Source organism: Micromys minutus (assembly GCF_963924665.1).
Source record: "Micromys minutus genome assembly, chromosome: 10".
In the NCBI taxonomy this organism is placed as follows: Eukaryota; Metazoa; Chordata; class Mammalia; order Rodentia; family Muridae; genus Micromys; species Micromys minutus.
In genome coordinates, this window is record NC_137979.1 from 12,433,229 (window position 1) to 12,677,021 (window position 243,793).

General features: G+C 49.8%; 3 protein-coding genes and 1 long non-coding RNA gene across 16 annotated transcripts; 2 read left to right on the forward strand and 2 right to left on the reverse strand.

The window, feature by feature from the left end:
* Window positions 1–5,450: 5,450 nt before the first annotated feature.
* On the reverse strand, window positions 5,451–77,014 carry PEMT (phosphatidylethanolamine N-methyltransferase). 7 transcript variants are annotated; one of them, XM_080924502.1, is made up of 8 exons: window positions 72,757–72,839; window positions 64,593–64,700; window positions 54,903–54,946; window positions 17,978–18,093; window positions 10,270–10,415; window positions 8,407–8,518; window positions 5,984–6,058; window positions 5,451–5,675 (listed from the first exon to the last, which is right to left on the reverse strand). In XM_080924502.1, exons 1-8 carry the CDS (start codon window positions 72,779–72,781, stop codon window positions 5,618–5,620), a joined length of 684 nt encoding a protein of 227 aa, XP_080780628.1. In that variant the 5' UTR covers window positions 72,782–72,839; the 3' UTR covers window positions 5,451–5,617. The 7 variants fall into 7 exon arrangements, with proteins under 7 accessions (XP_080780628.1, XP_080780627.1, XP_080780626.1 ...); XM_080924501.1 differs by lacking the exon at window positions 72,757–72,839 and adding an exon at window positions 67,803–67,911; XM_080924500.1 differs by lacking the exons at window positions 54,903–54,946; window positions 72,757–72,839 and adding an exon at window positions 76,824–77,014.
* A 51,727-nt stretch (window positions 77,015–128,741) lies between these two features.
* Window positions 128,742–222,297, forward strand: RAI1 (retinoic acid induced 1). Of its 3 annotated transcripts, none has more exons than XM_080923509.1 (6): window positions 128,742–129,067; window positions 163,267–163,396; window positions 207,992–213,512; window positions 216,765–216,858; window positions 220,681–220,730; window positions 220,925–222,297. In XM_080923509.1, the coding sequence occupies exons 3-6, from the start codon at window positions 208,008–208,010 to the stop codon at window positions 220,937–220,939; spliced, it is 5,664 nt and encodes a 1,887-aa protein (XP_080779635.1). In that variant the 5' UTR covers window positions 128,742–129,067; window positions 163,267–163,396; window positions 207,992–208,007; the 3' UTR covers window positions 220,940–222,297. The 3 variants fall into 3 exon arrangements, with proteins under 3 accessions (XP_080779635.1, XP_080779633.1, XP_080779634.1); XM_080923507.1 differs by having other exon boundaries at window positions 221,375–222,297; XM_080923508.1 differs by lacking the exon at window positions 163,267–163,396 and having other exon boundaries at window positions 221,375–222,297.
* Window positions 199,458–202,243, forward strand: LOC308425892. The gene is made up of 3 exons (XR_013975180.1): window positions 199,458–199,668; window positions 201,155–201,336; window positions 201,954–202,243. It is a non-coding gene; the product is annotated as an uncharacterized lncRNA (long non-coding RNA).
* Window positions 222,298–222,433: 136 nt separating the features above from the next.
* Window positions 222,434–243,560, reverse strand: SREBF1 (sterol regulatory element binding transcription factor 1). Of its 5 annotated transcripts, none has more exons than XM_080923512.1 (19): window positions 243,442–243,560; window positions 229,650–230,069; window positions 229,209–229,384; window positions 228,992–229,129; window positions 228,680–228,901; window positions 227,941–228,052; window positions 227,242–227,456; window positions 226,927–227,122; window positions 226,661–226,839; window positions 226,194–226,455; window positions 225,951–226,117; window positions 225,613–225,781; window positions 225,039–225,141; window positions 224,681–224,790; window positions 224,461–224,593; window positions 224,129–224,294; window positions 223,524–223,724; window positions 223,325–223,433; window positions 222,434–223,045 (listed from the first exon to the last, which is right to left on the reverse strand). In XM_080923512.1, the coding sequence occupies exons 1-19, from the start codon at window positions 243,530–243,532 to the stop codon at window positions 222,816–222,818; spliced, it is 3,399 nt and encodes a 1,132-aa protein (XP_080779638.1). In that variant the 5' UTR covers window positions 243,533–243,560; the 3' UTR covers window positions 222,434–222,815. The 5 variants fall into 5 exon arrangements, with proteins under 5 accessions (XP_080779638.1, XP_080779640.1, XP_080779636.1 ...); XM_080923514.1 differs by lacking the exon at window positions 243,442–243,560 and adding an exon at window positions 233,208–233,343; XM_080923510.1 differs by having other exon boundaries at window positions 228,680–229,129.
* Window positions 243,561–243,793: the final 233 nt, after the last annotated feature.

Sequence of the window (243,793 nt, forward strand, 5' to 3'; positions counted from 1 at the left end):
AACCTAGGACAGGCCAGCTGGGGTGAGTCCTTCACTGCTCTGGGTTTGTGCCCTGGCTGCTGCTCCTCTCCCTTCTCCATCCGGGGTGTCTGCCCTCATCTGTGAGGAGGACCTGAGCCTCAGCCAAACACAGGACTGTTGTGTTCAGTAAGAAGCATCGAGCTTTCACTGCAGGAAGAGGCCTGGAAAGGGGCAAGCAGTGGGTCTGAGGCCCAATTCCTCTGCCTCTGGAAGGCATTGTGTAGAAGGCCGGGGCCCTGACTCAGGATGGTCAGAGCCAATGTCACCATTCCCGAGCCTCCAGTCCCAGGAAGATCCAAGGAGTAAGAATAGAGGGATGGCAGGATCAAAGATATGGTCCAGCTCTACCCACACACATCCAGATAGCCAAGGCTCAGTTTAGATTCATGGCCCTCTCTCCTCCCATGGTCAGTGTCAAGGCTGGGCTTGACATCACACTTCAGTCCCTTCTAGATGTTGTGACTGGCAGATACTGGTAGTTTCCTGATACCGTCGAGGGTCATTTACCCTGCTCAAACACCCTGTTGGGTAGACTCCATACTCCATGCACACCTTTCACACAGCTTCTGTTAGCAAATCTCCAGTCACATGATCGCCAAGGGGTCTAGAAGGCAGGCAGTGCAGTCCCACATGATCCCAACTACCATCTGTCTCCTCCAGGACACTGCCCCACACGGGACAGCTGGTACATCCCTTCCCCAGAAACTCTGAAGCCACTCTGAAGCTTCCTTACCACTCAGGTCACCTGACCAAATACTGAGGGGAGTCCAGCAGAAAACAAGGGTCTGTAAGCCAGAAATGTCTACCACATGGCACCATCCAGAGGCAAAGAGGATTCAGAAGGTTCCTTGAAGTTGGGTCACAGAGAAAGGCACCAGGTGCCACCATGTTACCCACTCCTGCCAGCAAGAGGACCCCACGGCTTATCTCTGCTCCACGTCCTGTGCGGTCCTGCCCCGGCCATCAGAACTGTTGGTGGGGAGAGTAAGCTTCTCAGTTCATGGTGGAATGCAAGAAGGCAGGCAGGGACTCTTACCCTGGATAAGATAGCTTTGGTGGCCTCCCAGGCTCCGAATCAGATTCCAGAAATAAAGCAAGAACCTTGAGCAGCCCCTGGTGGCAAGGAAGGCATGCCTGTGTGACAGGGGACCACTGGGAAGGAGCAGACACTGGGCTGTTGGGATGGTTTGTATATGTTTGGCCCAGGGAGTGGCACAATTAGGAGGTGTGGCCTTGTTGGAGTAGGTGTGTCACTGTGGGTGTGGGCTTTAATAACCTCACCCTAGCTGCCTGGAAATCAGTCTTTCACTAGATACTGCCCTGCTTCCCACCTTGATGATGGACTGAACCTCTAAGCCTGTAAGCCAACCCAATTAAATGTTGTCCTTTGTAAGACTTGCCTTGGTCATGGTGTCTATTTGCAGCAGTAAAACCCTAACTAAGACAGCTGTCCTTTCACCCTGCCTCTTTTCTCTAGTGTTCCTCACCCCTGGAGTGGCAGAGGCAGGAGCCAGGAACTGATACACACATGGGCCTAGTGCTGTCACTCTCTCATGTGCCACCAGCATCTGTCACCCCTTATCTCTGCTACCAAAGCAGGAAGACCCCAGCCATGAAAGAGCAGTGGGGTATGCAGTATCTCTCTTCCCTCAAGCCCCATGAGCAAAGTCCTACTAGCTGGCTTGGAGAGGCAAGTTAGCTCCTGCTTCCCCCAACCTTCCTATGGCCTCCTGTATCAGCCTTAAGGGAGCTGTTGGAGGCCAAATTGGAATGAATGATGTGTTAAACAGAGGGTCAGGCAGGAGGAATGGGACACTTGAACTTCCCACCCCACAAGGTTTTCTGGCCTAGGGCTCAGTGAAAGAAGAGTGCCTTAGCCCAGAATCTTCCAAGTGGCAAGATGCCCGTGGTCATTAGCCTGGAGCTCTCTCACTGCTGGGCCTTGACACACACCACTCCTGATGCCTGGAATGACTGGCCATCAGTTTGTCTTCTTTTGCTTGTTGCTCTCAACACCAATGTCATGCCATCAGAAAAGAACCAACTGACCACGTACCTCAGTGGAAGACCAGGTTCAATGCCATTACCACGAGAAAACAAAAAAACATGTCTGACTATATAGGTTTCATGTCAGGAAAGAAAGATGCTCATGGAAAGAGGAACGTAAAGTGATGGAGGCACCATAAATAACCATTGAGTGGTCACAAGTGCGTGTTGCTTGTGACCTAGGAACTCCATTCCTAAGCATATCTCCCCAAACAATGGAAACATTTGTATGTGTAAAGATGTACACACAAGCGTTCACAGTCACAACTGTCCTGAAGTGAAAACCACCCAGTGTTCACCCACTGAATGGATAAACAAGACACCATCCACCTACAGTGGAGTGTTCACCTCATCAACGGTGGACACTTGCTAGAGTCTGGTGGTTGAAAGTCTGGGTCCCCAAAGGGTGCTCTCGGAGATGGCAGACATTTAAGAGGTGGGGCCTGGGGGTAGTCTTTAGGCTATTGTGAGGGAGCCTTTTAATGTGGTTGTAGGGCCCCTTTCTCATTTACTCCTTACTTCTTGGCCATCTGGCCAGCAGCTTGTCCTACTATGTGCTCCCACCGCTGCACTGGCTTTATCTGGACTGGAAGCAACACAGCCACCAATCGGGAGGCGGCTCCAGCCCTCTGACAACCAGCCCACGTCAGACTTTAGAGCCTCCTGGCAGGTTCCACCCCATCAGTGTCTTCTGCAGGATTCCAACTGACACGCTGGGGTTCAGACACATGTGCCCAGTCCTGCTGTGTATGAAGAAGACACCCACAATCTGCAGCCTCTTCTCAGCCCTGAAATCACATGACCTCCTTGTCTGCCTTGGCTGTTGCCTCCACCCAGTTGTTGGGGAGCTGGGGCTGCTCTTCCCTCTGCCCACACTCAAAGCCTGGCAAGAGCCAGTAGGTACATGCAAGGGATACCAGTGATAGAGGCGAGCCTCTCTTGGTGCAGAGGACTGGACAAGAGGACACCAATGACAAAAGGGGACCATCTCTGCCCCATTTGGTGCCAAGGGTACAAATGTTTCTCTGGCCCAGCCTTACCAGGACACCTGCCTGGGCTTTGGGATAGGTCACACATGGTACCATCTGAAGTGAGGGAACAGGTAAAGACTGCTTGCTTCAGTGGCCTTGTCACCTGTCACCCACCAGAAGGGGTATGATGGAGGGACAGGGCTCAGAATGACAGCTCTAGACTCTGTCAAGGGCTCAGGGCAACAAGGCTCTGAGGTCACACTAATAAAAGGTATGATTCTTGTCTTCCCAACCGGGGTGTCTAGCTGATGCTCTGGCCTGGGACTGGGAGGAGGAGCCCAGGCCTCCTCAAAGGGCCTGGAAATGTGAGGCAGGAGACCTGTGCACAGTGAGATGGTAAGCCTGGGGCACTTGTAAAAGCCCATGTAAGCCTTAGCAAGGCTCCTGGGTGACAATTAAGGATGTTAGGAGAGGGCAGCAGCCTTAGATGCTGTCTCATGAGCCCCCAAGGCTGGATAGCCCAGGGCTAGAATAGGCATAGACTAATCCTCTGGATCCCCAAATCTCACAAGGTTTTCTGGGCCAGCGAGACGCCCTGGCAAAGAAACGAGGCGACAATCATCCCAAAGTCCAGCAAGCTTAGGTATCTCTAAGCCATCCATCCATCAGAAGCCTGGAGTCCTGGAGGTCAGTGCAGTTCTAGCTGCTAATGGTCACACAGTGACAAAGAGCAGAGGAAGACTGTTCTTTGGCTCCGATGCCTGAGTGTCCACTTGTGACCCCGCCTTCTTGGTCACTTGTGCTCTGCCTGCCCATCCCTGTAGTGAGAATTCTGGCTTTTTTGAAAAACACAGAAATGTAAGAATGTGTTTTTATTTAATCCCAGGTATGGGATATGGGTTGGGCAATCTGCTTCAGATTGTCCACAGCAGTTGACTATGATTTGCCTTGTGCTCTAGCAGGGGTGTGATTTTGCCAGCTGCAGATAGTTTTTTCAATCGTGTGATGTTTAGAATTCTAAGGGACTTTTCAGAGAGTATATAAATGCTAGAACCCCTAGGTGAGTTTGGTGGGTTGTTGGCTGCTGTTTGCTAAGTAGCCATGTGTAAAGAAGAAACAAGAAAAAAAAAAAAAAATAGATATCCAAATGGCAAAGATCAAACTTGCTCCAAAGAACTGGATACCCCTAATGAGCAGGAAGTAGTCTAAGATAACATTGCTCCCTTTCCAATCCCTGACTTTATTCAGGGATTTAATTTCTTTTCTAACTATTGTTTTTTCCCTTGTCTAGAGTTAGGTGGTTGAAAGGGTAGAAGGGAAAGGGTGGAGAATGGGGCAAGAGCCCACAAAGTAGCAAAAGCTCAGCTGCACACATATCCAGTCTCTCCAGCAGATTTTACCCAGCTCAGATGCACACGTGGGTGTCCCCTGTTCTTGTGTTTAGGTGACAATCTCGGTAGAACTGACAGTGTTATTTAACCTGACAGACCCCTGCACTGTGGATTTGGCCTAACACTTGTATTAATTAATTGGGTTCCTCAAATTGTACAAGAATCCACACCTAAGACGCTGAGGGTTCCTGTCCCCTGGCTGGCTTTGACTGGCAAGTAAAGTTACCTGTGGTCAATGGCTGGGCAGGGAGACAGAGGTGGAATTTTAGGGTTCTCAGGCAAGGGAACCTGGAGAGGAAGGGGGACTGGGAACTGCCAAGATGGGAAAGGAGAAGGAAGGGCCAGGCCTGAGAAGTGCAGGACAGAGTGACAGCCAACATGTAAGAGGCAGGAATCGTGCGTGGCCAGGGGGGCTGCAGGCCTGGGTCCAGGTGGCCAGGATGGAATATAGGTGTTAGTAAGTAATAATTCAGGAACATTGGAGGGGAGAGTGTACTGGTGTGGAAGTGGGCCAGCCATTGAGCTGATTAAGGCATATTAAATAAGGCTCTGTGTGTGTGTGTGTGTGTGTGTGTGTGTGTCTTTCATTTGGGAACCCAGAAAACTGGGTGGGTATCAAGGAACTATTAAGCATTCATCACCTATGACCACGCCTCCACTCTCAGATTGGTGGATACTGAACTGGGTTCTGGGCATGGAGGGCATGTCCTGGGCGTGCCAGGGCATGGATGGCAGGCGACCAGGGTGTCTGATGCCTAGGAAAGACTGTGGCTGCAGCCAGTTCTCTTACTGATGTCTTCTGACAGTTCTCTGAATCCTAGACAGCACCAGAGGCTGCACTGGAAAGAAAGGGACAAACTAATCCAGCCCCAAAACACTCAAGGGATGTAGTCCCTTGTCCTGCCCTGCCCAGCCCTTCCACAGCCTAGAGGACCTAGAGCCTTGTCCGGACCTCTCTCCTGAGACCAGAATGGGAACCAGAGAGGTGCTAAGGTCACAATGCCTTTATTAGTGTGTCGGGGCATGGCGAGGATGGGGGCCTCAGCAGTCACACAGCATAATGCCTGAGACCCCCATGACTGGTTTCCAAGGCACAGGTATAGTGGCCAGCGCTGCTCTCCCAGAGAAGGGTTGTTGCTTGGGGCAGCCGGGAGGCCAGTCCGGCTTTCCAAAGATCCCTCGTGGCCGTCAGCTCCTTTTGTGCAACCTGGTGGCTTTCTGTCGGTAGATCTCAGCAGTGAATGGCCTGTGGGTAGGGAAACACTCCAGTAGGTTGTTCCGGGAGACTCCCACAACCCAGCACCAGAACCTGCTCCACCCACATTCCCACTGTTCCCAGAGCTTGCCTAGAGGCTTCAAAGGCCAAAGAGAGTCTTGGAGGGACTGGGGCCACCTCCTTGCCTGCCTAGGCCTTGGGTGCCAATATGTACCTACCCCACTCCCAGCTTCTCAAGCCTGGTGAGGCTTGCCCGGCCACGTGAAGCAGTTGTGAGTGAAAGGCTTAGTCTAACTGCCCATCACATCTATCTCCTACCCCGCCACACATCTACTCACTCTTCATACAGGAGAGCAATGATGTAGACGAGTGCCACCAGCACCGTCAACAGCAGGCCTGCGGGACTGGCGTGCCTGCAGACAGACATGTCATCAGTTGGAAGGACTTAACCACTCCTGCCAACACACTGTGTGGTCCTTGCTGGTACTGAATTCCTTTCATGGGTGAGCTAAGCCTGGTGGTGCCCCTTTCTAGGTCTGATTTTCTAGAGAGGCCCAGGGAGACAGGAGGAGAGGAAAACACCTTGTGAGGCAGTCCTTGCTTCTTCATCTGCGAAGACCAAGGCCCAGGGACAGGGGACATTTCTACTGCCCACCGGACAGTGCTAGGAAATAAATCTCTTGTAAAAAAGCTATCCCAGGGCTGCCATGAACATATGACTTCTCAGACAGATTTTTGCCACCTAAGCTCTGGCCCGTACACACCACAGTCTGGGTCCTCGACTGTGGGAAAGATCTTCCCACACCAAGCATTCCTCTGAGCCAGCAGTCTCACACTGGCCTTACTCCTTAATACCCACGTGGACCTCACACTAGCCAGTCTGTCCATGTGTCTGTCTGGGAGGGCAGGGGCACAGGACAGAAGACCCATTTGCCACTACCCCAGGCCTGAGCTGAACTTCCAGCATCCTAACTCAGAGACTGGAGTCCTTGCAGACTATACACAGCGTTTCTGTCATGGCTCTCTGCAGGTGACCAGTCTCTGACCTCACTCTGCCAATGAATACAGACAGCCTGTTAGTGACAGCAGGGAGGAGCCCAAGCATGTCTGCCTCAGGTTTCCAAAAATAGCCACTGCTGAGCTGTTCCCCAGTCTATTTCTATGGTTACTTCTGGCTGCTCTGGCTCCTACGGGGCCTGGACTGCTACATCCACCTCAGCAGGAGAGGAATGAACCAGAAGGGACAGAAACAGGCCTCAGGTAACCATAGGATCTGCTCTCCTTGACTGATCCCATTACACATTTAGCCACCAAAGGACAAAGGGCACAAGAATGTGTGGCTCCCATAGGGCCCCTCCATCTTGCTCACACTCCATAGTGCCCAAATGGACCTCACATTGGCCAGTCTGTTATGCAGCTGTCTGGGAGAGACAGGGACACAGGACACCTCCACTGCACAGCACAGACCACGAGGCTCACTCACCCTTACAGTCTGACCACCACCTCTGCCACTGCCCAAGGCCTTGAGTGGAACTTCTCCCCCAACTCTTTCGGGTCTCGACTTGTGCCTTTCCCAGAGCTTAGCTGGGCTCTAAATTAGTACTGTGTCCTCACTATCCTTTTCGACTTGGAACAGCTCATGTTGTCTGTGTCCTGGCCTCAGAGGGACTGTAGCCATGATGTCCTCCCATCCCTCCTGACTAAATAAGCACTTTGTCCCCAGACATGGTTCAGCTGTGGTTCTGGCCACGTGGGGATCTGTAGATCAGCAAAGACCCCGGAAGATGGCTGGTTAATGAACCTCGCTCCTTACAGGAGCCATTGCCCCCACACTGGCCACCACGGTAGCTACACACTACAGTTCACTACCACACACGGGTTAGCAAAGCTGGAGGGCTATGCCTTGGGAGCCAGGGACTTAAGTACCCCAGATGTACTGTACGCCCTGAGGTGAGTTCAGTCTTCAACCTGTTTCCCCTCCTCCCATGGGAAAGGATGGGTGTAATGACCTGCACCTCCTGCCATGACCCTAAATGAAGCAGGTCTTTAGTTGCTTAGGACAACCACTGATGTGGCCCCAGCAAGAGGCTGTAGGAAGACCTGAAAGAATTTCCCCTGCCTCAATCCAAGATGATGGGGTGGTTGAGAGTGCTTCCAACTGCTCCAGGCAGCCAGCTCTCCAGCAGGGGTTAGGTGCTATGGGCAAATACCCTCCCCCCACCCCACCTTGTATCTGGGAGCAGGCTGTGGGAGGCCTGCTGAGTCAGCATCCCCTGCCATGCACTGACACATCTCTAACAAGTCCTCAGCTGAAGGCCCCATCCCTAGCCGCTGGCCTCTGCCCATCAATATTGATTGGAGGCAACTGGTAGGTGTCACATGTTCCTGAGACCCCTGACCTGGCCACTCCAAACTTGAAATGACCTTTACTCTTAGGCACCAGGCACTACTGGTGACATAAAAGGGACATGTGTATGGCTCTGCCATCAGAGAGGAGGCTGACCGGCAGGAAAGCCACTGATCATTGACTCAGGGCACAGGAAACCCAGAGGAGGTGGGAAGGAGTTTCTAGAGGAGGGGACACCACCAGTTGGGTTTGGAAGAATAGACTAGGGATGGGTTCGGGCACATTCCAGTCAAAGGAGCAGCATGCATGCGGTACGGCAGAGGAACTAAGTGTGCTGGGAGATCAGGAAGCTGTGGGAAGAGGGCTCGGTTTGTGTCTGGATGCCTAGGGGTTCTGAGGGCAACAAGTACTCACATAAGTGCCCAGCCTAGGTAGTTGGCTGTACTTCCCCAGTACATGGGGTTGTCCAGCACATTGAAGGGAAATGTGGTCACCCTGGACTCCTTGAGGATCCCAAAGTAGTCACCTGTGGATGAGAGGAGTAGGGTGTTAGGGTCACTTAGCCTTCTGTGTCCTTGGCCACATTATTACTGAGGGAAATACCGGATGAGCCTTGAAGGATCTGCAGGTGAGGTTCCCCAGGAGGCTCCTAGTTAATAGTGGGATCTGAGCCCACAGCGTCCAGGATTAGAGCCTTTCCATGAGCTCCGCAGTGAGCCAGGCACTGAGGTGTTCTCAGCCTGGCCCTCTCCTCTTGTGAGCCCCAGTACACTGGTCTCCTCCTCTGTATCTACCTGTCCCTCTCTTTAGCGCTGTACCCTGCTCTGTGCAGAGCTCTCTCTCCTGGGGCCTCCCCTCCCTCCTTCAGAGCCCCTTCCCACCTATGTCTGTCCTCCCCTATCTGCCTGGCTCTGCCCCCTCCCCCCAGGCTTTATTCTTTCCTGTGGGTTGGCCAGATGCTTGGGATGTCAGCATTTGTTTTGTTAGCTTGATGCAAACTTGATTCACCTGGTAGGAGGGAACCTTAACTAAGAAAATGCCTCCATGGGGCTGGCTGGTGAGCGTGTCTGTGGGGCCTTTTCTTGGTTAATGATTTATGTGGAAGAGCCAAGGCCCAGCTCACTGTGGGCAGTGCCATCCCTGGGCAGGTGTTAGTCCTGGGTTGTGTAAGAAAGGTGGCTGAGCCAACCACTAGAAGCAAGGCAGTAAGGAGTGTTTCTCCAGAGTATACTTCAGTTCCTGCCGCAATTTCCAGCCTTGGCTTCCATCAGCGACTCTGACATTTAAGCCAATATATCCTTCCTTCCCAGGTCATGGTGTTTATCACAGCGACAAACCAGGACAGGTTAGCTATGGCTCCAGCCTGCCCACCACATGCTTCCTGTCACTCTGGAGGTCAGCCCAGGGGAGTTGACATAAGGAGAGACTATCAGATGGCCGGTCATCCACCCACCTACTGCATGCATAACCAGGCCACTGTCACAGAACAAAGCATCTGGTCCAGGTCTCTACCTGGTGAGTGTCTCCACTGGGCCAGGGCAGGCTTTCCCAGCAGCCTCTCCTTTGTCCTCCCACCCCCACCCCATTAGACCAGAAAAACAATGCAGCTTCATCCTGCGCAGAAAGTAGGGCAGCCAGTCCAACAAGAGGAGCCCCTGCAGGAGGGGCCTAGTAGAAATTGGTGCTGTCATTGTCAGGGACAAAAGGTACAAGAGTCCAAGAAGCTGCCCAGGGACCACTGGGGGGAAGCAGGAAGCGGGGCAGTGGAGCCTGACAGCGGATAGCACAGAAACCTGCTTCAGGCTGAGTCACAGGAGAGGGCCCATTCTGCTCTACTTCCAAAGCTTGCAGGACCCTCTGCTTTCTAGGCCATTTCTACCACAATCCACACTGGCGCTGCCCGCACCCGTCAAACACTCCTCTGCTCATTTTCCCCATCAGGCCCTCACCACCACGGTGGGTACCCCAGTCTGCCCTCTGCCTGCCCCCTCCATCTGACAAGGACTGAGGGCCTTCTTCAAGGCCAGCTGAGTCTAGGAGGACACTCTGGGGCCCATCAACCAGGACTAGGGTCTTTTCTTGTCTCATAGGAACCAGCTTGTTGCCATGAAGTCTGATGAGTTAGCAAAACTACAAGTCCTAACCGTGATGGAGGACTCCCCACTCCCACCCCACCCCATCCCCCGTTCTTCTCAAGGCAAACGGCAACCACCGGACTCTGCTCCTCCCTGAACCCAGTGTACCTGCCCAAGGTCATTCCATAACTCAGGGTCTTACCTAGAAAGGTCCCAGTGAACCCCAGTGCATAGAAGCTGGAGAGCACAAACACGAGTCCCCAACCCAGGAGTGCAAGGCCCAGGAAGTAGGTGGTGTGGTTATCCAGGCCCTCCATCTTGGGCTGGCTCATCATGGCCTGTGTGAAGCTGTGGAGCAGGGGACAGGAAGAGACAGCATGTCATAGCATGTATGGAGTTGTCAGCTCCAGAGTCATATGCTTAGTAGCCACAGAGGCTCTGCAGGTAGGGTCTAGGCTCCTGAATGAACTGTCTAATCTTCAGTGTCATAAGGACAGAGTAAGACCAAAGGCCCAGGCTGACCAGAGTGTTTAATCTTTTTAACGAGAAGTCACAAACTCTGACATATATGTAAATTTTCTTAAATTTTAGAAATAGGTCACCATGAAAGCCATTTATGCTTCATACGTGTTAGCAGGGTCCAGTCCAAGAGCCATCGCATTCAGGTCCTGTCAACTTGCACTGTGAATGAGAATTAAGCTCACAGAACAGGTACATGTGCAGTGCACAGTACCCAGCAGGCCTAGTACCTGGGGTCTGAGCCTGGCTTGTGCAGGGCAGGGCAGAGCAGGACATGCAGCAGGCCCAGCACTTAAGAGATATGAGCTTGGCATATGCCATGGGCAGTGACGAGCAGCATTCTCCTTATAGGCCCAGGCCTGATGCTGGCTGTGCCCCCACACTGCTGATTTGCTTCCCCGGCTCCTGCACAGGCCAAGCCACCCCTGGGAAACTTAGATTTTAAGTCCCACCAAAGGCCCTTATGTCTTCCCCTCAACTAGGCTTTGTGGCCAAGTGCTGGCAGGCCCTGAGTCTGAGCAGAGGGACTGAACAATGGCAGGGTCAGTGGGCATGGAGGGGCAGGTTCACTGGCACCTGGCACAGGAAAGGGTGGAGGGTTCAGGGAAGCAGGCTGGTAAAGGGTCTGGGTCTTGCCAGGAGGGAGTGGCCAGTGACCAGAGGAAGCATTGAGTGTGCCAGGGGACAAGAAGGAGGTATGAGGCCAGCACTGTGTACAAGCACATTTCCATTGTGTCCATGAGCACAATGCTTAGGAGACATGGAGATTTGCTACTCACACACTGCAACTGTATATACTTCTCTCTACAGGTTCCCCCAACCCGCTCACCTACCCTCCCATCTGTCCATCCACCTGTCCACCCACCCATCCATCTACCCACCTACTTGTCTGTCCACCCATCTATTCATCCACCTACCTACCCACCTCCTTACCCACTTACTCATCTCTATCCCTTCCTCAATCTATGTACCATCAACATATCCACCCATGCTTCTCCTTCCATTCATTAACCTAGTCACTAGAGACCCAGATACCCATGTAGCCATCAACTTTCTCCCAGAAGCCTTTTCTCTTTGAGCAGAACACGTTTGTCACTGGAGAAGGTGGGTGCTATGATTCTATTCCTGGACCACACTAAACTTTATCTCCTTGAAATCCTTCCCACCAATCTGAGTTCAGCTCCCAGAAACTGACGTTGGCTCTCGGCACAGCCCAGGAAGTAGACAAGAGAGAACGGAGGATAAAGGCCATGCAGGCTACCTGCAGATACCTGCTTCTTGGCTACACTGCTTAAGGGCCCATGGCACAGAGAAGAGGGTTGGTTCTTCAACAGGTTGGGTAGCTCCAACTGCCTAGTAGCCTCTCAGCTCCATCTACTTGAATAGAGGACAGAGAGCCTGTGGCTCTCTTTCTGGCCAGCCCCAGCCACTTGTCTTGAGTTCTCAGGGACAACATCCGTGGCCGCACAAGAGCTGCCAGGAACTAGCAGCTTCAGCTGAGAACCGAGGGAAGAACTTACCTGGTGGGGATGATACAGGGAGACTGTTCCAGCATGAGGAGTGGCTAGCGCTAGACTCCCTAAGGCTCAGAAAAAACTGCAGTGCAGGAGGTGTTTGGAGGGAGCTGCATGGCTGTGATGTATACACACTGGGCGGAGCAGAAGGCCGGGAGACTTAGGGTCTCTCTGGAGAGAGACTCTGCTGGAAGTGACCTACAGCAGACATCTCAAAGACTCAGTCCTGTCCTTGTGCCTAAGGATGGTTCACTCCTGGCTCTGTTTATATCACTGGTGGACTTTCCTCCAGTGGGTGCTAGGAGTAAGGCAAATAAGCAAGGTCCACCATGGGTTCTTTGCTCCAGCCTGCGGAGATGGTGTGTGGGCGTGTGTGTGTGCGAGAGTAGATGGTATAGATCAGGGAGTGTCTCTCAGCCTAGCTTAGCGGCCTACACCCCACGTGACACAAAGGCTCACTAGAACTGAAGCCTGGTTAGGGTGGCTGGTTACGTGCTGTCATATGCCATGAAAGCACAGTCCGTTCCACAGGGAGAATTAACAGGGAGCAGGCAGCTCTGTGGCCACATTTCACAGCAGAATGGGGTAACAGCAATTTTCCCTCAGAGCCACTCTGCACTGCGGTATCAGGGATGGAGATTCATTCCCGGGCTTTGGGTTCTGTTTTCTGATTTAAATTTTATGTAGCATGAGTGTTTTGCCTGCACATATGTCTGTGCACCACTGGTGCCTGTGGAAGCCAGAAGTCATATCCCCTGGAACTGGAGTTACAGATGGTCACAAATCACCATGTGAGGGCTGGGAATTGAATTGGAGTCCTCTAGAAGAATAACAAGTACTCTTAACCACTGAGCAATCTCTCCAGCCCCTTGAGTTCTATGCTTTAAATTGGATTGAACTTTCTATCAGCAGTGAGACAGGAGGCTGCCTGCACTCTGCTCCTCACACCAGACCACTTGAGTGCACAGCTCCAGAGAGGCTGTCCTGCCCCTGTGCTTCTATGGCTTTACCAGTGGGCTGCATGTGCACACAGCCGTCCGTAGGCTTCACAGTCCAGCCCAGTCAAGTATGATCAGGAAACTAGGCATCTGGTGGGCTTAACACAGAGCACAGTAAATTATCAATCAACTCAGCCACATTATCCCATAGCAAAGGCTGGAATTCATGGCTACCACGTTGCACTAACCAGGGCACCTTCCTAACATTTCCCTAAGCCCATCAGCATCCCACGTATCAGGAGAAGAGGCAGCAGTGTGGGTAGGAGTCAGGACACTTGGCTGGTCCTACTTCTGTCCTGTGAGCAAGCAGGTCCTCAGCCTCTTTGTGTGAAAGGAGGTGCACATCACTGTCATTCAAAACTCCAGGGTGTGTTGGGGCCTCAGCTCAGAGGACAGATACAGTTGTACCTGGGTGCCATTCCAGCTGTGCTCCCTCCTTCCTCTCTGGGATCAAGAAAACATGACTCAGATTCCTCTCTGACTCTCCAATCACGATCGGGGATCTCCACTAAGAGATAGCAGGGGGACGAGGTTTCAGTGGTTCCCTGGTGTCCAGTGACCCTAGTCATCCACACTGTGCCCAGGGGCCTTTCTTTTAGCCTGTGGCCCATGAGTGGGCTGCAGTTGAGGCTGGCTGCAGGTCAGGAGTGGGGGCGCTGGGGCAGGGGTTTCAATAGATGTCTCCCAAGCCACTAGGCCCCTTCCTCACTCAAGGCACAGCCAGAGCATAGCAAGAGCCAACAGCACTTCCCTAATCGCTTCCTTGAGTCTAGACTTTGCCTTAACCTCCAAATAACAAGTTAGTTTAGCCTGTTTGCTCCCTTCCCAAACCACCAGCTAGTGCAGGTCAGCTGATGCACAACTACTGTGTGGAGCCCTGGCATCACAAGAAGATTGACTTGGCTCAAGCGCATATGTGTACTCCTACCATGTCAACTCGGTAGGACACATAATTACCTAGGGTCACATCACCCCAAGTGACGAGGACAAAGTCAGAGGAAGCCTCCAGAACAAGGGTTGGCATGTGGTCTGACAGTGCAACACTTGCCTAGCAGTATGAATGAAGCCTGGGCTCAGTCTCCAGGACCACAAACAAACAGGCACTAGGCTGACCCCAGGAGACTGGGCAGGGTGGCACTGCAGAGGATATAGGAGGTGGTACCACTTCACAGGCACAGGTTACCATCTAGGATGGAGAAAATATTTGAGAACCAGACAAAAGGGGGCTGCACAAGGTAATCAAGTGTCACCAAATTGTATACTAGATCTTCGTGTGTGTGTGTGTGTGTGTGTGTGTGTGTACTTGAACATCTACACAGAACATACACCTAGTGAGATAATAGGTGGGGACTGGATTAGAAGGGTATAGCCAGGGGACTAAGGGACAGGATCTTTCCAATCCTCTGCTGGAGTTCAGTGCTCAAAAGGGTGTCTAGTTCAGACACAGAAGCACCCTCACCTGCTCTTGATGAGTCTGTGCACCAGCTAGAAGATATTTTTCTATGTGACCCAAGCTGGCTTTGACCTCCTGGGTTCAATCATTAGTCCTGTCTTAGTCTCTCAGGTAGCTGGCACCAGAGGCAGGTACCATCACGCTCAGCTCTCTGAACCACCCATGGTCCCCTCTCCCCAAGGTGGTCTAGCTTGCCCAAAGCTAGGCTGTGGTGCCTTTTTCATGGCCCCACCCTCCTGGCCCAACTAAAGTCCCCTCACGTGCAGGCATTCATACCAATGAGCCCAACCTGGCTCCTGCTTTCCTACGGACAACCTAGAAGTAGCTACCGATCCATGTCAGAGGAGGAAATCACAGTTCACAGAGGTAACCTGCTCAGGGTCACCAGCATTATGGAACAGAGCTGAGGCTGACCAGGTTGGCTTTGATTCACACTAGAATCCAGAGGAGGCTCTTCAGTCAGGGATGCTTGCGATACCTTCCTATATCAGCAAAAGCAAAATGCTACACTTCTATTATGATAGCCACTGTCAAAAAGACAGGAAGCTCAGTGTTGGCAGGAGTATAGAGAAACTGGACCACTCTCACGCTGCTGGTGGGATGCAGTATAGTGCAGCCACTGTGGAGAACAGTCTGACAGGTTCCTGAAACCTGAACAATGACCCTCGTGGTACAAACTTCACTCCTAAGAACATTCTTGAAGAAACTAAGATGCTCGGATACTGGTACACCATGCCCACAGCTGCACTGGAGTGGCAAGTGTCAGAAGGAGGGATGGGCAGAACTGGCTTAACCCACACGGCAGGACATTACGATGTCTCAGGAAGAAGCCTGAGGTCACTGTGCTGAGTACAGTGAACTGGTCACACACCCTTGACTCCACAAAGCTCCAGGAGGAGTGATGTGAGAGACACAAGTGGAATGGAGAACCAGGGCCAGCCCACAGGAGGGGGCCAGTACTTAAAAGGAGTAGAGTTTCAACTCTGTAAAATAAAATGGGTTCTGGAGATAGGTGGTAGTAACCATTATAAAAATGAATTGTTTAAAATCACTGAAGCAAACCCTTGAAAATGGGCAGAGGCCCAGTGCTTGCCTGAATTACGCTTATCCAATGGGGCACGTTACATCCTTGGCTGCTATTTGGCTAGGATACTAAGATTAGGCACATTCCAAGGCTGCTCCCATGACCCAGCCACAAGAAGATCCCAGAAGCCCCAGGGTCTGCCCACTCTGCATTTCTAACCAGTGTCCAGTCCCATTTCTCCAGGGCCACTCCTCCAACTTTCTGGATCTTGCTGGGTGTGTTCCCCGGGGTCTGTCACTGCAGAGGAGGCAGCAGGAAGGACCTTGTTGAACCACTGATGAATGAGACCTGCTGGGAAGGGTTTCTGCTGGGCCCCAGCTCTGCAGGGCAGTAGCAGGCCTGCATCTCTGACCCCAGTAGCCTCTTCCCTAGGGGTCCTGCATTATGGGAAGGAAAACAGACCCTGTCTGAAGCCTGTCCAAGTCCAGAGTGAGGCATCTAATCCCAGAACTCAGGAAGTAGGATTGCTGCAAACTCAGGGCCAGCCTGTTTTATAAAGTAAATTCCAGATGGCCTGGGCTACGGAGCGAGACCCTGGCCAAAAACAACAAACAAAACAAACCAGAGTTTGAGGTTTATAAAGCCAAGCAGAGCCCAGGGCAATCAGGACCTGTCTCCAGCTGGGAGAGTTTAGGGAGATTTTAGAGAGCGGGGGAAGTCAGAAGAGACCAACCAGGCTTGAAGCTGGTGTGTCACAGACTAGGTTAACCTAACAAAGACATTTAAGTATTAAATGCCACAGAAATGACTGCATGAGGGCTGAGACCTTACAGAACCAAGTGAGAAGTGTCCCGAGGAAGGACTTCTCACAGCTGGCGGGAAGGCAGGGCTCCTTCAGCAGGGCTCCTGCACTGGGGAGGGCCGAGCTGGGTAGAGTATGAGCTTAAGTGACCCTCTGAGGTTTCCAGGCTGGACACATCTGGGCAGGGGAATAGCCTCTGACTTGGCAGTATCTAAGTTAGGATGTACATGGGCTCTCTAGGCTGTCTGGGGAGCTTGAAGATGCCTCTCTGCTGGGAACCTAGTGGCACCCATTTCTGAAGGAGCGAGAACTCGCTGACTGGCCAAGCTCATAGAGACAGCATTCCCAGACCAGAGCGACATCATCGTGTTGGAGAATGGCGAGCAGAATGGAGGAAATCCGAGGGGCAGCCTAAAGCCACACTTCTACCCTCTCATGGGGATGGACAAAGCCACCCCACTAAAGAGTCTTCATATGTCAGCCAACCAGGATGTGTGTCATCGGAGCCACCTCCCCTAAGGATGACAACCTCTATAGTTCTTGTCCAGCCTAAGTCTTCAAGGCCAGGGGGCATAGATGAGGCTCTGGCTGACAGACAAGCTGAGTAGGACCCTTGTCCCACCCCGCACTCCTAGCCCACAGGAAGGGGGAAAAAACCCACAATAATCTCCAGTCAGGGTAGCCTGCCATGGGGAAGCTTGGGCCAAATGCCTACAGAAGGGGAGTATGAGGGACCTGGGCCACCACTCTGTCCCTGCCTGGCTTCCCATACAACAGACATCGGGTAACTAGGCAGCCACCTCAAGGTACATCCTGCACCCATAGATCCACGCTTATCCAGGATAAGTGAAGTGGACAGGCCAGGTGTGCATGCCCTAGCTGAGGGACCCGCCTCAATGACCAGTCCACAGGGTACCTCCTCAGCACTCAACTTCTAAAGTGCAACACTCCCCACACCACCGTCTTTATTTCCGAAAGCGGTACGCAGGCTTCCTGTGGCCTGTGTGTGCACAAGGCCTGTGGTGAAATCCCTGGGATGAGAAGTGGACCCAAGGCTCACAAATAGCCATGCAAGTCTTGAGCAACAGATCCCACTGCCCTCCTGCACAGCCTGAGACTCCAGTGCAGTGCGCAGCTCAGCCAGGCCCACTTTGGAAGGGAGGTCGACACAGGAATTCTGCTTCCTGTCCTCAACACCTACACCACCAACTGCTCTGGCCATTTTCTTTGATGGCAGGAAGGTAATATGTCCTAATGAAGGTCTAAGCATGATTCCTGGTCCCTAAGGACTCCTCCTCGCTAGAGTGTCTATGTCCTGTCTTGGTATATCTTAGGAGGAGTTCTGGGGATATAGGCAAGGGGACATTTCAATAGGTTCTGTCTCCTCTGCCCAAGCTGTCTCTATCATTGGACAATGAAATGTCACATTTACAAGGATGTCTCGGCCTACTGAGATCCAGGACAACAGCCTGAGGCCTCTAGGAGCAATGCTCTCTGGACATTCTGATACAGAACTCCCAAACATTGGTGAACCTGCTGGCCCTCCTCCTAACCATGGCTTTCACATATACAATAGCCTTCATGGTGACCCAGGGCTTACCAGTGGGAGCGGAGGATGTTCAGAAGCAGGATGATGCTGCCCAGGGAATAGCAGGCTAGGTAAGGGGACCCGAAGGCTCTGCTCAACTTGCGAGTTCTCTGCTCCCACCTTGCTACCTGCATGAAGGGCCGAGAACAAGAGAGAGAGGTGAGGTGTTTGCTGGTACAGAGAGGGTGGAAGAAGCGGGCCTGAGTGCCCAGGCCCAGTTCCCAAGAAGGTGAGCTCTAGAGGGTGCAGCAAGTAGGGTGAGCAGGGGGTCCTCGACATCTCAGGGCTGGTGTCGGGAGTTTTACCTGGCCTTAGTCTCGGCAGGATGGAGTAACAGGCTGGCAGTCATGACTAAATGTAAGGGCTCAGTTCTCAGGCCGTCCTGGAAGCCCTACATTCCCATCTCATGCAGTTCCAAAGGCCATTATTCAGGAAGAGACAAGCTACCGCCAACGAAGAAGCTCTAGAAATGGTGACCCCGGCACCCACAGGGTCATTTCAAGGGGAAGACAAAAGAAAGGCAGCCCTTCACCCTCACCCTGTGCTCAGCCTGGCCTCCCAAAGGTGCAGACTGTACGGGTATGAATGACTCTCAGTCTCATAATCCTTTTGTTTCCAAGTCTCACATCTCAAATCACAGTGTTCAGCAGCCAGGCAGAGGAAGCAAACAGGCAGCTCTCTCCTCTGCAGACCTCACCCCTGCACACATCCACATCCAGGTTGTTAGGGTTGCCCCTCTGGGCTCCTGGTGTGCTGTGTCTGACCCAGGTGCTCAGATGAACTCTCTGCTGATGGAGAGGAGGAAGGAAGGGGTGAGGAGGATGCCAAAGGGCACACACTCATTCTGGTGCGCTAGTTCTGGGGGCAAGTTATTCAACCCCTTCTGTGTCCTGAATATAAATATGAATGTGTGTGTGTGTGCACATGTGCATGTCTGTATGTCCGTGTGTGTGTGTGTGTGTTTGCAGATGGCCCTCAACACTCTAAATTTGAATTTAGTTCTTTCCAGACAGTAATAATTGGTCCTCTCATAATGCTGAACAGCAAGGTACAGCCATGGACCACAGCATCCTGACAAAATCAACTACCAGGCAGCATTCTGTGTGTGTGCTGGGGAGCTAGAGGGGACAGGTGATACATGGTCAATAAACGACATGAACTAGTTGAAAATGTATCATAAAATAGGTGCTTCTGTCCAGCTCGACAGACAAAGCAGGGAAGGCTGAACTGAGATACCTATTTGGTTTGATGTGTTAAATGCATTCAGCAGGGCTTTTCTTTGTGGCCAGAAGCCCAGACAACAGCTTTGCCTATTGCTCATGCATGCCTGAAGCTCACACAGCCTCCAGCAGGCCTCCAGTGAGCTCACACCCCCCAAACCCTTAGTATGTGAACCTAGTTTGTTATCAGATGCCTGCAGTGTGTAGTCCTGGTCAATGTCCATATAAGTGGAAACTTAAGGGTTCTTTGGAAAGTTGGTTAGATGGTATTTTGCTGAGGCAAACACATGAAGGAATGTTTAGCTGAAGTGGACACAGGTGAATGACTAAGGCAGACTCATGAAGGAAACATTTCCTTGAAGCAGACACAGGAGAGAGAATGCTCTACTAAAGCAAGCTCATGAAAGGACACATGATGAAGGACTCTTTGCTAACAACATCATGTATTTATTGGTCCACCTTACACTGTGTAGCTGAGCTGCATTTGTCAGGGGAGAGAAACGTACCAAAAACCTTCTGGTGGTGGGCTGCAACATCTTACCACTTCCTCAGACTCAGGCTGATTGTCGTCAGAGTGATGTCAGCTTAGGCAAGACATGTGCTGAGACAGAACATGGGATGTTTGGAGGGTATAAACAGGACTCATTGGACAGTGGCGGAGGCAGAGCTAGGCTTGCTTATAGAGCTAAGTGTACAACGCTTGTGGGTCTTGAGTCTTCACTGATCCTTGTTTCCCTGAGAGAGGCACAGCAAAGAATTCTCCTGGTGTCTCTCCTGGTCCCTCCTGCTGACTCAAGCCAAGATTGAGGCCTGGCTGTCTCTACTAGGTCATGCCACCACTGCTGATTTGTGTTTGCTGTCCCAACTGTACTGAGCTGGACTGTTGGTGTATCTATGAAGTGTTTCCAAGTGGATCAAGCTGTTGCTGCTGACCTGTGAACTGAACTGCTGATTTCCAGACAACACAGACAGTTGCTCCAAAGAACCTTCCTAAACAGTTCCACTTCCGCTCATCCTTCCTTTCCCACTACCTCTGGTGGGTGGTGGGACAACAGAGAGGTTAAAGTATTGAAGAACCATCACTAAAAACTGGCTTCTACAGTCCACAGGAAAGAAAAGCTTCATGAAGCTTCTATGGGGTGCAAACGAGTGATGTTGGAATCAGGAGCTTTCAAAACCCTGCTCTGGACGCCCATATTTAGGAAAAGGCTCCAAGAAGAACCAGTGCAAGCAAGTGGCTGACTATGCTGAATTACAACATGCTCAGACCATGGACTCAGGGGTCTTTGGAGGATAATGGGGATTGGCTTTTTGAGAGAGAGTTTCTCTGTGTAGCCCTGGCTGTCTTGGAACTCACTCTGTAGACCAGGCTGGCCTGGAACTCACAGTCATCTACCTGTCTTGGCTCCTAGAGTTCTGGGATTAAAGGTGTAAGCTCCATGCCTGGTTCATGGAGTCAGTCATTACAAACAATGGGACCCTGGGGCATTTCCCTTGCTGAAATGACTGTACTTTAGCATAGTTACTGATGATCCCAGATCTATAAATGTGCTTATCTCAGAACTAGGCAAGTGCTTGGGAAAGGGAGATGCTTGTATTCATTTTATTATCATATACAATTGTGTCCTCTAAGGTCCTTTCACAGGGATGCTGTCAGGGAAGGACCAAGGAAGGTCAGGGTCTGCAGGGTATCCTCTGACTGTACTTTTAATGCTCATATCCCAAAGCACAGAGCCAGTCACTAGCTCAAGAAGGCTATGGGAGGTTTCCTTCCACACCACCCATCCATTTATGTATCCCCCATCTACTAATCTAATCATCTATTGATATAAGATCCTTCCCACCCACCTACTAATACATTCACACTCACCGACCCATTCATCTAGCCATTTATTCTCTATCTACCTACCTGCCCACTTACCATCTACCCATCCATCCATCCATCCAACCACCCAACCACCCATCCATCCATCCATCCATCCAACCACCCAACTACCCATCTATCCATCTATCCATCAATCCACCCACCCACCCACCCATTCATCCATACAATCTATCCATTTATCCATCCATCCACCCAACCACCCATGACCCATCCATCCATCCATCCATTCATCCATCTATCCATCTATCATCCATCCATCTATCCATCTATCATGCATCCACTATCCATCCATCCATCCACCCACCTACCAACCCACCCATCTATCCATTCATCCACCCACCCACTCACCCATTCACCTACCCATCCACCCACCCATCCATCCATCTATCCAATCACCCACCCATTCATCCATCCACCCAACCACCTATTCACCCATCTATCTGTCCATCCATCATCCATCTATCCATCCACCCACCTACTCACCCACCCACCCATTCATCCTCCCATCTACCCACTCATCTACCCACTAACCCACCAATCCATCCACTTATTCACCCACCCACCCACCCATCCAACCATCCATCCATCCATGTATTTATGCTCCCATTTCTCCACCTACCTGTCCATCTACCTACCCATCTATCCATCCATACTCAAGCATCATTCCACTCACACACCCAGTATTTACTTGGGGTCTGTAACAGGCCAGTAAATGTTAAAAAGTAAAGTGTTTTAAAAAGAAAACAAAAACATAGCATAACAATGGTGCTCTTGTTTTTGCACACATGCATATAACTGAAGTCAAATGTGCTTCATTTACTGAAAACACCAGCATGAGCTCCTCCCACAGGGTGCCGCTGGGCACAGCAGAACTGGCTAATGAGAGCAGGCAGAGGCCTTGACCAGCTCCTCCACTCAATGTGAGCTAGAAAGAAAGAACTGCTTCTGGGACTACATTATTTTCATAGCTCTGTGAAGTCCTGGAAGTAAAGGCTAGTCAGGGTAGAATTTTTAAAGATTATTTTTAATTTTCATCTGTGGGTGTGAATGGGTGGGTGGTGGGCGTGATGTGTGATGGCCAGAAGAGAGCACTGGAGTCCCTGGGACTGGAGCTACAGGCAGTTGTGAGTTTCCTGACACAGGTGCTGGAACCTGCACTAGGATCCTCTGGAAGACATTAGCTGTCCCAGGGTGGCTATTCCAATGGGACTAGAAAGGAAGACAGGCTCCCTGTGTTCACTGAAGAATAGCCGCTAAGCATCTGGATGGTGCCTGACAGAACATCAGGCTATGTGGAGTACTAGCCTGAGCTCAAGAACCAGCTCCTCTCTATACTGCCTTAGGGGTGATTCATGATCTCTCTGCCTTAGTTTCCTTATCTGTAAAATGGAATAATGATGTTACCCAGGATCACTGTGAGGAATAAGGAAGTCACATCACTTGAACTCCTCTGAGTATGTGTTGGAGTGTGTTGGGCTTGCTGGGGGCGATGCCCTTGTTTCAGTGTGATCTCTGAGAGTAAGGAGCAAGATGACATGAAGATGACAATCTGTGAGAAAAGGAGAAGTTCAGAGGACATGTGGCTCCTGTCTCCCTCATTCCAAGGCAGGCTCCGGAGAAACACGAAATCCTAATGAGAGACCTATTGCTCCATCACCCGTTCTTTCCCCAGATACCCAAGACTGTAGCAGGGGTAGCATCTGGAATCCCTCTGGGCCAGAGGGATTGAAGGTACAGTTGAGACTTTCAAGGCCACCAGGTGTCCCTTGCTCTGGAGGACTTGGGCCAGAAGCATGAGAAAGCTCACCCTGGTGTGCATGCTTCCTAGCACAGAGGGGGGGAGCTCACCTATGCAGTCCACTAGCTGACACACACAGCACACACAGGGTCCGAAGTATCACTCCTCATTCCACCCGTGTGGGGTGGCTTGGGAGCTGAGCAGCACCCAGCTGTACCTATCATGGCTCTCATGAGCCAGGCAGCTCCTGACTGAGAGAGCAAGATCCAGGTCTCCCTATCCAACATGCCTTCCTGCTGCCTTCACCCTGGTGTGGCCTTGCTTTTAGTCACCATTCCCAATACTCAGGACCACCCGTCACTCAGGTACTATGGGTCTAGCTCCTTTCTGAGGCCTAGCTTTGTCTTCTTTGCTCCTCCTTAGAGTTATGAACCCTCTAAAAGCTACTGTCATGGAACCCAGCTGGTCATCTCTGATAAAAATTATCCTCTGCTTCCACCACGCTGATGAGGGGGAGCCATCCCCCTCCCACTGTGCAGATTCACATGGGCACTGGACTGTCTGGAGAGGGTCCCAGTCACATTGGCAATCAGGCTACAAAACCCTGGCTAATTTAGTACTGGCTTCCATTTCTGATCAGTCCACTACGTGAGCTCACTTTCTATATAAGGGACTGTAGCAGGAGGCAAAGGAAGTAAGCCTCCTGGGGTCATGTAATGCAGGGACACACTGTTTCACACACACACATACATACACACACACAGAGAGAGAGAGAGAGCAGGAGGCAAAACCCTAAAGAAGAGTCCAGCAGACAGCTAATTCAATTTGGATTCTAATTTTGGCTCCAGAACTGCCTGTACCATCTTAAGAGGATGGAATCCACTGCTGGAGACGATGACAGGCCTCACCCTAGAGAATGACTGCTAACAAGTGAGAAGGGAGATGTCTATACAGTCACTGCAGGAGCACTCCAGGATATAGTGCTCAGTAAAAAAGCATGCACAGGACGGGCTCACCTGGCTTCCTTGTAGAAATTAAGAGGATAATCCTCCCATTCATGTGGATACCCAAGGGAACCCAAATAGCCAACACGATCTTGAAGAGAACACATACTTCCTGACTTCAAACTTCTTACAAGGAACAGTAATCGGGACAGTGTGGTGCTGGCACAAAAATAAACATACAAAGCCCAGAAAGAACCTTCCATATGCTTCTCCACTGCTTCCCCACCCGGCACCAGACCAAACAAACAGATCTGAGCAATCAGCTCAACACCCGTGCTGAGACAATGTGTGGATGAGGCAGGACAGACCATCGGTGACAACTAAGGGGCCATGGGAAGAGAAGGAAGCTCTCCGTCCTGGGATCTATTTGAGTTTCCTGCTGGCTGAGTCAAGAATCCTCAACACAGCTAATGAAGCCAACAGAGACAGTGTTTTCCTAGACACCTCGAACTAGGTTGCTAGAAATAGCAAGCTGTGTTCATCGGCCAAAGCGTCCTGGCTGTCCTGACGCTAAACAATGGACTCCAAAGCTACCTCACAGTTGTATTACAAGAAGGGAAGAAATAGGTAAAGCAGCTCCTGTACTTTGACTCGAATTTTGCTTAAACTTTCAACCTCATTGTAAATTACACCCTTTAAGCAACACGACTTTCAAAGAATCCTATATAGAGTTACTTCTAAGAAAAAAAATTGCCAGCTCACTTTTTAAAGGATTTTTTGTATGTATATGAGTATTTTTCCTGCAGGCACCAAATGACAACCGTAAAGGCAGGATAGGGCCTTGTCTCACCTAGGACTACAGTTGCAGACCGGCGAGCCATCATGTGGATGCTGGGAACCAAACCCAGGTCCTCTGGAAGGGCAGTGGTGCTCTTAACCACCGAGCCATCTCTCCAGCCTCTATATAGACATTGTGAAGACACCAAAGTGTGACCCTCTCCTAAGAACCTATACCCTGTCCTCAATATATAATGTCTTTTTACCAAACATCTCCTCCTTGTCTCCTCTCTCTTTTCCTTCTCTCCACACATGCCTGCTCTTAAATCTGAAAAAGTAGTTTCTCTTCTCTATTTAATAAACTCAGTAACTTTGGTGTTTATCTTTTTTTTTTTATGCAGTGGGTATACTGGCTTTTTGTCAACTTGACAACACCTAGAGCCACCTATAAAAGGGAAATCTCGGTTGAATAATTTCCTTAATCAACTTGCCCTGTGGCCAGGTCTTCAAGGAATTATCTTGCTTAATGATTGTGTGCAGAAGACACAGCCCACTGTGGGGGTGGGTTTGGGCTATATAAGAAGCCTATCTAAGCATAGGCCAGTGAGCATGACAGTAAACTTCATTTCTCCATAGTTTCTGCTTGAGTTCTTGTCCTGACTTCCCTTAATGTTAGATAAGAAGCTGAAATAAACCCTCTCTTCCCCAAGTTGTGTTTATTGAAGCAACAGAAAGCGAAGTCGAACAGGGGTTGGGGCTGCAGAGGAAAGACGATACAGGGAAAGGGATGGAGAAGGAAAAGGAGACACAGGTTCCTGAGACTCTGGGGCTTACAGCTTTGCCGAGGGGGTTGGCAAGGCAAACAGGCAGATGTTTATAGAGGTTTCTGGTAGCCTAGGCACCTGCCCTTCAGGTGGGAACTACAGATAGCTTCCAGGCCTTTCTTAAGCTTCCTCTAGGAGTTACAGACAGCCTGGCCCAGGGTCAACATGGATACAAGAAAAGTACCTTCTAGGTGGCTTAGGGAATGTCTGCTGACCTGGAAGAAGATCATGGGAATGTACTGAGGTAGGACCTCATCTTTGCCTCTAAGTGGCCACCTCCAGGAAAGATCCAGGCAGGAGCCAGGCTGGCTATTTTAAGAATCCCCCGGGGCACTAAAGGTAACTTGGTAGTTTGGAGCACTCTCTGTTCTTCCAGAACACCTGGGTTCGACCCCCAGCACCTACATGGTAGTTCGCAATTGGCTATAATCCCAGTTCCAGGATTATAGCCAATATAGGATCTGACATCTTCTGACCTCCAGGGATACCAGGCACACACGTGGTACATAGATACACAAGCAGGCAAACACACACATGCAAATGAAAGATTAATTTAAAAATTATTTTTAAATTCCTGTGAAAGAGAACAGGTTGGTTCCTGGGACTCATAACGAGGAGTTAGCCTAACTCCCAGCCCATTCCCTACTTCCTGCAGGAAGGCATCAAGTTGGAGCATACATCGGCCTTGAGGTTCTTCAGGTCCCATGAAGGTAAATGTGGGATGCTAGAAATGTTGCTTGTCCCCCCACCTAACAGGGAATGGCTGAGGGATCACACCACTCCAGTGTCTCACAGCTCTTCCAAAGGCAGTTCCCCAAGAGCCTTGGGCCAAAACAGGGACTGTGTACCATGGAGACCACAGGCCAGCTGATACCAGTCAACATCCTGTGCATGCGGGGTATGTGTGTGTGTGTGTGTGTGTGTGTGTGTGTGTGTGTGTGTGTGTGTTGGGGCTACATGCATGCACTTGGAGCACTTCAGAAGCTGTCCCATTTGTCTTTTGAGAAGGTCTCTGACTGGCTTATGGCTCACTGATTATCATAGGCTGGGTGGCCAGTGAGCGTGTCTCTGCCTCCCCAGAGCTAGGATTACAAGTGTGTTCCACTCTTCCTAACTTCTCACATGGGAGCTGGGGGTCCAGGTCATATGCTTGTGCAGCAAATACTTTATGAACTGAGTTATCACTCCAGATCTATAGCATATATTCTTTTTAAAGAGTCGTGCTAAATCCATTGAGAGGGAAAGGAGAGGCTCAAAGGTTCATGCTGAGATCCACCTGCACCTGTGGCTTTTCTAGCACAGTGACCTTGTGTTCTGAAAAGCTCTGTTTGATTATTCTCTTTATTCTAAATAAAGCACAGCCCACCCGTGCAAAACCACTGAAAAAATAACCTAGACACAACTCTTCAACTGTTAACCAAATATGGCGAAACCTGGCGGCCTCTACAGTCAATATTGACATGGACTTCAGCCTGCCCTGGGAAGGAAACGTCCAAGTATCTGGTGAACAGTGGAGTGGTTGTCTGATAAGCAGCCAGGCATCTCAGGGGTGGGCAGCAACACATTCATCACAATCAGCCAGTGGTGCCTCCTGCCAATGGGCTTGTGGGATGTTTTGGTTTTGTATTTGCAGGGTTTTTTTTTTTTTTTTTTTTTTTCTTCTTTGGTTGGTTTTATTTTTAACGAAGAGAGATAAGTAGATTTTCCAAGAGGATTTTTTTTTAACTTAAGGTCAGATTTATCGAGACAAAATTCAGTTTTTAAAAAGAGTCTTCTTATTCTGTCTACAAGAAATGTTAGGTACGAGGGATGGAGCAGAGACTGAGGGGATGGCCAACCAATAACCTGCCTAATTGGAGACCCATCCCATGGGCAAGCTCTGTCCCTAACAGTATTCATGACACTCTGTTATGCTTACGGACAGGAGCACGTTGTCCTTTGAGAGGATCCACCCAGCAGCTGACTCAGACAGCTGCAGACACCCATAGCCAACAGTGGGTGGAGCTTGGGGACTCCTACGGGGAAGAACAGGAGGAAGAATGACAGCCCCGGAGGGGACAGGAAGACCAACAGAGTCAACTAACCTGGACCCTTGGGGCTCTCAGTCTGAACCACCAACCAAAGAGCATACACAGGCTGAACCTAGGATGTGCAATTTGGTCTTTTGTGGGTCCCGAACAACTGGAACACTGGCTGTCCCAAAAGCTGTTGCCTGTATGTGGGATGTTCTTCTAGCTAGGTGGCCTTGTCTGGCCTCAATGGGAGAGGAAGCACCTAGACTCTCAGAGACTTGAAGTGCCAGGGTAGAGGAATACCGAGGGGGGAGGGGTGACCAGGAGGGAGGGCACTAAGTGGGATGGAAAGACAAGTTAAAAAGAAAGTCTTGCACTATAGCCCGGTGTGGTCTCTACTCTTGATCCTTCTGCGTCAGCCTCCCCCATACAAGTACAGGGAGAGATGTGCTACCAGGCCCAGCAAAGGCATCACAGTCTATGAATTCTGACAAACAAATGAAGTCATAACGCACTGCCAAGACAGGAAACAAACTTGTCCACTCCTTGGGGAAAAAAAGAAATCCCTGGAATAACCTGGTTGGCCTCACCTTTCCCTGGCCTGTGTGCCACCCCTTTGCTGTTTTGTGTGCCCCAAAAATGTAACCACATGGCCTGTGGCTCCTTGATCCAAATGATGTCCCTGTGATGTGTGAATAGATTTGTGACTTGGTGCCTGGATATCTGCAAAGGATTCCATAACGTAGACACACGGGGTAGGCTGACCCAGAAGCTGGCTACTCGGCTGAGTATAGGATGCTGTTATAAGCACAGGTGCAGCGACATCTGCACACACATCGTTGTGAGACTATGGAGTTTCCTCCGAGTGCAGCCATAGAACCTAGGCTGCTAACAGGACTGCTGAGCAGGGAGGGCAAGGTCAGGAAACATACACAGGACTCTGTGCCCTTCTCTCTGCCAGGGTTCCTGTACCCCACTTACTCACCACCCCACAGGGGAGGTAGGAAGGTCCCAGACAGCTATACAGCAAAGACTGATCCCTGACCTGGCAGGCAGGACATGTCGCACTCCTCACTTTGAGAGATTCAAAGGAAAGCAGCAGATGTTTCCTTCTCCCAGGACAGAGGTTGCACAGAGCAATGCTGCCAGAGTATCCTAAGTAGGCAGTCTCCGCCTGTTCCTGCCCTGACGCTCTGGGGTAATATGTAGGATTGGGCACCCACTCATGAGTTGTGGTATGAAGGAGGACATGGTACCCCAATGATAGATGTGTCACTAAAGGATCCGAGGAGCTGAGCCCCCAGATGAACCATTAATTAGGAAGGTGTGGAGTTATCTGAGCACAATGTGGCCCTTTCATATGAGGTTCCCAGGTAAAGGGGCTAGGACAATTCCAGGGAACCAAACATTTAGTCAGATGTCTGTTCCCACCATCCAGAGCCTGTAGTATCCCTTCCTCAATGCAACCCTTCCTCCAGGGAAGGCTCAGGAGCCAAAAGGCACTGTAAGTCTGCTTGTGGGCACTCCTGCTACTACCAGGAGCACCTGGCATGAATTCACATCAAACAGGATTCTCCAAGCACTTGCCCGAGTACCTCAAAGCATAAAGCAGGTATTTCATAAGATCTACTGAATATAAAGACTCGAGGAACAGGAAGTGAACATGCTACCTAGGGGTAGGAAAAAAAAAACTTTCTTTCTTTGTGAACTGTGACTCTTCATTCTTCTCCTTTGTGAACTGTGGCTCCTCCTCCTCCAGTGTGAACTGTGACTCCTCCTCCAGTGTGAACTGTGGCTCCTCTTCCTCCAGTGTAAACTGTGACTCCTCCTCCAGTGTGAACTGTGACTCCTCCTCCTCCAGTGTGAACTGTGGCTCCTCTTCCTCCAGTGAGAACTGTGACTCCTCCTTTAACTGAGGGGCTCTGGGGTTATAGAAATAACTGAATAGCTCTTCCTCCTCAGAATAGCCATAGATATCAACAGTGCTATGCACAGGCTTGCAGTCATATGAAGCTCTATGGAAAATAGGTGCCATGCACCAAGCTAAATGTTACCTTCAAGAACTTCACAGGAAAGAGGCTCTGGTACATTTACAGGTACAGTGGCTTCTCCAAGATATCTAGAGTCAGCAGAGAACCCTAATCAAACTGAGGCTCTTTTCACAATCCTTGTTCTATATGGACAACATCCCCATGACCCAAGCTTTTCGCCAGAAATTTGAGGGAGCAGGGAATCTTCTGTAGGGATAGGGCAAGGCAGGAAGCTAACTGAGGATCACTGGTCTCCACAAACCAGGCCTGTCTCCCAAGAGAGGAGGCTCCTGAGAGGTACTGGGATTGACATCTGCATCCACAGCATAAGAAGACTCAGGCACTGTGGCTCTTCATCTCCAGGGGGCCTGGCTCCCTGACCTAGATCCCACAAGCCATAGAAGCCATTCATTGGGGGTGCTGGAGTAGCAACAAGGGGCCTCAAGGGGTAAATACTGTGATGACTGTTACCCAGGGATGGATTCTGACTTTCAGAGGGAGTAAAAAACCTGCCACACAATGTCTAACTCTAGACACCAAGGGCCTGAGGCTATCTGGTCTAGCTTGGTCCAAGGAAGCCAGATTCTGACAGAGAAAAAGTTTCTGAGGATTGAGCTGCTGATCCCAACTGATGCTTCATCAAGCACCCTGGTCACAGCATCCTGGGCTAGGCCCAAGTACTGACTGCTTGGTGCTGCCTCTGAGAAGGTCCTTCCAAGGCCAGTGAAGCTCCCTGAAAGCTAACACTTGGCTAGAAAGGCACAGCTAATCCTCTTATTAAGGTGAAAGCAATGTGAGTTAGTGGAGCTCCTGTAGTTAATCTAGAAACAGGCGGGGCTGGACCACATCCACAGGCTCCTATGTCACAGCCAGGGAGGCTGGCCCAGGACAGAGAGGGCCAGCTCAGGTAAGCTGAGGCACTGGCCCGGCACCCTTGGCCCACTGCAGTTTCCTGGAATTACCCCAGCCCTCACCTGCCGCCACCTCTCTGCACCTATCTGGCCCAAGCTGCCTGCTCTGAGTATCAGCAGCTTTCTAACTCAGGCCAGCTGAGAAGGGGCACCACAGCAAGAACATGGGGCTACAGTGCAGGGCTTCTTATGCTTTCACAATATCATTCTTCACAGAAGAGAAGGGGCCGGTGTGGACCCTGCAGGAAAGCAGCAGTACAAGTCTGGCCCTTAGCTGGCTCTGGAGATGGAAGCAATGAGAGTAGAAGCATCATCATCTTACTGAGATGCAGAGTCTGCAGTGGCCTGCAGCACCATGGAGGAGGTAGGAAAGCTGGAGGCCAGGCCCTGTACCTGTCCCAGAGGCCTCCCAGGTTGGAACATCTTGACACTGAGAGAGCCTTGGAACACGGCTCTGCTGCTTCCCCAAAAGGCTGGCCTTCTCCCCTTCCCAAAACTTGCTACACCCAGTGAGATTCCCAGGTCGGCATCACCACAGAGCCTTCTAGAATGCCCCACTGGAATGTGGTCTCAGACGTACATTTTGTTTATCCCCAGGGGGTTATGGGAAGAACTGAGTCATTCTATCAAGCTCTAAGGGCCCTTGGCCCTCACATGTATACTCCATGGCCCACTCCTTACTCCACGGCCCCCTCAGTCCTATAGCCATTTCCATGACTGGGACATTTGTCCCTCTAATGCCCCCATTACTCTAGGCCATGTTTCCCTCTTCTAGCTTTCTTTGCCCATGTCATACTGTGTGCAAAGCTACATCAACATCAGTGTGGAACCCGTCTCTTCCGTGCTGTGGCCTGACACCCTACTACAGGTGGGGTAAGAATTGGGTCTAGTGCCTTCTCAGGGTCACTGAAGGAACAATGCTACTTAGGAACCAAATGCCTGCTCAGCTCATGGCTGAAAGAACCTTAAGGCGAGCGAGAGACACCAGCATGACCAGGCTACATGCAGCAAGGGGCAAACACAGCTCATGATTTTCTGACCCCAGACACAGAACTGAGCTTGGCTATGAACGTAGTGTGTGATTTGAAGCTACTAATGACAGCATGAAGCCTTTTCACTGGAGGAGAGGAGAATTTCACGATGGAGCTCCTATTTTGAGACACTCCAACAACACAGCCTTCGGCACCCCACAGGGGGCAGGCGCGGCTTGAACGAGTCTGTAAAGGTCCCTAAGGGATGCAGACAGGTGTCTCACAGAATCCTCTGCCAAATATAAAAACTTATACAAGAAGAAACAAAGGCAAAGGCTAAGTAACTTGCCAGAAGCTATCCAGCAGGGTAATGGGAAAGGGAGGCTTCATCCCAAACCCTGAAGTCCTGTGGCCTCTTCCTACTGCAACTAGCTCCACCAGACTAGCTGAACAGATCACAGGGTGGTTGTCTGTGAGGAGGGCAGAGTGCAGTTAGTAGCTGAACCAGCTCAGGCCAAACAGAACTATTCCCCCATTCCCATAACTCTCAGTTGGAGGCCCAAGACCATTTTCCTACAGGACGTGACACCATCCTCCACACACTAGTGGCAATTCTGGAGTTTTAGTTTTTTTAAAAAACACAGAAATATTAATATTTTCATTTCAATCCCAGGTGTAGGAAGGTGGGGCTGTTTCTGACTGTTGTAGATCATTTCTGTTGACGTTTTGAGTGCTGGGAAGTTTTCAGAGCGTAGATACATGCTAGAGCCCCTGTAGGCAGTCATGGTAGTTGTTGGTCATCCGGGGGGTTGGTTGTGATTTGTTCATACTTGTGTTCAAAGAATAAACAAAAGGAAAGAAATTAGATTCAGAAATCTCTCTTCCCCCCTATCCTTTATCTAGTGTTAGGGGAATGAAAGGTGGAAAAAAACCGAACCCATAAAATAGTAAAAGACCAGCAGCCACACACAAAACTGGTGTAGCGACAGGCACCTGACCCACCACGTTCCAGGCCAGCATCTAGTTGCAGTGTTCCCGCCCAGTGGTACCGAGGATGGTTTGGGAGGATTACTTCCAGGGCTGCCTTCCTCCTGTGCATGACCAGTGTGTACCCAGTTCCTCGAGCCCCAAGGCAATGCATTTCCTATTCCACTAAGCTACCCACCCAGTGTCTTCCATTTCCCAAAGGGGCAACCACCATGTGTCCCCATGGCTGGACCCCTGCTGTGTTAGGTATTTCCCATCTCACTAACTGCAGAGAGAAAGAGGTTGTTTTGCTTCACAGTTTCAGTCCATGATCAGCCCAGCCGTTGTTTCAGGTTTATGACACAACAGCAGAACAAAGACATTCACCACATGGCTGGAAAACAAGACAGGGACAGGAGGGGCTAAACTCCCACTTAAAGACTGATTTCTCCTGCTGGGACATACCCTTTAAATGTCCCACCACATCCAATAGTGACACAGGCTGGGGGCTGAGGGGAGGGAGGGTTATAGCTTTCAACGCATGGGCCTTTGGATAACTTGTTTAAAGCTAGACAGCTTTGTAGCCTGTGGCCTGGTGGGCGTGAAAACACTTGTGTCTTTCCTTTTGCCTATCAGACTATGCACACAAGACCACAGAGAGGTGGGATCTCCCTCCAAGAGTGTCTTTGGAAAGATGCCACATGCTGTACGTTTCTCTTACTAGAGAGACTGAAACAAAGACAGAGAAGGACCACATGGCCAGGACTGCATAGCTGTCAGTCCCCTTGACCCTCCACCTAAACCTTACCGTCACACGAGGATCTTGAAAAGGCACTGACCACAAAGGGCCACTGGACCCTTTTTTCCCTCTTCCCAGTGTGGTCACATTAAATGATTCTTCTTTTTGTACTTTTCACTATTACTCATTTGTTAAGTTGACTTATTTTAAGGACAGGCAGTTGAGCCTGGTTAACTGGAGTGTCTGCCACCGAGACAAGGTAACTCAGGGATGTAAAGACAGAATGTGGGCTGGAGAGACGGCTCAGTGGTTAGAGCACCAGCTGCTCTTCCAGAGGTCCTGAGTTCAATTCCCAGCAACCACATGGTGGCTCACAACCATCTATAATGGGATCCGATGCCCTCTTCTGGTGTGTCTGAAGACAGCTACAGTGTACTCATAAAATTAAATAAATGCTTACTTCAAGCAGCTTTGTAAAATTGGTATCATTTTACTTGGGACATTTTTTTTTTTTTTTTTTTTTAATTTCCCCACCTTAGCTGGCATCAGCTGCTCTGTTTAGTGGAGCAGAAAAATGAGGGTTTGGACTTTGTTTTGGATTCTTGAGAAAGTCTGACTGCTGATGGGTTTCTTCCCCAGTGGTGTGACTCTGGCTTTGCTTTCCTGTCCGTTTAGGGACTCAATTGAACTAGTTTTGTGGAACCATTTAGCTACTGTGTCATTTGTAAGGCATCCCTTGCCAATTTGAAGGTTTTTTTTCCCAAGTGAAGTTGTACTTGTGCCCAACTGTTTGGACATCTGCTCTGTGATGAGGAGAGTTTTGAGCCTCTATGTCTGAGCCACAGAGTTCTGTAGACAGTTCATATGAGACAGAGAAACAAGGGCATTTATGTGTAATAATGAAAATATTAAGACTTTACTGCCTCTGTGACGGTGACACCCCCTCCCCGGGAGAGGTAACTAGTCTGTCACCAACGTAAGATAGTTTCCTAATGACAGCCATGAGGCAAAAAACAATCTCTGCCATGGAGCTCCTGACAATAACTAAGTTTAAACAATTCTCACTTGCATTTCTTTGAACTCACTGGGCACTGAAAATTGGGATTACAGTTACTGTCTCATTTGGGGGGCGGGGTTTCTAATTGGCTTATAAGGATACAGTCATACATTCCGATACCTGCTTAAATTCTTGATTTAAGCATGTAAACATGTGGCTCTACACATACTATTAATGCTACTCATAATTTACTCTGCTACCAGCATTAAATTACACGTTCTTTGGAGCCTAAGTCAAATGGTTTAAAGTAAGCTGGTGACATATCTGAAACATCTTCCTGGATTATAGCAAAAATCACTTCTTCACATGCCGGTCTCTTCCCTTTGATTTCTAAGTTACTTGGCTTTGGAATTTGCTATTCAAGGGTTAACTATGGTCCAAGAAGAGGGGACAAAAAATGTAGCAAGGACTGATCAATGTGTGTGTGTGTGTGTGTGTGTGTGTACATGGTATCACAGAAGGAATGCATTGTAGAAGTACAAGCCCTAAAGAACAGCTTATGATGACAGACTTCTTTAGGAAGGTTTTAAGTCTATGAATTTTGTAATATACTACCTCCAAGCAATAGCTGAGACAATACAAGGCAGAAGTAACACAATGAATCCACATCATATAACTAGACAGACTGACACAGTGCTACTATTTTTTCTGATTATCAGTTAAATACAGAATTTAAATTTCATAGCAATGAAGAGTCAGATAGTGAAGTCAACTATCTAGAACATCAGTTTAAGCTTTTCTTCATGCACAACCAAGTCAGTTACAAGGATAACTAACAGACTCTGAGGAGCTTTTAAAGCTACTTTACAGGTATTGGACTTCCTCTTGCATGCTGAAATTGGTATACATACATGGTAAAGTCAAAATGTTTGAGTTTCTTCTTCAACTAACTTTAAAACACCACTACAGTTGATTTAAGACAAAAAAATTAATAGTCACACAGCAAACACATATGATTATAACCCTACACTCATTTAACTGCTGCATATAGAATATCATGAGTGTTATTCATTGGCCCCAATGAAAGGTTTGGCACAGAATATCACCTCTGAAATGATGTTTATCATCCTTATTTGCTTCATTATAATGGCAACTGGCTTTGATTTGAATCAAAGTCCAAAAGCTCTACCTAAATGATTTCTTTATTCTCTTCTACATCCTTTCTCTTGGAAAGGAGTTTTTCCAGCAAAGTGAGTTTATCACGAGAGAAAGCTATTTTCAGTAATGTTCACCTTAAATTCAATGGTTAGGCATTCTTTTTTTTTTACATGATCAACAGTATACTTATGTGTCACTTAGCATTTAATATTTTCATGCTTAACATGACCAGGATGAGAGATAATGCTTGTGGTTCACCTGGCTTTGGATTTTGCTGCTCTAGGGTTACTGTGGTCCAAAAACAGGGGATGAATAAAAGGAGAACACTGGCTTTGGGAAGTCATACAATGCTTCAGCCAGCTATATGTCCATACATATGTAAAGTTCTCTTTGAGTAAAAATGGCAGGGTCCTTCCTGGCTTTAGTTCTGGTTTATGGTCTCTTTCAATGTGGAATGTTATCTTCTGGCTGTCTTTCAAGCTTTGTCAATATGAGCTTCTAAAACCCTCTTCTCTTGAACTATCTTTCTTCCAGGGCATCTTTCACATATGTCTGTAGGACTGACCCATTCTCTATGACAAGCCTGAATTTGCTCAGCCATTCCTGGCCCTATCTGATGAACCTGTACTCTCATGCCAACACAGATGTGGCTGGGACAGCACTATTTACTGCTCCTCTCCTAACACCTTGGCCTTCACATTTGGCACAAATCATGCTCTTTCTGGAGCCAGTTTTCCTGCTGCACCATTACACAAGTTCCCTAAGGTCACTGAGAGCCTGTGCACACCATTTTTTACCTCTCCTCTGTTTGCACCCTCCCACCTACTATAAAGAACATTTGATGATGTCCATGGAGAGCCAAAATCACCACCACTCCACCTCCTGAATCACCTACTCTCCTTTGTTAAGTTTTTATTGGTCCCCTGTTTTTTTAATCAGAGAGAACTTCATTAAGTTTATAAACTTGTTCAGGCTTTTATCCTTCATCTGGATTATCATCAAGCTCTTTGTCTTAGGGTTTACTGCTGTGAGCAGACACCATGACCAAGGCAACTCTTACAAGGACAACATTTATATTGGTGATGATTCCTTCACTGACATCAGAGCCAGTGTTTCCAGCCTTCCATCATTGACTACAGACCAGCAACAGCTCTCCAGGAACCCTCCAGGTTTTCTGCACTAGAATGGAAGTGGCAAGGCTCTTAGCTTCATGAACTAAGCAACTACCAGGTGTTGGCCTTGCCAGTGTGAGACAGCCACAGTGGAACTCCTCCAGCTGCCATAGTGCCCAGATGCAAGGACCTAGCAACTACCAGGGTCTCAGCCTCTGAGGTGTGAGACAACTGTTGCTATTATTTTAAGGTAAGCTAAATTAAACTTACTACGGCAGTTCTACGCTCTAGAGAATTCAGACTGAAACGCAGACCCACCCTCTATGAGTGTGTATATATAGGAATATGGGTGTTTGGGGGCGCCGTTCCATTTCTACTTTTGTTTCTTCCTTTAAAGAGAAAGCAGCGATGTAAAAATTTGGAGATTTTGAATGTGAGACTAAGAACACTGAGCTTTACCGCAGGTGGGCCTGGATGGAACGTTAACAACTGAAGCATTGATTATGAACGTCTTCCCTGAAGGAATTCGGGTGCTTGACACTTTCAAATATTCTTGAAAATGAGGCAGGGAGAAAAAATATTTTGTTAAATTATTGCTGTGGTTTTCTTTTTAGGAATGTCTTTAATATTACTACTGATAAATGTAAGATACTCACTAAGGCTGTGACATATAAAATGATGAATACAATGATTGCCAAAAACATTTTATATTTCCTTTTTACAATAAAAATTATAAAAGAAACGATCCTTACAAACAATAACTTGGATCCATGCTTGCTCTGCACAACTAACCACTAAGATCTTAGTTTATCTCCTTTTGGCAAGAGAGTCTTAGTGAAAAAGAGTTAAAATATGCTCTGATATGCTCTGTGGTTAACAAAATATCTAGACTGCTTTTTGCTAACAAAAAATGTAAAATTTATTTAGGATTGGCGTGCAAGCAAGCATGCCTGTGTGTGTGATAATTTCTGGGCATTGGTTGGTCCATATGAAAAACACATATATTTTTGCCAATGTTGAAATGAGTTAATTTTGCTATTGAGATAATTACTAGTAGATAACGCATTTTGTTGTAAATAATGTTAAAGAATTTTAAATTGGGCATCATAATATCTAAATATGTTACCAGGAATCTGTTTCTTTTTAAAGGTTCCTAGGCTCCTTGATGGGAGGGTTGGAAATGGACTCAGAAGAAAGTTCAAAGACTGTTTTGGTGAAAGTTGAGAGAAGGACATGAGGCTCAGTGATGGACACTATGTGGAGGGAGAAAGCTCACTATCAGCACCCAAGAAACGGGGGAGGGGGGCGGGAATTATGTTCTTTTAACCTAGAGCTAGAAGCGAAGAGAGAAAATCAGGAAAGGGATGAGAGACAGTGTCAGGAAATGGAACTGCCACTGACACCTGTCTCTCCTGGGCACACCCGTAGTTTGCTCTGTATTCAATGTATGCAAAGGGTGGGCTGTTATATGGACATGGTTTTTATTTACTTGCTAATTTTTAGTTTGTTCTGTTATAGAAAGAGTTCATCTCCAGCCTCCATACCAAAAATGTTTGTCTCCAGTCTAGAAACTGATTTGAATGTGCATTGTAAAATAAGACAAAGTCAGGATTGTCACCAAAAGACCAGACTCTCTATTAGACTAATGAACATAGTGTTAGTGGTGTTTGTAAGAAGAATCTTCATATGACAAGTGTAATACATTATGCAACTGTTAGATCACAGACCATCTACCTGCCTCCCTCTTCCAAAAATCAGGTTGTTCCTTCACAATAAGGTCAGGAACTTGCTGTGACTCCAGAGAACCAGGCCCTAGGTCAAAGGCAACTTTTAACTCTGCCCCACCTAGAGCTTGTCCATGCCAGGAGTCACACACACTGGGCAATGTGGTATAAAGGCTGCCCATCCACTCTGGAAAGCTCCAAGACTCAGAAACTCCCGTTATTTTCTGGTTTTGAAGACTCCAAAATGGCTGGCTGTGGCCATGATGCCCTCTCTCCTGACACTCGGGGATGTGAAGGCTCTGTCCCTCTGAGAGCTCTGTCATCCATACATGACCACTGTCTCTCCTAACACAGCTCCTCTGGGGATTAAGGAAGGCTCTCTCCAGGGTCTGGTATATAACTTCACTGCTAGTACAATACTTTCTCCCCCTCCTAATGCTCTTCCAAATCAAGGCCTTCATTGCTGCCCATGGTCATGAGTCTCTCCTAACAAAGCTCACCTGAGGGTAACCCCACATTACCTCCTTCCCACAATCCTGTTTCCAAACTTATAACTGATGGCCACACCAAGCCAAAAATTCCACTTTGAGTTTGGTTCACTCTGGTTTTCTGTATACATTTGCTGCTACCAACAGCATGTGACAGTTTCAGAATCCAAAATCTATTTCTGAGCTTCTTTTTCCTTTTCAGCCTTTGACAGTGGTGGCCACCTCCTCCTCACCTAACAGCAGGAGTCAGCACTGCTTTCTCAGCCCTGGCTGGACAGCTCTCCCGGCCCCTTTGTTCCGCTGGCTTTATTTCCCTGCTACTCTGGAGCCCAGCCATTGAACCCTTGGCCTGACTCCAGTCTACCCTGACAGTTTTATGCTTGAAGCTGTGCTGTCCTGTTGAGTCCTGTGACTTGTTGAATGTTGGACAGGCTGTGTGTGAACTCTCCTGGGGGGTGGGGGTGGCGCTACTATTTTTAAAAGACAAAAATATTTCAAAAAATAAAACTGTATCTTCACTATACTGTGTCTTCTATCTTGACTTTTAGAAACCCTGCGGTTTAATTATTTGTCGGTTCTTCTTTTAGAAGGGGCAGCAGACCCTCATCCCTTCTGACCCAGCATCAATTAGACGAAATATCTGGAGTAACTAGGTAGGATCTTAGAGAAAGGAAGTCAGAACTTCCCCTACAAGACCTAACTTCATACTGGCTACTTAATGTTCATTAAAATAATAATTGTCTCCTCACTGTGTATGTGTGCCCACAGACAACTTTTGAGCGCCATTTTCTCCTTCCACTGTGAGTTCCACTTGAGTTCCAAGCTTGCACATGTCTTTCCTTGATAGGATATTTAGAGTTTTGACCTAGTAAATGACTCTTGATTTCACATTTAAAAGTTTGTTATTTTGCAGATTTCAATGTAAAAAATTAACTACTTTAAGTTCCTAGTTTTGGTTGCCAAAATTATATGGATATTATTGCTTAATTAAGAGCACCACCTTGTTTTTTGTTTTTTTTTTTTTAATTTTGATCTTTATATAAACTTAAAAATATTTGTGAGTTGGCAGCTAGACAGATGGCTCAGTGGTTAGAGAACTGACTGCTTTTTCAAAGGTCCTGAGTTCAATTCCCAGCAACCACATGGCGGCTCACAACCATCTGTAATGGGATCTGATGCCCTCTTCTGGTGTCTGAAGACAGCTACAGTGTACTCATATAAATAAAATAAATAAATCTTTAAAAAATATATTTGTAAGTTGAAAACTAGATGTAATTAACCTTTGAAGAATTCAAAATATATGTGATACATGCCGAGAACACGTTTAAAATTCGCCTCTTCTTTCTTAGTCATCGCCATTTCATGAACCCTGGAAAGTCAAGAGGATACTGGGAAAGGGGACTGATCAGATGCGTGGCTCTTAAAACGTACAGTGGGGAAATATGGGTGACTGCTTCAGGGGTGATGCATGCACTTCCTACACTTGGCTACTGGAGACCTGGAAAGCTGCAAGGCAGTTTACAACCATAAACACTCCTACCGGTCAGCTTCTCATCCTTTAAAGATTAAACATCATTTAGTTGAGGCTGTCGAGTCATTTTGTATTCCTTGAGTCATTTGGTCTGTTTTCCCTCAGGTATAGACCACAGCTAAGAAAACTACAAGAGAGCAATCAGTACCCCCTAGTGATAAAAATCTAAAGTTTGGAAATTAATGAAATAAGATTCACCTATTTTCAAAAGTCTTAAGTGTTCTAATATAAAGACACCAATACGAGGCTAGAGATTAACCATGTCTAAAGCAAGACTTTTTCAGGATTTTCTGCTCAGTGCCACCTCAAATGCCACTCTCCTTATTCATGTTACTATGGTTGTGTTCCAGGCTTTTGGCTGCTTATGAAATTGCTTTAGCAAACCCGATGTTCACATAAGCTTCTCTGTTAAAGAGATGCCTGGGTCGGAAGGCTGGGCAACTCAGTGGGTAAGGTACTTGCTGCCAAGTCAGCCAACCTGAGTTCCATCCTTTAACCTCCACATACACTCTGTGGTGCATACATGCATGCACACATGTAAACACACACACACAGACACACACACACACCATGGCATGAATGCATATTTATACACAAACAACCAGGACAGATCTTAGCAGCAGGGGACAATAAGGACAAATGGCCAGATGGTTCATAACAGTGTCTTCAGAGAATATTGTTCAGGGAGAGGAGGATGCTGTCAGAATGAAAATGAAGTCACATTGGCATGTAGCACCTGCCTGTGAGCCCAGCACTTGGGAACCTGGCCCCAGCTGAACTTCCTTCCGAGAAGCCAATGAAGACAGCCCTGCTGCTCCACTGTGTCTGTACCTGACGAGGACCAGGATGTGGGAGGGGTGAACGTGGACATGCCGGGGTAAAGTGGTGTCCAGCGGCCCTCCACCTGTCCTGACTGCGTACACTTTCTCTCAGGTAGAAGGGAGTTTTCTTTTAACTGACAGATTTTTGAACCCACATGAAAGTAGGAAAAAACCAACCTCCCGGCACTGGCATCAAAATCCTCGAACATTTTGTATTTATTGACATCACAGACTCCAGAACATGCCCTTCACTCCTCCTTCATGAGGGCACTTCCTACATCACCAAAAGTTCATTATCACAAAAGAGAACATTTTGAACAAAAATTTTGTTCTGGGATGAAATGAAGGAATCATAATGTGCTGGCCTCTAGAAAGGACAAGAGGAGCCCAAGAGGTTTGTCGTTAAGTCTATGCCGTGGTTCTCAACCTGTGGGATGCAACCCCTTTGGGATCAAACGACTTTCATAGTGATTGTATAACAGATACCATGCATATCAGATATTTACGATATGATTCATAACAGTGGCAAATTTTCAGTTAGGAAGTAGCAACAGAATAATTTTATGGTTGGGGGTCACATGAAGAAATACATTGAAGGTCTCAGCATTAGGAAGGTTGAGAACCAGAGGAAGAAATGAGGCTGAACACAAGACAAAGACCCACACTGGGTGGTTTGTACTGAGGCTATTAGCAGGAATGACCCCATGGCTGCTGCCCACTGGGGTGCCTGTCCACAAGAAGACTCTGAAATCCATCCTGAAAGCACGGTGGCCTGGCCAATAGGCTGGGGACATGAGGGACTAAGCAGCCTGCAGCGCTATCATGTGAGCTGGATCTGTCAATAGCCCAGAGAAGCATCTGTCAATACCCCAGAATTGTGAGCTACAGGAAACACTCAGAAGAGCTGTGTGGCACCTGCTTGCCCAATAGCCAAAGTCTCCATGCCAGCTTGCCACCAACATCAGGAAAGGGGAGTAAGAAAGGGTTATCTTAGCACACATAGCTTCTCTCTTGGGCCAGCTCCACTCTCCACCTGCAGCTTTTCTCTGCAGACATACCCTCATCAGGGCATCTCATCCGGGCATCCTTGGGTCTCCCCTGCAGGTTTCAGAGCTTCACATGTGGCCTTGCAGGGACTCCTATCAAACACTGCCTAGCCTTGCTCTTGCGTCCTTCATGCATCTGAAACCAGCCCCCAGTGGGAAATGCTGCCATGGTCTGCCCCCAGCTGACAGAGCCTGACCCCACCCGGATTACAGTTGCACTGGCCATTATGCGCTAACCCTGGGGAGACGCTTTCCTAAGTGGTGGTTTCACAAATCAACAAGATAGAGCCTCAGTGTTGCTGTTCTTGCCCTGAACACTTTACTGCTGTCCTAGTTCTGAGCCCAGGTTTCTCTTTAACAATTACCTCTTGTCAGCAATCTCCTTGTGCTATACTTCAAACGCGTGCCCCTCACCAAACTTCACATTTTCCTACCGTTCTGCACCACTTTTTCCTGTCTCTCACAATAGATCTGGATGAGAGGGCTGAGCAGTAACCATAGTAACCATGATGCAGCCTGAATGCTAAACTTTGTCTTGAAATTTCCTTCAGCAAACAAATTGGTCCATTTCCTTTAAATTCTGCCTCACTCAGGTTCCCAGAACATGGGAGGAATACTTCCAGATTCTTTACCAGAATATCACATTAATAACCTTCATCCCATTCCTAACTCCTTATGCCTCGCTCTCCTCAGCCCTGCGGCCATCTCTCAGCAGTCTTGTCTTGCAGGCTCCCATCAAAGTGGCCTATTAAACTCTGCCTGTGGCTTTTCAAGGGCATTATTAGCCCAAAGTTCCAAACCCTTGCACACAGTCCTCCCACAAACCACTTCCAAAGGCCTAAGAACCACCCTGTCAGGGTTACTACTCAGCAACAATGTTCTGGATGTATCTGTTACTTTCTCCATTACTGGGATAAAATGTCTGACAGATGAAACACAAGGAAGGGTGTGCTCTGGGCCTCAGTTTGAGGGAACAATCCACCATGACAAGCAAGTCTTGACAGAAGGAGCTTCAGACTGCTGATCACATTGTATCCACAGCCAGCAAGCAGAGAGAGGTGAGTGCTTATGCTTCCTTTCTTTCTTTGACTCCATTCAGGACCCCAGCCAAGGCAAGGATGCTGCCCAAACTCAGAATGGATCTTCCCAACTCAATTAACCTGAGCAAAACACTCCCTCAGACACACTCACAGACACACCCAGAGCTGTTTTCTACATCCCGTCAAGCTGTCAGTCAAGAATTATCAACCACAGTGAGCACACTGCACTGGGGTTGCTGTGGGTTTGTAGTGGTGTGGGCTGGCAGAGTGTGGCAGGGCCTGTTCCGCAGCAAGCTGGGAGCTCTTGGACCAGAAGATGCTCTAATGTCCAGAGGTAGGATAACCAGTTCTGGCCTCCAGAAGAGGACTCTGTCCAGGCCATGGCCGCAACCTTCTGCAGTGACAAGCATGTTTTTAAAACAACCTCTTGTGCAAAGAACATGAGAAAACCCACAGAAGCAATTAACCAAGGCTCATGGGGCTCCCAGAGACTGAACTAACAATCAAGGAGCCTGTATAGGTCCGACCTCAGCCCTCTGCATATATGAATGTTATGTTTGTGTAGCTTGGTGTTCTTGGGGTGCTCCTAACAGTGGGAACGAGGGCCATCTCTGACTCTTTGGCTGCTTTTGGGGACCCTTTCCTCCTACCCAGCCTTAACAGGAAGAGATGTGCCTAGTCTTATTGCAACTTGATATGCCACATTTGGTTGATGTCCCTGAGAGGTCACTCTTTTCTGAAGGGAAACAGAGAAGGAATGGATCTGGGGGAGAAGGAAATGGGGGTAGAGGAGTGGGAGGAGAGGAGGGAGGGGAAACTATGGTAGGGACATAATCTATGAGAGAAGAATCTAAACAAAACAAAAAGCATTCTTATTCTAGAATATTCTGAGATTACCAAACCATAGCAGAAACAGTGAGAACTATCTGCATGCCTCTACCCAGCTTCCTACAATCACCACACCAATCAGACAGAGGTCAGAGGTCACAACCACAGCAACGACACACTGTTAAGGTGTGGGCAAAAGCTATAGCTTCAAGGTATAGTAGACTGGAAAGGCCTCACAGCTACCATGTCAGCATGGGCAACAGATGCCTGTAAATCCATTACCAGGCTTGCATGTCCACCTGGTGCAATGCCGGAGGTCTTCCCTCTGGGACAGTGGCTCTCAACCTTCCTAAGACTGTGGCCCTTTGACACAGTTCCTCATGTTGTAGTGACCCCTGACCATAAAATTATTTCCATTGCTACTTCATCACGGTAATCTTGATACTGTTATGAATTGTAATGTAAATATCTGTGTTTTCTAATGGTCTTAGGTGACCCCTGTGAAAGGGTCACTCAATCCCCAAGGGGGGCCACAACCCACAGGTTGAGAACTGCTCTAGAGACTGTGTGCCCTCAGGGAGGGAAGGTGGCAGGGTAGATAAGCATGGGGAGGTATGTACCCTGGCCCACAGCCATGAGGACAGAAAAGTCAGCCTGCTTACAGAAATCCAATCTCCACACCACTTCACAGAGAGGTGTGACTGTCCCTGAAAGCAGTGTCTGACAGCTAGAGGCTGGCAGCAGCTGGACACAGGGACTCTCTCTCTCCTCACTGGGAACAGTCTAATTCTAAATATCACACTCTGTGCTAATTAGTACCCCCCCAACAATACACACACACAATGTTTCAGAGGAAGAGGGTGCTCCAGGGTGTCACCCCCGGGGGTGCACACAATGTGACAGAACAGCATGCTCTCTGCTTATTCACGGCCTGCTGAAGCTCAGGCTCTCTAAGGGGATGATCTGCATAGGTCTTCTGTAACACTTATCAACTCAGGTCTAAGCAGCCCCACAGTGCTTTGCAAATATACAGCTAGGACAGAGTTTGGAGGCCCCGGGGATACTCAGTATGCACAAGTCACACAGAGGCATCCTACTTTAGGACACAGGGTCTCCATCCTTCACAGATACAGCCGCCTCCCTGGAGATGCCGCTGTCATAATCTGCTCCGTGTGTACTGGAGACCCATCATGAGCCCGCCCACAGAGCCCATGAGTAACATCAGCGCTGTTTACAACAGTAAACTTTGGGACAAGTCAAACAACCGCCAACCGGTGAGGGAATAATGCAAGAACCGGAGGGCACCTTTATGACAGAATATTGACTGGGCAGCTATGAAAAAGAACAAGAGGCAATGCAGATGCCAAGTGAAAAACCTCCAGAGCCCACTGAAAGCCATAAGAACGCCCAGGGGGTGAACATCACAGCTTGTCTAGCACTTCAACACACTCAAGTGTGTGTGGAGGGAAAGACCCAGAATGACACGCAGGACTGTCACACCAAGAGGGAGGTCTTAACCCAGGTATGGTAGGGACCACCTTTAATCCCAGCACTGGGAGGTAGAGGCAGGCGAGCCTGGTCTACAGAGTAAGTTACAGAACAGCCAGGGATACAAGAGAAATCTTGTGTTTAAAAGAAAAAAGTGCTTTTTGTGCCTTAAGATACCTCATGCAGATGAAACCTAAGAAGGCTCCCCAGAAAATGGCAATAGGACACAGAGGAGCTTCAAAGGAGACACACTCACCTATTTTAAGATGTATTTATTTTTTGTATATTAGTACACTGTAGTTGTCTTCAGACGCACCAGAAGAGGGCATCAGATCCCGTTACAGATGGTTGTGAGCCACTATGTAAATTGCTGGGGAATTGAACTCAGGACCTCTGGAAGAGCAGCCAGTGCTCCTAACCACGGAGCCATCTCTCCAGCCCACTACTGAACATTTTATCATACATTATTACTTTAAAATTTAGTTTCTGTAAAAACAAAAACAACATGTGTGCACGCTCTCAGTCCCGCCTAGAGGACCACTGAGGATCCGCCCTGTTACAGGACAGCTTCTATCCCGGTCCTGCTGCTTTTACTCCTCGGTGCTTTCTAACAACCGATCATGTGGAGGAGGGAAGCACAGAACGAGGCACCAGGATGGGAGCGGGGTGGGTGCCCGGCCCTTGCACAGTGAGATGAGGGTGCGGTCAGAAATGCTGAGCACAAGTAGGGTTCTGCAGAGCAGGGCGCCAGGCTCACCGACACAGCTGTGTCCAGTGGCACCTGACATAACTCAGGGCAGTAACTGGGAGCTGCTAGTGACTTTCTGTGACACGGTTGGGGCGCCTGGGTAATCTAGAAAGAGTGCTGGCCAAAAAACAGAGGAGACAAAAGAGCTTAGGAGTTCACTAAAGGCTGGGTGTCTCAGAGGTGAAACAGACCTTTGTGTAGAAGCCATGGCTGACAAGTGACCTCATCAGCCTGTTCAGACCTTCTTGTGTCTTTTGTCTCTTAACAATGAAGAACTTGCTTCCAAAAGGTAATGGTCACTTCTGATATCTCCAGACTCTTTCCAGTATAGGAGAACAGCTTTTAGAACTAAAACATACTCATAGTCTGCAGGGACCTTAGGCTAACTTTGGTGCCCACAGAGTCACTCCAGCCTAGGCAACTCAGTCAGTCCCCATAGGCAATATGCAGTCATGATGGACCGGTTTTCTCTCATGGAAATGTGTCTGACCCACAATTAACAAGGGACAAGATCATGCCGTCATTTTTTCTTTCTAAATATCCTGCTGCCATTTTGACATGAAGACCAAAGGTCTAAAATTAGCATCTCACACCTCATTTTCCAAGCTCCCAGTAGAAGAGGTGTAAATCCACCTGTTCAGAAGAACATTGTCTTCTGAACACAGAACATGCTGCTCCCCCAGTGGCCTCTCCGCTCCAGTAGGAACCACAGGTGGGGGTAATCTGCTTTAGTAGGCCTAGAAGCCCTGGCTGGAGCAGCCCAGCTTCTCCCAGAATCCCCAGCTACAACCCTCCCTCCTAGGAAGCAGTTTAGAGCCAAGAACACCTGTCCAGCTGGGGCTTCAGAAGGCTTTTATGTGCTATATTCTTTGCAGACCCAGGACAAGACCTGAAAGGACTTCATGTTACTGCCTCCCTGTCCTAGCAACAAAGTCAGATGCAAGGATATAGAACAGGTGCTGGACATGACCCTCATAGCCTGAAAGCTTGCACCCCCAGCCAGGAAAGGAGAGCCAAGCTTACCCCGTCTACCTGTCATGAGGCTAGCAAGGAGAATTACAACATACCCTTAAAGTGGCCACCTTAGGGTAGGCTGTGGACATAGAAGACATTGCACATCGAGACTCCATGTCTGCTCAGCTATCTGTGACCCTCCCTGCTCCCTTGGGAAGGCTGTGGGGGACTGAAGAAGGAAGGTGAACACTCATAGGTTCCTATCATCAGAGGCCACATGGGTCCCCTGGTAGGCTTCTGGTGCCTTGGCCTCAAAGAGATCCCTCAAGTAAAATTATGGGCCATTCCCAACTCTAAAACATCAGTATCCTTTCAGTACACCGAAGGGCCTTCTGTCTACCTGATTTCCAATACCAGACCAACCCAGACATTTCCCAGCATCCCATGTGTGGCCACCTCTCTGGAGAGCCAATTGTGGAGACTTTAGGTCATGCACACCATCACATGAGACCCCAAGCTCCTTGAGATGATATCATAGAGCCAAGTGAAATCTAGAAACTTCTATGGATAACACTCTAAAATTCCTGACATCTGTTGTCACCTCAGAAGATCTAGCTCCTGGCTGTGGCAGGTGAACACATTTCCTTGCCCTCCCTTCCACCTGGCACACACTCAGGCAGCGGGTGAGGAACACCACACTGCGTGTACACTTTGGATCTGTGGCCTGGCCCATGAGAAGGAGCTGGCCTGGAAGATAAGAATTGGGAGACCACATTGGAGCCCTGTAGAAAGCACCCTGAGGCTAGACCAGATTGGAGCCTTGTAGAAAGCACCCTGAGGCTATCAGAATCCAAGTGCCCTCTGCCCCACCTCGGTTCCCCTCCGGATCCACACTGCTTCTTTCCAAAGCACCTCACACAGAGGAGGTCTGGTTTCAGAGTAAAGGGGGTGTGAGCATTGAGCCTGCCTTCTGGAGCTAGAGGCTGTTAAGTCAGACCCTCCATCCTTTGGCAAACAGTGTGAAGTTGTTGACAGTCCACAAAGGAGCAAAGATGTCAACATACCAAAGTTTATGACTTTTCCAACCATGTCCCGCTTCAGGGAAAACTGTCAGCTTTGGAGGCATTAGTATGACATTTTTACGATACTCCAGCTCTGTTGGCAGGGGTACGGCAGCTTGCCTCCCCAGGTACTGGCCACATTCAAAGCCAGCAGACACGTGCTGTGAGTCTTGTAGGCCCTGTAACAAAGAGCCCTCGGACTTCATTTTCACCAGTTAACGATCAGAAAGGTTTCACCAGATTTTTAAAGCACACATACAACACAAAGTAAAAGGAGGGAAGGGCATAAAGTTCCCATGTGCTCACATGCACATGAACTCACCCTCAGGCACCAGTGCTCTCTGAGAGCAGACGAAGCACATGCAGGAGCCATAAACGACACACGCTACCATCAACTCTAGGCACCAGGAGAAGTAAGAAGAGACCAAAGAGTTCAGAGGCAATTAAGGAGACCCTGTCCAGGCCACAGGCTCTCCAAAGCATGGCCGGGCCCTGGTCAGATTCACTTCCCCTTGAGATTGGCCCACCCAGAAGGGCTCAGGCCAGGTGCCTAATACATCAGGAACTCTGGCCATGCTAGAGTCACTGAGGGCCAATCCCCACCCCAGGTGGGTTCCTGTGGGCCTCTAAACACTTGCAGGGGGCTCTGAAGGATCTCATCTCTTCTAACAGAGGCCAGAGGAGCCACGCAAAGCAGGAGGGGGGTGAGAAAGTAAGGGACACACTCTGGTTTACTGGAAAGAGCCTACAGCAGTCACTCTGCTAATGGGAGAGCCAGATGCATCCAAAGGGACAGTCCAGTGGCACTATAGCTCTGTGACAAACTATTCATCATCCAAAGAGCAGGATGAAGAGAGAGCAAAACCACAGATCCTGAAGACCCCAGGGGCTCAAGGGAGAAGGCACAATTTGCCTCTGACGCCCCAAGCTCTCCCCTACCTCCTGACTCCCTTCCTTCCGTACTTCTCCTTTGTAGTGATGCCCAACCCCACCCCGGAAACCTCTGGTGCTGACCCAGGCTACCTGCCCAGCCATATTCCACTTAAGACACAGCTAGCAAGGGCCATGCTGCTTTCTCAGGTTTAAGTGGGTCAGGCAGAAGCCCAACCCGTTTATCTTGCACTAGGCTCTGAAGCTTTTGTTTCTTGGTCCCACCACTCACTATGAAAGGTGGGGAGCTCAGAAAAAAAAAAAAAAAAAAAAAAAAAAAAGCACACATTAAACAGGAGGGAGCCGGAAATGAGATGTGGAAGATGAAATGCTGGTGGCCCACAGAGCTGTGCGAGAGGCTGACCAGATAGGCGGCAGCCTCATGAGACAAAAGGCTCATCCTGGTGACCATGGAGACCAATCAGCAGACCCCCTGGATGGGCTAGCTTCCTGTTCACTTCTAAGACCCACAGCTCCTCCTAGAACAGTGTTTCCACAGGGAAATGACCAGGAAATGGGCACTGGATGGGCAAAACTGTGAGTCAGGCTCAGGCTGCACGTTCAGTGCCTCTGACACAGACCACAGAGGCCAAGCTATGGGACACAGCAAAAGTGCCTGGAAAATGAAGCAAGGTAGAAGAAACGACAGAGCAGGAGAGCAAGGGAGGGACACACGTCTTCACAGAGAGCTATCGGGGAACAGGGAAGGGACTCAGACAGCAACAGGTGACATCCTTACTTCCTGAGGCCTGGGCAGCTGTGGAGAACAGCCCTTGGAGAAAGCTCTGGCTCCAGGAAGAGAAATGTCAAGGTAAGCCGAGAGCCAGCCTAGCACCTCTTGGTAGGTACCTTGGATGGTCAAAGAAATGGTACCTTAGATGGTCAAAGAAAAGCAAAAACCAGCAAAGGGATCAACTATGGTGGCCAATCAACATACTGAAGCATGCCTGGTGGGCTGGGTCAGAAACCAGAGGCCCAAATGATTGACACTGTGGTAGGCTTTCTGCTGGGGGAGGGGGCGAGCAACAGGAGGTGCAGGCCAGAGCAGAGGAAAAAGCACAAAAATGAATTGGTACCCAACTGGACAAAAGGCAGAAGTGGCTGCCTACTCTCCAGACCCTTGCATCCTTCACACAACAGCCAAAGTCAGAGGGCCACCTCTGGGTGTGCCCCATTGGCAGAAATAATAAACAAATACCCAAGTATAGGTCATCTGAGGAAGAGACTGAGGCCTTGAAAGGCAAAGAACTTCCCTAGATACAGACAGAATCGGCAACAGGTGATGTCCCAGACGCCTGCCCACTCTATGGAAGTCCCACAGCCCTACATTCTAGGAAGTGTCCAGAAGGCTCAGAGGAAGATCAGGGGAAAGAGGTCATAGAACCCATGGCGGAAGCACAGTCGCCACAAATGTCAGCACTGTTAGCCAAGCGGGCCCATGAGGAAAACTTCCACAGAACCCAGAGGCAGTGCAGTGACTGGCCTTATTTATGGTTTCCCATATAACCAGTCTGCTGTGTCCACCCTGTACCCTGTTTCCACCTCAATCATGTGTGCACCTGGCATCCCGACCTACCACATCTAAGCAACTCTACCTTGCTCTGCTCTAACTGGTACACTGCCCCCAGTGGCCTTCCACCGAGCCTGGCATGTGTAAGATGTGACGAGGGACGGCTCAGACCTCTTCAGCACTGTTTAGTCCACATTCTTCCCTGCTTTCCTGCTGTTCCTCTGACCCATGTTTAAATCTCATTTGCTCCTGGGGCCCAGGGAACCCCACAGGGTCAGTAGGACCCATGTTCCCCAGTCACCAAATCTTTACTAGGCACCAGCAAGGCAGGACAAATGATACCTCAGTTGCCCCTGCCAAGCTGGGGCCTGCCCAGCGCTGTCTGGGGTGCTCCCCGCAGGGTATTTCATCAGCTTTCCCCACAGGCTGGGCAGGGTGTTGTGTAGCAGTTTCCTCTAGATTAAAACCTCCCATCTTGGGCTGGAGAGATGGCTCAGTGGTTAAGAGCACTGGCTGCTCTTCCGGAGGTCCTGAGTTCAATTCCCAGCAACCACATGGTGGCTCACAACCAACTATAATGGGATCTGATGCTCTCTTCTGGTGTGTCTGAAGACAGCCAAAGTGTACTCATATACGTTAAATAAATAACATTAAAAACAACAACAAAAAACCTCCTCCCATTTTGGAGAGACACTCCTTCACTCTGTAAGACCTGAGATATTACAAGGGAGGTTGGATATCAGGACCTTTTAAGACAGGATGCTTAAGACAGGGAGGTGAATCAGCAAGACATTCTAAGGCAAGGTGAAACAGGAAGTCCCTCAAACTGAGCAGCTTTTCTAGATCACTCCCTCCCCAGGTATATACATAAGCCATAAGGATTGGTGAGAGACTCTCAGACAAGATGGGGGCTTTAGGAGAGGCTCAGACCAGTGGAGCTGACTGGATGAGTCAGGACAGGCTGAACAGCCTAAGAGAAACAGAGACTAGCCAGAGTGCCTGGAAAGCATTTAGACCACTTAGAAAAGGTACTCTCCAAGTTACCGAGTACTACAAAGGCTGCGCAGTGTTCCAGGTTCCCAGCTTTCATGAGCTGTCACTCATGCTGCAGCGGGCTTTGGTGATGCAGCTGTGTTGGAGTTATTTCTGCCCCTTTAAATTACCCCTCACCCATATTCCAATGAGCAACCCCAATAAATCTTATTGGTTCACCAAGTTGGACTTCAGTGGTTCCAGTCATCAGTTTCTTAGGTAGTGTGAATAGGTATCTGTTCATGTCTCCCAAGAATAGCACACAATATGGGGGCAGGCGGAGAGGGTCTGCCAATGCTGTTCAAAGGTAAGGAAACTAAAGCACAGCTCTGAGGCTTTGCCTGCAGCTACTCAGCAAACAACACCCAAAACCATGAGTAGGGCCCAGGGTGGGTGCTCATCGAACACACTGTACAGCCTGGGAGGATCCCACAGGCAAGAGGATGGGCCAGTTCTTTTAAAACCACAGCTGCCAACCATGGGGGTGGAGAGGCAGGGGCAAGAAGAGACAGCCCAACACAGCAACCGCAGACTCCTACCCTCCATTTACAGAGGGGAAAACCAAGGCTCTGTGAAGCCAAAATCCTGCCCAGGCCCAAGTACTAAGAGGTAGAAGGGGAGGTATGGGTCTGAGTGTGCTCAGAGGCCTGCTGGAGTGGGAAAACATGACCGAGCCAAGCTCCTGAGGATGTCCAGGAAGGGTGGCAGGCTGAAGGACACAAAAGTGTCACTTCCACATGACTGCTTCACGTGGCTGGCCCATGTGCAGCCCTGTCAACAGAAGACCTGCATATACTCAAAACATTGACATAGGAAAGACACAGGCATGCATACACCAGCCCAGAAATAAGACCATGGAGAAATCCCTGCAGGGCTGCAGGGCGCTTGTGGCCCCACCCAGGCTCTAACTGACACTGGTGACAGGAGCATGGGGGTCTTTTCCTGCTGGCAGCAACTCCGGCCAAGCCATGCTGACATTCCAGGCTGTGTCTCTATCCTTCCTTAACTCGTCACGTGACATGTGTGCCGCCCTGAGGCCATGGGTATAAAGAGGGCAGGTAGAGGAAAGCACATGCAGATAGGTCCGGCTCTGTACTCGCTGCTGTGTGGCTCCGGCCATCAAAGAGCTCCGCTGACCCTCAGTGGCTATTTCTGTGAAATCTGGAGTCCCAGTGGCCTAGCGGAATGGGCTCCAGGGGCAGGGTGATGGCTAATCTTGGTTGTCAAACTGACTGCATCGAGTATCGAGTATCGCCAAGCCACGGGGCACTCCAGTGAGGAAGTTTCCTAAGCAGGCTATTGAAGCAGGAAGACACGCCCTATATGTGAGCCACACCTTCTGGTGGCAGCCCAGGTAACAGGGCATAGAGAAGAAAGCTTGCTTTTTGCCGGCTTGCCTTCGCTCACTGGCAAGTTCCCCTGTCCTGCTGCTCTGGCATTCCTTCACTAATATCCAAACCAATGTTTGTGAGGATTCCAACATAGACTTAAAGCCAGCAGCTCCCTAAAAAGTCTCCAGACCTCCAGGGCCACAGTGGAACTGCTAAGACATTCATTCACACGGGCTGAACTACCAGATTCTTGGCCTCTCCAACATAAGACAGCTGTTGTTTGACTACCTAGATCTCTCGATCTCTCTCTCTCTCTCTCTCTCTCTCTCTCTCTCTCTCTCTCTCTCTCTCACACACACACACACACACACACACACACATATACATTCATTCACACACACACACACACACACACACACATACACACACACACACACACACACACACATTCATTCTATCAGTTTTGTTTTTAGACAATCTTGGGACTATACCAGGGACACAGAGGGGGTTGTGGGATATTGGGGAAAGTACCGGACCCCACCCCCCATTTATCTGGTTAGGTTTGTCACTTGAAAGGGGGAACCTCGGCTGAGAACTTGCCTTCATCAGCCTGCTCTGTGAGGGTGTCTGTTGGGCATTATCTTGATTAGTGATTGGTGTAGAATCACCCAGCCCACTGTGGGCAATGCTACCCCTAGGCTGGTGGCCCTGGATTGTATTAAGAATGGTGTTTAAACAAGCCTAATGTGCAAGCCAGTAAGTAGCAGTTGTTCTTCCATGGTTGCTGATTTCAAGTCCTACACTGAGCTCCTGCCATGGCTTCCCTCAATGACTGTGTGTGACCTGCAAGCACAATAAACACTTTCCTCCACAAGCAGCTTTGGCCAGTGTTTATCACAGCAACAGAGAAACCTAACTAGGATACCTATCCGTGTGGCTGCTTTACCCCACTGCCTTTCAGGCTGAGACCCCGTGACCCTGCCCTTATTCAGGCTATTAGGGAAGACACATCTGGGAACAGAAAATCCCTCCTCCTCCGGGCAGGCCACCACTCACCTCTCTCTCATCAACCTCCCTGGCTCTCAGCCCCAGCCCAAACCACACTTCTAACAACAGATGCAGAGGACAAACACACATCCCTTGCTCCACTGCCATGCATGGCAGAAGTGCTCCTTGTCCCCATGTCCTCCCTTCTAAGAGCAGGGAGCCCCAGTGGGGGCTAGTGGGCTTGATTTCTGCCCTGGACACCTCAGAGAAACAACCCTACCTGAGTCAAGGTGACACCCCTGTTCGCAGAGGTCAGGGACTCTGCATACTCGGCCTGGGAATACTGTTTCCTTCCTTGAAATCCACACGTTGCCGACCCCAGGGCTCACCAAGGTGGCCAGACACCTCTTTGGGAAGCAGCAGGAAGAGAACCCACTGTATAACCCCACCTGCCTACCACACAGATGGCCTCTAGGTCCCTCCTAGGCAGGCAGGAAGGGCAGGCACAGAAAGATGGATACAACTCTTCCATGATAGGGGCTTGAGGTAGATACCTGGCCTATGTAGGCTGTTACTGGTACCCTTGTGGAAAAGACAAGCCTTTGGCCCTGTGTACCCTAATAACTACACCTGCAGTAAGGCCCCTCAATCCTTCTCACAAGGATGGGCCTCCATTGAACCAAACCTGCAGGGAAAACCTAAAGTGTGGTGTGCAAGGTAGCCTGCAGGACCAGCGACAGATAAAAGGCCATCAAGGTGGCCAGAGCCTCTCGGGCTGGGAAGGAACAGGCACAGCTCATGGGCTGAGTAGTTACCTACAGCACACAAAGGCCCAGGTTAGAACCCCAGCAGTGCAAACAGCAGCAAAAGCTTTTCAAACTATCCAGCTAATGACGGTGACAAAGGACCCACTGCCAGTACTGCGTGTTGGAAATTATATGATTGTTTCCCCGGGGGCCCATGTCACCCACAGTGCATGCAGTCAGGTAAGGTGGAAGAGGGGGTTGATGATGTCACTGGCCCACTACGTCCAGGGCCAGGCCTCGCCTTCCCACCCTCTCCACTCCCTATACCACAGAGCAAGCCACACTACAAGCCCCCACATCACAGAGCAACTTGTCCCAGCTACCATACCTTGCCACCATGATGGTCTGAAGTTCCAGGTTCAGTGAGAGACCCTGTGGGATGGCATCCAATGTTAACTTAAACCTCCACCTGCACATACAATCTCTCTCTCTCTCCCTCCCTCCCTCCCTCCCTCCCACACCAGCACAGACCTGCAGCTTGGGTTTACTTCTGCACTTCTCACATCAGCAGTGATGAATGAGTGGATAAGGAATGAAGCACACGAACAACACCATCCAACCACACAACAAAGAACAGACTCGGGCTGAGGAGACAGCTTGGTTGATAAAGTGCTTGCCAAATAAGCACGAAGAACTGAGTTTATGCTGAGGCAAGGTGGAAGCCATGTAAAATAAAACAAAGCAAAACAGAATAGTGGTACACTGTGATCCTTGAACCAGAGAGGCAGGAATAAGCGGATGCCTAGGGCTGGCTCACTGGCCACTTTAGAGAGCCTGCTCAGTGAGCTCTAGGCCAATGAGAGAACTTGTCTTAAACAACATGGATGATTCCTGAAGAACAATACCCAAGGTTGCTCTCCAGCACACACACACACACACACACACACACACACACACACACATGCATACATGGAGTCCTCTGGAGAATATTACACTAAGTGAAATAAGCATGATTTTACTTGTGTGGAGCTAAAGCAGACACGGTCAGAGGAGGGAAGGAAAAATGAGAGGAAAAAAATACAGACGAAAGGGGAAGGTGGAGAATGACTGCCTGATGTCAAGAATTGTCTTTTAATTGTCTTTTCCAACAGCTTATCACAAGTGCATAAAAAAGTAGAAGAGAGTTGGAAGGCTCTCAGCATGAGGCAATGATAAATGCTTAAGATGATCAAAATGTTGCTTAAACCTGGTGTGATCGGTGCACCCTGTAGACACACATGGAAACCCAGTGTGAGTGGTGCACCCTGCAGACACACATGGAAACCCAGTGTGATCGGTGCACCCTGCAGACACACATGGAAACCCAGTGTGATCGGTGCACACTGCAGACACACATGGAAACCCAGTGTGATCGGTGCACCCTGCAGACACACATGGAAACCCAGTGTGATTGGTGCACCCTGCACACATACATGGAAACCCAGTGTGAGTGGTGCACCCTGCAGACACACATGGAAACCCAGTGTGAGTGGTGCACCCTGTAGACACACATGGAAACCCAGTGTGATCGGTGCACACTGCAGACACACATGGAAACCCAGTGTGATCGGTGCACCCTGCAGACACACATGGAAACCCAGTGTGATTGGTACACCCTGCACACACACATGGAAACCCAGTGTGAGTGGTGCACCCTGCAGACACACATGGAAACCCAGTGTGAGTGGTGCACCCTGCACACACACATGGAAACCCAGTGTGATCGGTGCACCTGTAGACACACATGGAAACCCAGTGTGAGTGGTGCACACTGCAGACACATGTGGAAACCCAGTGTGAGTGGTGCACCCTGCACACACACATGGAAACCCAATGTGAGTGGTGCACCCTGCAGACACACAAGGAAAACTGGTATGATCAGTACACCCAGCAGACATACATGGAAACCCGGTGTGATCGATGCACCCAGAAGACACACATGGAACTCTAGTCCATACATATTTCAGCTCTGCTGTGCCAAACAGAAGACCCAGGAGTGGATTGAAATAAAGGGACAACAGTCAGGCTGGCTCTAGGCTTGCAAGGGCTATGTTGTATCTCATGAATCCCAAAAAGAACCTTGTAGGGTCCACTGAGCTATCTGCAAGTTCCTTTTACAGATGGAGAAGAAAGATGAGAGATGGCCAGGGGACGCCTGTGTGCTCCCAGCAGAGTAGGGGAGACCACTCCTGGCCCTACCCCTCCCAGAGCCACCACACATTGACTCTTCAGGAAGGAGGGTGCTCTTGAGCCATCTATCCTTTTCAATCCTAGGCTTAGCCCTGGGTATCAGTGGATGGCTCCCACCCTTCCCTGGGCTTTCAGGAACTCAGTCTGAGAGAAAGCAGAACCCACATTTACCATTAACAGTTCCCATGGCCAGGGCTCAGCTCTACAATGAGCTTTAGGGAGACCTAAAGGAAGATGCTTAGCCGTATTTGCTCAGGGCCAGAATCAGAGTTGTCTATCTGAAGAAAGAGATGGGTAGTCAAGCAATGATGTGTGGAAATCCCTTTGGAAAGAATGAACAGAACAGGCAAAGGCACAGAGGCACACTGAGAATTGTCTGTCTGTCTGTAGCGTGGTAATAAGTCAGGGGGCCAGAACTCCTGGAAGAATGTCCTCTTGAAGCTAAGCCTGGGTCATAAAAATACTTCTCAGACCTGTAGTTCTCAACCTGTGGGCCACAACTCCTTGGAAGTCACGGGGTTGAATACAACATATCAGATACTTACACTACAATTCATAACAATAGCAAAATCACAGTTATGAAGTAGCAATGAAAATAATTTTATGACTGGGGTCAGCACAACATGAGGAATGTATTAAATGGTTGCAGTGTTAGAAAGGTTGAGAACCACTGCTCTCAGACCACGCTACAGCACCAGGATCAGGGCAGAGGCCGGGGCATCGCTGGAGGAACACTAGCACATGTAAACTCCTGACTTCAATCTTCAGAGAAGGAGGAAGAGAGGGGGAAAAAAGGAAGAACAGGGAGGGAGGGAGGAAAGCATTGCAGGAGAACAGCTTGGTCTGCCAGAAATACAAATGAAACAGTGAAATATTAAAATCCACTTTCTGTGTCCAGGAGGCCATCTATACCACACCGCACAATAAGCATCCTGTCCACCATCTCTCAGGTCTAGTGATGTCATCTATGCTTTGGTGTAGCCTTGAAACACCAAAATAATCTTCTACAGCAAAATAGCCAATACCAAAATAACCATGGAGGGAAGTCACCCTGGGCCTTACCCAGCTAGCATACTCTAAGACAACTGAACCCAGCACCTAGACCCGTGGCATGGAGCAGCCCTCCTTCAGCAGGTTTGCCCAGCCTCCTTCCTTCCTTTCCAAGCAGTCCTGGCACAGACTGTGAGAGACTGTTAATGGGCATTTCACTCCACATTGCTAGGATGCTGGTTTCTAAACCCCAGTGCCGGAGGGACCAGCACAGCTGCCATAAGTAGATGGGGTCAGTGAGGAAGTTAACGCTTCCGGCTAAACACGAATCCACTGCACTGCACTTGAGCTAACGCTGACAGGGTTCAGCTGTGTCACTGTTAAAGCTCATCTGCAGCCCAGGATGAGGCTGGGCCGGTATTGGTTCTGGAGGGCCACAGCTGAGACAAATGAGGGGAGACTTGGGTGGGAGTGCCACAGTGCACCAGGTGGCCATCAATCAGAGGCATTAGTGACAGGCTGGTGTGAGCCTGGTGACACAATCGAGGTCTCCTGCTGTGTGAGGCCTTCGGCTGCCTTGAGGTATAGCAACTAGCCAGGCCAGCCTCTGCAGCACAAAACAAGAGAAGACACCTGGCCCGAGCCCAGTGGGTGGGTCATGCCCCAGGTGCCAGATTTCTAAGCCAGATGGAGCAAGAATCTCAAAATGGCCACTGACGTCCCTGCCCATCACACTCACATGCACACGCTCACTCACACGGCTTGCCTCTAGGAAACAACCTGGGTGGCAGGCCAGGAGACACGATCATCCCCTCAGGGGAACCAAAACCCCTCTGACCCACTAACTTCACATCCCCCTGCAAGTTTCCCTCATCCCTCAATGAGCCTCCTCTTCTAAAAAGCCCACCTCAAGACATGCTCCACTCTACAGACTGGACGACTGATCCTCAAGCCTGGTACTTGCGTTCTCTCCTAAGTGCATCTGGGAGCTTGTGATGAGCACACCCTCGGCTCTCCTGCTTCTCTTCTGGTACCCACGATTCCCTAGCCAAGTGCTCACTCCGGGATGGCACAGTCATATCCTAAGACAACCCACCACAGGCCGGGCCTGGGTAAGAGGCAGGTTTCTACAGCTGGACAGACCTCAGTGCACAAACCTCACCTGACCAGTGGAGTCAGCAAGGCCAGAGCCAGACTGCAAACCTCAGCTGCCCCCCGTGGGTACGGAGGGAAAGCTTCTCTGGTACCCAGAGGATCCCTCACGCAGAGATGAGTGGCAGCTGGCAGGCTGGGAGCAGAAAACAGAAGATAAGGTGGCAGAAGAGAGAAGGCACTGAAGAGCAGAGGATCAGGGCTCGCGCTGGCCACTGGAGCAAAGCACAGCTCTACCTCCCCGCTAGCCACTCCAGGTGTGGGTAACGTCCTCCCTGTTACCATCTCCTCCCTCACCGTCACCTCCTCCCTCAATGGCATCTCCTCTTCCCTGTCAAATCCTTCGGTCTCCTCATCTCCTCGTCTTAGTCAGGGTTTCTATTCTGTGACGAAACACCATAAACAAAAAACAAGTTGGAGGGGAAGGGTGTCCTTGGCTTACACGTCCCCATAGTTCATCCTTGAAAAGTCAGGACAGGAACTCAGACATGGCAGGAACCTGGAAGCAGGAGCTGATGCAGAGGCCATGGAGAGATGTCACTTACTGGCTTGCTTCCCCTGGCTTGCTCAGCCTGTTTTCTTATAGAACCCAGGTCTACCAGCCCAGGGATGGCACCACCATAAGTGGAAGGGGCCCCCTTCATCAATCACTAATTAAGAAAATGCCTCACAGCTGGATTTCATGGAGACACTTCCTCACATCTCCTCCTCCCTGTTATCTCCTCTCCAACATTAGTATCTCCTCTTCTCTGTATCTCTATGTCACTGTCACCTCTCCCTCACTGTCACCTCTCCCTCACTGTCACCTCCTCCTTGTCCACTGTCACCTTCTCCTCCCTTACATTCATCTCCTTCCTCACTAGAGCATCTTCTTCCCTCATTGTCACCTCTCCCTCCCCACTGTCACCTCTCCCTCACTGTGACTTCCTCTCTCCTCACTGTCACCTCTCCCCTGCCTTCCCTTCCTCTCCTGTCATTCTCACCTACACAGTGCCACCTACTGTCCAGAGACCCTAAACTCCTTCCAAGGCACCTGTGCCACAGTGCCAGGACTCAAACTTGCCACATACAGCACATCAAGTTGTTCCCAAGTTCTGTAAGGACAGTCACCTTTCTCAGACTAGCTCTCCAGACACAGTGACCACTGCCTAGACCCACCCTGGAGGCCTTCAGGACAGCCTCCCAATGAAAAGTTGGCGCCCTCCTGAGCTGAGTTGTTTGAACTGGTATCTGCCTGCAGCTAAGCTTACCCTGTGGTAGTTGTGAGGCCCAAGTTGCCTATGGGTACCTGGTACAATCAACACTTCCTCAGAAGAGCATGATATGCCCCTCAAACTTTAGGGAAGGGCAGCTGCTTCTGACCTGAGGGAGTGGCTTGAATCTACAGCAACCAGAGTTCACAGAAAGAAACCTGGGAGGAACTCTGCCCTCTTCATACTAGCTGTCCTGATGAGAATCTTAGCAGCCCATGCTGCTGACTCCAGATACAGGACCAGGCTCTAGGATCCATCCCAGTCTGCCCTGGTGTCCAAACAGACTGTCTCCATTGGCTGCTGTCTACTGCCGGCCATCTGTTCCATCTGCTAATAGTAACAAAGCTTGTGTGACATTTCCTCAAGTAAACAGCCCAAGCTCAAGGCCACTGCTGGGATCCAGGGCCTGGCCTTCCAGGGCTCTGACCAGGCAAAGCATGGCCACTGGAGCTTCACAGAGCCATTTACCCCATCTCCCCTGGGATCTGTCATAAACCCTGAAGTGCTTTCCTTCCCAGGTTTGCCCAAGTGAGCGTGAGCTTATGTCAAATGGATACAGAATCTGTCCACTGGACGCTCCATAGAAGGCGAGTGGTGAGCCAGTCCATGTTCACGAAAACAGCAGTGCTTCCTGGGCATTCACTATGCCAGGCATGAGCACTGAAGAGGACCCTGGCTGGACCCTCAGATGCAGGTCAAGTAGCAGCTTCTACCTAGAACACAGTGCATGGCAGGCTGGGGACAAGATGGAAAAACACGTGCTTTGGGGCACTCTGGGATAACAGGATCAGTGTTCCTAGCAGCTGTGCTAAGGGATGCATAGGGTAGATACAGAGTGGGCATTCAGACCACTTGGGCCACGGCATTAGTCTCCGGAGACAATGTCACTGACCTCTGCTGGCAGGAGCAATGTGTTGGGTAACTGGCCCCAAAAGTCTCAATCTAGAGCCAGAGAAGGCGGGTAGAGAGGGAAAAAGACCTGGGAAGTGGTCTGCCAAAAATCACCACAGGCTACAGGGATAACAGTCTTCTGGAAGCCCTAGAAAAGCAGGGGCCATACATCCAGTAAAGGGCTAGGACCAGGTAACCAGAGATACAGGTAGAAAGACACCTGGCACAAAAGGGCCAGGCTAAGAGCTGAACCTCTGCCCTCAGTGACAGTCCTCCTGAGCCTGTAACAGCCACCAGCTTAGAGACTAGAGCAGCGCAGGTGCCTGCTACAGACATGGGGTCTGATGGTTCCCACTGACAGCTACTGGCTGGGGCTGCAGATTGGCTGCCCTGGCTGCGCCCAGTGTCTACAGCACTGGCAGAAGTATGTCATTGGGGCTGGGCTTTGACAACTTCATGTCTCTTAGCACTTTCAGCTTGCCCTGTCTACTTTGTGCTTGTAGTTACAGATGTGAGCTCTCAGCTCCCTGCTCCTTACCACGCTTACCCCTTGTCGGCACACCTCCCACCACGATGGGTTCTAACCCCATCAGTCAGGTAAACGCTTCTGAAGGTTGTTCCTGTATTCCATCCCAGCAACAGGGGAGTGACGAGTAAGACCTCCTCTCCTCCAGAACCCCATGGGCATCACTGATCTTCCCAGAAGCAAGCCAAGTTCATCCTTCATGCCATCCCTTCTTCAGCCATCCCATGTTGGTGAAGCAGCAGCCCTCCTGTTGGCCACACCAGACCACAACAGGACTGGCCACACTGCTGCTATGGCAAACCTGCCAGGCTTTTCCTTGCCACTCCTCCCACTTCCAGGGCCCCATTCCTCTGCATGCCACCATCTGGGCCTCTGAAGTGGACTGGCCTCCAGGCTCACCCTGGCTGCCTCCCCTCCCACTCCTCTCACTATGACACCATTAAAAAAAAAACCAAAACCCTCAGTCATACAACTTTCCCCCAGAAACCCGGCACTTTCTTATGCAACTGTTGGGTTTTGGCCAAAGGCCATCCCTTCAGACAGAGCTTCTCTGAATACCCTTCCTGTCTCTCCCTCTTACCTGCTTTGTCCCCTAAGGGGTGGGTTTGCCTGTTTTCTCGTTCATTGACCTTCCCAGGATGCCACTGCACCAGGGTCAGGCCCTCAATAAGTGTCTGAACAATAATGGACAAATCTCTTTGATATGGTTTGGACATGATTTTGATGTGTCCACTAACACTGACGTGCTGAAGGCTTGTTTCCCGGCATGATGGTGTTGGAGGAATTGGAACCCTTAAGAAGAGCAAGGGTGAGGTACTTAGATCATGGCAGACCTTCCTGGGAAGGGAGTGGCACTGGTCAGTCATAAAGTGAAACTCCCCACACACGCTCGGCCTCTGTGCATGTGGCCATTTTCCTTTCTGGTTCTCCATTATATTTTAAGTTATTTAGGGAGACAGGATCAGTGTTGGGATCTTCCAGAGATTATGAATTAAACATCCATCTTCCTCCTACACAGTCCTCAGCACCAGTTATTCTGTTGAAGCGGTGGTTCTCAACCTTCCTTATGCTGTGACCTTTCCATATCGTCCCCCATGCTGTGGTGAACCCCCAAACATAAGATTATTTTTGTTGCTACTTCATAACTGTAATTTTGCTACTGCTATGAATCATGGTGTAAACACCAGATATACAGCATATCTGATATGCCACCTCTGTGAAAGGGACATTTGACCCCAAAGGTGCTGTGACCCACAGGAAGAGAACTCCTGTGTTAAAGCAACAGAAAGGGGCTAAAACCCTCTTCCAACCAGTTTCCTAGAGTGAGAATGGCAGCGCCCTGCCGTGCCACTTTGCTGAGTTGCCAGGCAGAAAGCCTGGGCACAGTGAACCATGCCCAATGCTGCAGTCATAAGATGCTGCACCACTGGCCCAGCATGCCCCTGCTCACAGTGCAGTTCCCTGTCCCCACCAAGCGCAGAGCTAGGCTTCCAGCCTCCTGTCCTCCTGCAACCAGATGCTACCTGAGCTCCTCCAGGCTGCGGCTGACCCAACCATAATACGATGTCATTTTTCTCATTCCAAACTATGAGCTCACTCATTCTTCCACTAATGACTATACATCTTTCCAAGAAATAATGCTCTTCAAAATGGGGCAAAAAATAAAATAAAATAAAGGAACTGCTTATGATAAATGCACAGGCACAAGGCTCTCGTCTCCAAATTTGGGCTGTTGGGGCTGTGGATGAAACTCAGCTTCAAAATTGAGTGTGCAAGAACATACTGCTTGCTTCAAGGGTCAGTGGGAGATGATAAAGGGAGCTTTACCGTCAATGGAAGTACTCCCAATACCCACTGCACTTGGCCAGCTGTGCTCTCTGTGCTCAGCTCTCACTCTGGCAACTGCTAATCAGCCTAGGCCTCTTGGAAGACAGAACACAGGCTCAGCCAGCTATGCGATCCAGCAGCTTCCTGCAGGAGAGTCCTGTGCACACCACATCTAATGGAAAGCGAGTTAGGAGTGCGGTGTCTCCTAGCCAGGCCAGAAGCCTCTTTAGTGCCCTAGTTTCCTGATTCCCTTAAAACATCAGAAACGTTCTCTCCGGGCTTAAGATCAGTGTTTGTCCCCTAGAGTGTCCTGCAGCCTGGTAGGCTGGCTCCTAGGCGTGCAGGTTCCCAATGCACCAGGTAGGACGGAGAAAGCACACAGGAAGGGTGAGGATGACGTAGGGCAGGCTAAGGACACAGAGCATCGTGTGTCTGGCCTTGCCAGAAGAAAGCTATCAGGAAACCGGGGCCAGCATTGGCAATCTCTAGCAGCACAGTCCAAGGCTGTTTCTCAGGAGCCAGGGAAGGTCACAGTAGTCTTATCTGACCTCTGTACCCTTCCCAGCAGCCCCCTCCTAAGGCAGGTCCAGCATGTTCAGGACTGCAGGGACAAAACATTCAGAAGGTGACAGCTCTGTGCCAAGCATCCTGCCCCCACCCACCAGGTGGAAAAAAAGACCCAAGCCATATCCAGATGAAAAGAATACGGTGTTCCACCCTGGTAACAGCTGAACAACCACTAGTCTAGGATCCGTGTGCTGACGACTCCAACAAGCGCAGCCTTCTACAGTCTAGCTCGAGGGCAATCACAGGGCATCCCAGGCTCTGCCTCAGTGAGCACTCTAGCCTCCATTCCCATTAGTTCTTGTGTCATAAAATCCCAGACAGCCCAGGCCCTCCATTGAGAAAGCCTGCTGCAGGTAGAAGGACTCCCCTATGCAGTTGTCAGCTGGAGACTCTTGGTACACTCTAGGTCACCCTGATGCTGGCCCCTTGGCCTTCACAAAGGCAAGAGTCTCCCCGTCATTCAGTGTGCATTTACTGAGTACCCCCCTGGGAGGGAAGAAGGGAAGAGGGCCGTGACAGGCATGGGAAGGCAGAGAAGAGAACCACCATCTAGCCCACTGTCCATGTGTCTGGCTTTCTGGTAGCAGTGATCCCACCACACCAGGCTCACTAGCTAGCCGGGGGTCAGCGCGATGGTACTCACCACATTCCAGAAGAGCGGATTGAACACAATGGTAAGTATAGCCGCCACAAAGCTGGGCTCTGTGGGGTCCACGTAACCCAGCAGCCAGCTCATAACGGAGAGATCGGCCTGTAAGGACAGAGCTGCCATCAGCAGGAGGCCTGTCTAAGCAACACCCAGAAGCTGCCAGGAGGACCTGTGAGCCCCCAGGAGGCAAAGGAAGCTTGGGATATCCAAGTCCAGACACAGTCACTGCACTTAAGTCTCGTAAACAGAAGATAAAAGACTGAAAACTAGTCGGCCGTGTCAACTGTCATGAGAGCGCTATGCTAATGGTTGCGGAGGTGATCATGGGCACGCTATGCAGAGACCTGTGGCTCTAAAGGCAGCTTCCCAAGAAAGGAGTGCCACTCACCGTGGATGGGATTGAAATCCTCTTGGATGAGGGTTCTCATGAGACTCAAGGAAAACTCAGGTGGCCAAAATATATGGGAAGAGAAGCTCGGCCTCAGGAGACAGCAGGAAGAGCTAGTAACCACAGGTAATGGCCACCTCTCCCTGAGCAGGGGTAGGGGGGAGTATATGGGGGGAGTGGAGACAGCATGACTGCAACTGTGCAGCATGAAGAGAGCAGGTAGCACTGCTCCTGCCAGCTCACACTGACAATGACCCAAAGTCAGAGAGACAACCCAGGCCTATGGATATGGCTCAGTGGTAGAGCACTTGCCTAGTATGTACAAAACTTAGACTCTATCCCCAGTACCACCACCAAAACAAAACCACAAGATCAACCTAGGTAGCCAACCTAGAGAAATAATGTATGGCCAGGGTGTGTGTGTGTGTGTGTGTGTGTGTGTGTGTGGCACCTACCCACAGGTTCGTAGCTCCGTTTACATATAAAAGCCCTTGAAGTGCTTGATATGTGGGCTGAGTTGTCAGTGCTAGGCTGGGCTGCGGGCGCTATGCATTCTAGGATGTCTTGCAGCCCCCGATCCTGGCTTCTGCCCAGCAGAGGGTGGCAACTCCTCCCCACTGAAGTAACCAGAGATGTCTCCAAATGTAAAGCAGAAACAAACTCCCTGAGTGAGAGGGAGCTCTGCCCACAGGAGAGGAGAGGAACAGTCAGCCACTTTCTGCAGTGGGTTCTGGCACTGGGTGGTGAATATTGCTGGGTCCTTGTGCTCTTCTCTAAACGTCGCCAGTTTCCAGTTTAGGAAGGATCATGAAGGCCCAGAGCAGATAATATTGTATTGTCTCCCCCACATGCAACTGAAATAAAGTCACACTAAACTATAAAGAAGGCTTCGTGCACCAGGCCTCTGGCCTTTCTCAGACTCTGCTCTCACGGCATACTTCGATGTTTCATTTCAAAGCGTGCTTCCACCCCCCACGTGAGAGGAAGGAGAGGAAATAATGTGCTACATTTGCTAGTATGACACACACACAGACCCTCCCAGGGTTGCCCTTTCCTAGAAAGAAAGCAGCTGGTTCTACCCAAGTTCTTACTTCAGTCAGTGACCAACTCCTGGGAAGACTCAGCCTGCCATCCAGACCAAACTGCCCGGTGTGACACAGGGAATACCACAAAGTCACTAGGCATGAAATGTCTTCCACTGTGGCCTCCCTGCCCAGTCGGTTCACATTTCTCACCAGGATATGGGATCAAAGGCAGGCTAAGCATTTGCTAAACAACTCAAACCCGGTATTCAGCCACCCATATTCACCAGGTGTACACCAAGACTCCTACAGATGCCTACGGGCAGCTAGCAGCAAAACCAACATGTATTCTACTGACGTTCTAATATACATGCACCGCCAATAGAAACTTCGCAAGCCAGGCACATCCAGAGGTTAAATAACTACTCATTAACTAGAAGCAGCACTGGGCATGGTGCCACACACCTGGGATCCCAGAACTCAGAAAGCAGAGGCAGGCTGATCTCTGAGCCGATCTAGTGCATGAGCTGTCTAGTCTAGTGAGTTCCGGGTCAGCCAAGGTTACAAAGTGTGAGACTGTCTCAAAAAGCAAAGGTGAGAGAGGGGGTAGGGGACAGGAATAAAACAGGGTAAAATAAGTGGTGTGAATTCTCCCTCCCTCTCTTCTCTGCTCCACTCACCGTCAGAGACCACAGCCAAAGGCTACAGGTGTGGACCGTCCTGCTCAGCAGAAAACAAGCCCATAGAAGGTGCACCAGTGTGGGAGCAGGGACTGAAGCATCTCAATGAGATCACCAGGGTGTTGATAAATGACTGACAGAAACCTGCTCGAGACCGCAGGGAGAGATGAGCCTGAGGCCAAAGCCTCATCCCAGGCTGCTGATAGCTCAAGAACACGCAGGGAATACAGCAGGAATCTGCACCTCTGGGCAATGTCTCAGGAAGGCCTGGAAGAGATCAGAGCCTCCCAGCACAACCTTGGGCTGTGGGGAATATGCTCATGTGCTTCTAGGGCACATAACACGCATACAGGAGGAAGGCACTGGATCACCCCTCAGAATAGACCATGTGCCTGACAGGAAGAAGAGGGGACTGGAGCTGTGTGGCCCTAAAGCCTCTAGAATCTGAGCCTAACAAGAGAGCCAGTCTTTCTTCCCTTTGAGGACATGTATTAAGCATCCCTGATCACAAGGGCTGATCTGTGCTGGAAGCTGACCTAGGCACAAGGGTCCTGACTGGCCTGACCACTCCCAGAGCATGCTGCTCTTCCTTCTGTCAGCTGGACCACACACCCTTACCCAGCAGGAAGTCCATACACATCCCAACCTTTCCTTCCTATGCTGCATTTCTAGCCCCAGCCAAAAACTCCCATTGCTTGGGCACCAACACCACAGCCTCCCGCCACACCCTTGTCTCACTCTGTCTGTTCTGTCCTGAGATTCCTTACATAACCACTCCATTCCCTACCCTCACCACCTCTGTACTCAAGGCTCCCCCGGGGCACAGCAAAGGACCTTCATGAGCTCCTACCTTCCACTTCCCTCCTGAGCCCTCCTAGGTTGGCAGCTCACACCCTGCTGGCCACCCTCACTCATACCCCCTCACCTACATAGTAGGGCAGCAGGTGGACCCCATACTTCCCCCAGAGTGGACCTTCACGGCCTGCCAGTCCCTCACCTGCTGCCCATCCCTTCACAGAGGCTCCACACATGCTGTTGGGAATACCCTCTGCCCCTGTACATACTCAACAAACTCCTGCACATCCCTTAAGACCCGAATCAGACAGTCCCCTACTTCTGACCAAAGCACTCGATGGTATTCCTGGAGTCCAGCCTTTGTGAGTATCTGATCTTCGTCCCTGTCTTGCAGCTGCTTCCCAGGCTAAGGACCACGTTTTCATTGATCTTTGTGTCTCCATTTATGACTGCCAAGGCTGGCAGCAAGTAAATATTTGTTAAGTGAACAGAAGCCCTTCTTTCATCATCAATAAAATTTGAAGGCTAATGGTCATCTCCAAGGGGCTCAGGGGCTGAGCCACCACCCTATGGCCTCCTCCAGTCTGGCTTTGGAAAGAGACAAGAAATTGCCAAAGCAGCCCCTGGAGGGAGTTTTGCAAGCTGTGGGACAGCAGGGCAGCCAACATGATTAAGAGGCCCTTCTGGACACAGAGGCATTGCTTCTCCTAAGACCACAAGACCTGGAACCACCAGCTACCCAGACACTTTGCTTCATAGGCATGTATTTCTGCAGGGCTGGAAGATGAAGCAATGCTTTATGAGAGTTGGAAGAAGTGAAATGCCAAGCCAGAGGGAGAGAAGGGACTTCTGAAAGCAGCTTCAAGTCCTCAGGTGGGGCCTGTTTGCTCCTAGGTATGCAAGTTAGGGGTGGAGGAGGGCAGGGAGAACAGGTGGGAAGACCAGCATTCCTGAGCTCTGGCCCTGGCCTGAATCCACCACCCACTTTCCCTTGCAGTCTACTTCCCTACCTGTGTCCTTGTCCTCCTCTGGCCGGCCTCCCTGCAGCTCCCACAGGAGGACATTCTAGGCCTACAGGTCCTATAGATCCTAAGTGTACTGCATGTGAATGCACACATATGCAAAACAAATAAACAACCATGTCATTTTTAAAAGGTAAGCTCACCATATTAGAGAAGGAAGGTGGAGGAGCAATACCTGGAGGAGAGCATTTTGCCCTTGCAGTGGGAACCCTCTCCTCTTTCTTCCAGGAGCTTGGAGAAACTGCAGAGCCCAGACTGTGAAGGCCAGAACCAGCACAGCTCTTCTGGACCCTAGGCAGGAAAACCTACAAGAAGGGACTTCAGCCTCTAGGGGAGGACCCACCAGCCATGCAGACAAGAATAAGAGACAGTTTCTGGATCCCGGATCCCCAGCGGGAGATGGGTAGAGTGGGCAGTGAAACACTTTCCTGCTTTGTGAGAGCTAAGACAAAAGAAGAAAACCGAGACACTCTAAAGTTAACATGGCTAAACCTGCAAAAACCGGCCTCCATCTGACCTGCAGTTAAAGCCAAAGTGATCCAATCTAGAATATGACCACGCAACCAGGTCCCAGTGCCCTGGTCAGCCTGCCTCAGCAGGTGGGGAGAGTTCATCTGGAAGCCAAGTCACCTTGAGGGTTACTGTTGCCTGGAGAAGTAGCTGCTTCGTAGGAGAGAGTGACTAATGCTGAGCAGAAATTAGAAGCAGAGGAACATTCTCCCAGCTCTCCACACCTGACATGGGCACCCCTCCCAAAGCCCACTCAAAACTGGATTAGCCGAAATTAACCCCAAATCCTTCTGACATGAACAAAGAAGCCATGGCTCTCTCCCCTAAGTCCTGCTTCCCAGCTGGTATCAGATGCTCCACGTGAGCCACCTCAGTAAAGGAGGGGGGTGGGGGGCTTCCTAGTCTCAGCCTCCTTCAGGAGGCCTAGTGGAGGCTAAAGAGAAAAATCAACCTACCAGAACCAGAAGAAAATGGACGATGGGCTCCAGGGACGGCTCAGGCCACCTGTCCCTGGTGATGAACTCAGCTACAGAATCCCCACAAGCTGGGAGGAAGGCACATGGCAGTTTTGCCACACTGGAAACCTGGACACACTTCAGAGCAATGTCCTGTAGTTAGGGAATGATTTGCAGGGGGTCAACAGCACCCAGGGTGCAAGTCACATTGTGACATCCAAACAAACAGCAAGAGTGTAGGACAGTCAAAGTTGCATTGATCACCCGAAAGTAATGGGCCACACTGTGACGTGTAACACACATATCAAAGGATAAAAGAAACAGAGGAGGGCTGTCTCAGAAGAGGGACAGGATCCTTCAACCCATACAGTGGCCCTCTGCAGATGCACATCCTTCCCCCTCTTCCCAAGTTGTTCCAGTGTCTGGGTATTGCCAGCAGATCCAGGAACACTCACTGGGCAATTCCACAAGAGCCCTGTGCTCTGAAAGAGAGACACAAGGTACTGGGACCTACCTAGGTCTACACTCCCAAGAAAAGTGGGCACCACGTTTACTATTAAGGCATCCCTTCTGCCTCACTGTGTCCTGCCTGGATCTGAGAAAGGACCCAGTGAAGGGTAGAACTCTACCCTCCTCCTGACGCCCACAGAGCTCACAGTTACCACCCAGGGCCAATCTGAGGCCAGGTTCCTTAACTGATGTGGGCTAACAAAAATGGCCACCCAAGACTACCCACGGATAGAGTGAAGAGCAGATGTGAAATTCAACCGTAAAGGTGTAGAAACAGGGCTGCCCTGGTGTCAAGCCACCTGGACTCTTCTGCTACACCCTAAGAAATACAGATGTGTCACCTCTCACCCTCTTGGCAGGCATGTATCCTAAAGCAAGAACCAGAAGACACTGACCCAGTGACATTCAGTAAAAAATAAACACAAGTTTCAGGCTGTCAGCTGTGGCTTGGTGATAGAACACTCACCTAACACGTATGAGGGTTCTGTGTTCATCCCCAGGAACAAAGAGAGGGAAGCTGCAGCTGTGCCTTCCCTCTTGTCTTTTCAGATAGGTGGACAGTTCACTGATTGACTCTATTTGGCAGGTCATAACAGGTTGGTGCCAAGTGGCAGGCTGGCTCCCTTATGGTACCACAAAGTCTTCTCAGAGGGGCACACCGCTAGGACCTGGCCCCACCTCCTAGACCACCTCTGCTCAGTCGCTCGGGAGTGGCAGATCTGGTCCTGCAATCTCCCAGCATGGTGCTTTCTCACAGATTCACTCACCCACATCATACCAGCTTAGAGGTGGAGGGTGGGAAACAGTGGTAGGGGGAGCAGGAAAAAGCATCCCAGTGTGGATGAGGAAGGGGCATATGAAGCTGAAGTGGCGTTCTTCAGAAAGTCAGTTGTGTTGGATGGTGTTTCGCTAAGGCAAACACGTGAAGGAACATTTCACTGAAGCAAACACAGGTGAAAGGATATTCTGCTAAAGTAATGAAAAAATACATGAAGGAGTCTTTGATAACAACACGCATGTATTGGTCCACCTTACACTGAGCAGTTGAACTCTATCTGTCAAGACTCCACAGAGAGAAATGCACCAAAAAAAACTTCTAGTGGTGTGCTGCAGCTTCTTGCTGCTTCCAACGACTTGGACTAGTTGGGAGAGTGATGTCAGCTGAGACATGTAATGTTTGAAAGGGGTATAAATAGGAATGAATGGACACTGACAGGAGTTGAGTTTGGCTTGCCGATAAAACCAGCTGTGCAACACTTGTGGGTCTCTTGTCTTCCACTGATCTTCGTTTTGCTAAGAGATGCACAGCTGAGAACTCCTGGCATTCCTGGTGATCCAAATCCCTCCTGCTGACTCGTGCTGATTTGGCAGAGGCTTAATTGTTCCTGCTAGGTTGTGCCACTGATGTTGCTGTCCCAACACTACCAAACAGGACTGCTGGCATATCTGTGAAGTGTTTCCAAGTGGATCGAGCTGCCGCTGCTGACCTGTGAACTGAACTGCTGATTTCCTGACAACACAGATGGGAGTTCTCCAAACGGCCATTTCTAAACAGGTCTACTTCCTCTTCCCACCTCCACTCCTGTATTCTTTCTTTTCCACTACCTTGGTGGGTTGTGGGCTAGAAGGGAGGTGTCTTAGTCAGAGTTTCTATTCTTGCATAAAACATCATGACCAAGAAGCAAGTTGTGGAGGAAAGGGTTTATTCAGCTTACACTTCCACATTCCTGTTCATCACCAGAGGAAGTCAGGACTGGGACTCAAGCAGGTCAGGAAACAGGAGCTGATGCAGAGGCCATGGAAGGATGTTACTTACAGGCTTGCTTCCCCTAGCTTGCTCAGCTTGCTTTCTTATAGAACCCAAAACTAGGGATGGCAACACCCACAATACTCCCCTATCCTTGATCACTAATTGAGAAAATGGCTTATATTTTCTGGATCTCATAGAGGCATTTACTCAACTGAGGTTCCTTTCTCTTTACTAACTCCAGCTTGTGTCAAGTTGACACACAAAACCAGCCAGTACACAATGTTATATACTATGATAGAATGTTGTAAACTGGAAATGCTCAGTCACACAACAGTCAAGACACCTCACATCTGCCAGTAAGGTTTGGTCCCCATTAGCACACTTGGGCACAGCTGTTTAAAACAGGCCTGAATAGCTGAAGGGTTCCCCTATTAGTCTCTCAGCTTCCTGAGTCCAGTGGCTTTGCCAGAGAAAGACCATTGCTCAGAACTGTTCCTATACTCATCTGCCAAGAAAGCTGGGGCTGGGCTGGCAAGATGGCTCAACGGTTAAGAGCACTGTCTGCTCTTCCAGAGGTCCTGAGTTCAATTTCCAGCAACCACATAGTAGCTCACAACCATCTGTAATGGGATCTGATGCCCTCTACTGGTGTTTCTGAAAATAGCTACAGTATACTCATATAAATAAAATAAATCTCTTAAAGAAAGAAAGGAAGGAAGGAAGGAAGGAAGGAAGGAAGGAAGGAAGGAAGAAAGAAAGAAAGAAAGAAAGAAAGAAAGAAAGAAAGAAAGAAAGAAAGAAAGAAAGCTGGGGCTGGAGAGATGGTTCAGTGGTTAAGAGCACTGACTGCTCTTCCGGTGGTCTTAAGTTCAATTCCCAGCAACCACATGGTGGCTCACAAGCATCTGGATCTGATGCCCTCTTCTGGTGTGTCTGAAGACAGTGACAATGTACATAAAATATATAAACAAATCTTTAAAAACAAAAAAAAAAAAAAAAAACTGAAGCACATTTTGTGATACCTACGTGTGTTGATGACATTATCACCCATTTTCACCCTGAGCAGGAAAGTCCTCGTGAAAAGAGAGATGATGGCTGGACAGATGACAGCTGGACTTGAAACGGGCCCACCTGCACCCTGGTGCCTGGTTCTGAGTATCCCAGGGTGATCTAGCCGCCAATTTGGGTACTGATGGAAAGTCTCTATACAGCAAGGGACTCTGTTATAATGACTTACAGTCTATATGTAGTCCAACTCCCCAACAATGGTCAGCTGTGAATGGGAAGTCCAAGAATCTAGTAGTTGCTAGTAGATTCCAACAGGTGTGTTGGCAAGTAAACGCAAGCAGTCGAAGAGCAAATCTTCCTTCTTCCAATGTCCTCATGTAGGTCTCCAGCAGAAGGTGTGGCCCACATTAAAGGTGTGCACCACCATGTCTGGATCTGGGACTTGTTTTGTCCCAGGCTGACATTAAACTTGGGGATGTCCTTGCCTTAGTCTCCTGGGCTTCATAACCACTATGCCTCAAGATCTCCATGCCAAGATCCAGGTCAGACACTTGTATCTCCCAGCCTCACGGGTGAGCCCTCCAACTCTGGATTGTAGTTCATTCCAGATATAGTCAAGTTGACAACCAGGAATAGCCATTACCAGTACCCTAAGAGCTTAGAAGAGGTAGTCAGGTCCTTCTCAGCTTGCTTCATACAACTGCCAGGTAGAAGAATGGAAGGATCTCAGTCTGTGAGATGAGACAGGCTGACTCCTTGCCCCAAACTAAACACAAAAAGACTGCAGTAAGAGCCAAGCGGGCTAGAGGATATCTGTCTAACGACCTGTCCTCAACAGCTGGGCTGCTCGGTACAGCACAGCAGCCACCAGCAAAACAGGAATCCATATTCCACACGGTGAAATATCCTCATGTATGGTTAATAATCAAATACAGACATTCCTCAGTGTCCACTGAGAACTGCTTCCTGCGCCCCCTGCAGACTCTGATGCCCTAGGAAACCGAAGCTCTTTGTGTTAAATGGCATGTCCACCTATAGTCTTTGCATCCTCACATGCTCTAAATCATATCCCAACACAACAGAGATGCTGCATAGATAGTTACTGCTATATGTTCAGAAAATGACATCATGGAGAAAAATCTGTCCATGTGTGCACACAGTTTTTTTTTTTTTCAATCCAGATAAGATACTATATAGAGATAAGGAAACTTCAGATATAAAGGAAAACTGTATTTTGGGAAAAATCTTTTTTTGTTCTGTGTGTTTAGGGTAGCTCGTGTAGAGGTCATGGGTTGCTTTCGACTTCCGTTTTTGAGACAGGCAGGATCTCTCACTGAACCTGGAGCTCACCAACGTGGCTATACTAGCTGGCCAGAGAGCCCCAAAAGTCGTTTCTCCACCTTCCCAGCAACAGGGTTCCAGGCGCACATAGCTACACTGGCTGGTCAATGAGCCCTAGGGGTTAGCCTATGTATGTCCACCTCTCCAACACTGAGGTTCCAGGTGCTGTGACTGTCCCTGCATGTGGATAGTGAGGATCTGAACTCACATCCTCAAGTGTGCACAGTAAGCAAACACTCTCCTTGAACAGGCCATCTACTCAGCCCCTCTTTCATATGTCTCTTTAAATAATGTAAATACTAAAAAATGTATTGCTTTTGTTTGTGGAGATGATGGGAGTCAGAGTCAGGGCCCTGAGCACATTAGGCAAGTGCTTTTTCATCTCTGAGCCCCTCTGCCCCCGGTCCCAGCACAAAACTCTAAATTACATATGGAACACACAACCCTTCCATTAGACAGCATTGGGAACCTCGGCTCAGGTGTCTACCGGTGAAGAAAAACCTTGAAGTTCTCTTAGGCCAGGGACTAACATATTTTACTGAGATTTTTTGGCAGAGGAAGCTCCCCTGTGTAACAGAACCTCAGTGTGTGTAATGACTGCAGTGGTTTGAATGAGAATGACCCCGACAGCCATTCTCAAGCCTGTTTAAGTGCTGTTTAAGTGCTTATTCTAGTTTGTGGATCTGTTTGAGAAGGATTAGGAGGTGTGGCCTGGTTAGAGGAGATGCATCTCTGGGAAGCTTTGAGGCTTCGAAAGCCCATCCCATTCCCAGTGAATTCTCTCTGCCTTCTACTATGGCTCAAGAAGAACTCAGCTACTGCTTCAGAGTCATGCCTGCCTGTTACCACATACCTCACCATCGTCATAGATTCTAACCCTCTGAAACTGCAAGCCCCCAATCAACTCTTCTACAAAGTGATGGGGCCACGTGTCTTATCACAGCAATAAAAAAGTAACTAACAGTGATGTTATTGCTTTCATTTTATTTTATTAAGAAAAATCTCTTGGCGGGGCTGGAGGGATGGCTCAGTGGTTAAGAGCACTGGCTGCTCTTCCAGAGGTCCCGAGTTCAACTCCCAACACTCACATGGCTCACAACCATCTATAACTGTAGTCCCATGGGATCCAATGCTCTCTTCTGGTGTGCAAATCTACATACAGATAAACATCTAAATCTACATACTGATAAACATCTATATACATAAAGTACATAACTAAATCTGAAAGAGGGGGGTTGATCCCTTGGAAACAGGAAGCTTAACTGTGCTGATCAGGCTATGATAGGAAAAAAAAAGTGTTATTCGACAAAGATCATTCTGACCTATCTCCTGAAACAGCCCCAGCTCTCCAGCTGAATGAGACTGGGCACATGCAGGACAAGGAAACTCACTAGAACTGAGCAGGAAGGAGGAGGACAAGAAGGCTTCACACCCAGGGAGCCATCCCAGCCAGGAAGACTTATCTCTTGTCTCTAGACCTACAACCCAGGCCTTGTTTCCATCACCCTGGGGTAAGCCAGGAACACTTGGGCAGTGCTACAAATGCCCCCTGCATTTTAGCCTGTCCCCGCACATCTTCCCCATCCTCAAGTTCAAGGTTACCCAGCACTTCAGCCAGTATTCTTGCCTTATGTGATGCACTGGGTTAGAAAACATGACTCACAAGAGCTGAAGCTGGTGTAACACTCGTTTTACATGCCCAGGAAATAAAGGGGGCAGTGAAGGGAGTATGGAAGGGGGGTCTGCCTTATGCAAACACTGGAGATGCACTTAGGACTTGCCATTCATCTCACTGGATGGAGAATATGCTTCAATAATAAATATTCTAAAGGAGAAAACCACTCTTCAATGTCCACTGCCCATCTATCCACTTTAACTGTCCCTAGTGCTCTTAACACCAGTAGGTAACTGTCTCCTGTCCCTCCACCAGGAATTCCCACCCCAATTCCTTATCACTCGCTGCTTACACTTCGGTCCCCTCCCTCCCACACAAGGCTGCTTCTCTTCAAAACAGTTTCCTCTCCTTTCAAGAACCACTTCTACACCTGTAGTCTTCTTTGTGTGAACGAAAGCTCAGCAATAGCCAGCCCTCGTCTGTCCCAGAAACTGGAGCTCAGCAGTCTCTTTGTGAATAATAAATGAGTATGTGTACACTGAGCAATGAAAACAGGGAGTAAATGAAGTGCATTCGTTAATTCCAGGCTGCTTCTCTGTGAAATATGATTGACAGAAAAGAGGGAACACGCAGCAGAGGCAAATTAGGATCAGCAGCCTGGGAAGATGCCTGTAAGTTTGTAATAGTCGGTGGGGATTGAACCAGGTGGCAACAGGGGCCCTGCCACACATCCACACAGCAGGCACCCAAATGTAGTTAGCCGCCTACTCTTAACTCGAACTCATATTCTGGACATCCACACAACTTTGACAACACAACTCCAGGAACTTACAAGCAAATCCCCAAACTCACACTTTCCCAAAGACTTAGAGTCAAAATTTCCCAGCCCTACACAATCACAGACACAGGAGATACCCTCAAAACTACGACAAACTGAAGATTCACGCATGCTCCCCACCATCACCACCCGCAACCACCCAACACCGCCACCAATTGCGCGTGCGCCCCTCTCCTTCAGGATCCGCCCAGTCCATCGTTGCTTGGGAACAGGATAGTCACGCCCATCAAGCGTTGAAGGCGGCGCCCGCCATCTCCAGCCTCAACCTTCCTCTATAAAGCGGAGCTGTACCTGCCTGAAGTCGATATTGCCAAAGCCTCCACAGCAGTCGTGCCCCGCCGCCAAGCTGCTAGGTGCAGTTGCCGGGCTCGTATTTTCTTCTATCACATGAGCCCCCTCAAGAGGTGCCACGTGGGGACCTCGCCCCGCCGCATGGCCGGAGAGCGGGCCCCTTGGCATTTAGGGAAGCGCGGCCGGGAGGCTTTCCTGGTGTCCCTACCGGCTCCTGGCCTTCTGGGAAATGTAGTTTCCTAACACGGCCTCGTGGGGCGCACTTCCAAGTCTCGGGAAGCGAAGGACTACAAGTCCCAGGGTACTATTGGAGAGAGGGCTAGTGACTGAGGGACTGGGGCACTGTCCCTTAGAATGAGGATCCTACCCTGCTACTTTGGGACCAAGTGTCTTGCCCCCCCACTCTCCAGCCTATCTCGCTTCCCATTGAGATAGATAAAAAGACACGGACATATATAGGAAGGAAAAGGAGTCTCTCACTCCAGAATCTGGTTGTAACACTTTTGCCAGCTGAGAATCAAGGATTCTAACACAACTGTGAAATGTGCCTATGTAGAGATAGTGTTTCTCTTATATGGATGTTTTCAAATAAAAATGTTAAACTACCAATGCAACGACCTTTAAGGCCTAAGTATATGGCCTTTCTCTTTTTCCAGTTACAAACCTATGCAGTCATCTAAGATTCTCACAAATCCCATTTACTATATATATATATATATATATATATATATATATATTGACCATTCTTGCAACCCATGATTTATTTTTCCAGATTACGATTCTAACCACGTCTGGAGCCATACTATGATCTTGTTCCTTATCAACCCTTTAAGATGTAGTTTGAAGCCAGGTGTGCCTTTTACCCCCAAACTCAGGAGGTAGAGGCAGGCAGATCTCTTGAGTTCAATGCCAGACTGGCATACAGATGGAATTCCAGGACAGTCAAAGCCACACAAAGAAACCCTGTAGCAAAAACAAATAAACAAGCAAATGAAACATGTAGCTTAAGCATCCCCAGAGCGGCACATGACTAGTGCCACTGCTAGGACACCCCAGTGTGGCTCTCCTCTGAGAAGCCCACACACACACTTTTCAGTGTCTTTCTTCTTCTGAGCACCTCTTCTTATACATCTCTATGTTTTTACCATATTAAACCTTCCCAATAAATTCGGCCTTAAACTGGCTTCTGCAATTTTTTCCCACCATGAGGAGGTCCTAAAGGACAGGAAGCTAGCTTCTTCTGTAGACAGGACTAAAGACTGGAGCAGTGGACCAGAGATATAAGGAACTTTATGTTCATCCCTCTACCATCCTGTCTTTTACACCAGGCCAGTGTCCCTCAACCACACCTAGAGATACTGCCAGATCGACCACAGCCTCCCTACACCAACACTGCTCCTCTGAGAAACCCAAAGCCCCAGTAGCCTTTGACTCAACTAGAGACCCTTCTCCATTCATTCCTTCATAGATTTTATTTACTCATAAGTGTTTGCTGAACATGCCTCCTGCTGGTGGAAAAGATCCCTGACCTCAATGCCTCCAGAGATAAAAGACAGAACAAATGGGTATAGCTCAAGTGGTATAAGAGAGTAGATTGGGGCCATAGAGACTGGGGGCTGGGTCAGATAGTAAGGAAGGGACCTGCCCTAGAATGCTAAGAGGAGGTACCAAGTATGGAAGTGCTGGCACAGGGCAAACCTGAAAGCAGGACAGCATTGGGAAAGCTTTGAGGATGGGGAATACAGCTGAGCTCTAGTGATGGAATGTGGGAAGCAAGTAGGCGTTTAGGTGAGTGGGTGCCAGGAGAATCCCTTTTGTAGCTAGCTAGATATATGGGAAAGAGAATCCGAAACTCTAAGATCTGCTCATGCACTCAGCCAGCCCGAGGACAGGGCAGAACATCAGTCACCTCAGATGCTTTTTAATTCTTTGTGAACCATTTCTCTGTACCTTGTCCTTGTAACCCCAGTAACCTCTGCCCTTCTCCACCCCACAGCCCCACTATCTCCTCCACTCTCACCCCACACCAAGTATCGAGCATCTCCTGAGCGGGTGCCTGGCTACCTATGAGGTAGGTGGTCCCGTTCTTCACAAAATGGGTAGGATGGGACCAGCAGACCAAGGAAGCAGGAGGGACACTGGCGCTGAAGGTCACACAGTATCTCTGGAGCCAATTCTAGCTTTCTCTTACTTAGGAATAGAGGGAGTACACATTGGAAGATTTGTCACAAAGGAATGGACCTCTAGGAACCAGAACTGGCCAGTGCTGTACTGGCACAATGTACTCAATTGCTCTTCTCTGGTTGACCACTGCTGCTCACAAAGATTAGGAGCCTGTCCCTGCTCTGTGTTACTAGAAGACCTTCTAGTAGGCAGAGAGCTTTTCTCTGTAGGTCTTCTAGTTGGCATCCCCCACATCTACCAGACATGTTCTTCCCCACAGATTCACTCTTCTCAACTACTAAACACCTTTGGCTATCTTATTGAACTGTGGTTGTGAATTTCTGTTTACTTTCTCAGGGGACAGAGAAAGGTAAAGGTTAAAAGTCACATAAGAACTGATGAAATCTATTCCCTCCACCTACTCTGGTCACCCCACCAGAGTGACACGGTGACACTCCTCTGGTGACATGGAAGCCAAATGGGGCACTTGAAATGCAACTGGGGCTCAAGTCACAAGCCAAAAGGTGATGGTTTGAGGCAGAAGTTTTTGCCTGAGGCCCTTAGAAGCCTCTACAGCTGAGCTTGCAGAGACATTGTCCAACAGTGGGAATTTTCTTCCATGGCTTCTTTGATGAATGAAGAGCAGTCTATTTGAATGCCCTAAGTGATGACAGGCTCACCACCTCAAAGTAGCTGGTTCCTCTGTTGAAGTGTTCATAAAGTCTGATTATTCCAGTCTCCATTCTTGAAGCTTTTAGTAGATTGACCTCTTTTTTTATTTTATGTATATTAGTACACTGTAACTGTCTTCATGCACACCAGAAGAGGACATCAGATCTCATTACAGATGGTTGTGAGCCACCATGTGGTTGCTGGGAATTGAACTCAAGACCTCTGGAAGAGCAGTCAGTGCTCTTAACCACTGAGCCATCTCTCCAGCCCCAACTGGCCTCTTTTGTATCTTTAGAGTTCTCTCTGCTTTTTCATACTTGAGAAGTCTTTCAAGAGAGAACATCTAGTCGACTCAGAATAGTCCTTTAATCTAGAGTTTCCTCCATGATGCCTTCCCTTGGTGTTGGATCTTAACATAGCATCTCTTCTTTGGGAGTCACAAAAATAGTTTTTTATTGATCAAACGATCATTGCAATTTGAACACCATTGGTGCATTTCCCAGCTCACAATCTATTTTCTATCCATAAAATGTGCTTCCTGCCTTGAGCACACTTGTGCTACAGTGTGTGGGCTCTGCAGGGGTCAGGACTAGGTGTGGTGTGGAGACCTTTCCAGAGCAGAGACCATCTGGAGATGCATGCCCTGCAGAGTTCCCATGTTTCCTTCCACCGTGGGCTTAGAACGTAGTCCTTTCTCCAAGTTACCTACATGGTAGCAAAAAGGCACATGAGTGAATTCATCTGAACCCCATTCTCTGCAGTATCAACCAACTGAGGAACCCATCAGAAGTATTTTTGCACCTCGTTCTCCAACTCTACTAATCTTTGCTTCTGGTTGGCCTCCTTGTTGCTCCTACATGCATTGTGGTGGTTGAATAATAGCCCCCCCAGCCCCCCTCTCCACTTAGGCTCCTATATTTGAATGTGTAGTCAACAGGGAATGGCACTGTAGAAAAGGATTAGGAGGTGTGGCCCTGTTGCTGGAAGTATGTCACTGGAAGTTGGCTCTGAGGTTTCAAAGCCTATACCAGGCCCAATGTCTCAAGCGTCCTGTGTGCCATGCTTCCCACCATGATGAGAATGAACTATACCTCTGACACTGTAATCAAGCCCCCAATTAAATGCTTGCATTTATAAGAGTTTTCATGGTCTTCAAGTTTCTTCATGGCAGTTGAATGCTGTCTGAAACATTAGCCGCATATTCACAACAGGGTCTCTGCATATGCAGTTTTCTCTGCTGGGGTGCTCTACCCCAGATTTCTCAGAGAGCCTTTCCTCACCCCTCCAAACTCCACTTAGGTTGTCACCCTTCCACACTGCTGTGCATGTTGACCCATCAATGTACTCTGTCCCCTTTGTCACTTTCATTTCTCCCATTTCTGTCACTGGCTAGCTCCACTGATCTATTTCACTTGCCCTTAACCACTGAGCCATCTCTCCAGCCCATATTTCTGTGTTTCTTAAACAGACCCAAATTCCAGGATTGTCACTACACTGATGGACACACTCAGAGAGGTTCACATGATACTCACACAGCTGAAATGCTGAACATGTATTTCTCCTCTACTTGGGAGCCAGGCCCATGGGCCAACATGCACTAAAACCTTGGTGAGTAAGTGAGGCTGGCCAGGAGGAATTGCTGGCCTAGAGCTTCCTGTGACCTGAGACACTGTGACTTTACTCCCCAGGAGGTACTTGGCCAGTTGGTGTCTGTCTGAGAGCCTTCTCCAAATAGTTACAGAGAGTGGGTGGGGCCTGAGCTAGTATAAAGGGACAGGGAACAGCCCTGTGGTCAGGGTAAGGTGCAGTGAGCTCATAGTCTTTCAAAGGCTGCCACACTAACATGATCATCCAGAACCCTGGGGTGGATGTGATGCTTTCCCTGAAATCACAGTGGTAGGGACAGGGGTATGTCCGTCATTGCACCAAGAACTCATCTGTTCATCCTACACCGCCCCAGGTCTACATAATCAATTGCACTTGTTTTTTGTATATAGTCACAGTCAGGCCTGCAGTAAAAGTTAGTATGGTCAGCTTGAGAGGGCAATGTCTGGGCAAGAATGTTTGCTAAATGCCATCTCTTATTCAGCCTTAACTTATGTAATGGTTATTCCTGGTTGTCAACTTGACTATATCTGGAATGAACTACAATCCAGAATTGGAGGGCTCACTTGGGATCCAGATCTTGAGGCTGGAAGACACAAGTTTCTGACCTGGATCTTGGCATCTACTTCTACAGAAGACCAGCTGAAACAACTAGCCTTGTGAGACTGAGTAACTGCTAGATCTTGGACTTCCCATCCACAGCTGACCATTGTTGGGGAGTTGGATTACAGACTGTAAGCCATCACAATCAATTCCCTTAATATAGAAGGACATTCCATATGTTCTATGACTCCAGAGAACCCTGACTAAGACAACTTACACACACAGTATGAGTCCATACATGCATAGAGGTGCAGGGAGAGATTGCTCAGCACCCAGGACTGGAGTCCTGCTTCCAATCCTTTCTGGTTACTGGGGTGTCACTTAGACTGCTGAGCCTCATTGTCTGGTTGGTAAGCCAGATTCCTGGACGGTCCAGGGGGATAATGTTTATCAACAGCACGGTGGGGGTGGGGTGGCATTGTATGGAGCATACAGGACAAAGTTCTGATATTACTAGTGACTGTCTAGTGTCCACGCAAACCTGGCTCCAGCCTCAAAGGGAACCAGAGACAGTTTATTCTGGAGCCAGAGATCTGTGGCCATGGCTGGGGAATATGGATTTGAGCTACCCCAGATAAAATGTTCCAATGTGAAACAGTTTCGTGATGCCTTTGTAGTTGCAGAACAAAAGGAAATTAAATATATATATATGTCAAGGTGCTTTTCAAACACATCGGTGGGAATTTCAGGCAGGCCAGTTACAGGGAAACAGGGAAGCCTCTGCTGGCAACACAAAACTGCAGTCCTAATCACAAGAGGGGGAGAAGGGCTCATTTATTCTGGAGCCAAATATAAGCGGCCATTACCTGGAGCACAGCTTCAACTCTCCCCAGATGCCGTGCTCCAACAAGAGGCTGAGCTCAGAACTTTTTATGGTAACAGAACAAGAAAATCCACACAAATCAAGACACCTTTCAAATACATTGGTGGACGCACCAGGTAGGGGGTTATAAGGACATAAAGAGAGCCCTGCTAAAGGCTTTAGACACTCTCAGCAATGCTCTTAGCACTTTGATTGGTGGCAAGTGAGTGGTTTTTTTTTTTTTTTTTTTTTTTTTTTTTTTTTTTTAATACGTTTTCAGAAAGGTTTTTACCTGCTAGTGACAGAATGTTAAGTCTAACACAAAGATAGGCAAGGGATAGCTATTTAGGGGCTAAAGATGTTCTCAGATAAATCATAATTAGGTCCTGGACATTCCAACTTTTCTACACCACTGAAGGTCTAATCAGCTGGTCAGCCCTTGCAGATACAACTTCTTTCTAGGAATTCTTCTTCACACTGCTGTAGACCTCAGATGCTATCTGATACATTCTTAGCTTCAGGCTGGTGGAAGCTGGTGGTCTGTTAAAAAAAAATACACTTCAAAAGGTTTTACAGTAGTCACAGGATGTTATGTTGGATAAGAATATGCAACAAATGGCTACTAGGGAGGCCAAAGATAGTGCAAGATAATTCAGTTGTAGATTTGAAACATTCTAACTCTTCCCAACTCAGCCAGGTAGAACCTTTAACATAGTTGTAGCTTTTTGTTCTGAGAGCCTCAGTTTGTACCAGCTGTCTTCAACTGGCCTCTTTATAACCAGCTAAAAATGCATTTGAAGCCATATTTCATGGGTGAGGGGCAGGAGTGTTTAATATCTTACCCTTTCTAGGCTAACCAAACCACAGAGAAGTTGCCCTGCCTTATGTTAAGTACCCTGAGACCAAACACCTTTTCACCCGTGTGCTGTGGACCAACACCTCTGAACTACATATTCAGCCTTGGATAGACTCTATCCCGGCACTTAACTTACAGGAGAAGAGGTAGTGCCCAGGGAAACCAGTCAGGGTTGGGGACCAGGACAGGTGGGCTAAAAGCAGTTGGGCCCATCCCTGCAGTATCTGAGGCCTTCCTTGCAGGCTGCTTCTGGGTCATACCTGAAGTCACCCATGAAGCCAGCAGCCTGGTGCTACTGAGTAGTTGCAGAGATGTCTCTTTAGCCCCAGGGCATGTGATCTCCTTTCACCTGCTAGCAGCTTGTGCCACCAAGTGTGGGTCTGAGAGGGTTAGTGATAGATGCCCCTTATTCACTGTGTCTGAGAACCAAAAGGAACAGCACAGGCTGGTATGGGTACATTCCTGTCATCCTTGCACTCCAAGGGCTAAGGTGGGAGGACTATCAAGAATTCAAGGCCAATCTGGCTACATAGGGGATTTTATGCCAGCCAGGGCTGAGACCCTGTCACAAACCAAACCAAAACAAACCAAGTCAAACGAAAACAAAACACTATGAAAACTCAACCCAGCCCCAAACAAAAGCATACATAAGAAATGGTATATTCCTAGCCTATGTCAGGGCAGCTGTAGGGACAAACCTCAGAACCCCTGGCTGGAGCTTTCCAAAGCTGCTGACGTCCTTCTTCAACTTCTAAAATATTATGTTTGAAGCAAGATCTCATTCTTTAGTGGAGACGGGTCTTGAACTTGTGGCCCTCCAAACTCCAAGCCTCCCAGGGGCAGGAGTATAGACAGGTGCTACCATACACATCTTTGATGTCTTTCTTCTTGTTGTTATTAAAATTTGGCTAATTAAATGATTAGTGTGTTGTGTGCCCATGCGCATGCATGTATGCTTGTACATACATGACGCAGTGCATATGTGAAGGTCAGGAACCAAATTCTGTGATCTGGACCTCTTTCCACTAGTGGATCCTGAGAATTGCATCTGGCCCTTTGACTTGGTGGCAAATGCCTTTATCCTCTGAGCCTCTCACTGCCTGACTCCCCTGTACATTTCTTTTCTCTCTCTCTCCCTCTCTCTCTCTCTCTCTCTCTCTCTCTCTCTCTCTCTCTCTCTCTCTCTCTCACTCTGAAGACCAAGTTGATCTCTAACAGAGATCCACCTGCCTCCTGGATGCTAGGATTGAAGGTAAGTGCCACTATGCCCAGCCCCCCAGTATACTTCTAAGGGACAAAAGAATAAAGCAGGCTATCCATGGCCTGTTCTGTTGATCTCAGAACTGCATATGATCAGGACCATCTCAGTGTGGGTCTGGCTGTATGCCAGCCAACCCTCTTGTGTCTCTTGTAAGCTTCAGTCCTAAGCATTGTGCTATGAGTTGACGGAATTTCTGTTTGTGACATCCCAGTGAACTCACCTCTCAGTTATCCAGAAAACAGAATAGAAAATGAGAGGCAGATGAAATATATGTCAAGAAAGGTGGAGGTAAAATCCGGTGAGAGGTGCAGGGAGCCCACTGGATAACTCGTGTGTGTGTGTGTGTGTGTGTGTGTGTGTGTGTGTGTGTGTGTTTGGGTGGCTTCAAAAACTTTGAGATAGCATCCTTAAGGAATGTGTCTTCTGAAAAAATAAGTCTGATGTGTAGTATTGAGCACTTGCCTGGAAGAGGTTATGGATTTAATCCCCAGCTCTGTGTATCAAACCAAACAGCACCCCGAAATAAACTGGCCACACACATATGCAACCGTGTGGAACAAAATCACCTAGGAAAGCATTGTGTTTCCCTCTTATGGATTCAGTATGTATCAGAGTGAGCCAGGCCATGGGTCATGCCGAGAGACCAAAGTCAGCCTCGTGCTTAGTACAGGGCCTGTTTTGGCTGATGCTCCCCGGGAGCAGGAAAAGCAGTTCTGGGAGGGGCGTGGCTGTGGAGACAGCAGGTAGCTTGAATCTGCAGCCTGGCTGATTTTTTTTCTGCACTTGCTCTTAGTTACCATGATGCACATTTTCAAGCCTACAAGATAGCCTATGGTTACCAGCATCCACTACTCGTTCCGGTTGGCTGACACAGACCTTGTTGTTCCTGTCACTGTGTCTTATATGACAACTTCTGTGAAGCAGACTTCGCTTGCTGGAAGAAGCCTCCAGTGTTGTTTTTCTAGTTGGATCTGCTCTCAGCTACTCTTTGTGAAAGCATTTTTTGCTTTGCCTCAATTTCTTTCTTTCTTTTTTTTTTCTTTCTTTCCTTCTTTTTAAAAATGGAACCTTGGAGCTGAAGAGATGACACAGGGGTTAAGAGGAGTCAGGTTTGGTTCCAGCACCCACACAGTGGCTAACAACTCTATCCCAACTCTGATTATAGGGGATCTGATGCTTTCTTCTGACTTCTATGAGTACCAGGCACCCATATGGTATAATTGTATTTTTATAGGCAAAACACTTACATAATATAAAAAAAACACTAAACAACAACAAGAAGAACAGCAACAGCCAACCAAACAACCAAAACAATCACACACACACAACTGAAAAAAATGAAATCTTGCTATATCGCTTGGGCTAGCATTGAACCCATAGGTCTCAGTGTTCCTTTTGCCTCAGGTTTTTTAGTATATTAGGGTAGTATCTTAGTTAGGGTCTCATTGCTGTGAAGAGATAGCATGACCAAGGCAAGATTTATAAAGGAAAACATTTAGCTGGGGCTGGCTTATAATTTCCATTGTCATCATGGCAGGACACATGATGGGCAGCATCCAGGCAGACATAGTGCTAGAGATGAAGTTGAGCATTCTACATCTTGATCCCAAGGCGGTCAGGAAGAGACACAGACTGTCTTCTGCAGGCACCCAGGAGGAGGGTCTCTCTTCTGTACTAGGTGAATCATAAGCGTAAGAGACCGCCAAGGCCCTACCCACAGCGACACACTTCCTCCAACAAGGCTTCCTAATAGTGCCGCTTCCCACGGGTCAAGCATATTCAAACCACTACAGGTAGAGAACAGTGTGTCCCCGTGCCTGCTTTGGGCCTCCAGTTTTGAAAAATAACCTCGTTCAACCAAACTAGAGCCTTGACCCTATTCACTCAGCAAATACTCAGTGCGTTCTGAGGAGGCACCAGGTATGGCAGGCACAGGGTTCAAGGGGAGCCAAGGCAGAGTTCTGAGAATGAAAATGTGTGGCTGGTGAAGGAAACAAAGAGGCACAAAGTCCTGCCGGCACTGGTGGGCCTAGGAAAAGCAACCAGTGAAGAGAGAGCATCTCTAACTTAAAGACTACGCTGTGATGAGACCCTGAGGTTGTGGGAGAGATGAGCAGGTGGAGTCAGAGCGTGACTTCTTACAGGATCAACAGTCTTGGTCTTGGCTTTGAATAGTAGGTTTCAAGCCTGTCCCTTGCTCGGTGCCCCACAGGGCTGGTGAGTGGCAAAAGACTCTTGAAGTGGTGATTGTAGGTCAGCATTCTGCCAGAGCTCTTATCAGTTTCCCACAGTTAGAAACTTGAGAGTCAGAGAGAACAGGTCACTTCCCCGGGGTTCACAGCCAGAATGTGGAAGGGCCAATATTTCAACGGCAAGAGGTAACTTCGGTTTTCGACTCGCACAATAGAACTAGCCATATTGTCTGTCCCACAGACAGTCAATATGGCCCAGAAAGCTGCTTTGCCCCAGGGCCCTCGGTTTATGAATTTATCATTGCTTATTGAGTACCTGCTTGGTGTCAGGCACAGGCTGAGGTCTCCAGGGAAGATATAAAACCTCTGCCCTGGTGCAGTGCACATCCTGGTATGGCTGCCCAGAATTCAATTCCCAGCAACCACATGGTGACTCACAACCATCTGTAATTGAATCTGATGCCTTCTTCTGGTGTGCCTGAAGACAGCTACAGTGTACTCATATAAATAAAATAAATAAATCTTTTAAAAAGAAACACAGAAATAGCTTCTCCATGGCGACTATGATTTGCTTCATGCTCTAACAGGGGCGTTACTTTGCTAGCAGTTGATAGTTTTAGCAATTGTGTGATATTTAGTATTCTGGGAACTTTCCAGAGAGTATATAAATGCTAGGACTCCGAGAAGCAGGTTAGATTGTTGGTTGGTTGCTGTTGGTCACTGTTATGTAGTCATTCGAAAAGAAACAAGAAGAGATTCAATAGCCTGATGGTGAAGATCAGGTTTGTCCCCAAGGAACTGTACACCCCTAATCAGCAGGAAGTAGTCTAAAGATAATGTCACCCTCTTTCCCCGATATCCCTTTTTCTCTCCTAGTGTTAGGAGGTTAAAATTGTGAAAAAGGGTGAAAGAAAGAAGAACCTAGAAACTAGTAAAAGACAGCTGCATGTCAGTGTGCACACAGGCTTACAAGGCGGTGCATATTTATGTGTGTCTCTGGTGTCTGTTTCAGTGTGTGCATTCCCATGCTTCTCTGGTGTGTCTGCTCACATGACTGAAATGTTTGGGATGGGGAGGCCTCACGAGGGACACTGAAATGGATTATTGTGGGTGTTAAATGGGGATGATCCAGGCAACAGAGTAGGAAAGTAGACAGGCATCTCCAGGGGCAGAACTGAAGATCCACAGTCTCTGCAGAAGGGAGAAGTGTGCACATGGGGTCTTGTCATCTTTTTAGGATGGAAAAGTTCCCCTGCAGTCTGGAAGTGGTATATGCAGGCAGGCTTTATGTGTGAGTCTCCTGATCAGGTGCTATCAGTCAGGTCATCCTTCCTGTGCAGAATGTCTTGGTGTACCTGAGGCTTTTAGATAATTAACCCTTCAGGGGTAGTAAAAAAATGTCTTAGAAAAGTTATTAATACCATGAACAGACAGATAGTCAACAGCATCACAGAGTTTCTGAGGCAAGTTCAGACCTCAGCACCAGAGACATTGACTATCTGTTCTTCAGTGTTAGTGAATGGGTGTGGCTGTTCAGTGTGTGTGTGTGTGTGTGTGTGTGTATGTGTGTGTTCATGTATGTCTATGCATGTGTGTGCGAGTGTTTGTATGGTATGTGTGTGTGTGCACAGGCGTGTGCATGTGCATGCATGTGGAGTGTTTCACCCTCTTGGGGCATGTGTGTATAATCTGAGAGAAGAACATATGGAATATTATGAGTTCACGTATCTTCTGAACGGTGGTTTCCTGAATCTCCATCTTCAGCAATACTACTGAAAGAGAACTGGACTAATTAATCTCCCACAGCCTCCAGTGCCTGCCAACCCAACACACTGCTCACAGCTGATGTCCGAGACACCTTTTCTGAACACACATTTTCTACAGGTACAACAAGTCCTGGTGGCAGGTGGCCTCTGCTGAAGGTGGTCCCAGCACTCTCTCAGGAGAGGAAGGAGCAGAAGGCAGTGAGCACACTGAATGGGGTAAGGGGTCACAACACCCCTCGGCCAGTAGGATATACCTTAAAACTCAAAGCCCCAGACTCCTGGGACTCCCCTATGTCTCATTCAGTTCTTTTAACTATTAGATTAGAAGTGTGGATTCCTTATCCTCTTGATGCTATAACCAAACACCTGACTAGAAACAGCTTAAGGAAAGATTTTCCAGGTGGTGGTGGCTCATGCCTTTAATCCCAGCTTTCTCGGAAGGCAGAGGCAAGCAGATCTCTGAGTTCGAGGCCAGCTTGGTCTACAGAGTCAGTTCAGGACAGCCAGGGCTACACAGAGAAATCCTATCGTGAACCACTCCCCAAAATACACACACACACACACACACACACAAACACACACACACACATACAGACATACAAACACACAAACACACACATACAGACACACACACACACAAGAAAGAAAGTAAACAAAAGATTTATTTGGACTCACAGATAGGGAGCCACATTCCACCACGGCAGGGACAGCAAGCAGCACATTCACATCTTAACACACCAAACTATCATGAGCTCAGACTGAAGCAGAGCCAGCCCACAGCCCACGGAGACTTGCCCAGGGAATCCCACCCTCCTACAGTCTCCACGTCTCCAAACAACACACGGCACCAGCTGCTGGGGACTGAGCCCATATCATATTCAAACCATAAACGAAGAGAAATCAATTATGAAGTATGTGAAATACTCTCTCAACGTGTGCTGCGATGTAGGCTATATAGCTCAGTGACAGAGCACTTGCCTTGCAAGCCTAAGACTCCGGATCTCATCCCCAACACCACAAAAACAAATAACTAAATATATTGGGGTGAAATTCACATCCCATCATACTCACTAGTTAAAGCTCGTATATTTGCAGTGGGTACCTCCATATGTAAACCCCATGCCTATGAGCAATTGTCAGCATCTTGCAACCATCAACCATGGCCTTGTACCAGAGCATGCCCCACCCCCAGCACTCTGGGTCCACTAGTGGTCCTTGGCACTTTTTGCTATGCCCAGTCTCCTGGCCTTGCCTTCTGGACAGAGCACAACCATGGACCTGTAGGTCATTCAGCACTTGTATGCGGGGTCTTCCCCTCAGAATCAGGTTCTTTCCCCAGCTGGCCCTCACCAAAAGTCAGGCAGATTGAATTGTACTTATTAGCTATTGCTCCCCCCACCCCCCACTCCCCGTTGGGCTGATCTGAAGAATATGGCTGACAGTATGCATGGCCTGTAAACCGGGGGTTCTATATGGGTTCCTTGCCTGACCTTGCATCATCCTAGAAAGGAGTATCTGTTGGCTATGTTGGGGCAGCTTGGTTCATCTTCTGTGGGCAACTTCCAGGAAGAAGGGACTGCAGAGGGAAACCTGAGCTTCATGCTTTAACCATTTCTGCCCCTTACCCTATCCCTATGCCTTAGTCAGGGTTTCTATTCCTGCACAAACATCATGACCAAGAAACAAGTTGGGGAGGAAAGGGATTATTCAGCTTACACTTCCACATTGCTGTTCATCACCAAAGGAAGTCAGGACTGGAACTCAAGTAGGTCAGGAAGCAGGAGCTGATGCAGAGGCCATGGAAGGATGTTACTTACTGGTTGCTTCCCGTGGCTTGCTCAGCCTGCTTTCTTATAGAACCCAAGAACAGCGCCCTAGGGATGGCACCACCCACAATAGACCCTCCCACCCTTGATCACTAATTGAGAAAATGGAGGCATTTTCTCAATTGAGGCTCCTATTTCTGTGATAACTCCACCTTGTGTCTAGTTAACACAAAACCAGCCAGTACATCCTATAACAGGTTGCAGCCATCTTTTTTCCTCTGGCAGACTCTCCAACTTCCCATAGGGAAGAGTCTGTTCCTTGCTGTGTGCACCAATAAACACAGTTCCTTCTGTCAAAGGTCAGGCTCCTGCCTCTTTTTCTGCCTTCCATCTCTTTATGGTGACTCAGAAATCTAAGAGTTGTCATAAGCACACCATGGGCAGGATTTTTTTTTTATTTCCTTTTCTTTTTTCTTTTGGTTTTTTTTTTTTTTTTTTTTTTTTGAAACAGGGTCTCACTATGTCGCTCTGGGGGTCCTGAAACTCACTCTGTAGATCAGGCTGCCCTTAAACTCGCAGGGATCAACCTGCCTCTGTCACTGTTGCCTGAACACTGGATTACAGGTATATACAGCCATGCCTGGCTCTCACACAGGATTTTTAGAGGCAAGTGTTCTCAGTTCTGCTTCAGGGATACGCCTTGCTGTTCTCCCTTCCTGGCCAATCATCTCAAAAGACCGAAGAGCTTGAGGTTCTGATGTGACTGTCTGTACAAGCAGCCACCAAGTGGCCAGTTCCCTGGCATATTTGTCTTCTTCATTTCATCTAATTTAATGTTTATTTGTTTGTTTGTTTCATTTGGTCCTTGGGATGCACCTGGTACCTACCTTGTGTAGTTAATCCTGCCCACCTGTATCTTCTTACTCTTGGCTCTGACCTCCCCAGGAGTAGGTGACCTTCCTTGTGGCTTATGTCACAGAGAGTCTTCCTGGGCCATCTGCCACCCTTTGCCTCTGTAGAAGAGTTTGTTTGATGCCTTAATGATTTTTAATTGAATGACCTGCCTCTTGATGATTAGCCCCAAGAGGTAGAGTAACCATACCTCCAGCTCATATAAGAATTGGACATGAGATCTCATAATGTCTCAAGGCATCTCCAGCGACTGACTGGCTGTGAAGTCCACCCATGGACCTGCCAGCCCCCATCTATAGGGAGCTGAATATTCCTTCCCCCTACAAAGTGGTTTCTAGGCAACCCGATGCCTACACTTTACTTAGTCTCTGTAGCCAGGGTGTTGGGTGGGCACAGCAGCATTTCGTACCTGCCTGCCACCACTAATTTCCAATCTCCAATTTGGCTTTCTCCTCTATTCTATAAGCTCCGCCCCACTGCTGACTCCTTCTAGAAGCCTTCCCACTTGCCCCCAGTCTTGATTCACCCCATCTCTAATCCCAGGGTCCAGGCATCTGAACCTGACATACAGAGGATACTCTTGTCCCTCCCAGACCTCCCTATCACAACTAAGGGTCATCAGAACCCCCAGTTGTTCTTCAGAAACATTTTTGCTAGAGACTCTTTAACTCAGTATAGGCAACTGACTGCTACTCTCCTCAGATGCTCCCGTTTTTAAGAGGCAGCACCCCATGGAGAGCCTACCTCCCATTTCTGCCACCCACACCAAATCCCATACTCTAAGGCTGCTGTCTGAAGGCCCTCTGGACCCCACCTTCTGAGGCTGGTATCTGAGGACCTTCTGAGAGAATGTTAGGGAACTGTAAGCCTATCAGGAAAGCAAGAACTAGCTTTTCTTCAAAGAGATTGCTTCTCACTGCCAGGGCCTGCTTCTCACTTCTTGAGCAACTTGCAGCATCTGAAACTGCTAATGGCCTGAAAAAAACCCCACTGACAAGTCAAAGAGTCCACCCAAGAGAAGACACATAGACAGGACTAATCAGGGGATGGAAAGGGAATCAACAAGGGAAAAGACTGGAGCTCAGAGTAGCCTAGGAGACTCCCACTCTAGACACACACACCCCGCACCACACCCCAAACTCCACACCCTACACCCCACAATTCCATTCCACACCCCACCTCTGAACCACATCCCACACCCCATACCCCACTCCTGTACCCTGCATCCCATACCTCACACCCACACCCCACAACGTATACCCCATCCTATACCCCATACCCCACACCCCATCCCTGAACCACATTCCACACCCCACATCCCACTCCTGCACCCCCATATCCCATACCCACACCCCACCCCAGTCCTAACAGGAAGAGTCTGCTGTTTTCACTTTCCTCTCTCTCTAGATCTGTTTCTTCTTTCTCTGCTGCTTCAGCCTTTGAATTCTCCAAATCCACGCTTCTCTCTCTGATTCAGTCTTCTTTCCCAGGTGTAGTTGTTTTGGTTTGGTTTGTTTGTCCCAGAGAATGAGCTCAGTGGCAATACTCCCAGATGACCACCCCTCATGAGCCCTCCAGGTCCCATCTTCTCATGCTGACTGTAGCCTTCCATCCCTGGGTAGTTTTGTTTGGAAACAGCGTCTTCCCACCAGGATGGCCTTGAGCTTTCAAGTTATTATTATTATTATTATTATTATTATTATTATTATTATTATTATTATTATTATTTTGGTCTTGTTTTTCTTCATCTTTCCTCTGCCTCCCAAGTGCCAGGATCACGGGCAGGCACAACCACACCCAGTTAGGCCTTAAAATTCCTGGTACTCTTGCCCCAGCCTCCGAGTGCTGGGGTTCTAGTCATGTGACCAGGAATGGGCTCCTTCACATGTTGGCTCATTCACTCATTCAGTTTTCTGAGAATGTGCTGGGAATGGGACACAAAGCAACAAAAACCAGGAATTGAATAGCTGAGCATCATGTTGCATACTTTTAATCCCATTAAACCCAGCCCTCGGGAGGCAAAAGCAAGTGAATCTCTGTGAGTTCCAAGCCGACCTGGTCTACATATTAAGTTCTAGGACAGCCAGAACTACGCAGAGAGACCATGTGTCAAAAAGGGGTGGGATTTGTCTAGAGAGATGTCTCAAAGGTTAAGAGCACTGACTGCTCTTCTAGAAGTCCTGAGTTCAATTCCCAGCAACCACATGGTGGCTCACAACCATCTGTAATGGGATCTGATGCCCTCTTCTGGTGTGTGTGAAGACAGATCACTCATACACATAAAAATAAACACATTTTTAAAAGACAGGAATTGAGAGAGGGCAAGCCACAGCAGAGTAATCAGCAGGAAGACAGAGGAATGGAGACACAAGACCTTAAGGAGATAGAAACCAACGTGAAATGAACTGTGGAGCCAGGAGCCCTGGGACCACCCAGTTGTATTGAAACACTTCTGTTTCCCAAAATACATCATTTAATTTCCTCTGGGGACTGGGTACACCCACCAGAAACCATTTCCATGGCCCTACATGACAAATTCCTCTGTATCTCTGCCACCAGGGGGACTTCTTGTCCTCTGAAAGGCTCAAGAAGCAGGTGGCTTGTTTGTTCATATTGGAGCCCTTGGACCTGCATAAACCTCCTTCAGTGCTGGTCTGACTGCATCCAGAATGAAGTGAGTTCTGGGTACACAGTTGCCACTTTTGTTTGATTTTGTCAAAGGGGTAAGAAGTCCTCTCTCAATACTCCTGCTCTAGAGTTACTGCCATGGCAGCCACAGAACACCATGTCCCTACCCTCCTCCTTCCCCCCAGAGGCTGGAAAGATCCCCAGTTGTCAACTCCTGGGGGCTGCTGTGGCCACCTCGTGGCTTGAAGCTAAGGAAGTATTGAAATTCTACAATACGCAGGACCACTCCCACACAGCTCAGCCCTAGTCTGCTCCTCCCAGAGGGACTCACAGCAGGGCACACTCTCCAATGTGTAGCATCTCAAGTACTGAAGGCTTCTGCAGACACAAATGTTGGCAGCGCCCAGGTATGCTGAAAGAAGTTATGGACAAAGTCTTGGGGTGATGAGGAAGAATGCCCACCTGTTCCCACCCCCAGCTTTGTGGCCTTCATAAGAGGAAGACTTGTCTTGCTAGGTAGAGAAATGGCAGAACCTCTCACAATGCCTTCTGCTTCAGAGGGACCAAGTGGTACACACAGCATCTGTGTTTGTTTTCCTTTCTGGGCACACAGGAGACTCCATTTCTCAGCACACTGTTACATTTAGATGTGTACAAAGGTGTAGCTGACAGAATGTGAGAGGAAGTGATATAACCGCTTCTGACCTGGCCCGGGAATCCTGCTGCTGCCACTACCTTTGCTGTCTCACTCCCCCGTCTCTTGGCTGAGAAAACCTTAATGGTTTGATTATGAAATGTATCTCATTAAGGTGTTACATTAAGCCTAGGTCTCAGTTGGCGGGGTGACATTAGGAGGTTCTAGAATTTTTAGGAGATAAGTCTTACCTACAGGAAGTGGGTTACAGGTTCTTAGGATGTCTCTGTCACTGTTCCCTGTCTAGCATGAGGCGAGGGCTCACTGTCCCAGAACCTTACTCCTCCCTTGGTCTTCTGCCTAAAAGCATCCTGCCAAGGGACTGCCCAGAACTCTCTGAAACATGAGCTCAAATGAGTTCATCCTCAAACTATATCATGTCAGGCACCTTGCCATCGTGGTGAGGAAAGGCACAGAGAAGGTAGAGCCGCAGAGTCTAGCACAGTGGTTCTCAGTCTTCCTAATGCTGCAGCCCCTTTCATACAGTTCCTCATGTTGTGGTGACCCCCAACCAGAACATTATCTTGTTGCTATTTCATGACTGTAATTTTGCCACTGTTATGAATCATAATGTAAATATCTGTGTTTTCTGATGGTCTTAGGCAACCCCTACGAAAGGGTCATTTCATCCCTTAAAGGGGTCGTGATACACAGGTTGAGAACCTCTACTCTAGATCTATGAAAACCTATGCCATATAACTTCTCAAGCCTGCCAACAATGATGGGCTGTCATAAAGCCCATAGGGGCTTGGCTGCCACTCAGATTTCCTTGGCACAGCTACTGCTTTCTGTAGGAAGCACTTGTCTGGGTCAGCAGAGATAGCGCAAGCCAAAGACAGCAGCCCTTTTCAGTCAGTGTTTCAAGAGCTAACTACCTGTGGGTCATGGTGACACATGCCTTTGGTCCTAGTACTCAGGAGTTAGAGACAGGAGGATCTCTGTGAGTTTGGGTCCAGCCCAGTTTATAAAGAGAGTTTCAGGCCAGCCGGGACTACACAGTGAGACCCTGTCTCAAAAACAAAAGGGAAGGGCTGGACCTGGCCTCCTGCATTTCTCCATGGTCCAGTAGTGGACCCAGCACACAGAAGTCCAGAGGAGTTGCTCATGGCTGTCTCTGAAACTGCAATGTCTCCTAACTGGCCAGCCTGTCCCAGCTTTTGTACATTAGTAATACATTCACCTATCTTTCTTTCCCAGAGCCAGCAAGTCTGGACCTCTAGGACCTGGGCTCGATAAGGACAAAGTGACAGGAAGTGAAGGCTCTACCTTGGGGCTTTTTCTCAGGAAGTTTTCAGGGAGCCACCACCCGCTTGCCAGACTGTCTTTACCAGAAGACTCAACCCAGCAGTTCTGATGAGGCAGGACCCTGCCCCCAGGAACAAGAGAGGGACCTGGAGTCAGCCTTCCAGAAGGGCCAGGTCATCAGTTTCTGCAAAATAGACAGTGTTCCAAGTCTCCCATCTGAGAAACTCTGGGGTCCTCCAAGCAGCACAGCTGGAACTCAGAACCCCAAGGAAATGGAAAGAAGTACAAATACATGAGGGAAGAATTGGCTCGGGGCAGGTGACACTGAGCTCTTGTGAGAGATCAAGGGGCATGGGGACAAGTCAATGGTGGCCCTGTGCTCGACTATCAGTGAGCCAAGCCCTGAGGGGAGCCCACCCTGGAATTCTTGGCAGAGTGAGTAACACAACCACCTCTGCCCTCCCATCGCATGCTTTCAGGGATCTGCCCAGGCCTTGTGCAGAATGAAGCTCTGCAGCCACAGGCTTTGGCCAGTGTGGTCAGTCCCTGGGTGTGGGCGTGCTTAATCTCCCTTGCTTCAGTTTCCTCCTCAGATAGTCACCTCCTAGGTTCACTGGGAAAGACCTGGGCCTCAACACAGGCAGTGCAGGTGCACTGAGTTATGCACGGGGTGGGGGGTGGGGAACACAGCAAGTCATGCCTCTACTGAGGTCACAGACAAGGGAAAACGGGCTTTGTCCCAGTCTCGACCAGCAGCACTGGATCAGAATATGGGAGAGCAAGGGCTACACACAGGCATCATAGAGCACTTTAGAGGCCACAGGCAATATGTCATCCCTAACCCTTCACGTCGCTGTATGTTTTCTGAGACCAAGTTTCCAACTTACAAAGCAGCTAAGAACACTGGTTTGCTCTCCTACAACGCTGCTGTGCTTTGACCTACAGTACCCTTGGTTTGTTTTGCTTTCGTTTGTCGTCATTGTTTTGTTTTTGAGACAGGGTCTCACCATGTAGTCATGGCTGGCTTGGAACTTCCTTCATAAACTAGGCTGGCCCCAAACTCACAGAGATCCCCCTGCCTCTGATTCCTGAGTGCTAGGATCAAAGGCATATACCACCATGCCCCCATGTACTTTGAGGCTTTTTTTTTTTTTTTTTTTTTTTTTTTTTTTTTTTTGAATGAATGAGCTAAAAAATATAGCAAGCCAACATAGAATAAACAAAAAGAAAAAAAAAAAAAAAAGAAAGAGAGCACACAAAATATCAACAAATGAGTGTTCAAAATATCTAGCAAAAACTTACTAAGGGAGCCCCTGTGAGGCTACCAGCAGACGTTCTCAATAGAAAGAATCCTAGGGAGAGCAAAATGCTGTCTTGGGGGAGGCTTCCAAGTCAGAGAACAAATAGCAGCAGACAGATGACATCATCAAGTCAAATACAAAAGATTCACCTCCTCACCGCTCTCAAGGACTTAATGTTTTTGCTGCCGGAGTGTTTGTTCTGTTCTCTTCCCTCCCTGTCACAGAGTTAGTAGGGCCCTGGAGAACACTTTGAAATGAGCAGGCTTAGATCCCAGGTGTGAAGAGATGGACCCTGTTCCCAGAACCAGCCCCTCAGGAAACTCAACCTGCACATGACAACTTACCAATAAAGTGCACATCACAACGTGGTCTGAGGAATTTTTGAAGCCATAAGGATGCCACCTGGGAAGCCACAGGCTGGAACAGAAGACCCCATAACAAGACCTTGCTCTTCCCCATCCTCTGGGCTCTAATCTTTTTCACTGGAACCTATAGGATTAAAAGGACTTGTTTCCCAGGCTCCTGAAGCCTGTTACTCATAAAAATGAGGCTGGGACTCCGGCAAAAGAGCCTCCCATTTTGCTCTCTCTGCCCTCAGTGGTTCACATTTTCACATGTGTGTATGTGAGTGAAAGACAGAGAGAGCATGGGGGTGTACTTGTATGTGGGTGCACGTGGGTATGGAGCTTCCTCACAGGCCATCCACTTTGCTTTTGTTTATTTTCCTTCCATTTTGTTTCATGTGTATGGGAATTCTGCCTACATGTATATCTGTGCATCACGTATATGCAGTGCCCTCGGAGTCCAGAAGAGGGCATCAGATCCCACCCATGACTCTAGAAGAGTGGCCAGTACTCCTGCACTAGCTAGCCTTTTGTTAACTTGACACAAGCCAACATGTGAAGAAAACACTGTGTGCTTCTACAATGGCCAAACATTGGATCTTTTCAGTGGGATCCATGGCAGGCTTGGGGACATGGTGGGAAGACAGCCCTCTGCAAAGTCAGAGTGGGTACCAGCAGTATACCAAGGCAGCTCCAACAAGGTCTGCCCAAAGAAAAGAGGGGAAAGACAACCCGTCACAGTGCCAGGGCTGCAGCCAGACTGGAGGTGAGGCTGGAGGTTCTAACCACAAGGAAGAGGACCCCAAGTGTGCAGGAAGGTGAATCTGTCTCCCTCCTCGAGTCGTCACAAGTCCTTGAGAAACAGTGTGGACTCACTTTAGAGCCAGGCAAAACATCTTGGGAACCGGCTACTTCTGAGCTGTTTCAGAGGTCATAAGGGGCCAGACTTTCCCAAGCTCCCCAGTGGGTGCCCCGACTTCGTCCTTTCCCCTATACACCACCCCACACTGCCTACTCCAGGCAGAAAGTCATGGCCAAGGCGCAGCAGTCCCCTCTGGCTACACTGGCCCTGTGCCCAGGATAAGCCTGGTCCAAGCCCAGTGATGAAATGGCTGCCCCTTTCCTTCCTTTGCAAGGCTTAGGGAGTCCAGACCTTGGCCCAACACCCTTTCCAAGGCAGCACCCCCTCACCCCCACCAAGACCCAAACAAACCACTTAGTGCCCTGTCCTTCCTATTAACTCTTTCCTATTAATGTTCTTATTAAACACACTCCTCTTCTCCCCGCCCCCACATCTTTGAGCCTTCCTGTCTTGTTACCCCAGTCTTCCTCTTGTTGCCCCCTTCTGCTTGCTGTCTGACATGTAGCCCATGAATTCAACACACACACACACACACACACACACACACACTGTGTTACTTCAGGACAAAGCAAACTATGTCCACATAGGAACCAATACACAGTCAAAACCACTTAGAAAGCCACAGCTTTAAGGTGGCTTCCAGGAAGATTGGGAGAATGACTCAGCTCTATTCAAGGGGCAAGCCACTGAGAGTTTGAATACACTCCAGTGAGTATATAGAGAACACAAACTGGACTTTTCTTTCCTTTTCTTTTATTTTTCTTTTCTTTTCTTTTCTTTTTTTTTTTTTTTTTTTTTTTTTGGCCTGGGGGCGGGGTCACAAGGGCAGGGCAGGGTGGTCAGGGGAGGACTGGGAAGCTAACATGAAAGGGGTGTGTGGTGTGAAATCCCGAAAGACTCAATAAAAATATTATGTAGGAAACAAAACACAAAACCCCAGCTCTGGAAAGATGTTTGAAAGACCAAGAAGAGGCACAATAGGTGTGAAGGCCTGGAGCAGCCCCCCCCCCCCCCCCCGCAGATCCTGGTGGGGGTACAGTAAGGAACCAGAATGAGGCCAGAGTTAGAGAGAGGTCAGGGCAAGCTCTAGCCCCAGGAGGCAGGGAGAGACTGAGACAGAGAAGCCACTCCCACTAGCCCTGCCTGACCCTGAGCCCCCTGAAGGCTCAAGCATGCCTGTTTGTGGGGTGAACATGCTTTGCTCCTTCCTATTCCCAGACCTGGGATCCTCCAGACACCCAATTGCAGGATTCTATCCTGAGATGCTCAGCAAAGGGAGCCAGAGCTTTGGGGAGCTCTCTCAAGGAAGGGTTACTGAAGGGTTGAGAAGACCCAGACCTCATTCCTACTCACATCACACATAACTAACGGAAAAGAAGAGGCCCGCTCCAGGGCTAGGTGGCTGGGGGTTGACAGGAACTAAGCTAAGGAAACCTTGAGTCAACCTGATCAGCAGAGATATAGACAAAGCATCCTTCCTGCTGGGCCTTACTTCCTCCTCCAGAAGTTTCTTGGGGTCCTCTCAGTTCATAAACAGTAGCCCTCATTTCCTGTGGCTGCTGGGATTGACTCTGGGTCTCAGGAGTCCCAGCCCACGTGACTCAGTGGTAATGCAAACAGAAGGAGCTGAGAGAGCAGGAGGTAACCAAAGGCCTCTCCATCTATCCACTGGTGCCACAGTCCCAGGTTACCTACAATACATGGGACACCTCCTTTCCCTTCACACAGTGAGCCCATGCGGCTAAGAGGCTGTCCCATTTTTTTTATGTGATGCCCTAGAGCAGTGTTTCTCAAGCTGGGGTTGAACAAGGGGGTGGCGTGAGACCATCGGAAAATAAATGTTTACATTACAATGCACAACAGTAGCAAGATCACAGTTATAAGTAGCAACGAAAATAATGTTATGGTTGGGGGGTCACCACAACCTGATGAACTGTATTAAAGGGTCACAGCATTAGGAAGGCTGAGAGCCACTGGCCTGGGGAAAGTAACACTAGTAACAGGCCCTGGTGTTAGACTTAACCGGCAGACCAACCTCCAAAGATAGAGACTGACACCTGATAAATGAATGAATGAATGAATGAATGAATAAAAAAAATACCATATACGGAAAAGGAAAGCAAGGCTTTGGCTTACACAGAGTGGCACAACAGAACCAAGGTTTGAGCTGAGAGGCTCTGAGAGACTCCTAAGCATGTAGGACTGGGGAACCCACAGCCTCCACCAAGTGCCTCCAGAGAACTTTCCGAAGATGTCAGGGAAGAAAAGGCCTGATAGCAATCAAAGGAGGGGCAAAGGCCTGGAGACAGAACCAAAATGTTCCAAATTCAGATGTTACCAGGACCCTTCCGTTAGGAGGTGCCATGTCTATACCCGAAACTTAACCAGAAATCACTGGCGGGCTTTTCCCACACTACCGTCTTCCCTTATACAACTGAGGTACTGTTGGCTTCTTTCTAAGTAGTATTCTAACTAATGTGCTATGAGGAGCATTACGCTGAAGTAATGGCCCAGAGTACCTATATGGCTCTCCCCAGGCTAAGGAATCATCTTTGAGGATGGCTAGATTCATCCAGACCTCCTGAGGGTAAGTATGCTGGTTAGTTTTTTGTCAACTTGACATAGTCATCTGGGAAGAGGGAACCTCTCACTTAAAGAAAATGCCTCTACCACATCGGCCTGTGGGCAAGTCTGAGGGGCATTTTCTTGGCTAATGATTGATGGGTGAGAGCCCAGCTCACTGAGGATGATGTCATCTGTGGGCAGGTGGTCCTGGGTTGTAAAAGACCACAGGCTGAGCAAGCAAGTAAGTAACATTCCTCCAAGACTTCTGCTTTAGTTCCCACCGATGGTGTGGCGGAATGTTGTTGGCAGGGTCAGTTATAAAGAACAGGTATTTGTTTCTTATGCCTCTAGAATCTGGGGAATCCAAAGCCAAGGCCCTGGCAGCTTTGGTGTCTAGTGTGACCTGGATCTCTGGGTGATCCTCCACCTTGTCCCCTTGCAAGCCCTGTTTAGAATCATAAGAGTCTGTTCAGGAATATGTTTTTGCATTTGAAAAATGAACAAATCCTCCTAAAGCAATTACAAAAAGCATAGGAGAATGTGGGTAGAGTTGATGGGGCAGATCGAGAAAGGAAAAAGTACCACCTAGATACATCCTATTTCCAGACAGTGTGGCTTTTACGAGAGACCAGAAAATCAAAAGGAAGCACCAGCTGTGTGCCCAGGCTCCTGACCTGACAGGAAGAGGCTGGCTGCTAGCCGGGAGATGTATGCCAGATGCAGAACATTGCCTTCTGTTCCAGGCTCCAGGTCATCTCCAGGCAAAGAGATGCCTGCAGGAACACTGGCATCTCTGTTGAGGATGTTAGCAGCTGTAAGGTCACAGCAAGCAGTATGTTCTAAGGTATCTGTTGGCAACCTTCTCACTTATTAATCGAGTGAGCAATGAACTGTGTCACCTGTGAGCATCACCATGAGCTCTAGGCTGAGGTTGTTCAGCTGTCCATCACCTCCTCCAGACTTCTACCTTCCAGGTCCCTGTACCACCCACATCAGAGACTTGTAAGAAGATGTTCCTCAAAAGGCATCCACACTCTGATCTCAGAACCTGAGTTCTCACGCGTTATGCGGCAAAGGACCCTGAGGTGCAGAGCTTACTGAGGCATGACTCTGCCCACAGTGGGCAGAACAGGGCGGAGGGAGACAAGGATGTGATGACGGAACAGAGGGAGGGATGATCTGCTGCCAACGAAGCTGGGGGGGGGGACTCTGTTTCTTTGTTTTGTTTGACAATGCCTTGCATAGAACAAACTAAGGGCCTCCTACCTGTCAAACAAGTATTGTACTACCAAGCTATAGCCCAGACTTCTGCAAGGCATCACAGCAGGAAGTCCCCTTCTAACTCCATATTCCGATGCACCAACTGCCGCATGTAGTTACTTATTTAATCTGCACCATGCCCAGCCAGGAGTGTCCTGGTGAGGCAGGATGTCCAAGTGCCTCATTTTTCACTGGGATAACACTGTCCCTCACAGAATGGATGTCCAAATGAATAAAAGAATGTGTGGACCCACATGTATTCATCTCTGAAAAGCAATAACTTTTATATAAATGTGGCCCTAAACCTGTAGTCTCAGCATAGAAAAGGCTAATCTAGAACAGTTGTAAATCTGATTCCAGAGTGGGCTACGTGTAAGGACCTGTCTCAAAAAAAGCAAAAGTGAGGCTGGGCTGGTTTTCTGTTCCCTTGCATACACAGATCTGGGTTTGACCCCTAGCACTGCGCTAATCCTAGCACGAGAGAGGCAGAAGCAAAGAGACGAGCAGTTCAAACCCATTCACAACTTCATAAAATGAGTTCAAGGCCAGCCTGGGCACAGGCTGTCCAAAGTTAAAAATAAAAGGGGGGCAGAATTGGGGCCTAGATACTCAGAAAGCACCTATAATCCCAGGTACACAGGAAGGCAAGGCAAGAGAATCAAGAATCTCTTTAATCTCGGAGTTTAAGACTAGCCTTTGTTCACTGTGGCTGGGTGTAGCTTGGTAATGGAGTGCCTTCCCAGAACACACTAGGTTCTGGGTTAACCACAGAATGGTAAAAAAATAAAATATAAAATAAAATAAAACATAAGGTTTAGATATGTAATGAAGAAGGAATGCCAACAGACTCACCCCTTAATCCTCACCAACGTATCAACAAGGCAAACCGTGGAAAAGAAAAAGGGACCTCTTTCTTCAGATGACTAATTTCTTACAGAGCTGAGGCCAGCGCGAAAGATTTTTTTTTCTTTCTTTTCTCTTCTTTTCATATTTTTCTTTCAGGAGCTTTGTTAGCTTGTGAGAGACTTTGTACCTTCAAAGGCAATCACAGGCAACTAAAAATGTCCTGTCCATCCAACCATTGTATTAGCTAGGAGAAAGGACCCCAGAGACCTCTGGGAGTTGTTATGTGGAGAGTCTGGCTCCCATGGTCGGATTAACGAAAGCTACCACACTTTAGTGACTACCTGTGCCATGACATGGACAGACAGACTGTTTGCAATCTGCTTGGCAAAATCTCAACATGGCACCAACCCTTGATTTCTGGGGGAGGAAACTGAAACTCAGGGAAATTGTTGCCAATGTCACACAACAGAGATTAGTCTGCCCTGACTCTTTTCGTAAAGTCGTGGAAAGTCATGTACCTCTGGTGGACTTCAAGGATTTTACATTCCTGTGTGTGTGTGTGTGTGTGTGTGTGTGTGTGTGTGTGTGTGTGTGTGTGTGTGTCTGTGTGTGTGAGAGCGACAGGACCCTGGGAATTCTGAAATCTCCCTAATTTACCAGATGTGCGTTTGTTTGTTTGTTTGATGGTTTGTTTGTTTCAAGACAGAATTTTATCTGTGTAGCCCTGGGTGTTCTGGAACTCACCCTGTAGACCAGGCTAGCCTCAAACTTGGAGATCCGCCTGCCTCTGCCTGCCAAGTGCTGAAATTAAAGGTGTGCGCCATGACTGCCTCATTTATTTTTGTTATTTTTTTTTTATTTTATTATTTTTAAGACAGTGTCTTGCCATGTAACTTGAATTATCCCCAAACTCAAGGCACTCCTGTCCCAAGAGCTGGGGGGGGGGGGGGGGGGGGGAGGGGATTAGCCATCACACCTGGTTTTTAAAAGCTGCTGGTTTAAATCTACCCAACACCAAGCAAACACCGCCATCTAGTGGATGATAGGTCATGTGCTGCTATGAATCGGTCCCTAGGTGCTGCACCACCACCAACAACAGTAACAACACCACCACCAAGAGATCTAAGGCCAAAGCGGGGGAGGAGAAAGTGAAAAAATAATCCCTCAATACATTAATACAGTTGGAAATCCCCCTCCCCCCAAAAACGCCATCTGCCATTTCCTGGGACAGGAGTTTAGCCATTCTCCACAAGGTCCTGATGGGTGGTCGGGTCTTTCTTGGCCTGGTTTAATGCTCAGTCTCCTGAGCCCCACGCACAGCTTCCTAACCCTGTCTGAGTGCTGCTGGCTGAGACTGGGGTGTGAAGGACAGAGAACCCTCATTTTACTCTTTCCTCCTAATGGCTTGCTCTTTCCCAACTCTTGCCACGGCTGGATTCTTCCCAGGGTTCCGGGTGAGATCATACTCATTTTCCCATGCATCCTTCTCTGATCACCAGCTAACAGACCTGGCTCAGGCTTCATCTTATGGACTTGGTAGAGCACAGGATGTGGATGGAAGAAACACAACTCTAGTTCCAGGGAGAATGCAGAGGGATACAAAGAAAGGCTATTTCATCTCTGTACATCAACAGGGCTCAGCTGTAAGTGGCATTGAATGTGGGTCCTGATGGTTCAGGTTATCTAGGTTGGTGTTGCTGAGACAGAGTTAGGGACGACAGATGTTTACTAGTGAGTTAAATGTGTGTTAAAAGTAACAAGAAGATTTGTTTTGAGAATGACCTTGAACTCCGAGATCCACCAGCTTCTCCCTCTTGGGATTAAATAATTTTTTACCACTGCTGGCCTTCATATATTTCTATCAGATTCAACTCCTCCTCCAGTTCCTCCGACATCCACTACCTCTTCCAACCCACCCAACTTTGTGTTCTCATTTTTTAAACTCATTGACTCCAATTTGCACCACCCAAACAATTGGATGTGTGGCCTCTCTCTCTCTTCCTCTCTCCCTCCCTCCCTTTCTCCCCCCACCTCTCTCCCCCAGCTCTGAACTAGGAGCGAGACTTTGTGCCCAGCCCCACTATTCTTGCTGGAATTGTTTCCGGTGTGAACTTTTGCAGATCTTGTGAATGCCATTCGTGCACCTGCCCTGCTGTGTCCAGAAAACAGTTTCCTTCTAATTATCCACAGCCTCTGTCTGTTACAATGCCTGCATTTTAGAAGGGTGTGTGTGCACTGGTTCCAATGGGAGTGTCTTCCAAGTATTTTAACGCTTGATCCCCCGTTGACTGTGTTGTTTGGGGATATGAGCCATTTTATTCTCTATTTTCTGCTTGTGGTCCACAGTGGGAGCTCTCAGCATCCTGTTCCTGCCCCCATTGATAATGGTGGTTTTGTTTGTCTTTTGGTTTGTTTATTTGTTTGTTTGGGGGGGTTGTAAGATTTATTTATTTATTATATGTGAGTACACTGTCACTCTTTTCAGACACACCAGAAGAGGGCATCGGATCCCATTACAGATGGTTGTGAGCCACCATGTGGTTGCTGGGATTTGAACTCAGCACCTCTGGAAGAGCAGTCAGTGCTCTTGACCACTGAGCCATCTCCCCAGCCCCTATCCTGGGTTTGTTTGTTTGCTCGTTTGTTTTGTGGTTTTTCAAGACAGAGTTTCTCTGCATAGCCCAGGCTGTCCTGGAACTCATTCCGTAGCTCATGCTGGCCTCAGACTCAAGAGATCCACCTGTAACATAATGTCCCTTTGGGGACGAATTATTCTGCAGACTTCTATCTATTCCCTGCACTCTGACCAGTTCTGTGTCTCAGTGTTACTCCCCACCGACTGCAAAGAGAAGTTTCTCAGATGAGGGGGTGAGAGATGCTCTGCTCTGTGATAAGATGCTCTGATCCCAGTGATAAGTCATCAGGAATTATTTCAATCCCGAGTCCATTTAACAGAACAACAGTAGCAGGTTCGCCCCGAGAGCCTATAACCTGTCTAGCCTAACAATGTCAGGTATGGGCTTCATTTTGTAAAGTGAGCCTTTGATCAGAGAGTGATTGGTTACTTCCATGACATTCATGCTTCTATTGTACCTGTGGGCACCTGTTACCAGGCAAGCCGTCAGTGAGGCTCACGATATTCGCAGATGAAGAAGGCTGGTGGTTACTTTTTCTCCTCCGGTGTCATGCACTGTGCCTTATCTACGGGTTTTGTTCCTCGTGACATCTGAATGATATTACGTTGTGTAAATGCAGCACATTTTCCATAGCCATTCATCAGTTGATGGACTCCCAGGCTGCTTTCATTTCCTGGCCGCTGTGATTAAAGGAGCGGCGAACAGGAGTGAGCAGGCATTTCTGCAGCCGGGAATAAAGATTCTTTTGGGTATACGCCCAAGAGTGGTATAGCTGGCAGATTCGGTACATCTACTTGTAGAATGTTTAGGACCCTCCCTGCTGATTTCCACAGCCACTGTGCGGTTTGCCTTCATCCCAGCAGTGAACATATGTTTCTCCTCCCCACGTCGTCGGCATTGGTTTAGGTTGTGTTTCTGGCCTTCGCCATTCTGACTGGGGTGAGACGAACTCTCAACAAAGTTCTAATTAATATTTTCCTGATGGCTAAGGATGCTGAACGTTAAAAAAAAACAAAAAAACAAAAACAAAAACAAAAACAACAAAAAAAAAATACCCTCTCTTAGATTTGTATTTGCTCTTTTGAGAACTCTCTGTTCATGCCTCAGTTCCCATCAGGCTTGCTTGCTTGATGTTTTTGAGTTCTTTTTGTGTTCTAGATATTGTCTCAGTGAGCTGCGTCGCAGGGAAAAGGTTTGGTTCCACTCTTCAAGCTGCCCCTTCTCTCTGATAACTGCGTCCTTTGCTGGGCAGAGCTTTTTACTCTCGTGGGGACCCACTTACCAGTTAATGTCCTGGGGTCTGTGCTAATAAGGCCATGTTCAGAAAGTCCCTTCCTGTGCCAGTGAGTTCAAGAAACTCCCCAGTTTAGATCCAGGGTGTCTATGATGTTGAGTTGCTTGATCCATTTGGAGTTGAGTTTTATGTAGGAATAAAGATCTAGTTCATTTCTGTATGTAGCTATCCAAGTTTGTCCAGCATATTTATTGAAGATACTGTTTTTTTCTCATTGTACATTTTTATTTTTGCCTCTGTGTCAAAAATAAGCTGTCTAGGGGAGACCAGGTTTATATGGGGTCCTCAATTCTGTTCCATTGATCCATGTGCCTGGCTTTTTGTTTGTTGGTTTGTTTGGTTTAGTTTGGTTAGGTTTTGGTTCTTGGTTTGTTTGATTGATTTGATTTGTTTAAGATAGGGTCTTGTATGTAGCCCTGGCTATCCTGGAACTCTCTATGTAGACCAGGCTGGCCTCAAACTTACAGAGATTTACCTGCCTCTGCTTTTCAAGTGCTGGGATTAAAGGTGTGTGTGACCATGCCTGGTCCAGTGTGTCTGTTTTTATTCCTGCAGCTTTGTAGGATAACCTGGCACCTGGGATGGTGGTACCTTCAGCAATTGAGCTTTTTGATTGGTTTGGGTTTTTTTTTTTCCCTTTGGGTCTCACTGTGCCCTGATTAACCTGGAATTTAATGTGTAGAACAGGACCCTTGGATCCAGCAGGGTTGGTTTGTTTGTTTGTTTCTGTTTTGTCTATCCTGGATCTTTTATATGTCTGTATGAAATTTAATATTATTTTTCAAATCATGTGAATTCCAATTAAGTTTTGATGAGGACTGCATTGAATCTGTAGATTGCTCTTGGTGGGATAGTCATCTCACACGATATCAACCCTGCCGATCCAAGAGCATAGCGGGCCTTTTCTGCTACTTCCTGCAGTTTCTTTTTCACTGTCTTACAGCTTTCCTTTGTTTGTTTGTTTGTTTGGAGGGGGGTTGGCTTTGTTTTTGTTTTGAACCCAGCTGTGTAGAACACACAGGCGTTGGCTCCTGGAGGTCTCAAGGGTGCTGGGAGTAAGGTATGAACCACCACACCCAGCTCCTAAAGCTTTCTTGGAAGGAGTCTTCACTTTGGCGGTTGCTTTTACTCCAGTACTTTTGAGACTGTTGTGAATGGTGTTGTTTTCCCAGTTTCCTTCCTCATGTGTTATTTGGAGGCTTTTTTTGTGTTTACTTTGTATCCTTTCTGCCTTGCCCAATGTGTTTATCAACCCTAGGAGTTTTCTGGAGGCATCCCTGGGGTCTCTCATGTAGAGAGTCATATCTTCTGTAAATAAAGATACTTTGGCTTCTATCTTCCCTATTGGTATCTCTTTTATCTCCTTAATATTTTGTTTACTTTTCAAGAACTGTATGAAACAGGAGAGGAGCATTAAATATCTTTATCAGGTTCTTGATTTCACTATTTACCGTGACATCAGCTGTGGGCTTGCTGTTCATTCATTGTTTCTATAAGAATCTGCTCTAGTGAGAACAACTCCTCTCCTACTGTGCCAAACCTACTTCAGCCAGACAGATTGATACACTAAGGAAGCCAGAGCCCCACGATCTAAGTAGGCTCCACCTCTCAAAGGTCTCATCATTTCATCCCCACCACAGTGGGAACCAACCCCCATCACATGAAGGACATTCAAACCAGAGAGTGCTCAAGTGTGATGTGAATCTGAAAACTCCCTAGTAGGGATTCCCCAGTGGCCCTGGAGGAAAGACGAGGGACAGTATCTTACCTCTGTGTTTCTGTTGAAAGTAAAGGAGACAGACACAAATCGGAGGCGCAGATACCAGGCTTTCCTCTTGCTTCTAGCTCTTTTGTGGGTCCAAGTGAAGAGGTAGCGCCTTTTGGCAGAGCAGTGGAAGAGTCTGCTTTAACTCTTCCCTTGTGTCTGAGTAAGGGCATGAGCCGACCTGGTTTAAAGGTTCCCTGGACCCGTGATAAACTAGTTCATGAAAAGGGACAAGCTTTAGTGGAAGAAGCCTGTAAGTAAAACCCTAAAAGGGGGGAATACGAAGGGAGCCACAGTTAGAAGGCATGTCATTAAATAAATTCTGCAGGGAGTCATCTTTCCTGATAAACAATAATCTACCAAGAATAGATCCCAGCAAAAGGAACTTGGTTTCAGGTAACTATATGCACAAGAACCATTTTTCCATAGTCCCTTGACTTCAGTTGCTTTTAGAATGGCTGGCACAAGTGACCCTATTTTTGTGGTTGGCTTTAACACATGGTCCCATTGTACAGCCCAGGCTGGCCTCAAGCTCAGGAGTCTACTGCTTTAGCTTCCCAGTTCTGAGATTATGAGGGCATACCACCCTGTCCAGCATAATTTCATTTCAGTTCTGACAGGATCTCCCTGTCGGCTTGACTCTGAACAGTTTTTTTTTTTTTTTTTTTTTTTTTTTTTTCCCAAATATATCACTGGTCATTCAGATCAGCATGTGACTTTGATTGTTTCTCATCACAGTGACAAAATGTGTTCTAGTTTATCTGGTCTGATCTTGCATGGAGGTTGAGGGCAAGTCTTTGTCACTCCCTTCCCTTTTGGTTAAACTCAAGCAACAAAGATCTGTAGAAGAAGAGGCTCCCAGGAGCTTCAGTGGGGCTTACCTGGAGTCTGGGCTCAAGTGTAAGTCTGTCCGTCCTGTGGGCAATGTCCTAGCTTCTCTAAAACACTGCTTAGGTTATTTTGTTTGAAGTCTCATTTCTGGGATCTGGAGAGGTGGCCCAGTGGCTAATAGGACTGCTGCTCTTCCAGGGGACCAATTCGCAGGTTCAACTCCCAGCACCCACATGGCAGCTCACCACTATCAATAACTCTAGTTCCAAAGGTGCCTCACACCAACACACATCCCATGAATTTAAATAAGTGGGTTATAAAAAGAGAAGTCTCATTCCTGCAGTGTCAGAAGTTCCGCAGAACACGACACAGCGAGGAGAATCCGAAGCACAGCCAGGAGCAAAAACTTCACAAATTCATTTTTGAAAAGTATTTACCAGAGTCAGAGTCTACGGGATGAGAGACACGTCAAAACAATGGGCGATCGGCAAAAGAATCTATTTCTTTTCGTTGCGCAGAGCAGTTCAGGGTAATGATTATGGTTGGCAGCATTCTGCCAGGATTGTCAAGTTAGCCCACCTTCCTTCTTGGAAGTACATCTACGTTTGTTTCCGTCAGAGCAATGGGTTGTAGTTAGGTACAAATCCCCATTTAACTGTTTAGGGCTGGTCTGGAAGTCAATATGTAGACCAAGATGACCTTCAACTCACAAATATTTCACCTGTCTCTGTCTGTGCCTCCAAGTGTTGAATTATAATTTTTATGTGTTTTGGTGTTTTGCTTGCATGGATGCCTGTGGACCATGTGCATGCAGTACCTATGATGACCAGTAGGGGGCGGCGGATTCCCTGGGACTGGAGTTAAAGTTGCTGTACTGATGCTAGGAATCGAACTCCAGTCCTCTGGAAGAGCAGCCAGTGCTCGTAACCACTGAGCCATCTCTCCAGTGCTCTCAATCATTGGGTTTGTTTTGTTTTGATTTGTTGTAAAGAATAAACAAACCGATCTGCCCACCGTTCTGCAAATTTCATGATTACTTGTTTTTTTTTCCCACAGCCAAATAAAATTCCACTCTCTATATGAACCACATTTCCCATCGGTCTGCTGGTGGATAACTAAGCTGGTTATAATTCCTTGTTATTGATAATAACAGCACAATGCACAGGTGTCTCATGGGGCAGACAGAGTCCTTTGGGGACCTACCTAGGAGTAGCAGAACAACCTGTCTTTTAAATAAAGTAAAATGTCCTTGTTTGCAGCTATCCTCCCTAGATGGCCACTGACTCCTACCTTCTTATCAGTAAAGAGGCTCTGTATGAGGTGCAGTATTCGAACTTGTCGAGTTATCTTTGCTTAAAGAGGTCAGCCACAAGAAGCGCATGAACAGAAGCCTGGAAGGCGTCACCACTGAGTATCCTGTTGCGGTGGGTGTGACGGCCATGTTTGTGATCCCATCATTTAGAAGGCAACAGCAGGAGAATCCGAAGAAGTTCAAGGTCATCATCAGCTACATAACAAGTACGTAACTAGCCTGGGCTACATGAGACCCTGTACTAAAGAAGAAAAAAAAAAGGAAGGAAGAAATGGAGGGAGGGAGGATGGGAAGGACAACAGCTTGGTAAAATGTTCTCCTGAGTTTTGGATTATAGAATGCTTGTATTAAGAACATAAATACATTCAATATATAACATACACAATAATTAGTGTCACGTTTCTTTTCTGTGGTATTCTGTTACAGTAATGTAAAACCGACTAAAAGAGTCACATTCCAAGTACCTGGGTGGAGGCGAACCTCGGCTATTCAGATGCTATTCAGCCTATGGCTCCACTGTGGAGTTTTCACCCCCTCCCCTCCCCCTCATGCCTCATTCCCATAGCTAGCATTACACTGGGCTCTGGCTGGCTCCAACTGTCAGCAGCTCCTCCCCTTCGGTCTTCTGCATCTGAGTCTCTTTATTCAACCCTCAACCTACGCCCAGTCTCATTCCCATCCGTAAAGAAATGTATGCCTTTCTCCTCTCCGCCTCAGTGGATGTGTCAGTGTTCATCGCTGTAACAAAACTCCTGAGATACCGACTAAAGGTCTGAGAACTTCCAGTCCATAGTTGGTCTCTTGTGAGGAAGCAGAGCATCAGGGTAGAACCGAGAGAGTCGGACAGAGTTGACTACCTCTTGGTGTCTAGAAAGCAAGGAAGCAGAATCCCAGGTTCTTTCTAGGGGAATATCTCCTGTGACATAACTTCCTTTCATTAGGCACCACCTCCTTATGTTCCACCACCTCCTACAGGCCTGTGGACAAGCTTTAGCATACGGACCTCTAGGGGCATTGAACACTGAATCCTAATGACCATGATTGGCAATCCCAGAGCTCTAACTTCTCCATTCTTTTCAAATACATTTCTGAACAGTGAAGCTGCTAAGCTCCCTGCCAGATGTGAACTTCACTCTGGCCAGGAAGAAGGAAGCCTGGTCAAAGAAGACAAGCATCTCTCAGCAACATCCCTGGACACAGCCTCCAGCTTTGCAAGACTGGGAGGACGCTGTAGTGAGTAGACCGTCCTGGCCAGGCCTCAGAACTAAGGCCTGACTTCCAGGGTGACGGCAGAGATAACAGCTTTTCCAAATGCTGGAGAAACAAGCAAGACAGAGCAAGGTATCCATCTGTGAGCCTGGCTCCAGCCTCCGGGCTACGTAGTCAGGGGAAGCTTTACCTCACTCCTCTGCTAGATTGATTGGCTTATTGCTGCCTTTGTCTCGTGGGAGAACCAAATTTGGTTTTTTTGAGCAAAGAGGACATCTCAGGCCAGAGCGATCAATTAATCTATACAGAGGAACTAAGATTGTCACCAACGCCTTGCCACATCTGCTTCTTGGGCCCCCATTTACCTCCCTCTTGACCCCAAACATAGGAGGTCACTGTAGGTGGTCTTTGTTACTTTGTGGGTTCTTTTTTTACCCCATACTTTATCCCTCTGGTTTTAGCCCTATCACTAGATAGGAGAGAAAGAAGGAGAGAGGGAGAGGAGCAATGGAGACCACTGAATACAAGTTCTTCATGTTTCTTCTCTGCGTCCAACTACTAATGAACAGCAACCAACCCCCCTGAATGGCTAACAACCCCCAACCCCTCCTCTCAGGGTCCTAGCCTTTATATACCCTCTGAAAGTCTCCTAGAAACATCACCCAATCACAGCTGGGAAAACCACCCCTCTGCCGGAGCATGAAGTAAATCACAGTCACCTTCTACAGACGGTCTGAAGCAGCCCCGTATCCTCACACAAGGGATTAAAGTGAAAACACTTTCTTATTTTTGTATTTAAAAAAACCCAACATCCCAGAATTGTCACTGCAGGCCATCCCAGTGTGTGCAGCTGCCATAACTTTTTACATCTTGAACTCCTTCCCAAGCCCCCGTGGACAGCTCTGGGCTCTGGTTCCTCCCAGTCTGCTTCCCACCACTGTCTCTCTATGCTCCAGGCAAACATGGCTGCCTTCTCTCTTCAGCTCCAGTACCACCCAAACATCCCCTCTATCTGGTTGTGCCCTTTTCCTTCGTGGTTCCCATTCCCTGCTCCCTCTGCCAACTACTCTGAATGTGACCACAACACACACAGGGCCATTCATTTCTGTGTCGCAGATCCCAGCTTAGTTAGAGGCAGAAGATGGTACCTGGGGATGAGGAATCCAGAGCCAAACTGCCACACAATGTATCATCCGCATCCAGATTAATCCCCTCCCGCTTTGCACCCCAAAAGGCAGCTTTACCCTTTCCTCGTCCTTGTCACTTCCTGTGGGCCCAGTGCTGCCATCCAGTTTTGGGGGCATCCATACACAGTTCCTTGCACCTACATGCCTTCCTTCTGCACCACAAACTGCCGCAGCCACGCCCATCCCGTATTCTAGCGCATAACATTGCTGAGCCGTGGACAAAGCAAATTCAGGTGACCACAGGGCCTTTGCTCTTGCTGTACTTACTAGCCCCACCCCCACCCCCGTGACTGTCAATCCTTCCTTTAGATTTCGACTCAGAGGTTAGCACTTAGCACAGTGACCATGGGCTCGGTATCCACCGCCCCCCCCCCCACTCCATGGGATCTACTGCCTTAGTTTTGGGGGTTTTGCTGTTGGTTGTTTGTTGCCACGCTGAGGCTGGGGCGTGCTTGGCATGTGCACCTCAGCCTTTTTGCCGTCACTGTGCGGCTTTCATGGGACATCTGCTCTGTGTCTCTTGCATTCTGTTTACACAGTTGTGCACTGCACTGTTGTCTCCTTCCAGCCTGCAGATCTTCAAAGGAGCGGCTGCTGCTGAGAGCTGCATCCCTGGGAACATAGTCTGACCTCAGTACCCAGAGTTCCTCAGTGTCAGAGGAGTGACCGGATTAATATGAGGTGTGCTTGCCCTCACAGCCTGCTATTGTCTACACAGCAGGAAGCTGAGGCTCAACAAGGACCACACGGTCCGAGCAGCAGACAGTGGAAACCATACTCCTCTCTTCCAGCTCCTTCCTACCCACCCTGTCTTGGGGCCAGCATCCCAGAGCCACATCACACAAGAGACCCATGGACATGCAGACCACACAAGCACTTCAGACGCCACTCCCATGGCGAGATGCCCACAGCACAGGTTCCAGCCTTGCCAGGGCAGAATTCTTGTTTCATTGAAAAGAACTCCTGTTCCTGCTCAGACACATGGCTGGTGCCCTCAAGAATCCCACTCACACACCCTTACCCACCGTCAAACCTCCAGGCTGACACCCCACAGTGGCAAGCTCTGGTACTAACAGGGACAGGACACCATAGGCCTGGGTTGCTATGACAACAGACAGTTCCACATCTTGGCTATGAATACCGCCGGCCACATGAAAACATAGGAGCCAAGTTGTGTGTCACTGCAACCGAAGGTAGGAAAGAATAGTCCCTAGAGCAGTCCCCAAGGCCACAGGGCATCTCTCTCCTGCTCTTACTGCAGCCTCTGTTTTTGTGTATGCGCTGTGTGTGCAGACAGTCACACATCTTGCTGTGTGATCCTGATGGTATGCTTGGCAGATGAGTACTGTAGAAAGCCAGGTTTCCAGATGGTGAGACTGACAATCCCTGTGTCAAGGGACCCTGCCTTGCTTGGGTTACACAGTAGGTTTGCCAGTGGGTCTGTTGGGCCATGGAGAGTCCTCTTCCCATTATCTGCCCTGCATCTAAGTCTAGATGTCTCACCCAAGGCCAGGCTGCCTTCCCTCCACTCCACCACTCTGTGTACCATTCGACCAAGGGTAGCCAGGCTGGAGAGCTCTGCGATGTGAGCGTCCCCTCCTGAACATTCAAGGGAGCCTGCTGTGGGAAAGACCAAAGACGAGGAGACCAGCTGGCTCAGCTGATTTTGCAAAAACTTTTCATTCACTTTAAAAATACTCTTTGAGTTGCAGCTAGTGTGTCTGTCTGTCAGTCCGTGTCTGTGTTTGTGTCTCTCTATGCACCCATACATGCCCAAGCAAAATTGGAAGTTACTAACTTCCGGCACAGTTGAATCCAGGTCTCTGGCCCCGTGCATCTTTTCTGGCTGTTCTCTATGTTCAGACCGGCTTGCCTGACCTGTGTAGTCCACACATCATTAGACTTACATGTTACTGGCTCAGGGCCACACGAAGCAAGATTGAATAATTGGGAAGTCCAAATGTAAGGAGTTCCAGCCAGGACCTCCGAGAAGGCTTGAGAATCAGTAGCTGCTTAAAAACAGTGTAGTGTGGCTTCTCTGTGCTGGACATTGTCACCTTTGAGACACAGGGACTATGCTGTTCCTTACTGTGTTCACATGCTGAGCATGTCATAAGTACTGATTCAGGAAAGCCTGAAGCAGCTCCATCCCAAGAGCTGAGAAACCGGGTTGAAAGTAATGCCTGGCAGAGCTTGGGAAGGGCTACCTCTGACAAGCCAGGACATTTCCTAAGATTAGTTGGTGCAGGAGTTGACACAGGTGGCAACTTGCAGAAAGTTACAAGGTGAGCACTCGCCCGAATACATTGGCAGCCAGGAACTGCTGTGGCCCTCAGGATTCCCTCTGCAGGAAGGGGCCTTTGGGGAATCGCCTTCTAGGTCTGACCTTTGCACGGCCTATCTATAAAACTAGACACATGCCTGTTCTCATCTGTCCATTGTAGCAGGATACACCTGGGCAACACGGCCCCACAGAACTTTGTGTGATGTCACCCACAGTAGCTCTGCTTATCTTATGGGAATGTGGCTAGAATGGATAAACTCGTATTTTAGTTAACTGGACTATAAATAGCCCCATGTGGCTAATGGTACCATATAGAGAGCAGAGCCCTAGGGTCTAAATGAACACTTGATATTAATTTCAGTCTTGCTCACCTTCCCCATTCCTATCCTCATGTGAGTTTTGAGCCAGGCCTAGCCACTTACACTTCCTCTCTAAGGGACTTCTAGACGTTTCTTAGGATGAGGTGGTCACCAGGCCTATTCCAGCCTTGCCAGAAGTCACATCAGATAAGCCCCAGGATTACTTGGGGTGAAGGATAGACTCTATAGGAGTCAGTGTCCCACTAGCCAATACGAATGACAGGAGGGTCCTTAGAGTAGGACATAGGTTGATTTAAAGAAAATAAGGATGTTCTTGGCATGTCTGAGCTTTTTGTTAAGGCTATAGCAGGTAGTCCCATACCTGTTCCCTACTTCTGTGCCCATAGCCCATGCATACACAGGTCACCTCTTTAGTGCCTGGCCCAGCAGTTCAGATCACAGCATGCTCTGGGCCACAGGTCCTACCACCTCCGTTTCCTGTTCCATTCCAGATGATGCCCATGGTCTGAGTCCCCACTGCTCTGGAAGAACTAATGGCCCACACTCACCCTGCCTACTCACATACCCCAGGAGTCCCGGAGAGTAGCCAAGAAATTGTAAAATGAAGGTGTTCTTGTTTCTAACCTTTCCTGGCTGCTGAGAAAACGCTGCATTTGGTAGTTTATAGCATGAGATTCATTCTATCAGTCAGGAAGAGCAGAAATACAAGGCTGGTGTTGAGGCCCTGCTTCCGTCAGAGGCTCCATGTTAACTCATCTTGGCCATACCCAGCTTCTCCTTCCTACCTGGCGTTCATTGCTCATTACTGTCTCACTCCCAATCCTGCTCCAGCAGCCACGTGGCCTCCTGTGTGCAGAGCTTCCTTCTTCCTTCTGCCTCTCTCTCTACCACTCCCCGTTCACCCCCTCTATCGTTTGCTTGTTTGTTTTCTACTCCACTACTACAGACCCTGCAGCCTCGTTTCCCATATCTGGGATGCTCTCAAGGGCAGCACATCTGGAGTACGGTGGACAAGGGCAGCACATCTGGAGTACAGTGGACAAGGGCAGCACATCTGGAGTACAGTGGACAAGGACAGCACATCTGGAATACGGTGGACAAGGCTTACCTGAGGACATTGCCTTTGTGCTTATGGTGTGCCCTGTCAGGTAAGCGTTCTGCTCTCCTTTTGAGACAGTCTCAAACTGTCTTGAGCTCAGTTCTGCCTCTGATTCTGCTGTTGTGTCCGGGGTGCCAGTGCCACATGTCTGTGTCCCTGCTCACTGCTGCCTGTCTCTTACAAAGACCCTGGAATGCCATTAGCGAGCCTCCAAAACTCAGGAGCATCCCTGTCTCAAGACCCTTAATCACATCTTCAAAGACTCTTTTGATGTAGAAGGAGACATTTCTGGGTTCAGGCATGGCTGTTTCTGAGATGTTTTTTGAGGCCCATGGCAATGAACAACTTAAGGGTGGGGTCTAGTTCTCACATAGCCATCTTCCTATACTCTCTGCAGCTATGATCAGTCAGACAACCCAGGGAGGCATATACAGCAAAAGACCTTGGGGACTTAATGACCATGACAGCATAGAGCCGTGAGGATTCCAGCCCTGTAAGAGCTCCCAGATAGATGAGGTTTCGGGGAAATAAGGGACTGAGACAAGGTCCAGAGGAAGCTATGCAGAACCCTAAGACAACATCTCAGTCTCCCCCCCCCCACCATCCTTTATTAGTCCTCTATTGATGTGATGAGACACCATGACAAAGGCCATTTATAGAAGAAAGGGTTTGAACTTACAGTCCAGGAGAGTTAGATTTCATGATCCCCAAAATGGCATAGCTTCAGGAGCAAGGAAGCTGAGGACACATATTTTGTACCGCAAGCGGGAAGCAGAGTGAACTGGAAATGATGGCATACAACTTTAAAATCTTAAAACCTACCCCCGGGGACATACTTCCTGAAACAAGGCCACACCTCCTGAGCCTTCCCAAACAGCACCAGCAACTGGAGACTAAGTGTTCAAATGCCTGAGACTATGGGGGAACATCTTCTCACTCACTTCCTTGGCACATTAGGAAAGCAGAGCTGGCCTTGTCCTCAGTGCAGCTTCTCTTTGAACAACTCCACCAGGCAGTTCTCATTAGCGCCATGCTAGAGGGATGGGGTGTCTGTTCAGATAAGTGGAGTGACAAATCCCCGTCACGTAGCAATAGCTGGCATTAGGGGAGCCTCTTGTATTGATTCAAGCACTCACCTTCTTGGGGCCTTAAGCTATGAGCCCCCCCCACCCCGCCCAGGAAGGGCAGGAAGATAGATGCTGAGAGATGAATGAACTGGTTCGGTTCCTTCTGGCTTCTAGAAGAAAATGCCTAGCAGTGGGGTCTGATTTGGTTTCTTCTTTCAGGTCCATGACAAACTACAGCGGTGTGTCCCCAACCACAGGAGTTTGGCAGGGACTGTCCTAGCTAAGTTCTATATCCATATTACTAACATCGCTCAAGGGCTGCCTCAGTCCCAGCTTCCCTCTGTCTACTTCCCTCCTATCTACTCCCCAGGGGATGAAGAAGGTGGAGAATCTGAGTGGCTGAAGGTACCCATACTTCTAGAAACCTAGGAAAGTAGGAATGGGGTGGGGCCCTGAATAGGAGCCTGGGGTGGGTATTCTTGCCTCTGATGGTGGCTGGCTCTGAGCCAGCCTGGTTAGGTCTAGGAAGAACAGAGAAGGTTCCAAGCAGCCTAGGCAAGAACACTCAGAGAGATCTGCAAGCTGCATTGCCCAGCAAGTGCTTCCCTGGGCACGCCTGGGCCTCCAGCACTTAGACACCCTGGTGCTGCCTCATTCAGGCTCACTGCCAGTCAGTCACTGGGATGAAACCTGGGGAGTGCTGTGTGCTGCTTTTCTCACCACACGCAGGGAAATCCTGTCCATTCAACTGTCAACTACATTTGAAAGCCGAAGCTTTTCAGAGGCGATTCTCATCCCGTTCCATGCTTACTCAAGGCAGGGCCCACTGGGCTCACCTTGCCTGTCTTCCCAATCCCACCCTGGCCCCATGCCTGCTGTCTCCACAGGAGTCAGGGAACACCAGAAAGGCCTAAGGAGGAGCATGCCAGAAGGGCTGTGATCTTCACTTAGCCGGAACTAGGGTCCTCACTGCAACCACCCAGGCTTTTCCTGACCCTTTTTGTCCTTGTCACTCCCCCACTGCAGCTACATAGACCCCTTCCTGTTCCTCACGCACCCCCGTCCTGGGACCTCTTGTACCCACTGGTCCTTATCACAGGCATGCTTTTTCCCCAGCTCTGATCTGAGAGCATTCCCGGCTCACCACTGCTGGCTGCCTGCTTGCTCTCCCTCTTCTCAGCATCTCCCAACAGATACAATCATCCGCAGCCATTCATTCATCTGTTTTGTCTGTCTCCCCACTGCTGACTCCCATTAGAGTGTCGGCTCCCTGAAGGAATAGGGCTTTTTGCTTTGATTATTGTATCTCCACCTAGCTAGCCATCCACTGCAGAGTACGTTTTGAACAAAGGTGGCCCAAGGACAGGAATGCAGCTGACCCATCCAAACGCCTGGCTCTGGGCTCACCTCCCTACAGTCTGACCCCAGCCTCTGGGGTACAACATAACACCAGTACAAGTATGTGCAGCCACCTTATCCACACCCCACCAGCTGCCCTTCCAGCCAACTTATCACAGACGGCTTTCCTGATGGGGATCAATAGAAAACCTTTTATCTCCTTCCCTGGTGGCGGCTCAGACTCAGGTCGGAGCATAGCCAGCTCCTGTTACTATGGTGACCCTCCTGGTCCTGCTGCCTCCCTCCCATTCTTCCTGCCATCCCTTCTCTTCCCCACTTCCCAGATCCCTGCCCCTGCTCTGTTCTTTCTCCATCCCGCAGCCCAGTGCCAGCATTCTCTGACACCCAGAGGGGCTTCTGGAGCCTGTTCACAACTAACCTGAGGATTGGAGGCTGGGAAGGGGCTGCTGGGCTGCTGGGACCCTCAGGTCCAAGAGTGACCTTGCTACCACTCAGAATTGGTTAAACGGCTCCAGTGTTCAGTTCCAGCTCTGATGTGCTCTGTCATTCCTCACTTGGGTAATGATCTGTCCCCGCTTCTGTACAGATAATGCTGTCCTCTTAGCGAACTGTTCTGAGCATCCTGGAACTGTAAAGTGCAGAAGCCTACGGTCAGCCTGTGGTCCAGCTGAGGAGACATTAGCCTTTGTTGATAAGCTTCATGCATAGTACAGCCTAGGGGGTAGAGGACTGTGGTGGTAAAGCCGTCTCAGATATGGCTCACCCTTCTTCCCTCCATCCCTGAGAGATTAAGTCCAGGAAAAGGCACTTTGGCACTCCATGGGCCTCCCAGCCACAGCCTCCAGCTTGCAGGCCGTGAAAAAAACGTGCCCTCAAGTCACTGAGCCCCTCTCCCCACCTCTGGGACACTCTTCCTCCTGCCTGGAGGCTGCTATCCACAGTTAACCAGAACAAACCCTCAGGGTGGCTCCTGATGGGGTGGGGCCAGTGAGAACTTCAGATCTACCACTGCTATATATCCCCTTTGACAAAGACTGTTTGCCTGGGCCCTGTGAGTGTTCTCACAGTCAGCCAAAAGCTTGTGCATGTGTGGTTGAATGGTGTTCACAGGCTCAGGGGACAGTCACGGGCCACAAAAGGGCAAGTCCTATAGTCCTAGAAGGGGCCTGTGCAGAGGAGCAATGACACAGGAGAAAAGAAGATGGGCTTGCTGACAGGAGCTGGCTGGAGGTTGAGGGGATGGCAGGAAGGACCACAAGCTGAAGACATTGAGCAGCAGGGCTGAGGTTTGCAGAAGCTAGACATTTACTGCGAACCTGCCACCCGCAGTTTGACCTGACTCTAAGACTTTAGAACGGAAAGAGGATAGATGAATGCTATTTCACGTTGCAGAGTGTGGGGTGACTGTTACAGCAGCCCCAGGAAGCTCAATCCTGCCTAGAGCTGCCCTTTCAGGAATGTAAGACCCGCAGAGGACCCCCTCCTCAGCTCAATACAAAGGCAGTCAGAATAGCCGGTGAGAGCCCAGTTTAGAAAAGGAAACATTGCTGTTGCTTGTTTGTCTGAGACAGCAGCTCAGTGTGTAGCTGAGATTGTTCTGGAACTCAAGATCTTGCTGTGACGAGATGAATGAACCAGCGTGACCAGCAAATGGTAATGTTTTAAAAAGGAGAGGGTCTGAAATTGGTTTTCCAAGGCTTGAGGAAGAGCATTTCTGCCCTCATGAGAGTCACAGCCTGAGAGACAGACTCATGAAGACACCGACTACAAGGCTATGGGAAAGGTCTGAATGCACTGCCCAAGGAGCCAGGCCTGATTTCACCAGAGGAAGTCTGGGAAGGCCTCTCGGAGAAGGCCAGTCTTGAGCTAAACCTGAAGTGTAAGACTAGGAGGAGCCAACGCAATGAGGGAAAGGCATCTGTGACATAATAAAACACATCCAGGAACACTCCTAACCGAGAAGAGGCATTTGAAAGATGTGCGGGATCTTCTGTGGGAACCAAGCCAGGAAGGGGTGTGTGTATATGTGAAGCCAGGCCAGACTGGGGGACCTTCAGGGTGTGGCACTCCAAGAAGGATGAGAACTATGGCATAGACCAGTTAGTTTCACAGGCCAAGGACCAAGAGTGATATCAAAGCCTCTCCCAAAGTATTTCAGAGCATCCTGGACGCGGTGACAACTTCTTTTAGAAAGGCAGAGGAAGGGGTACTCCTCCCTCCACCCGCAATCAATGACCATAAGAACAGAAGGTGCCAAAGCTGAGCACTTGGGATGAGAGATGCTTGGTGGGAGAGACTTGCGGGGCATCTGACAAGGCCCTACTTGGTTCCCAGAACTGCTAGATACGTAAATAACATAGAAAGTGCTCCGGGGATGCATGGAGCACAAATGGGTTCATTCAGGCCCAGTGTTTTCTCTAGAACCAGCCAGGGTCGCAAACAGAGTGTAGGTGGGCCACTGGTCACCTGGATGCAGGAAAAGAAGGCGAGAGTGTCTATTAAACCTGCAAATGAAAACTTGTCTGGGATAGTTTTTGCTAAACCTTGCTATTATTCACAAAGGAAAGGAAAAAAAATAGACATTTTGTTTATTTCCAGGTTGGCCCGGAACTCACTAGGTAAACCAGAGTGGCCTTGGATTGGCAGTGACCCTCAGCTTAGTCTCCCTAGTACCGGAGTTTACAGGTCTGAAACGATGCCCTGCTAACCTCTCTACTTAAAGGGAGCTGTCGCTGTAATGCATTTCCCAAGACTATGCTTAGCTGGTCAGAACTTAAGGAACAGAGAGTCTTGATGAGGTAGACTGTGGTGAGGAGACAGCAGTCTGGGCGGTTTTATTTCTGGAGCTGACAGATACTAGATGACCACAGGATCTTTTCCTGGGCCTTCTTGACCATATTAAACATTGTATAACCGCAGATTGGAATGTACTTGACATTCCCCAGTTCTAACAATGAAACTGGTCTAACATTGGAGCCATTTCTAAACCATTTCAGGATCTCTGCCTTCCCAGGCAGCTCCAGTTCTCCTCACTGCCTCTGATTACAGGCTCCAGTAATGGCGAGCTCATATTCTCTCCTGAGACAGCCTGTGGCTCTCTGGAAATAGCCCTGACCATGGGAAGGTTCTTCTTCACAGGGTTAAATCCTGTTGCAAGGCCTGCTGCCTCGTGAAGCTGCGGTCTGTCATGAGTTATTACTATACAAGGCCAAGGCAGTCTGTCACACTCTTAGGTGCTATTCAGATATCTATGTTTGTGTTACTGGGGTAGAACCTAGGACTCATATGTTATGTAATTTGTTTACCTCAGAACTATACCCAAAACCCTACCAAATGATGCTTATATAAACCAAATAACACCAGCTCCCTTCAAGCACACCTTTAATCCTGGCACTTGAGAGGGAGAAAGATAGGAAGGCCATAGCTCGAGGCCTGTTCAATTCTGTGGTGAGTTTGAGGCTAGCTTGGGCTACATGAGATTCTGTCTTCAAAGCAAAACAAACAAACTAGGGAATGGAGAGATAGCTCAGTCGTTAAAAGAACTGGCTGTCCTTCCAGAGGACCTGGACTCAATTTCTATGTACCCCCATATTGTAAATCACAACTATCTGTAACTCTGGTTCCAGGGAATCCAATACCCTCTTCCACATCCATGGGCACCAGGCACACATGTGGTACACAAACATGTGTACAGGCAAAACACACACATATATAATTTTTAATAAAAGTTAATTTGCTTACTTATTAATTACATTTTGAGCAGGGTTCCTTTGTGTATTCTGGGCTGTTCTGTAACTTGCTCTGTAGACCAGGCTAACCTCAAATTCAGAGCTTTACTTGCCTCTGCCTCCTAAGTGCTAGGATTAAAGGGGTGCACCACCACTGCCTGGCTAAAATTTTCTTTAATTATAAATATTATTTTAAAAATTAAAAGACTAGAGTACAGAGAACCTGTTCAGGCTGATTACATTAAAAGGTGGAAAGATGGCTTTGTCGGTAAAGTCCTTGCCATACAGGAACCCCAGTTTAGATTCCCTGGCACTCAAATAAAAACTGGTGTGGCGGAGTCCTCTTGGAAATCTAGTACTGGACCATGGAGACAAGCAGATCCTGATGCTTGAGGGCCAGCCAGTCTAGCCCGTCAGTGTGCTTCCGACTCAGTGAAGCACTATCTTTAAAAAGATAACAAGGAAGCAGAACCGCTGGAGAGATGGCGCCAGCCAAGAGCACAGCGCTTTACTAGAGGCCCTATTTTGGTTTCCAGCACCCATTTTAGGCTGCTCACAAACTCCTACAAGTCCAGTTCTTCTGTCCTCCACAAGCTCCTACATTCATGTCCACATACCTAAACACACACACACACATACACACACAATTAATTTAAAATGAATTTTTAAAAAAATAAGATGAAAATTGATAGATAGTAGACATCAACCCCTAGTCTCCACGCACGTACATACAGATGTCACCTACACAACACACACAAATACGAATATGTTGATGGTTGACTTACTTAACCTGAAAGTCCAGGGTTTTCAGCTCCAGATTACAGTCCGACACTGTGGGGAAGTCAAGGCCAGATCTCAAAGCAACTGTCCCATCACAACCACAGACAAGAGCGGGCAGAAATAAAGCATGTGTGTACATTTGGTTACTGCTGCACAGTTAGCTTTCTTTTCTCTTATATAGTCCAGGACCTCAAGCGGGAGGAGTGTAGTGCCCATATAGAATACCCGAAACAGCTAGGCTTTGTGGGGAGTGAGCAGGGCTGGTTGGTGGTACAGAGCTCAACAGGATTGAAATTGTTTTAGGGACTGGAGAGATGGCTCAGTGGTTTAAGAGCATTGACTGCTCTTTGAGAGGTCCTGAGTTCAGTTCCCATCTACCACATGGTGGCTCATAACTATCTGATGCCTTCTTCTGGTGTGTCTGAAATTGTTTTAGCTTGAGAAGTCAGAGGTCTCTGGAGCCAAGCTGTGACCAGGTGGCAGGGTGGGGCAAGGATTGTCCTCTGAAAGCTTCCTGGCAGCTGTGTATACAGAGACATTAGGTTTCCTGCCCCCTCCTCAGGCCTATCCTCTTTTCGAACTAGAGATAATGAGAATAAAATTCACGGCACATAGTAGGTGTCAAATAAATTCTAGCTCTATGTTTGCTGATGGCAGTCCTGATACACATTACATTTCACTGGGGCTTTCAAGAGCAACCTGAAGTCTTCAGGTAGGAGCTGGTGTCCCAGAGAACACACAAGGGGACAGTGTGTGTAACCCAGAATCACCACTCTAGGTCCAAGTGTGACCCTGGGCAAGCTCTTTCTCCTTCTCAACCCGGAGATGATTGGTGGCTACCAAGTATAAACACTCATGACAATCTTTTATGTGAGTCAGTGATAAACCTAGTCCTTCTTGTTTGTTTGCTGTTTTGTCTTTGAGACAAGATACATAGCCCTGCAACTCACTATTTAGATCAGGCTGGCCTCAAGCACACAGAGATCTTTAAGTCTCTACCTCCCAAGTGCTGGAATTAAAGGCCAGTGATAAACCTGGTTCTTAACCAAACAGATCTCCTTTTTCTTCTGTTTCAGTTAACAGCCCCCTCCGGTCTGTAGACAGGAAACGTTACCTCCTTTTGTTTGACAGAAAACAGGGGAAGTTCAAGGCCACACAGATAACCAAGTCTTTGGATAGCTAGGGGAAGGCTGCTCAAATCCAAATACCTAGGTAGGTGAGGAGGTCTGCTCGTTGATTTAAATGTGTGTCTTGAACAATGGGTAGTGATAGGCTCCCCAGTAAGTAAAGTTACCTGAAGGGATTTCAATCCCCAAAAGTTCACACTGCTCTGTTCTTGCTTTTTAATCAAAAACACCCCAGGGAACTAGGAGTGTGCCCCAGAGTTAGTACACATTCAGGGAGGCTCTGGGTTTCACATCCAGTATGTTCACGTGCACAGGACCTGAGTGTGCCCCGTGCATGTACGTGCACACACATACACACACCACAGCGGGGATGGGGGGAAATGAAGGGAGGGAGGAAATGTAAGAGAAGAAGGACAGACAAACAAGATCTCTCTACTTTAATCCAGCCCCCAGCAGGCAGATGCAGACAGATAATGTAAATTCAGGCTAGCCTAGTCTGCAACAGGCTAGCCTAGTCTACGTCGTGAGTTCCGGGATAGTCAAGGCCACACAGAGAAACCCTGTCTCAAAAAAGAAAAAGAAAGAAAGAACGAACGAAAGAAAAACAGCAACAAGTAAAGAAAACCGTGTTTGAAGTCTGTCTGGGCTGCAGTAAGCAGAAAGGGAGCTGCCCTACGTACTGAGACTCTGTTTTGGAGCTGGAGGAGTGGTTTGGGAGGAGCACTTGCCTAACACACACGAAGCCATAGGTTTAATTCCTCAGCACAAGAAGGGAAAAATGAGAATCCAACCACTAAAGCCCCCATAAAAACAAACAGTGCCTCCCTCCAGCACCCCAGATGCATTGACCTTTGATCTGAGTTTGAGACTCCTGCACCAAGGCTGTGTGTCTGGGGGTCTGGGTGGCAGCGTGCCCACCTTCTAGCCCTCCTACATGCATCCTAAGGGTGCTCACTAGGTTCTCAGCAGACCAGGTTTCCTAGGCATGGGACTGCTGACAGCGATCCCCTAAGCTCCTGGTTCTCATCTTGAAGCATGCACATTGGTTAGGGGTCAGTCATGTCTAGGTTACCCTGCTCTGATAGGCTGCTTAGAAACCTCTAGGGGGGAAAATCCCTCTAGAGTGATCTGTGGGATGGCAAAATGGCTCAGTGGTTAAGAGCACTAGCTGTTCCTTCAGAGGTCCTGGTTCAGTTCCTAGCAATCGTGAAGCAGCTCACAGCTCTATAACTCCAGTCCCAGGGGATCCAATCTCTTCTTCTGGCCTCTGTGGGCACTGCGTGCATCACGTGCACAGTAATAAATGCAGGAAAAAAAAATACCCCGTACACATAAAGCAAAGGTTAAAAAGAGAGAAGAGAAGGGGTTAGAGGGGTGGCTCAGAACTTTAAAAAGGAGTGGCTGCTCTTTAAAAGGACCCAAGTTCAATTTCCAGCGCTTACATGACAGCTCACAACCATCTGTAACTCTGGTTCTAGGGGATCCGACACCCTCGCATAGACACTCACACAGGCAAAACACCACTGCACACAAAATGAAAACAAACTAATTGCCAGAGAGCAATTCTGGGTGTACCTGTGCATCTTGACACTCTACACAGATGATTTCAAGGCAATTCTACCCATACCATAAACATGTAGGAATTGAGAGAGTCTCACTGGCCCAGGCTGCTATTGAATTCCTGGGCTCTGGCAGTGGTCCAGCCTCTGGTTCTCAAGTAGCTGGATGCCAGACCCACTACTGCTGGTGTGAGTCTGTTTCCTCTTCTGTACAGTGGCTTGTGGTAAGGTAGCTGTAAGAGAAGCAGTAAGAGAAACTAGCTCTCGAAGGTAAGCAACTTCGAATCCCTGAAGCTTAAGGAATATACAGCAAAAGGGGGTGTGGGTGTTGTAGCTGTGTTTAAATAAAAGGTCTTGTTGAGATGAAGAGCTCATTCTAGATTATCTAGGGGCTGGAGTACAGCCTTGTATTCTCAGGAGAGGAGGGGAAGACCAAGGCAGGAAGTAGGAACCAGACAAACTGAAGCAGCTTTGTTGCTGGTTTTTGTTTTTTTGTTTTTTTGTTTTTTTGTTTTTTTTTTTTTCTTTTCCAGCTTCTTGCACTTACCAACGGGTCCAGCAACCAAGAAAGAAAAGGAAAAGAGAGAGAGGTCGCTGTCTAGTGTGTCTGGAAAGACCACTCACTGTGCTTGGCTTAAAGGAATAAAGATGCCATGCTCAGAAACCAGGTCTGAAGTCACTGTTGAGAGCAGGCTGGAAACAACACAGTGCCCACTTGCCCTGCTCTCTGCCTAGAATTTGTGGCAGGGAGGCCCTAGGGTGGGTCTTGGCTTTGTCGTTATCGGTTGGAGAACCTTCATAGATGTGGTGGGTTAAGAGAGAAGCAGTCAGGGTGAATAGGATGAGGTGGAAGGGGTGAAGTACCTTTAGACAAAGGCGCTGAACTTAGCACAACCGCTCACACTCCAGATGAAGAAACAGGACTAAAAGGGTGACTCACTTGTGTCAAGTCACCTGGGGACTCGGATGTTTTGACCTTCACCTAACAAAGGATGAATAGCTCAGGCTTTCGATGAAGCTGATAACTCATGTTGCCTTGAGCAGGAGAGCAGAAAGCCTTGGGGTAGACATGGCTCATGGGTCTGTCTCTAGGTGAATTGGTTCATTTACTAATCTATTCAAAGGAAAATTTTTTTTTTACTTAAAAATCTGTTGATGGCTTATTTCCCACAGCACTAAGAAGGCAGCCACATTTCCTTCTGGCTCTTTGTAGTCCTACAGGCCCTGGCCTTCTATCAGAATTCAGCATTCCCACTTCTTATCCCATTGGATATGGCCTCCTTACAGTTGTGCATATTCATCAAGACCACTCCTCTCAAAGAATGCTCTTCCACATGCTGCTGGTGCAGGCTCCTTCCTGCTCTTCAAATATTTGTTCAGACAGGCCTTCTCTCCCTCGAAGCTAAATCTATCACTGCACCTGCTGATTTTCTTCCTAGCACTTATTTCGCTCTAAAATTATCTTCGTTATGGACCTGGTCGTTGTTGGGCTGTCTGCGTCTCTCCTACACAATGCCAGCTCCTTGACAAGCAGAAGCCGCATTGCTTCAGTACCCAAACAAGGTGCCCAATGTGCGGTGACTACATTTCACATCCAACTCGAGGAAATTTGAGACTGATTCTTGAACCAAAGAAATGGTCACAGGTGAGAGGGCCCACATGGTGGTGGGGTGAGCGGGGGTGGGGGTGGGGGTGGGGGGAAGGCCTGGCCCAAGTCAAAAGTCCAAAATCTCAGCGACTGATTACCAGACCAAGTCCTGTGTCTGTCCCCAGGCCTTTTTCGCTGGGCTGTACCTTCAGGCCGGCTGCCAAGCCCCTGCCCCCAGACGGACTTGGGGCGTGCAGAGGGGCGCACAGGCGCCAGGGGGCGCTGTCGGGGCGCGAACGGCCCACCTGGCACCCTAGGCCACGAGCGAGAGCTGCCTGGCCGCCCGGGAACTTTTTTCCTCGCGCTCTCGCTCTCCTGCTCCCCCCGCACGTCGCCCGCCCGCCGCTCTTCCTGTGTGGAGGGGATTGCATTTCTCGCAGGCTCCCGCGGGCATCAGGCAGGCCCGTCAGGGTGAGCGGTCAGGGCCCGCTACGCGCGCCGCCGGCTCCCGGCGCCCCGGTGCCGCCCCCGCTCGCGCCTGGGCTCGGACAGGCCGCTTGCCGAGCCAGGCGGTGGTGGTGGCGGCGGCGGCCAGGATAGCTGGCTGTCTTGTCGAGGTCCGAGGAGGGGGCTCCGCGGCCCACCCTCCTTCCCGCCTGGGCGGTCGCCGCGCCGGACACCCATGGGCGCGCGGGCCTCCGGGCCGCGAAGTCGCAGCGCCGGACGCCGGGCCCCGGAGTGACCGCGGGCGCCGAGGTGAGCGGGGCGCCCGGCGCGGGGACAAGGACCTGGGCGGGGAGGGCGAGAGGCGTGGGGAGCCAGCGGGCAGGGGTCCGGGCGGGGGCCGAGCGCGAGTGGGGCGCGGACGCGGGGTCGCGCGGCCTGGCTTTGTGTGGCGCCGGCGTGAGGCCGCTGGTGGCCGTGTAGGAGCTGCATGAGGGTTTTCTGGAGAGTCGGTGGCCCGCCGGGCGCGGGTGCTGGGACCCGAGGCCCAGTGTCACCGAATGTGGGGCGGGGACGTGGGGCGGTGCAGCGCGGGCCCGAGGGAGCTTTGTGAGTGCGTTCTGGGTGGGGACGGGGAGCCGGAGGCTCGGTGCCTAGCTCGCTCCCGGGTGTCCGGGCTGCGAGGGCCGCTCGTGGTGACACAGGACGCGGCAGTCACCGCGTGTCCCCGCCTGGGCCTGTGCGCAGGCCCCGCATTGAACAGGAAGCGGTCCCCACGACCCAGGAGTCCCGTCGCGGCCAGGCCCGGGGCGCACGGGCCTTTCGGGGTGACGCCACCGGCTGGAGCCCGGGACACACAAGCCTGGTACTCTCCCGAAAGCGGCGCGGCGGCCAGGCCCGCGGGCCCTTTCGAGGCCGAGTCCCACGCCTTTGGAGGCAAGAAGACCTGTGGGGATACTGGGCCGAGCGCGGCAGGGGCGAGGGCTTGGCAGGGCTGGGAGGTGACATTTGGAGCTTTGGTCACAACGGGCGGCCTTCAAGGAGGGGCAGAGGGGAAGCGAAACACCAGGCAGGCTCCAGGTCGCGGCGGCCCCAGCTTCCTGGGGCGCCCGTTTTCCCAGCGACCTGCTAGCTCCTCTTGGGGCTCCGGTCGCTCATTCACACAGTAGGGCGGGAGTGCGGCCAGGAGCTGCGCCTTAGTCACGGGAACCCAGGACCTGGGGGCTCTGAATGGATTAAACCCAAGCGTAATACGCTCCCGAGGACTGGGGACGTGAGGCTGCGTTCCTGCACGGCGAACCCAGGCCGGCGCTTCCCAGCCCACCGCACGCACTCCCGCAGCGCCTGTGTCGCGGTTCTAGCGGGCCCCGCGCCCCCTCCCACCCCCTTTTCCAACGGCAGTGCTGTGTTGAGAATTCAAGGGCATTACATCTGGTTGCAATCTAGTTTCATGCGGCTGCTGGGCTGTTAAGACCTCGCGCTGACGTCAGAGCAGGGGAATTACTTCTTTTTATTTTATCTTTTTTTAGTTGTCTGCTGCCCTGGGAGGGGAGGCGGGTGGAGAGTGGGGCCAGGCAAGCTGTGATGTGGAGGCGCCAGCGCGATGGGAGCCCAGATCTGGGAGCTCTGCTTCCTATCCTATCCGCCTTCTCCTCCCCCATTCTCCACACACTCTTCTCTCAGCTCCAGCCAGGCCCGGGTTGGGGGCAGTGGAGTGGAGGCCCTTCCTGGCTGACTGCACAGCTGTTTCCAGAGGTTTCTCTGGGACGTGGCCCTTGGGATCTGGAAGCTGGAGAGTAATCTAGTTTCCCACCCCTCCTCCCAACACCCCAGAGGGTATGTGGGGCTCAAGAACAAGGCATAGACACAGCCATTCTAGTCCCAAGGCAGTCTCCCCCAGAGCGTGGCCAGGCTATGATCACAGTGATTCCTTGGAAAGGAGACTGTATGGGGCGATTGAGGCTTCAGTGGCCATCTTGGGAGGGGGCAAAATGTGACCTTCCTTGACAATCGGGCATCCCTCTGACGTCTGCAGAGGGGCTTTCTGCTTCAGAAGTGTCTTTATTCCCACTGGCCCATGAGGCCTCTGTGCATAGGGGTGGGGTGGGGGTGGTATTTCTTTTTGGGCCCCAAATCTAGACCATTAGTTAAAAAACCCCTACCCAAGATGAAATCCTGCTACACACACACACACACACACACACACACACATCTCCTGCCATATGCAAAGTAGTTTTTAGGTCACAGTATTGTTCCTATCTACCATATTTAGCAAAAACAAAAGTTTAGTGAATAAATCTACTGCATATACTTTTTCTTTTCTAGTGTACTTGATTAGAAAAATGGCTAGTTGTAGCCTGCTAAATGTTTTCACAGCCACCGATAGGTAACACCAAATTTGAAAAGACAGGCCTCGGAAATAGATCTGCCGTGGATTCCTTCAACAAACAGTAACTGAGACCCTACAGTTGCTCTTTTTTCATTACTCAAGTAACACATAGAGAGGTTCTCACTGTGGGAAAAAAAAATGCAGATAGCCTAAAAATGTGTAGAGCAACAGACCCTCAGCACGGGCGGCCTGTAAAGTCATCGCAGTCTCCTGTCAGCTCACTTAAGGTGTGCAAGAGGCTACGTACAAATACATAGCTTTATTTTCCCCCAAGTGCAAACATACCCAGATCTCTTATTCTACAGCCCTGGTTTCCTCTCTCTGGAGGGGAGTTGGTGAGGTGCTTCAGGGCGGACTCTGGATTGACTCCTGGCTCCACCATCTGCTGAGGGAGTTGTTTACCACCCTGGGCCTCAGTGTCTCCATCTGTACAATGAGAACCCCAGTGCTGACTCCAGCTGTAGGTATCCATAGATGGTTAGGTCGGTGACTCTGAGAAAGGCCAGCTGCTGCTGCTTCACTGCTGCCATGGCTGCCTTCTGTGTCGACGGCAGCACATACTTGTCCTTTTCTGCTTAAACCAGCTGCCTGGGCTGTGGTATGTATGTGTGTTTGTGGTTCCCAGGGAGGAGGAGCCATGTGCATTGGCAGTGATGATGCCCTCAGACCAGGGTTCTCTTTGGGACGGGCCCTGGATGCCAGGCCCCAGCAAATGCAGACTGTCCAAAGACCTAGTGTTGTCAAAGCCATGCCAGGGTCTAAGTGTGACATATATCCCAGGTTACTGCCCAGTGGTAGGTGTGTGAGACCCAGGTAACAGTCACAAATCTTTATGGGAGAGAGGGTTGTGAGCAAGCGATATATGGGGCAGAAGGAGGTAGAGAAGGAGGGAGAATGTTCCTGTTGCTCTTGGGAGACTTTGTGTTTTGGCCACTTGACTCAGGAGAAATGGTGAAGGAGCCATTGTGCCAGGGCCTCCTTGCTGTCTTTTTTTCTGACTTGAAGCCTCTTTTTGATTTCTGAACAGAGGCTAGCCTGGGATCCTCTCAGTCCTCTGCTCTGCTCCTACACACCACCCTCCTTTCAGTTCAGCTATTTTCGTGCCAGCCTCTTGAGTTTGCCTGGGCTGCCCTTTCCACCTGGGTGCCCTTCATCTGCCTCCCAAGACCCAAACAGACATCCTGTCTCCTCCTGACCTCCAAGAGAATGAGTCATCTCTCTTTGTCTATGTCAATGGCCTAGTGTGGATCTCTGAATGATAGGCCCTTCTGCCTGGCACATGAGGCTAGAGCAGCTGAGCCCCAGTGATTCCTTCCAGGACCCACAGCCAGGGGTGGGGACTAGAACTCAGATGCTTAGGAATGCTTCCTGGTAGGGGCCCCAGGTAAAGTGCAGAGGATAGGAACCTTACAGCCACTCAGAGGCCCCTTTGATCCTTGGCTGGTGCCTGTTCTCTGTGAAGAACGTCTGTGTGTGTGTGTGTGTGTGTGTGTGTGTGTGTGTGTGTGTGTGTGTGTGTGTTTGTGCTGGAAGAAACCTAGGGGACTGGAAGAAACTGGCTCATCCTGTTTCTCCAAGAATGAGGGTGAGCTGTGCCCCTTTCCGGTGGGTCACTGAAGACCTAAGATTGGAATGTGACACCAAGGAGGGGGAGGCCACAGGAGGCACAGGCTGAGGCTTGGCTGCCAAAAGACAAGAGTTTGTTCTGCTGGTTCTTGAGCCCTTGAAACAGAAGGGCAGGTGTGGGAGAGACAGAGATACTCAGCGAAGTGTGTACAAGGGTGAGGGAAATCTTGGGAGCAGAGAGTGGGAGAGAGGGGGACATAGGGGATTGTAAGAGAAATTGAGGTGTCTTGCTACAGATGAATAGGCTTATGTTCAGGAAAGAAAGCAGTCACATGCACAAGGGCTCTGGCCACAGCAGACATTTCTTCATTAGCTCATTGGTTCTTTTAGCTTCATTTCTGAGCTCACATTGAACAATCCAGTGTTAAGTCTTCAAGGCTCTTGAAGTGTAGTCACTACGTAGACAGTCAACTAATGTCCCATTTTTGCTCAGTTGCTCGCCTGGGACAATAGGATCCTGCGAAGAGGAGAAATGGTCGCTCCAGGGCCCAGGATAGGGAAGTGGTATGCCTTTGGCTGGAAGCTGTGGATGATATGCTGGAACCAGCCAAGGAATCTTCTCCCTTGTTCTCTAGACTCAATGCCATCAGTGTCAGCACAGGTAGACTACTTAGTCTGTAGGCCTGAGCTGCTCACTTTGTGTGTGCGTGGGGGTGGGGGCTGCTGCTGCTAATGGAGAGGGCTGATGGGATCAGGCAGCAGGTTTGCTTAACACCCACCCAGACCTGTAGGAGCTTGCAAAAGGGTGTGCAAGGGAGGCTGCTCATCTGCACAGTGGACTCTTGGGACAGATTAGCAAGCACCAGACTAAGAATTAGAGAAAATGTCTGAGTCCCAGCCACTGCTGGAATTAGGGGAGCCACTTTCCTTTCTTTCAGCATCAGTTTCTTCTGTCAAGAATGAATATGGATTGCTGCCAGCATTAAAAGTGACAATGGCCTTGATGTGTTTTGTGATCTCAAAAGCAAAGAGGGCCCTATAGCTTCAGGACATAAAGATTTTCAATGCGCCCAGCCTGAGTTCAAATCCTGGCATCAGCTACTGTTTGGAAGGCTCTGTTTTCCTCCATTTAAAAATGAGCATAAGAAGAGGATCCTGCTGTTTTTGTTGGGTTGATATTTGTTTTTGTGATGCTTGGATGGGACATAGAGCCTTTAGTGTGCTAGGTAAGTGGGTATCAAGCCTGTGCTGTATTCCAGTGCTGGACTGATACTCTTACTGCTGAAGAGCTTTGCAACATGGACAAGGTATCAGTGACTTTGCCTCACTTGCAAAACAGAGAGTCCAATGCCTATTTCTCTTCTGGCAAAGTGGAGGTCAGTGGTGGGAAGGCACATGAAAATGACTGGTTTCTGGCCACACTTTCTGTTTGCAAAAGGATTTTGCCCCAGTGATGAGAGTGGACCCTAAGGAAGTACTCAGCAACTTGTGTCTTAAGTGGCAGTGTGACCAGTTAGTTCATTTGTACATTCACTTAGACTGAGTGATTCAGGCCGCAAGGGTTATGGCCATCCCTAAGGCATAGTCCTCCCTCCCTCCTTCCCTCTTCTTTCCTTCCTTCCTTCCTTCCTTCCTTCCTTCCTTCCTTCCTTCCTTCCTTCCTTCCTTCTTTCCTTCCTTATGTGTGTTTTGCCTACATGTATGTCTGTGCACCAAGACCAGGTATGTGCCTAGTGTCTATGGGAGTCAGAAGAGGGCGTTAGAACCCCTGGAACTGGGGTTGCAAAAGATTTTTTTATATAAAAGTATGCATATTTCTGTGTATATGTCTGTGGTATGCCATGTGCTGTCCTGGAGCTGGAGTTACAGGTGATTACAAGCCACCCTGATGTGGGTGCTGGGGTCTGCACTTCCACCCTCTGGAAGCAGCATGGGCGCTTTTAACTGTGGAACTATCTCTCCAGCCCCTCCTAGGCATAGTTCTAAGTACACTGGCTGCCTAGGTTCTGACCCAAGTTATGTTGCTTGGGCAGGTTTCCTATCTTCTTTATTTTCCTTGTTTATGAGGCAAAAGGCAAGGAGCACCCTTCCATGTAGGCATTCCTAGTGGCAGAATGAAGATCTGAGTTCACACAGATGAAGCACCATAGTGTCTGGTATGTACAAAGTGCTCTCTTAGCTAGGCTGTGGTGGTGCAGGCCTTTAATCCCAGCACTCATGAGGCAGAGGCAGGTGGATCTCTGTTTGCAGCTAGCCAGGGCTACTGAGGGAGTCCTAGGACAGCCAAGGCTATATAAAGAACTCTATCTTGAAAAAAAAAAGAAAAACAAAAACAAAAAAACAAACCCCCAAAGTGCTCTCTTCAGAAATGTCTCTTACTTGCTGTTGCCTGGGGGAGGTCAGTCCAGAAGTACCACCTACTGGAAAGGCGTAGTGACACTGGCCCTGCTAGAGCAGCTTTTGGACCAGTGCTGATTCCCTCCCTATCCATCAGGCTACCAGGGTAACATAAGGATGGCCTGTGTATGGTAGAGAGGCCCTGTGAGGCTGAGAAGATGAAACCCTGTCCAGCATCAAGTGAGCTTCAGACTTGAAGAACTTTGACATCTAGTGTTAAAAGTCAGAAGTGTTTTCTAGTGGAGTCATCATCAATTATCAGAGGCCACCAGACTGTTCCTATGTGATTTTATGGAGATCCTTCTACTTCCTAGAACCCCTGCATCCTCACTTATTAAGTGGCCAAAGTACCTATGATATATTTTTCAAAACAATTGTGATCCATATCTGGGGTGGGGAAATTACATTGTGTGCTGGCTGTTCTGTCACCAAGTGCTGCAGTTGACTAGCACTGGCACCGAGCTCAAATGGGCCTGCCTTCTGGGAGCTTCTAGTCTAAAAGGGTTTAAAATGATCCATGTCCACGATTAGGGTAAGACAAACTTCCTTATGTAGAACCACAATGTTTTAAGACGGAGCAGAGTTGTACGTTTGCTTATTTCAGGGACACCAGGAGAGGCTATGTAGAGGAGGCTATCAATTTGAGGTAATTTTGTCACTTGGGGGATGTTTGAGTCATGTCTGGAGGAATTCTTGGTTGTCTCAGCAGAACACTGCAGTCCACAGTCGCTATAACAACAAACCAGCTGGCCAAGACATCTATAGCACTGAGGGCTCAACAAGCCTTGCTGCAAAGGTAGTAGTAGTCACACGGATGTAGTCCCTGCCATTTTGAAGTCCTCTAGTCTGGTCGGCATACTGGCACTGCAGAAAAAAACTGTAATAATCACAATTGCATGATGAGTTGTGACGTGTTGAGCTCAAAGGAAAGTGCAGAACCAGTGCCAGTTTCCTGCAGTCCTTCTAGTCCAACATGGTGGCCCAATTTCTAAGCTTCAGAGGTGGAGGGGAAGGATATCATTGCAAGGCTGTCTGCCAGAAACAGGCTTCTAGGTCAGCCTTAGGGACCTGGGAGAAGCTTCCTGAGGTAGAGGGATACTAATGAGAAACCTCTTTCACTATGTCTGGTTTGAGAAACTGCAGCTCCTATGTTGTACTGTGGAGACAGAAGACCAGGTTAGGTCTGAGAGAATAAAGGCCATTGCTGTCCCAGACTGCTCTGTGCCCAATCCTAGATTCTGGCCTTTGTTTGGATTACATCCTCTAATAGGTGGGGGAGAGAGAAAAGAGGAAGAACAACATTTTTATGTCAAGCACAGAGAGGAGTGGGTATGGGAATCAATCCTATGTGTGATACCTTTGAGACAGCACAGAAAATCCCCACTGTGGCTCAAAATAGCACTAAAAACAGAGGGTTTGCCAAATCAGACTTAGCATAATGTTGACAGAGCTGGCTTTGTTCCCTTAGGGTGATACTGACTCCTGGGAGCTTAGGGACCACAGGTGGGGTGGCCCTGGCCTTTACCAGAAGTTCCTAGAGGTCAGAGATGGGAAGAGGTGATGTGATACCTGTAGACAAAGCTTGTTGGTGAAGGCAAAGGGAAGGGAGCTTTGAATCCTCTGATAAGTGAAGGCCTGTCTCTCATTGTCAGGAGAGCTATCATTTAATCTGTGCCTGTTTGGTGTAGGTATCCGGTGGTCCTCTCCAACTCTTAGTAACTGTTCTGTCAAAGAAACTAAAGCTCAGCAAGGTTAGGAGACCCACATAAGCCCAGTTGAGAATCACAACTACTAGGCTCCAAAACCCTATTTACCACCTCCCCTTCATATTAGTCACTCCACAGTTTCATAGACCTTCAGCTGCAGAGCTGCAGTGAAAAGACGCTGTGTTCGAGTAAGAAAAATGTAAGGTTTAAAGGCAGACAGCCCTGAGGTTGAATTCTGACTAGGGAGGGTTTTCTTCTTGTGGGTTTTTCTTTTGGTTTCCTCCATTCTTGGGTGGGCAAAATGTTTTCCCCCTGGAAGTGGCCATAGGGGTTAAACTCAGCCTGGAAAGGGAAAGAGGCCCCAGGGAGGTAAGGACCCGCCCTGGGCCACCCAGCTTGGCAGGGTGCAATAAAAGCTCTGGTGGAGGAGCCAGGCCAGATTGCCTATCTCTGTGCTATATCAGTGTCGGATTTCTTTATTTGAATGGGGAGAGAGGGCAGCCTCCCTCTGCAGGTAGAGAAGGTGGTATGGAATGTGGCTGTTTGTTTTTCTTTGCCTGTGAAAGCCTTATTTCAGCTCACTTGGCTGTGCAGGGTTTCTGAGACACAAGATGTTCTCTGGGGATGCCTAGCCAAAGTGGACACTGAGAGGGCACCCACCAACTGAGTGGGAGCTGGGAAACATCATCCTTCTGCCTGCTCCAATGAGGCCTCCTGGTCTCCTTCATCTCCACATCTCCTGGCAGATTCAAGGTTGCTTGGAAAGCCAAGGCAGCCTTCCCGACAAACAAGTCCTGTTCACATGGAGTGGGGGAGGCTAGCGGTGTCTAACTGGTCTTTTTTCTCTACCCAGGCATTGCCCACCCAGCTAGCACCCTTTATTCTGAGACACCTTGAAGGGGCACTAGTGTCATCGTCATTTGTCAAGCCATCAAACTGAGAGCCCCTTGTATTAGGGAGGTGGATTCGAGGACCGATGGGGTGATCATGAGGCAGGGCTTTCTGCAATGGCTGCCCCTCTTTCCCTTCGGCCCCTCCTCTTCAGCCTGCTGGCGGCTGGGAGAGGAAGCCCTGCCGGCAGGTAGCAGAGAAAAGACATAGGATCCAGGGGGGAGTCGCAGTGAAAGCAAACAAACAGGCCTTTGTGTGGCTTCAGATTGGCGGCTCAGAAGGGAAGCCAGGCCTGTGGTAGGCGAGAGGGAGGAGGTATGGGAGGTTGGGCCTTTGCTTCAGGCCCGGTCGGGCGTAGTTGGGTTGTGGATAGTCGGAGCTGGATGACGAGGCCCATTCCTTGTAGACAGGCAAAGCCTGGGCCCTGCCACTTGACTTCTGAACAGATCTAACAGACATACTCCCTGGAACTGTCACACCTTAGGACTGTTATGGGCCTAGCCAGTGTCGGGCTCCCATCCCACTTTGCTGTCTGTGGCTGCTAGGAAGAAGTGGAGTAGTGGGGAGAGAAACATGGCCACCCGGGAGGACAGACTTTTCAGAACCAGGAACACGGCGGGAATTTCAGTGGGGGAGGCAGCCCTGTGGAGCAGGAAGGTTTACTGTGCAGTGACAGGCAGTGGGTGTTGGTAGGTAGAAATGGTATCTGAAGCCCCCACGACTGGGAGCCAAATTGTCCTATCACTGGTGCAGGCCATCAGGTTGGGGGCACAGGCCGAGGGGTCGTCTTGGGTAGTATTGGTAGTGGAGCTGTATTCATTATCCTAGTGAGGACACCGGCTGCTCAGACCAGGACCCAAGTCCACGAAGGCGCAGTAGGGCCAGACGATCAGGCAGCTGCGTGGTTGCTCCGGGGCCATTTCCTCTCCTCTCCACGACCTCGAAACGGGCGGCGGGAGGGCAGACGCCCGCGCTTCCTGCCCGCCAGGCCCCGGCGCCCCCCTAAGCGGTGTTCCACACGGGAGGTGCACGGGGCGGGGTGGGGTGGGGCGGGCAGAGTCGCCATGGCAGCGCCTGGCCCGTCATGCTCCGCGCTTCTGGGACCGGCAGCCAAGCCCCGCCCCTGGCAGAGCCGGGCCCCTTTCCGGGAATGCAAAGCCGGAGGCGTGGCTTTCAGACCTGCTAAGGTACTCTTGGGCTCTGCCTGTGTGCTGCTGTCTAGCAAAGAGGAGGAATAACGCTCTCCCCCTCTCCCAGTAGTCACAGACTTGGTGCTTTGCGCCGTCTTTCAATGACGAGGCGCGGGGAGCGCTCCGACTAGAGCCCAGTACTTGGCTTCGTGTTGGCCGACGTTTAGTTGCCAACACGAGAGGCACATTCTTACATTCTGAGCCTGGGCTCCATCTCCTGCCCTGGGGAAACTTCTAACTGAACTTTGTTGCCAAGTTTGCCCCCTTGTAACGCTGCCCTCTCCTCGCATGCTTTTCATGCCTTGAATCCCTAACTTCACCCTCCTGATCTGCTTTTTTTCCCTCTAGTCCAGTAAGAGACTCCAATTCAGTTGGCTTCTGCCCCTTCTGCTTGTATGGAGCAGGCAGCTAAATTTAATACTGGTCTTTGGGTCTTGGCAAGAAGATTGCCTCTTAAGCTGCTGGACTGCCTTTCTTCAGCCTCACCCAGAGCATACACAGGAGGATAAGAGTAGGTTTTTATGGAAGCAGAAGAACACATCTTAAGGTATCCTGTGTAGACTAGCAGTAGTGGTGCACACGAGTATCTCTAGTGCTTCAGGAAGCTGAGGTTGATAGGCTAGCAAGATTGAGGTCAGCCTGGGCTGTGAATAAGGAGGTCCTGTGTTTGAAAAAACAAAACAAAACTTCCCAATTCTAAGTATGTTTTAGTGTGATAAGCTGAATATGTTGATTGTAGAGAAGTACAAAAGTAGGAGAACCAGACCCACCCGTGCATGTCACCATAGCGCCTTTAGAGGTAGAGTGCAGCAGGAGCTTTCAGGACTAGCCTGTGCAACATACCAGGACCCTCATCTCAAAAAATAAGTAGGACCAGTGAGATGCCTTAGCAGGTAAAGGGGCCTGCTGCAAAGTCTTAAGACTTGAGTTTAGTTGTGGCTGAAAAGAACAGACTGGCAAATTTTCCTCTACATACACACATTATCTGTATAGTTGTGTGTGTATATCCTAAATTCCTGAAAAACAATATGGGATGAGCACAACAAATGCAAAGAATGAAAGAGTCATGCTGTATATTTGGACTTGTAAAGTATTTGATGACTTTAATAGCTTTTTTCTTGCTATAAAAGGAGAACAGGCTTATTATAGAACTTTTGGAAAATATGACGAGTTAAAAGGAAAAAATTTACCCATGCTCTGGTCACTAAAGGCAGTTGCATTGGCTGTGCTAGGGTTATCCCTGCTGTGTATGCTACCACTCTTGTAGGTCCCTGGAGTATATACTCTGCCTTTCTCATGTATCTGTTCATCTATGGATGGTCTTAGATGGGGAGTCTTAACCTTTTCAGAGCTGGCAGCCTGTTGGGCTACCCCCAGGTAGTCACTTTGCTCTTCTCTGTCCACAGACCCTTGGCAGGTCTGTTTTCCTGCCTTTAACCTCTAATAGGTGTCTTGGACCAGGAGTCTTTCTTACAAAAGGCTGAGGAAGCCACCTATTCTGTACAGGGACCCAGAAGGCTCTTGGCCCATGTTGAGCCCTGGGCTCAAGCAAAGACTTTGATTTGGCCAGACATACAAGGGTGGAAAAGATCAAATCCAGCCTTACCCAGAGCCAGGCAACCTTCATGTAGACCTAGAGACTTGTATTTATTTCCTGACTATTCTTTTTGCCTCGTCTTGCTGAGAATCAGGGTCTGCCATCCTAGCTCCATAGCCTCTCATTGGAGGCATGCAGGCCTGGCACAGGGCACAACCTTTCAATGTCTAGACAACCTCCAGACCTGGCTTTGTACTACCCTGTCCTCATCCATCCTGTAGCCAGCCTCTTTCCTTCATTTGTCTTCACAGTGCAGTCTAAGCCCCAAGCCCTCTGAAGTGGGCCTTGGAGGGTCTCAGCTGCTAGATGGATTGCACTGGAAAGGTGTCTAAGACTGAGGGTAGGGCTGGAGAGATGGCTCAGAGGTTAAGAACAAAGAGGTCCTGAGTTCAAATCTCAGCAACCACACTTTGGCTCACAACCATCTGTAATGAGGTCTGATGCCCTCTGCTGGTGTGTCTGAAGGCAGCTACAGTGTATATAATAAATAAATAAATCTTAAAAAAAAAAAAAAAGAAAAGAAAAAGGACTGAGGGTAGAAAGCTTCCTAGATAGAAGAATGTTGAATTTGCATTTTGAGTGGCAGCTAAATTCAACAGATGGAAAAACCACAGACTGTCCCTTGCCTGGCACGGGACATCATAAGTAGCACCAGACCCTCCCACCACCATCAGTGTGTGCTAATCAAAAAGGTACAGTAGACATTTTGTCAGCATGCAACCAGCAGTCCTGTAAATTTTATTTTATTAATAAGCTTATTGATAAAGTGGCTATTAAAGAGCAGTTCACTTTACCTGCATGGATAAATCTGCCAGGTTATGGCTAAGATTCCTTGTCTGCACATGATTGATTTATCTGAGTTCCTTCCTGTGGGCTGGGCACCACCCCTGTGTGGACTTTAACCATCTGAGAAGATAGGTTCATGCCTCTGGATGTGAATTCATGGTCGCATCAGTCTTCCCCTGCCCCCTGTTTTTTTTTTCTTTTTAACAGGCTTTCACTGTGTAGTTCAGCTGGCCTGAAATTCATGATAACCTTGCTGCCTAGACCACTGCATCCACCCTTTGTTTATTTATCTGTAGTTTTTCTTTCTTGTTTTCCTTTTTCTTTTTTTCCCCCAGCAAGGTCTTTGTATGTAGTCCAGGGAAGCCTCAAACTCATGATTTCTTTGCTTCAGCCTCCTAAATAATGGGGTTATTGCAGTGGTTCTCAACTTCTTAGTGCTGTGACCTTTAATACAGTTCCTTGTGCTGTGGTGGCCCCAACCATAGAATTATTTCCATCCCCATTTCATGACTGTAATTTTGCTATTGTTATGAATCATAATGTAAATATCTGTGTTTTCCGATATGGGTTAGGGAACCCTGTGAAAGGGTGGTTGGACTGCAAAAGGGGTCTTGGCCCACAGGCTAAGAACCACTGTGCTATTGGGTTTGTCCCTGTGTCCAACAAGGTCATTGTTGGCTGTGGGTGTGTGTGACTGCTACTTTTGGTTGTCAACTTGACTACATCTGGAATTAGCTAAAACCCAAGCACCTGTGAGGGATTTTTCTTAGTTAAATAATTTGAAGTGGGAAAGCCCATTTTTTACTCCAGATCTTTTGAGTTAGGAGATCTAACACCCGCCTCCACCTTTTGTTTTTTTGATGCAGGGTTTCTCTATAGACCAGGCTGGCCTGGAACTCAGAGATTCACCTGCCTCTTCTTCCCAAATGCTCGGATTAAAGGTGTGCACCACTACACCTGGCTGTGTCCTTTAATCTGGGTCACACCTTCTGCTGGCAGCCTGTATAAAGGACATGAAAGAAGGAAGTTTGCTCTCTGCCTGCTTGCCCTTATTCCTGCTGGCAAGTCTGTTCCTTCACTTGAATTAGAGCCTACTTTGGGATCTGGCATATATATACACACACACACACACACACATCTAGACCAGCTGCGGCATCAGCCTCAAGTACTGAACAACTATTGTATCCTCTGGCTTTCTGTTGGTAGAAAGCCATTGGACTAGCTGGACCACAGCCTGTAAGCCACTCTGATAAATTCATACTCTCTGTCTGTCTGTCTGTCTCTTTCTCTCTCACTCATTCATTCTATGATTTCTATTCTTCTGGAGAACTCTGACTAATACAGTACTGAGGGGCTGCTGGTTTTTGTCAAGTTTCCAAATTATGCATGCTTTTGTAAGGGCTTGTGTAGTATGTGAGTTTGTGCTCATGCGTAAGTGGATGCTATCTGGTGGCTATAGATCTGTTTATGGTGGGGACCAGTATATGGTTATATAGCTGTTGTGGCTGGTGGATTCTCCTGCGTATGGCTCAGTTTGTGTGCATGCGTGTCCCATGAAATGAGGCACCTCTGCTTTGCCATCATGCCTCTTTGTTACTATTGGTGTTTCATAGCAGGAGTTGAACTGCCAATCTATGTGCCTTTATTTCCCAAGTGCTTCACCACCATACACTTGCCACTGTAGGGCAGTGGCCACAAGCAAAGTTGATCTTTAAAGGCATTTTTCTTTTTGTCCTGGGATGATTAGGTTTCTGGCCATCTTTAGTGACCTTAGTGTAGCTGGACCATGGATTCAGGAAGGGCTGCTTTGGTGGTTGAGGGTCACTTAACCTTCTTTTAGCAAAACTGGGTTTTCCTATCCTGTGGTGCCAAGACCAGAGGCTGTTGGGAAAGAGACATCACAGTCCAGGCCTATTTTTCATAGATGGAGAAACTTAGGTCTGGAGGGACACACAGCTTTTTAATGGCCAAGCCAGGTGCAGAACCTGTGTTCTACTGTGGGGCTTAGTTTTGAGGCAGCCTTTCTTGCATGAATGACTTCCATACCTTTTTTGGAATACAGTAAGTGGGCCTCTGGCCCCTTTGGTTCCTTTCAGGGCTGCTGGTGGCAGACTTAGAGCATGGAGACCTGCATGGCCAAAGCAGAGAGGTCTGGGGTTTGTTATGGGGTACAAACCAGGGTCACACACAGCAAGGAGTGGTGGGGAGCTCTGCATCCTGAAGCCCATTCCTTTCCCTTAGTCATTAATATCCCTGTGTTGTTACCCTACTGGGCTGCTCAGCGACCTGGGGTCAATCAAATACCTTTGCAGAACAGCTGGGAGCTGAGGGATGGGCTAACCTTCTGATTAGGGGTAAGGGTGTTGAGTCTTTCCCCCTAGGCCTGTTCTGTTAAGTTGTGAAAGGGCATCAGTGGGATCCAGGTCCTCTTGGCTCTGACTAGGAGGAAGGAAAGGCCACAAAAGAACTGGGTTTTCTTTGCCATTGTGGCTGTTTGTAGCTATAATATATTTTATGTGGTAAACAGCTGTGTGTGGCAGACCGATTGTGTGCAGGCACTGAAATTATCTGTTGTCTCTATGAGCCCTGTTTATAATGAAGGATGGTCAGGATAAGAAACTGTAATTGAAGAGCCTGCCTACCTGTGTTGTCATGCACACATGCATTCGTGTGTGAGAATGCACCTTGGTCATAAGCCAAGGAAGAGGCCAAGAAGGGTACAGTACTTCTCAGTGGAAACAGGAGTCCTAGGCTAGGCTAGGGGCTAATCTGGTCACTGTGGAAAGGCACAATTAGTCAGAGCCACTGATTGCCGTGTGGTCACAGGCAGATAGCTGCCCCCTTCTATACGACAGAATCTATAGGCTCCTCGGGCTGGCAACTTTCTTGTAACTCAGAGTTGAGTGTGTATACCTCAAGTAGTCAGAGAGAGTCTCCTTTCCTAGTGCTCTTCCCGCCACCCAAGGTTTCGGTATAACTTGGCTACAGCTTCCTTTGGAATTGACCAGGCTGTGTCCCAGAGTGTGCCTACAGCCACAGCACAGCACAGCACAGCTGCTTCAGGCCCCACCTGCTATCTCTTAGCCCCTTTGCTGTCCCAACCACCCAGCTTGGACTGAAGAAAGCCCAGGAGATGAAATCAGAGGATAGACTGTGTCTTTCCTCCTGTTGCCAGACAGCATTCAGTATTAATGAATTCATTCATTTATACATGTGTCAAGTATTTTTGAATACTTGTTAGTAACCAGATACAGCTACTCTGCTACATGTATGTTGGCACAATGGGTCTTTTTGTCACATGCAACCTGCAAACCTAAATCCTATTGTTTATGTTTGGTTTTAGTGTTTCTGAAACAGGGTCTCACTGTCATCTGGGATGGCTTGGAATTCATTATGTAGCCCAGGCTAGTCTTCAGTCATGGTCATCTTCCTGCCTTAGTCTCCCAAGTGCTGAGATTACAGGCATGAACAACCAGCTGCTTCATACTTATCTTGAAGTCTACCCATTGGTTAGGAAGTGGGGGTAAATGCTAGCAGTAAACCGTCCTAGATGGGTGACACTTTCCTCACCATCTCTCTTATTGTTCCTCCTGGTTGTGTCCCATATGGTAGTGGGGCTTCCTGGTTAGGAGCCCTGGCTGAAGCTCAAATCCTTATTGTGGCTTTAAAAAAAGAAAGTCCACATGGTGGTAGAGGTGGTGGTACACACTTGGGGGGCAGAGGCAGGTGGATCTCTGAGTTGGAGGCCAATCTAGACTATAGAGCTAGTTCTAAGGCAGCCAGAGCTAAACAGGAAAACCTGCCTCAAACAAAACAAACAAAAAGATGATTCAGTGGCTAGGGTGCTGGCTACTGAGCCCGGAAACCTCCCTGAATTTGATTTCTAGAACCTACATGGTAGAAGGAAAGAACTGACCCCTACAGTTGTCCTCTAACTTGCACAAGGGTCACCCCTCCCCCCAAATGCAACCAAAATAGGTGATGCTTTTTCTCCACCCCCACCCCAACCCACTGAACTCCCTTCTGTTCATTCTTAGCCCATTTCTTCTTCCCTCTTAGTCTTCTATACCATCTGAGCCAGAATCCTCAAGCATAAACAGTCCACATAGGGAAAACCTGCCTTGGGCCTGCCTCTGTGGACCAGTGTTGGGGGCACAGAGAGAAGTTAGATTCTGGCACTGTCCTTTGTGAGGCCTGACCCTAGAAAGGAATACTACTCTGCTGTGAAGAAACTGATACTCTGTAGGGTTCTATCAGCTTCTATCTCAGTTTGGAGTGTAGGATGTGAGATACTCAGAGAAAACAGCATCCCAGGTAGAAAAATAGCTGGAGCAAAAGCCTGGCTGGGCAGGACAAAATGCTTGCTCACTTGAGGGCAGAGAGGTTTGAAAGGTGAGCAGAAGTTTGTCACCTACTTAACAATCTTCAGTGGCACCCTGTTTAGGCTACCTGTTACCACTGGCAATCTAAGCTGCAGATATTTACTGGGAGTCTATTGTGTGCAGGAACCCAGGAGTCATGGCTGTGTATGTGTTTGGGAGTAGTGGGCCCTGGTGGCTAAGCCTCTTCTGGGTGGCTGGAATCCTAACACGCCTGGTCTTTAGATAGGAGTTAACCCCACTCTTGTCTTTGCCAGTAAATGGGCAGGCTGCCAAGGTTACTAGGTGGCATTCCAGCCAGCCAGCCAGTGTACTTGATTAATGAGATGGTAGAAACCTGGAGGGATGTCTCTACTGGCTCATCTCAAGACCCTGTCCTGGTTGTTGATGGAACATTGTGCAGCTCATGTCACCCTGTGAGTTGAGAACTTCCTTGTACCTGAAGCTCGTGGTGCTTTATTGCTTGTTACCACCTTGAGGTGGATCCTGCTAATATCTCCGGCACATAGGACCACTGAAGCTATTGGGGAGAAGCAGAATGCCCAGAGCCACTGAGCTGACAGGACAGATGACAGTCCATCAGAATGGACTTCAGATTCAGGCCTGTAAGTTTATCCTAAACTAGGGTTCGGAGGTGAGATGTATCAGGTGTTCAATAAATGCACATGTTACCTGGATGACTAAGGCAGTGAACAGTGTACTTTCCTTCGCAGTTTCCTATTTCAGGAATTGGGTAGCCAATAAACAAACTCAAAGACTCAGGGCTTCCAGACAGAGGAGGGTTCCCTGGAGACTGGGTAGGGTCTAATTCTGCTCAATGTACCATGTGCCTTGGCTCCATGTACCATGTACTATGGAGATACAATGAGATAGGACTGACTGGTTTCAGATCAAGCCCATAAACATGTAAAGAACTGTTTGATTGCATGCTTGTAACAACTGGAGAAGGTACATGCTCCTAACTTTTATAATATGGAGGCCCAGCTGCAGCTCAGAAAGCAATGAGCTGTACTTCTGGGGCCCAGTGATGGGGACAGTGATTGCTGTGACTCCAGTCTTTGTTGGGCACATACTATTCATGTTGGATAGTGTAAGTGCAGGATTTTGGTCACACCCTCATTTTACAGGTTGAAAGCCATTAAGATCATACAGTTGGGTCTTACAGTTTTCTTAATACAATTTATTTGTATATTGTATGTGTACATATATGTATCTCAGTATGCATGTGTGTGGAGGTCCAAGGACAACCTGTGAGAACTGGTTCTCTCTTCTACTATAGGGGTTCTAAGAAGGGCTGGCAACAAGCACTTTTACTCACTGAACCAGTCTGAAGGCCCTTGCTGGGTCTTTCAAATTTCAGTGACTCTTTTCTTTGTTCCATGCTGCTTCCCAGACTCTTACATTCGTGGCCCTGTGTGGTTTATGGAAGGCCTCATTTTTTGACAGTCTGTGCATGGCATCTTGGTGTAGTCTTATATATTTTGTGCCTCTTTGGCTCCTTGGCAGAGCTGTCCCTAGAAGCACTAAACTGGCTAGCAGTCAGCTGAACGTTTCTCAGAACACAGCCAGCTGAACGGACCAGGGTCTGTGGTTCCAGTCTGGATGAACAATTGTATCCAAGCTTGGTGATGTTGGCAAGTTTCTTTCATGCTGTGTGACCTTAGTGAGTCTCTGGACTATAGACTTCAACTGTCTTAAATGGAAAGTGGGGCCATCGAGTGAGGTCTGAGTACCATGTTCCTATGAACATTAAAGGAACCTTTCACTTCAAGTCCTCTGGTCTACAGCAAAGGCTGCTCTTTTACGATAGGAATTACAGCTAGGACTGTGTTTACTCAGTGGCTTCGTCTGTTCTGGCCTTGTCAAGCAAAACACTTCATAGCTAGGGTGGGGTTTCTTCCCTCAAAGGTCATGGCTCCTGCACAGTGAGAAGGAGCCTCAGTCCTACCCTTTGCATATGGTTTTGTTTTGAACACTTGAACTATGGAGGGTAGTTCTATAGTTGTTCCTTCTACACCCCTTAATCCTCCACCCCTGGCTCCAGGTCCTTACTGTATAACTAGCTGTCCTGGAACTCACAGAGATCAACCTGATTCCCTGCCTCCAGAATGCTGGGATTAAAGGCTTGTGTCAGAACACTGGACACCATCTTAGTTTTTGAGATGCCATTTCTCATTTAACCTTGCTTAATAGACTAGGTTGGCTGGCCGGCATACTCCTGGCATCTTGTCTCTTTCTTTCTGCTCTGGGATTATAAGTGTATGCCACCATGACTGGTTTGTTACATGCATGCTAAGGATCCAAATTTAGTTTCTTGTGCTTGCAAATCAAGCACTTTAATCATTAACAGATCTCCTCAGCCCCAAGTGTCTTAATGTTTCCCCCATTGTTGTGATGAATTATCTGACAAAAATAATTTAAGGGAGAAAAAGTTTAATCTGACTCATTATTCATGACTTCTCTACCATGAACCTGGTCACATCCTATCTACTGATAAGGATTAGAAAGCATGTTAGCACATACCTAAATCAGAGGCAGGCTGATTTCTGTGGAGAGTTCTAGAGCAACCAGGGCTTCATAGTGAGGATTCCTGCCCAGGGAAGCCTCATCTACAATTAGTATGGCTTTTTCTGTATGAGTTAATTTCATGAAGATAATCTCTACAGGCTTGCCCAGAGGTCTGCCTCCCAACTGATTCTAGATCCTTTCATCTCGACAGTGAACACTGTGTCTCACCAGAGTCTCACTTTCTACCCTAGGCTGGCTCACAGTGCAGTCCTTCTGCCTCAGTCTCCTGACTGCTGGGATTAAGTATGAGTCACCACACTTGACTAGTGAGGATTGAACTCGGCCTCAAACTGCTAGAGAAGCACTATACGACTGAATTGCAACCCCAGCCCTTTTTTCCTTTTATTCGTTTGTTTGGTTTTTTTTTTTTTTTTTTTTTTTTTTTTTTTTTTTTTGGTGACAGGATCCCAACTCTGGTTGTCCTGGAACTCACTATGTAGAACAGGCTTGCCTCAAACTCATAGAAATCCACTTGCTTTTTGGCTCCTGAGTGCTGGGAATAAAGACATTCACCATTATACGCGTTTGTTTTTTGAGTTTTCATTTTGATACGATCTCACTTTGTAGCCCAGACTGGACTTCCATTTGTGATCCTCCTGCCTTGGTCTCCTAAGTGCAGGAGACACCAGACTATTATTGGGCCTGGTCAGTAAAGATGGGGCTAAGTGACAGATAACGGGCTGAAGGAGGACTTGGGTCTTCAGTTCATGGGTTGGGAAGGCAAGGAGAACATGCTGAGGTAGAAGATAAGGTAGCAGGCTGGGCCAAGTCCCGTGTGGAGAAGATCCCTGTATGCATCGTGACATGGGTGAATGTAGAATGAGCCACAGGCCTACGCAGTGTCCTGGCTGACATTTGAGTGTGGGCTGAATATCAGAGGACAGCAAGGATCAGTCAATATCCATCAGCAAACTCTTATTTGGGAGGCTTATACTGAGAAGAGGGGTATATATTTCTCTCTAGTTCCTTTTCTTCACCTCAGGAGACTTCAAAGGCCACCTCAGAATAAGGCTTTTCCTGACTTGAGTTGACAGGGTTGTGATTCACTCACAAATCAGATACCTGTGGACCTATGGCCTACTGCATGGGGCAGGATGTGCTTGGTGGCCTGATGGAGTTTCTGATAGGGTGGAGGGGACACCATGAGGTAGATGGTGAGCAAGCCAGTTGAGTATAGTCCAGAGCGTATCAGAAGTGGAAATAAAAGTGAGAGCAGAGGGGGGTGCGTGGCATTTGTAGATGAAATTAGGGAGCCAGAGAAGGTATACTGAAATAGCAGCAGGCGAGCTGAGACTCAGGGCAGGAAGAACAGTGGAGGTGGCGGAGAGCAGCAGTGGAAGGCTCTGTGATAGGAATCTGCTCTGTGAATTGCAGTTTTTAGAACAGCAAGGGGACAGCGTGGCCAGAAGGGAGTGAGAATGTTGAGCTGTCTTGGGAGCTCCAGGTTCCCTAAGGACTTAAGGAGTTACATTCCAGGATACAGTTCATTAGATATTCTGGAGGATACAGGTTGGGTCCCCACCAACATCTTCAAGAAATGTACTTGGGTACCCCAGTACATTCTTCTCAGGCCTGGCTCTTCCTACTTCAGACAGGGTGAGAGCCCAGAGCAGAATGGTGTGGTGGGGGTGGGAGTGGGGAGTGGAGGGTACAGACTGGCCAGTCCCCACACTCCCACAACCTGGGATCACCATGTGACAGCAGTGCCTGTGCACTACACCCTGCTAAGAAACCCTGAGCAGGTGGTGGCTGCTATGCCTCAGGGGAACAGACTAGACTCAGCAGAGACTGGCTGGTCTCTTGTCCTTGAGAAAGGTCCCCACACCATGCTTTACTAGCTAGCTGCACCTGACCAGTGTGCCCCTTGAACCTACCACAGACTTGCCCTTTCACTTCAGAGGTGGGGAAACTGAGCTAAGTAAGTGGCCACAAGCTGCTTTGAAGATACAAGGGCAACACTGTCCTCATCAGAGACAGAGCCCCCTTAGAAACTGTACATCTAGTAGACATAGACCTTTGTGGTCATTTTCTCAAGAGACCTAGGTCTCCTAGGTCACTTGGCAAGTTCCCTGCTCAGTGGCCAGCCAGGACCCAGGATAGTTGCATATGCCTTTAATCCTGCAGAGACCATTGGATCTCAGTGATTTTCAGGTCATCCTGGTCTACATAAATTTCAAGCCAGACAGTGCCAGTCACATAATATGACTCTGTCTTTAAAAGAAAAAACAAGAAACAAATAACAACAAAAACCCAGCCAGCCTGCTGCTCAAGCTCTCCCAGGGAGCCCTTGTGTGCATGGGAGGGAGGGGGGGTCTTATTTCCTTCTCCATCTTCCCACCCCCTTCCCAGATCCCTTCGCTCCATCACACGGTTTGTTTGGAGAATGACTCACAGGAATGCAGCAAAATCCTGAGTGTGGTGTACTGGAAACCTCTCTAGGGGAAACAAAGATGGGGGAGGGACCTGAGACGCCTGGGACTGGGAGCCCTGGGCTGAAAGGAGACCCTTCTTCCTGATGATGAGTAGAGCTCCAGCCCCTGTCCTGCCAGGTCTGTTTCCCCACTGCCAGGCATTTCCAGGTTAAGTATCTTTGTACCCGATACACAGTAGGTGATTAACAAGCACCCATTGGCATCCAGTGTGAACCAAATCAGACCTTTCCTTCCTCCTAGCCCCTATGTAGATATAACTGATTACCACACAGCTAAGGGCTGCTGCTAGGCTCTGCTAGAGGTCTGGTTGGGGTGGAGGGGACCTATAATCTATTCCTTTTTACTGAGCACATACAAAACCGTGGTTCTCAGGTATGACCCTTGAAAGCATGGGATGATAAGAGACTTCTGCTTGTGGCAGAAAAACTTAGTATGCCTGGGAAGGCACAGCAGTTAGAGGGCATATAGGACTGGTGAATGGGGCCACATCAGGCAGCACTAGCAATAGGGGAAACATGGGTTTCCCTGGAATTCACTGTCTCTCAGTCCTGCTGATGGTGGTCCTGCAGGTGGATAGCCCTGTGTGATCACATCCATGCTTTCTATAGAAATGACATTTGGACTTTATGTGACCTCTTCTGACTCAAAAAGATCACCTCAACTAGTAATGCAGGTTGTGGCTGGAGCTGCCTGTGCCTGCAGGAGTAGGACTGTCGGTATCAGTTCTGGACGCTTGGAATTTTCCTGGACGTTTGTCATATTGCATATTTTATTGGGAACTTCCCAGTTACCAGGCTGAGCTGCAACTGAGGACATCAGTAAGAGATAGTGTTCCCTAGGACTTCCATTTCAGCTGGAGAGAGGGCAGCAAACAAATGTGTCAAGTGGTGAGTGTTGGGAAGGAAAAGGAAGCCGGTGTAAAAGAAGAGAGTAGTTCTAAGTCAAAGACCCTGAGGGGATTACACTGGTGTGCATGAGGCACCACAAGGAGGCTAATGTGCCTGGAGCAGGGGGAACTGGCGGAGAGTGGGAGGAAAGGAGGCAAGTGGACTTGGAATGTCATTCCCAGTTCAGCATTTGTACTTGAGCACCCCACATGCAGAGCGGGGAACACAGGAGCATGAGGTAAAGCAGGAGTTTGCTTTTAAGTTTTATGAGAGATGGGGGCCATGGAAGGTTCTGAATAAGCACAGAAATGGTATGACTTCTGTTAAGTTGACTGTGTGGTTGTCATAAAATCTTTGAAAGAGGCATGGGGGTCAAGAAGGGCCTGCACACTAGTGGTGGGGTTGGGGAGTGGTATAAAAATCTCTCCATGGAGTCAGATGTGTGTATGTGTATAATCTTATCACTCAGGAGACTAAGCAGGGAGGATCAGGAGTTCAAGGTCCTCAGCTACATTTCCCCTAAACTACAATCAACAAACAGAAAAAAAAAAAAAAAAAAAAAAAAAAAAAAAAAAAAACAAGCCCTCTTTCCCTGCAAAGATCAAGTGTAAGTAAACACCTTACCTTGGGAACACTATAGAAATAGTGACTACATTCTGCTTGGTGAAAAAGGAATTTAAAAGTATACATCAAAAGTACTAGTGCTGAAGCTGGGCATGGTGATGTCTGAGTTGAGATCAGCCTATCTATATAGTGACTTCCAGAACGACCAGGGTATGTGGAAAGACCCTGTCTCAACAAACAAACAAACAAAAATGAACAACAGTGCCATGGCCATGTGTGGTGGTGCATGCCTTTAATCCAGCATTTGGGAGGCAGCGGCAGGCTGATCTTCACATTCTAGGCTAGCTAGGGATTGATTCACAGTGAGAATCTGTTTTAAACATCTCAAACCTACCAACCAGCCAGTGCTGGATGTGAAAGGCTACAGCAGTGTCTAGGGAAACATGATAGGATGGTTGTACTTATGACCTCATAGTAGCCATGGTGGCCTGTATGAGACCTCCACAAGATCAAACCAGTAAATATTCTATATAAGAACTCATGAGCTCCCACTTCCAACTGAGGAGCCACTGCCAATGGCTCTGGGAGGAAGGAGACTGAGTTTTCTTTAAGAATATGGCCCTCTGATAGGCCACCAAGCTCCAGTGTATGGCCCCACACCTATGAGTACATATGGCCAGCACACATTTGACTGTTTATTTTAAAACAACAACACCCCCACATACAAAGTTGGTAATGAATCAGAAGATAGGGATGAATCTTAGAATTAAGAGAAATGGGATGGATATGATTAAAACACAGTTTAAAAAATTCTCAAAGAATAAAAATATTTTTAAAAACAAAAGAACAAAGGGGTTAAAATTAATGAGTGCACAGTAACTTTGCACTAATATGCCCTAGTTTTATTTATATTTATTTTTGTCACTGCTTTGATAAGATTTTAAGTAAAGAAGTTCCATTAAAAGACAAAAAGAGAAAAAGTTTAGAACAGACAAGTATGTAGCATGCAGGTGACCTCAGCGTGGGGTAGGGGAGGGGGGTAGAGCTGGACTCCCACCAGGACAGCATCCTGAAATGAGAAGGTAGAACTAGTTCACTCTGTGGGCGAACCAAACCCCTCTTGACTTGTGAATTTTAATTCAAGTGTTGGAGATCAAACCCAGAGTCTCATAAGAACTGCACAGTGTGTGCTTTCACTTTTACATCTTAGCTCTCAGAGTAGTGAGGCTTCTCACAGGTGAACAACATCATAGTTGAAGATATTTTAGTGATGGAAATTTCTAACTCAAATTGAAGCATATAGAAGAAATGATCAGAAAGAATTTACAGAAATCCATAGAGTGAAGGAAGTATTTTCTTTCTGCTTTGTGTACGTACCCCTTTCTTTAAAAATTAAAAGTAGGTGTCCCTCTAGAAAAACAAATATTCTACATGCTGAGGAGGAGCCTGGCTTCTCATCCAGTCCTGCTGTGTGGAATCCTGGAGCAGTAGAGCTTACTCTGGCCCAGCTCTGGCCTTCTGGAATCCATTCCTGCCCATGTGGCTGTGGTGGAGTCCCAAGACCTGGCTGCTAGCAGTCCTCTGGTAGTGCCCCAGCTACAGGCAGCTGTAGCTTTCTCTGCTTACATGGCTTCTTCCACAGGCCACTCACACCACAGTTGCTGCTTGCACCTTCCATTTCTGGGCAGCTCTGCCTGTAAGCAGGCTCTTCCTTATTTGGAGGTAGAATCTCACCCTGGCTGCCACCTTTCTCAGCTTGAGCCCCTTTGAACCCCTGTTTCTGGCCTGATCAAAGGGCCCCTCAAATGCCATTTGGAGGTCATGAAAAGACAGACACTGTAGCCCAGGGCATGTGTTGGTGGTCACTCCTCATGGGACCAAGTATAGGAGCTTTTGATCTGAAAGTACAATGAAGCAGAGTTTCCAGATACGGTCTTCAGAGCATCACCAGGAAACTGGAATTCCATACTGAGCTCAGACAGAAGACTCAGACCTCACAAAGCAGGAGGAAATGACTTGTCAGAAGTGACATGTCATGGCAAACTCCATGGAGATGAATTTCTATTCATCCTTTACACAGTGAATTCTCTGTTATTCTTCCCATTTTAAAGGAAAAGAAACTAAGGCTTAGGAACATAATGAATTTCAGTTTCTACACTGATACATTTGGAGAATCTTATTAACTTTTCATTACTATTACGTGTACTTGAGATGGGTCACTTCAATAGAAGTTTGTTCTGGCCTCACAGTTGGGAAGTATGGGGCCCAAACAGCATTGCACAGGCCCTGGTGTACCACAACATGATGGTCGTGTGAGTATCTCTGACTCTGGTCTTTCTCCTCTCTCTAAAGCCACGGGGAGACTTCTATTCCAGTGATCTAATCAAACTAACACTTCTCAAAGGCCTCATCTCCAGAGGCCACCGAGGGATTATGTTTCTATTTCCTCACACAATTGATGGGTGTCTTACTTTTCTGTTGCTGTGTAGAGACACCAATCCTACGTCTTTCTTATGTTCTCCAAGCTGCAGTTTCTAATTGCTCCAGATGACTCTGGACATAGGACTTAAAAGATTGCTGTGAAGTCTGATGTGGGGATGTCTTGCAGAGTGGACATCCTGCTCTGCAGGTTTCCCTTCCTTTAAAAAATAACTACCACACTTGGATCATGGCAGAGTGTGTTCTCTTTCTACCTTGTGAGTTCTGGATTAAACCCAGGTCATCAGGTTTGCTACTAAACACCTTTACTTGGTGAGCCACCTCACTGCAACCACATAAACTCATGCAGGGGATTCTCAGAGAAAGTTAAACTGGGCAGAAAACTAGAACAGACATTTTTTTCTGGTCTTTTTTCTCTTCCCAGATTTGTGGTAGGTATCCACACAGCTGACTGTGATAGTCCTTTTCAGTACTCTGACCTTCTAGGGACAGATTCTTCCTAGTAGTTCTGGGAACTGAACTGAGGACCTTGAACATGCCAACTAAGGGTCAGGTTTCCTGTGTTTGTTGTTTGGTTGTTTTCTTTCTTTCTTTCTTTCTTTCTTTCTTTTTTTAAGATTTATTTATTTTATATGAGTACACTATAGCTGTTTTCAGTCAGACCAGAAGAGGGCATCAGATCCCATTACAGATGGTTGTGAGCCACCATGTGGTTGCTGGGAATTGAACTCAGGACCTTGGAAGAGCAGTCTGTGTTCTTAATTGCTGAGTCATCTCTCCATTGCTTGGTTGTTTTCCATATGGTCTTGCAGTATAGCCTAGACTAACCCAGAACTGGCAATCCTGCCTCTGCATTCTAAGGCTGACAAGACAGGCCACGTCAGGGTCACTTTTGATTAGAACACCTATCTCTCCCTCCCAGAGGTAATCTAATATCTCTATAGGTTCAGATAGCTTTCTGGCCTAGTCCCAGATTCACTCAGTCCTTCAGAGAAGATGAATGGCTATTCTAAGTAGGTTCTATGGGGGCTCTTCACCTTTTCCTTGTCTTCTTTGTCTCCTAAAGTCCTCACTGCCCTGGGTCCGAGAAGTCCATGGTATCATGCATGTTACCACACAACACAGGAGGCTATTGGTCCTGAGCTATCTAGAGATGGCCAGACGTTAAGAAGCCCTGATCCTGGAGTGTCAGAGTGAAGTCAGATGGTTGACTCCAACAGGTGCACCATTCCTTACATGTCCTGAACTTGCAACGTGTCATACTTATTTTATTTATTGACAAAGTCTCAATTTATAGCCCAGGCTGGCCTCAGACTTGAAGTAATCCTCCTACCTTGGCCTTCCAAGTGCTTAAATTACAGGGGTTTGCCATCATACCATGCTGCTACATTAAAAAAAAATGTTTTTATGTGTTGTATATAGGTAGACTCCCTTCCATATCTCTGAGTATCAGAATATTTCCTCTGAGGCTTCTGTTTGCAGCCTTTCACTGTTTGATATGGCTGGGCCCAGGCCTCTCCAACTCTCATGTTATGAGTTTGACTGTACCATCTTTTTACTTCTTTCCAAGTATCAATCCTATCAAAAGATAAAAAGTTTGTGACTGCTGTCAAGCCTTAAGAAGCATAGGATCCCAGACTTGCTGTTTTCCGTCAGGACCAACCAAGGATGGGTCTTGAAGGAGAGGAGGCAGAAGTAGGTATTCACATTGTACCCATTCTTGGGCACCTGGGGTTGAGTGACAGTGTCCAGGTGAGGGGCAGCTACAGTGGCAGCGCAGCCCAACACAGGTGGTGTGTACACATGCTTGCTTCTGAGTGCATGAGGGCTTAACAGTGCACTCAACTTTTCTTCCAGCACAGGGCCTGATTGAATTTCTGGAAACTTCCAAACTTATTATTTAGGGGTCAGTGCCTGTAGGTGAAGTCTAGAGATGAAGGAAGGAGCTGTTTGGGTTATAAGAGGTATGATCAGCTGGAAATGAAGACCAGGTAAGTGAGGAAAGGAGAGTGAGAGCCAGTGAAAGGGAGAGGAAGACAGGGAGCAGAAAAAGAAGGGGGACAGAACTGTGTCATAAGTGTCAGAGTGGATGCCTCAAGGGCTGGGCAGGGTCTCCTCTCTGTTAACATAGGCAGTGGGCCCCTTCTGGATTCTCTGCATATCTTCAGCTATAGTAAAGACGTATGTGGCCTGGTGAGGTTATTCTCTGAGTCTGGCCATGATGACAGCCCAAATGGTTTCCTCCTTTGCCTCTGGGCCTCTGCACCCACTGGCATTAAGCAAATAAGTTTGGAGGCTTCTAGAAGCTCACTCAGGCCTGTGGTAGAAAAGTTGAGCACCTGCAGCATGGCACTTCTAAGACCCTAAAATTGGAGAGAGGAGCTTAGATTGTCCAGGAAGCAACTGCAGGGGTTCGCAAGTGATGCTTTACCACAGCTAGGCTTCCTCAGGGCTTAGAGTAGGAGGCTTTATTTTAGGTTCTGCCCTGTGTGAACCTAGAGTGGTATTGACTGCCTCTGGTGATGTCTATAAGCTAGGGAAGAAGGTTAGACATGTCAGACATCTCAGCCTAGGGCAGAGACTGATGCATTTCTGTCTCTAAGTGGGAGCAGTGGACATCTAGGCAGCTTTCTGCCTTGCTTTTGTCAGCACCAACCCTAGATACCCAACTGGTTTTCTGATCCTCACTGTCAGCTTGTGGGATTTGGGGAGGGAAGTGTGCTGGGAACCATACGCACTGTTTGAAAATATCTTACAAACTAGGAATTGGAATGCCCACATTCCCAATGATACCACCACTAGATGAGACACAAAGCTCTTTGCTTTAAAAAAGAAACGTGTTCTCTGTACTCCTCCCCTAGAGAGTGCTACTCGGCAGAGGGTTCTAATGTGAACAGAAATGTACAGGCTGGCAGTGAAAGCCTACGCCATCCCCAGGCAGGCAGGGTTATCTGTTGCTCACTGCTGTCTCTCTAGTACATAACTATACTTGTCATGTAAGGAATCCTCCACAGGTCCCTGGTAAAGCAGAGCTATGGCAGTTGATTAGCTTGGTTGAAGAATACATCAGATCCGTAAGGGAGGTCTGACAGCTCACCTGAATTGACATACTCATAAAATGATGATATTGAAACTCAGAGGGGGGTGGGAAGGTAACAGGTCATCCATGTTGGACCCAGGCAGAAGACTGTCTATTCAGAGGACAATCAACGAATGAGACCTCTTTGGTATGATGAAGTTAACGAGGGTGATTAACAGGTGGAAGGGGTATCACAGAAGCAGAGGCTGTTACCTCCTGAGGGATAGTTTCTCCATGCCCTTGTGTCCACAGCATGGATAGCAGATAACAGAAGTTCTTTGTTAGCTTAGCGGCTCAGTCAGTATCATGGATCCTGCCATCCGACTAAAGCTAGAATGTGACCTAATGTTTGTCGGCCTCTCTACTCCTGCCTTGGGCCTACATTCAGTCTCTTCATGGCAGCCATGGGTTATAATGAGGACCTAGGGGAGATTATGTTCTTCCTATGCTTGAAACACCAGAGACCTTCCCCTACCCCCAATCATGTTCCCTGTAAAACAGGATATCCTTACTGTGGAGCACTATGTCCTATGGGTATGTATTTGTCCCTCTTTGACATACTAAAGTATAGCTATAAGTTCCCCTGCCTCTGGGCCTTTGCTTAGTATCTCCTGCAGCTTTCCCTCCAGTTATCTGAATGTTCACTACACAGTCTTTAAGTTTCTTGGCATTCAGTATAAAAACACAGCCCTCACCCCATACTCTCAGCCCCTTCCCTGGATCTATGTTTTCTTAACACCCTAAGAGTAACAACCATAGTCAGACACTACATAACATTTCAGTCAATAACAGACTGCACGTACCACAGAGATTCCTAAGATTGTCTCCTCCTGTTGTTTGCAGATATGTCTTTGTGTGCGTAAGGACACTATGATGGCACAAGTGCTTGATGTAGTTCAGAGAATGAACCATGTTGATTGTATATCATTTACTTCTCCATTCTGTTTCATGTCTGCCTGGGGAGGAAAATGGAATCATTGTCTCATTTCTTGCTGTAGATCCTCAGCACAGAGAGTAGATCCCTGTGCCCAGGAGGTACTCAGCATATATCTACCAAACCTGTAGATGAACATTTAAACACACACACACACACACACACACACACACACACACACACACACACACACACACCTACCTACCAGACCTGTAGATGAACACTTTAAATAATTACATGCATTGGTGTTTTGCCCTCATGCGTTTGTGTGTGAGGATATCAGATCTTGGAGTTACAGAGAGTTGTGACCTGGCATGTGGTTGCTGGAAATTGAACCTGAAACCTCTGGAAGAGCAGCCAGTGCTCTCAACTGCTGAGCCATCTCTTCAGCCTTAGATGAACACTTTTACTACCTGAAAGTTAGGTGACATTGGGAAACGCATCATTGGATGTTAGTGACCCAGTCCCTGAAATGGGGAGGATAGATGGAGATTTGAAATTGCCACCCCTCCTCCAAATAGAATACATGTAAAGCTGCCCCACTCCAGCAAAGCAAACAACATCAAAACATACTCCAGCTGTCTTCTGAGCCCAGCCTTGTAGACTTTTAGCCTGAATCTATCAGCCCAGGGTTGTTTAAACTTGACTTCTGAATCTCAGGGATACCTACTTATCTTGGTTGGGTGGGTCCGTGTTCTTCTGTCTAAGTGTTCCCTAGCTAACCCTGTCCTTGGTGGCCTTTTCCTTTGTGTTGTACTCCAGACTTCTCTGTGCTCCTGCTTAAGTTCCCCAGCCTTTCCATTTTTCTCTAGCTTCCCTCTCATTGTGCAATAAAGCAGCTGTTCAGATAGCTATAGGCAACTATGAGACAAGCTGGTCAGCCTGCTCCAGGAACCCAGCCACATGTATAGGAAGCACCCATAAAACTCTTTCTAATGCAGTAGAGCCACCACACTGCCATCCCCAGGCAGGACTTACCTAGTGGGATCTGAGGCTCAGGACACAGGAAACCCTTTTGCCCTAGCCAGCCCTACACCTGGCCATCCCTTGCATGAAAATGATTTGTGCTGTAAGCCTAAACTGCCTGCCACCAGCCACAGAGAACCCTGCCAGCAGTGTCTTAGGGAACAAGCCAGAGGCTGGACTCATGCAGTTATAATGTGAGTTTTGACTTTGTCATTTGATAAATATAGATTGAGTTGTGATACTGTACTGAGCAGAGGTGACTACAACTTCTCTCGACCTTTCTAGTTGGAAGTTCCACTGAGCCAATGATGGGCCCTAGAACAAATAAGTACTCCTCTTTTCTTGGGGAGAAGCCACCCATCACTATTTCATTCCTTTAGACCCTTTTGGATCTGTGAAGAATACTCATGGCTAAGTGAATCATGTAGCCTGACTGAACCTCAAGTTTCTCTAACCCCATCATCCTGTCCAGTAGGTTCGTAGAGAAGCCATGGGCTGAATCAAGGTTGTAAATAGAAGGTCTAGCTTAACTTTACTCATTCACCATCATTCATTACCAAATTCTGGATGTATATCAGGTACCAACCTACCAGTGGAGGAGACACCAACCAGAAAAGCTACCTACAAAACAAATAGGGAAATTTCTGCCTCTTAGAAATGAGAAAGTGTTTCAGGCAGAGGAACTAGAATGTACAGTAAGAAGGGGCACTGTAATGAAGCCAGAAGGTACGATATGACATCAAGAAAGTCTTAAGGACCTGTGTGAAGGTACCATCAGCCACTGGGAATACTGAATAGTTAGGCCAAGGGGGAGGGGGACTGGAGAGGTGACTCAGCAGTTAAGAGCACATGGTGGTCATGCAGAAAACCTGGATTTAGTTTCTAGCACCCACAAGGTGGCTCATAACCATCTGTAACTCCAATTCCAAGAGATCCAGTATCTTCTTCTAACCTGCATGCCATACATGCAGGCAAAACACCCATATGCATAAAATAAAATGAAATTTTAATCATATTTTTTATTTTGTGTGTATGAATACACTATGTGGATACCTGGTATTTGAAGAGGCCAGAAGAAGGTGTCTGAACCCTTGGAAGTTACAGATGGTGATAAGCCTCCATGTGAGTCCTTGGAATTGAATACCCATCATCCATGCTCCCACCTCATCCTCTGGAAGAGCAGTCTGGGCCATCTCTCTAGGCTCCTCCCCCCCTTAAATTGTTGGAAGAGAGTCAGCCTCAGCCCTCCAGCATGGGCACACATTATCATCTTTATGTGCATCTTGTACACCTGGGCTTGTGATTGTACAGAGGAGACAGGTAAGTTAGGTCTGTGGCTGTTGGTGGTTCATAGCACTGATTTGTGTTGGTCTGTCACTAGACTCGATGGTGCCCACAGCAGGCCTTGTGTTTCTCATGACTGTCCCAGGACTGAGTGACAGAGTCCAGGACAGTCACTGAAGACTAAAATTAAGCAGCCCTGCATTTCCGAGGTGAGGAGATTAGACCTTATTCTTTTAAGTTTCATCCTTGACAGAGGTCTATCTATTTTGCTCTTCGGGTGACTAAGGAAGTCCTTATTGCATAATGGGACCAGAGGAAGCTCAGAAGTGCCAAGCTTGGCTGTAAATGCTGATTCCCTGTACAGAGAACAGTTAGGGCTCAGGACATTCACTTGCTAAGGAAATCTGTTTTATTTTTTCTTTTTGTCTGAGAGAGGGTCTCAAGTATCTCAGCTATCTTGGCCTCACCTTATACTTGCAATATAGCAGATGGCCTTGAACTCCTGACTCTACCTCCTAAGTGCTGGGACTCTAAGTCAGTTAATTCTCTTATTCCCAACTTGCGGTCTGTTTTTAAAGCATCTTTCCATTCCATTGGTAGGCTTAGGGTAACTTTCAAGACTAGGGCCAGGAGGTAGAACAGTTGTTATACACTCTCTCTTAGACCTCACCAGGTTGTGTTGCAAGAAAAGCTGGGAAGAAACAACACCATCTTCACCCTAGCCTAGAAGGCACAGCATCATGGGCAGGTGGGATGAGGGTCTATGGAGACTTCCGAACATGCAAAGTAGGGTTTGGAAGTGTCAGCCACTGGCCCCTAAGTGTGAAAAAAAATAGCTCTTTCCCACAAAGCAGATAGGTACTTGAAGAGGAAGAGGTGTAGGGAAGGGGATTGGGTAATCTTGGCTTGGAAACCTGGATGGGTACTTGAATAGATGTATAGATTCATTAATGAATGGATGGATGGGTGGATGGATAGAATGGGTGGGTTGTGTGGGTGGCTTAGAAAGGGGTTGCCTAGCAAAACTCTTGAGTTTGCGACTAAGTGTGGCATTTCTATCGTGTTCCCAGGGGTCTGTCTTTAGTGTGTTGGCAGCAACCCTACCTCCCCCCCCACACCCAGGTCCAGCCTCAAAGTCCCAGGCTTCTTTGTTTCATCTTATTCTCAAGCTGTCTTCAGGCACTACCTCCTTTGCTGCCTGCCTCCAAGATATCCTAGGCTCAACCAGTGCCCCCTCAAAACCTTGAACCCCTGGGTCTGTAAATGCCAGGATCTCTGAGATGCATCTTTGGTGCAATGAAAGGAGGTACGTCATGAAGGTCCCTACCTACCTGTCTACACCTACACACACACACACACACACACACACACACACACACACACACTCCCACACACCATTCTGTGCCTCAACCCCAGCACTGCTTGTTCGCACCTTAAACAGCTCTTCTTGGTGGGATCCTCTAGGGCCAGCTTCTGCCTGCCAGGTTTCAGACCCTACCCTATCACAGGCAGCCTCAGATCCCTGCGGGTGGCAAGTGCACGCACAGGCGCAATGTCCATACTTTCTCAGTCCCTTGGCCCCACACAGCAGCCAGCCCAGTCACAAACAAGCCCATACGAATACACAACATACACAACGCCCTCGGAACACAGCCCACGCAGGCAGCCCCGCCCACGCAGTCACACTATCACCTATAAACAATCGCACACAAACACCACCCCCACACAACCACTGCATCACTCAGTCCCGCCGAGACCTACCGGCGTGTTAGGAGGCTGGTTTCTAGTTAATCTCCCCCGCCCCCCATCAACAGCCCGTGACATTCATACATAGGGCAGAACAGAAATTTATAGCTACACTGATACACGGTTCTGAACGCATAGCCAAGGGCTCACCCGTGGGCTCGTAAGTCACTAGAAAAAATATTAAAGCGTTCCCTCCCTTCTAGCTTTGGCACGCGCGCGCGCACGCACAGCACCCCCTTCCCTCCCCACCCCCACTCGGTCTTTAGGCGCCTAGGAACCTCGCAGCAGTGACCTGGCCACAGCGGTGAGAGCCGGGAGAGCGTCTCCTTGGCGCCCCCTCCTCCCGCTTGCGCCCAGCTTACCACTCCTCCTCCCTGCCCCCTCCCTCTTCCCCCCTCCTCCGCGTCTGGGGCGCGGGCTGCGCGCAGCCAAGCCCCCTTGTCGCGTGCCCCTCCCCGCGCGCGCCCTGCGCCCGCATCGTGCTAGCCCAGTGGACGTGGCCACAAGGCCGTCTCTAATTACCTCCTGTCCCCCCGGCGGCCAGTGAATAATGGCTACTGAGGGCACTTGCAGGCGCTGCTGAGCAGGAAGCGAGGGGCTGGAGAGGCGCGGCGCGCACGGGAGCGCGAAAGAGAGGAGCGAGCCCAGCGCCAGCGCTCGCGGCGCGCAGAGAAAGGAATCGTGTGAGCGCTCACATATTTTTCTCTCAAGGATCTCATCTGGCGGTCGGGTACTGGAAGAAGCGAGGGGGAGAGCGCACCGTTGCAGAGAGGCGGCAAGAGAAAAGGGAGACTGCGAGACGCGCCACGCCGGCGCCCCAAGACCCAGGAGGAGCCCGCAGGTATTGTTGGCGGCGAAGCTTTGTGTCTTCGGCGGGCTGCTCGGGGCAAGAGGGCTCCCTGAATCCCGGTCTGCCACCGCGCTCTGACCTGCCGCGAAGTGGGGCTACTGACGGGGGTCGCCGGGGGCACCCCTCCCACCGCGCCGCGATTCTTGTTGGAGTTGCGGGTTTTCGTGTTTGGAGGTTTTCCATGTGGGTGGAGGGGATCAGTCTCAGGAGAAGGAATTTCTTTTCTTTTCTTTCTTTTTTTTAATGGCCGCAGCAGTTAGATTGTACTGGGGATTCTCCCCTCCCTTTTGCTCCACAATGCCTTGGTGAGCGGTCACGGCGACCGAGCTACTGGTGGAAGGATGGGGGCTGAGATGTCGCGGCGGGTGGCCGCAGATGGTGCTGCTGGAGAAGGAAGGAGTTCACCTCAAGTTCGCAATCTGTGTCGGGAAGCTGGTCCGGCCTGGGAGGGCGTTTCGAGCACCGGTCCTACGGTCCTACTGTGAGCAACCAGTGAGAAACTTCCCGAGAGTGCCGTCTTCCGGGGAACAGTTCCCTGGTGCCTCTGGGCGCTACTGCTGCCCCTCCTCTCAGCCTTGGAGGGTTTAAGGTCCCCCCCCCCCCAATTCCCGGTAGCTTCCGGATATGGTGGACTGATCAGCTTCAAACACTTCCCCTAGATACCCCTCCCCATTCCCTGTTGCGTTCCCTCTGTCCGGTTCCAACCCGCCTGCTAAAACAGCCTAGTGGCCAAGCTGACAATAAAATCTCATGCCTTTGCAGTGAGGGGCAGGGGTCATGACTCAGCCTCTCCTACGACTGCTGACCCTGAGCCCTAGGCAGGGGAAGGGGCTCCTTTCTTCCTTGTTTGGCTTGAAGAGGTTACCACTGGATGGTGTGGAGAGGAGGCCAGTAGGGGTGCCCAGCAGGCAGAGTTGGGGTGCACTGGCTGGGCTGTGGAATCTGCCGACTGGGCTTGATGATTGGTTGGTGCCTTTGGGCACGTAGAAAAACCACTAACCTCAGCCTCCTCCCCTCCTGTACAATGCAGGCTGAGAGGTGATCCCGGAGGTGATGTGCTTGTATGACGAAGTGCTTGGCTTCCTGAAATCCACAGCAGACACCATTGCTCTGGTGACCCAGAGATCTGATACCTGCACTTTTCCTGGGATGAAATGGGGTGAAGGACTGCTAATGGGGGATGGTGGTAGGAACAGTTCTTTTTCCACACTGGCACCATGGGAACGAAGGTCTGTCCCAGAGATTTCCTGGGGACTGCAGTCCAGAAAGGGGGAGGGCTTAGCTCCAAGGGGGTGGGGACTTCTGGGTCAGAGCCTTGGCATTCAAAGCTGTCAGATCTTTACTTTGGGTTTGTGGAGAGGTGTGAGGCTGGGTGGGCGTTGAGAGCCCCAGCTTTGATACATGGTAAGTTGAGCTGCTCAGAGGAATGGAGTCCAGATACCATAATAGGCTGGCTGTTCAAGCTGGGGAAGACACCTCTCTCTAGAAACTGGGTTCTTAGGGAACAAGGAAGTACCTTTTGAGGTTAGGGAAACGGATTATCTTTAGACTGTTCTGTGGCTGGGTCCAGGAACTCAAAGAGTTAACCTTCTCCCAGAAATCTGTCAGTCCCTAAACAACAGAGAAACATTGTTAGCCCCACCATGCTAACAGCATGATACTGCCTGGCAGGAGCTGCTGACCCAGACCCTGCTTTCCCTGTTCTTGGCAGCAGCAGTCTCTGCCACTAACTGGACAGGATGCATGCTGGTTCCTTATTTAGGGACCTTGTAGGAGACAAAAGTCAGAGCCTGTGGATCAGGCAGCCAAGCTGTGGCCTTGTAGCTCAAGGGAAAGAGGTTATGGGCCTGGGTCATGGAAACTGGAGGAATGTCATCATATGGGCTGGGTTTAGGAAGAAGAGCCTTTTGACCCTCTGCCTTACCCACACCCACACCTTCACCCCTACAGCTGAAGACCTGGGTCTTTTAGAGTGACTTTCTGAGCCCCAGGATAGTCTGGAACATTTGGGAGTTGAGATGGCTTGGAGATGAGTGCCCCAGGACATGGAGCTTCATTTCACCAGGCTTGGTGCTGCCTTCTATTCAACCCGGGGCATAAGCGCCTTGGAGAGTTGTGTGTGGTGGAGGAGGCAGAAGCTATTCTCATAGCACCTCAGAGCCAGGCACACTGCAGACAATATTGTCTGGTGTTTGGCTAGTCAAACATAGGAGTGAATGATTAATGAGTGAGTCAGAGAATGAAGGGGGTTAGAAGCAGCAGGTCATTTTTTAAAGGTATTTTCTGACACATATATAATAACACAGTTTACAAAATACCCTGAATAACAGAAAAACAAACAGATTATTGAGTGTCTTGATGGGCTGACAGTGCTTGCATGTTGGTGTGGTTCTTTCCACATGTTGGCTTTAATGGTTGGTGATTTAAAGGCTTTCTTGAGTTGTCCTTATTTAGATGTATGTCCTGGTTTTGTTTGTTTATTTTGAGGGGGTGCTGATAGCACCAGCCTTTTCCTGTTTTGTAACCAGTTCTTTATAAATACCAATGTTAATATCTTCAGGCTTTTCCAGTCAAGTGGATTTGGTATAATTTGCTTAATACTTCCCTTTGTTCCATATACTGGAACAAAATGATGTAGTTGAGTATATTTTATGTAGAGAGCCTTTTCTGATGTTTAAAGGTGATTTCCTCAAAATACTGCTGCTGCCACCACTGTGAAAGGCTCCGGCATGCCTGCAGTGGAGGAAAAAGGCTTCTCTAGCTTTCTTGGGCTAAGTAGGACACTGTTCTTCCTTCCTACTGTCTAGAAACTTCTTCGTGCTGCAAAGAACCTTGGCAATGAGTCACTTGTTTGACCTCCCTCTTTTGACTCAAGAAGAGGAAACCAGAACACAGAGGGGAAGTGAGTCCCAAGGTCACATATCAAGAACCTGCTACTGATCTGGCATTTGTGTTATTGTATCTGGGAAGAGTCCTAAGCAGAGCTTGCCCATCTCATAGATGAGAGACCAGGTGAGGAGAACAATTCAACGTGTCCCTGCTGTCTGTAGCTGGAACAGTAGCAAATAGGCTTCTAACATCTTCTGTGTCATGTACACTGTTGTGGCAATGGGTCTAGAGCTACTATCCAAGTCCCCAGCCTGTAGTTGGTTAGACCTTCCCCCACCTCTTACCCCTTTACCATCTCATTTTCCAAAGAGACAAGCTGAGGGTCAGAAGCAAGTTTATCGAGAGAGGTGGGGCTGTAGAATTCAGGCCCCAGGTGGTAATTCCTCCCTCTCTGCTGCAGCTTCCAAGTTCAGAGACCCAGTTGTGGTCTGTCAGGAGCTAGGAAGGTATAAACACCTATCAGATGTATTGTGCTGGGATGGGGGTCAGGTAAGTCCATTTAGAATTATTCTCATCAGAGGTTCAATTCTGGGGTGAAAGGAAAGAAAAGAAACAGATGAAACGGTGATTCCAAAATGCAGGGGGAGGGGGACTTGGAAGGAAGAGAATGGAGGAAGGAAGGAAAAAAAAATGGAATAGAAAGGATTTTAGGTCAAATAAAGGAAGTAAAGAGAAAGCCCCATGGACCTCATTAAGTATCCAGAAGAAAGACGACTGGAGATATACTTCCATTGGGAATGTCATGCCAGCTGGTGCTGGGCACCATGAGGTGGCTATACAGGGCTGAGTGCTGTTCTGTCACCTTCTCTGTAGGGAACAGGGGACAGGCCACTAGCCTGGGTCCTCTATGCTTCTATGTGGTTTAGGTCTTTCTGACCCCAAACATGTTGCACTCAGTCCTAGAGATCCTTGTAGCAGGCAGCTTTGGCTTCTGATTTCCCACCTAAGGACAGGGCCCTTTTGTCTCCTTCCTGCCAGTACTTCATCCCTGAAGGTTGAAACTGTGCTGAATATGGACATATGGACATTTGTGTGGGATGTGTGCAGGTGAGTGCTCATCTGTGTGTCCTGTTTTGGGGTGTGCCCATATGTGTGCTTCTAATCCTCCTCCCCCCTTATTTTGAAACAAGAATCTTACTATGTAGATATCTGGCCTTAAACTCATGACCCTTCTGCTTCCACATGCATATTCCTCTGTCTAGACACACATGTTCTCCTGTGGGTGCCCTCCATGTGGATGAATGTGTATCTCTGCGGGTCTGTGTTGGGGGTGGGATGCAAGCTTGTGTATGTGTATGCTTGTGAGCGTATAATAACCTCCTCATGGCCTTGAGGAGACCCAGGAGCCAGGCTTTTGTGCAGTTCTCAGGGATGGTAGGTAAAAGTGAAGTATGGCCTTTTGCTGAGAGGGATACACTGGGAGAGCAAAAAGAAAATCCTAGAAGACTGTCTTCCTTGTGGTCTCCAAGGAGATCAGCCTGTGAAATGATCCGCACGTTAATTAAAAACGATTATATCCTGATTGAGCTGTTTCTGCTCAACCCCCAGCCAGGAAAAGGCTGAGGCTGCACGGGGGTGGGGGGGTCTGGATAAACAGGGTCCAGCCACAGACTTAGGGCACAGATTTATAGGGCCATGGCCGATATTGGGGGTATGTGCCCTATTAGGGTTCCCTGAGGTGATGTCCTTGAGGTCTGAGGAGCTGGATGGCACCCATCAGAATGCCCTGGATTCATGTTCATGGCACTACATCATTATTTGCTTAACCCTGCACGGTGTGTGCTTAGTATTAGAGAAAACTGACATGGCTTCATGCAGCCAGATGTTGGGAACTCTAGGCCGTAACCAGTTCTCTCGCCCCAAGACTCGGCCTGTTTTCTTAGTTCTTAGCTCCCCCAGACTCCCATTTTTGTGCTTCTACTTCTACAGAAGCTCTGGGAAGCTAGGGCCAAGAGAGTCTTCTCATTGTCCATGTCACTAAGTTCCTTTCTGAACTTTCCCATCCACACTGAGCATAAGCTGTGTTGTTCCTTCATGTGGGGATTTGACAGCTCACCACCTAGACAGTTGTCATCTGACTTGCATCATTTCTATCTGCCCCTACTGTCCTGTGTTAGCTGATAATCTGTAGCAGAGCAGACCCAAGTGCCACTAGGGTTGGCAGGCGCTGCAGCCACGCTTGGGATGCACATGCGAAGATTTCTCTAGGAAAGCCCAGGCCTGCCATTGCTCTGCTTGGCTCTCTCTCCTTTTAACCCAAGGAGTGCTCTGGTAGAGAATCGCAGTCACAAGCGTCCAGTGATAGATATTCCTGTAAACCTGCTCACCTCAGCATCTGGGAGACCTGTCCACCACTGCACCTCTTCTACTCCCACACACTAATTGGCTGCTTCTGCCCCAGGCTTGTCCCGATTCTCTGAGAGGGAAAGACTCATATCCAAAAGAATTGACGGTCACTGCCCCAAAGTAGCTGAGTCTAATTTTCCCTTTGGTGCCACAGTGGTGGTAGCTTTTCCTGGCAAGTCTGTCAGGAAGTGAGGTAGGGTTTAAGTGCCTGACAGCTCCAGATGCAAACGGATTCATCTCTACATCTCTACATCCAGGACATGTGTATGCTGCCGTGGGAGAAGAGTTAGAGAGACAAAATGAAATCCTTTAGGGTTTTCTAGGAGACAGCCTTGGGTGCAGCTAACTCATCGCAGTATGAGCCTCTTGGGGAGCTAATGTGCTCACTGGGAGCCACCTAAGGTCACCTCATTAAAAGTGGAATGTTTGGGGAAAGCAATAGGATACTCCTGCTGGGCTGGGTCCCAATGAGATTTATTAGATCTGACCCCACATTCTTAGGGGGAGCTTGACCAGGGGGAGGTGTATAAGCCAGAAACTAGTACTCTAAGAATGAGAGGAGCAGGAAGGATGGGAGGTCAGCTTCCACATGCTCCAAAGAGCAGAACTGGGCGGGAAGATGACAGGTGTCTACCCATCCAAGAAAAGCCCCAGTCACCCCTGCATGCTGCCCCCTCTTGTCTTCTCACAGGAGAAGGCATGGGCAGCCCTGTTTAAGATGCTAACCTGTTATCTTGTTTCATCAGGCAGGTCTGAAGAGACCCATATTTGCATAGTGCCAGTCCAAGCTGGCAGTGCAGGTGAAGCCACAAGGGCCAGCTGGTCTTCCTGGAGATGTAACCAGAGTATATGTCATCCGCTTTCTCAAGACCCAAAATCTAGATGTTTCTGTGACACATACTCTGCAAAATCATACAATATCAAGTGTTGCAGCTAACTGCCTATGGGTCAGATAATGGACTCTAGACCGCCATTTGCTGCCCGATTAAATCACTGTTACCACTAGGTCACCATGTTGCCCTGTAGGACAGGTTTAGTGTGGAAAGCATTCTCTCAGGAAGCTCCCTGGTTCAGTGAGACCCTTGCAGGGCTGGGGTCAGAAGAGATGGAGTGGCCTGGGAAAGGCATGTAGAAATAGGAAACACAAAATGGGGTTTTTTTTCTAGGGTACAATAAGGCAAAAGTAGAATTAGAGTCATTCTGTCATGGATGCTCTGACCATATAGATGAGATTATGGTCTAGGGCTTCAGCCAGAGCCCAAGTGGCCAGGAAAAGCTATGGGGTAGGCCATCTTGGAGATTAGAATGTAGAATAGAGGTGCTGCATGGAGGGGGATGTGGGAGGTGGTAGCCAGATCAGGCTGAACTAGGTCAGCCTGACCTTGTACTTGTGGCTGTGAAGCTATATTGTTGACACCCATACATCTGTCTAGTAGGCTCTGACCTAGGGGACCCTGGCAGGTGTCCCAGAGAAAGGGGACTCACTCAGAGCACAGTATTGTTTGCCAGAGAAGGAACAGTGGCAGCTCAGTATTCTCAACATTGTGCTTGAGGCTCACGGTGCAAGACAAGGAGTATGTGTGTATATGAGCAGCTCTAGATCAGAGTGGGCACAGAGCAAGCCCAGATAGGACTTACAGCTGACAAGGCACTGGGCTGTGACTGCTATGAAAAACATTAATTACTTGGAAGGTACTGAGAAAGAAGGGCTTACTAGGCAGAGAGCATGACTAGCTCAGAGGTAGAAACACTGAGGAGTCAAGAGAGATTGGCAAGTCCACACTTGTTTCCAAGGATATGGACAGTCTATCTTCTCAGTACCCTTGTGTCCCCTTCCTGATGGGGCTCCTGTACAGATCCTCTGGCTGAGGACAGCCAGAGGGATGCAGGGCCTAACCTGTTCCCTAATCACCTTCCTGAACCAGAACTGCTGTCCTACTATTCACTAAACCAAGGAGCCCTGAGGTCTTACAGAGGATAGATGTGAAATCCTGGGGGCCATAATCAAAACCCAGTATATTGCAGAACCAGATACAAAGGATAGGATACAGATGGGGGTATAGTAGCAGAGCCTGGGTAAAAAGCCTGCTGGGTACCAGGACTTAGCCTTTCTTACTTTCTTCAGACTTTCTGTCAGTAGAATGTTTCTTCACCTCCAGTTTGCAGATGTAGAAACTGAAGCACTCTGGGAGTAGCCCCTAGCCACGGCTAGAATAGACTCCTAGGATACTGAGTTGGGGTAGGGTATTAGGGAAAAAGGCCTTTCTTCTGCTGAACTGCCTAGTTGGTGCCCATGAGTACACACAAAGACTGAACCCAGGTGTACTGGCTGGTTTTGTGTCAACTTCACACAAGCTGGAGTTATCACAGAGAAAGGAACATACCTTGAGGAAATGCCTCCACTTTTTGAGATCCAGCTGTAAGGCATTTTCTCAACTAGTGATTAAGTGGGGAGGGCCCAGCCCATTGTGGGTAGTGCCTTCCTTGGGCTGGTAGACCTGGGTTCTATAAGAAAGCAGGCTGAACAAGCCAATAAGTAACATCCCTCCATGGCCTCTGCATCAGCTCCTTCTTCCTGACCTGCTTGAGTTCTATTCCTGACTTCCTTTGGTGATGAACAGCAATGTGGAAGTGTAAGCTGAATAAACCCTTTCCTCACCAACTTGCTTCTTGGTCATGATGTTTGTGCAGGAATAGAAACCCTGACTAAGACACCAACCAGGCTTGTAGCAGGCCCAAAGCAGGAGTAGGTTTGAGCAAAGTAGATAGTCCTAGGATACTCATGACTTAGAGCCCTAGGGAGATGGACACTGATCATAGGTCACTCTGTGACTGCAGAGTAATTCTCCCTGGGCCATGCTTTGAGCTGCCATTCATGTTATTTTTTGCTATGTAATACAAGCATAACCTCTCTGGGCATTGGATCTGTAAAGGGCTCATTTTTTCTTATACTGTTTATTGTAACACTTTGATTGGCTGAGGAGGGGCATAAGTAAACCTCACAGAGAAGGGGATGACCCTTCAGATTCTCCTTTCCAGTGATCCCAAAGAGAACTTCTGAGCCCATTTTTGTACTGGAGGCTTTTACAACACTCATTACCCACTGAAGGTGGGCTCAGTCATACTGAATTTGATAGACCAACATAACAGAAAACCCTCATGGTTGACAGCCTCTGCCAAAGAAAGCTTGCTTTTCTGAGAGCTAAGGCTGAGGATAGCTATGTGTCTTAGGGTTTCTATTCCTGCACACACACCATGACCAAGAAGCAAGTTGGGGAGGAAAGGGTTTGTTCAGCTTACACTTCCACATTGCTGTTTATCACCAAAGGAAGTCAGGACTGGAACTCAAGCAAGTCAGGAAGCAGGAGCTGGTGCAGAGGCCATGGAGGGATGTCACTTACTGGCTTGCTTCCCCTGGCTTGCTCAACCTGCTTTCTTACAGAACCCAAGCCTCCCAGCCCAGGGATGGCACCACCCACAATGGGCTGGCTCTTCTCCCCTTGATCACTACTTGGGAAAGTACCTTACAGCTGGATCTCATGGAAGTGTTTCCTCAAGGGAGGCTCTTTTCTCTGTGATAACTCCAGCTTGTGTCAAGTTAACACAAAACCAGCCAGTACACCATGGCTTGAGAATGAGAAGGGACATCCTCAGATGGCCAGTGTTTGTCAAGCACAGGGTTTTAAAATATACCATGTTTTTTTTAGAAAAAAAATCTTTGTGCTTTTCTTTTGAAAAGCCAGCTAGTTGCCAGGTATGGTGCATGCCTCTAATCACAGTGCTTGGGAGGAATAGGCAATCTGGTCTCTTTTGAGTTCCAGGCCAGCCAAAGCTACACAGTGAGACTGTATCTTGAAAAACAACTGAACAACAACAAAACCACAGCTAACTAATGATAAACTGTGTTTAGAAGGTGTATCCAAGAATCCTCTCCTTGGATACTCCCCACCTCCAGGGTGCACAGAAGAGGGGCTGTCAGGGATAGGTGACGGAAACAGGCATCAAGTGCTTGTGGAGTGTGTTCTTGCCTGTAGGGCTGAACGCTAACACCAGCTGTCTTCTGCTTGTTGTGGAACGTGATTGCAGTTACTCAGATGGCCTCACAGTGTCAGATCACCAGCAGTGGGGACTTTTGTTCCCACTGGAGCTCAGTGAAATGAAGTGACATTCTGGGGTCCCAGTGAAGCAGGACTGGAGACAGAATCCTGGCAGTTCTATCTCATCTCAGGTCCAGAGAAATTGACTCTTAAGGGGCGCTTTCTTCTTGTGCATTTTCAAGAACACTCTTTTAGTTAATATGCGGGAGAGACTTCCACATTCTTCTACCTAACCTTTTGCTGAAGCGACATTGTACGATAAAAGGGTCCCAGGAGAGCCAGTGTTGTTTGGGCTGCGAAGGATAGAGAATCTCGATGCAGTAGGCTGGGCTGCTCCCAGGAGCTAAGAGGCCTGGACAGCTCTGTTGCCACCAGCAAGGTGTGGCCCTGGCTCACTGCCATCTTAGACTTTAGGACCATATGCTCACTAACATCCACGTTTAACTTTGGATTTTTTTTTTTCTTCTCTATTTTTGGTGGGGATGCTTTTCCTAGCAAAGGAAGGTCAGGCATAGATAAAGTATGTCTCCTGAACAGGGCAGGGAGGGACGGAAAAGAGTGGTGGGAGACAGAGTCAAAGCTCTGTGTCTAGGTAAAAGCTAGCTAGTTGGGGGCACAGTGGAGGGCATATTGAAGCTGTATTCATATCCATCAGAGTGGGCTCTGGAGGTTCCAGTTAATTGAGGCTGGTTCTAAATTGGGAGGCTTAATAAATGGTAATTGTCCTCCTGTGACAGCAGACCAGGGCTACATAGTGTCATCCTGACAGATCAGGAATCATTCATGACTTCTTTCCTTTGACTGTTTGGAGGCTCTGAGAGTTGTCCCACAGAGGCTCAGGTATCAGGAGGCCCTGGTGCAGGCCAGGGGCTCCGGCCTCTTCTGTGTAGTTCCAGAGTAGAAGGATTTCGGTGTGCCCATGTCTATACTGATCTGGGATACTCCATAAGTACATGTTTTGTGGACTACGGCTATCCCCTGCTTAGCAACCTCCACATCCCCTTCCCCAGCACCGTACCTTTCCCACAGGACATAGCTTTATGTGTTGGAGGGAGAGCAGTGCTCAGCTGTGTGGACAAAAGTGACATAGCCAGACTTGCTTCTACCCAAGAGGACGGGGCTGCCCAAGGGGGAGTAAACACTTCATCTTAGTGAGTGTCTATGCAGATACTAAATATACTGTTCTCACCTTCCTAATTTTCTAAACCCAAAAGTGCTGTGGTTGGGCTTCTTAACTGTTGGCACTGAGCAGCTACAGGTTGCTAGTCTTGTTGATTTGCACGGTCTGTGGATTGAGAGAGTTACTTCCACTTCTTGGCATCCCCAGAATGTAAGACCCCTAGGAAAATCGGGAAGGATTTACAGTGGGTATGAATGTATCGTAGATGTGTGTATAGATGGTGGACACATTTTCCATGCTGTTTTGAGCCGTGGTTCTAAAGGGTGATGTCCTACTGTACATAGTAGGGTTTTTACCATGCTGTGTGTATGTAGGCAGTGGTTCTTAACAGTGAGGGCATAGTGGAAGGACCTCATCCTTACTATTCCTTTCTGCCCCGCCCCCCTTACATTCCTGCCCCAGGCAAGATCCTCTGCCCAGTGGTTCTCAACCTTCTTTATGCTGTAACCCTTTCATACAGTTCCTCGTGTTGTAGTGTTCCCAACCATAAAATTATTGTTTTTTGCTACTTCATAATTAATTTTCTACTGTTAGTAGTCGTAATATAAACATCTGATATGCAGGATATCTGATATGTAACCCCTGTGAAAGGGTTGTTTACCCCAGGGGGTTGCAAATCACACTTCCTTAGTTCTTGAGACAAGAGGACCCAGCAGATGGCTGAGAGGTCTCCAGGAGCCAGAGAGACAAGGGAAGGGAAAGCCTGTACAATCTCTTTCCAGGAGATCTTGGAGGAAATGAGTCTCAGTTCCTTCAGCATGTGAGCCAAGGTGGGAAGCTTTGCCTTGGTGCTTCCAGACAGGAGCTGGAATGGTTCCAGAGCCAGGATGTCTCTAGAGACAGCATGGAGAACATTTCTGGAGGAGGTAGTTTCTGAAGATGAAATAGGGGTACATTTGAAAGTGAAATGAGAATTCTTCTGGAGATAGATTTTTGTTTTGTTTTAAGTAAAGGTGAGGAGGCTTTTCTGCATTCTGAATATTGCTGAACATAACGTTTCTGAGAATGGAGCCTTTCTAGAGATAAATTGTAGTGCCTCTTTGAGGAGGATTCTGGAGTATTTCTGGAAACAATGGGACACTTTGGGATCTGAGGTACTTCTGGAGGTAAAATGAGCATCTGGACATGGGGCATAGCATTTCTAGAAAGCTTCTTGGAGTAGGAACAGAGTTGTTAGGAGAGCAGTGACATTTCTGGAGATGGATCATCTCTAAGATAAAGAAGGTGTTTCTAGAAATGGAACACTTTTGGAGCTAAGGAATTTCTAGATTAGAAGGAAGCATTCTTGAAGAGAAAATGGGTGATTCTTAGAGATAGCATTTTGGATCAAGGATAGTCATTTTTTGAAATGAGGTATAGTCAAACAGGCTGTTTGAAGGTCTCTTTAAAGATAAAAAGTTCTGACAGTACCCAGAGACCCCTCCCCTTTCCTCATGCACTGTGGGGAGTCTGAGGTGCAAAGATCAGCGCTACCTTTGTCTTCCTCTAGGCCTGCATAGGAACTTCCGAAAGGGGGGCGACACAGCCCTCCCAGGCCTGTTTAGGGGGTATATCCCCATCCTAGTGTGCTCAGGTGGCCTTCAGTCTCACCACGGGATCGCTAGTGTTGAGTATTCAGATTTCATTTAATTCAGTTGTGTTAGAGCCAGCTGTGGCTCCCTTTATGGCCTGCACTGGGGGCGGAGATCTTCTCTTTCTCCACTCCCAGCTTCTTGTGCCTTCAAGTACTCTGGAGGCAGGAGAATGGAGGGCTACAAGGGTGACCCTAAAAAAAGGCCCAACTTCTTTCCCTGGCTGGGGGATACCTGGCTACCTCTTAAAATTCCAGACACTGAGGCCTGTCCGCACTTGAGCTGGCCTGGAGCCCTGTAGTAATTATTTCTCTGCCTTCATTGAAATTTCAGCCTCAGTGAATATCCCCTGAGAAGTGTGTGGAGGCAAAGACCCTGCACCAGCCTCAGGTGCCCCTCCCTGCCTCAGAGGATGGTGGTGTAAGCTGCAGACCAAAGGAGAAGGTCTAGGTGGGTGGGCTCAAGACAGTTATGGCTGACTGCTAAGCATAGATTACACTTCTTATCCCTGCTGGATTAGGGGATACTTAGAGAAAACATAGTCCCAAGCTGGCCAAGAAGTAGTGGTGGTGTTCTGAGGAGTGAATGGTTGGGGTAGCCTGAGGATGTAGGGTCTCAGAAAAGTGTGTGCCTTCTCTTCATTTGGCTGGGAGAAGTGTGGGATGATACTCAGGTAGTGACTGGTAGCTGATGGCAACAGGCCCAGTTCTTGGCGCAGGGCTGAGTAAAGCATTGTGGGTAGGGTGGGCTAGCTGGGGGACTGTGAGAAACCCATTTCCTGACTGCTTCTGGGTGGAGTATGAGTTAGATGCTGTGTGGGCACTAGCCCCCCCTTTTCCCCATCTTGTGTGGTCCTTAGGCTGGACTTGTCTCTTGAGGGAAAGAACAGAGAACTCAAAGGAACACTGCTCCTGAAAAAGGGCTTTTTAAATGGATATGGTAGTATATACCTTTAGTTCTAGCACTTTGGGAGGTAGAGATCGATGGATCTCTGTGGGTTCCAGGCTAGCCTGTTCTATTTAGCTAGTTCCTGCCCAGCCAGAGCTACATAGTGAGACCGTTTCAAACAAAGCAATAAGAACCTGCTGATCTTAGTGATACTTGCTGGGCCCAGGAAAGCTACCATGCAAGGCCCTCACCTCATCCACGCTGGCCCCCAGAACTTGCAGGAGTCCACACAGCCTGTATTGGCCCATGAATCTCAGTCTTCTTCATCTGGGAAGTGGGTCAGGTTGGTAGGAGTTGTCAGAACTGAAAGACCGACCGGCAGAATACCTAGAGCTACAAGGCATGTGTGTGGCACCTCTTACACAGTTTGAAGTGGTGTGGAGCAGCTGCAGTCCTTTCAGAGGGTATCTGTTTGGTACCTAGGAAGTATCTGGACACAAGTACCCTGATTAGGGCTGCTTGTCCCTTGCATAGGGACGGTTTTGTGACAAGGAAAACCCAAGGCAGTGTGCAGTGGAGTGAGAACTGTGGCAGGATATCTAGGGGGGAGCTTATTATGGCCTACTGGGTCCCTGCACTAGATCAGGGGGGGGGGCTTATTATGGGCCACTGGATCCTCTAAGGGAGAGAAGGCAGTGATGACTAGACAGGACAGGACAGGACATGTCAGCCCTCAGCACCTGAGGAAGTGAAGGCGGGTGCAAATGAAAATGGCGTTCCCATTTGCAGTTCTTTACTTCATGACTCTGACAGGGTGAGGAAGAAGAGAGTGCGGACAGAGGCCTAAGCCTGCAGCTTAGAGGGGTGTCTAAGTGAAGGCCAGGGCTGCTGACTGGGTTGTTGCACCTCTTGCCTACCAAGCTGGACTGCTTGGCTGGCTGCAGCTCTCGAAAGCCATCTTACTGCACATTCCAACATCTGTTTCTCCTTTCTCACTTGAGCTCTGCCTCTACTCCGTGCCTCTATGCCTTCAACTTGAACCCAGCGGGCTGCCTCTCCCTTGTACTGGCCAGGCTAGAGGCTGAATCAGCTGGTGATGACCAAAGGCTGCCAGAGGTGGATCGGGGCACCAGCCCTACTGCCAGTCAGCTGCTAAAGCTGACCCCTTCATCTTGGTTGCAGACAGAGCTGTGGTTGTGGGGCCCTCCCCATGCATAGAACCACCGCCCGCGCCGATATGATTCACCAGTACAGGCAGCTCTGCTTCCCATTGTAGGGAGGGTGGTGGAAACCTCCAGATGCTATGGCCCTACCCCATGAGGAGGACCATAGTTTAGACCTAACTTATGCTAGAGGGAACAGTCAGCATCAGAGGTTAGTGTCTGAGTGAATAAGTATTCACTAAATTAGGCTAGACTTGGTATCTACCCAGGAGAGCCAATGAACATGCAGGGGAAGGTGCTATGTGGGTTACACTGAGCAGAATTCTGCAGATCATGCCGCTCCCACGGTCCAGGTCCTCTCTAAAGAGCACATTTGTCGTGCATGGTCTGCTTTTCCTGTCATCCAGGGAACTCTTGTGCTTCAGGGCAAGCAGTTTGTTGCTTCCTCGGAGATAACCTATTTTGTATCCTAACCCAGTTGACTCCAGAAAATTGGGGATCACATATCCTATGGTTCCCTACCTGTGCCAGCAGAGAACTGGCTTATGTCTGGAGCTGCCCAGGTGAGAAATGACACTGTGCCAGGGGTTCATGCAGGTACAGCACTTAGAGAGTAAAAGAATTCTCCAGACCACTGAGCCACCTGGGATTTGAACTAGGTCTTAGAGCGGAATCCTATAAAAAGCTGTGCCTGTCAGGACCAGGGAAGGAGGCCCGGTGGACAGTGGTGTTTTGTGTTTATTTCTGACCTCTACCTTGTCTCCTACCCAGGCAGCAAACTCTGAGACAGATACTGTCTTATTTTCTCCAGAACAAAGCAGGCTAAACCCAATGCTTCAGTGAGAGGAGGTAAAAGAAACCAAAGCATGCCTTTTGTTCCCCAAGAAGGCATCAAGGGAAATGAATTTGTCCTTGAACCGAGATGGGAGGCCTTCAGGAGCCATAAAGGGGAGATTGAGGCAGAGGTATTTGGGCTGTGATACCACTCTCCCACCCCCACTCCATCAGAGCATCAGGAGGTCACCACTGTCTTAGTATTCACATACACTTTGGCTCGTCTGTGTGCATGCATGCACACAGGTCTAGCTACACAGGCATCTTATGTTCCCAGTTCCCTTTTAAACTAGCCTGGAACATCTGACTAATGGGGGAGAGGGAATGGAGAGAAGGAAAGAGAAGAGAGTAGGTGAGAGAAAATTCAGTACTTTAGTTACCAGCTCCTAATGACTCACAGGGCAGGCTCAGCACCTTTCTGAGGAGGAAGACCCACCCTCTGGGCTCCCCCGTCACCCCATTAATAAGATGGGCACTTGTTCCTGAGTTCTGAGGCAGAAAGAATCAAGGACTTTTCAATAAGAAAAAACACCTTGGTGGCTTCGAATAGTTGCTTTTTTGTGGTGGTGAGGAACATGCCCTGCCCTCTTGTCCTTACCCTGCTCCACTCTGCCTTGGCTGCCTCCCTCCACCAGCTGCATGGAACCGCCTGTGCCCAGGTCTCCACATGGATGAACATATTTCTCCAAAGCTCAAGTCTTTTATTGTTCCTGCCCTTTCCTTCTAACACCCTTAGCTTAGCAGAGGCCACAGGCAGCCTTGCATCTCAGGAAAGCCAGAGAATCCCTGAGGCTTTTCTGAGAAGGCTTAAATCTGGTGCTCTGTGCCGAGGAAACAAAAGCGTTCTCCTTACATCCAGGGCATTGGGCCTGTGAGCCAGGGCCGTGCTCATGGCCATTGCTGCAGTGACTGTGGATGGGGAATGAATGGAAAACAGTCTGGTTAAGGAGAGGGATAGAGGAAAGAAGGGAGATGCATAAATCTATTTATCAGACATCACATATCTTAGGCAAGCACATTTCAGCTGTTTTGGCATTTGGCAAGCTGGTCCTATCTTAATTTTCTAATAAAAAGGAATTATATTTTTCTGAAAAGGCAGTAACCAGCTTCATGTCAGTGTCTCTTGTAGGGACCATAACTGCTTTCTTGTGTGTCTGCTAGCTCTAGTGTGGGCTGCTGACCACAGGTAATGTGCATGGGATCAGAGGGTAGGGGATTGGGAGCACAGAACAGATAGCAGACACACCCTAAGGCTTGGTTATGCTCTTCCCAGCCTGGCCTATTGACTCCCAACTCAGTCTGTGGCTCTAGGTGCAAGGACTAGGCCTGAGACTCACAGCAGAAACCTAGTACGTGAAGAATGAATATATTTTCCCTGCTGATGTCTAAGTATCCAGCAGGTTGGATGATGAAATCTTGGTTGGAATTAATGAAGAAATGAACAAATGAGTATCTCCAGTCTTTAACTAACTGGATGGACTCACCTGTCCTCCCTCCCCTCCAGGTCCTAGAACTGAGTTTATTAGAAACTGCCAAAAATACTGTCACTCTCCCTACTTTAACGCATATGTGTTGTTTTCATTTTAAAAACAGTTATTACATTTATTTGTTTTGTACGTGTTGTAGAAAGTATTTCATTACAGCAAAAGTGGGAAGGTCAGAGGAGAACTTACCGGAATTAGTTTTCCTTTCTACCATGTGAGTTTCCGGGATTGAACTCATGTCCATAGGCTTGGAGGAAAGCATCGTTGCCCTCTGCGCCATCTTGGGAGACCATATACACTGTTTTCAATGTTTTATTTCTTTTTCCAGATTTACTTTATGAACATTTTCTATACGCACAGCACGTATGTGCATCTATTTGGTTACAGCTCTGCCTCTGGAAGCTACAGATGGGCCCAGCCTGCTGTCCATGCAGGACCATAGGCAGAACAGAGTGGTGCTGATCTATGCATCCCTCTCCAGAGGGATGTGGTTTTTGCTTTACCCATGCCATCATTCCAGTCCTAGGTTTAAATCACTGTAGGCTGACCATATGAACACTTACCAAACAGTAGCCTTCTTTGTTCTGTGTACAGTTCTAGGCCCTGAGCATCTCAAATTCCTACTGTGTCCAGGTGTTTCACAATGTAGAAAGCATGCCACTAATCCTAGCACTTGGCACTCAGGAAGCAGAGGCAGGCAGGTCTCTTAAATTTGAGGCCAGCCTGGTCTATAGAGAGCATTCTAGGACAGCCAGGGCTACACAGAGAAACCACGTTGTCTTGGGTGAAAAAAAAAAGACAAAATATGAGAGAGAGAGGGGGAGAGAGAGAGAGAGAGAGAGAGAGAGAGAGAGAGAGAGAGAGAGAGAGAGAGAAAGAGAGAGAGAGAGAGAAGTACTAGTATCCATTGGAGATAGGGTTTCAAATCTCAGTGAATGTGAATGTTTTCTTCAGCCTTCTCCTGATTAAGGTGGAGTCAGCCACTCACCCAGGCTTGAAGGCCATTGGAGTTCAGCTTACGGAAATGTGCCTAGGGCATGCTCCTGGGGCCTAACTGAGCCACAGTTCCGGGGTAGCCCAGGAGTCCAAATTGTTAGACTCCACTTCGGCATAGCTGATCTTAGTTAGGAACTTGAACCAGCAGGGCAAGGGGCAGGGCCGGGTAGGGCCTGGTTAGCTCTGTATCCATAGAGGCAGTGGGTAAGCTGGTGAGCTCTGGTAAGGCATTGTCTCCTTGCACTGAACTCGGTCTTTCCATAGATCTTTTTCAGAGTGTAAGTGTTTAGGGCAGGGAGGCTTTGCAAGACAGAGAAAGGTACAGAACAGGTACTAGGGCCTACAGCCCCAAGATGTGGCTGCTCTGTCCAGATTGGTATGGGTCATGCTTAGGGCCTGGTGACCACTGGAGAAGGCATACTTAAGAACATGAAGAGCTCAGAGGTGGCCTGTGGATTCTTGCCATTTTGGCACACTTCCGTCAGGCTGTTTTACCAACATACTTGTGAGCACTGTCTACTTGCTGTGGTTTGTTTGTTTACATTTTTGTTACATTTATTGTGTGTCTCTGTGTGTCTGTGTCAGGGTACACACTATTATGTGGAAGTCAGTTCTTCCTTCTGCTGTTTGGGTTCCAGGAATTGAACTCAACCATTCTGGTTTAGTGACAGGTGCCTTTCTTTACCTGCTGAGCCATCTTGCCTCCCCACCACTCCCCGCTTACATAATCTTGCTTAAAGATGTAGGGAGAGACAGAGTTCAAAGGCCTTTGTGTAGCAGGAACCCTCCAGTGATCCCAGTGATCGGTGACCGTGAAGCTGGTCAAGGTACTAAAGGTACCACTGCATCCCCTATTGCCCTTGATGCTCAGCTACTCTCCAGAAAGAAAAATCTTGTCATAAAGAAAAGGAGAAAGAAGGAAGACAGGCTTTCACAGCATCTCTTTGAGGGCTGGTGTCATTCTTCTGATCTGAGGAAGCATCTGTTCAGCTCTTCAGAGGGTGGGGGGGGGGTTGCTTAGAGCTATGCCGCTTGGAGTAAGCCTGCTTCTATCTTGGGGGTGTGATGAGCCATGGGGTCCCTGCTCCCCCACAGATTCTTGCTTGGAGTGTCTACAGCCATTAAGTACCCCTGGCTGTCCCTGCCTCACCCAAAGATGTTACAGTCTGCCCTTCAGTGTCATTTGGCAAAGACCCTGCCAAGCATGAGCGCTCACACACGGCTTTGTTTTTTAAAGATACAGCTGCCAAACAAATTGCGTGTAGTATGTGATGATTAATTCATTACCCTGTTTCTTTATTAATTAAGGATGGTTATAACTGCCTCTCTGAGTGTTGATGGGGAAGCCAGGAGGGGCTCTAGCCCAGAGAAGGGCTTTAGTTGGGGTGAACACACTGTACCTCCGAGGGTTTCTGGAAGACGTGGTGATGGCTCATGGACCCACCCATATCACCAAGCTCAGGCTGACTGCCTGTCTCTTATATAGACACTGGCTAGTAGTCTTCCTGGAGAGATAGGAGCTGCTCCCCAGCCCTTATAGTGGTAGCAGGGGCTGTCTACTGTGTCTAATTCTACTTTAGGCAGAACAGAACATGGATGGTAGAGGGGTGTCTTGTCACACCAAGAGCTACATACAGAACTGAGGAACCAATGAGTGGACACAGTCCAAAGGCACTGGGTGTAAAGAAGGCTTCCTGAAGATGGCACTGCTCCAAGAAGTTTGGGGAGTTAAAATTTTTTTAAATGGCTCTGGGGATGGAACCCAGGTCCTGTATGTGTTAGGGAAGGAAGGAAAAAGATCAACATATACAAAAATTGTGTACATGGGAGCATTGATGGTGGGTCAACCTTTAAGTGCTGAGTGAGCTGAGGGAGTGACACAGTCCCACAGTGACGCCTCAGGGGCTCTGCCTTGCAGTACTGTTAGGTACCCAGAGGCAAAGACACCTCCAGGCCCGGGCTTTGTTCTTGACCAGACGTCAAGTAGGCTGTGATGTCCATCGGTGTCTGTCAAGCCTTCTCTTCAGTTTTGCTGCACCCGGCTCCCAAGATTCTGTTGAGAAAGAGGCAGAATAGAGAGACCAGAATCTGCCTGTCAGCAGAGTTGATCTTGCGAGCTGCCCAGCTGTCTCCAAGGACAGCCTCCTGAGTGCTGGGACTAAAGGAGGGCACCGCCTCACCTGGCCTTACTTTAGATTTTGAGACATGTTCTCTCTGGGAACCAGGGTTTGCTCATTGGGTAGGGCCAGCACTGTGTGTCTCCACCTCTTCAGTCCTAGGACTGATTATAAACTCTCCTGGCTCCTCATGTGGCTGTTGGAGATCAAACTCTGGTCTTCATGCTTTCATGACAAGCACTTTGCTCACGACTTTCCCAGGCCCTGTCTCAGACTATTAAATCTACCATTTGGAAAATAAAATAACAGGCATTTGTGACCCTGAACACATTTGAGCCTTCAGCCTACATCAGATCCCTTTTACCATGTCTTTCCTGGGCCCTGGGTCCAGATTTAAGTTGGAGATACTGTTCAACACTTAGAAACTGGAGAAAAGTTTTCGATCTTCTGCAGAAACATAAGCTTGTGTATATACACAGCTTTTAATTTGATCTTGGGAAGTCATCACGCCTAGGCTGGGTGTTTGGAAGGCAGGGGAAACCTGCGTGTGGAAAGGCCACCATGCTGACAAGAAGCTGGGACCAGAGAGTTTTATGGTTGTACATGTTGCACACTGACCTCTGCAAGCCTGGCACCTGGAGTGTTTTGTACAAAACCATGTGGCATACCTCTGGGCATCATCTTTCTGTCCCCTTTCTATAACAGCTTAGGCTTGTGGCACGGATGAAGTACAAAAATCATGTATACATCACTGAAGAACAGACCTACAAATTCTGCCATTTACCCTCTCCATTAGGCTCAAAAGGACTGTCCCCATCTTGCTGAGGAACAAGGGAACCTGGGGCAGACTGCTCTGGACCAGGATGCTGCCTGCTTTTTCTGGTAGGGACAGTTGGAGGAGTGTGGGTCATGGCCTAGGCTAGCTCTGCCTTGTCAGGCACAAAGAAGGCTCAGTCTAACTAGGAGATGTTTCCCATACTTGTCCAGGCAGGTATGAAGGGAGAGAGCACCTGAAGCCAGTATAGCACTGGGTGACTGCTAGCAAAGTAGCCCTGGCCATGGTGCTTCAGCCTTGACATGTCTCCTGCCTTCAGGAAGTCCAGGTTCTGCCCATGCTCCTCTCTTTTGTAACCCCTTGGCTTTTCCAGGCAGTGGGACTCCAGGCAGACTTTTACAGCAGACTGCCTGGCCAGCATGGGGAACAACATGTCCATCAGCAGTCTCTGCCACTTGTAGCAAGCAGGGGAAGTTGAACTTGGCTCTGTGGAGCCTGTAATCAGCAAAGCCCCTGCTGTGGGCACCCTTAAGTGCTGCTTCCGGAGCCTACTTGAGATACACCTGCCTGTGCTCAGGAGAGAAGCAGCAATCCACCAAAACAACCCCAGGTGCTGGCAGGAGGGGCCAGGACTCCGATTCCCTTCCCATGCACCAACATTGTGTGAGGTCCATTGCAAGCTTCCTCAAGTTTTAGTATCCTTGGAGGTGCATGGCCCAGGGGCTTCCCCTATCAGGGCCTCTGATTCCCCATCATTGGGAGAGGAATGAGCTCCTGACTTCTTCCTAAGCCGCCTCCTTCACTGTGCCCTCATCTCTTTCTTTCCAGAGACATTATAAATCAAACGGCTTAGAACGTAAGGCATCAAAAATTCTGAAACCTTCATCTATTATTAACGCTGACAGTAAATTCCCCCTTCGAGCGTTTTACATAGCAACTGTTACCAAGACTCACGGGTAGAGCTGCACTGAACCACCAAATCCTAGAGGCTCTGGGCGGATGGCTGGGCCATACTTGTTGACCACCTGAGCACCTGCTAACCTCTCCAGCTGCTGGTGGGGTAGGATCTCTAGCTAAGGAAGCAGCTGACATCCTGCTGAGAGAGTCCCAGCTGCTTTTGCTGATTCCTGCTGGAAGATCCTTGCAGACCCCAGCTCCAGGCCAGAGAAAAGGCCCCTGAGGCCTTCTGAGGCCATGCCTGGAGTTAGTGATGGGGGTCTAAGAGGAAAGACAGGAAAAGGCTTCATAGATGCTAAGGGTTGTGCAGATGTTGTTTACAGACTCACCCACCTGTCAGCTACTTTCCTGAGTGACTGTTTGTCTGCAGGCAGTATCTAAGCACCAGGGATTTAAAACAAAGACAAAAGGCCTAGTCCCTGTCGAATTTGGTTTGGTAGGAGACAGTGGTGTCAAGCTCTAATTGCAATGGAGTACAAGAATCAATGTGTGTACCAGGAATCCACTCAGGAAAGAGAGACAGGCAGGAAAGGGTAGGGTGGAGGGGGGCAGCTGCCCAGGGTTTGAAAGGATAAATAGAATCTGTGGGTTTTCAACACAACTGGCATAGGCTCAGGTTCTGGAACAAGCATTAGCCCAAAATTTGGTGTATTAGAGAAGGATCTAGAAGAGAAAGCAGGAGAGGCTGTTAGGACTTAGAATGTAAAGCAAATGGTGTTTGTTAAATAGCCCTGGGAGCTGTGGGAGGCGGGGTGGGGTGATATTGACAGGTAGTAGCTTGTTACTTACATTGTACAGATGAGAGAAGGGTTTAGTTTGGCCCTTGCTACATGTCCAGCTCGTGTTGGGCAGAGAACTGCAGCCTCGGTCTTAGTTCTGATAAAGGCCTGGACCATGTGGGCCTTTCCTGGGGCAGAATGGCCAACCAAGGAGGACCTGTCAGAAAACAGGACAGGGGCTTGGGAACTAGCTATCGGTAAAGTGCTCACCATGCTTAAGACAAGCTGGTGAGGTGGTACATACTTGTGATCTCAGGGCTGAGGGTTAGAGACGTTTGGATTCCTGGAGTGCTCTGTTCAGCCAGCCTAGCTGAATCAGTGAGCTGAGTTCAGTCTCAAAACTTCAGGTTGAGAGTAATTGAGATAGACATCTGACACCAACCTCTGGCTTCTACATACAATCCTCCATCCCCCGCCCCCAACAGAACCAAACCAACCCAAAAAACAACAGGACTTCCATGAAGCTATGGGGTCAGTGTTATAGTGTAATAAATAAAATAGGTGGAAGTTGCAGACATTTCAGAAAATGGAAATTCTAGGAAACTGGACTTTCTGGTGGTCTTCCCTCTTCCTTAGTGCCAGGTCACACTGGGTCATAGCCAGTATGGGGCAAGATGTTTGTTTTAAGAAAGGAATGGTATTCTGAGTAACACAGCTTTTGGCAAACTGTATTTGGGTGCACAGGGATACAGGGGCCTGTATGAAGATAAATGAAGAGAAGTCGGTCACCAAAGGGCAAGTGGACAGTGCTAACGTCTCTCACCCTGTTTCTAAAGATGAGAGCTGGGTTTTCCATGCTTGCCTCCACCACATTCTTTACCTCACAGCTCAGCATGCATTGTCTCCAGTGTTAGGGAAGCAGGTTTAGAGATATGCTGAGCTTTTCGGAGTAGATGGGCTAGGGTATAGAGTGAGAGAATTGAGGGCATAACCTCAGTTCATTTACCTACATAATTGGCTTATGGTACATTCCTATAGTCTCAGAACTTTTGAGGTAGAGGCAGGAGGTAAGAGCCTCAATTATGTATTGAATTCAAAAGTAGTCTGGGCCACATGACGTACTATCATGTTCACCACCACCACCACCCCTCCCCCAAAGAGAAAACAGGACACAGCTCAGCTATAGACAGACTGCTGCTCAGTCCAAGCCTGCAGGTTTGTGTTCACAGTTACAGGTGGGGAGGACAAATGACTGGGCAACTGAACACTCAGTTATGGTGGAAGGCAGATAAGGAAGAATCAATGACTTAGAGAGGGCTTGGCCTTTAGTGCCAGAGACACCACAGCTTAGTGTCTCTCTGCTTTCTGAAGACTCCTGATATCAGCTGGGCTCTGGGTAGCTTTTGTTCCCCTGCTTTGGAGATGGCCGAGCCCCACCTAGCAGCATCCGGCTGTGTGTCTGACTTTGGTTTTCTTAGCTCTCACATGGCCTCTTACGTCTTAAGCCCTATGCAGACATCTAAAGTTATAGTTGATACTAGACCTGCAGCACACAAAGTCCTCACCAGAAGGGCCCTGCTCCCCATCTGGTGCTAATTGCTCAGAGACAGCCTGTGTGTCTATGGGGTGTAGTAAGGGCCTGGCAAATGAACATTGTCTTTGGCCTCTTCCCTGTCATTCCAGGGTGCTGAGTGGCAGGCATTTCAGCAACTTCTTGGATTTCTGTGTCGTCACCAGATTCTCCCTTTAGAACCCAAACCACATTGTTTTGATTTTTGTGAGCATCTACCATGTACTAGTAGATGGTTGATGTGACAGAATTATGGCCTGGAAAAAACCTACTGTTGTTAAGGATAGGGTTTCAGGGAGGGAATCTAGTGTGATCTGAGTAGAGATGTTTCCTGTAGGGAGATGACAATCCACGGACAGTGTGCCAGGCAAATGAAGAGGGTGGAGCATTCTTGCATTTGATGCCCAGGGTGTGCAAAGGCTGGGGATGAAAAAAGTCTCTTAAAGGATCTTGTAGTGGACACTATGTTGTGGGAGCTTCGGTGTGTTGAGCTAGGAACCCCTGAGCCTGAACACCAGCAGACAGTCTCTAGTCAGCTACATTCTGTACCACTCAGGCTGGAGAGGCAACATTCCCCCCTTCATTAGGCCATGTTCCTCCTGTGTGCCCTGACTAGACAGGTGGAGTCCTGCCCTCAGAGTTCCCAACAAGCTGTAAAGCTGTGGGTGGGGCCTAGTGGCAGAGTGCTTAGTATGTATGAGGCCCTGGGCTTTATCTCTAACCACAAGCAAGTAAGTGCACAAGGCAGGAAACTTGAGAATGGGGAGCTGTAGAGATGGGATTTGGCCTGCAGAGGAGGCCAAATCACAGGAAGTAACTAAGTCATAGGAAGTAACTGGGTAATAAAAGGATCCAAGCAGACAGTGGGAATAAGGGGAAATTGTATGTGTGCTTGGGCCCAAGTAGCTGCAGCATGTGCAGAAGAGGAGTAGCGGAGAAAGTAAGTGACCTGCTTCCAACACAGCATTGGCTGGCCTGGGGACCTCCATGTGACTTGAGGAGGATTTCTTCAGGCAGTAGGAAGGCTGCCAGCATAGCTTTCATGTGTGACATTGAATAAGTGGATCACATTCTCTGAGCTTGTGAATTTTGTGGTAACACAGAGGAGGGCAGTGTACTTGCTCATAACCATCCCAGCTGTGACCCTGGCTAGCCATGGTTGCTCCATGGGGAGGAAGGATACATGGAAACAAATTTAGGAGAGCCACGAGGCCCCAGAACATAGGCCATCTCAAGCCCCTCTGTCTTCTCCATGTGCCCCAGTTCTCTCTCTCTTCCCTTTCCCATCTACTTTCTGTGTGTGTGGGCTGCTCTGGTGGCTAGAAGAGGTGATGAGAGCCTCCAGCTCACGTGCTAAGTTTGCTGCTGGGGCTTCAGGTTGGTGTAAAGGTGTAAAGCTGGGACATGTATTATATGGCCTCCATGGGGAGCCTTTTTAAATGGGAAAAACACATTCCCTGAGATTCCAACTCACATGACCTGAGACAGTTTGGCCAATGACACTGTTTCCTGTGTTCCCAGGTCATTTTCTGAAGTCACCTCCCCCTCTAAGCAATAGGAGACCCGTCTGTCAGAGAAGAAGACTGCTTAGGAGCTGCCCTGGACCACCCAGAATGAGCTGCAGAAATGACAGGCACATCGGCTGCCGACTGTGAACTTGGCCCTTGCCACTGGGAAGAGCTGGGCTCATAGGCTTGACCCAGTAGTTCAGTCAGCCTCTGCCCAGCAGAGCCAAAGGCCTGGGAATTGATGTGGACAGGAAGCTGCTACTCACAATTGCTCTAGTCTTCCCAGCGACCCCTTCCATCCTGACTAAGATTCTCATAGATTGGTTAGTTCTCTTTTGTCTTTAAGGAAATTAAGAGGGGTGAGGGTATGGCTTAGTGTGCAGCACTGGTATTTTGGAGGCCTTGGGTTTGATTTCTTGTACCCTCAAAAACTAGAAATTATGTCATAGTTACTGTTTTGGCTGGCCTCTGCAGCCCCATGTCTAGGTGACCCAAGTACAGGGGTCCTTAGATAACCCGCCCCCCAGAAGGCAGTCTGACAGGCAATATCCAGGAGGCTGAAAGGAATGTGGGGAGCATTGCATCTTTGTTGCAGACCCATGTGGGGCTCTTTATATAAATGGTTTCATTGCCTAACAGGAAAAAAGAAAAATGAGGCTTTGATGTGAGCCTCAGCATCTTTGTCAGACCTGTACAGTGTCACTCAGACTTCGGGGTGGCCTGCATCTATTAAGGAGCTGTCAGCTGTTCTTAGGCCACAGGCCCAGGGGGCTCTCAGGGTAGGGGTGGTCCAGAGCTGACTGTAGAATGCTGTATGAGTGTGGGAGCTGTGTTGGGGATGTCAGCCTAGACTGGTCACACAGTGGGCCTGGATTCCCTGAGCACCAGAGCTGTGGGCCACCACAGTAGACACCAGGGAAGAAGAGGGGGGATGGAGACAGGTAAAGACCAGCCAGCTAGGCAGCACAGCATAGCATACAGTGGGACCTGCTTCATTCCCCTAGAAGGGACAAGAAAAGATCCTGCTGTTTCCATAGGCCTATATAATCCAGGATATCTTGTGGAGAGGACCCTCGGTCCCAAGGAACATTCTAAATGAACAAAGAACAGAGGACAGATCACCAAAGGCTAAAACTGGCACACTGTGCTCTCAGTCTAGAAGGATGTATGATGCCTACATGGTCTCTATGGCAACGTTCTATTAGCCAGAATTTGGTTACACCAGCTCTTGTCCCCATTCATTCTAGAAAACACAGAACTGCTGGTCTTTTTTAAACCTTGCTGGGAAAAATATGAAAAAAAAAATAGCATTCACCTCTAACCTTTTAGATGAAAAGACATTGATGTCGACTTTTAGTGTCACAAAATTGGGCTTGTGTTGAAGAACGCCTGCTTCTGTGCCTTATTCATTGTATATCAGACCCTTAACATTTGTCTGCAACGAGAAAAGCTCTTTGGAAGCAGTGATACTTCCAAAGCTGGGGTTTGGAGGACCTGCTGTGCTGTGTGATCTCACAGGATCAGTTGGTTTCTCTGAGCCTTGTTTCCTGTCTCTGTGCAGGGACAGAGACCAACGGTCATTTCTCAGGCTTTGCACAGGGTTTGCTGCCTGTCTCACGATACCTAATTGTTACAGCTTTGCCTTCCTCAGATGAAAGAAAGCCTGGTGATGTCTGAGGCAGGGCAAGCACTGGACAATACTTTCTAGGTATGTAGTTAGTGGGATACTGAGGCCCTGGCTGGTGCTGCCTCCCATAGCACTCTCCCATCTCTTGGCCAAGGACTTTGCATCTGTGAACCTTAGCTCCAACCTCAGAGTCTAGGGGTTGTTTGCCAGCTACCTTGATGGAAGCAGGGTGCTTTAGCCAGTAACTGCTCGGTGGAAGGAGTATCTAGTTACTGTTTGGATGATGGGGTTGGGGCCTGGCATCAACTCTTGGTCCTGCAGCAGTGCTCATCAGGACTTCAGGACACCCAGGATACTCCAGCTGTGTCCATGGCCGCTCCCCCACCAAGTCAGCCTGCCCAGGACCCACATTCAGAAATACTCAGTGCATGGTATAGCCCTGCCATTTCTGATGAGATCTCACTGTTTTCAGCAAGGGCCTTACACATCACAAAGCTTCCCTGACTCTTGGCAGCAGAATTGCATGAAGTTCCCACAGCTGTGTCTACCTGTGTCTACCCTATGCAGTGAACTCTGCTCTGAGGTCAGGTGCTTACCTCATCTGGGATAAGAGTCACATGGGATAAGGGTCTGGTTGGCCATTGCAGACTCTTGGTCACACATTCTGAGGAGTCTTGGGCTGGACATAATAAAAGAAGGCACACACAATAGGGACACACAAGTCTTCTTGGGCTAGGTGGGTAGTGCCAGGCAGTGAAGTTAGGCAAGATATCTTGCTTGGTACCTGTCCATGAAAGAGACAGAAGAGCAGGGTCAGGCCACGTAGTATTTAAAAGGCTGAATACTGGTGCTCAGCAGCTTGAGGGGAAGCTAAGAGGGCAGCACACATGTGGCAGGTCACAGCAGCTTAGCAGGAAGGGGGCTAAAGGAAGCAAAGCAAGCAGGATGGTTGTTCTCTGTCTACACAGGAGCCAGTAGCTGGAGCAGAGCATCTGCCTTTCCTACCAGCCACCCCAGGGTTCAGGCAATCCTTAAGAGCAGACGTGGGTAGGTGACTCTCTTCCCCAAGGAGACAAGACAGGTCTCCTCTGCTTTGTTAATACTCCAACCAACTTTTAGGGGCTGGTTTTGGCCAAATGTGACCTTGCTCCATCTCAATTTTGTCCCAATATGGTACACCAGGAGACTGTTGCTGAGAGGTGTGGACATTGAGGGCCGAGGGGCACAGGGACAGCCTGGAGCATGTAGAAAACTACCACTTGGTGGGAAGCATAGGATATGAATTTACAGACCTGTCCTAGGGGTCTAGGAGAGGCTTATACAATGCAAAGAAGAGAAGAACTGATTCCAGTGAGGAAACTGGGGAAGGATGAGGCCTGGTGATTACTCAAATACAGGCTGCTGCAGTCTAGGTCTCGGGGCTGCAGCTGCAGTATACTGAGGGCAGGAGGCAGGGTATGTGATGAAGGGATAGGAAGCCATTGAAATTTTTACAGCAATAAAACCCTATGAACAGAGCTTCTGTGAGGCTACAGGGATGGGGCTAGAGACCTGGAGACTGCCCCCCCCAGGGGTTTTAGGTACAGTATCTGTGGTCATGTGATATGCTCTGTACTGTGGAGTGAGGTTGGAGAGACCTTGGAAGGGAAACCCAGGTGAAATGGCCGTGAGGAGAGTCGATGGAGTAGAGAAGGCTTGAGGGTGCCAGGGATACACTAGATCTGTCAGAAGCTTCGGAGCGTCAGAAGGAAGACGTGGCTGGGGTCTTCTTCCTCAGAAGGGGCCAAAAGAGGGAACAGAGGAAAAAACAAGAGTTAGGGCGGAGATGGGGCAGGGCTAGGGGCTCACTTTGTTTATTCAGGCTGCCAGCTGTGGGAACAGCCCAACATAACAGTGATGGGAGCATGCAGGCGTTGGTATCAGGAGAGCTAAGGACTGGGGTTCAGGATTTTTATCCACTAGCAAAGAGGTAGCAGCCTATCTTCCAAAGAGCTTCAGGGCATCTAGGCCTCAAGGACAAAGGCAGGGGTTGGTGGGGGGGAGCAGGAGATGGAGCCTGTAGCTGTGAGCTTAATGGCCCCGGAAAGGGAAAAAAAAAAACATAAAGCTGCAGACTTACGGGGAGACATAAACAGAGCTGTCAGGCATTAGCTGCAGGGAGACTGGCTGAGCAGAGTAGAGCTGCGATCCTTGTGTGTGCATAAAAAGACAGAAGTTATCAAAGGAACCAGATTAAGGAGCTGCTGTCTCTGCCACACTCACGCTCCCTGGCAGATTCCTTTCTTATGCCTCAGCCTGCCGCCTCTGGTCACAGGCTCCGGTCACATGCTGACCAAGGGGCTGAATCTCAGGGATTGGCTAGGGCAGGGGGCAGAACTGCCAGTGATACTATATGTCTGAGTGGACAGGGGACCAAGCCCTGCTGGCAGAGGGTGGGAGCCAGGACTGAGGAGGGAGGCGGTGCTGACCCTGACAGTTTATGAGTGCTCATACACCCTGCCATCTTTATTTTTGCTGTTGCTGCTGCTGATGTTAGCTAAGCACCAATGAACTTAAATTTCATTTTAAGCCATCCCTGTAGTCCTCAGCAGATGACAAACATCCTGCTCTTCTGAGCTGCAGAGATACCAGTCTATGTATAGGCATGTGCCTCTGTCTATGCAGATATGCTTCCCCGCCCCCACTCCCATCAAGGAGGTTTCCAATGATCCTGAGTTGGAGAAGGATGGCGTCCCAGGTGAGAAGAGAGTCCTAAAGTAGGTCTTTGGGGGTACCTAGCATGTGACAGGAGCCTGGCCTGATAATTCTCAAGCCCCTCTTGAGTTCCTCAGGCCAGGCACCATAATGAGGGTCTGGGAACTGTCTGTTCTTAAACTATCATGTTCTTAAAAGCTTTAGAGAGTCATATTTTGCTTGGGTTAAGAAAAATACCAGTGGCTTTGCTGGAGGGCAGAACTCCATTCATCTACCTATTCACTTGCTCATTCAATAAACATGAGGCCCTCCACAGCTTGATCCCTCCTGCCTTAGCTCAAACATGTCCATCAGAGGCCTGATTTGTGCTTTTGAGTCTCTTAGGAGACAGCAGTCAGGCAGTCTCTAAGTGTATGTAGTTTGTGTGGGAGAAGATCTTTTGTTGCCAGAGGTTCTGAAGGTTGTAAAGGGGAAATGGGAAAGGAGCTCTTGAGGCCATGCGACCCAGGACCCACTTGATATGTAAAGAGAACGGGCATGTATCCAAAGAGGAAGGTACCAGAACATACGCAGAGCCCCCATAGAAGACGTGTGGCATCTTCAGGTGTTCCTGCTGACCTTGCATATGTCCACAGTCGGGATGCCCTTCCTCCACAGCAGAGTCTTTTATCTACCCTTGAAGCTGCCCAGCAAACAACTATTGATGAAGGAAACTTCATTCCCATATGTGCCAACACCTGCCTCCCATCACCCTATGTTAAGACTGATGCCCAGTGAGAGACCAAAGAGGACACTTTCGGAAGGTGGCCAGCACCAGGAGAGCCTCCGATCTCTCTCTCCCTCCCTCTCTCAGGCCTGGTAAGCTGAAGGTGAGGGTTTGATGGGCTTTGATTCCCACACTGTGTGGCCCTTTTGTCCTCTCTGGGCATCAGACATACACTAGGTTACCTGTAGATATTGACTCTACCTGGTTCTGGCACACCAAGAGTTGCAAGTCAGACTTGAGACATGCATTGGCAGGTTAATAGTCTGACCCCATCACTGTTCTCTAGGAGATAATCCAGCCTCATCTTAACTGGCCTCCATATTTACTTGTAACTATAGTTACTATGAATCATAGCATACTTATACCTAATGTTGTCATTCCTGCTCTTGTCTGTGCTCTGTGGCTCACTGTCACTTAGCACATTTGTGATCTGGGCCTTACCTGTCTTCATTTCCACATCTAACAAAAGAGACTGCATTTTCAGACCTTTCCTCTCTGCCTCCCTTTTCCTCAGTGCTTCCTGCATACTCCTCGAGATTCAGGACTTCCTCTGGGTTATCCCTCTGATCCTGTGCCTCCTGGGTAGAAGTGCAGCCTTTGCCTGTACATCAGCACTCACCTGTCTCCTGCAAGGGTTACTTGATCTTTCTGTTGTCTCTGGCTGTGTCCATTCCTAGCACCCATGCAGCATAGAGTGTGCACTTGGGAACTGCTTCTCAGATGGAAGGATAGTTGAGTAGGTGGGTGGTGGGAAAATTGGTGAATGAGTGGAGAATACACAGATGAATGAATGAGAGGGTTGCCAGAGTGGGTTGAGGGACTGGATAGTCTATTGGGAAACTTGGAGATCGCAGGAAGTAAGCTTAGGAGCCGTGAATAGGGCTCAGTTTCCCTGTGTGTAAAATGGTCTATCTGCTCAGCTCCTATAGTTGGAAAAGGTGGCCAAGAAGACAATAGGTCAGGAGGGCCAGACAGTGACCACAAAGGAAATTGTTATCTTGCAGCTTTGAAATGACCTTCCTTTTCTGTAGGCCATACCCCGACTTAGAGAGTTGGGACCAGAGTTCAATTTAAATCCAAGTTTTGTTATTCTCAAGATATCCTTTGGCCTCTTGGGATTTAGTTGTATTTTTTAATAAGGTAGGGTGCTTATGTTCTTGCTGATACTCTGGAGATGAAAACGTTGTTTAGGCAAACCCAGAAACATGGAACCTGTACCTCAAAAACATGTAGAGTTTCACACCCTGACTCTGTCTCTGCGCCCCCAGCACCCCAGTATGATTTCTATAATGTTAGAACGTTCATCTGAATACACAAATGCCCCCTAAGCCTTTTTCTGTGCCTGTGACCTCATCTGCAAAGTGAATGAGGGTGTGACTGATGCTCAGAACAGAGCCAGTGGTGCCTGGAAGGTTAGTGAGCTGGCAGCAAGGGATTTCTGTTCCTTAGTGACTCTCAGCTCAATCCTGGGATGTGGATGCTTAACTGCTGTCCCTACTTAAGGGATGAAAATTACAGGCATGGAAAGGTAGGTTAACTCACCTGAGGTCACAGAGTCTGTCAGCCTCAGGGTCTTGAATACTTGGTGTTTGTTTCCAAAGACTCTTGTGAGGGCATTCTGGAAAAAGCTACTCCTAAATCACAGTGAAACACAAAGCTCTACAGAACATTCCATAGGCCTGGGGCTGCAGGGCTTTCTGCCAGTCTCCCAGGTCAGTTCCACTCACAGTTGACACCTAGAGTTGTCACATGTGACAGGACCCTGCTCAGGCCACTGCCACCAGGTCTTTGTGTCCAAGCAGTGTGTGCCTAACTACCCTGACAGTAACTTGCTGGTGGGGTTAGCAGTGAGCAGATGAGAGTGAGGCTCATGTGATGTCCAGGAGCTCCTGACTTTCTGGCCACACCTTTGCAGCCAGCAAAGACCACTTAGGGTTTCCAGTCCTTTGCTTTTGCTATAAAAAGTATGATCTTTTAAAAGGACAGATACGTCCTGTGCTGCTCTTGACAGCTCTGTCTTTATGGTCTCTTTTAGTTTCCACTTGCATAGGGTTCCACAGCTCAGGTTAGGGGGAGGATTTGATCCCTTATCTCTAGAAGGCCTCATAGTTAAGAGCCTGTGGGTTCACAAACCCTGGATGGCATCTGCCCGTACATTTTAAGTGTGTTTTGTTGGAAAGATTACAGGAAAGTGTATTGCTAGGCTACACAGAAGAGAGAGGAAGGACCTAAAAAACAAAAACCCAAAACAAAAAACCCTGAGCGTGCCTTTGAACACTAGTCCTGCTCACTCATGAAGATAAGTGTAGTCAGTGGTCAGGCCCACCCCTGCCCTGTGGGGGGCATAGTGTCCTTTGTACCACAAAGAGTGCAGGATACAGTAAGTTGTAACCTCTGGGCAGTCTGTGTCTGTCTGTTCACGTTGAAGTCAAGGCAGTGGCCTCAAGGATGAAGCTTCACTCATATAATCAGGTCTGGCTTTTTTCTAATTTTACCCCCCTAGTTGCTGTTCCCTTAGCTGGACATGTAGGGGACTCCATTTCTTTCTGCTGCAGGTGACTGACCTCGCACATATTACTTTGGGCTAGGACTCTGGCCACGTGGAATTTTTATTTGGATCCATAGTGCCAGAAGGTGCTCTGAAGAGGTAGAACTAGTTAGCCTGTTCCATCCCCCATCTGCACCAGGGCTCCCTTTCTCCTGTGCCTCACCAGCCAGGCAGAGACGGCACCATGCCTATATTTCCTACATGCTCAGAAAGCTACAGGGCCAGGTCTGTGTGTGTTCGGAAGAACACGCATGACTGGAAGGAGCCCAGATCTAGCTCTCCTCCCACCCCCTTACAATAGCCCTGCCAGTTGGATGCCTAGAATCTTTTACAACTCAAGAACATGAAACATGGAGAGGTTACATGCCTGAGCTTACCCAAGTATGTGTACAGGAGCTGGAACCTGAACTCAGCCACTCACTGTCAGGGTTTCATCATGGAGAGATGGCATTTTTCGCACAGCTCCAAGCCCCATAACCTTTCAAAGTATCCTGGCTGCCTGAACCTGACCATCGGAGCTCCTTAGGAACAGATACAATCTGCCATTTTCTACCAGTTATAAGGAATCCTCCCACAAGCTTCCAAAGCAAGGCATCTGTGGGTCAGGTCAAATTAGCAGTATGAGTGATGGTCTGGAAACCAGGGAGAGTGTTCTGGAAAGGTTGAATGCACTAAGGTCCAAGGGGGCCTTGACCCAGACTCAGGCCTGGGCCTGGGCAGAGAACCAGCACTCAAGGAGGAACTGAAGTGTTGTATTCATTCTGAGTGAAACAAGAGCAATGTTCCAGACAGTTAGATGCTGGACCCAGCTGCCGAGGCTTTGTTTTTCCTCTTAAATACCTTTCCATTTCATGGCTGTTTGGAGAGAGTAATCAGCCAGCTTCCCACTTGGGCTCAGGAAGGGCCTCAGGAAGTTTGTCCAGGCTGCCCCTAAAGCAGGGCCTGCCAGCTCCCTCTCTGGGGTGGTTCTTCTGTTGTGTCAGCATGGCACAAATGGAAACTCTCCTGTAATGACAGCAGCCACAAATCCAGCACTTCACCTTGAGACCTGGAAGATCAAAATTGGAACATTCATCCAGTCTGTTGGAGCAAAATAGCACTGCACGGGAACACGTGACCCTATGAACCCAAAACTTACCACAACAGCCACACATATTTGGAAGAGTGCTGCAGGATGAGATTCCATCTACAGGTGAATAGAAGAGATCTATAAAATCCAGTCTTATGCCAAGAAATCCTGACAGAGTGGCTTGGCAGTGTGACACTTCTCTCCAGTCGTCCCCCCCAGATGACCAGTGTTCTGAAATGTCATGCCAACACATCTACCCTCAGGAACCACTCCGTGTCCCCAGCCGGAAGCCCAGCTTGCAGCACTACCCTCAGGGCTCCCAAAGAGTGGAATCTGGAACAACCTTTGTATTATTTGGAACCATTTCCACTTCTGGAAATGAGAAGAGACTTTACACCTTGAAGGGCAGTTGAGGGGGAAGTAAGACCTCTAGTGGCTCCTGGTCAGGGGAACAGTGTTCAGTAGTAAGACGGGAAGAACTGCACTAGTGTACCACGTGTGAGTACCACTCACACTGTAGCTTCAGACACACCAGAAGAGGGCCTCTCTATGACCCTATTACAGATGGTTGTGAGCCACCATGTGGTTACTGGGATTTGAACTCAGGACCTCTGGAAGAGCAGTCAGTGCTCTTAACCACTGAGCCCTTGTTTCTGCTTAGGTACCAGTCCTCTTGATCCTAACCCACGTTGGCTTCCAGGGCCCCTCCCATCTAGATCCCTGACCTAAGTATGTCACAGCCCCCCTTGGATATCAACCTCCCTTCTGCTTCTACCAGGTACTCTAACCCGCTAGGCCTCTTATCTTCTACTGCTGGCCTCCCAAGGCTGCTCTCCTGGGGATGAACCCAGCCAAAAGTCCAACCCCTCAAAAGCTGTTTTGTTTTGTTTTTTTTGTTTTTTTTGTTTTTTTTTTTTTTTTTTTTTGGTCTAGCTGACTTAAGCCTCAAGAGATTGGTCTCAACTTTGCTAACACGGGACCCTTTAATACAGTTCTTCATGTTGTGGTGAACCCCTGCCATAAAACTATTTTTGTTGCTATTTTGTAACTAATTTTGTTACTGTTTGTGGTTTCCAGTGGTCTTAGGTGACCCCTGTGAAGGGGTCTTGATTCACATGTTGAGAACTAGTATTCTAACCCCATGGTTTTTGTGTCTGGGATGGCTACTGCTTTCTCTGCTCACTGCTGCAGCTAACCACCTTCTCCTTAAAGAAAGTTTCTCCCAAGACCCCCGAATTGGGTTAGGAACAGTCTGGAAAACGCCAGGATACTTGAGGGACTCAGTCAGATTCTGGAATTGGCCCTGACTTGGCAGCCCATCTAATGATCATCTCTTCTAAAGAGGGCAGAATGAAGTTTGAAGGTGGGTGGCCTTTCGGGGAGAAGGGCAACCACAACGGATGCGAACTTCCTGCGACCTCATACTGAGGAAGGAAGGGTCTGAAGAAGGCAAGCCAAAGTGGGGTTCTCCCTAGGGGGAGCCTAGATAGACCAACAAGAGGGAGTAAACCGATCTGGCGAGCTTCCTGTGTGCTCCTGGCACGTCCCCAGACCCTGGCTCAGGAAGGGGCTTGCTTTGAAGTTTCCGGCAAGACCTGCCATTGCTGTTCAAATGGCTTATTTGTCTAGTGGCTTAAGGAAGGGGACCGGCGGTGGGGGTGGCAGCGCCCAGCTTGGCGCCGCTGCACCCTGAGGGTCCATGCATTTGGAGCTCCAGCTTCTGCGAACTAGAGAATGTTGAGACCAGGCCTAGAACCCCAGGGGGACTCGGTACTCTGGCCGGCTGTTTCAGGCTAGCGGGGAGCTGGAGCCGCCTCGCACCGCCACTCCACGCAGGGTGGGAGGGAGCGAGGGAGGCGAGGGGACGAGCGCCGGCTCCCCGCCCCCATCCCACCCGGTTCCGATATTTAGCTGAAAGGCACGCGGCTCCTAATCGGCCCTTTCCAGGCTGAGATGTAGCGGCGCTCTGCCCGCGCAAGGGCGGGGGCCGGGCCGGGGGAGGCGCAGAGTCCGGAGCCTGCGAGCGAGGTGAGGAGCCCGCGTCCTCGGCTGCTGGAGCGGGCGGGCGGGCGCGCATCGCCGAGGCAGATATAGAAAGGGGGGCAGGTTAAAAATAACCCTCTTCGGCTGGGAAGCTCGCGCGCACTCTCTCGCCTCGTTCGGTGCCAGAGGACTCCAGGGGAGGTGGCGTTGGGGAGGGCAGCGCGGGATTCCCCTCCTCCGCCGCCGGGCGGGGTGCCGCCTGCACGCCACGGCTGCACGTGTGCGGGGCCGCGCGCCCGAGCCCCTCGGTCCGGCCCGCGGCGATCTCCCCAGCTTCACGCTCCTGGCTGCCGCCCCTCCCGCACCCAGAGCGGCTGCAGGAAGCGCTCCTTTATTCATTATTTACGAGCGTTAATAGGTTTGGGCGCGCGGACTGGGGGCGGAGGCGAGGACGCCGCGGGGACCCCAGCGTTCGGGGAAAGGTGCGGACCTGCGGGAAGGTCTGCGGGGCGGGGGTGGGGAGAGCTCGGACGCTGTCTTTCGCGGGCGCGCACTTAGCCGAACGGGGCGAGGGATCTATAGGCCCCCACTTCCCTCCCTGCACGGCCCTTGCAGCCGCGTCCCTGACGCAGCCCTGGCCTCATTTATCATCATCTTTGGTCAAGTGGAGTGTGCAAGGAACAGCTGCTTCACTCGGCTGACTTCCGAGGGCGGCTACAGCGGGAATCAGGAAAATGAATGATGGAGGCTGGGGGGCCGCCCCCAGGTCCGGGTGCAGGCGGGAGGGAGGCGGGGAGCATCCTGGCTGCCTCTGCCTCGTGGCAAGCGCAGCGCCCCCTTCCTCTCCGGGCGCCCACAGTCCCTGCGGATCTGTGGCTGAGGACGGGCGGGTGTGCCGGAGGTCGCCGTGACCTTGCTGGGGTCAGTGGGTTGGGCTGCGGAGGAGGCGTCGCGGCGTCTTTGGTGGCCCTCTCCGGATTGGCGGAAGGCCGGGAGACGAGGAGGGGGAGGGGAATACCAATGGAAGGTGAAATTTTACCTGCCCCTGAGGGAGTCCTGCGGATTTTCTCCCGGCGACAGCCGCGCTCTGCCTTTGTCTTACATGGCCGAAATATCTGTAGCAGCGGCGGAGAGGCCCGCAGACCCACCCTCCGCGCGGCTCCCTAGGCTGTACCCATACCTCAATGTGGGGTCCTCGCCCGCGCCCTTCCCCGCCTGGTGTCGATGGGGCGGGGGCTGGTTGCGGAAAGGGTTAATGGCCTAGTGGCAGACCCTAATTGTCAGAGCTAGGCCCCGCTCCGTTCCAATTACCCTAAGTAGAGACTGAATGCGCAATTAACGGAGTCAGCTTGCCAACTGGAAAGCTGTCCCCGCTTTCACGTTGAGCGGAATACTCCACCAGCTGACTTGGACGAAGCAATTTCCTCTGCTCTCCCCTTTCTCTCTCCTCCAGCCCCTTCTCTTTTTCTCTCTCCTTAATAATAAAATTATACCAAGCAGTTTGCGGTGTGGCAGGCGGCCAGAAAAGCGTTTCTTTAAACGCCGCCGTCTCACAATTAGGCAGCAAGAGGATTTGACACGCCGAGGCGGCCTGACAGGCGGCTTCCTCCCCTGGGGGCTGGTGCAGGAGGGGCTTCGGTGCCCTGCTCCCCCATATGGAACCCGCACTGGGAGGGGGCCAGGGCTGCACCTCCTGGGCTGTCAGCACGCTGCTGCGAGAAGCCCTTGGGGCAGGCAGCAGGGGAGGTTCTACCCAGGCTCCTGGAGGCCTTTCCCTGCTGGGGTATAGAGTAGGAAAGCCATGTTCTCTGTTTCTGTTTGGCAGAGAGGCATTTGGGGGCACCTAACTGCTGAGCTTGGTGGACAACTCACTGAACCTCTCTGGGTTTCCACTGATCTCTTCCAAGTTTGGGATTGGAGTATTGAGGAAGAATGTGCCCCCATTCCATGCCCAAACTGTCTTCCTAGGAGGTTGCAGACAGGACTGTAATGAGCCAGAGACCACTTTGCTGGTAGTACTGGGAGAGCAGACCTAGAATCCCCATGAGCACACACAAGAAGAGCTGCCATGAAAGCACCAGGAACCAGCACCGGGAAAACGGGGTATCCTGACCACTGGCCATAGCAGCTGAACTCAGAACTGGACCAAGGTGGGCAGAGGCTGCTGTAGGAGGTAGTTGCTTCTGGAAGCCACCTTGGTGCCTCCCAGCTTCCTTCATCTTTTCTTGTTCCCGGGTGTCCTTCAGCAGCATCATGGCAGTTCTCTACCCTTAGACTTCGAATGCAGCACACATTCCCCTGCCACCTCAGCTCTGCTCACCCTCCACCTGCACTTCTCCCGGGCCAGTGGGCAGCAACACTGAAGGCTGCAGGGGAGAGAGGGCAGGCTCTGCTGTTCTCTCCTAGCTACAGTTTATGTCCTGCCCACCACCTCCCTCACCCACTCGTGAAACTGCTCTGTAGTCCTCACCCTCTGAGGCTGTGATGAAGAATAAATACTGTGATAAGCACAAAGCCCAGTATGTCCCTCTGTCCCACTTGGTCCCCATCAGAACAATATTTATAGGGCAACTGGGGCCAGAGTAGGGCATTGGAGCTGAAGAGCAAACCCTGAAGTCCCTACCTTCAGGCTTTTATCCTTAGGAGACAGCTCATTGTGCCATTAATTATGTAATTGCTGCGGTCTTGAGCCCCACATGGGAGCCTGGCAGGGGTCCCAAGAGGGGGGAGGGATGGAGCCTCACCTATCTCTTGTGGAATGTTACAGGGCCACCACCTCTACCAGCTGTGCAGCGACACAATCCTACCTCTAGCCCTTGAGCTCCTTCCTGCTCCCCGTCACTCACCTTTCACTTCAGTATTTGCCCGGGTCATGACTCCCTGCCAAGGCCTGCTGCCCTGAAGCCAGAGAACATCTAGGTGCCCCTTGTTGCATTGAATACCCAAGTCCCCAGCCCAAGAGGGCAAGGCGTGGGTGTGGATGTCTGCTTTGTCGGTGTTTGACACCTGGGCTGATGGTCAACTGAAAGCCCACACAAGTTCCTTTTAAACGTTGCCCTGCTGAAAGAACAACAATAAAAACCCTTGAGACTTGGTTGAAAACTTTCTTTTTTTTTTTTTTTTTTTTTTTTGATATGAGAAAGAGTGAGTGTGTGTGTATGTGTAAGAACAGCTTGCAGAAGCTGGTTCCCTCTAAAGTGGGCTTCAGGGATTGAAGTTGATCACTAAGCCATTGTATCTTGCCAGCCCCTGGTAACATTTTTGAGATTTCTGACTTGTAACCTCTTGAAGAAAAGGCTGCTCTGGAACATTCCCCTCACCCCCACCCCCCATTTTGCATGGGACCAATATGTATAGTCAGTCTACCTCCAACCCCTTCTGACCACTTTGCTCCAAAGTGGACTCTTTGTCCCTCCTCAAGAACAGGTCTGTGTTTGATGTATGAAGCAGACCTGTGGCCCTAGCCTATGCCTCTCAGTCCCTGCCCAGACAGACTGTGTCTTATCAGCTGACTTCTTAGTCTGGATTTAGTTTCACAGGGTTAATGTGACATTTGGAGCATGATTCATTTAATAAATATTTATTGTTTGGGGCAATGGGGACATGGCTATGAATAAAATAGGCAAAAAATCCCTGCTTCTGTGGAGACTAGTAATAAGGCTAAAAGGTAAGTGCTTTGAAGAAGTAGAAAGAAGCACAAGGGTATCATTTTAAATGCACCGATAACGGGGGCGAAAAGGTAGAGTTGCATGGGTGTCTGGGAATGGTTTTCCTAGCATAAGGGACAACCAGCAAAGAGGCCTTGAGGCCCCTGGAGGTAAAAGGCTTGCCCAAGGTCAAAAGCCTCCAGGCATTTAGACAGCCTGCTGCTAGCTTAGCACTTCTTTGCCACTTCTACCACAGGTTAAGTCATGGTCCTTCTGGGCACATGGAGCGGAGAGGCCACAGCTGTACTGATGAATTCCATGTTCTGTAAGGAAGGCACTGCCGTGTGGACCAACCCAAGCAGCCTGGGAACCCCCTGGGAGCCACCTCTAGCCAGACCCTTCCTTGATCTTTAGACCCTGTCTGTGGGTAACATCAGTGAGGGTGGGCTAGTCTGAGCTGGACATGATGGGCGAGACTGGCCTTCATGGTCTTTTCTTCTTGTTTAGACACATAGGCGGTGATGCCTTTTGTTGAGTGGTCAATAAAATGATGCCACAGTAGCCACAAGAGACTGAGGTGGCTACAGAGAAGACAGCCCTGATGGTGGGCACAGGGCCAGCTGGACTATGGACTTCTGCCACTGAGGGCACCCAGCCTGTGACCTACTGTATCCTAGTAGATGCTGAGGGTTGTGTCTAAGAAAGAACTGGGGCAAGTAGGGCCAATGACATGGTATTAGATCTCACCACAGTGCCCTTGGTAGAGATGGTGAGTCTGAAGGTTTCTTACACATCCTCCAGAGAATTCAGATACAGCCTCTTTAAGTCTCCGACCTCAGAAGATGTTGGCTCCACCCCCCACTCCCCCCCCCCCCCCCGCCGTGTTGTCCAGTCTGGCTTGTTGAAGTGTTCGGTAATTGAATTTAAGGCCTCCTGAATGCTAGGCAAATACTCTACCACCGAGCTCTATGTCTAACCTGCTAGACTGGTCCTGAACCTGAGATCTGATCCCCTTGCCTCAAATTCCAAATGCTAGGGTCACAGGTTTATGCCACTGTAGTCTGCTAATTTTCTATTTCAGTGATGGAGAGACTGACTGCATGCTAGATAGGCAAGTGTTCTAAAAGGTATGAACCACAACCCTGTCTCTATCTGCTTTTTATCTCTCCACCTACCTCTGGCTACTCAGGACCCCAGATCCTTCTGGGGAGGAACTTTTAAAAAAAATGTTACCAACATGGGGTGGTCTTGAGAGGCCATGCTTTGGGGTGGAGCTCTCACCACCACCACCCTGCTCTAAACAGATCCTTCAGTCTCTTCCTGATGCTAGTCCCTAGCCCAAGAAGTCTAGCCTAGTCTCAAAGGCCAGTGGGTTCCATAAAGATTCATCCCTGCTTCCCAGATACCCTGCTTTTTGCCCAGCTGTTTTTGGATAGGTGCTGGAGTTCCAAACTCAGGTCCTCAGGCTTTTATACAGCAAACCCTCCTAAGCCCTCTCCTAGCCTCCAAGTCTTAATATTTATTATTCGTTCGTAACAGATGGGGAGGCCCTTGGGGTCTTACCTACCCATTGCTCCATAAACATCTGTCTTTTCTCAGGCTTCCTGGGCCCCATAAACACCCACTTTCTGGTTCTCAGGCCTTGAGTGGGTTAGGCTTTCTATTTTTTCCTAAGCTACCAATCAAGCTATACTATGGGGAGGTGGGGGGACCAGTGGCTGGGGGATGCTAGTGAAGGGGAATGTGTCTCTTCCCACATCTCCTTCCACGCATCTCCCCTTTTCCCTCAGGATAACATTCCCACAGGGCTGACTTGGGATCATTAGCAGCTCTGACCCACAGAATACCCATCTCACTGATGGGACCACTGATCTGATTAGATACTATACGTAGGATCGCTAGGGTACAGCTCAGTGGTAGACCTTGCTTAGCAAGTTAAAGGCCCTGGACTTATCCTTAGAAGCACAGAAATACAGAGCCAGGCTTGCAGGCAGGGTCTAACCTGCTATAGAGGGCACATAGGCAGGTGGGTGTGTATGCATATATTTGTCTGTCCTGAGCTCAGCTCTGCATTCTTGCTGTCATACCAAGACACTCTTAGGGTGGGACTTTTTGGTGTGGGGTCCAGAAGAGGGGTCTGATCTTCGATGTTCAGCTAGGGTCACAAGCAAATCCTTTGCCCCTCTTAGCCTCAGCTTTAGTAGTAGAAGGGACAGGATAAAACACCAGGTCCTGTTTCATCAGTGTTGGCACCCCCTCCCCCACAGAGTCTTTGGGAGAAGGCTGTGCCTGAGGCTCAACCTCACTATTCCTTCAGTGCACTTCTTCATGGCTGTGTTGACGGCTTGCCGTCCTTGGCTGCTGGAATGTCAAAGGAAAGTTCATTCTGACTGTAAGCATGGTCAGATTCCACAAGGATCTGGCCTTGTTGGGCCTGGTACACTCCTCCATCCAGGGTCTAGAGTAACCAGTGGTTACAAGGGTGGAGTATTCACGTCCCTAGGGCAACGAGGGTTGCTCTGGATTCCTATCAGTTGCATGCCAGATTCTGCCAAGCTGGTTGAGGGGAAGCCTTGGCAAGTTCCCAGGAGAAGGGGGAGGAGCAGACGCTGGGGCAAGGCTCCCTTCTCAAACATTACTGCTGTTACTCCAGCCATCTCAGCTTCTTTCCTCCATGTGTAAAGGTCACCATTACCTGTGGGGAATTCATTCTTCCATCTGCTCTCCTGATGCTGCCCATACTGGTCCTTCGTTATCTGCTCCTCATCCCTTCCATATCCTTGCCTGGTGTTCTTGAAAAATAATCATAATCACAATAATTAATAACAACAGAGCCCACTGCAAGCCTTAAAGAGGCAGCACCTATTTTTCTCTGGCAGAGCCAGCAGTTATGTAGCTAGCAGCTAGGATGCCACCATGCCTGAGCCTTTGTTTCTGTCCCTCCCTCTGCCAGGGTTGGAGGGTGGTGCTGGGACACATGTTTCTGCCTATGTCCTCCAACAGGCACTGGGCCTCTGAGATTTTAATTGAACTGTCTTTTCTTAGAGATAGATGCTTTCCACATCCAGCTGCCTGTGTGCATCAGGAAGCTTGCCTGTAATCCTGTGTGGGGAAATTAAAAGGCACAGCAGCTGGACTGATTAGATGGGGCAGGGACAGAGCAGGCAGGGAGGGGACACTGTTCATGGCTCCCCTCTTTTTAGATAATGTCTCTGGTAATGCATTTTGGGGAATGTATTGCAGGGACACACACACACACACACACACACACACACACACACACAACTCCAGCCGTAGAAATGTTAATGATATCCACAGGACACTCAGCAGGAAATGAGAGTGATCTGGGACTAATAAAAACCGAAATGTAATTTGTGCAGATATATGAGGGAGGCAGATGTAGCCTTCAGAGCAGTCTGGGTTTGTGCGTTCTTGGCTTATAAACACACACCCAGGGAGAGCAGGGAACTGGCATTTTGTGTCCTGGTCTTAGAAGTGGCCCACTAGCCATCCTGATCAGGAGTGACATCCACCTGCATCCAGAGTGTGCTCTGCTCTGGGAACGTGGGGTGGAGGGAGGAGCAGGCTGCGCACTTGGACAGATGCTGTCTCCAACCCCTCTGGACTGGCAGGCACCGATCGGTGTTTATCTAAACCACAGTGACTGGAATGAAGTAGATCCAAAGGGTAGGTGGGCACTGCCCTAGTGAGGGCAAGAGACATGTGATGAGTTGGGGGTAGGAGAGGAGGAAGGTTGTCTTGGGGGCAGCTGGGTTGTACTGCTCTGCGCTCTGGAACCTATCTGGTTTTCTGGGAAATGCCTTGTTCAGCTGGATGGAGCTCTTTTGCCCCATTCCTTGGGTCAATTTCCAGAACAAGGAAGGAAAGCACCATTGTGGATCCAGACTAAAGGGAGATTGGATCTCCCCACCAGCAGCTTCCCACTCCCACCTTTCACACCTCTGTTTCTGTGAGGAACTTACCCCTCCTCTCCCACAAAACAAAACCCTGAAACCTTTGTGGTCTATGGCAGACCACACCTCCATCTTGGTGTGTTTGGGGACAAGAACTGGAAAGTCCCAGTTCCCTCTGAGGGGGTTGGACTGCTCAGACCCGAGAGAGCTTGGACATCCTGCCTTCAGCCTGCGTAGTAGCTGGGTAAACCCTGAATTTGTGGGGGTGCAGGGCCCTTTGTGATTGGGACAGTCTTCTTTTTCACCACTGAGGTTTTTCTGGGGTAACCAGACCCAATCATTTGAAGGAAACTAGCAGAGATCCACAAGTCTGGGTTGTAACTCTCCACAAAAGCCCCTGGTTTATATGCCCGTCTCCCATATCAGTGCAGTCTGCACCATCCCTGACCTGGGAAAGTTAGGAGCGGCTCAGCAGGGAAGGACAGAGAAGATGAAGGGTATGCTCTCCAGTGGCCAAGGGACTCTGTCTTTGTCCCCTATTAGTATGCATCCCCATACTCTGGACTACATAATCCGTTTATGCACCTATGATACCAAAACCAGGAGGCAGGTGCTACCATCCTTCGTTCAGAGGACGGGATGCTTTATGTGGACAGTTGGCTTAGCAGCCCCCAGTCAACATCTGCCAGAAGGGACAGAGTCCAGATGGCAGTGCAGGGGAGGTGTGTGTGAGCGCGCATGTACATGTGCCTGATAGGTCCTTTGTACATGTCTGGATTCCTGTATGTGCAGTTACAGCAGGCCCGAAAAACGGCCTGTCCCCAACTGGGGAGGGGGTCCTCATGGGTACCCAGTGTGGCTGAGTCATGCTTAAGTACGGCCACACAAAGACTAAGATGGTGGGATCCAGCAAGGCCCGAGGGAACGGTGGGATTGCTCTGCTAAATGGTTTTGAGCTGTCTACAAGGGCTGGGCGTGGTAGGACAGACAAGCCTAGAGAGGAGGAGCTGGCAAGAGGGGCCTGGAGTGGCCACTCACTGTGACTTGTTCTGTGCAGCCTGTTTGGATTATCCATTTCAGCTCTCCGTGGAAGCAGGATTTCAGAGCACACCTCTCAGACCCAGAGGTTTGTTAGTTTGTGCACAGCTGGTGGGAAGGTGCCAGGGAGGGATGCTGGCTGAGCCGAGAGTAAACCGAGGCCCTTCTGAATTGTTTTCCCTCTGCACCATCCTTTCTCTCCGCAGATAACCAGCCCGAGTCATGCAGTCTTTTCGAGAAAGGTGTGGTTTCCATGGCAAACAGCAAAACTACCCACAAACCTCACAGGAGACATCGCGCCTGGAGAACTACAGGCAGCCGGGTCAGGCTGGGCTGAGCTGTGATCGGCAGCGGCTGCTGGCCAAGGACTATTACAACCCTCAGCCCTATACAGGCTATGAGGGTGGCACTGGTACACCTTCTGGCACAGTGGCCACGGCAGCTGCAGACAAGTACCACCGAGGCAGCAAGTCTTTGCAGGGAAGACAGGCTTTCCCCAGCTATGTTCAAGACAGCAGCCCCTACCCAGGGCGCTACTCTGGCGAGGAGAGTCTTCAGACCTGGGGGGGCCCACAGCCACCACCTCCTCAGCCACAACCTCTGCCAGGGGCAGTGAGCAAGTATGAGGAGAACTTGATGAAGAAGACAGTGGTGCCTCCAAACAGGCAGTACCCTGAGCAGGGCCCCCAACTTCCCTTCCGGACTCACGGCCTGCATGTCCCACCACCACAGCCGCAGCAGCCCCTGGCTTATCCCAAACTCCAAAGGCAGAAACCCCAGAATGACCTTGCCTCCCCTCTGCCCTTCCCCCAGGGCAGCCACTTTCCCCAGCATTCCCAGTCCTTCCCTACCTCTTCCACTTATGCCCCAACAGTGCAGGGTGGGGGGCAGGGGGCCCACTCATACAAGAGCTGCACAGCACCATCTGCCCAGCCTCATGACAGGCCGATGAGTGCCAATGCGAGCCTGGCTCCAGGGCAACGGGTCCAGAATCTTCACGCTTACCAGCCGGGCCGCCTTGGCTACGAGCAGCAGCAACAAGCACTTCAAGGCCGGCACCACACCCAGGAAACACTCCACTACCAGAACCTCGCTAAGTACCAACACTATGGACAGCAAGGCCAGGGCTACTGTCCACCGGACACAGCTGTCAGGACTCCGGAACAGTATTACCAGACCTTCAGCCCTAGCTCCAGCCACTCCCCTGCACGCTCTGTGGGTCGCTCCCCTTCCTATAGCTCCACCCCATCACCACTGATGCCCAATCTGGAGAACTTCCCTTACAGCCAGCAGCCGCTTAGTACTGGGGCCTTCCCTACAGGCATCACAGACCACAGCCACTTTATGCCCCTGCTCAACCCGTCCCCAACAGATGCCGCCAGTTCTGTGGACCCCCAGGTCAGCAACTGCAAGCCCCTGCAGAAGGACAAGCTCCCTGACAACTTGCTATCAGATCTCAGCCTGCAAAGTCTCACAGCGCTCACCTCACAGGTGGAAAACATCTCCAATACTGTGCAGCAGCTCTTGCTGTCCAAAGCTACCATGCCACAGAAGAAAGGGGTCAAGAACCTTGTGTCTAGGACTCCAGAGCAGCACAAAAGCCAGCACTGTAGCCCCGAGGGCAGTGGCTACTCAGCTGAGCCTGCGGGCACACCACTGTCTGAGCCGCCAAGCAGCACACCGCAGTCCACTCATGCTGAGCCACAAGACACTGACTACCTGAGTGGCTCTGAGGACCCACTAGAGCGCAGCTTCCTCTACTGTAGCCAGACCCGGGGCAGTCCTGCCAGGGTCAACAGCAACTCCAAGGCCAAGCCTGAGTCGGTGTCCACCTGTTCTGTGACCTCGCCTGATGACATGTCCACCAAGTCTGATGACTCTTTCCAGAGCCTGCACAGTACCCTGCCACTGGACAGCTTCTCCAAATTCGTGGCAGGCGAGCGGGACTGCCCGCGGCTGCTGCTCAGTGCCCTGGCGCAGGAAGATCTGGCCTCTGAGATCCTGGGACTGCAGGAAGCCATTGTTGAGAAGGCTGACAAGGCCTGGGCTGAGGCTTCCAGCCTGCCCAAGGACAATGGCAAGCCACCCTTCTCCCTGGAGAACCACAGCACCTGCCTGGACACTGTGGCCAAGACATCATGGTCACAGCCAGGGGAGCCAGAAACCCTACCTGAGCCCTTGCAGCTGGACAAGGCGGGCAGTACCAAGGACTTCAGCCCGGGGCTATTTGAAGACCCTTCTGTGGCCTTTGCCACCACTGACCCGAAGAAAACAACCAGTCCTCTGTCCTTTGGCACTAAGCCTTTGCTTGGGACTGCCACTCCTGACCCCACCACAGCAGCATTTGACTGCTTTCCAGATACAAGCACTGCCAGCTCAGTGGATGGTGCCAACCCCTTTGCCTGGCCAGAGGAGAACCTGGGTGACGCTTGTCCTCGGTGGGGTCTCCACCCTGGTGAGCTCACCAAAGGTTTGGAGCAGGGCACAAAAGCCTCAGACAGTGTGGGCAAGGCGGATGCACATGAGGCCTCTGCCTGCATGGGCTTCCAGGAAGAGCATGCCATTGGGAAGCCTGCGGCTGCACTGTCTGGGGACTTCAAGCAGCAGGAGGCAGATGGGGTGAAAGAGGAAGTGGGTGGGTTGCTGCAGTGCCCTGAGGTGGGCAAGGCGGACCAGTGGCTGGAGGATAGCCGGCACTGCTGTTCCCCCACTGACTTTGGGGACCTGCCACTGTTGCCGCCCCCTGGCAGGAAGGAGGACCTGGAAGCTGAAGAGGAGTATTCTTCTCTGTGTGAACTGCTTGGGAGCCCTGAGCAGAGACCCAGCCTACAGGACCCATTGTCCCCCAAGGCCCCACTGATCTGCGCCAAGGAGGAAGCAGAGGAGGTGCTGGATACCAAGGCTGGCTGGGCCTCTCCGTGTCACCTCTCTGGGGAGCCTGCTGTCCTACTGGGCCCCTCGGTGGGTGCTGAATCGAAGGTCCAGAGCTGGTTTGAATCCTCTCTGTCACATATGAAGCCAGGAGAAGAAGGGCCGGAGATGGAGAGAGCTCCAGGTAGTTCCAGCACTTCACAGGGCTCCTTGGCCCCAAAGCCTAACAAGCCTGCTGTACCTGAGGGACCCATTGCTAAGAAGGAGCCTGTGCCACGGGGTAAAAGTTTACGAAGCCGCCGAGTGCACCGGGGGCTGCCTGAGGCTGAAGACTCGCCGTGTAGGGTGCCAGCACTTCCCAAAGACCTCTTGCTCCCAGAGTCCTGCACGGGGCCCCCACAAGGACAGGCAGAGGGAGCTGGAGCTCCAGGCCGGGGGCTTTCAGAAGGACTCCCCAGAATGTGTACCCGCTCTCTAACTGCTCTGAGTGAGCCCCAAACTCCTGGACCTCCAGGCCTGACTACCACCCCCACACCTCCTGACAAACTGGGAGGTAAGCAGCGAGCTGCCTTCAAGTCTGGCAAGCGGGTAGGAAAACCATCGCCCAAGGCTGCATCCAGCCCCAGCAACCCTGCTGCCCTGCCTGTTGCCTCAGACAGCAGCCCCATGGGCTCCAAAACCAAGGAGCCAGACTCTCCCAGCATGCCTGGCAAGGACCAGCGATCCATGGTCCTCCGGTCTCGCACCAAACCTCAGCAGGTCTTCCATGCCAAACGGCGACGGCCCTCAGAGAGCCGGATCCCAGACTGTCGTACCACCAAGAAGCTCCCTGCTAACAACCATTTACCCACTACGTTCAAGGTCTCCAGTGGGCCCCAGAAGGAAGGTCGGATGAGCCAGCGGGCCAAAGTACCCAAGCCCGGGACAGGGAGCAAACTTTCAGATAGGCCTCTCCACACACTCAAAAGGAAGTCCGCTTTCATGGCACCTGTCCCCGCCAAAAAGCGGAGCCTCATTCTGCGGAGCAACAATGGAGGTGGGGTAGATGGGAGGGAGGAAAGGGCAGACAGTTCCCCTGGCCTCTTGAGGAGGATGGCCTCACCCCAGAGGGCCAGACCCAGGGGCAGTGGGGAGCCACCCCCACCCCCACCCCTGGAGCCACCTGCTGCATGCCTGGGGTTGGCTCCACAGTCATCCCTGCCCAGTGCTGTGAGGACCAAGGTGCTGCCACCCCGAAAGGGCCGTGGCCTCAAGCTAGAGGCCATAGTACAGAAGATCACCTCACCTGGTCTCAAGAAACTCGCATGCAGAGTGGCAGGGGCCCCTCCTGGGACACCCCGGAGCCCGGCCCTACCTGAGAAACGTTCAGGGGGCAGTCCAGCTGGGGTAGAAGAGGGTTTGGGAGGAATAAGTGCTGGGCAAATGCTACCAGCAGCTTCAGGAGCCGACCCATTGTGTAGAAACCCAGCCAGCAGGTCCCTAAAAGGTAAACTCTTGAATAGTAAGAAGTTGTCCTCTGCTGCTGACTGCCCTAAAGCTGAGGCCTTCATGTCCCCAGAGACCCTGCCATCCCTAGGGACTGCCCGGGCACCGAAGAAAAGGAGCCGGAAGGGCAGGACTGGGGCCTTGGGACCCTCCAAAGGCCCGTTGGAGAAGCGGCCCTGTCCTGGCCAAGCCCTGGTCCTCACTCCCCACGACAGGGCCAGCAGCACTCAGGGCGGAGGTGAGGACAACTTCAGTGGAGGAGGCAAGAAGCCAAAGACAGAGGAGCTGGGACTAGCCTCCCAGCCCTCTGAAGGCCGGCCCTGCCAGCCCCAGACAAGGGCACAGAAGCAGCCGGGCCAAGCCAGCTATAGCAGCTATTCAAAGCGGAAGCGCCTCAGCCGTGGCCGGGGAAAGGCCACCCATGCTTCGCCTTGTAAGGGACGTGCCACTCGGAGAAGGCAGCAGCAGGTACTGCCCCTGGATCCTGCAGAGCCTGAAATCCGACTCAAATATATTTCCTCTTGCAAGAGGCTGAGGGCAGACAACCGCACCCCAGCCTTCTCGCCCTTTGTGCGGGTGGAGAAACGAGACGCATACACCACCATATGTACTGTTGTCAACTCCCCAGGGGATGAGCCGAAGCCTCACTGGAAGCCATCCTCCTCTGTTGCCTCCTCTTCCACCTCCTCCTCCTTAGAACCAGCTGGGGCTTCTCTAACTACATTCCCTGGAGGCTCTGTGCTACAGCCGAGGCCCTCCCTGCCCCTCTCCTCCACCATGCATCTGGGGCCTGTGGTGTCTAAGGCCCTAAGTACCTCTTGCCTTGTCTGCTGCCTCTGCCAAAACCCGGCCAATTTCAAGGACCTTGGGGACCTCTGTGGCCCCTACTACCCTGAACACTGCCTCCCAAAAAAGAAGCCAAAACTCAAGGAGAAGGTACGGCTGGATGGCACGTTGGAGGAAGCCTCTCTGCCTCTGGAGAGAACACTCAAAAGCCTGGAATGTGCAGCCACAGCTGCCACCCCTACCACTACCACCGTCACTACCACAACGACCCTGGGGAGGCTGTCCAGGCTTGATGGCCCAGCTGACCCTGCCAAGCAGGGCTCCCTTCGCACCAGTGCCCGGGGCCTGTCAAGGCGGCTGCAGAGTTGCTATTGCTGTGACGGACAGGGGGACGGGGGTGAGGAGGTGGCCCCAGCTGACAAGAGCCGCAAACATGAATGCAGCAAAGAGGCCCCTGCAGAACCTGGTGGGGACACCCAGGAACACTGGGTGCATGAGGCCTGTGCTGTGTGGACCAGCGGGGTGTACCTGGTGGCCGGGAAGCTCTTTGGGCTGCAGGAGGCCATGAAGTTAGCTGTGGACATGGTAAGAAGCTAGACCAGCTGGGGGGTGATAGGGGATTTTGAAGTACCAACAGGCTGGCAGAAGTGTCTCCAGGCCTTTATTCTGGGTCACTTGTGCCCATAGCCAAAAAGTACAGCCTCCTGGCCTCCTGTCCCTGGAGTCCCTTGAGGTAATATGGAGGCAAGTTGAAGCACACCTGGGGCTACAGCAGGACATATTTACCCATCTTGCCCCAGGGTACGTGTCACAGTTTCTATGCTCCACCGGGCCCAGTGGAACATACTATCTACACGTACTACCCCAAACCGGAGCTGCTGGGTCCTTCCAGAGTTGATGCCAAGATGGCCTGGTCTCCCCCTGAACTGAGACATGGGGATAGCTTCTAAACAGCATGTGGCTAAGGCGTGGGACACTGGTGGGTAACCCTGGGTTATCTGGGCCACAGAAACCCTGAAGCTCAGACCTCCAGTTTTAAGTCACCCCTTCAGAGAACTTGGAGCTGCAGCATGCACTGCCTCTCCACCCTTGCTCCTGCCTCTCCTGTGTCAAGGTCACAGGGCCTAGCACATTTACACCTATTGATCTTTAAGGATATATCTGGGATCACAGGTCTGGGAAGGAGAAAGCATTCTGAGCCATGGCTGCAGCTAAGATTCCTCAGGTCAAGAGGACTGGCTGAGGCCACTTCAGAGCCCATGTTTCCTGAAGTTTTGGCCTCAGGGCAGCAAGACCACTTCCTGCCTCTGCAGATTCTGCCCTGACTCCTGGGTGGTGAGGCTCCAGGCCCACTCCTTCACACTAGTTCTCACGGGGTAGCCATACCAGTTCTGTTGCCCCCCCCCCCACCTCGTTCCCTCAGCACACTGGGCAGCTGAGCCTAGAGGACCCTGGCTGTCCAGTGCCCCCCCCCCATACTTTACTGTCCCAGCTCTTGAGCATTCTGCCCAGGCAGGCCCCACCCTTGACCTTGGGACCACTGTGGATGCTGCTCTTGGCTCCAGGCTCCAGGTACTTACTGCCCACAGTGATGACCATAGATTCTTTCTGGGCCCTGTTGTCTGCCCACCTTGGTGAGAAGGGCCCAAGAAACAAGACATCACAGCTTTTGATACCTCAGCCAGTTGATGCAGCAGGCAAGACACCAGCCACACATAGTCCTGGACCTCTGTTCTCTTCCTGCCTGTCACTGGTTCCATGGTAGCTTTATCTTCACAGCTACCTTAAAATAATCTCATCTCTCCATTGGAAAGTAACAAGCCTGGGACTGGAGAGATGGCCCATCAGTTAAGAGCACTGGCTATTCCTCCAGAGGACTTGGGTTCAGTTCCCAGCATCTGCATGGCAGCTCACACCTGTCTGTAACTCCAGTTCCAGGACATTTGACACTTCCACACAGACATACAGTAGGCAAAACACCAATACATGCAAAAAAAAAAAAAAAAAAAAAAAAAAAAAACAACCAAGCCTGGGTGGAACCCGTCCAGCTGGTTGTCCTGACCCTGTACCACCCAGAGCTTCTTCGGGGCCCAGGGTTGGCACTTAGTCATCTCCTGTCCCCAACCTGTCATAAACAAAGAGAAACACTGGTGAACACATGTAAGGACCCCTGTACCCTGGCTTGGCCCCGTGCCTCTGGCACCCACCGAACATCTTTATGAGCTGAGGAGGCTCTCTGCTTTGCCCTGTCTACTCTGTCACACCTCAGGAAGGCCAAGAGAGGACAGAGGTTGGCTGTCTAATGAAGGCTCTTCCCTGCCAGAGGTGGTCCTGGCCAGCTGCTGGGACCTGCTGCCAGGCTGTTCCCCACAGCCCCAGTCTCATGACGTGACCACCTAGAATATGCTAGAAAACAGACTAGGGTTTCCCGGGTTCCCTGGAGAGTGACCTGCAGGATTAAATAGTTCATCCCATTGTTTTCTGCCTCAGTGGCTTGTTTCTCCAGGAACCAGGCAGACCCTGGTTCAAATGTATCTCTAGGAAGCCTCATTTCCTCTGCAAGCCCAGAATGCCAACAGCATGCAGTTCGCTGGCCAGGACTTTGGTCTTTGCTGTTGCCCACGGTCCCTGCCCTCACACAGCACTTCCAGGGCTACCCACTGGCTCGTTTTCTGGGTAAGGGCCCTGGGCTAAATCACCCTCAGGAGACTGCTGGCCTCTGGTGTTGGTGCTTGGGCCAAGAAGTGAGGCACAGTTCATCAGCTATGCCCCCTGTCAGAGAACTAGGGGCAAGACAATAGTTTTCATTCTTCTGTGCCTTAGTCTTTTTCATGTCTGCAACAGACAGAGTCCTGCCTCAGGAGTTGCTTGGGACTCTGCCACAGGGGGCCGGCCCATAAGAGTCTCTGAGTGAGACTTGGTCTACCTTGCAGTCTCCACTTGTGCTTCCTTTGATGCCCGAACAGGTGGACCTGGGGCTCTGGATCCTTGGGTGGCTTATCCAGAGCCTCTGCTTTAATGTCTACCCCTCCCCGTTGTCCACTCAGCTATAGAGCAGTAGAACAGAACTCACCCTGTCAGGATCTGCCTGGAACTTTGAGCCTAAGGGTTGTTCCCAGCTCTGTTTGCTCTGGCCCAGAGACATTCGTTATGCGCTGGAACCTCCAGTCATGTGTGGCACCAAGAGCACTGTTGCTGAAGGGCTTAGTCTCTGAGCCTGCTGTGTCCTCTGCTTCCCTCCTGCCTCACTGCCCACTGTGGTGACAGGCTTGGGAACAGGGGTGGTCAAGGCACATCTTTATCTTTCCCTGTGCCAGGGTTTGTTATTGCTCCCCCATTAGACTTTTTCATCTTGTCCTAGCTACATCACAGCCATAGCCTCTGAGCCCAGCAAAAGTCAGGGGCTGGACATGTTCTTGGGGTGGGGTGGGTCATCAGATTCACTTGAGATCATTCTCTTGGGGGTCACGTGACAGTTCCTCCCCAGCTCACTTCCGTGCATCTGCCGCCCCTGGGTGGAGTGCCGCCCGCCTGCTCTCACAGGAAAGTGGAGGTCAGTGAAGGCTGCCCTTGTGGCTGCTGGAAGGAGCCAGTGGCTGCGGACACAGAAGAGCCAGCATGCAAGCACCTGACAGATGGTGGCTGCCAGCCATGGCCACTGTGGTGACTAGCACCACTAGCCCAGGAGGGTCCCCCATGCAGTGTGGCAGCCCGGCAGGTGGCAGAGGGCCAACCCTTGAGGCCGTACCCCTCCATGATGCATTGTGTGCCATCCTGGCAGAAGCACTCCTGGGCCTGTGTGGAACACAGGACTCACTTGCCTTCCTCTCTCTTCAGCCATGTACCAGCTGTCATGAAGCCGGAGCGACCATCTCGTGCTCCTATAAAGGATGCATCCACACCTACCACTACCCATGTGCCAATGACACAGGTAAGAGCTGGCTCCAGGGGCCTGGGTACAGTTGTTTCAACCCAGACCCCATGTGACTCCCAGGGCATTTACCTACCCCAGCGACTTTACCTCTGGTTCTCTTTACCTGCATTTAGCCGTGGAGATGGGTGGGTCAGTCTCTACTTGGCTGATTTGAAGGACTTCCCAGAGCTCTGAGGGGGGACAGAGACATGGACGAAAAGGCCATGGACGGGCATGGGCTTTTAAGGATGCATAGGAGTACACAACAGAAAAAGGTTAGACTAACCAATGAGGGTAGTGTGGCTCAGTGTACATTGTGGGCAAGCATACTGTGCTCCATACAGGATGTCTCCATAGCAACCACACTGCCCAAGTTCAGGGACACCATCTCCAGCACTTACTACAGAAAACTAAAAGTAGGGTGGAAGTGGAGACAGACCAGCATGTTAGCTGTCAGGACTCAACGTGCGCAGAGTGAACAGGTCGGACGGACTCTTGACAGGTCCCTGTGGCCAACCCCATTCCTCACTGTGGGCCACACGCCCCAGCAGCACAGTCCTAATCGATTCAGTGGAGGCACTCAAGTGCTTGTCTGTGAGGAGGCGTCTGATCACTGGGGATCGCCACACCACTCTTGTCCAGGTCCAGGCCTGGTGGCTCTGTACTTAGGCCCCATCCGCAGAGCTGGATTGTGAGTCTCTTCAGTGGAACAGCAGAGGGTAAATTCACAACATGCAGAAGGTTCAGTCTCACAGGTCAGAGGCTGTCTCTCCCCTCTTTCCCTCTCTCCTCCGACCTGGTCACTCATCCCAGCCGGAGCAGTCACCAGTGCCCTTTCTGCCTTCTGGATCCTGGGCCAGCATTAGCCATACAGTTTTGGTAGGACTGAGCTGCTAACACTCACTAGAAAGGGATGGTGGTGGGTACAGGATTGGGGTCCTCGTGGCTCTGCCTCCATAGCGTGGTAGCCTGTGTAGAATGTGGACTTAACCTAAGTGCATGGCCTCACTCCCCATCCAACCTACCTCAGCCAAAGTCTGGGGCTTTCTGTGTTCTCTCCTGCTCCAGGCCGGTCCAGCTTCCCCAGGGGCTCATCCTGAAGGGGACTGCCAGGACAGCCATGTTGTGCTCCAGCAATAGACTAGATGTCTGGTGACTTCTCTGTTGCTGTGGTAACAGCGACGTAGGGAAGGAAAGATTTACTTTGTCTCACAGTCACACAACAGGCACTTGGGGAGCTAGCTAGTCACACGTCAGTAAAGCATGTGGCACGCTCCTTTAATCCCAGCACTTGGGACACAGGCAGGCAGATGTTTTTTAAGTTTAAAGCCATCCTGGTCTACATAGCAAGTTCGAGGCTAGCCAAGGCTATATAGCTCAGAAGGCCGGGCAGTTAAAGAGTTCTTACAGAGGTTCCAAGTTCAGTTCCCAGCACCCACAAAGTAGTGTCCTGCAAATTCAGCTCCAGTGGATTGATGCCCTCTTCTGGTTTCTGTGGGTACTGCATTCATTGCACAGATACATACTCACACAGACGTATATACACATACTTCAGAAATAAAACTTGAGCCAGGCATGGTGGCACATGCCTTTCATCCCAGCACTTAGAAGGCAAAGGAAACAGATCTCTGAGCTCAAGGCCAGCATGGTCTACAGAATGAATTCTAGGCCAGCCGGGCTGGCATTCCCCCCACCAAACACTCCCTCATGGGACCCGGGAGCACTCAGCAGCTAAGAGCACCAGCTGCTCTTCAGGAGCACTTGGCTTTGATTTTCAGCACCCACATAGTGCCTTTGTAACTATCTGAAATTCCAGTTCCAGGGCATCTGATATACTTTTCTGGTGTCCACTGGCACCAGACTCACATGGTACATAGACCTACATTGCAGTCAAGACAACCATAAATGTAAATTTTTTAAAAGAGATAATTCCTCACAGACATTCCCAGAGGCCCATTCTACAGGTTATTTTAAATTCTTTCTAGCTGACAATGAACAGTATTCACATCAGATCAGGAGATAGTGTGCTTCTAAAGAAAGCCGTTCTGTTTGAGCTGGGAGCAATATGGGGAGGATCGGGACAAGTGACACTGGAGCCAGGCCCCAAACAGCAGATGCGTTAAGCCATGGCTGTTTAGTATAGGACTGGAGACTAGCCTTGAGCACTTAACAGAAATCTAAGACGCCAAGTCTGAGGCCGAGGGGGGCGGGGAGGTAAGCCGTCCACCTGATAGACTGGTGAGCTATCCAGGAGTCCCTGCAGGGAGAGCGCCTGTCTGGTAAAGGTGGAACCATACATCCTAGAGACTGTGGAACAGACTTCACAGGCCTTACAATGAGAGAGCAGGTGTGGAGTGCCTGCTCCCTTTACCACGTCCCTCTGGCCAGGCTGATACGGGACGATTGGGCATTCAGTAGCAGGGTCAGCTCCTGACCCTTCCATACCCCGTTAGTGGCTTCTTAATTCCTTCTGGGCCAGTGCTGTTTGCTTCGGGGGTTGGCCCAGCACATCCCCTGACAGCAGCAAGGCCCTGCAATAAGTCATAAGACTTGTAGCCTGTGTTTTGTTGGCCAAAGGCGGGTCACCCACATAGCTGAGGTTCAAAGGGTGGGTGGGGACTACACAGCCAGGTAGCTAAGGGTGAGGCACAATGGAGGGAGCACCTACCATTGGGCTTCTGACCTCAGCACTGGGGCGGGGGTGGGGGCACCTCTGAACAAACAGCAGTCCTGGCAAATGACTCTACCTGGCTAGGAGTACAGGAATAGTTCACCACATGGGACCAGCCACTCCTAGGGTCCTCAGGCTCATGGGTTGCTAGAAACAACTTGAAATCCCCTTCTGCCCCTCACTTCCAAGAGCTTAGCAGCTAAAGCATAGGGTTCCACAGGGTTCCGTTTGAACATCTGTATTTAGTCCTGAAGCCCCTCCCCCATTCCTGCTCTCAGCTGCTAGGTGATTGGTGGCTGAGCTGACCAGGAAGTAGCAACCCCTACTGTTAGCAACCATTCCTTTAGGTTATATCTAAACCTAGGTCCAACGTAGACAGAGCCTGAGTGCACCTACCTCCAGCAGTTGGCCCTAGAAGACAACCTCTCCTGCGTCTTTCTCAGGTGACATCCACCTTCCTCCTCTCTAGAGGAAAATGGGAAGGAAACAGGCAGGTTCTGCACCATCCCTAGTGTGAAATGGGAGACGATGTTTGGAAAGGTGAGCCCCTGGTCAGTGGCAGAGAAGGTAGCAAAGATGGGCCCAGGAAGGTCCGTGGGTGGAGTGGCACCCAGAGGATGACGGCGAGGTCTCAGATAGCAGCGCATCACCCTGGGTAGGCATAAAGGCTGGCTTGCTCAGCCATCCTCTCTGGACATCTGGACCTTGTGACCTCCTCCTGCTGTCTCTTAAGAATAAGCCCCCTCCACGTGGACCATTTCCTCTGCACGTGAAGAAGGATCATGTCAGCACACAGTAGGTGACATTGTGACTAATCTACAATATAGAGGCTGACATTCCAGTCAGGACCTGAAGCTCCACTTCCCAGTTGTCAGTCACCCAAACAGTCATGGGTGCTTTCTGAGCCTGGGCCTCTCCCAACCATTGTGCAGGAGCTTGGGACAGGAGTGGGCATGTCTGGGAATGAGAGTTCCTTCTGCTTGGGAGAGACCTGGGCAGCAGGGAGATGGCCTGTAGCAGTGGGCCAGGGGGTAGAGTAGAGGCAGAGGGACTGCACCTCTGGGTGGGGTTTGGACTAATGAGAGTTCTGAGCAGGAACTGGGTGCTCAGAACCAACACTGGCAGCCAGCCTACCCTGCACCACCACAGAAACTCCTCTTTGCTTACAGGTTGCACGTTCATTGAGGAGAATTTTACTTTGAAGTGCCCCAAACATAAGGTAGGTGAACAGGCTCCCCTGAGAAAGCCTTCCCTACTCAACCCAGTTTATCTTTGCTCTGCCAGAGGGTAGAAGAGACACAACCAGGTCCTAAAGTCACTTTGCCATAGTCTAGGGTGGATTGCAGGGTTCTTGTGGAAGGGCAGGGGTGGCAGCACTTGGTGGTAACAGTAACGGGCTATCCCTCTCCACAGAGGCTGCCGTTGTAATCCCCGTGTGGCCGAAACTCCAAGAGGAGGAGCTGTGCCCACAGCCGGTCCTTGATCCCATCCCAGGTCTAGGTTCCGGCTGCCTTGGGCGCTGGCGTGAGGCCTAGGTTGCGAAGAAAACCGGGGCCAGGCTTGGCGAAGGCAGGCCAGGGAGTGGCCAGACCCAGGACACAAGGCCTCCGGTGGGGTGCAAGTCCCCTGCAAGTGGCGTGCAAGCTGTGCCCCTGGGAAGAGGCTGGGGGCGCTGCTGGCTCGGTGGACGATGTGGGGCAGACCCAAGCCTTTCTGTAGAGGCTCAGCAATGGGGCAGCACGGCCCAAGCACTTGGCATGGATCTGCCCCAGGGGCGTGGCAGGCCGGGGCTCAGGCCATTCTATCCCTGATGAGGGCTGGCCTGGGGTGGCATCCTATGGCTTCTGTTTGTCCCCTTTCCAGTCTTCCACCCCACTGTTGGAGCCCGGTCTGGAAGCCTGAGGAGACTGGGCCTGGCTACCCTCTGGCAGATGTGCAGCTGTCCCAGACAGAGCACCGACAAGGGATTCAAGGCCTGCCACTCAGCTTCCTCGGCTCATGGGCGGAGACAGTGCTAGATTCGTGTACAAACCTGTGTACCCCTCTATATATATGTTATATAGAATGTATATATGTTGGGAACATGCTTGCTTCTGTGTGTTGCTGCTGTGCGTCACGTGCTCCACAGCGCAGAGCCCTAACCTGGCCTTGGCAGGGGTTGGGGCTGACGTGATGCCCCTCCCCCAAGCAAACACCGCCATCACCACCACGGCCAGCCCCCACCTGTCCGTTTGTGTTCTCAGCTCTGTCCACGCTTCAATAGGCCTGATGCAGCCCCCTTTCCCTGCAACTTTCTGTACATATGACTGTAAAATGGTAAACGTGTGTATTATATCTGGCCTCGTTATATAGTGTATATATATGTATACATATACATATATATAATATATATGAAGACTGTAAATGTTAAGACAACTAGTGTTCTTATTAGTATATTGCTTCACACTGAAGATTGTGTGTATCGAGCTGTTTCTAAAAGATGTTTATTTTCCTTAAGAGTTAAAAAAAAAAACAGTCATTGCATTCAGAAAAAAAAAAGTCAATAAAGATACGACGATTGTTTTGGAAGTTTTCGGCCTGTGAATGCCAATCAGTTCCCTAAGGGGCTGGGAGTAGAGGGAAGGGGTCAGGGGACACAAACAGGGACCCCAGATGCTGCTCGTTTGTGGGTTGACAGACACAGGGATGGCATTACCCTGGGACCTGGTGGGGGGCTGGAAGGCAGGGAAACAATTGAGGCTGTCAAGGCCCCTCAAGGTTGATACAGCCAAAGTGTAGCCATGAGACCAGATAGCATCACAGGGCAGAGGCCGGCAAACACTCTTTCAGCAGATGGGAAGTCCAGCTTCCCAAAGGATAATCCAGAAAGGACAGCAGTCAGATGAGGCACACATCCGCCTACCCAGATAAACAAAACTCAAGTTATAAATAATTTCATTTTTTAATTTTCTGTACAAAATTGCTCAACCTATGAAAATAAAGTTTGTAAAAGTCAAAGTAGTACATGAGCCCTGCCCAGAAGCCTGGCTCAGCCGAATCTACACTATGTACAGGTCTCCCAGGGGGTAAGAGCCTTGAGACAGGGTGGCCCTAAGGAAAAGCTGATTTCTATAGGTCACGAAAAAGCCACTAAGGTGCCTACAGAGCAAGAGGGTGGCCTTGGACCAGGGCAGCCTCTGCAATTTCCAGACCTGCCACTAGAGGTCAGCATGATCCGGATTGCTTGTAAGGCTCACCCTCTGGAAGACCACAGCCAGTGACAAAGGTCCTCAAGGGTCGTTCATACTGGGGAAAGCTTTGGGGTCTAGCTGGAAGTGACAGTGGTCCCGCCGCCCAGGCGCAGAAGCATCTGCTGGCAGTCAAGCAGTAGCCGGTGATCGCCAAGCTTCTCTACAGTGCGTGCTGCTTCAGCCAGCATGCTCATTCGTTGCCCGGGGGCCGACAGGAAGGCGGGTGGCAGATAACAGGAGGCCAACAGCAAGGCCTCTGTGTGCTCCCGCCATGTGGGTCGAGGCTCCAGCTCAGCGGCAGTACCTGCACGTACAGATCAAAGAAAGGGAGGCTTAGGTCTGGCTGAGCCCACACCCCATATGCACGACAAGGTAGCCGAGCTCTTCTACACGGAACTCCCAAACACTTGGGATGCTTTCTCCACCCACGTTGGGCACACAGGTGGGATCAGCTTCTTCCCTATGACTGCCTCAAAAATTGTCACCCCCAGCTGATTTCTGTAATTCAGCTCTCAGTATGCCTCATGTGAGGCCAAGCCAGCCCCGAACCTCACCAGCCCCGTAAGCACAGCCACTACCTCACCTTTGCCACTGGAGCCTGCCCGCCTCCGCAGACTGCGGTCCAGGAGCTGATGTGTCCGGGCAGGACTTGCTCCTGCCATCAGCCGAGCTGTGGCCTCATGTAGGAATACCTGAGAGGAGAGGAGTGATGGCCAGGTTCAGACTGACTCTCCCCTTGGCTTCCTGCCTCAGCGCCCTGCAGCGAGAGCCGTGGTACTCACCCTCCTCATAGCAGGCCGGAAGCTCTGTGCCAAGCGCCGCAGACTACTCAGATCATGCTGGAAACCGCGCAGCTCCAGGGCAGAGGCCTGGGGTCCAGTGCTGGTACCATGAGCTTCCTGGGCTGGAACTGCTGACTGCTGGCGCTGCCACAGACTGGTGCGGGCCACAAGGAGCAGGTCACACAGGAGCAGCTGCATGGCCTGGGGTAGCAGACAGGGTGGAGGAAGGGATTTCCCTATGGAGATCAACCTTTCCCCAGCTGACGACCACCCTGTCTCAAGGCCCACACCCCCTGGGAGGCTCGAGCGTTGGTAAGGTTGGCAAGTCCACAGCCCAGGGCCTGACTCCAGGTTGCATCACTGAGGCATGGCATCCACCTCAGGTGCAGTACAACTGCAGTGTGCCACATGCTATAAACCTGCCAGTCTGTTCTCCACACCCTTCTTCCTGGTGGTGCCAAAACAGTGAGGCCGCTCTCCCCAAGGCTTGCGCCTTCGTCAAAAACTGAGGTAAGTCCATTCAGCGTTATTTTGTACTAACTCCAAGAACCTGGGAAAGGAGAGCTGCGGCCCTGGCCTAGACGGGAACCCGCCCTACCCCTCACCTTGTCAATGGAACTGCCAGTTGATGCAGAGGCTAAGCTGTCCCGCAGGTACCCACTGGCCTTTTCACAGATGGCCAGGCTGGCTGGGCTGGATTCCACCTTTCTGTGGTCCAGCAGAGTCCGGGCAGCCTTGAAGGAGTACAGAGCTGCCCTGGGCAGGGGTCTCCTGTTGGGGCCATGGCAGACATGGTAAATTAGACTAGACTGCAGCCCCTCCCTGAGTTCTCCCACCATGGTTCTAGTCTCCTAGGGAGGAGAGCACACACTGTCCTTTCCGTACAGATACTTAAGCAAAGTACTGAGGGGCCCAAAGCTGGGAGAGAAGTACTCACTCTGTTTCCTGCAGCACTTGGGGAATATGCTCTACCAGTGGGTATAAGCGTTCAGCTGCCTCCTCGTCCCGCCTCAGCCAGTGGATCACCACAGCTGTCAGTGAGGCCCACCACTTGGCCACTGGGTCTGTGCCTACAGAGGAGGGAAAGGTGCTTGACCCTCAGCTACACTGTATCTGGCTCTGGTAGGAGTCAGGGCAGGCAGGGGTCCAGAGCTCACCCGTGGTGGCAGCCATGCTGGAGCTGACAGAGAAGCTGCACGCAGGAGCCCCAACGGCATCAGAACAGCTGTTTAACAGCTGCAGATATCCAAGGGCATCTGAGAACTCCCTGAGGCAGGAGACAGCTGTCAGGACACATAGCAGCAGCCTCGGGTTCTGGGTGACAATGGCTCCCACCAACCATCCAACTGAGCACGGTCTGACTATGATTCTACAAAATAGCACCTGTCTTGCTAACAGAGGAAAGCAAGGCCCAGAGAGGCTGTGAGAACACACAGTCTGGCCACTGCAGAGTTGGACAAGGCTTTCCCAGATGCCCTGGTGTAGGTCTTGCCTGGGAGTATCACAGGCACTCACCTGTCTCCATCAGCTGCCCCAGGGCTGGGCTGAGCGACACAGTTCAATGCTCGCTCCAGGAGATGTTCACAGAATAGTCGGGTGACCTGGGCCAGCGGATCCACTGTGAGGAGGAATGAGTGGGGCAGAGATTAGGCATTTTCCTCTCTACATCTACAGTCCCCTCCCACACCAATGCCTCTGTATGCTGGGACCCCAACCCAGAGCCACTTCCTAGTTCCAAACCCTGAAAGGCAGTGACGGGTCCCTGTCCTCGTAAGCCTGACCAGTGAGGAGTGTGTGGCCTGTGTACGATCTACACACTGGAACGGGGAGCCTATTTAGTTAAATGCCCATGGGCCCAACTCTCCTCAGGGCTCGCCTACAGCCACCTCTCATGTCCCCCCATTGCCGCTGACCCATACTGCTTCCTGCTTCTGAAGAACGTTGGCAAAGTCCAGCAAGCTGTCACGGCCAGAGCGCAGTGTAAGCTGGTGGACTGTGGTGAGGGCATTCAGAGAAGGGGGACAGTGTAATGCGAGGTAGGAACAGGAATGAGGCACAGGGCAGGGGTAAGAACAGAATGAGAGAGCACCTGGGTTCCCAGCCACGCTGTATAGGCTCTCCTGCGGGGCACCATGCACAGCCCAGTCCCCATCCACGAAGAAACGGTGACCTACAGGGTGGCAGAGCCACTGCATGGCAAGAGGCACTGAGCCACTCTGTGCTAGGCAGGCCTGGCGGGCACTACTCAGGAAGAAACGCTGTAGGGGAAGGAACAGGACTGTCATACTGGCTCCAAGCTCGAACCCAGACCTGAGTTGGAGACCCCAGGAGTGCCCACCTGCTAACCACCTACATCTTCATTAGTCCCTTGCCCTGGAAGGGGCAGGTGAGAGTTGCAAAGAGCCCTGTCCCCATCAGTCTACTCACTGTCAAGAAGTGCAAGGCTCTTGGGAGGCTGGTTTTGACCCTCAGGGCAGCTGCCACGTAGATCTCTGCCAGCGTTGCCATGGGTATAGTATCTCCTGCGCACTCAGCCAGGTTGAGGGCACTCAGTGCCAGGTTCGAAGCAGCAAGATGCCCTCCTGTGTACTTGCCTGCAAGTGGGAGGGGCATGAGGACAGAAGCAATGGTGTGATGGAGACCCTCAGCCCAGCTCCCACCCAGACTCACCCATGGCATGCAGCTGGTGGAGCTTATGGTAGACGACAGCCGCATCTCGGGCACTGGCACGAGCATCCTTTCTTAGCCCACAGTCCCTCTGTAGGCCCCCAGCCTGGCCTGCCAGCCAGCGGCCCACCCAGAGACGCTGTAGCAGGTGGCGGATGAGGTTCCAAAGCAGGCTGCAGGCCAGATCCAGGTTTGAGGTGGGCAGGGGCCGGCCCAGTGCTTGCAAGGCCAACCACAGCTGTTGAGCAGCCTGAGCAAAATCTCCCTGGAGAAAGAGTTGTCCCAGTAAGAGAAATGGTGGCAGGGTACCTCCCTTGTCTGGACTTCCAGAGTCAAAGGAGCTCTGGGGTGGGGGATGAGACAGACTGGACAAAACGAAGGGAGGTGTGGGGAAAATAAAGGGAACAGAGACGCGCAGCATCCTCCAGGCCCGGGGCCTACCCTACTCCTCCCCAGGGCCAGCCCCTTACCCGGGCCAAATCCAGGTCAGCTTGTTTTCGATGTCTCCAGAAGTGCACAGCTGGGCCAGAGTGTGGCCTGGTCACAGGTTCCCCATAGACAAAGAGAAGAGCCAAGCAGGCCAACACTAGTAGTCCGTTAGCCAGCCAGACTAGGGGGGGCAGCAACCACTGGGTCCAATTAGAACCATCTACAGGCAAAGGAAAGGTCTGAGAGCCCAGCTCCCAGGAAATCCAAAGTCCTAAAGGTCTCTGCCAACACCACCTGCCTGACTCACCTCTGCTCTCTGCCTCCAGCATGCTGCGCCCAGAACTACGGTGTATGCCCGTAGCATCCGAGGGAGGGAGGGTGCCCCAGCCAAACAGCGAGGCCAAGGGGTTGCAGGTCAGACACAGGAAGACCAGTGCACACAGGGCCAGGCGGGAGCGGTCCAGCATGCCTCGGCTATGTGAAGGCAGCCGCTGGGCTTTCCCCTGGTAGGAGGCAAGGGAGGTTAGGGCATATAGCCCAGCTAGCACCAAAGACAAGGGCTAAAAGGCGGGGAAGACTGGGGTTTCTGGGAGAGGGAAGGGGCCATATCGCAGAGTCCAACCTGGCTATCCTCAAAGGCTGGGCTGTCGGGCTCAGAGTCACTGCCACCACTGCTACTGCCTCTGCTGCCAAGGGACAAGGGGCTACTCTGGGAGGGTGAGCCGGCGTCTGAGGGTGGAGGGGTCAGTGTCTCCACCACTTCAGGTTTCATGCCTTCCATACACACATCTGTCCCTCCTCCACTGCCACAAGCCGACACCAGGTCCTTCAGTGACTCTGCAGGCAGAAGGAACAAGGCTAGGAAGAAAGAAGCCTGGCTGCTGAAGCTCCAGGACCTGGATAGTTCTGTTATGATCCAAACGGGAGCCAAGGTAGGGTGAGAGCCAGAGGCAAGGTTGGGTAGGGGTAGAGAAGCCAGCGTCACGGTGGTATTCTGAATGAAAATGGCTCTCGTAGAATCGTATGTTTGATTACTTGGTCCCCATTCCTGTTTGGGAAGGACTGGGAGGGGTGGCCTTGCTCAAAGAGGTGTGTCACTGTGGTGGGCTCTGAAGTTTCTCTTTGCCTCATGGATGTCTCAACACATGAGCTCTTGGCTCCAGCGCCAAGCCTGTCTGCCTGCTCCCCACCACCGTGGTCATGGGTTCACCCCTGAAACTATATAAGCCTTCAATAAACCCTTCTATAAGTTGCCTTGGTCACGGTTGTCTTCACAGCAATGGAATAGTAACAAGACAGTGTGGGGGGGGCTGGGACTCACTGCTTTTGTGAGCACTTCGTAGGGTCAGGTTCTCCTGCCTGAGTTTCTGGTTGCTGTGCTGTAAGAAGCGGATGTAGTCGATGGCCTTACGCAAGACAGCAGATTTATTCAGCTGTGAGGAGGGGAGAGGGACGGAGAGGGCTCAGCGGGGCAGGCAGCCCTTGACCACAGCTATGAGAGCAGGTAGAGCTGCTTTGTGTTCTCTGTACTTGTTCCTTCTGCCAAGAACTCTCCTATGCGGATGTCTCCTGACAGTACCCACTCCTCAGGGCAGATAATACACCCTGTGAATGCACGCAACGTGTGTCCAGGCGCGACTGTTAACTCCACCTCACATTCTCCCTACACCCGTCAGCTCTTTACCTGCGAGGCCTTCCTTGACCACCCAACTCACACCTACACTTTCACTGTTCCTATTTTCTTCCCGCACCCGTGAGCCATCGGCACAGTGACGTTCTCATTCCACCCAGTGCCCACTACTACTTAGAGTAGTTCCTCCGGGGGACAGGATCTCCTCGGTGCTTCATCACCATGACAACCTCAATGCACAGACCAGACCTTTCTTTATCCAAGATGCCCTTGATAAAATCTAACCAGGCAAATGGGACGGCCCAGACCCAGACAAGTTGATGCATAAGACTGTGTGACCAGGATTGACCTAATCCTATTTCGTGCTGGCTGATGTGCCCATTTCTTTCCTGGTCACCCTGGCCTGAGTTTTGCAGGCCTTTGGCCATACCTTTGCCTCAGTGCCAACCACCAGGTCCTTGAGCTCCACAATCTTGTCATTGATAGAGGAACGGTAGCGCTTCTCAATGGCATTGTGGGCTGTGCGCTTCTCACCACGGCTCTGAGCTGAGCCGAGGGCCTTGCTGCCTGCTGCTAGTCGGTGGATGGGCAGTTTGTCTGTGTCCACAACCAATGGTACTGTGGCCAGGATGGTCCCTCCACTCACCAGGGTCTGCGGGGTCAGATGCATCTCACCAGGTGAACATGCACTTGTGCACCCAGCCCCACCCCCCAAGGTCTCCCTTTTGCCTGAGCCATCTACCTGCAAGGGGCCAGCCTGCATGGCTGTGCCAGGGGCCAAGGTGCTGATGCCTGCAGTCTTCACTGTGGCTCCTGCATCTGTCTTTACAGCTGTCAGCAGCAGCGAGTCTGCCTTGATGAAGTGTGGCTGCAGTACAACCTGGGGGGGAGGAGCCTGGCCATGAGTGCCATCCAAGCCAGGTCTCCCCTACCCCCACTTCCTGGTCAGACCCACTTACTGGGACCTGCTGGATCTGTGAGGTCACAGTGTTTGTTCTAGGGGCTGCTGAGGCTGGCAGCGGCTGCTGGGAGGCCGAGCTCTGGACCTGGGTGTGTAAGGGGGTAGGCGAGACTCCTGGCGTGGAGGCCAGTGGTAGGCTAGATAATGGCTGTTGGGTGTTTCCGGGAAGGGTCCCTGCAGAGACAAAGTTAAAGGTTGCTGGCACGGCAGCCTTGCCCACCTTTACTCCATCTGGCCTGTCTGTCTATGGGCTTCACATAACTACCCCATTACAGGCCCTGCCCATTTCCACCTTCCAGCTGGGCAACTGGGGAAGAACACTGGGCCCAGAACCCAAGGGCATCTGGGACTACAGGATGACCACCTGACTTCTGAAGCCTGGACATCCCTCTGTAAGAGCACAGCGGCCACGCCTCCTGCTCCTCTATCACAGGCTTACCTGAGAAGCCTGAAGGCAGGCTGGAATAACCCAGCACAGGGGCAGGGCTGAGCTGCACGGGTGCTGGAGGGAAGCTCGGAGGCAGGAGGGTCCCTGGTGACGGCTGTGGCGCTGGGGGCTGCAGGATGCTGAGTGGCACTGGCTCCTCTTTGATTCCAGGCCCAGGAGAGAAGGGGGGAACGGACGGGTACATCTTTAAAGCAGTGGGTGCCGATGGTGGAGGGGACAAGGGTGCAGGTGTCACCTTGGGTCCTCCCAGGAAGGCTTCCAGAGAGGAGCCCAGAGAAGTAGAAGAGAAGCTCTCAGGAGAGCCGGCACTGGGGCTGCTGGGGCCTGTGTCTCCTGTCTCACCCCCAGCATAGGGGGCGTCAAATAGGCCAGGGAAGTCACTGTCTTGATTGTTGATGAGCTGAAGCATGTCTGGGGAAGGAGGGAACACCGAGTGAGTGACAGCAGGGTACAGAGGCCAGCTCCTGAACAGGACTCATAATGTTCCAGACACAGCCCTTTCTCAGACACTTGTGATGTGTGCAGCCAGTCCTCACACTGCGTGTGCAGCGGACAGTTCTGGACACACCCAGACAGGGCCTGTGCTGTTGGGATCCTGACTTAACCCATTTCTAGCCTGCGATTCCTGCTGTGACCGGCTGAGACTGCCCTTTCCAATGCTCTGGCGACTCACCAATACCACCTGACATCAAACATTCACAGCAGAGCACACGCAGGATCTGTCCGTACACTCACTCACTCACTGAGCATGTCCCAAGTGCCTACGCCAGGCAAGGCATTCTTCCTAGGCCCCCTTCTCCCCAAGGCCTGAGTCAAAAACCCTTGCCTATGCTATGCATAGCTGGGGTCTCTGCTATCAGGGAGACGACCCTTCAGAATCAAAGTCCAGCCAGATGGTTGGTGACGCACAACTTTAGTCCCAGTAAGTACTCGGAGGAGACAGAGCAGGTGGATCTCTGTAAGTTCAAAGCTAGTCTGGTCTAGGCAGTGAGTTCCAAGACAGCCAGGCCTATACAGCGAGACCCTTTGAAAAACCAACCAACAAACAAAAGCAAAACAAAAGAGAGTAAGCGTCCAGCTGAGCAGTCTGATGGAACCTTACCTCAAGAGGTAGGAAAACACAAATCCCACCGAGAACCAGAGCTTCCCTGGGGATGCTAAGTGTCCTCTCTCTTGGTGTGTTTATTTCCTTGGGTTGGTGTTTTGTGCGTGTGCCACAGTGGAGCAGGGAATTACACATGATAAGCACATACTCCATCACTGAGCTCTCGCTGGCCTCTGGCCTATTTCTGTTGGTTTAATGTGAACACATGTGTATGTGTCCGTATGTATGCAGCCCTTCCCCAACCCACCCCTACCCGGCACCGGAGACTGACAACCCGAGCAAACACAAGCACTACAAGTGTGCCCCGTCACACCTGGTATTCTTTACTTGGATTTTAGGGGTCATATTCAGGTCTTGATGCTGGCAAGGCAAATGTTTTACCAAATGAGCAACCTCCATTTCTGTCCTGAATCCGGCCGTGGACCGCCTTCGTGAGACATCCGCCTCTCAGTCCCTCCAACCGTGCAGGTGCAGCCTGCACTCATGGTAAGTCCCAAGTGCTTGCTGGAAGGCAGAAAGCCATCCAAGGTGCCTCTCCTGCCCTTGCTGCTCCCTCTCTGCCCCCCTGGCTTGTTAAAAGAACACATGGTCGGTCTAAGACACTGCTCTGCTCTGCTCTGCCCCAGCTGAGCCTCAAGTTCTCCATCTGTAAAACAAGGGCATGCCTCACACACCGGGAGGTCAGTTCTCAGTGGAGGAGCAGGTCCCAGCAGGCAGTAGGGCAGAGGGGACATAGAACAAAGGAGCCCTTTACACAGGTGCAGTGTCCCATGCCCACTGCCACTCCTGGGCTCTGCCTTTAAGGGTGTTTGCACAGGGCCCCCTGCACACAGAACTTGACAGAAGCTCAGAGACTTCTGAGATTCCAGTGACGTCACCCACCCGCTCAGTTACGGGGGAAGCACAGAGAGACAGGATAGTTCTGAGGACCTCTGGGAGTGGAACCCCAAACAGGAATAGTGGACAAGGCAGATATCGATGTCAGGCAAGGGTCCTTGTCCATCCTGGGCAGACTTAAAAGGTGAGTGAAGTCTACGCTAGCAGGTTGGGTCTGGCTAAGCAGCACTCTGAGGTCACCACACTGACTGAGCCCGGTTAGGTAAAATGGATGCCCTGTTCTACAAGTGAAGTCACTGAGCTAGCCTAGTTCTTACTGAGCCCAAATCTATCTAACAGTGCTCTGAGAGCTGACCACAAGCCCTCTCAGAGCACCTCAACTCGGGTGCGCTCGCCTGCTCTGGAGCTGAGAAAGGGCACTGACGCCGAGGGCACGGACATCCAGAGAGCACACAACAGACTTCAAACCTGGGTCTACAAACAGGCTGAGCTATTGCTGCAGCACCTATTCTTGTTCCACCAAAAAGCCAAGGGCAAAGCCACCATCACTAACTCATTCCTCAGCAGAGCACACTGAGGCTTGGAGCAAAACCGGCTGCTAGCCAAGTAGCCAATCAATGTATCTGTGTGTTCTAGGCATGAAGCCAAGTCCCCAGGTCTGGCTATTCAGGCTTTGGTTTCCCCTCTGGAAAAGCAAAGTGCTCTCTTAGCCTGGCTCCTTCCTCCTATCCAGAACTGAGACGCGCTCCCTGGCCCCAGCCCAGCTGCACCCTCTTCCCCAGCTGGCAGCAGCGGCCTAGCTGGCTCAGCCCAGGGCCCTCTCACCCACTCATGGAGGCCACTTTTTGGGTCAAAGGGCTGTATAGTATCCGTGAATATAATACTAGGGGCCCACAGCGCTCTCACATTCCCTGCCTATACCACCACGTATGCTGGAGACCAACTGCCTCCTCTAACTGGGCCTCAATTTCCTCCTCTGCAAAAAAAAAAAAAAACTAAACCGTTTGACACCCCTGCTTGAGGCTTTGCCCACCAGAGAAAGGTATCCACACTGCCTTTGATGGATGTTGTTTGGGCAAGAGGCACATTACTGCAGGGGAGAGGACTGCCCTATGGCTGTGAACAGAACAAAACAGGGCGGCAGGCTCAGCCTTCTGGATTCTTGCAGACTCTCCAGATTTATGCAGGTCATAAAAAGTACTTTTAATCGTAGGATCTTCCATCTCTCATGCCCACTTACCATTAGTCCACTTACTAAATGGGAAACTAGGGTCAAGAAAGACAAACGGATTGCCTAGATGGCCCGCCTTCTGCTTGGAGGGTCCAACATGCCCAATTTAGGGCCACCAAATAGGTCAGACTCCAGGACAGACAGGGCAGTGGCCTTCTTGTTTCTTTCTCCAAACCCTGCCCAAGGGGAAAGCAGAGGAGGTGGAGAAAGTTGTCTAAGTTGCAAGGTGCTGTAGTCAGTCCCTAAGCAGGAGAGCGTAATTAAGAAGGCCCACCAATTTCCAGCCTAAGGTGGTGAAGGGTTGTCCTGCATTCTCTGTTAGAACACCGCTGCAGAGACCCTGGCAAATAAGAGTGCAGGGTCCTCCCCAAAGTACCTTCAAATGTGCAATCCATGGCTCCGTCGTCCGCGCCCCGCCCCTAGGGCGTGCAGACGCTACCCCGACAGCGTCCGTGCTGATTTCACCTGTCAGGCCCCGCGAGGCTTTAAAGCCCGCCGAGCGCCTCCGTGCCCCGCCCCTCGGGTGAGTGCACATGGCCAATCAGCAGCCGCGCCGCGCCCCATTAGGGCCCCGCCCACCCCCGACGGCGGCAGCTCGGGTTTCACTCGGTGCTCTGAATGGGGCCAGGGTTACTAGCGGGCGTCCGCCTTTAACCGCGTCTGTGCCAGCGCGCGCCGGGGTTACTGGCGGTCACTGCCGTCCCAGCCCCTGCCGCACAGGCAACCACCCCTGAGAAGTGCCCGGGTCCGGAATCCGGACAGCGGCTGGCTCTGATCCCGGAAGCTCTGTGTTCCCACCGTTGGTTCATACACAGCTAGCTAGCATGGACCATTTGGCCTCGGTTTACCCATTCCTGGCCCTTCGCATTGAATGGCAGCAACAAGAGATGATAGGGTTACAGTCTGAGGAAGGCCAATGGATGCCTTTAGATAGTGGCAGTTGGTGGTGCAAGGACATCCTGGAGGCAGAACAGCCCCGCAGGATGATTACACTTCTTTAAAGGAGGGGGCTGATGGTTCCGGACCTAGATCACCCATGAAACTGCCTTCAGGAGTGAGCAAGGGAAATCCAACGTCAAATCACACATCCAGCATACCCTGGTCTCAACTCTGATGTCCCTAGGCTGGGTCAGTATCTTCCCTCAAGGTCTTACAGCCCCCCCAGGAGTCAACAAGTGAAGCCTGACTCACATCTCTTACAGCACTTTGTAAAGACCAGAGGGGACCCAGACTCTGGGACAGAAGGGAAAGGCTATTAATATGGATATTAAAGGTTGAAGTCTGTCCCTGTTTCTTGCTGACAAAGGTAAAGCCCTTATACATACACACCCCACCATCACCACCACCATACCAGTGCTGGCCAGCAAGTTAGCTTATGTGGCAGTGGCCCAGCAAGGCCTGGCAGCCTAGTTGGCAAGCCAGAAACTCACACAGCCTGGGAGGGGGCCAGCAATCAGGTCTCCTCACGGTGTTAGGGACTTTTATCCCTGTGGCCCATCTCTTCAGAGTCTTGGCTGGGAAACAGCCACATGTTCCTCACGTTCACCTGACTCCCCTTTCTAGGTCCTTCTACATCCTCATAGGAGGTTCCAAAGAAAACATGTCTTTTTTGACACTGCTCTGCCCAGCCTGTGAGTGCTCGTGAGTCCCCAAACAAACCATGCACTGCTCTTGGAAAACCCTCTGACCTCACCCAACTTAAGGCCAGGAAGAGTCCTGACACCAGGGGGCCGGCATGAGGCTCCCCAATGCTGACCCTCATTTGGTCCTGATTTCTGAGTCCTGAATACAGAAAGATTTGCAGGCAGGGAGGCTCATCTGACAGCCACTCCATACAGGCGGTGTCAAGTCTACCCACTTCTGTCCCTATCTGGACACTGGAGTGGGGGGACAAGTGTGACCAGAGTGTATGGGCAGGCTTGTGAATACAACAGCTTTAGTCAAGTAGCGGGCCAGGGGCGGGCCTGACACCTAGTGGCATATGCGCCCAACCCCGACTAGCCCACTTTTGTAGCTGCTGGTGGCCATTGTGGAGACTTGGGGTGAGATGGAAACCCAAAGCCAGTTTGGCAAGCTCCTTGAGAATAAGCCTTGCCAAAGGTCTGCAGCCGTGTGCTGAGCCGAGCATCAGGAGCTAGCCTGGTGCCTCTGAGAGCCTCCAGGGCCAGATGCTACCCCTCTCCAGGGGTGGCGATTCCGGGAGAACAAGTTTATAAAGTACCTACCCACTCAGAAAGGTCTCAGCAAAAGTGCTTCCTCTCAACAGCCACTGGGAAAGCTAGAACTACTGGAGGACTGACGTCATCTCGTAGGGTTGTTTGTTTGTTTGTCTTAACATTTTAAAAGGAATTAGCAGGGCCGCACAAGAACTGAGGTGCAGGCAAGTACACTATACACCTAATGTGTGTGCTCCTTGCCTTGCCTAGGGAGGACTAGCATTCAGTAGGTCCAGCAGTCTGGAAAGGGGCACCATAGTAATCAGGCTGTGAGCCATCAGGACGTGCTGAATGCTGGCTTCCCACGTATGTGCACAGGATCCCTGTTCCCATGCAGGAGCTGAAGCAAAAGGACAAAAGAAGACCCTTGGTTCAGGCAAGGCTTCTTGGTTCAGCTCCTCCCCTCCTCTACTCCCCTCCAGGCTTTGATCCTATCTGACTTCAGGAAACCTGAAGCCCCACCTGCCCTGCCCCCCAACAGTACCAAAGGCCTATCCTAGGTGATAGCCCCTTGGTTCATTTAGACAGCACAGAACCCTGTCCCTGGGGACACTTCCACCCCACCAAGAAACTGGCTGCACAAACTCGGGGTGAGGTGACACTTGGGCGCAGTGTGATTAAATAGGGCCACAGGGAAGGAAGAACTCTGGCCAGAAGAAAAGGCAAGCCCAAAGAGCTACTGTGAGGGCACAGAGACACTGGCTGAGGTAAGGACAGAAATGTGTTGGGATTCCAGTGAGCCTACAGGATTTGCAAACAATCCCATGCCCTGAAGGGTCCCAGGAAATGAGCAGCTGCATAGAGAGGTGGCACCACCTCCTGCAGAGGACATGGGACAGTGCCCCCTGCTTGGGGACGTGCAGCCTAGAGGACTGGGCTGTGGCTTATTGTTCTGCTGCTCCCCAGGCCCTTACTCCTCAGAAGTCCCTGGCAGGCGCTCAGGTTCTTGGCTGTCATATGGGTGCCTGGGCACAGGGGCATAGACTGCCTTTTGTGCACTCAAAGGCCCTGCTCCAGGGGATTAAAAGAACATGGTTCTTCCTGGAAGGGGATGGGTCACACTGATGAAACAGTCGTGCTTGGGCTCAGGACCTCTTCCCACTGAGGACACGAAGGTCCAGAGGGATCAAGAACACAGGAACCCTCAGCAGCCTAGGGAAGAACCCGAGACCCTGGCTCAGTTCTGCTGACCCACAGTGCCTTGTCTGCTGCCAGAGAGTCACAGTCTAAGGGGAGCCCTGGGCCAACCAGCCTTTATCACCTTTGTCTATGCAGAGGGACGACACAGGGTGCTGGGGCAGGCCTCCGCAAAGGCCTTCAGTCACCTGGGCCTCAACCACCTAAGAAGATGGCTCAGTTAGTGGAGAGCTTATTGTGCAAGCATAGGAACTGAGTTTAATCCCAGCACCCCCACAAAAAGCCAGGTATGGAAAAATAAAGAAGTAAAAAATAAGTTAAAAAAGTGGGGGCGGGGGGTCAGGTGTGACAGCTGATGTTTATCACCCCTGGGCTGAAGAGATGAAAAAGGACGCCCCCTCGTTTGCTGGCTAGACAGCCCGTAGTCGATTTGTGAGCTGCAAGTTCAGTAACAAATGCTGCCCTTAAAATTATGTGAAAGGGCTGGAGAGATGGCTCAGTGGTTAAGAGCACTGGTTCTTGCAGAGGGCCAGGGTTCAGTTCCCAGCACCACATAGAGGCTCACAACCATTCATCACTGCAGTTCCAGGGGATCCAATGCCCTCTTCTGACCCCAAGAGGTACTGCACGCAGATGGTGTACATCCTTACATATAGGCAAAACATACATATCTAATAAAATAAACCTGAAAGTGTGTTGCTTTGTATTTTTGGAACTTGCTCTGTGGATGAGACTGGTCTCAAACCCAAGAGATTTGCCTGCCTCTGCCTCCCAAGTACTAGGATTAAAGATGTGTGACATCACCTCCCGGTCATTAGAAAATAATGTTTAAAATGAAGATTTTAAATTATTTGGAGAAGCAAAGACACTAAACATCCACCTCCAAACAGATACATCTGCACATACACACATTTGTACACCCACGCACATATATATCCATAAACAAATGCACACAAAAAGAACTACCACAGTGGGATCTGTGATGGGGACCATAAAGACGGCCACACTTCCGCCAGCCACACCCCAGCTGGTCTTTAAGTCTTCACACACAGCCTCCCTCGCCCTGTCTGATTTCTGAAGGTATTCCTCCTGTTCTCGCCTGGCTGACCCTGCCAGAAACTTCCTTCTTACTCTCAATTCTGCCCACATGGAAAACACCCATTCTCTCCTCAAAACCTGCTCTGCCATTAACCCTGACTCAACCCCATTGTTGGGGCTCACTGTCTGTGGAGGAGGACTGAACTGCAGGTCCTGCCCTCCCTCAGGTGGGGACAGCCTCAGCAGGCTTCTATTTGTTTTCCTCAAACAACCCAGGCAGGACACAAACCTCACTTACAGCTGAGGATGACTTTGAATTCTTGACCCCAAGCCTCTACCTCCTGAGCGCTTGGCATTACAGATGTGTGCCGCCATGCTAGCAATTTCTACTGTCCCTTGGGATACTTATGTCCTGGTCACCTAAGCTCACCCAAGCTGTAGGTCTGACATGTGGCCCTAGTTAGCATCGGCCCCACCAGTTTGCTTGAGCTGGGGGACCAGGACATGTTGGTCACTCTGAAGGTGAAGTGGTCAGCGATGCGGCACCAGCAGGTGACTCTGGTCCATCTCCACAGAATCACCAGCACTAGCTTCATTTATGCATCTGCAGCTGCTTGAGGGGCCCAGAACTGTGCACTCCTAGGAGCTTTAAGGAACTTGTTCTGCACTTCCATGATTGCCCTGTCTCTGTGTGGGGAGCTGCCCTGAGAAGGTTCTGGTCCTGCCTTCAGATGTTGTCTTAGCTGGGGTTTTACTGCTGTGAACAGACACTGACCAAGGCAAATCTTACACAGGACAACATATATTTGGGGCTGGCTTATAGGTTCAGAGGGTCAGTCCATTATCCTCAAGGTGAGAACATGGCAGCATCCAGGCAGGCATGGTGCAGGAGGAGCTGAGAGTTTGACATCTTCATCTGAAGGCTTCGACTGGAAGGCTCACTCCCAGGCAGCTAGGCTAAGGGTCTTAAGGCCACGCCCACAGTGATACACCCACTCCAATAAGGCCATACCTTCTAATAGTGCCCCTCCCTAGGTTGAGCATATGCAAATCATCACAGGTGGGGACAAGCTCAGCTGGTTCCTCCCTTACTTACTAAGGACAGTCTCCAAGGCAATGGCTCTTGCATCACAAAAGGATGGGCAGTGGCTGGGGGTAAGTGGCCCCTCATGCACAGAGAGAGAGAGAGGCTAGGTCACCACTATGGCTTAAGTTTCTTCTAACCTTAGGCAATGTTAAGGATGGGCCTTGCTCTACAAAGTAAGGTTGGGGCCCCTTACTGGACCATCTTTCATGTAAAAAGACAAGAATCATTACACAGTATACACTCGGGACTTGGAACCACAGCCTAGAACATTCTGGAAACTTCCTGTATGGGCTCCTAGAACAGTGACTGCCAATATGTGCTGAGCAAAACATAACAGGTTCGGCTGCTGGTTACGTGCTCTAAACAATGTGAGAATAACCCTGTAGGCAGTGTGTCAGAATGCCTGATAGTCTCTGACAGGTTCTGCTGAGCCCCATGTGACACAAAGAACGAGGTCTAGTATTGAATCTATTAGAACGATAAGAACCAAAATGTCAGAGAGGTCAGGCCACATGTCCAAGGTCTCTCAGTCAGGCTGGATGTGCAAAACTCTGTTTTTTCCCTTCCTACTGTAGGGAGCTTGTGGCTAGAACCTGGTTTGGGTAGACTGGTGCAAGGTTTTCTGGGAAATGGCTGGGAATGGAGGTAGACTGGGGGACAGTGTTCAGAATAGGCTTCTCTAAGGCTATAAATTCTCCCCAGCCCTACCCCAACCTCCAAAGGCCCCAGATGGCATGCTTGACACCTAGGGCAGGCTCTGAGCTCCTCTCCCTGGGAGAGGCCCACTACCACCTTGTAAAGTGCTGGGCTGTGTGGCCCAGCCAGTCTCCAAGTTTGGAATTCTACTTCAGGCTGGGCATAGCTCAGTGATGCGTAAACCTCTGGGATCTATCTCCTAGCGCTGCAAAATAAAGAGTCTAGTTTTAAAAGGCATCTCCTCAGGCATGCAGCCAACAGGAGAAAGCCATGATCCAACCAGTAGAGTACCTAACCTAGACCAGTCACAATCAGGCAAAGGCTAGGTCCTAGGCCTCCACCAGGCAGTAACCCATGTTTGGAGCAGACCAGGTCATTTGGGAAGCTGTGTCCAGCTAACTCATATAGGGCGAGAGGTAATTCCCAGCCACTGCCTCCTGGATCCACACCTAGCACCTTTCTCTAGTTTGAGCCCCTCAGAGGCACCACACAGCTGCCACCTCTTCCCCCGACCTCACCACAACCCAAGGAAATCCTCAAGCCTGTATTTCAGAGAGTGAGGAAATTTCCCCGAGAACAACAGCTTCACAAAGACCTTTCTGCTGCCTACTAGACAGGCTGGACGTAAAGACCCCATGGGCAGGGTGGTCTCAGACTTCATCCCTGAGGGGCTCTGGACATGGGGACCAAAGAAGAAGGGGTACTCAACTGTGTTAACTAGTTTTATGTCAACTTGACACAAGCTAGCGTTATCTAAGAAAAAGGAACCTCAATTGAGAAAATAACCCCCCTAGATGGGGTTATAGGAATCCTGAAGAACATTTACTTAATTATTGATTGATATGGGTGAGGTCCAGACCATTGTGGGTGGGGTGGGCCATCCCTGGGCTGACAGTCTGGGTTCTATAAGAAAGCAGGCTGAGCAAGCTAGGGGAAGCAAGTCCATAATCAGCACCCTTCCACGGCCTCTGCATCAGGTCCTGCCTCCAAGATCCTGTCCTGCTTGAGTTCCCATCCTGACTCCCTTCAGTGATGGGTTACAATGCAGAAATGTAAGACAAATAAACCCTTTCCTCTCTAAATTGCTTCGGTCACAGTGTTTCATTGCAGCAATGGTAACCCTAACCAACAACTACCAGAGCTGTACCCAAGGTGGGTTCAGTGGATGGACACTGTTGGAGGGAGTGGCAAGGTCTTAAATGCCATCCTGAGACAAGGGTCCTTTATTCCAGGAGCACTGGGGATTAGTGGAATTACACGCCATTCAGGTGCCGTTTTCTAAGGAGTGTTTGTGCGTGGTGGGATGGAGGGCAGGACAGGTGGTGACCTACAGAATGCTTGTCCCAAAGTGCAACAAAGCAAGCTGAAAAGCAGGAGTAGCTAGGTCTATGAAGATAGCAATGTGACTGTTAAAACTCTCTGTAGGAGGGGGAAGGACACAGAACCTTCCACCAGAGAGTCTAACCACTATGTTCTCTTGCCACTCAGCTGCACAGACTCTCAGGAGGTCAGAGCATACAGGAGGCAGAAGGTGTATTTGTGGGTGGGTGTGTGGGTAGGTGGGTGAGGGTAGAGCTGCAGATGTGACTTTCCAAAGGTTGTCACTATCCTAAAGTAAGACCTGGCAGTGACAGAGCTGTTTGGAAGTCCTCACAACCCTACTGAACACTTGGTCATCAGGAAGTGGCACTACTTAAGAGGGATTAGGAGGCGTGGCTTTGTTGGAAGAAGTATGTATGTCACTGAGAATAGGCTTTAGGATTACAAAAGCTCAAGTCAAGCCCAGTGTCTCTTTTTCTCCACCTGTGGATCAAGACATAAAACTCCTGGCTCCTTCAACATCATGTCTGCCTGGATGCTGCCATGCTTCCTGCCATGATGATAAAGACTAAACCTCTGAACTGTAAGCCAGCCCCAATTAAATGCTTTCCTTTGTAAGAGTTGCCACAGTCATGATGTCACTTCATAGCAATAGAACAGTGACTAAGACACCAATAAACTCACTGGTTCGTGAAACTTGACTTGGAAGGAATAGTTTCTTCAGTCTGCAACATTGCCCTATCAAATTCATAGACACCTCTCCCGAGGGAGAGTCACACAATACTGGAACATAGACAGATACAGTGTAAGACCAGGACAGAGAAGGGGAATTGGAACTCAGGAGGGCTTCCTAGTAAACCATGTTGGACCTAAGATACGCATACATCTTGAGCCAGCAAACTGTTGGGGAGCTGGCTGTCACGGGCCTTGGGCTCCCCAGGGCTCCTAGAGTAATTAGCCAGCCTCAGACCAGAACAGTCTCCATTTGCCTTCTCTGCCCTCAACGCACAATAGTCCTCATCACAGGCTCTTTCCCCAGCCTCTGGGGACCCGACATGAGGAGCAGGGAGAAGACAGCTCATCTGGAATTTCTCTGAGGTCACAGCCAGTAGCAAGATTTGATGCTCTGGGCACAGCATCACCTTCAGAAATAAAGGTGGCAAGCTCACAGAAGAGCCACATGACAGAGGGTGAGAGAAACAGGCAGGAGATGACCAGTGGGGACTCAGGCCCTAGCTGGCTCTCCTTATCCAGCCTTGGGAGCCAGGGGTCCAGGCTTCTGAGCCAACAGCCTGGGTCTGAGTTCTGTCTTGCTGTGGCTGCAAGAACTGGACATGTCATTTACCCTCTGTTTTCAGTCTCTTACCTGTAAGATAAAAATGTCTTCCCTGAGCATGCTTCCAGCTAACCATCGGACTGAACACGGGGACCCCAATGAAAGTGCTAAAGAAAGGACTGAAGGAGCTGAAAGGAGTTGCAACCTCATGGAAAGAACAACATTATCAACCAACCAAGCCCTCCACAACTCCCATGGACTAAAATACCAACACTGAGCACACATGGAGAGACCTATGGCTCCAGTTGCATATGTAGCTGAAGACAGCAGTGTCTGGCATCAATGTGAGAAGAGGACTTTGGTCCAGGGAGGGCACGTTTTCCCAATGTAAGGAAATGCCAAGGCAATGGGGTAGAGAGGGTGATTAGAAGCAAGTGAACCTTCATTTAGACAAGTAGAGGGGGGAGGGGGTATGGGAGTGGGATGTGGGAAGGGTATAACATTTCAAATGTAAATAGAGTATCTAATTTTAAAAAATTAAAAAAAAAAAGAATTACCGTGTGTAGAGAGACAGGTGAAAATGATGTACAGTACTCACAAAATTATTGAAGAAATAAAAAAAAGAATAAACATTTTTTTAAAAAAGTCTTCCAACTAGGGCTGTCAGGCTTTGCTGAGACTCTCAAACTAATAGTTCCTGGCGCACACCAAGTACTCAGTGCCTGCTATCCATGTTGTGATGGACCACTCCGACACTGAGAGGGAACTTCTAACAACTCAAACATTGCTCTCCTTCTTCCATCCTTTCTCCCATCACCCCTAACCATGCCAAGATATCTCTAAACTTTCATCCCTCTAAGTGACTAACGGTAACTACAATCCTACTAGAAGCACATTTGGGTCTCTGGTGAAGATGTAAGCACAGTATGTCCAAAGCTGTGCAGCATGTAACAGCCTAGGTGTCTATCAATAGAGCATCAGGGGACACAATCTGCTGTAATCCCAGGGCCCCCCGGGGCCCACTGTAGTTGTAGACAACACACAGTCATGGTGGTCTAGGGTGGAGGAGGAGGAGGATAAAATGTTTTGAGACTGCTAACAGCCTGTGGATACATCTCTTACAGTAACAAAGATTTGGTGGTTTTTGTTTTCCTCCAGACCCGCCCCCACTCCTTCCCTCCGCCCAGCTGGTAGTTGTTCTTGAAGTAGGAGATGAATCATGCCGAACAAGTTCAAGTGATGTTTTAAGGAATCTAAGTCGCCTGGGGTGTGGCTCAGTGCAGAAAGCCGGTTAATATGTTCTAGGTCCCGAGTTACTGCCCCAGATAAATCACAAAATTTGAAAAATATTGTAAAGAGCAGCTGCTCTGTTCTATCAGATTTCCAGCGTGACCCACACCAATTCCTCAAACCTGGGTCCCGCCTCAGGGGCCTTGCAATCTTCCATACCCTTTTCCTAAAAACTATCTTTCCTTTCCGGTGCTGGGGTTGCCCCTCAGCTCTAGTGCACTCAGAGACCTCCATGACCTCTATTCAAGGTAACCAGATGCTTGCACACTAAGGTACATGTAGATATATCCGTTCGCGGACTTCCTTGAGGATTTCGGTGCACTGAAGAACTAAGAAACCCCGGCTCGGCCTGTGAACGGTACACAGGACCAGGCCTGGAGTTCAGTGGATATTCAGCGTGTCCAAACACCAAGCCCACTGCGGTCTCGAGAGCTCAACCCTAGATCCCAGGCGCCGGACCGCGCCGTGCGCACGCGCACAAGTTCCCGGCAAGCGACCTCCCCGGACGTGCGACCCTACACAGGCCGCGACGGAGCCTCGGGACACGCACCTTCGATGTCCGTCAAAAGCGCCGCGTCCAGTTCGCACAACTCGTCCAGCTCCCGTTCCAGAGCCGCCTCCCCGAACGGCAGCTCGTCCATGGCGCCGGCGCCCTCCGGGCTTCCGAGGAGGCCCACGTTAAGGAAAAGTTGCTCGGAAACCCGGTTCCGCAGGCGGAGCCACCTGAGCGGAGGGGCGGGGCTTCCTTAAAGCCCCGCCCACCACCCGGAGTCCAGCCACCTCGCTTAGCGGGTTCAGACTGCCTGCCCCGTGCCCAGGCCTTGGCTTCTTCAGTTCCAGGGCGAGGGGCCGAATGGAAGCCACAGGACTAGACCTGGCCCAAACATCGTCAGACTAAAGGG

Coding starts and splice junctions, on each gene's coding strand:
- PEMT (XM_080924500.1), bottom strand. CDS start 76,991: ATGCCAAGGGGCCCGCTCTCCGGCCATGCGGCGGGGCGAGGTCCCCAC. Junction 18,094..64,592: donor ATCCGCTCTTCTGGAATGTG/GTGAGTACCATC, acceptor CCCTTCATGCAG/GTAGCAAGGTGGGAGCAGAG. Junction 5,676..5,983: donor ATTGCTCTCCTGTATGAAGA/GTGAGTAGATGT, acceptor CCCTACCCACAG/GCCATTCACTGCTGAGATCT.
- SREBF1 (XM_080923510.1), bottom strand. CDS start 243,532: ATGGACGAGCTGCCGTTCGGGGAGGCGGCTCTGGAACGGGAGCTGGAC. Junction 227,123..227,241: donor CAGCCTTTGAGGATAGCCAG/GTTGGACTCTGC, acceptor GCCTCCTACCAG/GGGAAAGCCCAGCGGCTGCC. Junction 225,782..225,950: donor GAGCCTTGCACTTCTTGACA/GTGAGTAGACTG, acceptor CTTCCCCTACAG/CGTTTCTTCCTGAGTAGTGC.
- RAI1 (XM_080923507.1), top strand. CDS start 208,008: ATGCAGTCTTTTCGAGAAAGGTGTGGTTTCCATGGCAAACAGCAAAAC. Junction 216,859..220,680: donor CCCATGTGCCAATGACACAG/GTAAGAGCTGGC, acceptor CTTTGCTTACAG/GTTGCACGTTCATTGAGGAG. Junction 220,731..221,374: donor TGAAGTGCCCCAAACATAAG/GTAGGTGAACAG, acceptor TCCCCTTTCCAG/TCTTCCACCCCACTGTTGGA.